The sequence below is a fragment of the Meriones unguiculatus genome, chromosome 20 (assembly GCF_030254825.1).
Source record: "Meriones unguiculatus strain TT.TT164.6M chromosome 20, Bangor_MerUng_6.1, whole genome shotgun sequence".
In the NCBI taxonomy this organism is placed as follows: Eukaryota; Metazoa; Chordata; class Mammalia; order Rodentia; family Muridae; genus Meriones; species Meriones unguiculatus.
Genome location: NC_083367.1, coordinates 66761960 through 67050317, shown reverse-complemented (window position 1 = coordinate 67050317; position 288358 = coordinate 66761960). Strand labels below are relative to the sequence as shown.

General features: G+C 41.8%; 2 protein-coding genes and 1 non-coding gene across 9 annotated transcripts; 2 read left to right on the top strand and 1 right to left on the bottom strand.

The window, feature by feature from the left end:
* Window positions 1-6169: 6169 nt before the first annotated feature.
* Oprm1 (opioid receptor mu 1) lies at window positions 6170-67152 on the top strand. 2 transcript variants are annotated; one of them, XM_021663153.2, is made up of 4 exons: window positions 6178-6716; window positions 37972-38324; window positions 39084-39604; window positions 57288-67152. In XM_021663153.2, exons 1-4 carry the CDS (start codon window positions 6433-6435, stop codon window positions 57324-57326), a joined length of 1197 nt encoding a protein of 398 aa, XP_021518828.1. In that variant the 5' UTR covers window positions 6178-6432; the 3' UTR covers window positions 57327-67152. The 2 variants fall into 2 exon arrangements, with proteins under 2 accessions (XP_021518829.1, XP_021518828.1); XM_021663154.2 differs by lacking the exons at window positions 37972-38324; window positions 57288-67152 and having other exon boundaries at window positions 6170-6716; window positions 39084-39598.
* A 17244-nt stretch (window positions 67153-84396) lies between these two features.
* Ipcef1 (interaction protein for cytohesin exchange factors 1) lies at window positions 84397-248079 on the bottom strand. Of its 6 annotated transcripts, none has more exons than XM_060373283.1 (11): window positions 248001-248079; window positions 185233-185279; window positions 167563-167602; window positions 166787-166956; window positions 141603-141676; window positions 140229-140300; window positions 136176-136234; window positions 134426-134508; window positions 121673-122045; window positions 96754-96947; window positions 84397-89004 (listed from the first exon to the last, which is right to left on the bottom strand). In XM_060373283.1, the coding sequence occupies exons 2-11, from the start codon at window positions 185248-185250 to the stop codon at window positions 88804-88806; spliced, it is 1284 nt and encodes a 427-aa protein (XP_060229266.1). In that variant the 5' UTR covers window positions 185251-185279; window positions 248001-248079; the 3' UTR covers window positions 84397-88803. The 6 variants fall into 6 exon arrangements, with proteins under 6 accessions (XP_060229266.1, XP_060229263.1, XP_060229264.1 ...); XM_060373280.1 differs by having other exon boundaries at window positions 134414-134508; window positions 248001-248076; XM_060373281.1 differs by lacking the exon at window positions 248001-248079 and adding an exon at window positions 207360-207374 and having other exon boundaries at window positions 134414-134508.
* Window positions 154660-154791, top strand: LOC132649602 (small nucleolar RNA SNORA17). The gene has a single exon (XR_009588098.1). It is a non-coding gene; the product is annotated as a small nucleolar RNA SNORA17 (small nucleolar RNA).
* Window positions 248080-288358: the final 40279 nt, after the last annotated feature.

Genomic DNA, 288358 nt, shown 5'->3' with positions numbered 1-288358 from the left:
AAGGTGTTATGCCCAGTTCTTGAGACCCCCAAAAGACCACCAGGAATCTTAGATATGAGCTTGAGCTGGGAAGCAAAACTTCCTGTGGAAGCAGGAGAGGAGTACAGTGGGGCAGTCTGGGGAAACGAGGTTTTTAAAGGGAAAACCACAGCAGGCGGGTTGCATGCCCCAGGATTACACGATTGGGTAAGGGAAATTGACTTTTGAAATGATTGGTTTACTTTAGGTATCAAGACTATAAACGATTCTGGCCTGGCCATCTGGGCCTGTTTCCTAGCAACTGTATCTCTAGTAGGCAAGAAAAGAATGCGGTAAGGCTGGTTCTTCCCCACAGGTGGCTGGACATGTCTCACATGGCTGGCCTTTGCCCAGGCACTCGTTTTTAATTCTTTGGTCTCTCAAAGGAGAGACCTGGGTACCTGCACCTGGGAGCACTCACGCCTTCTGCTCAATGGATTGACAGGAAACCAAAGCAGAGAAGCTGAGCCTCTGTTCACAAGCAGGAAGGCATGCTCACAGACCCCTGGGGTTTCTAAGTCAAGAAATCAGCAAGGGGAAAATTTGCCTTAACTATTTTACAGAGTTATGTGACTTCTACAACAGTAAGATGGAGAAAACATAGAAAGCATGGCTGATGTAACAGCCAGCACTGTGAATCCACTCTGTCCTACTACTCACCAGTGCATCCTTCACAGACCCACATTCACAGGCCAAAAAGAAGCACCCCCTAACCCCACCCTACCTCTGCTCTGTGGTTGATCACTCCACAGATAGATCTCTGTGCTTTGACAAATTGTGTGCCTCTATATTAACCGCATCTCACTGCACAAAAATGCTTCTCCAGTGAGTTCTGAGAGTTATTGTGTACAGAGATTCATATTTAGAAGGCAGTCTGATACTATGTCTACTTAACAAAATAACAACAGTAGGTTCATCCCTGGAGCCCAGGAGGGCTCCAAAACAGTGTTCTTGGCCAGATTTACAAGACCAATTGAGTTTCTGCCTGTGAATAGGGCCTTAAATCTAATCAGAAAGTGGTTTTTTGCTCCTATACCATTCATGCTGTATATCTTGACAGGCTAGGCATTATTATAGCTGGCAGAACTCACGGCTGGGAAAAACTGATGGTCACTTTTCTTCCCATAGCAACCTGAATAGCACCTTCCGGTACTGTGAAAGCCAGCCAGCGGAAAGGAAGCTTCCAGAACAGTATCAGCTTGATTTTTCCAAGTCCTGTGGCCAAAATGTGTGACAAGGGGGGAGGGGTCTCATTTCCAGTCCTGGTGAGCAATCAAGAGCAATGACAATAGCTTGCATGGAGAGGGGGAGGGAGTCTCTTGTCCCTGCCCCTCTGCATCAACAACCGAAAGGGAAAATGGTATCAAAGCATAAACAGAAGTTAATTTTATGAAACGTCACACCACTGGAGGCTGAGGAGATGGCTCAGCAAGTAAAAGCACTTGCACAAGCATGCCAACCTGATTTTAAAGCCCTCGCGCCCACATAAACAGCTGGGTGTGGACATGTGCAGTGTATGTACCTGTAACCCTAGCACTGTGGAGGTCACGTGTAGGCGGGTTGCTGTGACTCACTGGCCTCCAGGATAGATGGCTCCAGGTTCAGTGAAAGAGAATAAAGTAGCAAGTGATAGAACAGGACCCTCAACATCCCCTTCTGGCCTCTGCATATTCACACCTGCACATAGACCATGTATGTATGCATAGACTACATGTATGTACATTAGAGACACAAACACACAGATATCCTGACCCTTGACATCCATGTAGAAAATAGAAAGTACACATAGCACATTTTGTTACTCACAAAGAAAAGCATTTGTGTGATTATCACAACTGCAATGGGAACCAGGTACTTTTTTTCATGGGATGCTATTTTTATTTGAAGAATGACTGAAAGATAGATGCGTATACTGACTCAGAATCATATGTTTGGTTGATATTTTCTATAAAATGAAAAAGGTGAGTCTACCATCTCAAGTATGACTGAAAGTGCTAATTATCAATGAGGAGACTCTGGATTCCCAACAAAACTGGAAATTAAAAAAAAAAATCTTGACAACATCATCATACTATTGGGAATTTCTCCTACATTGCCAGTGGTCATATTAAGTGTGGATAGCCATTAGTGAAATGGGGTGCTTTGATGTTTGGAAAATGATAGGGTGCCATGAATTAATTGTCCCAAATGACCTTTGGGCAATATTACAAAGTCATGATTAAGGAAACAATTCACTCAAAATAGGAGACCAGCTGTTAGATATAACAAGTGCCACAGGATTTAAGAATCATTGATGTGGTTTCAGTTCCCATAACCCAACTTCCCTTTGAGACATGAAGACTGAATTTAGTACCAAAGGAAAACAGCCACAATTATTTATAAAGAGCACCAAAATTTTCTCTCCTTTCTAGTCACATATCTAAAAAAATGCAAACATTCTTCACAGTTCTTCATATTCTTCGGCAACCCATGTTGAGCCCCATCAAGACAGAATCAGGTACAACAGTCTAGCTGCTTCTAAATCATACAGTTAAAAGAATTGCCCAGAAGTAACACCACTTTTCCTACTGAATGTTTTTGTTTGTTTGTTTGTTTGTTTGTTTTTGTTGATCCTGGGGAAAATATGAGATTATAATCATTAAGATAAATAAAATCACTTCTTTTTCTGTGTAATACTTATATAATTAATTTTTCTAAATTGTCAAAGAATTGCAGTTTTCTAAATTTCTCAACTTTAACTTCAAATGTGATGGATTGTGATAAAGACAATCTACTGCATGGTTTACTTTTCTCATTACTGCAACCAAAAGTTTGGAAGATGCAAACTTAAAAAGAAAGGGTGTGTTTGGACCTACAATGTGAGGGGATGTGGTTCTTCTTGTCAGGCAAATTGTGGTTGTCAGGACTGAGGCAGTTGGTTACACTGCAACTGCAGCCAAACTTTGGTCAGTGGACAAGAAGTGGGCTGGGCTCAGGGAATACCCACAGTCAGCCATTTCCTTCGGCTGAGCTCCTTCTACTACAGTTCTGCCCTGTCAGCCGCCGAGGACCAAAGGTTCTAGCATCGCAGCTAGTGTGGTACAGTTTACATTCAAGCCATAACACCTGCATAAACACAAGTTTTACTGAGCGCTCAATTATTTTTCAGTGAGGCTGATAAAGAGTAACCACTGTTCAAGTATAAAATGATGAAAGACTATACTGGGCTCATGACAAACCTCTGTAGCCAGAAGCAGAAGAATAAAACCCAGTTTTTAAAAGTGAGCTTCCAGATTTAAAGAAAGGCATGTAGACCTGTGAATTAATTGTTTAAGTAAATATATGTGACCTTGGAAAACTGCTTTGTGGTTGATTCCTGCCCCTTTATCTTACACAAGAGAAACCAATTAACAGGAAGCATAAAGAATGTAAGTGCCAAGAAGAAAAATGGGCAGTAAAGTCTGGATTTGGGGATACTTTTTAAAATTTAAACTTCGGGGCTTTTACTGGCTCCATGTCAGGTCCCCTCTCGGGTTTATCACACAGAGATTGGTGAAGAATTTTTATTTTTAATTTAGCTTTTTTTACTTTTTAAACTTTAAAGCAAAGAAACTTACTACATCTTATGGAAGGGTTATGCACCATTCCAATAGTCTAAAATAATAATGTGTCAAATTCAAATGCTGTATTAACTGTGCACATTTAAATGTTAAAAGTAGGATGTACCTACAAAACACATAGCATGTTCTCCTGATAAAGCAGTTCGGCCTTCTCTTTCTGAGCTTCCAGCACTGTAATTAGTCTATGCATAGTATTTATGACTCTGGTTCTCACTAACAGCTGTTAATAGTGTGTTCCATTAACAGCCATTCTCAAAAACAATCAGGACTAAACTGTTAAAAATGAGTGTGCACTTACGGCAATTATATGAATACCTGAGGCCAATAGACACTGAAATCCAAGAAGAGTAACTTTCAGCTCATTGCTGGAGCCATCCAGATGGTGATGAAATACATTTCTTTGAGGCAAACAATTTCATGAAAAATGTTTTATTATATGGGCTTGATACCAAAAATTAAATCTAGACCAGTATGCAATAAATTATTGTTGATTCAAATGAAAAATCAAGGTTTAGCAGGAAACATCAGTGAAAATGCAGATATTTTCACAGACAGCAATACTAAGACACTAAGAAAATAAAGGTCACATGGTTAGAATCCAGGCTATATAAAGTATTTAGGATTTCAGTGTGCTGAGTCATTTTTGATAGTCTGCCTTTTTTAGGGGAAATTTAAGCTTCCATGAAGACCTTCAGATCACTCTAGGAGGAAATGAGAAACTATGGAGAAAACTAAGAAATAATATAACTTAAACTTGGGGTCCTTGCATCATCTATTGATTATTATTATCTGTATAACTTTTCAAGGATTTTCAAGGTTAATTTAATATTTATGTTTGACAGATAAATGACATTATCTGCATTTTCTCAAAGCATATATTGACTGAATAGAACATATGGGAAGTAGAAAGATAGATGATAGATAGATAGATAGACAGACAGAAAGACAGACAGATGAAATAATGTCAGGAAATGTTGCATTTGGAGTAATTGAGGGATGTTGATTACTCTCTGTGAAACATGAGAAATAGCAATAGAATGGAAATATTGATTTCACATCATAAGTTTGAATAAAGTTTAGGTTCTTACTCTGAAAAGAAAACTATGACTCAGTGAGGTAAAGTAACATATTCAGACTCACACTGCTAGAGATTACAGGGCTAGATCACAAAACAATCTGGCAGCAATAACTTCCATGTGCCGACTTCCTTTCATGTGAAGGGGGTAAAGATGGTTCTTGGGAGACAGAAGAATGAGTACTAGACAGATTTCAGCTCAGTCATGTGAGTTGACATGGTTATTCCTAGGAGAATATATCTGAAGGTATTTTAGGAGCTTCTAGGAAACCTTATCTACATTATTGCTAAAATTATACCCTCTAATACAATGGGGTAAAAATAATACTGAACATTGACCAAAAGCCCATGATTAATAGCCTAGCTATGAGTTATTTGTTTTTAAGATAACTTAAAGTTAAATTGAAATTATGTGTCCCTTCTAAGCTTGCTTTCTATAGTCTATGAGAGCTCAGTGAGACTTTCCACAACCAAGCAAAGGCATTTATTTTCAGTGATTTTAGTTAAACTCTGAGTGTACACAGCACATGCATGCACAATGGTGAGAAGAAAACACGCTACAGTTGAATTTACAATTGTAGTTTGTCAGATGCTCTTGTGAACTTAGACATGAGATCTAAATTCTCCAAATGCATTGTTCCTCAGGGATCATGTTTGAGGCTATTTCACACTCAAAAGAGGTATGTAGTTCCTTTTGGAATCTCTATAGGAGAACGAATAAAGAGGTACAATTTCTGCTTGGTTTAGTAGCCTGCTCCCCAGAAACATGTGAGCATGATGGAAGTGCAGAAGCTAAAGGTAAATCTTTCTAAGCAGGTCCATTAGAGTGGAGGTAGTGGGGGCAGAGTGATCCTCAGTGGATTTTAGGGTTATCACCCCTCCCTCCTGATTTCTGTAATGTGTTCTTGTGCTTCTTCACTAGGAAAAAATCAGGTGCAAATAGACCTTCTAATCTAAGAGAAATTGAGGAAATGGGGGCACAAGAAAGAGGCTTCCTTCACAAAAGTCTTTCTTTTTCAGAAAAAGACCATTGTTGCCTTGAACAGGTTTGTGCTGTTAAAATTTTTGAGAAAATTTTGCTTCAGATATGGGGATCTGAGTAAAGTAGGACAGCAATAGTATGTCTCCAGCCCCAGTTAATTGCATATGGGCAGTTGAATTGGAAGAGTATTGTGATAAATTAAGGGCCATTGAGATTATAATAGATCAATGACTTTTCTTGACTGAAAAATAGTTATGCAAACACCCTACCTTAAGCATGGTCGTTGTAAAGAAACTGAACAGTCTCTCTTCCCATCCTTGTCTGCAACGTCCCTGTTTCTGCCTCCTCCTACCCCACTTTTCACTCGTTTGCACGGAAGTGCATGGCGACAGAGGAGACTGACTCTCAGAGTTGCTTTGCGCAAAATCCACTCCTCTCTCCTCCCTCCTCTCCAGCCTCTGGATCCCTCGCAGCGCGCGCGCTCCCTCCCTTCCACCCAGTGAGCAGCGCTTTGGGATGCTAGGGACGCGCCTGGCTGTACTTCTGAGGTGGGAGGGGGCTACAGGCAGAAGAGAATATCAGACGTTCATATGTTCCCCTTCTGCCTGCCGCTCATCTCTCGTTCCGCTAGGGCTGGTCCGTGCAAGAAACAGACGGAGCCAAGGCAGCTGGGAGAGGAAGACGCTGAGGCGCGTGGAACCCGAAAAGTCTGGGTGCTCTCAGTTACCACCTAGAGTCCACAGCAGGCCTTCAGCACCATGGACAGCCGCGCCGGCCAGGGGAACAGCAGCGACTGTTCTGACCCCTTGACTCAGGCAAGTTGCTCTCCAGCACCTGGTTCCTGGCTCAACTTGTCCCACGTAGATGGCAACCAGTCCGACCCATGCGGTCTGAACCGCACCGGGCTTGGCGGGAGCGACAGCCTGTGCCCTCCAACCGGCAGCCCTTCCATGGTCACAGCCATTACCATCATGGCCCTCTACTCTATCGTGTGTGTAGTGGGCCTCTTCGGAAACTTCCTGGTCATGTATGTGATTGTCAGGTAAGGAACGCTCTGAGTGCTGAGCTCCGCAGGGGGGAAGGGGACAAAGTCTGTGAGTGACAGGGAAGGAGTAAACAGGGTACAGAAAAGGGATGCTTTGAATATAGAACTTGCTGTTCGTCTGTGAACTTTTACTTTTCTAGGTTTTTCTTCCCTCTCTTGATAAAGCAGTGTTCAAAATGCCAAAACCACGACGTTTCTTGGGCCATGGCTACTAAGATACGGGGTGGGAGGTTGTATCTTAGATCTCCTTCTTATTCTAAGATAAGACAATCTTGAAACACATCTGACAGCCAATCGTCCCTCTGCATGAACTGTAAGAACAGAGAGTTGTGACGATGCGAGGAAAAGAATCTTCATAGCTTTCCCCTATTGAAGGGCAAAGGCTCCTCAGTTGGTTAAAGAGATGAGCTTCCTAACTTTCTCAGACCTGCTAGTTTAGGCTGTACCACAGCTCCGTCCCTCCTCATGTGTTCTAGGAGCATGTCTTAATCTTCTTCCATCCTGAGGCTGCCCCAAGTGGAAGGAGCTTTCCCGACATCTCTCCAGGACAGAGTAGCTTGGATGGAGCAAGGCTACTGTTGTGATGTTTAGCCCAGTTTTCACTTTCTTTCTGAACTTCTGCTCAGGGAGTCCTGAGTGCCATCTGGAATTGCTGGGTAGCTCAGGGCATCTATAGGGCATAACTGTTTTTCAGTGCTCGCAACCCTGGGAGTCAATTAGGGAAGATAAAAGCAACAACATTCTGTATCACTGGGAGTTGTTCAGGATGTACAGAGAGGAAAGTGTCTCTATCTAGTGAAATTACTTACAAAGACTTTGAGGTCTACCCTCTGTTATTTGGGGTGTTCTAGATAAATCTGGCAAAGACCGGTCTCAGTACTGAGAGTGAGATTGAGTGTGCTGGTCCTGAGTTACATGTTCCTACTCAGCCGGCTATTGTGGAGTATTTATCTGTCCACTGTTGTTAAAGTAGATGGATATACCAGCACTTTAAAATGGCTCCTGATTTGAGTCCTTCTTCCCAGTGGGGTTATGTGGCATCATGAACATGGCACTTTCAGGTTTAGTTACAATATTTGCTTCACCTATTCAGCACACATGTCACAGGCTTCAATAGAGTCGTTGAAAGATCATTTCCCTCATTATGCTTTTGTTCCCAAGGTACTGCAAATTGCTTGTCTGATTTCTTTAATTAATGATTGTTTAAAGTAAAGCTGATTTCTCTGATCTTTGGGTGAAGAAGATGTCTCTGAGAAAAGAGCACCATCTATTGAAAGGCAGGCTAACAGCAGAAGGAAAAATACAGGAAGGAAATCAATACAAGAATGTTTGCCTTAACACATTTACTTTGTGTGATTCAGCAGAGATATTCAAATGAGAGATTCGAAATCAGTCCCATCCCACAGTTAAGGCAGTAATGAAAAGAATGTGCTATTCATTGTTCCTAGGGAAAAATAGAATCACAGAATCATAAAATGAAAGAAATAGAATGGACTGGGGGGTTATCTGTGCTAGGCTTGTAATCCAATACAAAGAATATAGAAACCTTTTAAGCAACAAAAGATATTCATTAGTTCAAGACCTCTAGACATTGAACTTAGCTCACATAACTTTCTGTTTATTAGGATATAAATTGATTATTTGAGTTAATCCCATCACTAAATCAACAGAGAAAGCTCAGGTTACAGTAGTAATACTGAAACAACAAAACATCCTGATTTCATGTGTAGGTTCTTGGGTTTAAATGGTGTGAAACAATGGCCAAATTGCCAGGAGCCTTTTCCCCTTATTAGACTCAACATCTTTCTTCCCCATTTTTGTCCCCACTGTCTTATTTTTTTTTTTAGAAAGGAAGCCAGTAGCACAGGAACCAGCTGGAGCAGACACAGTTTTATCTTCCCCAGTGCCGAGTGCATTGCCGGCTGGGTGAACGCATTTTAAAGGCATTACTTCTCACTTGTTCACTTGGAGACACATGGTGACAGTGCCTCTCACTGAGAACACGGTATTATGCTTTATTCTCTGTACTGAAAGTTCCGACAAAGGCAGTTCTATTTGAAAGGTCAACCCAAACACCCACCTGTGGCAGATCAGGTGTTTAATTCCATGGGCAGATAACCTCCTGGGAATAAGAATGGGAAACAGAAAAATAGGCAGTTTGACGACCCACGAAGGGCTGGTGAAGTGCCTGTGGGGTGAGGAAACTGTGCCTGGGGAGCGGACAATATTTAACTGACTGCCTGTAGGTTCCACTGTCCCAGATCATTCCAGGGACTTTGTAGCTCTTTTACAAAAGAAAAGCACAATAATGAGTCCATGAAGTAATAGAAAGAGCTCACTTACATTTACTGTTGAAAACAACAAATAAAATTAAGTGGTCAGAGAGCTACAGCTGCTGGCAAAGGAAGGTAGTATGTTCTAGAGAAGGTTAGTGTTTTGAGGGAATCGTAGATGACTATAACAACAACAGCAACAAAAATAACTGTCGTACCAATGGCGTGATTAATGTCTCTGTTTTCTTAGGACCATCCTCATTATCCCTTCCACAACACCATCAATGACCCAACCATAAGCAGTATTCTTATAAAGTTCTGTTCTAAGAACTATAAGAAAGAAAAGAGGATTCTATAGGGATCAAAGATGCAAAATACAAATGTGACTCCATAGAAATATGGATAACCATCATCTAAGAAGACTTTTGGTTTTAAAGGGAGGAAAAATGCTTTGTTCATAAGCATTATTTTCTCCAAAGGGGAGTCAATATTGTGGATTGATACCAGTGATTTCCAGCTCAAATACACACAGATATGCATATATGTGCATAAAATACATACAGTTCTATCCACCTTGAATCAAGACTAGATTGCTGCTGTCATTATGGAAATGAAAAAGTAAAGAGGAATGAATACTGTATTCTATCATTCATCACAGTATACTCCACAAAGTCTCCATGGCTACCATAGGATTGCTATGAGCCTTTGGTTGAAATACATTCATCAACTAATCAATGCATAAACCTGTTCTCTGTGTGTTACAATTGAAGGATGGCCGGTTTGATACACATTATACAGATAAATTTCTACCGAACTCACAGCTCATCATGCATATCAAAAGTTGTGTTAACACAAAGTCTAACATGCATACTTTCCATATAAGGCAACTAACAGCTTCCTTGTGCTTTGGATACTAGAGAGCATCTTAAACTATACACAAGGGCATTTTAAACAGCAAAGTTGCTGCGACTGGGGAAGACTAAACAGAGCTCAGAGATCATACTGATACCTCTATCTAGTGCATTCTACCTCTTGCATGACCAGAGGTATAATTCATGGTGGGGATAGGGCGACAAAGAATTAGAAGGACATTCTCTTATAGAACAAAATTAACCCTCAAGAGGAAGTGAGGGCTCCTTGGGAGAATGTAGAACATCAGACATTTTGAACAACTCTGCCTTATAGGCAAGCATTTATAAAGAAGAGGATTATTCATGAATTGAGGTGATGAATTTCATGGGTGGAGGGGATATTCCTGGGACAGGGTTTATCATAGTTTTCTATTTTTATATAAAGTTTGAAGATATGTCATAACATCAGATGCATGATGGGAACAGCCAATTCTGGAAGGCTGACAATAAGGCACCATACAGAGTTAGTGGGGGACTTAGTTAGTTGTGCTGTTCCCGGGTAGTATGGAGGTCTTGCTTTTCACTGTTTGAGCAATCCCATCATACCCGGCTGTATCACAGCCCTGTGACTGCTCTGCCTCCAGCCACCGTGCAGCGTGGCTTTTCCTTCAGCTTAGATAGCCTACTTCAGACTCCTAAGCAAAACCTACAAAGAAACAAAAGATGCAAAGCCTAGCGTTCAGAAGGGATGCTGGCTCACAGTATGAGAGCGCAGAGGCAGAGCACCACCTTGTTTGGAGTCACCTGGGAATTTATAAGCAGGGCCCTCCGAGTAATTCACAGCTCTCCACAAGCCCACACAAGCTCTAGAGTGGATGCAAAAGCCCACAAGTACATTTTTTAAGGCCAAATAGTTTCAGTCAAGTCTCCTCTACAATTTCCTCCCGGAATAAAGATTGATGGAATACACAGCAATCTTCAAGGAAATCTTGTCAATTCTTGGTATCCAAAGGGAATTTGATCCTAGGACTCCCACAAATACCAAGTCCAGAAGACCCCTAGCCTTTGTATTAAATGGTCCAGTATTTTTCTTCAACTTTGATACCTCAAATCATCTCTTCATTGCTTGTAATCCTAATATAACGGAAGTGTTGTGCAAATTGATGGGCTGCTGCACTCTTTAGGGAATAATAACAAGAAAAGAAGTCTATGCACGTTGAATACAGTACCAAAAATATCTTCCAAATATTTTTGAACTACAATTGCTTAAGTCTACAGGTACAGGATTCTCTGACACTCAGAGCCTCCTCAAATAAGACAATTAAGAAGTCCAGCTGTGCATGGCCTACAGCAGCAAGCTCACCACACAGGCTGAGTTCCACGCTTTGATCACACACTGCCATCGAATGGAACAGTATGAAAGCAAGGCGAACGCCAATCATTCCCTCATCTCTTGGGCACCAGATAGCTAGGTGTACCACACCCACTCAAAAGCAGACATGGCCTATGTTATTTCCTATGTTGGAGTAAACTTATAAAAATTGACTTGATTTTCATATATTTCTAAAGACGGTGGGTTAAGTAAAATTAGAATTGTGTGGAGGTGACATAGCATGTCTAGAGAGCAAAATTTAGGATTCTGTTCCTTTATCTGAAGTCTTACCCTTTATTTCCAGTGCAGTGCTAAAATAAAAGGGGGCTATTTCCTAATAAATAGTAACTGATCTACAGCTACATCATTACCATGATTTGATAGCCACATTCGGCACATTTTAGAATCTATTTTAAGCAACAAAATCTTTGTCCTAATTTTTAGAGGTGCATTTATTAGAGCTCTGCCTACAACTTAATGGCTCTAGATCTATAAAACCTTCTGCTTGCTCCAACTGTGAGGATGGTAGGAATCTGTAAGGCTACAGATTCAATCTAGAACATTAAAACCTATTTCAATACCCTAAGTGCTTTCATTAGACAAAGTAAAATTTGTGTTTAATCTGCCCCAAGGTAAAGATTCACCTCACTTTGGAGCGTCCAGGTGTACACATGCCTACTGCCCAAGGGATGAAGAGTAGACAGCTACCTTGTCCAGCATTTCTTAGAAAAGGCTAGACAGTAAATGCTTTGCTTCTATCCTGACAATCCCTGTTCTAATAACTCTGTTCTGTTATCATAGCTTAGAAGAGGCCATGGACATCATGGAAATAAATGAGAACAATTCTTCCCCCAATAAAACTTTATATGGACACTGAAGTTTGAACTTCCATAGTGGGCTCACAGGCCCTGAAATATTTTTCTTTTGATTTTTTTAACCACCAAAAATCACAAAACATCCTTTGCTAACAAATCATAAAAAGAAGTGGTCGGCTAGATTTGGTCGACAAGATCTCATTAGAAAAAAGCTGGTAAGCAGGTATAAAAGTTTCTGTTCATGCTGGGGTCATGTTCATAATGGATACTGACTCATAATTTTGTTGATATAAGATATTTTTCAAGCTCTGAAAAATAACAAGAGAAATAGGTAACAACACAGTTACCACAGATGGCTCTGACAGGAAGCATTGTCTCTCTGGTACTGATGCTAATGTTGGCTTCTAGTAGTAGCCTCTATATCTCCCCAGACTTCCATCTCTCATTGATCCAAATGATTGCCAACATTCCTGATCACCCTTAGCCAGTGATTAAGGGTGAGTGCTAACAAAAGATGATTTCAAAAGTTTCCCTCTCTTAAATATTCTTTGTGCTCATCTTGATTCCAGGCAATTTTCTAGGCTTTTGCAGAGCATTTTCACCTTCAATCACTCAAAGGCTTTGGGAAATAAATGAAATTGTCATGTGTGAATTTATGTTAACTTCTTAGCACACATAAAATCTATCCTCATAGCCACTTCTACCGACCATGCTGAACCCCACCACAGACAACGATTGGCAGCTTCTAGATGTCACTCAGGTTTTTGACAATTTATTTACTTAATTATTGATAGATATATAAGTCCCGCTTCCCTCAATTTTTGCATATATTGTTTATATATAAAAGGACATTTTCTACAACGCATGTCCATCATATGCCCCTTACCCTCTCTGTTCCTTTCTCACATCCACTGATCACCTTCTTTTTAAGTAGTATCACGTTTGTGCTTGTTTCATAATGGATTTTTTTTTTTTTTTTGAGGAAACAGAAAGCATTTATTCACTATTCAGAATTTCCCAGGCTGCACACATTCCTACAGCTTGATTTGTTGACTAGGTTTTTGGAATTTTTAAGTGCACAGTGGTAGTATAATAAGAACAAAATTACATGAACAAATAAATCACATGCAAATTTTCTTTTGTATTTTGAAAAATACACCTTTTCAAATTGTTCTTTAATTACAGTTTCACATAACTTGAACATATACATATTTCGTTCTGCTCAGAATTTACACTTGTTTTCTATACTTTCAGTTAGTATTTATTTCTTAGTTTCTGAAATTTTATTTAGTATTTTAGAATCTGAGACCAATAACCATACCACCCTATCTCTGTATCAGGGATGCAGATGTCTTAAAGCAAAAGCTGGGAGACTGGAGAGATACCCCACAGGTTAAAAGCCCTTCTTGTTCTTCTAAAAGTTCAGAGTTAGGTTCCAGTACCCCAAATCAGTTCTTCATAATCACCTGTAACTCCAGTTAGCAGACCTAACGTTCTCTTCTGGACTGCACGAGTAGGCATTGGCATACATGTCTCCTGTGCAAACACACAGACACACACAGGAATATACAATTAAAAATGAAAACTGTGGGGGCTAGCTACAGCTGGAACACAGAGTGAATAAACTGTAAATAATAAAAATAAATTGATTTATAAAAAATGAAAATATAAAGATTCCTGTGTATTTAGTTTCATTAATATTGAATATTCACACCACAAAAAAGAAGGTTATAGAAACTGTAGTAAGTAAGCATCAGTCAATAAATAGAGAAGAACAGGACTAGCCATTTCCTTAAGCTAGGAGAGTTCCTTGGTGTCTCTACCGTCTTCCTGGCAGTACCTGAAATAAGTTAGGCTTCCTCACAAAGTAGACAGAGGACACGAGCTAAGTAGCTGTAAAGCTGCATACTGTTATCCACCCAGAATGTTTTGAAAGTACAAGCTCAGGTGAGATTATAGTAACGGATTTCATTTGTGTTGCTTACACAGCAGTGACATGTTGAAGTGGCTACCCACCGATGATGCCTCTCCCTTCCTCCTCAACCAATATTTGTTTTTAGATTCTCAGGAATGGGTAGGGCCCCATGAGCCTGTCAGCATCTTTATGACATTTTAAACACAAGAGCTGGTTGGGTTTTCTTTTTTTCTTTGTTTTTATTCCTGTCTTATGTAACACAGTTACATTTTAAACAGCTGCTTCCTATAGTTCTTTTTTTTTTTTTCAATGCAGTTTATTCAGGAACATTGAACAATCCTCGGACCCCGGGGAAAGCCAGCCCACAGCTTAAATAGCCTCTGGGTAGCCAACCCAGGCGTGCCACGTGGGCAATGCAGATAGGTCCACATACATGGAAGCGAGCCAGATCCTCGGCCTTAGCCAAATGTGGAGTTGTTCGTGACAGAGAGTACTCACCATCGGGAAGGTGGAAGGCGGAAACCAGCTCCATCTTTAAGGCATAGCATTCCGCAGCTCTCTACAGTTCCCCCTTTTTGTTTTAGATGCATCAGGCAAGAGTAGAGGTCTGATCTCTGATATTGGGCATTAGCCATGAGTCATACTGGGCAGACTGCTCAGACCCTGAATAATCATTTAGCCAATGTAGCTCATGCCTTAGTTGTACATAAAGGAATTAATGCTCAACTAAAAGGAAGCTTGATGGTGTTCAATCAGAGGATTGACCTCTTGCAGGAGCAAATTGATACCCTATGGCAAATCGCTCAACCTGGCTGTCAATGAAAGTATGCTGGACTTTGTGTCACTAGCATACAACATGAGAATTTTTCCTGTGCTGCAAATCTGCCTATAGTTCTTGAAAGTTGTTTTGAACATGGCCACTTCCTTTATTTTAGTCTGTCCTTTATTTCTTTATTTTAGAGTAACCGTTAACAGATCCCCAGGTGTCCTGAGGCTGTGGGTGATTTGTGAGCAAATCCCTGATTATTTTCAATGACTTTGTGCATTGTTTGAAATCCTCTTTCTACTTGATTTCAGACGTTGGCAGTTTCGTCCATTCACACATAAATGATTGATCCTTTGATCAGTAGTGCCCAGCAGGCATCTCCTTGTGGAGAAAGCAGTTCTTTACCTTAGATGACTACCAGGATGAAATTTGTAGAGAGGGCTGTTTCAGCAGGATTGTAACTGGGTGAATAAATTCCACTAAAAACAAATTTTCTTTCTCAACTGTTCCTAACTGAGAACTGAATCTAAGTTCTAGCAAGGAACCCATTCTATTTAGAAAGGATAGTAAAATTGGATTTTTCCCTTTAACTAACGATGGAACACTATTGCCATTGCACAAAACCTCATAGCACTATTAAGCACATAGGAGAAGCTTTCCAGGTCTTCCAACAATGGTCCTTGCTCTTGGTTGAAAATTAACAATACCTAAGAAGTTCTCTTGGAAAAGAAATTTGGAAAAGAAGAAGGAGGAAGAGGAGGAGAAAGGGGAGGGCGAGGGGAATCAGGAGAAGAGTGCCCTGCCCACAGAGGGTTAAATAATCTGCAGTCTCCAGAACTGAGAACTGTGCTTCTGATGTGCACCAAAGCTCCTGCAGTTCCAGCTGGTTCATCCCACTGATCTTGCAAATGAGAAACTAAGGTCAAAAAGATCTCAACTCCCTAGGGCAATGTGTATAGTGCAACCAGTTGGTTAACCTCCAGCTGAGCTGAAGCCCAAGGCATTTTAAATTTTTCCTTAAACGTGGCCTAGTGGCTCCCTTTAAAGCAGATATGGTAGATAGAGTGCTAAACCCCGAGCAAAGGGACATGTTTGACTCTCTGCCCATGATAAATGCTATGCCAGTTTCTCAACTACTTGACTCTTACTAGTTAGCCCTCTGGAAAGAACACTAACCATATTCAGTCTCACATGGATTTCAGATCTAACTCGGTTGCTGTAGTAGATACCTTTGCTCACTCTGAAGTGCTCCCCAAGAGAGGAAAGATTTGTTGACTGCTTCTGACTTCTTCACATTTAATACCACAGGATGCAGGCCATGGTCGTCAGCAGTGACATACATCCAGAGCCTCTACTTGCACTAGATCACAACTTTTATCCATTCAAATATATTTGTCTGTAGCTCATCCTTTCAGGCTACAGAAACACATGGATGCCACCGGTCAGCCTTCTTGTTCCTACTAACTCTTTCTCAAGGCACTGGGCCACTCTGAACCCACCCTTCTGGGGAGAAGAAATTCTGCAGGTAGATAATGCATTTGTTTCCCTGTTGATGAATCTTTTCATCTTGTTTAATAAATTCAGAGAGGGGAATACAAACCAAAAATTTGAACAACATATGCCATGGATTCAAAGCCAAGCTAGATTGAGAAACTGTTTCCAAAAATACCAAGATTAGCTAAATTGATACTTAAATATGTCACCTTTAACTTTCTGTGGAAATAAAAGGCGAGTCCTGATAGCATAGGATGAAACTACTGACCCAAATAAGAGCTCATCTGAGTCAGAAAAAATTACTTATATCCACAGCTCTGTCTGTACTTTAGCTTTGGGAATTCGGGCATTAAAACTTTTTTTCCAATGGAGAGTCACCCTGACACTTACTGAGTCTGACTCTCTAGTCTAAGTGAAATAAGTCGGAAGATGGAGTGCTTCTAAGAGGTAGAGGAGGTTCTGTAACTCCACCTGTCTGTTTATTCCAAATAAATAATGATGGACAGTGGATTTTTCCAGAACTTGAAAACAATGTCTATCAACTGTCAAAATCAAGACAGCAAACTCTACAAATAAAGCAAGTGTTAGCTTTAGTATGGATAATACAGTTGGGGCATACTGTGCTTTCTCAGAACTAAGACTTTTTGAGGAAGAGTAGAGCAACAGAAAGGAAGGCTTTCTTTGTTTCTCAACATTCTTCCGCTGAAACACTGGATTCTGTGCCAGTGAGGTGTTGAACTTTCTGTGGGGGAAAATTAAATGTTAATTGAAAAGTGCTGCCAGCAGCACAACCTGAGCAGCAGCGCCTGATTGTGCTTGTCAAGAAGAATAAAGGAAATTATTACTGACGTTATTTCATTCTTATTCATCCCCCATCCGCTCTGGAAAGAAAAGCACATGGATTGAGCAAAATTAAACATGAGTTTGCTTCCTAAGGTTGCTAAAATAAGTGACTGTATTAAAAGCAGGCAGCACTAATAAAGAAAGCTCTATTATTTTTTCCCTTCTGGTGAAAAAGAAAGTCAATTAAACCTTTGTAAAAATAAGTCATATATCTAAGAATTAAAGTTAGGACCTTACAAATTATATGGATTTTAAAGTCTTCATTATTTCGAACAATGGAGTTGTCACAAATGTTAAGTATAATCAGGGAAGAAAATGAGACAGGCTCTCATATAGCCCAGGCTGGCTCCAAATCTTCTTTAGAGTTCAAAGATGACTTGAACTCCTGGCCCTTCTTCCACTCTTTCCCACATACTGGTATTACTACTGTGTGAGACCACACTAGGTAGAAATTGGTAAACAATTTAGTTTAAAATAGTTTAAATAAGACTGCCCCCATCCCCATAGGCTCAAACATTTGAACACTTTGTCCCTAGCTGATTGTACTCTTCAGGTGAATTTAGAGGCAGGGTCTTACTGAAGGCGAGGTACCGAAGGCAAGCTTTGAGGTTCGAAAGCTGCCTGGAGCCAGGGCCCCGCCCCTGCCATTTCTGCTACATGCTTGTAGTTTGAGATGTGAGCTCCCAGAATCCTCTCCAGCTTCCATGGCTACTGCTCTCCCAGGTCACTCACTCTGGCACCATAAGCCCTCTAATAAAGTCTTTCTTCTATAAGTTGCCTTGGTCATGGTGTTTTATCACAGCAACAAAAAATCAACTAATACACAAAGTGACATTAAAGAAGATTAAACATAGTTTCTATGTTTGTTGAACATTAAGAACCAAGCACTCTCTGATGTACCAGGCTTCGCTCTGAGTGGCCAAACTAATTAGCAACCTTTTTTTTTTTTTCTCAAAACTACAGTCTCAAAAGTTCACTCCAGAGTTTATAAGTTCCAAATGATAGCAGGTAAAGGAAAGAATGAACATGCCCTCTTCCTGCTTTCAAACACCTTCAAAATGCATTTGACATAAAGACTCTCTGACTCTGATACAATGGCAAAACCAATGTGCTCCACTGCACCTGTTACATTTTCTCCTCTATGGTTTTTTGATGTGAAGTTTATACACAAAATAAAATATGTTGATTAGCATTCCAGTTTAAACAGATAGTCACAGAATTGAAAACCGGAAACATTTTGGAACAACAATTGCTCGGAGTAACCCTTTGGGAACAGTTGGTTTGAGAACAATCATGGGACAGGATACATGTTATCTTTAGCGCAAATGAGCAACACCTACAAAACATGTCAGGACAGTGAAAAGTAGTACATTAGTGAATACAAAGTAAACATAAATACAAGTCCAGAAAAAAAATGTAAATAAAACAGAACATGTGGTCCCTAGAAATGTGTCCTCCAGAATAGTGTCCCCCTCAATAAAAGCGTATCCCATGGTTACCATCACCATCACAAATGCCCTTTATTAGCACTTTCTGGAAGTTACCATATCCTAGATTCCCAACTGGCAAACCTAAATTGCACTACTGTTTTAAACATTCCCAGCCTTACATCAACTGATTAAGGAAAGCACGAACATTTTCCAAATTTCGCAGGTGATAAACTTATTAAGTCCAGATTTATCTGGCTAAAAACTTGAGAGAACTAATATTTGAGCAAAAATCTATACGACAGTTAGCTTTTCATTTTTTAAAACTGTTACATTTGATTGCACTGAGAATGGATGTGCGAGCCAGTTGTTGAGGGCTCGTTTGGATGGCTGCCTGGTATATTCTCTTCATTTCTATGTCTTCCCAGAATATTCCCTAAGTAACAACCTGTTCATGACTATTACATTACTGGTAGACACTGCTTCACAGAAATAAGAAAGAAGCAAATAGGCGAGCTGGCTCCTTATAGAGTCTGTATTCCCCGGCTTGACTTTTTGTCAAGCTGGGACCTTTTCAGTGACACTTTTATCTCAGGCTATCTGAGTCTAGTTCCCCGAGTCTGCCTTTCAGCTTGGAAAAACAGAATCCATTAACGGTTTGTAGACTTATACTTGTGAAAGTTCAGTTATGATCCAAAGATGCTGCCATACACTAGTGCTACCAGCATGTCATACCTGTGACCAGCAGAGCTACTATTCCTGTCAATAAATGATCAGAAGACCATCGCGGTGCCAGGCTCAGCTTTGTAGACTATTATTCAACCAAGAATTATGGCTCTTCCACAGTTCCATTTAAGTGTTCTCTCTTTCTGTGTGTGTGTGTTGTGTGTCTGTCTCTGTTTCTGTCTCCTTTTCTCTTTGTCTTTGTCTCCCTCTGTCTCTCTGTCTGTTTCTGTCTGTCTCTCTGTCTTTCTCTCTCCCTCTCTCTCACACACACACCAGATTATGTCCAACTTGTGAAAACAAGTTTCTGAAGGATAAAAACTGCCTTTTGTATCTTTTCACTCTTGTATTTAAAACCAAATAGGCCATGGGATGTAAGGCAGCTAAACGGCTCCAGGACACTAATTTATTGTAATATTTTATTAAATTTTATATCAGTTATTTTAAAATAAAAACTTTCAAGCAAATAAAAATATCACATACCATTATTAACCAGAAGTTATATTAACCTAATCACTAAAGTAGTCTATACAACTAAATAACTTCTATGCAGTTAGAACTGACATTAAAATTGGAAGATGTATAACTTCACATTAAAAGTTACATTTTAATATCAAATATATATTTATGTAAATATCTACCATTCCTCACCCCCCCAAAGTACTAGAACTAGGGTACCAATTAGCTTACTCTCCAGTCTCACAGCTTGGGTCCATTACCTGCACTCAGTCCTTCTTCATTGTCTTATAATTAGCTTTTCTTGTTCATTTTTATTCATGTTACAGTGTACCCACATGTCTATCCATTTACATATATATACATTATGGACCATATTTTATTATGTTAATGTTGCAATAATTTTTAACCCTTTGCTCTTCCATGTCCTGTTTCTGGTTTCTGAAACTAACAAAGCCAGGCTGAGAATATAGCTGAGTGGTAGGAAGCTTGGCAGGCAACTATGAGGCCCTGGGTTCAATTCCAGCACCATCAATGAAAAAAATAAAATAAAAAGAATGGAACAGTGTTTAGAGGGCTATTCTCCAGGAGCTAATGACTTAAGGAAAACTGGAATTCTCTAAATGAATATTGAAGAGATGGCTCAGTGGTTAAGGGTACATGTTGCTCTGACTACCAACTTGGGTTCCCAGAGCCCGTGCCAGCATGGGCTGTTACAGAAACTTCCTGTAACTCCAGCTCTAGAATATCTGACATAATGGACCTGTTTGGGCCTCTTCCATTCCCATGTAACCCCCCCCACACACACACACAGATACACATGCATACACATACTTAAAAATAATAAATATTTGTAAGGTAAAATTATTATAAAAGGACTTGCCATGGTTTGGTTTGGAAAGATTTTTTTTTGCCACATTTATATTGAAAGTAGGATGTTGATCTCTGGAGTCTTTGCCTTTTCACGCTGGCATATCATTGTCCAAGGATTCCCATGGAGGAGCCTGTAGAAGCCACGGTTACTGAGAGAATTGAATCTGGAAAAATCAAATCCACAAGTATCTAAAGAAAGTAAATCTATTCTGATGAAGAGCAGCAACTTCACTCAAGGATTTTTTTCTAAAGCATCCACCTAATTAAATAAAAAGATAAGTCATTCTACTCTGTGTCTCCGGACTGAAATACCAGATGGTGAGACTATGAGTAGGTTATCTGTCATCATGGCTAAGTCTAGGTCACAGGCATGCCTGTGTGGGCCCAGAAAGCCTGGGTAGAGTAAGCAAATGCCAAGACTACCGCAGAGCACCCATCTCTCTCTTGCTTCTATCTAGAAATCTCCTCCCCCTCTCCCTCCTCCTCCTTCTCCATCTCATTCTCCTCCTCTTCTTCAATGGCTGGTGGAGTTGTTCATGAACAGTATTAAAAACTGAGCCTCTTCATAACTGTTCTTAGATGTGAATTTGCCAGCTGAACACCCGATGAAGATGGGCCTCACTGGACAAAGTGAGTGGCAGAGGCTTCCTCCACTGTGACAGGACTTCCTCCACAGGAAGCAGGAGGATACCGCAAGGAAATGCATAAATAAGGCACTTACACTGGCTGAGAGACGCATCACACAGGAGTTTCTGGAATGTGTCAGATGTCAGGACGTCTACTGAACACCCAGCACTTCACAGATGCCTGACACGCAAAGCTTGGGACAGTAATGAAAGTGCTACTTCACAGAGCAGGAAATGAAATGGCCACAGAATTACTAACATTTCTATAACTGTAAAGTTGAGTAATAAAATTTGTGGATCCCAATGCATCTAACAGAGGTTTATGTTTGATTTCAGAAAATGTAATCACAGGCTGCTAGAGGAATTTGACTAACATTTATTTCTGGAAAAAAAAGGAATAAATAGTTCAGTTTAGGCTAACCCTGAACTAATGGCTTCTTATCACCATCAGAGATAAAAACCTTAGCAAATAGGCCAAGAAAATAACCCTTGATACATCTCTATCATTTTCTTGGCTGTTCTCATCTGATCAAACACATTTTTAATAACTGCTACATCCTAGCCACTTAAATGCTAAGCCATTATCCTCTCAACATTGGCACAGATCCCTCCCACATTCACTTTGCCCTCATATCTACCCTTCCACTTCAAAACAACTTGGTTCTTGAAGGTTTCTCCAAGACCAGACAGATGTAGCTTATTGGGAATCCACACTTACCAAAAAGAAATGTGAGACTCTGTTACATGAATGTATACTGCAGTGTTAAGCACTAAGGGAATATTTGATATAGAAGAACAAAGTAATGACAAAAATGTGTATTTTATGAAAATTTAATACAAATTTGGGTGTCAAGCTACCGTAAAGCATAAAGTCCATTAATTGTATATATATAACGTCTAATACATTTTTATTTTCAGCCTCGAGGAACTGTGAAATATAACATTTTGATCACAAAGTAAGAATACTAAATACACCAAACTGTTCTCAAAGTTGCCCATATACACTGATAGTGATTTATATTGTAGCATGTATATATGTGTGTGTGTGATACATATATTATATATATACATGTATATATTATGTACATATATATACATATTTTCAAACTCATATACATATATCATACATATGTGTATATTTTGTGTACAGATATATTTCTAAGCTCATCAGATTTTTTTAATAAACCATATGATAAGAAAAAACAGTTTTGGGGGCTGGAGAGATGGCTCAGTGGTTAAGAGCACTGTCTGATAAACTGATTAACCTACTCTTTGATCACCTCCCCCTGAGGGGGGAGCAGCCTTCCCAGGCCACAGAGGAAGACAATGCAGCCACTCCTGATGAGATCTGATAGACTAGGATCAGAAAAGGAGAGGAAGACATCCCCTATCAGTGGACTTGGGGAGGGGCATGGGTGGAGAAGGGGGAGGGAAGGTGGGACTAGGTGGGGAGGAGGGAGGGGTTTATGGAGGTATACAAAGTGAATAAAGTGCAATTAATAAAATTTAAAATTAAAAAAAAAGAGTACTGTCTGCTCTTCCAAAGGTCATGAGTTCAATTCCCAGCAACCACATGGTGGCTCACAACCATCTATAATGTGAACTGATTCCCTCTTCTGGCAGGTGTATACATAAAATAAATAAATCTCTCATATACATTAAAAAAAAAGAAAAAGAAAAAAACAGTTGCCAATACAAAACTAAAAGGAGAACTTTCAAAAATAGTAAATGACTCCCAAAAGCAATACAATCCTGCACAGAGAGAGCTGTCTCAGGAAAACATAAATCATCTTTGTGCTTGGAGTTTTCCTATTAAAACCATTTTAGCTGCATTCCTTTTTTGTGACTGAAACATTGCTGGTTCCAAATGAGTCCACTCCAAGTTGAAGCCAGCCCTGTATGGTTTAATAACACTGCCACACCGTAAGACTGAAATTCCAGCCTTTAAAAACTAATGGTACTCCCTTGCTTTGCCAAATTACTGGTTTATTCATGAATCATATTTTCCCCTAACAAATGCTATTGAATTCTCCACAGGGGAAGGAAAATACCTTCCAAAATTTTTCTGCGAGAAAATACTTAAAAGAAAAAAGCTCCAATAATCTGCTTTCTATTTCCAGGTCGACAGGATATTTAAGTTCAAAAAATTATATAATTATTGGATGGAAACCAGTCATCATAAATATGCAATTTATGTAAATCAGGGTCCCAGGAAGCTAAATTGCATTGCCTTTATTTTCCTTTCCATTGGCCTTAAGAGCTATTATTGTAGACACTAATGAAATGTTAAACTACTTAGGTAGCAGCAGGTTTCTGGGTACACTGAAATGGTGAGAAAGAAATGAGCACCTACAGGTTTGGGTTTTTTTTAATTATTATTTTAAAGATTTATTTATTATGTATGCAGTGTTGTGCCCGTATTTATATCTTCATGCCAGAAGAGGGTACCAGATCTCATTATAAATGGTTGTGAGCCAACATGTGGATGCTGGGAATTGAACTCAGGACCTCTGGAAGAGCAGCCAGTGCTCTTCACCCCTAAGCCATCTCTCCAGTCCTGAGCAGCTACAGTTTTGACAAATGAGATTTCAAGTTAAATTGCCACAAGCATTAATCAAATTACTCTTAAAAATTTAGCAACCATCAGAACAGTTTCTCTCTCTATTTTTCCTCCACATTTAATTCCTCACATTCTGAAATCTGGTATGAAGTTCTAACGTTTTGTGCTATTATTTAACATTATATGTTCTTATAGTTCTGAGACAATCAAAACACTCCAAATTCCATGATTATAAGCTCCAGACAACAAATGAAGTAAATTGTAATTATCCATATCTTTTATTTGCATATCAAGGAACTTCAGCATATTTCCAACTACAGTGCTAAATAGTTTCTTGTCTGAAATTTGTCATGCATCTCAGTGGTATTTAAAATATGGGTAAGATTCATAGGGGTCTTGGCTGCTACCAGGAATTTTGTGAGCATCTATTTGTGAAAACATGGGTTGAAATGTTTGTGAGCCTTACCTAACTGAGTAAAGCCGATTATCATGCAGATAGTTTGTGTTTAGGGTATGTACGCTCTAGCAGTGAAGTGTAGAGCTGACAGGCCAGATGCAACATACAGACACGAATAAAGATTGTCCCCGTTATTCCTTTTACTCTGATTCAATTTTTTCTTTTGTAGGAATCCTGGCATGATATAAACATTTATCATTTTAATTATTTTTTAATTTTATCATTAGAGGTGTTAACGTGTGTGCGTGTGTCACAGCACTTGTTGAGGTCAGAGGAATAGTTTCAGGAGTCAATTCTCCCTGCATCCTAGGTCATGGGGATCAAATTCAAGTCCTCAGGCTTGAAAAAAAATGAGTGCTTTTTATATACTGAGCCATTTTGCCAACCCTGTTTTAAGTCTTTTTAAATATTTATTTTGTTATTTGTTTTTATGTGCATGTATGTGCGTGTGTGTGCTCATAGATGACAGAAGAGGGAATCAGATTCCCCAGACTTACAAGCCTTTTAATACACTGCAACTCCTGCTTGACAGTGTTCTGTTCAGACCTTTTTACGTCAGTGTTTCTTAGGTTTATCTGAACACTGATACAGATTTTTTTGCTGACAGTGATCCTTGAGGCTTCGTGTCAAATCATCACTAGCCTCTTGGAATGAACAAGGTGTTTGCTTTCTTCACTACTCTTCACCACTTTAAACACCTTCGTGATTGACAGCGGGTCTGTTCTAGATGTTCGTCATCCAGCAGCTTTATTTATTTGAGGAGTTTGGTGATTAGTGGCCTCATCTCTCACTGTTGTCAGTTAGAGATCTGGACATAATTCCTGCTTCCTGGTGGAGGTGGTGGTGGTAGTGGTGGTGGGTGTTTAATGCATTAGTATCTGATGTAGAAAACAAAATATGGACTTTCAAAGGAAAGTTGAAGAAATACTACCTTTTAGATGGATCTTTTCACTGATCAGCTACATGACTCATGTAGAAAACAGAAGATGGTAGCTACAAACCACTAGTATAACAGTGCTGGCTCTTATATCTGCCCGTTTATTTTCTGTTTAGTGGGATCTTATCCTCATGTGACCTTGAGTTATTGTCAACTGTGCTTTTATTTTAGCCTGTAAGATTGCTTTTCGGATGTCTTGAAATGAACATGGTTTAGCAAATTTCATCAGTTTTTGTCTATCTAGATATGTCTTAGTTTCTCCCTTGCATTTGAAGAAATTTTGTCAACATATTCTTACACGATAATGTTTTTTCTTTGGCCACTTTAAGTATACTAACCCTCTGGGTACCTGCCAGCTTCCAACATTCCTCACCTGTAATAAGCCTGATGCTTTCAAGATTCTCTGTGTCTTTTGGCACATCCACTCAAATTAGGTCTCAGACTCTGTCTTACCTAGGAGTCATCAGCTTCTTGGATGCTTGCATGCTTATATCATCCATCCAACTTGAAGAGAGTCTGGCATTGTTTCACACTATCTCTTCTCTCTTTCTAGTTTATGTCTTAGTCCTCTTTGTGTTTTTCCACTCATCCATTAGGCTATGTTCTTTTATCTTCATTCCTCCTTCTTTCTGTCCTCCAGATTCAATACTTTCAACTTGGATGACCCTCAGCTCATTGATTCTTCTATGCATTTAAGTCTGCTCCAAAATCTCTCTTGTTAATTTTTCATTTTAGTTGTCATCATCTTCAGCTCTACAATTTCCCTTTAGTTTGCTTTAGCTTACCCACCTCTAACCAGTATTTCTGTCTCTCTCATTTGTTCTTTTTTTAAATTTTTAATTATTTTTTTATTTATTACAATTTATTCACTTTGTATCCCAGCTATAGCCCCCTCCTTAGTTCCCTCCCAATTCTACCCTCCCTCCCTCCCTCTTCTTCTGTTACTTTGTGGACCATCTTTAAGGCTTGTTTAAAGGCTGTTCTTTTCCCTTCACCATCTGTTATCTTCTATCTTTCAGAGACAGCTTCTGCCTTATTTCCCTCCCTGCTGTTGTTCTTCTCCTTCTAACTAGTTGATACTTCCTGCGCCATGCCTTGTGGTATTTTTGGCAAAAATCTACCTTAAATACAATAACACTGTTAAATCTGAGAACCTAATCCTCTCCTTCCTCTGAAGTTTATGGATTTTTTTGTTTGTTTGTTTCAAATCATGTAGATCATCGTCTGTGTTAGGCATCAGCCAGAGATGAAAATTTATGATCTTTCCTAAATGTCCTGAGCCTGTACTTTTCACTGGACATAAATAGTCACTTTCTCTTTTTTCTTATATATGTACTTTCAGTTGGCTGTCTTAATCTTCAATGCCTGTCTTCCAAAAGAAAGGTAGTTTGTTTTTATTTTTTTAATAAAAAAATTAGAGGGGTAATACCAGGGCCTTTATAATCTCCATCTGTAGGAGAAGGGATTTGCACCATTGGATAGATTTCAACAATTCTCCATGCCTCTGTATCTGCACCTGTGTGACCAGAACACACATACACACACACACACACACACACACACACACACACTAATATATGTAAGATAGGGCTCTTACTGTCTACCTTACTTGAAGCTTACGCACTGTGCAAATTGTTCTTGCAGTTCAGGTATGGCTTACCACCAGGCTGAGGGTGGAGGTTAGCCAGTTGACAAGTGAAAACTGACCAAAATTAGCTGCAGTTAACTGCCCAAATGTTCCTATGGAAGTTGCAAGTCTTCAATGTACTCCAAAGTTCCACAATATTTACATCGGGCAGATTCTGCCAGTGCAAGCCTAGCTCGGTGGGGGAGACAGGTTCTCAGTGCCTCCTACTCAGCCATCTGCTCAGATTCCTGGTGTCTGTTATTCCTGAGAGAGTTGTTCAGCCTCCAGAAATGCTAGCTTATTCATTTACCAGGAAATAATGATATGCATCTTATAGATTTGTTATAAAGATGAGAAAGATTCAGGGAAACTTCTTAAAACCCTGCCTAACTCTCTGTAAACAGACCCCTCCTGCTGGCTGTCACTGCAGTGCAGAAAAGTGGCATGTGTCTCGTCATCATTCCCTTTGGTTCATCTTTATTGGTAAAGGAACGAACTCTATTTTTCTTTCTTTTTATTTTAAATTTATTTTTTTATTTATTACAATTTATTCACTTTGTATCCAGCTGTAGCCTCCTCCCTCGTCTCACCCCCAATCCCACCCTCCCTCCCTCTTCTCCTCCCATGCCCCTCCCCCAGTCCACTGATAGGGGAGGTCCTCCTCCCCTTCCATCTGACCCTAGCCTATCAGGTCTCCAAAGGACTGGCTGCATTGTCTTCCTCTGTATAATGGAAAATTGCGGCTCACTCACCTGGCTAAGGTCACAGACAAGGTTCTCAGACCTATGGGTCCTAATTCTAAACACAGTGTAATGCTACACTGGGATGTTAACTTCTAAGTTGATAAAGAATGAAAATTAAAGGAACTTAACAGAATCAAGAAAGTTTCTCCTACTCACTGGTCCATAGGTTCATAGCCCTTTAATGGGGTTAGGCTTGCTCTTGGTACAGGTTCAGGCATCCAGGACATTATTACATTACTACCTTTAAAGGTTGCGCCTTGATTGCCTAATACCTAAGACTAACTCAGAGAACCCTATATACTCACCATAAAATGTAAGTTATCCCTAGAAGATAAAGAAGTACCCACTATAAATCTAAATCAGTTGATTACAACTAAGTGGCTCTTCACCGTGAGAGCATCTAGAATTAAAGTTTGGGGATTTTGTCTCGTGACATCACTGGAGGGTTGGGTGTTGAAAAGGGTAGAATAGACAAAGAGAAAAAAGATACAGAGCTCAGCTAACAGGCTCCAATGGTCCCTTATCCAGGGGACACATGAAGAATTGCTAGGTTTTTTTGTTGTTGTTCTAGTTTTGTTTTATTTTGTTTGGGGATGGGATTTGAAAAAAGTGAGATGTATCTCATAGGTAGAGACAACCTAGAGCTCAGTAAAGATCTAGCTATGGGCAAAGTGCATGGCCAGAGGCTCTGAAAAGGGAGACAGTGCTGAGAACACGGTGAGATGGAGCAAAGCGCTCATTCCCACAGCTGCCTAGATCCAGCGGCAATGGGTGTTTCCTATTGTACAGATATCGCTGAGCCTGTGGTACAGTAGCTGCTATAACCATAGTGATCTCCCCAAATGGCCTGTTCTCATCTGCTCGCATCACTGGAGAATTTCTAATGTCTCTCCCTACCACTGTTTTCTCTGGCCTCCTGGTGGTGGTACAGCCTCCTGATTTACATTACTATGTCCAAGTGCACTCCCCAATCAGAGTACGCTAACCAGCAGGGATGTGTCAGTGGCTATATATACTATATATACAAGTTAATATATATGTATGTATTGCTGCTATTATATATATAATAGGGAAATGTCCCAGAGATTTGGAGTTAGTTATTGCAAGAGAAAAGGAGTTTGTCTCAATGGACACTCAAAGGTAACTTGATAAGCAGGAGTCAATCAATAACTGTATACCTAGAGAAGTAAGTTAAGATAAAGACTGGGTCCTGATGAAAACTGATAGATTAGGATCAGATGGAAGGGGAGGACCTCCCCTATCCGTGGACTAGGGGAGGGGCATGGAGGGAAGAGGTAAGGAGGGTGGGAGTGGGAGGGGATGAGGGAAGGGGCTACAAAATGAATAAACTGGAATTAATAAAACAATAAATTTTTAAAAATTTAAAAAAGATAAGGACTGGGATCATCTGCCTGAGAAGCAATGTTGTTTATATGTTTTGCATTTCTCTGTTGTGAGAAAATTCTGTTTTATCTGTTATAAATACACTTGTAAAGTCAACTTATTTTTGGTTGTTGTTATTGGTGGTGGTAGTGGTTTGGTTGGTTGGTTGGTTGGTTGGTTGGTTGGTTGGTTGGTTGGTTGGTTCATTGGTTTGGTTTGGTTTGTCGCATCATGGAGAATCTTCATAAGATGCTGATGGCCTGTGGAATTCTGCTCCACACAGAGAACTCCCCTGGTTGCAACTAAACTAATTCTCTGAACACTGCTTAGATCTGTTTGACTTTCTCATATTACTCAACTTCACATCTACTGTATGTCACTATTACTTCTCCTGCAGAAACGGGGGAACTTAAACACGAGGATTGATGCTTAGTGCTAAGATGACATAGCAAGTATGTTTTATTCCCATAGAAGTGGAGTCTCAAAAATATTAAATGACCCAAACTGTCATAAGTGATGAGAGCTACGAATGAGAACCTCGGAGGCAGGAAAATTCACACACTAGTGAGGTTGAGCAAAGCAGAATAGTCAGGAGAGTACAGATGGCAGATAACTCTGGAGTATAGTGACACCAACAGACAGAGCAGCTGAAACTCTGATAAACATTATTCATTTTCAGTGAAGCTATGGCTTCATGTATAAGCATAAGAAATTTGAAATGAGCAGGGGGTCTGGGTCCTCTCCATTCATGGTCCTTGGTTGATTCTTCAGTCTCTTCAGCCCCCCATGGTCCCAGAATTTTTTGGCTCTGTTGGTCTCCTTGTAGAGCTCCAATCCCCTCCAGGTCTTTCTCTCTCCCCCTTCTTTCATAAGATTCCCTGCACTCTGCCCAAAGTTTGGCTATGAGTCTTAGCATCTGCTTCAATGCCGTGCAGGAGAGAGTCTTTCAGAGGCCCTCTGTGGTAGGCTCCTCTCCTGGTCCCTGTCTTCTCCTACTTCAAATGTCTACCCTGTTTGCCCTTCTAAATTAGGATTAAGCATCTTCCCTAGGGTCCTCCTTCTTGTTTAGCTTCTTTAGGACTATAGAATTTAGTATGTTTATCCTATATTATATGTCTAATATCCACTTATAAGTGAATATATGCCATGTGTGTCTTTCTGCCTCTGAGATACCTCACTCAGGATGACCTGTCAGCTCAGTCTCCATGGAGTTTTCCTAGTAAGGGGAGCAGGGCAGTCACTGGCATGAACTTGGTTGCCTGATCTTTAATCACCTCCCCCTGGTGAGGTAACCTTATTAGCCCACAGAAAAAAAGGATCCAGAGAGTCCTGATGAGACCTGATAGGCTAGAATCAGATAGTAGGGGAGGAAGACCTCCCCCATCAGTTGATTAGGTAGGGAAACAGGAGAGGAAGAGGGATGGAAAATAGTACTGGAAGGAGATGAAGAAGAGGGCTACAGCCAGGATACAAAGTATAACAATATTAATAGTAAAGAAAAAAAGAAATTTGAAATGTAGTCTCAAGTCCATGAATAACACAACATTTGCCTTTATTTCATTTTCTATACTGTTTGAGGTAAATTCAAACTTTTGTTTTCAAGATGGTCCACTATAAATAACTAAAAATTTATACTGTTGGTACCCATCTACAGAATACCTTAGAAATTATTTTTGAAAGAACATAAACAGCATTATCAATGAAAATACACACATAAGCTTATGTAAACAATACAGAAATTCTAATTGGGAAATAGAGCAGTTTAAGGAATCCTGCTAGGTGTTGCTGTTTCCTCTGGTAATATTTTAACCCATTGTAGGAATACAAACTAATTTAGCAGATTAAGAAGAAATATCACTGGCCTTGCTACTGATAAATACATTTGTGGAGGATGCAACTGAGTTTTGCCTTGCTGTCTTCCTATTTCTAATCCAGACTGAAACACTAGCCCACCTTATCACAAACCTGAACTGGTGACCTCTCTGTAAGAAGAGTAGTTATTTAAAGTTTACAAAACAGAGCTGTGGGACATAAAGTAGGTTTCCATTCAGAAGCCAAATCTCATAGAGAAGAAGATAAAGGGAAACTAAATACATTTTTTTTACCGTATACTATAAGATAAGTATTTTTTTTTCTCCTTCTTTTGAAAGGGTTGAATAAGAGAACTGAGCAAACAGAGTGTTTGAGTCATGGAGTTGAAAGAAAGACTATTCTCCTAACCTGACACACTGAAAGCCTGGATGAATAGACCACCTAAGTCCCAGGCTCTAGAGGCAACACCAGTATCACGACATTCTGAAAAGGAGTTCCAAACAGTGTCGACAACTGTATCAGTTAATACTTGTATGCCTTCTAGTCCCAAAGCAGGCCAGAAGCAGTAGTACAGTGGTCAGGGCAGAAATGCTAGCAGCATCTGGAAGATGATCAACTCTCCGGAGGGTTGGAAGGCAGGCACTCAAAATCAGGCTAGTAGCTACTAGCACATGGGTTAGTGAAGCCCATCCCACCCTCCACACTTATTAAAAACTGGATAATTTTTGCCATGACCCCAGACAGGCTGAGATATATCTTGACTTCAAAGATCTCCCTCCATTCTTCAGTCATCATATTGCTCAGGCATGGCAGTGTTACACCACAAAGGAGACAAGTGGGAACACACAACCCCAAAAATAGTCACAAAAAGCAATCAATCATTTAATAATGTTAAAATAAGTTATACTTGATGTTTGAAAATGAATAAAATCGCTGTTCCCATCAAACAGGAATAATCACATGAAATTGGACCTGGGTAGATACCAAAAGGCTAACATTATGTATTAAACACATGAGCAGAGGGATGGAAGAAAGGGAATATCTGTTGAACTAACTGCCCACACATCCTTAACTGGACAGGCTGCCAAGTACCACATACAATACATGTTTTTAAATAAACAGACATTTTACATAAAGGAAAGAAGACTGAAAAATCTATAAGGAAGTAAACTATGAAAATTATATTTCTTAAGATAATGACTTCTTTTCAACATGATTGGAAAAAAAGAAAACCATGAATAGAATAATACATTCAAAGTAAATTAAAATTTACTGATGTCACTGAGTGTGACATCAACTGGACCCCTTCTAAACTACATCCTCAGCATATTTCAGGGGTTTTGTCAGTTATGTAAACAGCGTCAACCATCAGTACTAAATGGTCTTTGAGATATAAAAATGAAGCCAAAAAATGAAGCTAATGATTCATCGCAAGATGATCTTATTTTTGTATCACTAATATAAGCACTTTTGAGTGCCTGATAGGTGTGCTGAAGAACTCTAAGCCTCATCCCTGCCTTGATTCCTTCTCTGTGAGAGGTGGGCAGAGGGGAACTGGGAACAGACTCAGTGAAATCTTATGATTTATTGGAGTTACTATTTAGGTCATCTTAATGACCCCAGAGTAAAAAAAGTCTTTGTGAATAACATTCGAGCATGCATACACACACAAAGATGCTCACGAAAATGCACACACACACACACACACACACACCAGGGAAAACTGAGTTCAGTGATATTCTAAGCAGATAAACTTTTACAAAGAAAATAAGAATGTTTTCCATGGTTACCTTGTTTGAGCTGAACAAAGATTCTCAGGGGCAACGTGTTTTATAATCTTGTTGGCAATGCACTCATAAATATGCAAGACTCACAGGACGGCATAATAGGTGCATTTCAGTTCCCAGCGCAGTCTGGAGAAAGGGGCAGAAAGACTCTCAAACACTCAGCTCTTTCTGCTGGGTCCTTTCCCTTAACTCAGGTTATTATTCAACAATACGCTCTTGCAATATTCTACATCAGATGTATTATTCCATAAACTTCTGTGACAAAAGCAATTGATGTCTTTCAACTTTGACAATAAATTAGCCAGACAAAAAGAAATACACGCCTGTGATTTTATTTCAAATTTTCTGGATCACTAAGCAAACTTTGCTCTTATCACAATGAATTAAACAGCTGTGCACCCATTCTTTTATTCATCCCCTTTCAGCAAGCATCTGTGGGCACCCATCTTGTGCTGGAGTTTTCTGAAAGGTAGATAATTTTTACCTGCTTTCCTTCCCTGTGTCACTATTCATCTACTTATATTGGCTGATTATAACTTCACCAAATTACCATCAAAAACAAGGTTGGTAAAATGCCATCAAACTATGTAACTATGACTTCAAAGACCTCTTTCTATATTTATGGAAAACGAGAGTTTTCTTTTGGGGCTTGTTATTATAGAATTTCTCTCCCTCTCTCACTCATTTCCTCTGACACACACCTCAAAACCTAGATAATAATGGAGAATTCAGGCAAGTGTTTATTTGACAAAGTCTCCACTGGCATAATTATCTATAAGTAGACAAGGACCTTTATTTCATTTGATTTACCTCATACATCATGAGACTCAAAAGATAGTGCTTTAGAGAGGGTTTCCTCCTCCATTAAAAATACAGATTTCTGTGTGGGGATATGGACACAGAGGTCATGGCAAAACAAGGAAACGTTTCCAATACCATGCCTTGCTGAACTAAATCTCTTCCTTCAAATTGGTAAAATCCTAAAAGGTTAGAAAGGGCTCAAGGATAGGAGACTTTTCTTCTACAAATCTCATTGGCTTTACTGTGAATACCTAAAATGAGGGAAGGGGTTAAGCCACATGAAGGACATGCTATGGTATAAAGGCATCAAACCACAGTGAAAAACTACATGCTTCCTGCTTTTGAGCTTCTTCTATCAGTTCTATTTCTGAACTAAGAGTCATCACAATTCAAAGAATTAACCCAAAAAGTAAAATAGAAGAAAGATTGGCTAAGGCCTCTGGTAGAGCACCACACAGGTAGTTGATTCACTGTAGTTTTTTTTTTACCCTTAGTGAACCAAAATCAACGAAGTTTTAGGAAGTAGCAATAATTCGGTGAATGGCATGAAGAATGAACGTAGCAACAAATAGTGTTTGTTTTATAACTACATACAAAGAGTGGACATTTATAAGCAAAAGATGTACATGTGACAGTGAAGGTAGAAAAGATATCAATGAAAGAGTTGTGTCATGCCTCATCCCAGAGCCGGTCCTGGGTTCATACAGATACTCTGGTAGGTCAAACATTGACATCCTAAAATGAACACAATATTTAAAGTGATTTTGCATAGTAATTCCTTTAAGTTTACAGAACACAATCGATCATCTAGAATAGATATTTTAAGTACTTATTATGAAAATTTTAATGGGATAAATGGAAGGTATTTAGGTCACTGCCTAATAGAGAAGGAGATGCCGTCAACGCCTGGACGGGCCGGGGTCCAGAAGAGGGCCTTCCAGCCCATACGCCACTCTGGCTTTGGGCACCTCACTGTTTCCACTTTACTTCAATTCACTTCCCACAGTAAGAGACTGGAAAAAACAAAGGATGGAGAAGGGATTGTATTTACTATCTAAGGGTTCTGTCAAGACCCATTCAAGCAAACAGAATGGCAAAGACATCTCTCCTTCAGCCTGCTTCCATGTCTGCTCGATAATTCTCATTTGTTTGCACCTTGCAGCTTCTACTGTCTCTCTGAAAATTCATTTAACTTTCTTAAATGACAACAGTGATAACCACCCCACATCAGAGCAGAACATAACGAAAGGCTTGTTCGCTGAGTAGCAATGCCCCCTTCCCTAAGCAAACCATTTCTCCAGATGAAAGACTGTGGAAGAATGATGAAGCCTTCACCAAAACTCCAGCCTCTGTAATTCTTTTTCATATATTTAGAAAGCTACTGATATGACTCAAAGCTTGAGTAAAGCACGGATCAAAATTCTGGTTCACTTCAGAAGAAGGATCTCCAGGCAAAATAAGAAAAAATAAATAGTGATATTCCCATAAAATGCCAACGGAGAGATCTTTCTAATATTTGCTTAGTATTATTTAATTGACAGGTAATAGTGTATGTATTAACTACATTTAATATGATATTGTGATATGCATTGTAGAATGAAAATATTAATATGCCCTCCCCTCACTTTTCCTTTCACGATAAACACTAATCAAATTTTGTTTCATAAACACCTCATTTAAGGGAGAAAATTATTTTTAACTGAAATATGTATGCATTCTAAGTACCTGGTGAACAGATCAGTTTAAAGAAAAAACTGAGAGTGTAATGAGTCCAAAAAACTGCCTTAAGGTCCTCTCTAGAGCATGACTAATGTCATAAGCTATGTCTTTGGATAACAAGCCTATCATTGATAGCTTATCCAAAAAAAAAAAAAATCTTTTTCTGCTTTGGGGAAAATCTTTCCACTTATCAAAACATCAAAAGTGTTTAAATTTCTTGAACATCAAAGTGAGTGATTTTAAAAGCTTAAAATTGCTATTACAATTTGATTTTTGCCCGTTTGCTTCTGTTGAAAGGCTTGTCAGGTATATATATATGGTCTTTACTGAATCACACTAATTATCTCCACACTGGCTGTCTCTACCTTCCCGTCTTAAGTCCCTTTTAGTTCTAAAGCAACTCGGGGTAGCCTAGCATCTGAAATCCACCAGTTGCTCTGCATATTCTGAAGAGAGAATCAGATGTCAAAGATGGAACTCAAAAAATGGTCTCAGCTGGTTGGTCCTGGTGATATCCATGAAATATTCTAGTTTCGGACCCTTGCTGTTCATGGGGACCTAAACAGTCTTGGAACATTGAATTAAACCCCTGTGCCAAAGGTTCTGTAACACCATATCTCACAGAAATCAGCTGTTTGGGGCTGAATGAGTTAGATTTCTAACCTCATGTGACTCAAAAGCTCTAAACACAAACTGAAATGTAAAGGAGCTGGCTTTCTTCTATAAATAAAAATCTTAAAGACCTTGCTTCAAGTATTACATTCTCTTATGCTCTTTAAACTCCTCAGACAGGGAGCTTTTCAAATGAGTCTTCCCAACAACTATAGACTATAAAACCTGTTAGGATTGAGCCCATCTTAAGAAACTCATATGCTCTGGGGAAAAGAACAAAAAAAACTTCAATAGCGGCTCTATTGAAACCTGAGGCCGACTCTGCTCCCTGACACCCATCTCTTAACATCTTCATGCCCTGGACAAATAACAGGGCCTACTTCACAACACAACTCACAGATAGAGAGTGGAAATGGAGCCCTTTCCCAGAGGACAGCTGGCCACGACCACAGAATGTGAGCACATAATACTGAACATGAAAACAGACTGTGGTAGCTCTGCATGTGAGGTGCACCCACCATCAATCTAATGTACTTTTTTGTTTTGTTTTGTTCTTAAATAATATTTTTTATTATTTATTATAATTTATCCACTTTGTATCCTGGCTGTAGGCCCCTCTGATCTCTTCGAAGTTCTACCCACCCTCCCTCTTCTCCTCCTGTGCCCCTCCCTAGTCCACTGATAGGGAAGGACCTCCTCCCCTTCCTCTCCCATCAATCTAACAGTTGTTATTATATATGTTTATGCGTCTCGTTCCTACCTCAGCATTCAACTTTCTGTAAGCTTTCAAGACAAACAACACTCCTAGATATTTAGCCAGGAGGGAAAAACACAAATTATTTTTACTTGGATGTTCATAATAGATTAATAGACAGCAGCCAGAAACTGTATGTCAATCACTTCCTATTGATAAATGACTGGAGGAAGAAATAGGGGTATAGTCACACAATGAAACCCTTCTTAGCAATTTAGGAGGAAGGATTTTGATGTGTAACCCTGTGGATGACACCAAAAAATTACACAGAGAGAAACGAGACAAAGAGGGGCATTTACTGGATGATTATTTGCATAAAATACTAAGAACTGCAGATTGATCTGTAGTAACAGAAACCATAGCAAGACCAGGGTTGCTTGGGAAATGACAGGGCAGCTTTGGGAAGGAAAGGGCAAGGCTTACAAAGTTGCCTGGGGAAATGTTCAGCATCCTTTCTGGAGAGGAAAGTACTACCTTTGGCAGGTCTCGTTTGCAGCACCCAACAGCTGTCTCTCTCAAATGATGCACACCGACAGACAGGTGTGTGCTAACGGCCAGTCACACAAGAAGCACAGAAAGCCTGGCTCTGAAGGCAATGGTTTACCAAACGGTGATGCTTATGACAGTGATTTCACTGATATACATATGTCAAAGCTTACCAACTTGTCCTCACTATGTATCATTTTTACATGCCAGTAACAACTCAATAGAAATCTTAAAAATAAAGCAAAAATAAAATAACGTAAATCTTGAATCTCTGTCACTGGATAAGGGCTTGTTCATCATAACACACACTCTTCTCCACTCCCTGGCCTCTGTATTCCTTTCTCCTGGTTCTAACTGTCTTTTCCTGGTAGCATTTTATCCTTCAGCATGCCAAAAATATTATTGTACCATTTTAACTCTACCCCTTGGCTGGAGTTCTTGTTCTACCACCATCTTCCTCCTTGAGTGTTAAGACAAAATGTGAGTGTCTGAAATGCTCTCCAGCTTCCTTGTTCCTTAAGTGTTCTGTTCAATCCCAGTAATCATTTTCATGCTGCATAGAGGCTGGCACATGGATTTTGCCTGAGGTATATCTATGCACATGTAGAGAAACACACATCCTTGTGCTACAATTGTGCTTAATAATTTTAAGTTTATCCATATGTTTAGATATTCTCTTATGTTTAGAATTGTAATCCACAATCTGGTAATTCTTTATGCCAATTGTACCAGTCACAGTGACTGCCACACTAAAAACATATCAAGCTAAGCATGGCAGTACACATGTAAGTTACAAAAACTTGGAAATTAGAGATAGGAAAATCAAGAGTTCAAGACCAGCCTTGCTGTATAGCAGGTTCAAGGGCAATTTAGTATACATGAGATCCTGTCCCAAATAAATAACACCAAAAAAAAAAAAAAACTGCCATGTTTTTCTACAATAACTTTTATAGAAAAGACAGTTTGTAACTAGGAAGATCACTATTTATCTCGTGGGCACTTAGTTGTAAAGATCAACTATTACTTTGAAAGAGTCCTGGATCTGTTCTCAGGCTCTTCCATTGGCCATGACGTTCCCTTAAGAGGATGCCACCTGTCTTTCACCTCCAATAATCCCTCCATTGTTCTTCTGATTCCTAGATACACCAAAATGAAGACTGCCACCAACATCTACATTTTCAACCTTGCCCTGGCAGATGCCTTAGCGACCAGCACTCTGCCCTTTCAGAGTGTCAACTACCTGATGGGAACGTGGCCCTTCGGAACGGTTCTCTGCAAGATCGTGATCTCCATAGATTATTACAACATGTTCACCAGCATCCTCACCCTCTGCACCATGAGCGTGGACCGCTACATCGCCGTCTGCCACCCCGTCAAGGCCCTGGATTTCCGAACCCCCCGAAATGCCAAAATTGTCAATGTCTGCAACTGGATCCTGTCTTCCGCCATTGGTCTGCCTGTAATGTTCATGGCAACCACAAAATACAGGCATGGTAAGGGTTAACACGGGCCTGAAGCAGGGGTGGGGCTTCTTGTAGTCTGAAGTGTAGGTGATGTCCTGAGCCAAGCAGAATTCGTAGTCCATTGTGAAAATGTACTCTGAATCAAGAAAATGCCTTTAAATTTTTTGAAATGAAAAAAATTTCCTGTAATTAGAAGCCTTCTAGGTATTTTAATAACATCAAAATCTACTTATTCTTGATTCCTTTGTACTTACTTCATCAAAGGGCTGACTAAATAGGAACATAGCTTTCCCCTAGTGTAATTAAAGCGTAAGCCCAGAGAATGTCTCACTGAGGCTTGTTTCCAGTGATTGTCTAACTGACAAATTTGCCTCTCCTGATGTAACAGCTGCTGCTACCCAGAAGTGCCGAGGAAGCGTCCATTAGCAGAAGCCCCTAGAAACCTTGGACAATGGTTACATCTTTTATGTAACAGCATAAATCTCACAAGGTGTCTGATTCATTGTGAAATGTACATAACTTCTCACTTCATAAAAACCTTAATGTGATTCAAGCAGGCAGAGAAATGGAAAACGTAGGAAGAAGAAGAGAAAAAAAGAAAGTGACTTCTTTGTAAATCAGTGGATAGGTTTCTTCCTTAATTTCTTTAATTCCTTCCGTATCAGACTGTAAGAAACAATGTTCGCCTGGCACAGGTCAAAGATATTAGTAGGCAAAGGAGCAATGTCAGTACTGGAAGATACAACGAAACGTCGCCACTTATTTTTCTTGAAAATTCTTTTCTTCCAGGGTCCATAGATTGCACCCTTACGTTCTCCCACCCCACCTGGTACTGGGAGAATCTGCTCAAAATCTGTGTCTTCATCTTCGCCTTCATCATGCCAGTCCTCATCATCACCGTGTGTTACGGACTGATGATCTTACGCCTCAAGAGCGTCCGTATGCTGTCGGGCTCCAAAGAGAAGGACAGGAACCTGCGCAGGATCACCAGGATGGTGCTGGTGGTCGTGGCTGTGTTCATCGTCTGCTGGACCCCCATTCACATCTACGTCATCATCAAAGCGCTGGTCACGATCCCAGAAACCACTTTTCAGACGGTTTCCTGGCACTTCTGCATTGCCTTGGGTTACACAAACAGCTGCCTGAACCCAGTTCTTTATGCGTTCCTGGATGAAAACTTCAAACGATGCTTCAGAGAATTCTGCATCCCAACCTCCTCCACGATCGAACAGCAGAACTCCACCCGAATCCGCCAGAACACTAGGGAACACCCCTCCACCGCCAATACAGTGGATCGAACTAACCATCAGGTACCCGCTTTCTAGAATCCTGTTTAAGATATAAAAATGCAGCACCTGGTACCAGTCTGAGATTTAAATCCTTTAGAAGGCCAGTTACCGGGGAATTGAGGCCGCGCCCAAGAGTGGAGGGAGGAGGAGACCAAACTGTATTGTCAGGAAGATGCACCACATAAATTTGCGTGACATGCTTGCTCGTGTTCATTTAGGTATAAAGGCATGATGGCTAACAATCTACCACACTGTGGAAAGTTACCATCCTCAGAGCCTTGCCTTCTTGGCAAAATCAATGGCTTTAGTACATCGCAGGAATCATCCCACTCCGGAGTCCTTGTTTCATACAGAAACCTTCCATAGTCCAATAATATTTCTGTAATATCCCTATTGTTTAAAAACCAACCCCACCCCAAGTCAGTAGTTAAATAGCCTTGTCCATTGTGGTCATAGGTACAAGAAAAGAGAGAAAATATATATATTTAAGGTTTTGTTTTGTAGATTCTACAGTCTAAGAGCTAGAGCCATCAGCAGCATATCACCTAACAACTATGTTGAAATTAATTTTAAACATGTTCTATGCTATTTGAAAATTATTTAAGAGTGATTAGATGTTTGGGCATGTATTACTATGTCCAGGAGAGTCCCAGGAAATCCAAGATTTACTCTCAATATTGTAACCATACAAGAAATAAACAAAGGGTGGGGGGAAATCCTGTCTTTAATACTCTTAAAACTGCCTAATTCACTGCTTTGCAATAATTTGACATCTAGCCTAAAAACTCAGTACAAATATGACTTAGTTATTAATATTAACCTAAGTAAATATTCCAAAGTACTTCCCACACCTAAAAACCATAGTGAATATAATTTTATAGCACGGAGTTAAAATTCAAGCCTCCTGTGAAGTAAATGGTGGGGTCAAAACTCTGGGTCAAGATGCGGTTATCCAGCGGCAGAGCTCAGAGGACAGCAGCTTCACACCCTAAGACTAGGGTGCAGCGGAGGGAGGCTTCCGACCCCACGGCGGTAGCTGCTCCCACTTGCTGTCTCTTCATCACACCATCTCTCACTGTTACTTTTTACCCCAGCTATGGCCTGCCCTCAGTCCTTCTAAGTCGCCTCAGATTTATGTAACACAACCTAGGTGAATCTGCCTGAGGAGACAGGGATCCGCAATACCTCTGGCGAGCATGTGGTAATGGCGGCAGATTCATTCCCAGCCCAAAGGCAATTATTGACAAACTTGTCTCACTGCTTCCCACTCAGAAATCGAGGCCAGTAAGGAACGCGTTCTTCTTCTGCTCCCCCACCCCCTTATTGTTATCCGCACTGGCATATAACCTTTTCCTTTCTCCAAGCAGCTCCCCCTTTTTAGTGGCTTTCAAACTCTTGCCTGTCATTTTAAAAGGGTAAGGATTTAAATTGATTTTTTTTTTCCTCCAACCCAGGGGTAACATATTAGAGAATTCAATTTGAAACTATCCATCCTAAGATGAACTTGAAATCCTTCGCGTTAAAATAGTTCGCCTTCATTAGAGAAAAGGGTGAGACTAAGAAAGATTGAACTTTTCTCCCACCCACCAAGCACCAGGATGAGTCTTCCCTGTTACAAGGGGCGAGGCTTCTTGGTGGCCTTGTTACCCTGCCTGGTTCGCCTGACCTTCTACCTTCTACCGGAAGCACAGCCCTCTCCACCCACCTCGGCCCCTGCACACCCCAGACTTAAACACATTTGCCCTTCAGCTTCTCCAGTGCCGCCTTAAGCCCCCTTCCAAACGCAGGGTCTTCACATCAGTGTGGCTCCTGCACCGCCAGAGAGTAGACAGGAAGTTAATTGGAGAAGTTCTGTCATAAGTCACTAAAAGGTTTGCTTTTAAAAATACATCCAATTAGCACTTATCGTTACGGCTGCCTCTGTGGAGCGGGCGGCAGCGGCAGATAACAGAGAAGCGCTCCAGCCTGGGACTGGCTGCTTGCCAAAGGCCCAGCTGGAAAAGCTGGCCAGAGAAGAGGAGTTGCAAGCTGCGGGGAGCAGAAAACAGCCTGACATATTTGTAAAAAGACCCTTTTACACCAGTCTCCACTGTTGTGTCTTTCTTTAGCGTTGAGGGAGTCAGGGGTGGATGGTTGAGGCAAATGGAAAATCCTGTGGTGGACGCTTCCAGCATCCATTGTGATTGGACCTGAAGGAGGAGTCAGACTACACGGCTCTGCCAATGGGAATCCTTAGATTAGCTCACAGGGGAAATCGGACAGGCAGGTGTAGTGTTACAGTGGGTTTCGCGTTTATTCATTCCTTTGTTTTAAATAGGACCCATCCTGTTAGGAAACAAGCCTAATTGGATTAGGGTGAACTTTTCAGTTAACGTATTACAAGTTTGTCGCGGTTATCAATGTTCATTATGTGTTGTCTATTTGTGTTTTCTCCCAAAATATCCATCATATTCCACGTGTCACATGTCAAGCCCTTTAGTCAACTTCCTATTCTGCAGATCAGAGATCCAATGCCAAACCTCCCCAGGGTGTCTGTCTTCTGACAGCTGTGCACTGAGGCCACGTCCACACAGCGCAAAGCGAAGGGACAAGGTGGCAGTTCTCAAGGTAATTAGACAGACCATACAAGAACGTTCTATGCCCAGCATAAATTCAGAGTCACACGTTCTAGTTAAAGGCAAACGAAGTATTCCAAAACCTAGAGGCTAGAAGCAAACATTATGCAGACTACAGCTGCATAATGCGACATTGGGGCCAGGCCAGCCTGCTTGTGCTTCTGAGTTTTAGTGGTTTTCACTCAAGCCAGCCGCCAACCTGGCTGTCAGTCACCTGGGCTAAGGTGGCCACAGCAGGAATGGCTGGTTCCACAGAGGATAACCCTCTACAATGCTCCTTCCAGCTTGTCTTCATCCTGGCCACGGGTTCTGAGGGAGAGAAAAAGAGACCTCGCCCCTTCAGGCCTGGTGACAGAAATAGACACACACAAAGAGTCCTGGGCAACAGTATTGCTGCACAGGCACGGGGACCAGAGTTCAGCAATCCAGAGCCCAAGTGTATACAAGACGGGGGTGAGGTGGGGCAGCCTGCCTGTGGTTGCAATGCAAGGCAGGAGGGGTATTCCTAGAGAGAACTCAATAAGGAAACCAGCCAGTTAGTGAGCTCTAGGTTCTAAGGAGAGACCCTACCTCAACGAGATGGAAAGTGATCCAGGAAGGCTCTCAGCATCAACCTCAGGCCTCTGCATGCATACGCCACACACACACACACACACACACACACTCACACTCACACTCACACTCATAAACATACATAATTCTGAAAGGTAATGACACTAAGTTATATCCATGCTTACTATAGCTCAAATGATTCATCAGCCTGGACTTGAATGACTCGAGGAAAGACTCTTCCTCTCGATGACAGGAGCTGTGCTCACATTGTGAAGAGAGAGAGAAGAAGAAACATCACTGAGGTCACAGTTTTTCCTGCCGGAGTAGACAGCTACTCTGTGCTTCCTGATGGTGGGAACACATCTGTCTTATCCTGCTTCTTATGCCTACCCCAGTCCCTGAACATTAAAGAGCACTCTACAGAGATCTGCAGAGAGGCTGGGTAAGGGGAAGGCTGGTAGCTCTTTAGATAAAGAGTATATAGGAAAGAACTCTTTCTTGTGTCACTGACTGACAACTGAAGTGACCCTATGACTCTGACATTATTTTCCTTTCTTGCGCCATATATTTCTTCTCTTGTATTTGTCCAGTCAGCTGACTGACAACCCAAATGAGCCCATAATGCTGAAATTTGGGCCCACACTTCAGAATTGAGAAGGAGTAGACTTTCTCCTCCAGAGCCTTTGGCATTCTGATCGTAAGTTAGACTGCAAAAACGTGTTCTCATGTGCCCTTGTCTTCTAATTTGACTTTTAACAAGATACTTTAAAAGACCCAAACTCAGACTCACTGCCCTGAGGAAGTCTTGCCCTCATTGAGAAGGAGGTGTGGAAAATATCCTTCTCTGGACCTTGTTCAGCCCTGGCTAAGCTTCCTGGTCCCCCTGCAGTGTCCACGATCATTTTATGTTCAGTGTGTTGTCTTGATGGCTTTTGATCTTGATTACATGGAGCCCAGGGAAATTATTTGTCATCCATCTGTTTTGTTACAATTGACTTTCCCCACCCACGTACCATCCTGCTGTCCTGTTGAATTGTCCTGTTGAATACTTCCCACTATGGATCCTGAGTAACATGAATCTCATTCAGACCTAAAACGTCACTGCCCACTCAGAGCCTTTCCTGCTTCCTTTCTTCCCCAACCTTACCCTATAAGGCACTTCCTATTTGACACCTGGGAGATTATGAAAATGTTTGACATGATGGATGGAAAGGGAGGGTGACTCTGTCAGGTCAGCTTGGGTCTTATTTAAATACAGCAACTGTAACCATAGAAGAATGCTATGATACTTTCCTGTACCAGCATACAAACCAAAAGGTGATTTTGTGTGATCCAGCATCTCTTTCCGGTAACATCTTTGATGGATAAGCATGAGAGAACAAATGTTCGTGAAGGTTAAATGATTATACAACATCCAATAACCGGTAATGGGCAGACTCTAGACAAGCAGCACCTGTTTTAAGAATAATTGCAAGCTGTTCTCTGCCCACAGCCAATGTTATGCCTCTTTCAGTGAGTACACTACACTCATAGTCAGAGATTCAGTCTTTATGTCGAACTCCAGAAAATAAAGGATCTTTAAGATATCCTTGAAGAAATTGTAGCTTATTGTGTGGGGCCAAGAATCTGTATTTTAAATGAAACACTATTCAAAAATTCCTGACTTAAATAGTGGGCAATGCGCTTCCGGCATAAGCATGAGAGTCTGAGTCTGAATCCCGGACACCCACATAGAGATCCAGGTCATGTGGCACATGCCTGTAATCTCAGCACTAGGGGAAGAGAAGCAGGCAGATCCTTGCAGCTTGCTGGCCAGCCAGAGGAGCTGAAACAGCAAGCTCCCTGTTCAGCGAGAAGCCCTATCCAAAAAGATAAGGTCTAGAGAAATAAAGAAAGACGTCGAACTTTAACCACTGGCATACATACACACATGCACATACACACGCATTCATAGAACACAGAGGCATATGCACACACAATGAATAAATTGTAGCTTTTCCTTCAATTACTGCCATGTTTGATGGGCAATTGTTATGTTTTTCTCACCAAAGGAAAAACACCATATTTACAAAATAATATAGTTACCTTTGAAAAACAAGTGTTCACTTTTATCAATGAGCCTTGGAGGATTAGGCCATCTAATAGCAGTAAAGCTAGCATCACATTAAATTGCTTCTCATAGCATGGTAAGGCCATTCCCAAACTCTCTGATTACCATTTTGAAAACACTTTCTTAACATCACAGTCCAAGGAGCAGTCCAAAAAATCAGGAGATGCTTACATTTAAATAGGCTGGCTCTTTGACCTCCCCACCCCCCAAGGGAGGAGCAGTCCTGTTAGGCCACAGAGGAGGACTTTGCAGACCTGATAAAACAGGGTCAGATGAATGGGAAAGAGGTCTCCCCCTAATAGTGGACTTGGAAAGGGGCAGGGTGGAGAGGAGGGAGGGAGGGTGGGATTGGGAGGGAAGGAGGAAGTGGAATACAGCTGGGATATAGAGTTAATAAAATATAATAAGAAAAAATAAAAATTAAAAAAATAAAATAAAAAATAAATAGGCTAGAAAACTACAGTCTCCACGAAGAAGAAAAAGCAAATGCCTGATCTTTAAAATCAACAACATCATTCTCAAAAACTGGATTCATGGGGTATTTGTAAGACATCTGTGGAGAGCTAATTTGGGAAGGAAATGATTTCAATTCCATGACAAAAGCTCCAAATGAGAATAGCTTACAAAATTACAATACTGGACCACATTATTGCATTCTTTATGAATGAAACAAAACTGGCTTTTCTTTCAAGTCTTTGGTTCAAAAGAAAACTGGTTCAATTGTTGTTGTTGTTGTGTGTGTGTGTGTGTGTGTGTATGTGTTATGAATTGGCATTTTTGTGTATGTCTGAAATTAGAGTTACATAGGCTTACATGAATATTACATCACAGATAATGGAATTAGCTAGTATATTCCATCAATTTGTAACAAAGAAAAATTATGAATCCAGTTTTTGAAAGTCATGTACTTGATTTTAATAAGGCATTTGCTTTTTTTATAATAAGGATAAAATATTGTTTAAATAGAAATATGTTTATTTACACATGTGGCTTTAATAACATTTGTTCCTCTGTTTGTAACTAGGAAAACATGTTATTTCATCATATGCACTATGAATTATAATCTACATAATGCAAAAACAATTTTTATAAAAGAATTTATCCAGAATCATAGTTAAAATGCAGTGACTGATAGTTAACTCAAATTACAATTAATTTTATGATCCAGACTGTCAATCAATGTGACCTATTTCCTGGATCTCGCTTTTGTTTTATGGTGATTTTGATATGTATGTTTCTTCTAACAGGTAAAGTTTTAAAGATTAGATGAACTGAAATTGCTAATGCCTAATTTCCCTTTCATAGTATTGTACATAACTCTTAAAATATAGCAACTATTTCTCTTTTAAAACTATGTTTAAATTAGATGTTATCTTACTCAGCTCTTCCAAAGTGGTAAATTCTTATTTTGTAGCCATATTTGATGAAAATATTCTCATTTATTGAAATTTACTATTTTGAAGATTTTTTTAAATTATGTGTGAATGTTGGCGTGAGTAAGCGCTATGCCTCCAGAGGCCGGAAGATGGAATCAGACCTTCTAGAACTGGAGTAGCAGGAGGTTAGCAGCCAAACCTGGCTGCCGGATAAATCGACTTTGTGTAATTGTCAGCTCTCCGTGGAACACAAGCTGAAAGTGACTTTGCACATTGAAATAATGGCTCTTTGGTCCAAGAATGAATGTATAGAAAAAATAATTTAGGTCATTTGTCTATAGGAAGGAAGGGAGCAAGAAGGAGACCTTAGGGAAGGAAGAGATGACAGTAGAAAGGCTAATCAACAAAGCACATTTATCCTCCAAACTCATGACTTCTCCCAGCTGCTTTGTTTCCCATACACACGTATGCCATCTCAGGAATGCTAGAAATGTAGGGAATCTACCACCTAGGTCCATGCCTACTTTTCCCATATCATCAAGTCTTCATAAAGATCAAGATAATATTTTATAAACAAAGGAAAAATCACCTGCTTCTTTTGACTTAAAGAAACTTAAATATCCCTGGGCTTTAGGGACTTGGGATATTTAAGTTTCTTCAAAACAAAAGAAACAGATAACTTCTCATTGTGCTGAAATGGGTACCCTCAGGTAGGTCATGGGCAAGCAGAGTTTATGGAAAGTGACCTTGAGAAATAAGAATGTCTTAATCAATAAAAATAGTTTTGTTTTCAATTTTTCACAGCAAAATATCCAGTTGATAAATTGCAGAATTAACAAATATGGAATGGGATTTAAGTTCTGTGCATTTGACAATAAACCAACTATTTAACCTGATTACAATTTACAGATTTAAAAAAAAAAACTATCTTGTTGTACTTTCTTCCCTGTGATTACATTAAAGTTTCTTTTATTCAAAAGCTCCTAAATATTACTAACTACAGTTTCACTCAGATCCTGTGGACTTAATATTACTTTGAGTTTCTCTTTCAGAGAAAATGAACTGCAGCCTTAATCATTATTCAGAAAGAATTAAGCCAATCAAGGTCAGGCTGTTGTTAGCGCCGAAGAGATGCCACATTTCCTAGAGACGACGAAGCCGTGAAGGTTTCGAGGATGAAATACAATTCATAAAACATAAATCATAACCCCTATGTGAGAATATCTGGCATATTGGGTGAAATTGAGTACCAAATTAATGGGAAAGATTTTAGCAAATGAACAACCACAAAATATCTAGTTTTGTAATCTTGTCCCAGAACCTAGATCACTAACACCAAAACATGTGACTCTGAGAAGCAGGACTGCTTGTGGCAAAATTACGAAGAAAAAAATTAACTACTGTGTGGCACAATCAGTGAACTCACTAACCAGTGTTTTAAGTAGATTGAAAAACCTCTACCAAGCTTTATAACTCTACGCTGGGTTTAGTTCTGACCTAAATTTAATGATGTCGTCGCATAGCTTTATAAAATTTCATCTCATTGTATTCTTAGGAGCCTCAATCAGTAGAGAAATGATGTGAATAACCCAAGTGATTAGGCAAGGTTTCCTGAACACTAGAATACAAAACAAGAAATATAGAGGTTACTAGAGAAAATTTGTAGTCCAAATATTCAATTACAGAAACAAAATAAGTATGAGAGTAGATATTTTAAGACCTCATAGAGGTTTTATTTCATGGCCAGCAACATGACCCAAGGCACTTAAATAAACCATGGTGATTAGCTTACAAACACAATCCTAGTGCCTGGAACTAAAGAAAGATTAGCCTCACACAGGCAGCCCTCACACTTCAGTAATGGAATAAGCAAATTAGATAATCAGGCAAGGTGGTGGAAGGAGTTAAAAATCTTCATGTGGTAATAGGGAAAAGATATGACTTCAAAGAATCTGATAGTTATCACATGCTTAAAGGAATGTAAGCAGTAAACTGGCTTTATACAGTACAGCACACTAATATAGCCAAGAGGAGAGTTACAGGGGGAGGTATTTCAATACAACCATTAAAACGGGTTGGTATCCATGGCGGGCCTCTCCCCTTCTCTGAGAAAGGAAAGGGGGAGTGAAGAAGGGGGTATGTGAAGGTGGGACTGCAATCAGGATATAAAGTGAATGAATAAATAAATAAAGGAGAAAAAAAAAAGTAATGGATAGCTGATTAACATATAGATACCAACCAATTTTTGTGTAGAATCTTGAGTGAGTAATTTGTATATCCAAATTAAGAGCTTTCTAACAGTGTTAGAAATATAATTGCAGCAGCTATATTTAATTATAGTATTCCCTGCTGTGTGTGCCCACTAACCTGGAATAATGACATCTATCCTGAATGAGAACCTGAATCCATAGTGAAGGTGCTGACAGTCAACACAGTCCTGGTCACCTCAGGATAGAAGTTATAATCTGGTTAGGAGTCAAGATAAAATAACACATATACCTTCAAAATATGATTTTTTTAAATAAAACTATTGCAATGTTATTGACAGACAAAAAGTTGCAACTAATTCATATGTACAAGTTCTTGGGTTTAGGAAAAAAGTGTTTCTAAGCTTTGAGATTCTGTTATTTCATTGTCTCTAGAAGTTTCTAAAGTTGAGAGTTGAGAGATGTGCATTATGCCTATTTCAAGAGACAATTAACTATCAGTTAAGCATTGATAATTAGGGCATCAAAGGCTACATATGTCTAATTCAGTTGGCGTTTTTCTGGTGCTCTCAAGTTCTTGTAGAACACTTTATGGTGAACTGTTAGTACCATCCATAAAAAGATAAAAGGAAGATTAAGTTCAATAGACATATGCCAGGGTATGTAACTGATCTCAGATGCAGAAGCAATACAATGCTCACATTTCATAGAAGAGAACCGTGCATTATCAGGCTTGACAAAGCACTGTAGGCCATCATGCCTGATGCTATGAACTGATCAACGAATATTTTATGAAAATAAATGGCGACGTCTCAGAATTTCAGATATTCAACAGAATTCTTTGGTTGTTAAATTCTCAATCCCATGCATTTCAATGTATCCTAAATACATTAGTATACAAAAAAAAAAAAAAAAAAAAAAAAAGCTAATACTTTTTTTCTCTGGAAGCAGAGTGGGTTGTTCTTTGTTTGGGTTTTCAATTTTGTTTTGCTTTGTTTTGAAGACTACCACTTTCTAGCTATAATTATGAGGAAGAGAGTCTGTGTAGCCTTAGGATATGTTTTTTTTATCTAATTAAATTGCATGTTGCTAAGAGTAAGGTTTATAAGTGACATAGTCTTTTGTTTTGAATGCAATATAGCTACAGAAAATGGATCTATTTTGAAAAGGCACATACACAAAAACTGGGAGAAGCATGCCAAAGATATTTTATCAACGTATGGCAAATGCAAGCATGGAAACCAGGGTACCTGGGTTATGGTGCCAATCCCACTGACAGCCACTCGTGTGAGTACAGTCCATGCTGTTGGTTGTGGAAGGGGCCTCTTCATGACCAGAAGTTCATTGACTGAGTTTGCCCTAGAATTATAACTGTCGATCGCACCTTTTGTGCTTCTCTCAGTGAACAAAACCATGATCACTTAAGCTTTCTTCCTGGGCAGAAAATCAGGAGGAAGCAGCTGGCAGGTCCTGTGTGGATCCTTTGAACTATTAGGTTCTCCTCTACTTTTCCTTTTCCACATTTGTGTTTTCACCTGTCTGTATCACTGACTATTAGAAATTTTATCACAAGGGCTGGGAAACCGCTTGCTTGGTAATGTGCTTACCTTGCAAGCATGGAGACCTGAGTTCTGACCCAAGAACCCATGCAGAAAGGCTTGAAATGGTGTGCGCTCTGGAAAGGTGGGAAAAGGTACATCCCTGGCAAGCACTAGCCATCTATGACCATCTATTCTGACCTAATTGGTTGGCTTGAGGTTCACTGAGGGAATCTGCCTTAAAAAATAAATAAATAAAAGTAGACAATACCTGAGGAATGATACCCAAGGTACATGAATGTACACATGTTCTTACACACCCACATGCATACACACACACACACACACACACACACAGGCAAGACAGAGATGCTTAAACACGTTTCTTGCCAGTGCTGCATTAGATCCAATGGGGACTGAGTTGAGTGAAAGTGAAGCCGGTGACTTTAGATGAAATCATGCATATACTTCCCTCATGGAATAGAATGTCCCTCACATAATTGTCTGATCAGTGTGCTTTAGATAAATTATATGAAGCTCCACATCCCCAAAGCAGATATAGACCTATATTGTATAATCAGGAATAAGTAGAAATCCCACTATGCCTGATTCAGGCAATGAGGATTGGAAGAAAGGATGAGCTCCTGTCACTAAGGAACACTGAGATCTTTGCCTATGAGTCATCGACTCCAAATGGTTTTGTTTGACTCTGTTTTTATGGTTTCTCTAATGAATGGGGTTTTTGAAGTCTATTACAGGCAAACGCTGATCAGCTTCCAAAGTACCCAATTCAGTCATTGGCTTCAGTTGGAAGCTTAGATGGCTTTCCAAGTAGGGAGGAGAAAGTGGGAGGGCAGAAGGGAGCTGCAAAAATCAAAATATTAAATCAAGGTTTTCAACCAATACACATGGGTAAATCACTTCTCAAGACTGTATTTCCTTGTGTAGATTGACAAAGTTAAAAAAAAAATCTCTTAAATTTTCTCCAACCTTAAAACTACAGGAGACATTTCAATCTTTGCATGGAGAAGTACTAAAATTCCTTAAATAAGCTTCACCTTGAAGCTTAAAAGCATTTCAAACATTTTATTTTCATTTTCTTTAATAGAGTAAAACAGCCTAAATGGGATTTTTGTTGTTGTTGACTTCCTGGAAAAGTTACAGTTGGAAAGACTGTTGATAATATGAAAGGAAAACAACATTGGGGGATTGTGTCTATGTATTTATGCATGCACATGAGCATGGTATCTAATGTCCACTGCCAACTCCATGTCTGGCTGCACTGTAAGAAAGAAACTCAGGTAGAGATTTCTGTCCCATGGTGATGTCCTAGCAAGAGCTCATCACAGACCCAAGGATGATAAAAATAGGCACAGGGAAGCCAAGAAAACAGCAGAGCTGCCAGCATGGTGGTGCAGCCCTGTGCCTCACAGCACAACAGGGTGAGACATGGTGAGACCAGGTCACCACCGGCACACATGCTCAGTCGCACAACAGCTTGGAACCCCAAAGCAAGGGGCCCCATACATGTTGTGGTAAATGATAAATAGCCTTCTCTCCCTTCCCTAAGAACGAGCACCATGAAGTAGTACCATTGTAATCGTCATGCATTTGGCCAGTGGCAGTTCTAAACTATGTGACTAGCGGGAGAAGCTACTCAGTATCGATAGGATCTACAGCTTCAGTCAGCAAAGATAGGCAGAGATGCTTAGGGTTCCTCTACTCCAAGTTCGTCTGCCAGTCTGCATCTTCTTAGCCAAGCGTGTTCACATGGTTATGCCATCCCATCAACAACCGGGATTAGTTATTTGCAAGTGCTCAGACCAGACCTGTCCCTGCTTACTTCAATCAACACTTGATTAGAACTGCTGTCAGCAGGATGCCATTGACGGGATGAAGCTGATGTGTGGAACTGAGCTTAACCGCACACCACACCACACCACACCAGATGGAGGCAACTAAGTCCCAGAAAATACTCTAATTACAGAAAAGGACCTACATTCCTTACTCATAGTTTGCATGCACCACACCAGCATGCTGTCAGTAGTAATCCAAGAACAGAAGAGTTTGGAAGCTGTATTAACCCTCCACCCTGTTTAGCTAGACTGTGGGTTAAGGCCAATCCAAGATCTATCTACCACCAGAGAATGCAGACTCATGGCTGATGTCTGTAGTTCTTTCCACCTCTTTGGCTATAGAGTGAAAGATGGATTCCTGAGCTGTCTCTAGAATCTGAACTTTGATGGCAGGAATAGTCTTCACAGTGCTGTATGCAATCAGAAAACCACTATATGTGCTTCCTGGTGGTCTCAATGAAGAAAATAGCCACCGCATGTGCCATTGCCACTGTTGATGAATCATTAAAACAGAGGGTCTGGGGAGATGGTTCGATGCATGTAGTGCTTGCTAGAGAAACATGAAAACCCAAGTTTGGATCCCAGTACCCAAGTGAAAACCAGGCCCAACAGGCTACATCTGAAATCTATCATTGGGGGTGGAGAACAGAGTAGGAAGATCCCTCAAGTTCTCCGCCAGCCAGCTTAATCAAATCAGTGAACTTAGGACTCAATGAGAGACTGGCCGTGTGTCTCAGAAATAAGGTGGAGAACAATTAAACAAATTGAGGTATTGATCTGGCTCCTATATGCACCGACATCCACACAAAAACTTGTGAGCCCAAGACCATTTCTAGCCTTGGGCATAAATCATATGGGCTTCTGTCTTTCATATAAACATACAACAGAAAGGGCAGGTCACCCCTGTCAGGATTCACTGATAAGCTTGGTTTAGATCGCCATTGCATTGGTGTGCTTGAGCCAGATGGGCGCGGCCACTCAGTGGCTGTTGTCTAAACACCATACATTACATAACCCCAGGTCACTTATATAGGCTAGAGCGGCAGAAGCACAGTCATGAGCATAACCAGCAGGGCTGCCTCTCTGCGAGTTCACGAACGAGGGGATTCATCGTCTGGAGATGCCTCTCATAGCATGAGGGACAGTAGGATAATTTAGGGCCTGGCCTGCCAACAGTCCTTCTGCTCGCACAGCAGGTACACAGAGGTGGTAGCTGCAGCAACAGTGCAGCTGGCAGATTGCTGCTTCTTTCTTGTGAGTCATCAGTTTGCTCGGCCAGACTGAAGCTGTAGGATAACAGGAATGTTATGTCTTTGCTATACCTCCAGGGTCTAAGCTATTCCTCCCACCACTGAAGTGGCTTGTGTTAGGGGTCAGAGTATATGGGTTTAAAAATCACAAGGTTGGGGGTTGGTTAGAGGCTGGCTCCCTTCCCGGAGATCTGCAATTCAAAGGGGGCTTCTGGATAATCTGTTGGGATAGCCTCCAGTGCCACTTGCTGCTTACATTTCCAGCCAAATTTGACGGCATCCCCATTTAATCCAACAGGATGAATGCACTAATAACACCTTAACAGTCCCACTGAGAGCCAGGTTTCCCTCTTTTCTGATAGTGGCAAGCCAAGAGTAGAAACTGTTTTTGTTGCTGTCTCTAAGATTGGACCATTTTTTTCCTAAGGCTTTTGACATGAATGGTTGGTCATTGTGTCTTATCAGACCTAATATGCTTCCAAAGACCATTTCCTGAAACCTGTGAACATAAAATCATCAAGGAAATGGTGTCAGATCAGCTTCAGAAGAGCGGGGTTGGCTTGTGCTTTGATTCTCCCTCATGGTGGTGAGGAGCAGGAGAATTAAAACAGTACTCCAGGGGCTGGAGAGAGGGCTGGATGGATAAGACCATGTGCTGGTCCTGCAGAGGACCTAAGTTCCGTTCCAAACACCCACACAGAGTAACTCACCATTGTCTGTAACCCAGCTCCAGGGGCATTCAGTGCCTCTAACCTCTGTAAGCACCTGCACTAATGTACACACACATGGGCTCACACGCACTCACACACTCTTCTTGGCCATAGAACAGTAGCTAAGACAAAAGTCCAACATGGCATAACACAGTCGGTTAATTTGTTTACATTCACAGTGCCCAGGACTGCAGGCTGTGGTCTGGAGCAGCCAATGCTACCATGTCAACTGAATTCAGTTGACCAGCAGCCACTGTTAGCCTCCAGATCCAATTAGCTCTCTGTCACTGGCCACACAGAATGACTATATTGAGATGTTGCATTTTCCATTAGTCTTGTTGTGCTGGGATCCTTTCACCAGGGCTGTGGTTTCCCAGTCTCTTCCTGGAATTCTAAATGTTTCCTTTTAAACCCTAGACAAGGACCGGAAAGATAAGCTGTGACCTCCTCACACATCTCTCACAGTCATCGCCCTACAAATGGTCCTTACAGAACAGAGAAATCTCATACCCTGACTATCTGAAGCATTCAAAAAATAAGTCTGTCAGTTATAGGCAGAAAAAGAGAAGGTGGTACCTAGCAAGGGGTGCAGTCAGCCCCACTCCGGTTCAAAATGACTCCATGTCCTGTCATACTCTTAAGAGTCTGTCTGATTCGATGACCCTAGCCCCACAAGAGAAGCCAGTGCTTCGTGCAAGATAGATAAGATTTCACGTTCACTCCCAACCCCTCTCACTTATCTCCATTGTACTCACAAAAACGAGTCCTTGAACCTTGCAAGGCGAGGCAGGAAAAGCTATGGGGAAACAAGCACTCTAAGACAGCCAAGCATGGATTCCTAGCTCTTCTGAACCATGTTCCCTAGAAGCAAGGCTTTCGATTGTGCTTTCCCTTGTGAGAAGCATCTTCCTTTCTTGAGAGGTTGGGCCTCACGGTACGATGTTTGGACTGAGCTTCTCTGGTTATTGGCCAAATTGACTCTTCTTGGGGAATCCCAGTCCGCATGGACATGCCCACCTTGTCTTGGGTGGTTTAGGAAGCTCTGCTTTGGCTTTCAGGAGTACCACTTGACTTAGAGAGTAGTGCCTTTCTCTTGGGCAGCTGATAGCCCTAAGGAAGCATTCTGTCAATGTAAAATCTCCCAGCGAGAATGATTGTGTGAAGACTTTGCAGAGAGAAGGGCAATTTTATGAACTCGGTAGTTATACTCCTGGGAAGGAAGAGTCTTTCCTTTCAGCACAGAGGAAGTTGAAAGCAATATCATTCCTCATGTTTTGAATCGCTACCCCATGGAATCATGGCCTCAGAGACCCCTTCTCATGTTGGTCACAGGTAGTGATTAAGACAGAAACTCAGAGTAATCATCAGTAGTCATCCTCATTGTTGGACACGAGCCTGCCTTGATGACAATAGTCACTCTCCTTAAATACAGGGTCTCGTGTGAGGTGGTCTGTGTGCTACTGTTGACTGTGTAAAAGCATAATCTTTGCTTGACCATCCGCACAACACAATGATGGAAAGCCAACAGTTCACAGTACATATCCTATTAAATAAAGCATTTGTATTGTCCCTTCCTTTCCCTATCACTACTAGTTTGTACCATGGCATTCTCTCTCTCTCTCTCTCTCTCTCTCTGGTGATATGCTGCCCTTCAGATTCTTTTAATAGTGGCGTAGGTCTAAGTTTCTCTGACAAGCTCCATAGTATGTCCTCCTACACGGCAACTATAAACACTTGTTAAATTTTACCCCTCTCAGCACCCACCATACATTATCCCCACTCATTTTTATCTAGAGGTAGGACACCACATTTCTAACAGCCACAGAAAATTTGCAAATGTGCCAGAACACAGACCATGGGCCTTTGCATTTTCTCTATCTTAAAAAGCTCCTTGTCTATCTCAAAGTCCTGACTTTTACACCACTTTGGTGCTGAATCCCAACTCCTTAGATAATAGCAAAAAGTAACAATACTCTAAACAAGACTTGCTTAGACTCAGTGAACCCGAGTCTTTTCATCTTCTTGCTACAATCTGAGGAGTTACTGCAAACAACAGACCCCGAGCCTGTTGGAGCCACTTTTTCTATCCGCGGATCCTGCAGGGTAATGCGAAGAGAACAGGTGGCAGCTACACACACGAGGTCTGTCACAGTTGACAGACCCAAAGCCAAAGTGTCAGCGCCCAAGGGAGCGATAGCCAAGCCTCCCCCAGGAGCAAGCACTGACACAGCCATCAGGGTTGTGCTTGCCTACGTCATCTAGGCTGCCTGTGGGACAAGCCACAGAAACAGTCAGCTCAAGGAAGGCTGTACCCTGGCACAGTCAACATAAGCGTTGGGGGGGGGGGGGTTCTGGTCCAAGATAGCCTTGCCCCTCCTGGTGATGACATCAATCTGATGTTCTCTTTGTTCTTAGGAAATACATACCAGCATGGCACTAAATGGTTAAATACCATACAGTGTGTGTGAATGTGTGTGTATGCATGTACATGTATGTGTGAGAAGAGTAAAAAAGGAGAGAACGCCAGTGGGATGAATATTAATTAGCAGGTGGGTCTGTGTAGCCAGAAAACCAGCCTCTTTAGTATCATTCAATTCTCTACTTTCCCTGAAGTTTGAAACTTACTGAAATACATTAATTTTTGCAAAAACCTTGCAACCCTTTACACTTACCATGCAAATACCCTCATACTTCGCTAGTTACAACAGGAAAAACAACACGTTGCTTCATTGCAAGACATTCCGGTCCCATCATCCTCTCAGCTTATCTGCAAACACCACAGCACATTCTCCGACACCTGGGCAAAATTCACGCCACTGCTCAGCGGACATGCTACAGTGGGAGTTCAGCGGCCACTGCTCAGCGGGCATGCTCCGCAGTGGGAGTTCAGCGGCCACTGCTCAGCGGGCATGCTCCGCAGTGGGAGTTCAGCGGCCACTGCTCAGCAGACATGCTACAGTGGGAGTTCAGTGGCAGTCTACTCTGCACCCACGACTTGAGAGGAAACAAAGAAATTTTAAGAATTTAAAACTTAATTATAATTAAAATTAAATTTAGAATTTAACTTCATTTTAAGAAAATTAAAAAATGTTTTTAATCTATACATAAATTGTAAAAGAAAGTCGTCCAATTTCTTTTTGAGATTTTTGGGTCCAGTCATAGCACTAAAGAAGCTGAAGCAGGAAGATCTCAAATTTAAGTTCAATCTGGGCTACTGAGTAAAATCTATCGAAAGAAAAATATTTTTTCAAAAAAAAACCTCATCTATTTTATAAGGAATAGTAAGTGCAAAAACATTTTATGATGACCCACATTCAGAATAACTAAGACATGAATTGATGCCTGAGTACTTGATAAAATGTGTTGCAGATGAAGATACACAGGACAATGATCACTACAGTTCTCGTATCCAGGAGATAATCATCAGAGTGTTCTCCGACCAGCCCCCCCTGCCCTGTCCTCACTGTCTTTGCTCTTTCTCTTCTTTCAGCTAGAAAATCTGGAAGCAGAAACTGCTCCACTGCCCTAACTGGGTCCGACACCATCCTTGCCCTCGCTAAGCTCAGAGGCCACCGTCTACTTGGAATCAGGTTGCTGTCAGGGTGTGTAGGAGGCTCTGGTTTCCTAGGAAACCACCTGATCCTGCACCAAGCAGAGACTGTCCTCTCCGGCCACTTCACTCTGCACGTGAGAGACACTCGTACTGTAGCACGCACTCAGAAGGGAGAGACTTCATGACGCTACTGAACCCAGCTCGTGTACAGAACCACCAGAAACATCCCGGACCACAATACTCTGTGGTATGTGAATTGGGGGTCATCATAGAAGGTGACCCTTCTGTATGTAGTATTTTTATTTTAAAAAAAAAATTCTTTTGACCTCATCAAAGAAAAACCATCAATTGTTAAATTCACTGTAGTAATGCATAAAGTAAACGCTACCTCTGACCTCTGACCCAGTCACCTTCTATGGAAAGTTCCAGTCTTGTTAGTATTTTGTTGGGTGGGGGGGGATACATTATTTTCAACCATAATGTTCATGTTGAAATTATTACGTAGTTAAGACACCAGGGGCACCTCCATTGCCAGGTTTTGTATTGGTAGAAAGAACACAACATCTTCCACAATGAAAATAAAAGGGGTTTAGAGCACAGTGTCATCTGAAGAGCGGCTGTTCTCACAGGGAGAGAACTGACTGGGAGCTATGATGTTGGGGGACAGCTTCCTAATTCCCCTGCCGCCCTCTAAGTGCTCAGAACACCAGGCTCATGAAGTTACCCGGTGAGCTCACCATGCTGTCTGAGGAGGAAGCCAAGAATGTTGCTCTCTTCATTTCTCAGTAATTTCTGCACACTGCGTGCTCTCTTGTACATTATTTTCTCTGATGTCTCCTGAATCAGCATGATAAAACAACAGATGTTGGTGGTGGCTGCCAAGAAAGTTTAAGCATTTTTTTTTTAAATACGGACCCAATAAACATAATCACAAGGCAGACTCAACCACAGAGAAAAACATGTGATGGGTTTTTCAATCCTATGTAGTTACCTGAACATGAAATATTAACAATACCCCAAAACTCCTTCCGTGAAGATTTGAATTTATGTGATGTATAATCTTGGTCTTTATTGTCTTTTAAATATCAAGATTTCCTTGATACAATGTCAGTCTCCGATGCAGCTTCTCGGAGTCCTTCTGGCTAGTCCTCTTTAACAGGACTCACAGTTGAGATTTGGCAGTCTCCCCTTACCGGATCTGGAAGAATGGCCAAGTCAGGCGGTCCATATAAGGGCACTCTCCACTTTGAACTCTTGTCAGCTCTGACCACATGAACTGAGTCTATGGAGATGAGAGTAGAAATCAAGGGCCAAGTTTCCTTCCAAGGGTTCCAGAGAGTGCAAGCAGCCAGCAAACACAACCGTAAAATATGCGTCCCTCCATCTGTCTAACAAGACACAAACATGCCCCAGGTATCCAAAGGCAGTGTTTCTGCAGGGCAGCTGTCATAGGTCAGAATATCTGAATTTACTGTCTCAGATCTGAAAGGCTATAATTACATAGACCTGGCTATGTACCCATTAGAGGAGGAAAAAAATCCAAGATAAGTGTTTTAATGTTTCCTTTCAATAATGCATCTAATAACCTCCATTTCTCAGACATTTCACCCCAGGATAGATGGGTATTATGTTGCAATTTTTACATTTTCTGATCCAAGTAATTAAAACCAAAAATCTTAAAAAGACAGAATTTTAAAATGGATAACGCAAACGAGACTCCTTAGGGGGAATGAAATATGTGTGCGTAAGTACTGAGGACACTCTTGCCCCCTATATGCTCTCAAGGGATAGGGAGCACAGTTTTCTTTCTGATCTTCGGGCTTCTTTTCAGCTATCACTCTTTCTGTGTAATGATCCACTGGTGTGAATTATCTTGCACGTGGCTGAGAGCATTTTGGCCTTGATATAAGACTTGATCCAAGTTGTTTTTTTTTTTTACACAAACATCATGTATATGTGCAAAAGGCTCTTCCATATCAAATCTTAGACTCTACAAAGAGTACACAATGAAGGGGTTCATTGTAAAAAATACATTCTAAAGCCAGTAAGGCGTTACCAGTATTTTTTTCTGGAAAGCTGCTCTCAATGCCTGTGTGCTAAAAATAACTGGCAACTCAGTGGAACAGAGAGAGACACGAGAGCCCTCGTTCTGGAGGAGTGAGTTCCTCCCACAGTCCGAAGGTAAAGGAAATGAGAATCCTGTTCTTCCTTCTGACTACACCTGCATCTTCACAGATGAAGCTTCTTCCTCATTACTCTCAATTAATCTGGGTGGCCCCGAAATAGAGGCTACGGATGTGAAGGGGGAGGTTTGAACTGTAGACATAACTATGGAAGCTCTGCTTTACTGAGTCTGAGGCTCAGTGCCCTGTCCTCCAGACTCTGCTTTCTTTCTGCTTTCAGCCTCCGTTGTGTGGCTACCGTGTCCTTCTCTCCTGATTAATCTCTGTAAGGGAACAAGGTGGGGAGATGGGACTCAGCTAGGGAAATAGTGCTTCCACAATGAAGAGAGGGAGGGTCCAGAAGGAACTGGATCATGCTTTTGTTCTAGTCTTTGCTTCAGTATTTTTTATCTGCTTTCATTTCATGACACAAAGTAAGAGTTTAGAAGACACACTAAAATGTTTTAATTTGAAGGTCAAATACATTAATATCTGAACATTTGTTTTTCTTTGTTTATTTTTGGTTTGGTTTGATTTATAGTTGTGAGCAATCTATTTAAGATCTCTTAGCCCCATCTCCTTGAAAGAGTGAACAATAATACCAACTTTTTGGGTGATAATCCGGATTAAATAATATGATGTCTTTAAAAAATAATTTTTGTCTGTCATGTACTAAATGTTTTCTATCATAAATGGAAACTATCAATGTTGAAAGAAAGAAAACAATGAGCATAGGTAGTGTAGGGCTTCAGTGTATGCGTATCAACCTTTGGGATAACACTTCCTTCTCTGCATTGAGATGACTCAGAGAACCAGTGTTTCGGTGGTCTTTAAGGCCTCTGACTGCTAAGACTTAAGGCAGGAGTACATGAAAGGGCCCAAGTTTGGGACAGCTATGCAAGAGATGACTGAATTTCACTATAAATAGTTTCACTCTACAGTCTTGACTTCCCGCTGTCAGAAAAAGTTCCATGAATTATGGGATGGCCCCTGTGCAGGGAATAACCCAGCCCAGGTGCCAACAACTTCTTGTGCATGATGTGTGAAGGTGTTCGGATGTCATTATGGAAAGCCACGGCATTTCTTAATGGAAGCAGAGGAGTGGTCCTCTTTTATTATTATTATTATTATTTTATTTTTATATTAATCGCAGGTTATTTACTTTGTATCCCAGCCATAGCCCCCTGCCTCATTCCCTCCCAATCCCACCCTCCCTCCCTCATCTCTTCCCTGCCCCTTTCTAAGTCCACTGCTAGGGGAGGTCCTCCTCCTCTTCCATCTGACCCTAGCTTATCAAGTATCTTCAGGACTGGCTGCAATGTCTTCCTCTGTGGCCTAGCAAGACTGTTCCTCCCTTGGGAGGGGTGGGGGTTAAAGAAGCCAGTCATTGAATTCATGTCAGAAATAGTTCCTGTTCCCTTTACTAGGGAAGCCCATTTGGTTACTGACTACCATGGGCTACATCCGAGCAGGGATTCTAGCTTATATCTGTACATGGACCTTAGTTGTAGAAAGAGTCTCATAGAGGGCCCCCATGCCCTGATAAATTTTGTCCTTGTGGAGTTCCTGTCCTCTCCTGGTCATATTAACGGTCCTGATTAATATAACCAGTATGAGTATGTTTTAGGCACTACACATTATGAGCATGCAGGTGACTGAAACTTAGAATTGGGACTTTAAAAACTGTGCGGGCCATTGAGCCATTGGTTGGGCACAGCTGGAGAAAGTAGTACCCATCCTGCATCTTTTGTGTGAAATGTAAGTGCAGCTACAAGTACATATTTTAATGAAGGGCTCAGTATAAGCTCCTAAGAAATACAAAGAGATTTGGAAAAGTCAGTTATTTCACCTATATTAAGCGTGTAATGAGAAGAACGCTGAAAAAAATGGCTCTCCCTCTCAGAACATGTGCCCAGGGTCTAGAAGCAGCTTATGTATAACGAATTTCCCTTCAGTGTTTCCAAACATCTACAGGATTAACTGGCTACTAACAGGTTACAGCTTCAGCCTACCCTTACCCTTTTATTTTCCTTTCTTATTACTCACTTCTACCCAAGACAGGTTCTTGCCTCATAGCCCAGGCTATCCTCCAGCTCGCTATGGAATCCCAGCTGGCCATGAATTTAGGATCCTCCTGTTTCAACCCAAGTGCTGCATTTACAGGAAGAAAGGGAAAAAAAAAAAAACTTGTACAATACAAGCACAATGCCACACTTTCCTTCATCTAAACCACCCAATGTTAGTCTGAAAATCTGGTCTGTGTCAACACAAGCACAGACATATTTATAATGATCAAAGGATGCTTCATCGTTTCTGGTTTTAGGAGAATAGTAACACTATTTTCCCTCAAGAAGTTCTGTTTCTCTCAGTGAGAAACAAACAACTGCATCCAGACGTGGACCCTGCACTAAATGCAGTTTATGTCTCACAGCACAGTCGTTCTCATGGAATCTAAAATTTGCTTAAAATTCTTAACAACTTAGTAACCTAAAAACATCATGTTCTCTGCAATACTTGCAACTTCTATGTAGAAAATGCATATCTCTTTTGTGATTTCAGAGAAGCCATTTTGGAGAGAGGGGGCATATTTTTATCTCAACGTGACTACATGCACCATAATAGGAATATTTAGCTGCCAAAATTATCTTTCAGGAAAAGTGTTTAAATACTATCTATGCGTTTCTTCTTCCCGCCTTGCAATTTGATTTTTACAAGGAACTGAATCTCAAAAGCAGGCTGTAATATTCTATTTTCTTTATAGCCTCTTGAAAGAAACTTCTGTTGTTTTGCTTCAACCATGGAAATGTTTTACTTAATTGGCATTATCTACTAATGTTGGAAAATTTTCCATGAATACACAGTTAATAAATGCCAAATGGAAATGCAAAGAGAAGTAGTATATGCTGAGGAAGATACAAAAAGAGAAAGGGCAGAAATAAAGGCAGAGGCAATTTCCCTAACCATCTACCTGCAAGCGCCTGGATAGGTTCAGTTCAGCTGCCAGGGATTCTTAGGAAAGCTCAGTGCATGTGGTTAGTCCTAGGTACCCCCCAAAGATCTCCAGGAAGAGGTGAGCCCATGGATCATGCTGGGTTTTGAGTGGCACCACTATGGCCCTCGAACAGATATTTGCCATTTTCATTGTTTTACTTTCTATAGCACAGTGCTGGGATGTAGTATTTAATTGTTAGAATAGTACATGTGTCTTTTTTCCTTTGCTGTGGACCATATTTCAATCACGCTTTTAAATGAGTGGACTTCAGCCTCTCAGGATTCTACCACACAACAGGAGAAAAGGTCCTGTTAAGAGAGCAAACAAAATGGCAGACTAAGCATTGTGAAGCCTCAAACCTTGTTTGCCTATTTTCTGGGAAGTCTGGGATGCTGCTGTTTGCTTGCCTGTTTTCTGTTTGGAGAGCATGTTGCTTGTCATTATTGTTTGTCTCTTGTGTTCCGGCTCTTTCATTTTTGCTTGAAACAGATTTCATTACACACATACATTCTCCTTAGAACAATGCACACCAGTTTTCCCTCTGCGTTCAGTCCTAGGTGGGTCCCCTGTTAGCACTTCCTACTGAGACAGACCTGACCTCCACTTCATTTCTTGCCTGGCCACTCTCTACTCTCTGCCTACCAATGGTTCCCTGTACTCTATCATTTCCAATATAGAGCCATTTAGCTTTTAATGTCCAGTATCCATCCTACCAACCAACAAACCCCATCAGCTGGTTCTTCTGAATCTCTGCAGGTGGCAAGCCTGACTCCCCATGCCTGTTCCTGCCTCTGCAGGGGTCGATACAGGAAACCAGAAAATAACAAGGCCTTTTTATTCTCTTTAACTATGATACAATTTGTTCCCTTCTGCCCCCAAGCTCACCCCTGCTCCTACTCTGTGGGAAGCTTCTACTGATTGGGGCTGTATTAACTCATAACTCATTTGCTTTATGGAAATTCTGAGCCTTTATTTCTCAAGGGAATAGAGAAACTCAACAGGCCTCCTACCCAGCTGGTTCTTTCCATGCAAACTACTGAATCTATATAAATTAGATTCAAGTAACTGGGTATTTTAGGGATTTATACTCTCAGCACTGCAGATAGAACTGGGACATGTTCTCAGAATCCCCTTTGTGCCTGTAACTCGATCACTCAATTTAGACAAGAATTGGGGCCAAAATAAGAAAATTCTGGATTAACCGGAAGAAATGTCCGTGACTTTATATTTTGTTTGTTGGGTTTTGTTCATTGTTTATTTGTCTGGGAGAGGTTTTGTTGGTATTGTTGTTATTTTTGTCCTCTTTTTGTTTTTTAAGATAGGGTCTCACTCTGTATTCCAGGTTATTCTAACACTCACTGTGTATCCTAGGCTGACCTTAAACTCTTAGTGATCCTTCTGCCTCAGCCTCCTGAATGCTGGAAATACAGGCATGAGCTACACTGAGAAGTTGTTTTCAATTGTTTTTTTGAGAAACTCTGTCCATTTATTGATGGCACAAAATGAAAATAACATTAATCTTGAAGACCATGCCTAGTCACCTTTATAATGAATGCCTTCCTTCTAATCAAATGTTTAAATAATTTATCAACCAAATTATACAAAACAACTCCTAGAAGTGGATGGTCTCCATCCCCTGTAATATTCAATACAACAAATTCCAGTAAAATCTGAGCACTGAGACTATCCGTCCCAGTGTGGCATTGTGCATGGGTGTGCATATAGAAATGGTTAATATCTCTTTTAAATTGCTGATTTTTCTCATGGCAAGACTGAAGTTTTTTCAGTAAACAATGGAGAGATCAATTAGGTTAATGTTTTCTTATTGATTCTGATGACAGAGGAAACATCCTGCTGGCTAATTTCTAACTGGCCTGGCTTCTCAGAGACAGCTGGAAGCCAGCAACCACAGACACCATGAAGAAAAGAGCTCCCTTCAGAACTGAGAGGGAGAGAAGGGGAATGCAGTAAGTAGGAATTGCCAGGGAATGGCCAGGCTTCTTATGACATAAATTTTAAATGAGATGTGATCTTTTTGGCTCAGTATTCTGACATCTCTGTAGAAAAAGAAGTTAGGAAAGTAGTGTTAGATTAGCTCTAGATACGAAAGTCAGCTTGACTCTGTCATGTTGAAAGTACATAGGAGTTTATACTTACGTCTGTCTTCTATATTTTGAAGCATAATAAGGTCATGTCAACATCATGTAACACTGGAGATTCTCACACAGAAATATGATTTGAATTTAGCATACACTTTGAGAAGATCAACTACAAACACTAACATGTCAGTGAATCTCTTAAGTGCAAATTTTATTTCTCAAAAATGTTTGTATTCAATTGGAAAATCATTCTATATATAGTATTAAAGTATATCTTCTTGATCTCATGACTGATAATCATATGTCCTCTCACACAACCTAGAAGAGCTTTGCAGCCTCTCAGAAATGCAACAACCCCTGTGTGATTTTTTGTTATTTTTTTTTAATTGATGGTTTGATAGAATCATCTGTTACCAAGCAGGGACTTTGTATTTTAAGGATACTTTAAAATTGCCAAGACTCCCAGAGACTTGTACACATGTACACACATACACACACACACACCACCATCATCATAACATGAACCTTTGGGAATTACTTGGCAATGGTGGTCAGTGGTCAGAATAGGAAACATTCAGTATAGTAGTTTATTGGGGAATCATCTCTTTAGTTCAAACTGCAGAACCAATAATGCAGGGGCTTTGTTGGTGGTGGTGGTTTCTTGTTTGTTTGTTTTGTTCACTCTGGAAAGACTTAAAATGAAACTTGGAATATGCTTGCAAATGACCTTTCTTATCTCAGCCATTCTGTTATCTCTATATGAGCCATCAGCTCCACTCATGAACCACTGTAGAGTCTGAACCCATAAAATCCAATGTGTAGAATCTAATATTCCTGCCACCAAAATTTTAGCCTTGAACACAGTTCTATGATTGTTGGGATATCAATTTTCATTAGTTTAATCAGAACTGAGTTAGAAATATATATACATATATATATAATATCCCTATTACATGGTAATGAGAAAGATCATAATGATATCAATGCCATTATTTTGAATTATGTATGCCTTTTTATAAGAACATATCTACCAATATAAAAGGAATATATAAACAGCTCTGTGCTAGTATTTTCATTTAATTAGAAGCAAAGATGAAATGACAATTTTCATTTGGCAATACATTCCCTGAGCTTCTCACCTAATTAACAGTTATAATTTAAAACGTGAAGTGGCGTTGTTTTCATCTCATTATATTACATGAAATATAAGTAAATAAAATTGCAAATTGAGCTTTCTAAAAATACATCGAACAACATCTATCAAATGTAACAAACACATTTTCTTTTTTTAAGGAAAAGTGTGAGTCTAAACATCAGGTGTGTTACTTGTTGTTGCATTTTTTTTTATAGCACTGATGATGCATTCTTGATTTCCAAAGACAATTTCTTCTAGAAAAAATATGCACTTCATAGTTTTAATTCTGTCTGAAATTATGATAACCAATGACAGTGTTTAAAAATAACCCATAATGTTTCAGAAGAGAAAAATATCAAAACACAGTAACGAATCTGATTAGATTCTCATGTACTTAAATACAAATATTTTAAGTATATCATTGTCTGGGAGCTGCATTTCTCTCCAGCTGCAGAAGCAGAGGCAAATGAGCCCCTTCTTTGGACCATAGTATTGAGTCTGCTCAAATATGAGCACCAAGCCTTCTGCCTGTTCATCTCTTCCTCTAATTCTGGGGCATGAAAGAAGACTAGACTTGACCCCTTTCCTCAAAATCCAGGGGTGAAGCAAATTTGGAATTCTGCTGCTCAGCACGTTAGTTCAGCTTCTGAGACAAGACAACCTTCTCATTTATGGGAAATGCCAAAAGATGAGCACACAAAAGAAGTCTGACAGTTCATGCTTTGCAGATTTTGTGTCCGTGTAAATGAAACCATGACCACATCTTCCAAAACTTTGTGTGAAATCCATGCCATAGCAATGAGCACAGCATGCTACCTAGCTGAGTTGTTTTAACAACCTCCCCACCACACACACACACACAAGTGCATGCTTTGCCTTTCCAATATATTTCCCTGGGAATCTGTGTTTTACCTCTTTTCCCTGCCAGAGACATACACACGTGGTTTGTTCCGATGATTCACAAAGGAATGTTCAAAGGCACACAGCATTCCATCCTGAAAGTTCTTCCTTGTAGTGTGTTTGGTTATTTGCTTACATTAGTATGTTGGCCCTACAATAATGTTTTATTGTAAAAAACAAACACTCTCACTTGCAGAAAAGACTAAGCTATCATTTTATACTTAATGCACATTTCCAGGCAAATGTAGCTTTCCCAAAAATTATCTGATGTATTACAAGGCTCCTACACAGAGCAAAGTGTTGGCTAGCACATCAAGTATTAGGACATTGCTGCATTCTTTTCTGAAGCATTGCTATTAGACTGTTTATAATAGTTGTACATAGAAACAATATGTAAACTCTTGCTCTGTGTTACTTATGATGTGCCAGAATCCATAAACATTTTGGGCTGTATTGTGATTTCTTGCATGTAATGTATGAGTATATATGACTAATAAAGAAAACCTACTCCTAAAGCAAATACAATTCATGTCTTTTTTATTTTCACATGATAACTTACTGCATGAAGTTAATAGTCTCATGAGGATCTGAGTTCCATCTTCATCATCCATGTTAAAAATAAATACATAAAGGCCAAATCAATAGCCTGCAGTTGCAATCACAGAGGTAGGAAGGTAAAAACAAGCAGATCCCTGAAGATCACTGGCCAGCCATCCCACCCTAATCTGTGAGCTTCAGGTCCTAGTAAGAGACCCTGTCTCAAAAAATAAGATAGATAGCAGCTGAGGAATTATAATCAAGTTCACTTCTGGTTTCCACATGCATGATTTATCTACATACACAAATACAGGCAAACAGGTACACAAAACTTACACACACATGTGCACCCACAATACATTAAATATTCTCCAGATAAATGTTATAATGCAGGCTTAAGCTAAAGGATTATACTAACAGTATATTAATTAATTTAATACTTTTAAAAAAAACAATATTAACTTTGGTACTCAGTAAGGAATTCAAAGGGAATGGAAAAAGTAGGGCTTTTGTCTTCACAATTTCTAATTTTAGAATCCAAGTAAACTTAAACCTCAAAAAGTATAGTTTCATTAGCTGGAATTGCCAATAGAGCCAAACAGCAAAACAGAAACAAAATCTCTCTGTTGTAAACTACCCAGTTGAAAATAAAAATCTCTAAATTCATTTCTAGCACGGTTTTTAAAAAATAAACATACTGTTGATCCGCATTAAGCAATGAAGTCTTTGTGTGAAATAAGGATTTTAGTAGGTGAAATGGAGGGCACATTTAGCGGCCAGGTATTATTTTGAGTGAGAAGACATTTCACCATGCTAATACATTTAGTGAGGAAAAAAAAAAACTAACTTAAAATCTGGGTAACCTCAGACTTTTTATTTACAGAGACTGTTGGATGTTCCCGTGTGAGTTCTACAAACCCTGAGATACAGCTTCCAACACATGCTTTTCTTGTTTTTCTCCCACCACCCATATTTGAATAGCATGCCATTCCCTAACAGTTAAAGACAAAGTTGTTCCATGAATTTCAAGGGCCTTCAAGCCTATAGAAAATACACCAGGGTTGACATCTACGCTGTTGCCAGTCTAAGCAATCTTCATATGTCCACGTCTGGTTCACATGAGAAAACCATTTTCCTGAGTATTGTTATGTCCACAGCATGAGACAGGCCCCAGGAAGCTGAAAATAACATGGCGTGGAATAAGAAAAACTTACTATCCATGAGGTATGTTGTTGTTGGGTTTTTTTGTTTGTTTGTTTGTTTGTTTGTTTTTACAAAAATCTATCCATGAGGTATGTTTTTAAGAAAATCTCAGTCGCTCGATTTTACCAATAAAGCCTCGGGAGCCAGATGCTGGGATGAAAACCTGCTAGCTCAAGAAGCAGAAAAAGCCTCCAGCTGACCGTCCTTCCCAGTAGACATCCAAGAAGGATGCTTCCTTCCCTGTGCCCTCTCAGAACTCCTCAGACTCACAGCCCTTCCCTTCCATCTCATCTCATTTCTCTACCCATCCTCCTCACCTTCTCTTCCTCTGTTTTTTTTCCTATGTTCACCCCCTGTCAACTAGTTGCTTGCTCTGCCCCTTGAGCTGTGGTTGACTTTATTTAACTCAGCAGAAAGCTCTCGGATTAAAGGTGTGTGCTAAGGATGAGCCACACCAAGATACAGGTTTTTCCAGTAAACAACACAACCTCAGGCTCCACAGTGTGAACAAATATCCTGCAACAGTATGTGTGGGGGCCAAATCTGCTATTCGGAAGGTCCATGAAAATTGTATGTGGCCTAATGGCACAACTCGGAGAGTTCACCAAGGGTAGCTAGCTGGACGAAAGCACCTAGCCTCCCCCAGTGCTTATCCTGAGCTTGTTACTATGGAGGGGAGGCATATTATAAGCTGAAGTGCCTAAACAGTGCATCATGAGCTTGCCTGGTCCTGGTGTCACCAGCTTCCAAGGAGCAGATAACCACACATAGCTCCCGAAAAGCACATTGCCTTTGCAAACGGCAATGCTGATGCGCTGATTCCTGGTGCATATGGGGAACAAGTTTGCTTTATCTGCATATCCCAGTCTTGACCTGCTCTCAGTGTCTTGTACTTGACAAGAACCTTGGGGATTAGTAAGGACTTCAGGAACACAGCATTGGAAGTCCTGCTTTCTTCAGAAATCATAGGTGTATATCTCGGTACAAAACAATTTGGTATATAATTCACAATGGTTGTCTAAAGTGATTGCACTAATTTCCCTTTCCCTCTTGCAATCTGGGACAGTTCTGGTACTCTCTACTCAAATCAACATTTAATATAGCCAGATTTTTAACAGTTTTAGTCATCAGTGATATTTAGTGATACACAATAACTTTTATTTTTTTAAAGAAATTATGGTAAGTATCTTAACACTTCCTTAAAAACATTTGGATACTTCCTCTTTATATTATGCCTATATAAATGTTCTTATGTATTCTTTAGTAGGTTTGTATTATGCTCAATTGGCTTATAGATTTTTTATGTTTTCTGAATACAAATCCCTCACTGGAGAGAAAAACAAATACATGTGTGCATATACAAGATCTGTATCACTTAATTCTGTTTAGATGCATACTGAAAATATAGAGTTATGTTGGTACCCAGAGACTAGGAATGAGCTAGTCTTTCCAAAAGCCTGAAGCAAAGTTGTTTCAGCCAAAGGATTGGAAGAGAGACAGCCTCCTGGGATAGATTCAACATTGCCAACATGGTGTCCCTTTCTAAAGCACCAACATCCCACCCAACCCTGGGTTTGAGAGAGTTATCCAGATGGAAGGAGCTCAGGATCCTCAAGATCCATAGATCTACAGGGTATGCATGATGATGGCGGCAAATACAACGTCCATGAATAACTCAGCCTCAGCCACTGGAATCCTCCTACTCCCTCAAACATCCAGGATGAGAAAGTTTAGCATCCTAGCACTGAGAATGGTGCAGATGTAACAGACCCAAATCCACACCAGGAACTATAAATTGTATTCAGGGCAGCAACATGTTAGAAGATATTAGCTGTTTCTCAGAAGCTCTGTTCCCAAACTTCTGACCCAGATAGCAGGAGTAATCAGGTCGCCCTGCAGAAACATTCTCCAGAAACTGGCCAGCTGAGGAGCTTATTGAAAAATTCATATGCATTTTCAGGATGGAGTAGAAAAGAAACCCTATTCAAAAAGGAGAAAATGAGAATAGTAGCTAACCCAGTTATCAAAAATAGGTGATAGGAATGGCTTATTAAAATGAGAGTTCATGTTGGGAAGAGGTCTTGAGCCTTTATTTATCCAACATTTTTAATGGGGGTCATAGGACTCCCAGAGGCAGACTATCAAATCTTGAACCATTTCCCATGTCTTGAAAAACTTTTTTTCACTATTCCCTTTTTCATCACATGTGACTAATTGGAGATATCTTTTGCAAAGACAAATTAAGAACACATGATGTAGGAGAGCCACAGTTTTCCTCCCATCAGTAAGGCTGTGTACCCATGTCCCAAAGTATAGATAGCTTAGTCTCTGTCTACATACAGGGCATCATGAGCTGTCATTACTCTACCTAGTGACAGCCTCCATGGCTATGAACAATCTCAATACTGACTTCTCTGAGCTACTGGAGCCTGAGGTCCTCAAGTCTAGGCCTTTTTCAACCCCTGAAAAGACCTGGAGCCCCCAAAGAATGAAGGCAATACCTGGCAACACCATACAAACGTTCCCTAATGGAGCCTGGCAGTTTGAGCTATTTCTTATTGAAAAGAAGTGAATGTTTTCTGAGAGAAAACTCAGAAAAAATATACTGACACTTCAAGACAGAGAAAGAAAATTAAGAGAATGTGATATTTAATATTCTCAAAAGCAATGTTTGGTGACTCACTAAGGCTCAGGTAAAAGGATCACCATAAGTTTAAGGCCTAGTTCCAGGTCAGCCTGAACTGAGATCCTGACTCAGAAGAACAACAATGAAAATGTCCTCCTGAAGCACCACTGTAACAAACACTTGCTTAGAGCAGACGATGCTCAATATTTTACTGGCATAATGGGGGGTGAGAAAAACATTCCCGTTTGAGTGTTTGAGAACTAGGAAGACAGAGTTCAGCTTCCACAAAAAAGGCTGAGTCACTTTTCTCAGAGAAAGGGGACTGGTTGATACCATGGTGGGTTCCAGCTGACAAAAGCACGAGAAGCCATATCAACGAGAAAACATGCAGTCCCTACCTGTGTCATACCTGTCACAAGCTTGACCCTCCTGAGCTACTGCTACACATCTGTCCCCCCATTACTAACTCAGTCACAGCTCCTTTGCAGAGAATACTTAATATAGAGAATCCTTCTGCCATGTGTAAAAGAGAAGGAAAACCCTTTGGGAATTTGACACTGGGACGCCCTAACTCTTAATAACACAAATAGCCAACAAATGTCTGCTGAGTAATCAGGGAAGAGGTGCCAGCTATAAACAAGCAATGCTGCCAGTTAAGCTTTCTCAGTCTCCCATCTTCTTCCATCTCTAGAAAGCTTAGGTGTCCACAAGGTCCAGTGAATCCTTCACCCTATGTCTTCACTCTTTCCATTGGACCATGTCCATTTCCCCCATGGACACTGTCTGAAATTCACAAGCAAAAGTGTACCTTAAACACAAACATACTGGAGAGAAGTAGCACCTGAGGCTGCCTTCTATACTGCGTCATAAAGTGTGGGGGAGGCTGTTGACTAGAAAGGATTCCAACATGTTACTTGTGATGGAAGGGTAGAAAAGCAAAGCAAGCAAAGATATAGGTAGCTGTGCACCCCTGCCTGACCAAAAAGCAAAAAAACAAACAAAAAACCTCCCCTATTACAATACAGAGTACTTTTGCAGCCCACCTAGTAAGAGCACTGACCTTGTAAGCTTTCGTCAGTTGTAAACCATTTGCCCCTAAATTCTTTATGGTTACTATTTCATCCCATCTTCACAGCAACTCTGTCAGGTGACACTACTAGAATCCCATTAAACAAACAAGGAAGTCAAGGCTGAGATCAATAAAATCATTTCCCAAGCACATGGGACACTATTTAAGGAGAGATGTCTACTCACCCCAGAACTGACAACAAACCAAAGCGGGGACGCCAAAAAGTCTAACACAGTGAAACAATGACTTTTATCGGGGTTTCTTACAAGCATACGCATGAGGGGTTTCAGGAGCTGAAGTGACTTAACTGCATCACCAAAGCCCATGGCCAACCTGGGTGGCAGCTCACAAAGGCTGTAAACATGGAACCCATTCCACTATGCGGGTCAACAGGTTGCAGAGTGTAATTTTCTAGGCAATTGCGCTGTGAGTTGTATGAGCCCCTTCCAGTCAGCATGGCTGACCTTTGCTTCCTTCAGGCCACTAGGCTGCTCTTAGAGGGTTGCTCAGCAGTCCTTACTGCTTGTATAAACTTGGGAAAGGACAGTCCTAGTGAAGTTGGTCAGTTTCAAGGACTTTCTGGAGCTTTGGGCTGTTTATTTCCTGAGGTCAATGAGCATCTGTGCAAGGATGGGATGTTTCACCTCCGTTTAGAACATCCTAAGTCTTAATGAGCTCCCCTACACGATGGAATGTTTTGTCTGTGAGAAAACTGCCGAACAATAACTGGTGTCATGTCACTGCAATATAAACAGAAGTACACCATTGTAGAGGCTAGGTGATTATACAGTGCTCAAACAGAAGGGTAAGTTTCGTATCTTCCTGTTTCTCTGGTTGCGCTTGTTGTCTATTCGTGACTAATACAAGATCAACAAATAATTTTTCTTAATTATTGATGCTTACCTTTATTTTTTTCTACTCCAGAGAAATAAATAAAGCATCAAAATTGTCCTTTATATTCCCAAAGTATGAAAAACTATCACAAATATTAATACCTGTTTGGTTTTTTAAATTACGTTATATAATAGTTAGATACTAAGGTCTTTTGATGATAGTTTCATTCGCAAACTAGAAGTCTTTATAATTCGTACACAACAGATTAGATATCAGTTTATTAGTAAATACTCTACACTAGTAGCCACACTCGCAGATACTGAACATTCAAAACCAAAGATTCTTATCATCTTCCAATTTGGCTCCAAGTTATTTTATAGATTGACATGAAAATGGTCTTTAATATAAGACAAGAAGATGGCATAGATCTATTCAAGGTTCAGAAAGAAGGAAAGAAAGAACTGTGTACATGTATGTCTATATACATAATATATGTGTGTAACATATTGTGTGTGTACAATAACATAGTGCTTTATGTTCATAAGACTCCAAAGAAAAATAATGGCCAAAGTTAGCATGAAACAATTGACAAGCAAAATAAGAGCGTGTAAAAGTCGAGAGCAGTGGAGGGGATTAGGAAGGACAAAAAGGAATAGGGTCTGGCCTGAATCAGAGAAAAGAGAAGTAGAAGATACAGAACTGGCACTGAGACCTTACCCACTAATGCAGGCAGCTTCTTATATTCATGAATGGCATTCAGCATCCATTCTATTAGATATAATGGGTATAAAAAGCAAAGTTAAAAAAAAAATTGATCTTCTCCTTTAAGGACCTCAAAGACCAACACAAAACCACAAACATGAAGTGACCATTGATGAGACTTAAAATTCTGAGCCTCACACTTGCACTGACCTGGTGTGGTAGGTGGTTTGAATGATAATGGTCCCATGGATTCATATGTTTGAATGCTTGGTCTGCAAATGGTAGAACTGTTAGAAAAAGATTAGGGGTGTGGCCTTGCTGGAGGAAGCGTGTCACCGTCAGGGGTTGGGGGTCTTTGAGATTTTAAAAGATTCAGGCCATTTTAAGTTAGTCCTCTCCGCCTCCTATTTGTGGGTCAAGACGTGAGCTCTCAGAGTTCTTGCTGCCACGCCTTTGCTCAGCCATCATGGACTCTAACCCTCTGAAATTGTAAGTCCAATTAAATGCTTTCTTGTATATGTTGCTTTCGTCATGGCATTTTTGACATGTAACAGAGGTCATAGTCAGGTGTAGTAAATTATTGTGACAGGCATGACCATGTGGCTTTGTTGAGGAATGCAGAACTTCGGGACTCTAGACTAGGAAGCAGCTGGCTACTGTAAGTAGAACCTACTGGGTCATCCTAGTAGGATCTTGGCAGACAGCAGTGCCCAGAACTCTGCAGACTGTGGAACCCCAGCTCAAGAGGTTGCAGAAGGGAACAATGTTAGCACCTGGACTGGAGACTGTTCTTGTGATATTCTCACAGAAATAATGCTGCTTTCTGCCCTTGTCTTAAGAATTTGCCTGGAGCTAAATTTAAAAATAATAAAAGAATATTTTGAAGGGAGAAACTTCAAGACAGCCTAGTATTGACTCCATTATATGATTATTAAGAACCATTCTTATGCAGGTCTGCAATGAAAAACGAGTGGAGGAAAAAGAAATACAAAATGTACATTTTGAGAGATAAAAACACCAGGAATTTTAATGTTGGAGCCACAGTTTGTGCTGAAAAGATGAGGGGGTAAAAGTGGCGCCTGGTCTACACTGGGATAAACTGAAGGTTACCCTTGGGGCAAGGCTCTGCCCAGCTACACCTCCAACCTGTGAAAATCAAAGGCCTGAGGGACTTTCTACTGGCAAAAAGTAACAACTCAAAGCTGCTACAAATGTGACTGAATGGTGCCAGGGTTCCCTCCAGGTCAGTGATCAAACTTGGCGGTGTGGTTCAAGTTTCAGTGATAAAGGATATACAATAAAGGGACTGGAGAGTGCACCCTGTGGTTAAGGAGAACCAGTGTTGCAAGGAGTGTCCAAGTGGAAACTCTGCAAGCGGCCCTGAGAGACCATTGCACGAAGCTATAAATAACGAAGCCTGGATAGCGTTGGAGGTCCCCTCTGCATTGCATCTCAAACTCTGAATTCTCTCCTCAAATTTTCTTGCCTGCAAACTTTCTTCAAACCTGTAACACTGATATTCAGAAAATTCTCAGCATGTCACAGGGACCAAATAAGCAATAGCAGTGGCCTTCTGAGGGGTGCCTTTATTGTTATTACTCAAGTGACCAGCATGCCAAACTTTCTGATGTGGGGCCCAAGGGTACCATATCAAGGCCACAATTGTCCTTAAGGTAAAAAGAGCATTGCTATCGCTGCTACTTATACAGCCATGAATCTATGATAGCTAATATATTTTCAGAGAAGCAATAAAAGTTAAAACAACAACAAACAAACATTTAAGGACTCCAACAAGTACGAGTTCCATTTCAATTAAGCCTAGAATGTATCCAACTCGTGAGAAATTTTATCAAATGTTTTTCACCCCCTTTATTGTATATACAAGGAAAGATACAATGCACAGAAAGGACTACCCACAGTTCCCAGTGAAGTACCATTGACAGAAACCCTACTTGAATTAATCTAACCCCAAAGCAATTGAGGAGGCAAGTGAGGGTGCAGGCTCCAGCAAGATGTCCCCTGATTTAGACATAGAGCCAGCTCAGAGAGCCTGCAACATCAAGATGCAAGGCGCTTTGGGCTGTGAGTCAGTTTTCTTCTCCAGGCAATTAGCAATTACCAGCATTTATTCAGTGAATGGGAGTCAGGCAAACAGACAGATGTTGACAGTCTGTCATTACCGCACAAAAGAACTGCAGCTTTTATCTTCTCAGAGGAAGGAAGACTGTAAGAACTCCTCAACTTTTCAGGCTCACACCCTTCCCAGACCTATGATTTAATCATCATCAACCTTAAAAATAATATAAAGCTCAGCCATTTCTATTTGAGGAGCTGCTTTGCAGGTGCACTTCCCAAGACTCCCATGGAGCAGATAGAGTGTTGACAGAGACAACGGAACATAGAGACACTGAGTCAGCTACCCCACAAGGAGCACCAGGCTTCACCACCACATTCTGGCTCATTCCTAGGAAGGGCACCTATTCTAGTTTCATTTCTGCTGCTGCAAGTATAGATACTCTGAGAAAAAAAGCAACTTAGAAGATGAAAATTTTCAGCCCATCATTGGGAAAAGTCAAAGCAGGAACTTTAAACAGCAAGTCAAATTGAGAAGAGAAAAAATCATAATAATGTATGCATGCATACTTGCTTGTAAACTGTCTTGCTTGCTGTGTTCTGCTTGATTTCTGCACCCATGTTATTTAGGACCCCTGATTAAGGAATGGTGCTGCCCACCATGGACTGAGTGCTGGTCACACATTGACTAACCTAGTTAGATAATGCCCCAAAAATATGCTCACAGGTCAACCTAGGGGTAGATAATTCCTCATTGGGGTACTCTTCACAGACACTTCTAGTTTGTGCCAAGTTGACACTAAAAGCCAGCCATCACAGGCCCTCCCTGCAAGATTCCTTCCTTTACCACCTGTTCACTAGGCAGCTGGTGTTTCCATATGAGCAAATCAAATGTGATAATTGCCATGTGCCACTACAAGCAAGTACTAGATACTCATAAAAGCAATGATCAGTGGATTGCCTGCACATAGACATGGATCTCCTCAGCCACAGGCTTTCAGTTTGGCCAGAGGCTGGGGAACGAAGCCAAAGAATTTGGAGTCTCCTGCTTGGGTTACAATCCAGCACTCTCAAACCGCAGTCAGATCGATCTCCAATGTTGATGGAAGCATAACCTAGAGAAAAGCACCTAATTAATCCAACACTTAGCTGAGCTTTCTTATTTGACAGAAGCAAAAAAATCTACCTCACATGAAATAGAGACTGTCTACAGAAAGCATGCTCTCTTGCACATGATACATGTACTGCTTTTAAAATAGTTTAACTTGCTCTTTGTCAGCCAATAATAAAATATCCTTATCATTAAGTCTTAGTGCTCTGTCCCTAAACCTTTCATGTACAAAACTACATACAGTCTTTTCTACTCATTCATTCCCATCTGCATTATGGGCCTCAGTGAGAGCAGAATTCCAGGCAACCCTGCGGTCTGGAGATTATCCAGAGCACCACAGCGTTCCCAAGCCACTGATCACTTGCTGCTTTTCCTCCCCCCTGCCAGGACCTATTTTTCTGTAAATGATGCCACGTAAACTGTTCAAGCACTTAGAGCACAGGAAGAAAGCATGCGTTCCTCTCCACTTGCTGCTGTCCTGACCCTGTAATGTCTCTCCCAACTGTTAGCCTCCCTGGAGATCCGCAGTCTGGTAGCCCTCATGCTCTGGACCCCTACCAAGTACCCGGTCTTTCTTTCAATTCTCCTAGGTTCTGTGACAATCTGGTATTGGCTTGAATTCCATGACTATTCTCTACCCAGAGCAGATGAACTGTAGCCAGATTAAAATAGTCTCATCTTGAAATCAGAAATAAAGTCACACAAGAAAAAAATACACTTATGCACACGACTGCACAGGTACAATACCTGGTCAAAGCATTATTTGTACTTGGCATCATTTTAATCAGTTCCTACAAACAGACAGCCTGCTTATGTTTATCTTAACAACTTTTTCTTTTCTTTTTCTTAGTTCAGTCTTCTGTACTGATATACTTTGAATCTATCCCCCCAAAAGTTCGTGTATTGGAAACATCATTCCCTAAATCGTGTGCCAGGTCAATGATACTTCACGATGTGACCGCTGGGAGGTAGTGGGACGAGATGAGGTCATGAGGATGAGCCCCTCCTGTATTTTCCTGAGTTGGCCCCACTGTTGACATCATCCTTTTTCTTCTTTTTCCTGCATCTGCATCAATATCTCAAAGCCCAACTTTTCTGATATTTTCCTGAAGCTTGCCTCGACTACCCCCTCCACCACACAGCTGCCTTCATCTGTATACGCTAAAAATCGCTGCTGGGGATACAGTTTGGCAATGAATTTGCCTCTCCCACGGCAGGAGAGCTGGTCAGTAAAGAGTCGTGTGGGTACAGATGGCAACAGGAGGCTGTGAACCATGCTCCCATAGGAGGAAGAACCTGAAGAGTGTTGGCCATTATGGTTTCAATGTTTGTCTCTCTAAACTCATGCTGATGTCTAGGCGTGTTGTAAGAGTGTTGGAGACAGGACTCCTGGATGTGAGCTGTGAGGACTCCTGCCTGTAGGTGTGACCAATGCCACTGCAAAAACAGCAAGTCCAGGCCCTGTTTTATCTCCAGGACCTCTCTGCATATGGGCACCTTGACCTTAGTGAGGCAATAAATTTGCAGTTATTACAAATTACCCAGCCTGTGCTATTCTGTTTGTAGCAGCACAAAATGAACTAAGATAATAAGAATTTCTTTTAAACAGATAGGTGATTGACAGGTGTATCTGAGAGAACCTAGCATACTTAGCTATTGGTATGTGTCTATCAGTGGTTTCCCACTCCAAGAAGTAGAATATCAACAGATTCTGAGTGTCTGGGAGAGCCCAGCTTTTCATTAAGAATAAGCATGTCATATCAGATGTTTATACCATCTAATGCTGCGTGACAAATACCATAGGATCTCAGTGGTCTACATGTTTTACTCACGCATCACAGATGTGCGGAAGACTGGGGTTCTGTTCACATGGGTGGTTCTGCTTCTTACTGCAGAATCTACATTACACACCACCTTTGGCATCTCTGCTGCAAGGTAATCCTATTTGCATCTGCAAGGTCACCCACGAGAGGAAGAAAGAGCGAGGCGTGGCTTCACTGTCACGCATCAAAAGGAGCCAACGCTCCTATCAAGATGCTGAACGCATTCTTCTTACAGGGAAGCAATTACAGTGGGGGTAGAGAAAAGAACTGGAGCCTCAGGTTCAGTTTACCATACAACCACAGCGTACACAGACTGGGTGTAAAATCAATATAATGAGTTGATAATTAGAAATCAGGCATTCATGGTTTTACTCCACTCTGCCACAGGGAGGCTTTAAGGGAAACATTTCCATCAATCTCTAAAAAGGGTTACACTATAGATCTTACAATGGCTTTTAAAATCTCACAAATGGTACTTAATCCCCATTTTATTTATCTGATGCTGCAACTTAGGTCACCTATGAAACATTCATAATGACTCGGTTTGCTTCCCTGTAATTGACAGCTCCACTCACCCTGCTGTACAGACTACCCACAAAGCTCCTGACATCTCCCCTCTGTGTATATAGTCTCCAGCATCTATGGCTTCCGTGATTTTGAGGTGCTTACACCCACCCAGTTCTGTCCACCCCATTGCCCTCACCACATGCCCATCACTGCATCTATTAGATAACTGCCAAGAGCCTTAAGCTACAGACTCTACTTCAAGGCTTGCGATCATCACATCTGTTCTTCCTCAGCTCCAGAGCTCAGTGCTGCCTGGTTTGGCCCTTGAACTCAGACTCTTTCATGTGATCTGTGATGGTTTTCATAGACTGGTCCCTGATAAAGCCATGGCTGCATGCTTCATCATTCCACCTAAAACACAGACTATCTGCTTCAGCAACAAAATTATTTGTTATTTTTCATGCATGCCATAATTTTCCTGCTATCAGTCTCCTTCTTCCCTTTCTACTCATTTAACCAGTTGCTTTTATTTTTGCATATTTAAATATGATGTCACCACCTCTAGACAGAACTCTGAGGTACCAGGTCCTGATTCGTGTTCCCCAAAACATCCTTATTAATATTCTCTTAACATTATAAGTTAACATTATAAATTAGAAATTTCTTTTCTGGGTGGTTACACCCAGAATTTAGACTTCTTAAGAGTCTTGTGCACAATAAAGTTTTTTCAGCAAAAATAAGTCTCCAGAAATGCTATTTATGGAAAGATGGTGTAGATGTACTTTTCTCTAATTCTCCAACAAAATAGGACTAAAACTTGAGAACAAATTCAGAGCATAAAACCAATAAAATTAAAAGGGTTACAGTCTAACCAGTAACTTGGAAGTCTCTAACAAGACCAAAGAGTAAAGATACACATTACTGAAATCAAGTATTAAAACAGGGGTTACCAGTACAGACCCCACAGACATAAAAACATAATAAATAAATACGCAAAACAACAAAAGTAAATGTGACAACTTCAGAGAATTGGAATAATGCCTCAAAAATCACAACGTAACGCAAATCAGCAGATATGAAATAGGTAATACAAATGTCCTCAGTAAATAAGATTTCTTATTTAAATTTTCTCAAAAACAGGTTCCTTCATACCAGTCTTTTTGCTAGAGACTTCTACCACATAGTCAAAAAAATAAATCAAGTTTTCAGTCTTTCCAAGATAGAAGAGATTATAATTCATTTTCCAAGTGACTGTTATACCAATGCCCAACCAGACAAGCACAGAATAAACTAAAATTACAGAACAACACCTCTCATGGATGTACAAGTGAAAATTCTTACTAATATATCCGCCAGTTAGATAATCAGCACATGAAATAATCATTACACCAAGACCGAAGCTGTTTTGATACTCAAAACCAAATTTTAAACTCTATCATATTAGTAACCAAAGAAGAGAAATTACAATTATTTCACTTGATACTGAAATTTCATTTTATTAGATTTAATATCTATTCATGACCAAAACATTCAAAAGAATAAGAATAAATAGAAGGAAGAAAAATATTCAACTTGATAAGAAATATCTACCAAATGCCCTTGACGGCCATTTCACTCACTGGTGAAAAGATGAGTGGTTTATTCCTAAGACTGGGAGCAGAAGAAAGCTACCCCAAACACGCTGACTAAATATAACATTGGAAATGACAGTCAGTGAAGTAAGACAAAATAAGGGAAGGGTGTAAAAGGCATGTAACTTAAAGAAGAAAATATAAACTCCCTTGTTTGTACATTATATAGTTGTCTAGAGAATCCTAAGAACTTTAAAAAAAAATCTGTCCTATCATTAATAAGTTGTTTAAAATATCAAATGACTCAAGACAGAATATTCCCCAGATGGCTGTATTTCTAGATATTTGCAATGGACATGTAGATACCAAAATTAAATATACAACTCTATTTTTAGCAAATCAAAAATATGCTTAGGCAATAATTTAACAAAAATGCATAGGTTATATATACTAAAAATGCACAGATGACAAAAATCAGAGTTTTAAATAACTTGAAAGACATATTTATTTATATATTGAGAGACCCAATATATTAAAGATATCAGTTCTCCATAGAATGGTTATGTAGTTCCTATCAAACTCTCAGCAAGCTTTGCTTTATAAGAAGATACAGAAGAGATTGCTCTAAACATTACATTTAAAAGCAAGGGAGTGAAATAGCTGAAATATTTTGAAGAGGAAGAAGAAAATGAGAGGAAGCAACGGGACTGTTTTGATAGTTACTTAGGTAGCTTCAACCATCAAAGATTGTGGTAGTGACAAAGCTATAGATCAAATGAGTAAAACTGAAAAACAGAAACAGACTGACAAGCACACCAGATTTGTTTTTGACAAAGGCTCAAAGGCAAGTCAGTGAGAAAAATGTGAGCTGTCAACAAATGGCAGTCGTTCACAGCACAAGAGCCGTGACTGATAAAGCCTAAGGGCATCACCTTACACAGAGCACTGCAGTTTCTTTGATAACATTACCTGTTCCGAGGCGCTGTTAGGACAGGTGTTCTGGTTTGTCTCTCTGCTACTATAACAAAACATTACCAAGAAGCAAGCTGTGGCGGTTGGGGGGAAGGTTTTCTTGTTTGTTTGTTTGTTTTCTTCATCTTACAGGTTACAATCAATCATGAATCGAAGACGAGAGAGAGCATGGAAAAATGCTCTTTCCTGGCTTACTTCCTCTGGCTAGCTCAGCTACTTTTCTTAAACTGGCCAGGCCCACATGCCTAAGGGGTGGATCTGCCCACAGTGGGCTCAGCTCCCTACATCCACTACCAATTAAGGAAATGTGTCATAGACATGCCCACAGTGCAAACTTACCGTGGAGATTTTTCAAATGAAATCTTCTCTTCTCTTCTCGGGTGTCCTTCTCGGGTGTCCTAGTTTGCTTTCGCTGCTGCTGTAATACGCTCTGACCTGAACCAACTCAGTGGAGGGAAGCCTTAATTTGACGAACACGTGCCAAGTCCATCACGGAAGAAAGTCAGGACAGGAACGGAGGCAGGAAATGCTGGGGAACACACGGCTTGCTCCTCATGGCCTGACAGGCTGGCTTTCTCATCCACCCAGTGCCACCTTCCCCGGAGGGCACCGCCCAGCGTGGGCTGGGACCTCCCACGTCAATCATTACTGAAGAGAAGGACTCCACAGACTTACCGCCAGGTCAAACAGGTGGATACAATCGCTCAATTAAAATTCCTTCTTCCCATATAACCAGCCCTCACCTGTACAGAGTTAAATTGTGACCATCAGCATTTCCGGGAGGGGGAAACTGTTTGGAGAGGTGTTTGCTTACCTTGAGTGTCTTCTGTTCCAAAGAAAGCTCCTGGGTGGGTAGTGAGGCATTCTGTCATAATATCTGAAATAAGTGGTTATAGTGTGCTCATAATCGCTGGCCAGAGATTCTGACATTGACTCCTCTGCTCATCCACATGGTAGGCTGTGAAAAACCCAAGTCTGCGCTACAGTGATCTCATTCTCTGGGCTGGAAAACTATAGCGCAAGGAGGAATACAACGCCATCTTCCTTAAGCTGTGATTCCAGAGGAACCTCTATGAAACGTGGACCAGAAAGAATTCCATGCAGAGGCACTTAACCATCCTAGGTCATGTGTCATACAGATAGTCACTCCCGGGGACTTCTGTCCACACAGCGACTTGAGGAAGGCCCCAAGGAGCGGGTGACAAGCAGGACAGTGCCGGGGAAGAAAGTATCTGACAAAGCGATCCAGATAGAAACCAGCCCCAAACTGATCTCTGCGACAGCTCAGGTGGTCCTATCAGGTACTTCACTCCGGAGCTGATCCGACCCTAGGGCGAAGGAAACAGTCTACAGAAATCAATTTCTGGTCACTTACGCCACGGGGTGGGATGGGCAAGGGCATCCACTCCAGACAGACAGCTGTTCCTCCATGGTTAAGATCTAGACAAGGGGGAGAGGGTGTGCCAGTTTTAGGCCCCGTTTGCCGGGAATCTGGCCCACCTGCCCGAATAAGAGGACCCAAGGAGAACACGCCCATCTAGCGCAGCTACGGCGTGCGCCGTTCACAGCCTCCGACCTGTACACATCAAGTTAGCTGTACAACTGCAAGTCGCCAGCCTGTAACCACGACCTCTGGGTAACCCCAAGAGGCGCCTTAGGGGTGCGCGTTAGGCAAACACCCTTGCTGTTCACCTGATTTTAAGGCTTCTGCGGAAAGGGTGGACTTTCCAGTGTCTGAAGTTAGACAAGGAGCCCGTGGTGGCTTCCCGGCCTCGGAACTGTGAGGTAACAAAGGTGTGTGAGCTGCTAGCCCGGGTGACCTGCGAAGCAGGTCGGACACGGAGGAGGCTTTTCTAGGAACGGTGTGCCTCTGCTGTGTGCTGAGCCTTTTCCTATGACTTTTGCCAGAGCGGAGGACAACGCTGAACCTCTGATCCTCCCGCCACCACGGTACTGCACCTCCTTGTCCACTCTACGTAGCTCGAAAATTAAACCGAGGCCCCGTGCACGCTAGGCAAGCACTCAAGCTCTGAGCTCATTGCCAGCCCAGGTCCTTTCGAACTAAACTCTACTGCTTCTGTTGGGCGGGGTGTGGGCACTCAGGAATACTTGAGGACAGGGCGGAGTTGAAGCTGAAAGTTCAACCTGGGGAAGAGGACGCAAAATACACCGTCTGTGAACACTGAAACCTGGATGCGTGAAGCAGGTGTGAATGCAGGCAGGTTCCTGTGGGCACAAACGGAACGCAGTCTCTTCTACTCTGCTATATTCCGTTTGTGTCTTAATAAGCATGTGTGGTATTTGTTGTAACTCCCTCAAACCTGCATTGTTAAAACTTCAGGATGGTCAGTGAAGTTACATAATGGAATAGACAAGTCAAACTTTGTGGACCAATGACACTTTTAAAATAATTGCACTAATAAGCCTGTAAAGTGAGAGACACTGACAAAACCCACAAAGGTTGTGACCAAATAAGTCCCAATATAAAATTATCTTTCATTTTAAAAATCACCAGCCTGCTTCTAGGCCACATCAGCTCAGGGATCTGTTATCTTCATTATGACCACCAGAGGGCGCAATAACCCCAGTCGAAAATCAAAACGGAGCTACAGGGTAGTCTTTTGCATTTTAGTTGGTGGTGGTTTGTCTGGTTGGTTTGAGGGTCTTTGCTTCATTTTAGTCTTCAGGGAGGAAGAAATAATGCAAGGCAGAAAATGAACACCAGTAGTGTATTTTGATTTTTTTTTCATACCATTTTACTGGGCAGTTTGCTTTTATCTTTATCTTACAAGTCATCCTGGGGAAGAGGGAACAGGAGAAATAAGGCATGCCTCGTGTTTTCAGTTTAGTCAAAACGGACAGATGACAAGGAGCAAAGCACAATGACAGGTAAGGTATCAAGCCCACATTAACATCTTGCCCCAACACATGCGCTGTTGAACCCCGTTCCCACCATGCACAGAGCAGAACACAGAGCAGAACACATGGTAGCTTAACCCCTGTTTTCATTTCAGGGTGCTGAAGTCTCCGTGGGGCATGCTTCCCTTCGGACTAGAGCTAAACAGACACCGACACAGAGCAAGTAAGTTCCTATACAGCAAGGAATATGGAAAACTTTCTTTATAAAGGCAGAATCCTTTTCACGTACTCAAAAAAAAAAATTCTCATTTGAGGGGTTATGTGTGACAAAACCTGAGGCAGGCAGTCGCCTCCCACATGCAGCGTTGAGTCTCTCTTGTGGGTAAGTATACAAAAGTGCTTGATGGGAAATACATTGGAAATCTCCTCCATGTATCCTATTCTGCAAGCCGGAAGAAGAACTACATTCTAAAACTGCATTTGGATACAGAGCTCTTCAATAGAATGTGACTTTTGGATGCTCACCCTCTGTCCCCAAATGATTCGTATTGCTGTATCAAAATATTATCTTTCCTCCTTACAAAGAAGTCTGTGTCCGTAAAATTAAATATGGCTTCCATTGATAGAGTACCTCTCCTCAAAAGACTGGAGAATATTTTTCTTTTTATTTGTTTCCTCTCCGTGACAATGTGGCCTGAAGTCTCCCTGAGGAAATAGGCATCATTACAATAACAGGAGAAGGAACTGAGAACAAGAGGACTCCCTCCTAACCACCATGTCTCTGATAACTGATGTGACCAGTCTCGTCTCAAAAGGAAAAATAAGAAAATAAACACTTTTTATCTCTTTATAGACTTCTTTCCTCTAGCTTTAAAATCCTCACAGTGGTAACAACTAGTGTCTTTTATGAAGAGAATAAAAGAATCAACCAGGTCAAGCCCCAGTTCTCAGAAACCCAGTGGCAAGGCGGCTGGACCTTCAGGGAGAGACTTCCCACAGCAGGGCCACTGGGATTCCAGCAAAAGCCATCACAGCCAGGCGTGCAGAGCCCAGTGTGATGGGCACCGGAGCCTAGGCAGACCATTTGCTCCCAGGGCAGGCTGTGTTCAGACACCTGAAGTTCAAACTTAGCTTCTAGCTCTGCTGCTTGGGGTTTTGAGGCGGGCATTTCACTATAGCCATGGCTCACGACCATCCCGCCTGATCAGCCTATGGCAAGGCAGGATTTGGGAAAAGGGTTCCGGGACACACAATTTGTAAACTACAGAGTGCTGTGTACATATAAGGCAGGGTTCACACTGAAATGTGACTCCAGACCCGACCTCTTTCTTGGCCCGTTGGAATCCTAGCAATTCATTGCTCCAGGATCTTTCTGGGACTTTGATTCTAGTCTCATATTAAAGCTATTGGCAAAAACTAAGAACTCTTACGAACAACAGACATCCCCCCAATGCTAGAAGAGTGTGGATCCATGTGTGTTAGCAGGGTCTCCACTGTGAGGGTCTGCCCCAGCGACTCACCGGGGTCTTTAGACAGAGAAAGATGGAAGTCCTCCTCCAAGCCCCAAGGAGGGGCAGGGAGTCCCCAGAGAAACCTCACCCTTAAGCAGGGCCACAGGTTTGGAAAGATTTGTACTCCAAGATTTACCCTTGGTGTCCTGAGCAGCCATGGTTCTGGCACATTCCACAGAGCTCAAGGGTCTCCCCTGGGCTCCCACTATCTAGCATGCATTTCCCAGCAATTAGCTGGGGTCATTCCATGTTTCCCAGAGAAGAGACCAGGGGAGGGCTCATCATGGATTCTCCTGCACTGAGCATCTCAGGAAATGTCACCTGCCCTTCTGCCCACGTCCCTCTGTCCTTGCCCTCCTCTTATGGCCACAGCTGAGGCTGGGTACCCACAGAGGCACCTCCTGCTTCCTAACTAAACCTAGCAGAGTTACAAAATCCCGATTTACAAAATTGGGAAGCAGGGAGTAGTTGATTCCTGTCCAGGAGGCCAGGACGCAGCTGAGACTGGCTTGGGAACGCTCTGCAGGCTGCTTAGCTACCAGCGCAGAAGTGTATACTCTGGCTTTCTTGACGTCACCTGGAAGAATACAGCTTGGCCAAGTAATCCCATGGGCCAATTTTGCCTTTAGATCTGAATGTCACTAAAGGAGATTACATTCAAAGGTCAGTTAAGTACAGTTTTTTTGTTTGTTTGTTTTGTTTTTTAAGTAAAACATTTAAACATAGCAATTAGCCCTGATATAAAGTACCTGGAGCTTCAATTTAGTTGGCTTGGGGCGGGGACAATGAAAAGAAATTGTTAAAATTTCCCCCAGGCTAAGATTTGCTCTATGTTAATCCACCTTCCGTCCATACTTCCTTTCACTGTGAACCCCAAAGCCTGCCCCTCCTAACAGCTGCTGGCCACAGGAAGAAGATAGTGATTTCCCGAGCCTTCCCAACTGGGTGCTCTCTCCCAGCTCACTGTGAGACTCCGCCTCTCGATCTTCTAGTTCCTCTTCGCCACCTGGCTTGCTTTTCCTGTCTTACGGCAAGGGTTACTTTTCAATTCAGTGTATACACAAAGGGAAGTATTAAACAGTTCTTTATATTTACCTTAGAGATACAGATCAGCTTCCATTTGAATTTGTCAAGCCGCCTTTGATGCTGATGAACACACATGTCAAGAGTTTGCAAAGGGCAGGTGAGACTCCCATGGCTTCTTAGTGAATTATGGTTGTTTTTATGATTGAAAAGATGTCGTTATGATTAATATAGTGTTTCTCTATGAGATCTCTTTTAACAACAAACCTTAATCTTTATTAACATTTAGTTGGGAATTATATTGCTTATATTTCATTTGGCCCAAGAGTTCATGAGATGTGTTCCTGGGGCTGGAGAGATGGGTCAGTGGTTAAGAGAAATTGTAGACCTTTGGGTCTACAATTCATGGCACAAATGTCATCAAGCTCACACTTATGAGTAGAAGAGCTAGCCTAAGGTGCAAGTTTAGAAAATGATGTGTAACAGGCATTGAAATTTAAAAGCTCTGGAGTTGAGGGTGGAGCGATAATGGAAAGAAACATTCAGAAAATTAGTAATTATCAATTCATGCTCCCGTAGTTTCTCACGAGATTTCCTGAGCATCCTCACATATCATAGTGCAACACAACTGCAGTAAGTCACTACTATGCCTATTTTTTCTCAAGCAAAAATTAGATGCTTCTAGAATATATATATATATATACACTGAACAGCACTTAATAGTACACTCTTTTCAAACACTAGAATTTGCATTTCTATAAATATATTTAAATAATAAACATAGATGTCTATTCACACCATATGACACATTAAACATACAAAAATAAAATTATCCTGTTTAACTGGTTTTTGTTGTTGTTTTGTTGGTCTGGGTTCTTTTCCAAGTTGAGAACAATTCCGAAATGACTTCGTGAATTTGGATCATCCCAGAAAAAACCGGACATCGGTTCATACTGGGTCTGGGTACCACAGTCAGGGATGAGCATTCCTTGCAGTGGGTATCACTCTCCCACCACTGTTGAGAGGAGCAGGGGGTGGAGGACAAAGATCTGAAGTTGTCATGTGATAGTCTATCTCCTAGACATTGAGGAAGAGACACATTAACCCCATCCCCCATGCTAGGCAAAGCATGAACATATGAAGCTGTCCTTTGTGGGGAACAGAAAGCACCCCACCAGGCCATACTCTCCAAATAAGCTCTCAACAGGTAGAAAAGGCACGACTCTCTGTACCAAGGTTAAAAGAGCCTTGTGTGCCACAAATACCAACATGTGTCTGGTTCCAGTAGCGACTGGGAGAAAACTGTCTCCACTTGAGATGTCTCTGCAGAACTCTGCTGCTTACCAAGGGGGCTTCTCTTGCAAACAGAACGTGTCGATGAATTATCATCCCTAGTAAAGCTGGGCCTTCTGTGTACATCAGGTTGTAATTCTCTTGAAAGCAAAGGAGGGGACTGCCCCTTTCACATCCCACCTGGAGCCTAGCATCTCTGCCAGCTGCCGGTAGAAGCACAGAAGATACACCTGTTCGGATGAACGCCATCCTTCCATGTTGGTGAATGCAACAGCTGGGAGCCAGGACTCCCACTACATCAGAACTGGCTTTACCTCAGTTTCATCCTTGGGAGGGAGGGATGATGTGTCAGGAACTGGGTTAGGGGTTTCCTTGTAAGAAGAATGGATGCCCTGGCAGCATCTTGTAGGTGGCACAGTAACATGGAGGGAGAGGGGTTCCTGGCATCTGCTCAAAGAGAATTTTCCACACAGTCAGAAGAGGTGGGGTCCTTGATTTCCTGAGGGGTGTCTTCAGGGTCCTGAGGTGCCTGCTGCTGGTAGATGTCCTGGATCAGCAGGGTGTTCATGACCTTCCACTCTCTGTACTTCCTGGCTGTCAGCTTTGGGTCATCCAGCAGCTGGTTGATCATGGCCAGGTCGTGTTCTTTGCACTGGCCAAGAAGAAAAGAGGAAGGAAAGGGGCATCCGTGAGTGCGTGAAGATCTGAACGTCAGTGAGTCACCCTCCTTAGCCCTTTCACGGACACAGGGACTGACCCATCCTCCACAACACTGCACTGTTGCACAATAATGCACTAATATTCTCATCTTTCAGCATGTGTGAGGTCGGCACAACGACTCTTCACATGTGGGAGGAAGCTGTGTGTGTGTCCACACCCAAGTTAGTGAAAGAACCAGACAGTCTATCTTCTATGCTGTTCCTCCTTCATCCATCTATTATCGCACACCGCAAAGGTGACTCCATCTTAGTGCTAGCTACCTCCTGAAACTGTGTGTCTTGTATGAATGCACCTCATTGACCATCTAAACTTCACTAAGTAAAACTGGACTAAGTAACACTTCACCTGAGACATAAGGTAACAAAAAATGTTTCTTTTCAATCTTTGTAGATTTTAATTTTAGAAAGCCATGTTCTATGAACACACGTATTTATATATTAAAAACTATGGTTTGCCTTTTGTTCAAAGATAAGACACCTAAACAGCAAAACAGCATGTATGCCAATACAAAATCACCTATTGGTGCTGTTCCTTCAGCTTCATTGACAATTAATCATTCACATTTTAAGTAAAAGGATAGAGTAAAAATACAATCAGCATCCACAGAAAGTGGATCACGGTACCCTGAAACTTTTGGGTTTGGGATGGGACTGGGTGGCACTGAGACGGATTACTAGGGATTAAAGGGTTTATTAGAAGACTCGTTAACACCACGGAGAGACAGACAGAGGTACAACTGCCTAACAGGCATTCCAACAGCACCAGAGAGACAGTTTGGTAGGAGTCAGAGTCTTTTCTTATAGCTCTCTGAGGACAGGGTTGGTCTCAGCAGGAGGCTGTAGCCAGGCCATGATTCCTAGGCATAAGGCTGTGAAGGGGTGGGAAACAGGATTTATATGGCACCCATAATGCCAAAATTGCCAATACCAGCTTTGAGGTTAAGTCACTGCCCAGGTGAGAAAACTTGTCTGTTCACCAGGGCCTGTAATGTCCCAGTAGGGTGTCTGTTGGTAGCTATAAGAAAAAGCCTAAGCAGAGGCTTTGTTCTAACATAGATACTATATATGTATATATAATTTTATCACAAATGGGTTTTCTCCATCTCCAGAACCATGGTGCTAACTGGGCGTGTGCAGTCCAGTCCGTCACACTGGCCCAGTGCTCCTCCAGCCCGACAGGAGCCTGTCACCTCTGATCTTCCACTTTAAATCCACATTCTGTAAGGAAAGGCTGGGAATCTCCTACGTGCTGACTCTGTCCTCACTTCCCTCATCATGCAAGGCTCTCAAGAACCTTAGCAGGAGGTGACTGGAGCGCCACAAGGAGAGCAACAGAACCAAATATCTGGGCACAGGGGTCTTTTCTGAGACTGATACTCCAACCAAGGACCATGCATGGAGATAACCTAGAACCTCTGCACACATGTAGCCCATGGCAGCTCAGTCTCCAAATGGGCATCCTAGTAAGGGGAACAGGGACTGTCTCAGACATGAACTCAGCGGCTGGCTTTTTGATCACCTCCCACTGAGGGGGAAACAGCCTTACCAGGCCACAGAGAAGGACAATGCAGACAGTCCTGATGAGACCTGAGAGGATAGGGTCAGATGGAAGGGGAGAAGGACCTCCCCTATCAGTGGACTAGGGAAGGAGCATGTGAAAAGAGAGAGGGAGAGTGGGATTGGGAGGGAGGGGCCAAAGGAGGAGGCTACAGCTGGGATACAAAGTGAATAAATTGTAATAAATTTCAAAAATTGCAAAAAAAAAAAAAAACCAGCTCCATTTGCTGGTCCTCCAGCTGCCATGCTGCTTCCCAGGATAATAGTATTGGCCCAAATCATCTCAGCTCCAAAATTCTGAGCTACATGGAGCACCTTCCTCTACAACTCCTTAGCTTGTATTTACTGCCAGCTATCAAATTCAGCGGAGAACTGATCCTACAACTTGAACCAAACCACCTTATTTTCATGCTCTCGTGCCATCTGGTGCAGAGCCTAGAATTCACTGAAGTCTACTTAGACATCTGTCCCAAAGCCTAAAGGGGGCTGGAGAGGCGGCACTATGGGTAATGGCACCTTGCTGTGTAATGGTGAGGATCTGTGTGCTGGGTGGTTTTGTGTCGACTTGGCACAAACTAGAGTTATTGGAGAGAGATCGTGATTAATAAAAATACTTCCCTAAGATCAGGCTTACAAGTCCGGAGAGCATTTTCTTAATGCTTGAGGTATAACGAGAAGGACTTTGTCCTTTCCGTGTGTGCGTGTGTGTGTGTGTGTGTGTGTGTGTGTGTGTGTGTGTGTGTATGTGTGTGTGTGAGCGTATGTATACAGCAGAGCCTATGTAGAGGTCAGTAGATGACCTTGTGTGTTAGTTTGAGACAGGTCTCTGTTTGTTTTCCCCATCTTTTCCAGGCTAGCTGGCCTGCTAACTCCCAGGTCCTCTCCCCATCAGCTTCTCGGGCTGACACGGGAGGGCCCAGTCCACAGGTGGGGCCATTTCTGGACCTGTGGTTCTGGGTTCTATAATAAACAACGAGCAAGCGCTGGGGAGCAAGCCAGTAAGTGGAACTCCTTCATGGACTCTGTGTCATATCGGTTCCTGCCTCGATGTTCCTGCCCTGAAAGTTCCTGTCCTGACTTCCCAGCGATATGGAAGTGTGAGCAGAATAAATCCTTTCTTTCCAAGCTGCTTCTGGTCATGGTGCTTCATCACAACCGTGGTGACCCTAAGACAGTGTGAGTCCGAATCACCCACAGGAAAGGACAGTTGCATATGCCTGTAAACCTCAGCATTGCAGTACAGGCAGAGAGGGGTGGGCCTGGAGAGCTCCTGACATGTTCAGCCTCACAGAGAGGCCCCTTCTGAGCCAATGACTGGCTCTGTCTCAGGGCAAAAGGTGAAAGGTGATGGAGGAAGACATCCCGCTTCTTCATCTGGCCTCCACATGTGCATGCATGAGTGACCCACATATTCATATGCATGTAACACACACACAACATATACACATACATCCCCCCACACACATGCTTAACAGTTAATTACCCAGGCCTAATGAAGACGACAGAAAATACATTTTCTCCATCCTTATATTCTTGGCTCATACCGCAATGCCAAGTGCCATGCAGACAGGAAGTCCCTATTCACCACTGGACTCATCTCTGCCCACTCCCCAGGGAAGCATATTCACCACCCAAATCTCACAGTCATGCTCACTGCTCTCATCTCAATTTCAAGAACTGATGCAGAGGACACGGAGGACTTCTGCTTACAATCATTATTCTCATCCTGAAAGTCGGTAGGCCACACTTCTGTCTTCCCCTTCTGAACTGCAAGCCCCAGGAGGAATGGCATTTTTGTCTGACCGCTGGCCTGCCATGCCTGAGAGAATTACTGACACGCAATACACATTCTTGGAATACTCGTTTACAACCAGGCTATATACTGCCATAAAGAATGGAATCCTGTCATCTGAGGCACAGAACTAGAAAGCCTTGGGTTAAGTGAAAACAGAGCAAATAAAGAAACATAAGCATTCCATGAGTTTCCCTCATATGTAAAAACCATCAAGAAATCAACATGAAGGTAAAAGAGCAATTGCTAAGGACTGAGAAGGGTAATGGGGGGGAGGGATGATCAGGGAACAAGAGCAGGAAGGCGATAGCCATGGTGAAGGTATGGATGTATCACATACTACAGAATCATGATGTGTTGATAATAAAAGCGCTGTCCTCTTAATCTCCAAGGAGAGAAAGAGTGAGAGGAGCTCAGAAAGAGCCATCCGGTAATCACAATCTACATTCTTTCACTCTCCATCTCTCCAAATTACTATTTTAAACTTCCCCGGGTTGGAAGAAAGCTCAATGGATAAAGAAGGACCAACCACACAAGCAGGAAGACCCGAGTTTGCACCCCAGACCCCATAGAGACCAGGCACATGTGACCACAATGCTGTAATCCTGGTGCTCCTACAGTGAGGTGCATGGACTACAATGCTGTAATTCTGCTGTTCCTATAGTGAGGTGGGAAGCAGATGGGGAGAGGACCTGGGAGTTAGCAGGCCAGCTAGCCTGGAAAAGATGGGGAAAACAAACAGAGACCTGTCTCAAACTAACACACAAGGTCATCCGCTGATCTCTACATAGGCTCTGCTGTACACACACGCACACACACACACACGCACACACACACACACACACACACACAAACACACACGGAAAGGACAAAGTCCTTCTCGTTATACCTCAAGCTTCTTCCCCATCACTCGTAACCAATAACTTTGTTCTTGATTTTTGGAAGAAATGAAAGCAGACAGAAAATCACTCCCTAGCTTCCATTTCCCACAACCCACATCACCATGGACATGCTGCCTGCCTTTCTGTTTGTGCAGACGAAAGAAAGGTCTGTGCTGAGCACAGCTCCCCTCTTCGCTTGGACACCATGGCCTCTGTTCTCATGGTCCGGACGTTCTCCTATGACTGTCTCCCATCGACCCTGGAGCACCCTCACATCCTCATGCATGTGCCCTGCTACGTCTTCCACCTTGAAAGTTCTTTCTGACCCCACCTCCATCCAGCTCAGGCTCCTCCACTCTCTTCCTTGTCCTCAGTGACCTTAGAGCAATTCCTTTACAGTCTACCCTCTGTCCTGCCAGGCCCTCATCCCTACCACTCCAACAAATCTGCTCCAGGGATGGTCATCAATAGCCTCCATGTCAGTTCACCCAACAGTTAATTATCCATCTTCATATTCATCAGAATGGCTAAAACTGCCAGCCACCACCCCACCTTGAATATGTCTGTCTGCTTGCTTCTATAATTCATTCTCTTGATTTTCCTCATCCCTTGATCATCGCTTTGCTGGTTCTTCATTACCTGGACTCTTGACACTGAAGTTTTCAAGAGTGCCATATGTCAAAGTAACTTTATTTTCCTGTTTTAATTGTCAGCTTGTAGGATTATTGCCTCTGTCTGCTAGTCTATGCCTATTCCTGGAAGCTTCTGGCCTCCATACAATCTAATCTAGGTCTAGAATGTTTTCAGCCTCTGAGACTTACTTATGAATAAGCTCACCCTTTCTTGTTCTCTCTGAACTCTTGCTGGCTGGTTCAACTCAGCAGTTCTGGCTCAAACTCCTCTCCCAGATGACTTATTCAACCTTGCTTTTCTCAGCTTCTCTGAATTTCTCTGCTCAGCCTCATACTAACTCCAGCAACCTATGCTAATCTTCTGGTTCCTTCTCATACTCTGGCTCATTCTCTTTGGTGCAATGAAGTGCGAGGAACTGCATCCTTTCAACTCCAACATGGGAACTGAGAAGCAGACATCCCCCAGTGGAGAAGTGGACAGCCTGGAGGACACCTTGATCACACACTAAAATCTAATGGAAGAACCCCATGTCCAAGCCATGCCCAGACCGGGGATCCACAGAAATTCTAATGAATAAATGCTTCCTACTTAAAGCTCCTGAGCTTCAGGGCAGTTAGTTAACTAGGGATGAACAACTACTTTACTGGGAGGAAAGAAGTGACTGAAGTCACCCGTTACAGAACCAAACCATGAAGAGCAAGAAGCCATAGGAGACCAGAGAGGCTGGTTAACATCATCCATCTTTTGCTCAGACAGGTCAGGGTGTTACCAAGGTCTAGAATATTGAATCCACTGCTCTGTGGGATCCAGAGTCACAGTCTTCCTCCTAGAATGTCCTGAGTTACCCATAACCCCAATGGCCTCTACTTCCTGTTGCTCCCAACCTGAACCAAAGCAGATCATCCCATTAGATGTACTCTCTCCCTGAAGGCCTTTCCCTCATCCTCCCTTACTCATGGAGCAGCTGTCAGCTAAACATAAGGACCTAGACAGCCAGTCACTTCCATTCTCTGGGTTATTAGGGCCCCCGAAGCTTGCACACACTACAGTACTTATTATGCTCCATTTTAACCACCTGTTTTCCTGCCTCCATTGTCCTGGGCATCCCACTCATGGTCATAGTGACCTAATATTGTGCTTGGTGCATGGTAATATTCAGGAAATAACTCTCCAATGAAAAAAAGTCATTCATCCCACAAAACAGTAAATTCTCAATATTCTCTAGTATATTACACTCAACAGCCTAACACATTAATCAGCTCTGCACACACCACAAAAATTAATTAAAAGCATTTTTTTCATCATTAACTCATAGGGAATTTCTGTGAATTTTTAGTTTCTCTGTAGAACTGAGCCATTCTTTTTCTTTTTCTTCCCAGCCTCATTTTGCTGCTTTCTGTGGTGTTTGGCTTTTCTCTTGACTAACTAGGATGTCTGACTCAGCTATCCCAGTATTGTCCTAATGATTGCTGACACTTCTTCCTGGAAAAGGTTTCAAAATTTTTACCATGAAATGACATGTGCACTTCAGAATTAAATTGCAGGATCTAGTGAGGCTGTTCAGAACTTACAAGTCTTCAGTGAATTTAGCTTGACTTTACAGAGTATCCTGCCCTCTTTCTGCTGATACTATAGTCTAAATGTAAAAGTAAGATGCTCCTGTTGTGAGGAACCCTTTGTTAGGGGAAATCTCTGAAAATAGCTTCAGTGCGTCCTGTACACTGTCCCCCATCCCCATGTGACATCTGCTGGTTTATTACCACAGAATGTATGCCTTCCGCTGTCTGGCTCTCACCATGCTTCTTGGCTGTAGTGCCTAGAGCTGACAAATTAAATAATATTCTCCTGGCTGGGTGGTGTGGTGGTGCATGCATGTAATGCCAGCACTCAGGAGGCAGAGCAGGTGAGTCTCTGAGTTTGAGGCCAGCCTGGTCTACAGAGTGAGTTCCAGGACAGCCAGGGCTCTTGATCTAGCAGCACACAGGATGATGCTCTCGAATGAGTCAGGTGACACCCTTATTTCTATTACTGCTTGTTTTTGCCAAAGTTTGCTCTCTCCTGCTATATCAGCAAACAATCCTAAGAGCCAGTGATGGTAGATGTCTGAAGAGAAATAATACTTTCTAGACATGAACACTTAAACTAACAGTGACTGGACTCTATACATAAGACCCAAACAAGATCAAGCTCAGCCCAAATCCCTTCATGGGCCCCCCGTGGAGGGGTGCTCATCAGGCTCCACCCTTAACAGAAAAGATATAGGCAACTGATGATGATGGGGAGGCAGAGTAAGTTTACTGCAGGGATATGGCCCTTGAGATGCCATGGTTGATGGTCCAAGTCCATGGATATCCAGGCAACACTAAGGGGAGTTGGTGGGTTTTAAGACAGGAGATAGAAAGAGCATATGAGGTTGACTGAAAAAAATAGTGGTAGTCAGAGACAAATAGGGAAGGTGGGTGAATCTGATGAAAATATAGTATGTGCACATATAAGATTCTCAAACAATACAAATTTTGAGCCAAGTATTGTGCTAGACACAAAATTACAAAACCAAATTGCACACAGTCCTCGCCATCTGGGATTCGGGAATTCAAGCGTTGCATCAGACTAAATGTAAAATTGAAGCTTGTTATGTGCAGAGGCTGCTATGTGAGTGACCTGGTGCTTTTGAAAGGTCACAGCCATTGCACTGTAAGGATGCTAACCTTCCCTTCCACACAAGCACCCTAAGGTGGCCACAAATCTCTACACAGCCAGCCATTCCCTGCCAACCCCACCTCCAACCTCCCAGGTAGCACAGTCTGAGACCACCTTACCTTTAATGTGCTATTCAAGGTCCTGATCTTATGAAGCTTCTCATTTATGGATGGGTTTTTGCATCGCTTCACAAATGACTTCCTCAGCTCCTTCTTGGTTGAAGGTCGCCGGTCCCCGAGAGGAGACAGACTAGCTTGTTCCAATGATTTGTACAGTTTCTCCATCTCATCATCTTCAGACGCTTTTATTTCTTCTGTTTAAAAAGATCAGTATCAGTTAAAATCAAAGAGCGAACATCAGACAAGGTGGTCCTAAAGCATTCCTGTCCACACCTTCATGCCATACTTCTGGTCTCCGGAAGTGTAGGGCAGTGATGTTCTAATGTCTAATCACTCATGCCATGCTACTTTTCTACTTGGGAGACTATGAACCATTTAATTACGTATGATTGTAGTGTATCCTAGTAAGGCCACACACTGACCTATTGCGTGGAGTCTTTCGGGGTACAGTACAGGACTTCAATACTACGAATTTTTGTGGTATTCAATTCAGTCCACTACAAGCCCCTAAAAATTCCTATCCTTTGCACACACAAAATACATGCATCCCATTTCAATACCTCCCAAAGTCTTAAATCATTTCAACATCAACTCTGAGATCAGCTTCACATCCAGGTATCCTCCAAGTTAGATGTTGAGAGAACCCGAGATAATTCATCTGGGTGTAAAATTCCTCTCCATTTCTGAACCTGTGAAATACCAGTCACCTCACAGGCAAGCATTGCAGGCTAATGTTTACCACAAAGTCTGAACCTGCTGCCCTAGGGACCTTCCCAGTGCTTTCTGAGGACGAAGCCTGAGCTGGCTGAGCATAGAAAGATAGCATTGCTCACCCTGCCTCAGCACTATCCCCTTTTAACCACATCTATTCGGCCTCAGCCCACTAGAGTCTAGAGAGTATTGCGCCTCTGGAAACTACCAAGGCACCTGGCTCAGGCAGGCCCCACCGCCAGGAAGACTCAGTCTTGGAGTATGCGTTTTCGATACCTTCTACTTAAAAACAAAACAAAACAAAAAAACTAAGTGTGTTGGTATGTGGGCTAGAAGTTTCCAAGAGTCATTCTAAGAATTAGAATGATGCTAGTATCCTCCTGTTGCCCTCCTAATCTAAGGGGCCAATGTCCCCCCACTGTGAAGCTATGCCGGGTATGACTTTCATGTTTAGAGGGACTTGCAGTGAGAGTAGCAGCACCTGAAGGAAATATTGACTCTTTGTGTGGCTTTATTTCTCATATAGAATTTCAACTCACTGTTCCTTTGTTTCCTGAAAACAACCTTGGGACATACACACAGTGAGTGTTCTTCTCCCTATACACACCTCAGGGTTTATGTTCTATGTCCATTGGTGGGAAAAAGCTTCAGAAGGGGCCCTGTGAACAACGTGATCAGGGAGGGGTGAACAAAACAGGCTCTGAGACAGACACATAGGATAATGTAGGGATACCAGAACCCAGAACTCCAGTCACATCACATACTCTATGATTAGAAATTCTTACAAATTAGCTTTTGCCCATTTACCTCCGACAGTTGCTATGAGTTGTCCTCAGCACCTTACCTAAGAGGAAGATCAAAATGTTTCTAACACCTGGCTTAAACGGTTAACCAGAAATATTTTTTTTTCTTTTGTTTGAGACAAGGTCTCACTATATAGCCTTGGCAAGCTAGAACTGACTATGTAGACCAGGCTGTCCTATAACTCACCAAGATTAGCCTACCTCTACCTCCTGGTGCAAAAATTAAGACAATTCAGTACAACTCTTGGTCCAGAGCAACTTCTTGTGTCTTAATCAAATGGAATCAAAAGGGGAGAAAAATGTAGAAAAATATATATATGAAGATAGACTTTTAGCCTTGGACACTGTGCCACCATGTGTCAACTTTTGTCAATAAACTAAAAAAAAAAAGATTCTCCCATCATTAATCATTAGAGAAATGAAAACCAGTACCACAGGGGGATGTCCTGTTGTGTATCGGAATTGCTAATGAAAAGAAGACAGACAGCAGTTAAAGCATGGCCAAGGATGTAGAGAGATGGAATGTCTCTCATTCACCAGTAGTGGGAATGAAAAGCACACCACCACGTTAGAAAAGAGGATGATGGTCCTCAGGATGGCACCATGACAATAGAACCCTGCAATTCTACCTCTATGTTTATGTTCAAGAGAAATAATAAAAAACGTTCCCACATCAGTTGAACGTGACTACTCATAACAATGTTATTCATAAGAAAAGAGGAGGAGAACATAAGTAGTATTTATCTATAGATAAATGGATGGAGGGAATACGGGGTGTGCACACTGGAGCAATAAACATCAACTTAAAGAAACAAAATGTTAAATCATCCACAGTGTTACAACATGGATGAAACTTGGAATCATCATTTAAAAAAAAATAGTCACAAAAGATCACAGATCCTATGATTCTATCATAGGAAATATCCAGAACAAGTGAACTCAGGGAGACAAATATCCCCCTGGAACGCTGAGGACGCAGACAGGAACAAGGGAATGCCTGCAATGCAGAGGGCTTTCTATTTATGGGGCTGAATATCCTCTAGTCTCATGGTCGTGATGGCTGCCCAGTGCTGTGAGCATACCACAAACCACCGAACCGTAAATCTGAAGCAAGGTAAGTTATCAACAGAGTGGTAAACGCCTGACATAGGCCTTTATGAGATATCACTATGGCAGATGATGTGTTCACAGAAAAAACTCTAAGTCCCAGAGGTAATCTCAGCATGGTATAAAGTCTTTAAAAACTAAATGGAGCCAGACACTGTGATCCTAGCAGCTGTGAAGTAGAGAAGAGACAAATATCAAATTCAAGGTCCATATGGGCTATACAGCAAAATCTTATTTCAGAGGCAAAGACATACAACTCATAAAGAAGCCCTGGGGTTGGGAACTTGCCACAAACATAGGGAAACATGTCCTCTCTTCTTTTCCTTTTTCTCTCTCTTTTCTGAGACAGGGTTTCCCTGTGTAGCCTTGGCTGTCCTGGACTTGATTTGTAGACCAGGCTGGCCTTGAACTCGGAGATCTGCCTGCCTCTGTCTCCCTGAGTGCCGGGATTAAAGGTGTGCACCACACCCAGCTATCTTTTCATAACCAATCAGGCAGCGTTCCATCTAAAAACCCTACCTATATTTATTTCATAAACAACATCTATACAACAAACTTGAAGAAACAAATGTGTGAAAAGCTAAATGAAAATTGTTTCATTGAAACTCCTTGTACTCATCAGGCAGAAGTTACCGAAGACAAAGCTACATTTGCTTTCTACTACTGTATCATGTGTCTGATTATGCCAGGGTGAAATTGCAGTAAGATAATCCATCTGCTTCAACAGATATCAAATCAGTAAAGATAAAAATAACCATAAAGGCATAAAGTGTGTCCTCCAGGTTTAAAAAAATTAGAATTTCCTTTTTGTGAGAATTTTTATTATCTTTTAATAAACCTATATAAAATATATAATCTTTATGTTAAATATTTCAGAAGCTGTATCTCCCCACACACACACACACACAGTTTTCTTCCCTTGTTTAAATTTTGGGTCATTAGTCATGAAGATATTAATAAGTTTGTGACTGTGTGTGTGTATTTTTCTGTGTGTGTGTGTGTGTGCTTAATTTGTTTCTCCAATGTAACTAGTTTTCAAATCAACCATGGTAAAATAAAGCGAACCTGTCAGGTTCACTAAAAGATATATACTCTGTGCTTCAATCCATCTAGAAGCAAGAGCCCAGAAAGGAGTGGGTGTGTCTAGTTAAAGATCACCTGGAAAAGAAAAACAAATCAGTAGTCTGGGTCTTCTTCCTCAGAAGAAACCAAAACCTGGAAGACTACTGGCTGACCTCTAATAACACAATTCTGAAATCATTCACAAACTTAAGGAAAATAAAATAACAGACAGAAAGGGTAGGAGTGAACAAAAAAAAAAAAAAAAAAAACTCATTGGCTTTTCTGTATGTCCTAACCTAGCAGATGTACAGGATGTTACCAGATACTGGGGACACAACTGTGACTCAACCAAGTCCACAACCCAGACAGGAGATTTGTGTTGTTTTTACTTATATTTTTATTGATGCTTGCAGCTAGTGCTTAGGTCTTCGTGAGACCATAAACTGAATATCCAATAATAATAGAAGCAGATAATAAATGAAAATATAGGATGAAGGGGGACCCACGGCTGCGCATGCACAGCAGTACAGTTGGCTGCTGAACACAAAGCAGGGGAGAGAGGAATCCTGGCTCAGTGTGCCTGCCTTAGCACTGCTGAGTCCCACCTCTGGGTACCGCTGCACCATGACCTGAGTGGTCACGGTGTGAGTTCAAGCTTTGCCACAAGGAAGCCTCTCTGGGTTAGTCTGTTGTTTAACCTCTTTGTTAATGTTTGTTTCTTTTATTGCATGAGTGTTATGCTGCATGTATGTATATGCCCATGTATTTGTGCATGCATGCCTAGGGCCAGCACAGGTCAGAAGGCAACAGATCCTCTGGGTCTGGAGTTGTAGGCAGTTGTAAGCCACCATGTGGACGCTGGAAACCTAACCCAGGTCCTCCGCAAGAGAACAGGCACTCTGTACCACCGAGCTGTCTCTCCAGCCCTTCCATGTCAGTCTTGTACTGTGAGTAGAATAATCTTAGTAGATTCTGTAGACATACAGCTCTTTTCTGAATCACAATTTCATTCTAGAAAGCACTAATTTATCTTTCTTGTCTTACCAGATTGCAAAGATGAAGACGAAAGGGTTGGCAGAAAGACCCTTCATCTCTCTTCCACTGGAAATGGAAGCCAAGTGAGTAATTTCTACCTCCCTATTCCCCGAGACAAAACAAATAAAATTTGAGAGCGAAGCTTCTCCTCTCAAGTGTGTATTTCAGTCTTCCCACGTGAGACTGTGGAACTTCACTTCCCACTGGCACATGGGCAGCTTATAGTCTATTATCTCTCAACTCGCCGCTGCCTGCTCAAGGCTGAAGGCGTTATTTCAGAGCTGAGGAAAGTGGATAGTCTTGAAAAACCATCAGTGATTCTTTTTCCCCAAATGCCAATTAGTGGTGGGTACTAAAAATAAAATTCCATTCTGTTCAGGCCCATGTGTTTCTAGATTCTTCACAAATATGAACAGGAAAACAGTCTCCCAGGGAATTTAGTAAAATGTAGGTTCTGCTTCAGCCCATCTGTGAGGGTGCTGACACTCTAAATGTGTGTGCTTGTGTGTGTGCACACATGTTCGTGTATGCATGAATATATGAGTGTGTGTATATTCATGAGTGCATGTGTGTGTCCATGAATATGTATCTTTGTGTATGCATGAGTGTGTCTAAATGTATGCATGAGTGCTTGTGTGTGTGAGTGTGCATGAGCATGTGTTGTGTCTGTGTGTCTGTACATGCACACAGGTGTGCTCCTGTGTATCCTGGAGTACATTTTCAGGCCTGCATATAGAGGCCAGGTGTCAACCTTGGTTGTCATTCTTCAGGCAACATCCATTTTGCTTTTGGGTTCCAAGTCTCTCAAAGGGATCTGAAACTTGTGGAGTAGCTGAGGCTGGTTGGCGATCCCCAGAGATCACCACTGTCTCTCCAGCACTGGGCTACAAAGAATCCACTGAAGACGTGTTCTTCACATGGGCACTGGGGACCGAATTTCAAGTTCCTGTGTTTGTACAATTACTTCCCCAGCCCCTCTAGACCTTCTAGACTTTTCCCAAACTCTTTGGTCCATTGACTATCCTTTGAGCAGCAAAGTTGGACCATGTTTCGGCAAAATTTTACCAGCCTGGATCATTGGAGGGCAAAGTAAGCCAAATGACAACCAAAAAATTGAGACTTGTCCACAAAGCAGTACTGACTGTCTCTGTGGCATATTTTAATCAAAAACAAAAGAAGTGGTCCAGCTTTGCTCAAACGAAGTGTGCCTAAAACCTACTCTGGAAAGTGCTGGTTCTCCAAGGACTGAATAGAAAGGCATTTGAAGCAACTGTCAGTGACACTTCATGTCAGCTAGACTAATTCAGAGCATGTCACAGGGTTAGACTAGTAAACTTTCTCCAGGTTTGGTTCTACTCACTTCAGAAAGGGATGGTATACATACCATATCTTTGGGGCAGGAGAACTGGTTCAGTAGTTAAGATCATTTGATCCTCTTACAGAGGACCTAGGTTCAATTCCCATCGCCCACATGGTGACTCACAACTATCTCTTAGTACAGGAGATCCAGCCCCTAGAGATCTTCTGACATCCACAGCACCAGACACACATAGATGCATGTAAAACACTCATGCACAGAAAACAAAATAAATAAATCTAAAAAACATAAAGTAACTATAACCCAGGCCCTTTTTTTAGCGAGACTGGAGACATACCAATGTCTTAACTAATGCTTAGATGTTCTCTCCTTCCCAAGATTGTGCCCGATGAATGCAGGGCCCCCTCCTCCTCCTCCTACACACCATCCTATTGTCTGCTTCTGGCAGGACAGGACAGCTCCTGGAGGCCTAGGACCTGTCAGTGGAGAACACTGTATGTAGATTCTCTCTTGAAATGCTGTATTTTCAACTCTGCCTCCCCCACTATCTTATTTTTGGTCTTGCTTGTGCTTTCTAGAATGTGGCTATTTATTTTCTATTTGGAACATTAACGCTGGCTTCAGAACAAGGGAGAGAAATTCAGACAGTAGATTTCATACCAGAATTTGAAAAAGAAACCTTTTAGAAAGTTGAAAAGTCCAAGTAATGTCCCAAGGGAGATCATTTTAATCTTCAAAGGTAAGGCATTTGGAAAGTACTAAAGAGGGGGAAAAAAAGTATTGCAGGTTTCATGTACAATGTTCTAGTGTTTGAGAACAACAACAACAACAACAAAAAAAAAAAAAAAAAAAAAAAAAAGGCCAGGGAAGACATCTGTCACCAACAAGGCAGACAAGAAAATGGTAATCTGTACACACTGCATATCCTGAAAATAATATTTACTATATAACACCTGATGCTTAGAGACCAAAAGGCTTTCATAGTCATTCTTTACATGGTATTTTGACAATCCTACAACATGGCAAGGCCTAAATAATGGCAGACTTTAATTATTCAAATAAGAACAAGTCTGGACAGCTCATTTTAACATAAAAGTGTTCCTGGCCAAGCACGGACGCAGAGCATAATGCTGGGGGCAAGGCTGCAGTCTCTGTGGTTGCAGGCGGAGCAGCTCAGGTACGGAGGTCCTCTTCTCTGACAGGCATTGACAGTCCCACCAGCATGCCCACAGTATCATCCCACAGCCCCGTGAAGAGCCTCGTCAGCACTGACATCAAGGAGAGAGTGTCAACACAATGAGAGATCACGGCACTTGGCCGAAGGCACGAGGAGACAAAGATGGGTTCATCTGCAGGCTGCCACTCTCTCTGCTGCCCTCGCCTGTAAACACAGTGTGGTGCAAGCATGGGGTTCCTATACTATGACATCCCATGAATGTGGTGGGCATGGGGAAGTTTCATCCACACGGAGCCCAGTGGACACTCTTAAGCCAGACAGCCCACAGATATTAGAACAGTGGGCAGCGGATCCCTGCTTGCACTACTCTTCCTGCAAAGGAAAAGGGCTACTCAGAACTTTGTCTGCTGAGGTGCCCAGATTGGCCAGAAACCTGGGACTGCTAGGTCTGAACTAGGCAGCTAAAATAAGGAAACACTTCCATTCCTCATCAGGAGAGTCGCGTACACAACCTGTCTACCTGAGCAGAGGATAGGAACATGGCAACGCTGTGCATGAATAGAAATGAGATGGAGGTGCTGAACAAATGGCTTAGCGAGTAAGGAGTGTGCCTTAGGCACGAGGGCCTAAGATCAATCCCCATGATCATGTGCAGAGGTGTGACTATATAATAAAATATAATGCATTGATTAATATAATAATTTATATATTTATAGAAGCAATATATGTGAAATTTAGAAAAAAGTTAGAATTTTGGCAAATTTGCTTCATTTCTTATATTTATGGTTGTAAGCCTACCCTTTAATGGCTGAGCCATCTCGCCAGCCCATACATAATCACAGATGAGTGTGTAGTTCAGTGACAGGCAACCTGGTTAGCATGTGAATACTCTGGGTTCAATGATTAGTAGGGCAACACATGAGCAAGAAAAATCAATAGCTCAATTCTATTTATTTATACCAGTGATGAATAGTTACACTTAAGATAAAAATAGATCTTAAAATAGCATTTAAACAAGACAGGAACCTAGCATGTCTATCCTCTGAGAGGCTCCACCCAAAAGCAGATCAAAACAGATGCTGAGACTCACAGCCAAACTTTGGGTGAAGTATAGAGAGTCTTGTGGAAAAGTGGGGAGAAGGATAGAAGGATCTGGAGGTGCCAGGAGCTCCACAAGAAGACCAACAAAGCCAGCTAACCAGGGCCCAGAGGGGCACCCAGAGACTGAAGCACCAACCAATTATAAATTTGAATTTTATAATTCAAGTTTGGTACAATCATGAATGTACCAAACATCATTTAAAAAGAACAAGGTAAAAATATTTTCCCAGATATTAAAACTTCAAAAACACCTGAAAGAATAGTATAAAGAAGCAGGGCAGAAAAAGAAATGGACCAGTGGATTGATGGATGTCTGCAAAGAAACAGACTGATAATAAAAGATGCCACTGAGGACTTAAGAGAGCATCTGTGGACTTGGGGAAGGGCATGCGTGGAGAAAGGGGAGGAAGGGAGAGGTTGGAGAGGAGGAGGGAGGGAACTAGAGGGGGGTTAGAAGGTAAATAAAGTGTAATTAAAGATAAAATAAAATTAAAATTAAAAAAAAAAAGAATGCCCAAACCATTGTGTAAAAATATGAAAAAAAAAAAAAAAGAGAGCATCTGAGAGAAAGGTCGTATTTATAAAAAAGATACTGGGGAGGATTATACATGTAGATAAGGCAAGACAATATTGCATCTTGTTCACGAAACATGGAGAAGTAACTTCAAACCATTTCTACAGCAGGAAATAGTATCTTCATAGTATCTGTGTATGCGGCTGGGGAAAAGGTTCACTTGGCAAAGTGCCAGGTGAGCAAGTACAAGGGCCTGACTTTACATGGACAGAACAACCAAAAGCTGGCTTGATGGTCCAAGGCAAGCATCGGCACCCCAGGAGGGGGTGGAGAGAGGGAGAAATCTCGAGATCACTGGTCAGATGGCAGCCTAGCCAATCAGAGCTCCAGGGTCAAGAAAGGGCTTTGTTTCAACAGTGAGACATCAGGCATCCTTCCTCAAGCACATGGAGACATGTATACGTGTACACATGCACACACACGGGGGGGAGGCAAGAACACATACAACACACATAAAATCAGTGGAGGAAGAAGTTTCTTCTTTAAGATGTAAAATGGTATTACCCAAAAGCTCCTCCAAGATACCATCTAGCTCTGGTAAGCAGTTTCCTCCCACCAGCTGCCCTCATCGCAGAGGTTCCACACCCCAGAACACTGTCACAGGCTGGAGACTAAGCTTCGGCACATGAGCTCTTGGAAAATTTATCCAAACCATTACACCTGACAAGAGCAAATGTGACCGAAAAGATTAGCAGTTGTTTGACACTTGGAGAGGAGAAGGAGCATAGAGGACTCCAAATGTTGTGGACCTCTTTGAGGTTGTCATAGGGATACATCACACAGATGCACAGCAAAGAGTGAACCCTAATATCAATCACAGACTTAAGTTCTGTGGGGGGCAGAGCCCCAGTTGATACATCCATAACTGGACCCCCACAACTGAGGCTAAGAAAACATTCCAGAAAAGACGACAGAAAGATTGTACACATGAGAGAACCAAGATGTCTGCTGTGAGACACTGTTTTTATATATATGAGAGGGAGCTGAACCCATGGAAGCTTAACAACATGGTTGCCTAAACAAGACTTGCACAAATGACACTACCAGTTGACTTGCCAACATGGATGTCATAAGGCCCTACCCCTAGATGAAGACAGCCAATTGCTGCTAAGATTAAAAAAGATGCATTTTCTCTGGGTTGTATATAAACTGTTGTATATAAGCTGTATATAAACATATACATAGATATGTATATATGTGTATACATGTATGCATACATATGTATATATAAAACAGTAACGATTAAAGGAGATGAGGCCATGGATTGGAGATGAAATGAAGGAAACACAGAAGGAATGTCTCAGTGTTTGGTTTTGGTTGTAGAAAGAGAACCACACTCATGCAAAAGTTAAGCCATCAAGGGTTGTGGGAGGGGAAGGGTACAGCGAGTGTACTTCCTGCTCAGGTTCTCTATACATCTAGTACCCTTTCAAAACCTAAGCCTAAGAATCAGAACTGTGTGTTCCCACCAGCGTTTTATGCATCCGCCTAGAGCGGGCAAAATGTGTCCACCAATAGAGATGAGTTTTCACGGTGTTTTAAATCAATGGCATTCTAGAGAGTAATGAAAGGGAACAAATTCCAGCAATGATAAAGAAGAAAGCTAATATGGCGGCTAACGTGTGTGTGTGTGTGTGTGTGTGTGTGTGTGTGTGTGTGTGTGTGTGTGATGGTATTCCATGTATATGATACTTTTTACCATCTTTCCCTGCCCTGAGTGTGTGTGTAATGTTCTTCCATGTACAGGATATTTTTCACAATGATAAATCATCCTGAATAAAGAAACACTGAGACCTAAATGTACAGAAAAACATGAAAGGAACTAGAAAACCAAACATTTATCCACAAACAGAAAGAAGTTATGAGAAAAATCGAAATAGCTAACGACCACTGTAGTAATTCTGAAAGCCATTCATGTCCACTAGACCTTATAATGGACAAGTAAGAACGCTGGACTAATTGACAGTCCTACAGTGGTGGGGATGTAGCAGATGACAGGCTCACGGTTATGTGAATTCAGAAATGACTCGACCATCAAATAGCAAAATGTCCCCTAACTTTTCTTCCAGTGGGCTCCTCTAAACTCTATGCAAATAAAACAAAAAGAGGAAAAAGAAAAAGAAAGAAAATGCTCAGAGGAGTAGATAAACTGTCCTGAGCACAGAGCCTTAAGCGGGTTTCCAACATGCAGCACCTCACAGCCCTCTCCTCTCAGGAATAAATTGGGGGTTCTAGTCAAAGAAGGAGGCACAGACAAGAGCAGTGCTGCCCCCAGGGTAGCCGGCCCCAGAGCAGAGTTCTCTCAAAACATTTTCTCAGTTCTCCAATGTGTTACCACAAAACCCTTCCCCGTAAGCAAATCCTACCAGCATGCACCACCAAAACCGGTAACCTTCACAACAAATGGTGCTGGTCTACCTGGATGTCTACATGTAGAAAAATGTAAATAGATCCATACTTATCACCCTGCACAAAACTAAAGTCCAAGTGGATCAAAGACCTCAACATAAAATCAGACACACTAAACCGCTTAGAAGAAAAAGTGGGGAAAAGCCTAGAACTCATTGGCAGAGAAAACTAACTTCCTGAAGAGAACACCAACAGCACAGGCTCTCAGAGCAACAGTCAATAAATGGGACCTCATGAAACTGAAAATCTTCTGTAAAGGAAAGGACACCATCATCAAAACAAAATGAATGCCTACAGATTGGGAAAGAATCTTTACCAACCCTCTATCTGACATAGGACTGATATCCAGACTATATAAAGAACTAAAGAAGTTGAAAAGCAACAAATCAAGCAATCCAATTAAAAAATGGGGAAGAGAGCTAAACAGAGAATTCTCAATAGAGGAATATCAAATGGCAGAGAAACACTTAAAGAAATGCTCAATGTCATTAGCCATCAGGGAAATGCAAATCAAAACAACCCTGAGATTTCACCTTACACCCATCAGAATGGCCAAGATGAAAAACTCAAGTGACAGCACATGCTGGAGAGGTTGTAGAGAAAGGGGAACCCCCTCCACTGCTGGTAGGAATGTAAACTTGTACAACCACTCTGGAAATCAATCTGGCGCTTTCTCAGACAACTACGAATAGCTCTTCCTCAAGATCCAACAATACCACTCCTAGGCATATATCCAAAAGAGGCTCAAGTACACAATAAGGACATTTGCTCAACCATGTTTGTAGAAGCTTTATTTGTAATAGCCAGAAGCTGGAAACATCCCAGATGACCCTCAGCTGAGGAATGGATACAGAAATTGGGGCACATTTACACAATGGAATACTACATTGGGGGGATACAAAGTAAATAAAGTATAATTAAAAATAATATTAAATTAAAATTAAAAAAATTCAAGTGACAACACATGCTGGAGAGGATGTGAAGAAAGTTGCTACTCAGCAATGAAAAACAAGGAAATCATGAAATTTGAAGGCAAATGGTGGGAACTAGAAAAGATCTTCCTGAGTGAGGTATCTCAGAAGCAGAAAGATAGACATGGTATATACTCACTTATAAGTCGACATTAGATATAAAATATAGGATAAACATACTAAAATCTGACCTAAAGAAGCTAAACAAAAAAGATAAGACAAGATGGATAAGGTAATCAATCCTCACTCAGAAAGGCAAACGGGATGGACATCAGAAGAGGGAGAAAACAGGAAACAGGATAGGAGCCTACCACAGAGGGCCACTAAAAGACTCTACCCTGCAGGGTATCAAAGCAGATGCTGAGGCTCATAACCAAACTGTGGGTAGAATACAGGGAATCTTATGAAAGAAGGGGGAGATAGAAAGACCTGGAGGTGACAGGAGCTCCACATGGAGACCAACAAAACCCAAAGAAAAAAAAAAGAAAAAATCTGGGCCCGGGGATCTTTTCTGAGGCTGACACTCCAACCAAGGACCATGCATGGAGATAACCTAGAACCCTGCTCAGATGTAGCCCATGGCAGCTCAGTATCCAAGTGGGTTCCCTAGCAGGGGGAACAGGGACTGTCTCTAATATGAGCTCAGGTGGCTGGATCTTTGATCACCTCTCCCTCACGGGGAAGCAGCCTTACCAGTCCACAGAAGAAGACAGTGCAGCCAGTCCTGAAGATATCTTATAAGCTAGGGTCAGATGGAAGGGGAGGAGGACCTCCCCTATCAGTGGACTTGGAAAGGGGCAAGGGAGGAGATGAGGGAGGGAGGGTGAAATTGGGAGGGAATGAAGGAGGGGGCTACAGCTGAGATACAAAGTGAATATATATAAATTAATATAATATAAAAATATATTAATTAATATAAAATTAATATTAAAAACAGAAATAAAAAACTCCCTTCTCAGCACAGGCTTGAGCCTGTGCCTCCCTCTGAACATGGCCATCTCCCACCCAATTCCAGATGTCACTCATTTTCCTGCTTCTAAATCTTCACCAGCTTCAGAATCCTTGTTCTGCTGAGTTTCCACAGCCTTCCACTCCTATGTTCTAACCCCAGCAAAACGTATAGAGCCCAGAAGAAGTAAAAAAGGTAATAGAATTCTGACTACCACAAATGACCTAGTTGTATGGTGCAGATTTGCAGACAACCTAGTCAGTTTATCTTGAGGTAACTTAGGGAGATCTTCGGCACTCAAGTGGGAGCAATGAAAGACACTGTGAGTCAGTCATCCATGCTGAGATCCAAGCCATGACAGCCAACTGTCACATACACAAATGTTCCTGTTAGTAAATATTTATCCCTACTTTAAGGTCATTTCTCATTCTACTACAAAATAATAGTACTGGAAAATACTTCATGGACTAAATTAAGTTCTAATTACACAATGACTGAGATGAGGCCGGGCGCAGAATCCCTCCTCTCTCTCTTGTTTCCAATTTCCACCTTTACTGTATTACGGAGGCCTCACACCCCTCTTAGTTCCTGCCTCCTTTTATTCTATTACAGCCTATGACCTAAGCCTAAAAGGACTCTTTGAACTCACAGGTCCATCTATGTCATCACTTCAGTGCCAAATGGTCCTGGTTTATCTTTTGAAATTAATTGTGCCTAGTCCATCATTCAATACTGTCCCGGTTTCCCTCCTACCTCCCTGCCCCAGGCCCCACCTGCATGCAGGACTCTCCCTTTGGTGCGACTGTCTTCTGTGTACCTGCTTTTATAAATCCCTGTGTATCTCCTTTGTGACACCGTCTTTGCTTTCCTTTCTTTTGTTAATTCTGCTTTATTCCTCCCACTCACCTCACTAGATGTGAAGATGTTTTAGGGTAGTCACCTTTAGATTTTAGATGTGTTAATCACAAAGTACAGGAGCACATGTCAGAACCACCATCATCATAATAGCAGCAATGCTAAGTTGAGCTGACTTCACTATTAGACCTCCACTATTAGTGGAGCTTTGTTTTGTTCTAATCTGCATTTCACAGTGATGGTCAGAAAGTCGTTCTCCAAAGAGAGGAGGAGCTCACGGTAAAACAGAGGTGAGGTGAGAGCTCAGTTAGCCCCGCCACCTTAGAAGGCGTGGTGGAGAGTTCTAGAGTCGCGGCCATCTGAAAGTCGCAGCATGGAAAGGACAGAGGATGCCACTGACATCCCATCCCCTTTTTCTAATGGCTTACACCGCTGGGAGGAATGTCTAAAAGGATATTTAAATTCAGAATAAAATTCCAGAAACCTCAATTTTAATTGCATACCAACTGCAAAATATTTCTTTCATCCTCTAAACAGAAGAAAGGCTATAATACACGCTGTCTGCTTTTTTCAGAACTCAGCGATTAACCTTTAAATTCTTTTCTAGGATAAATGCTTCTTTCCCCAGAAAATGTGTCTTGAGACTAGATCTTAATCTTCTAAATATCTAACTCTTTTCATGGATGACAATGAAACCTCAAACCCTCATATAAAGCATCAGCATAATAATTTAGACGCTGAAATTTCAGAGGCTCTTCTCCACATTGGAAAGTTAATAATTTTTAGAAGTCAAACACACACACAAAGCTATCTTCTCCAAACAAACACATTCACAACACCCAATTTGATTACTCAACAGCAAACACAAGGGAAGATTGGGCTGCCGTTTCCATGGCGATGACTTGATGTGGTTCAGCTCTTCTGGGAATGAAACCAAATCCCCAAAAGCAGGGGGAAAAAATCAGCAGCAAGAATTCTCTAACATATGGCAACTGCCAACAAACCAATGTGGGGAAAATACCTTTCTATTCTCTTCCTCTCTACCAGGAGAAATACCTTCCCATTACACTATTAGAAAAAGCACCTAGATTTTGTTGGTCATTCTGTGTGTAATTCAAAACCGACTACCACCAGGTTCCTTTATTCTTAGATTAAGAGAGCTGTTGCCTCCCAGCTAGATTCCTCCGCTCACTAGTCCCCAGGATAGCACTTAAACCGGGGTGAGAAACAAATCCATCCTCCCATGACAACTCCTCATTAATCCTAAAGGGAAACTCAATCTGTAGGCTTGGCTCTTGGGAAGGAATATAAATGCATTTTAGCCTCTCTAAGGCTTTAGAAGTCTTGATTGTCACAGAGAGAAGAAGGTTATTTCTATACTTTTAAATTTATTTCTTTTAATATCATCACTATTAATACTATTATTAGTGCTGTTAGTAGTAGTAACTTGAGGTGAGGGCACACATGTGCCCACAGTACATGTGCAGAGGTCAAAGTCAACGTTTTAGAGTCAGTTCTTTTTTATTTTCCACTTTTATGATTGTCCAGAGGATCCAATTTGGGTTGTTAGGCTTACACAACAAGCACTTTACCCACTGAACCATCCTGTCCATTCTGCCTTTATTTCTCCTAATCAAATTGTTACAGCGAGTTCTTAAACAGGAAACAATAGCTTGTTTTGTTTTCCCATTCTTAACATCTGTGCTTTTTTTTTCTTTTTAATGTTTATTTTCATGAGAGTTTTGTACAAAGTGTTTGATCATATTCACCTCCTCTCCCCAGACCCATGCTCTCATCTAGCCTCACAACTTCGTGTCCTTTAAACACGAACCGAAGGACCTTCAGTACGAATTTGCACTGCCCAGATATTCTTGGATGTGCATGCAACATACATTCAATGAAAATGGCCATCTCCACATGGATAAACACTTCCAGTGATGAAGGCACCCAAGTACAAGCTGTCTGCTCTATTTTGAACAGCCTGTAGCTTCAAAAAAGGTTTCTTAATTCATCTTTCCACATACCACTGGCCTCAATTGTGCAAGCCCAAAAAGACACGATGAAGCCTAATGCTTTGTCCAACATCCCCTCATGTATGTATGGTTGGATGGATAGAGTCCACTGCCCCCATTCCTCATAGAACAAGCCACATCTCTGTCCTCTTCCGCAGTGGTGATGCCTCCTGTCTCCTACCCACCCTACCTACTCAGCGACCTCTCCAAGTTACTTGGCTTGCCAATGACTTCAATCCTCAGTGAAACTTTTCAAATGAGAAGTTGGCCCAGATTGGAGGTTTTCATATAAAATATTTAATTTAAAGCATCCATGGAGGGCTGGAGAGATGGCTCAGTGGTTAAAAGCACTAGTTGCTCTTACAGAGGTCCTGAGTTCAATTCCCGGCAACCACATGGTGGATCACAACCATCTATAATGTGATCTGATGCCCTCCTCTGGCATGCAAATGTATATCCTGGTAGAGCACTCAAAATAAATACATAAACCTTAAAAAAAAAAAAAACAAAAAGACACCTAAAGCATTCATGGAGAAAGCCCTAGAGAGCAATGAATACTGAGGTGACTTTGAAAATGAGTTACTAGCTTGGCTGTTTAAATTTACATATATTAAAATAACACACACACATACACACATGTGTAGGCATTCTGGCCTACAGTTGTGATTCCTGACCTAAATTACTCTTTTTTAAAAAATTAAATTAGGAGGGGCAAGATGGCGGCGCCGGGAGGACTCTCATTCTGAGCAGCAGCAGCAGGATCAGCACAGTGACCAGTAATCAGAACTCGCGGCCATAAAACACAGTCATTGTGTTTCCCAGGTGAGAGGATACCCCACCGTGGGGGATTCAATCAGCTTTTAACTCACCCGGCTAAACTGCAGAAGAGATCCCAGTTCCACCAGACGCTTGGCCGCCGGCCGCCAGCCCCAGCCCCAGCCCAGAGCCACAAGCCAGTGTCTCTGGTCACGGTCCCAGACTGAACCTTGGGCACCACACTATCAGAGACTGGAATTTTCAGTCGAGAGATAACCCCAGGGTACAGGAAACGATTGGGACCAGCCTTAGGTCACCCAGACATCCCCTGGAAAAGACTCGGGTTCCATGGGCACCCCAGGACCCAGCTTGGAGCCAGAGCCCGAGACCCAGGCTCCGGCACAAAGCCCTCCCTGCCTGCGCACTTGACTCGCCACCTGAGATAGAACTGTGGGCACCAGGGCACCAGCAAATGAGTTTCACTATACGGTGCAAACACATAGGGAGGGAAACGGCTGGTCTGATCTCAGAGCACTCAGCCGACACCCCCAGCCTGAAAAGGTCCCCGGAAAATTACCCAGCTTAGGGAGGCACCCAGGCTCCCAAAGGCTGCAAAGGCAGACACAGGCAGTTTCTACGCACCAGCCAGCTGGCGGACACTGAGCAGTGTGCACCAGGGCAAAAAAGACACTGGGAGTCTGTGTCTCCAGAGAATCCACAGGGAAGGAAGGAAACTGTTCTGACTTAAATCACCCAATCCTTCCCTAGAAAAAGTCTAGCAGACTAGCAGACCAGTGGGGCCATCATTCAGCTGTGCTCCAGACACAGGCACAAACAGTTGCTGCTCGCCTGATGTCCAACTGGGTCACAGCAGCTGTTCATTAAATTTACAACAAGAAACCCAGAAACAGGGCAGCTGCCCTCAGGACTTCCCTGGGTGAGAGGAGAACCCTCTCGACTAACAAAAACCACAGTTACCACTCAGATCTATATCCCTGAGGTGAGCAACTCCTGAAAAAACACCAGCCATCCAGGGACTATACCCAAAAAGCTGAGAACACATCCTTCAGGAAAAACCAGCTTTCTGCAAAGGGGATTCTCTCCACCACAGGATCCTCAGGAACCACCAGAAAATAACCCCAAATACCTAAGATAGCACAATGGGTAGAGGCCAGCGTAAAAACTCAAGCAACAAAAGACAGAGCAATATGGCATCTCCAGAACCCAGTTACCCAGGGGCAAGTAGCGCTGGACACCCCAGCATAACTGAAATCCAAGAAGATGACCTAACAACTATGCTCATGAAGATGATAACAGAGGAAACAAATAAGATATGTAAAGACATAGAGGAAGATAAACTCAAACAGAATATTGCCATCCGTAAAGAAATAGAGGAAGCTGCAGCCAAACAGTTTATGGCCTTTAGAAAGGAAATTCTTAAAACACTGAATGAAATAAAAGAAACAGAGTTGAAGGAACTAAAAGAAAAACAGGAAAGTACAATCAGACAGGTGAAGGAAGTAAACAAAACAACTCAAGACCTGAAGATAGAATTGGAAAAATTAAAGAAAACACAAATGGAGGAAATAATAGAAAGGAAGAATCTAGGGAAGAAAACAGGAACTACAGAGGTAAGCATAACCAACAGACTACAAGAGATGGAAGAAAGAATCTCAGGTGTAGAAGATACAATGGAAGAAATCGATGTATCTGTCAAAGAAAATGTTAAATCCGAAAAATTCCTGACACAGACTGTCCAAGAAATCCAAGACAATATGAAAAGACAAAACCTAAGAATAATAGAAATAGAGGAAAAAGAAGACTCCCTTCTCCAAGGCCCAGAAAATATTTTCAACAAAAATCATTGAAGAAAATTTCCCCAAGCTAAAGGAGAGGCCAATTAGAATACATGAGGCCTACAGAACACCCAACAAATTTGACCAGAAAAGAAAATCCTCCCGCCACATAATAATCAAAACAGTAAGTATACAGAACAAAGAAAAAATACTAAAAGCTGCAAGGGAAAAAGGCCAAGTAACATATAATGGCAAACCCATTAGAATCACACCTGACTTTTCAACAGAGACTATGAAGGCCAGAAGGGCCTGGACGGATATCATGCAGACCCTAAGAAAACACAGATGTCAGCCCAGGCTACTATACCCCACAAAACTCTCAGTCCTCATAGATGGAGAAAACAAGATATTCAATGACAAAAACAAATTTCAACAATACCTACAAACAAATCCAGCATTACAGAAGACACTAGAAGGGAAAATACAACCCAGGAAAACTAGCTACATTCAAGAAAACACAGGAAATAAATAACCTCACTTCAGTAAAACAAAAAGCAACCAAGCACACAATCTGATGACCACAGCCAACATCAAAATCAAGGGATCTAGCAGCCACTGGTCATTAAACTCTCTCAACATCAATGGACTCAACTCTCCAGTAAAAAGACACAGATTAACAGAATGGATACGTAAACTAAACCCAGCAATCTGTTGCATACAAGAAACACACCTAAGACACAAAGATAGACATTACCTGAGGGTAAAGGGTTGGAAGACAACTTTCCAAGCAAACGGACCCAAGAAGCAAGCAGGAGTAGCCATTCTAATATCTGATAAAATAGACTTTCAACCAAAATTAATCAAAAGAGATGGGGAAGGACACTTCATACTCATCAAGGGAAAATTCCACCAGGAAGACATCACAATCCTGAACATCTATGCCCCAAATACAAGAGCACCCACATTTGTTAAAGAAACATTGATAAAATTTAAAGCACATATAGATCCCCACACATTAATAGTGGGAGACTTCAACACCCCACTCTCAACAAAGGACAGGTCAACAAAACAGAAATTAAACAAAGAAACAATGTCTCTGACAGAGGTCATGAATCAAATGGACCTAACAGACATTTACAGAACTTTACACCCAAACACAAAATAATTTACCTTCTTCTCAGCACCTCATGGAACCTTCTCCAAAATAGACCATATAGTGGGTCACAAAGCAAGCCTCAACAGATACAAGAAGATTGAAATAATCCCATGTATCTTGTCTGATCACCATGGAATAAAGCTGGACCTCAACAATAACAGAAATAGCAAAAAGTCTACATACACATGGAAACTGAACAACTTGTTACTAAATGACAGCTGGGTCAGGGAAGAAATAAAGAAAGAAATTAAAGTCTTTCTAGAAATCAATGAAAATGAAGACACAACCTACCCAAACTTGTGGGACACAATGAAAGCAGTGCTAAGAGGAAAGTTCATAGCACTAAGTGCCTTCAAGAAGAAATTTGAGACAGCTCATTCAAGCACCTTAATGGCTCACTTAAAAACCCTAGAAAAAGAAGAAGCAGACACACCAAGAAGGAGTAGACGGCTGGAAATAATCAAACTCAGGGCTGAAATCAATCAATTGGAAACAAATAAAACAATTCAAAGAATCAATGAAACCAAGAGCTGGTTCTTTGAGAAAATCAACAAGATCGACAAACCCTTAGCCAAGCTAACTAAAAGGCAGAGAGACACCACCCAAATCAGAAATGAAAAGGGGGATATAACTACAGACACTAAGGAAATCCAAACAATCATTAGGACTTACTTCAAAAGTCTATATGCCACAAAATTTGAAAATCTAAATGAAATGGACAATTTTCTTGGTCGATTTGACTTACCAAAGCTGAATCAGGACCAGGTAAATCAACTAAATAGTCCTATATCCCCCCAAAGAAATAGAAGCGGTCATCAAAAGTCTCCCATCCAAAAAAAGCCCAGGACCAGATGGCTTCAGCGCAGAATTCTACCAGACCTTCAAAGAAGAGCTAACACCAATTCTCTTCAAACTATTCCACAAAATAGAAACAGAAGGAACATTACCAAACTCATTCTATGAAGCCACAGTCACCTTGGTACCTAAACCTCACAAAGACTCAACAAAGAAAGAGAATTTCAGGCCAATCTCCCTTATGAACATTGATGCAAAAATACTTAATAAAATACTTGCAAACCGAATCCAAGAACACATTAAAGATATTATCCACTATGACCAAGTAGGCTTCATCCCAGGTATGCAGGGGTGGTTCAATATACGGAAATCCATCAATGTGATCCACCATATTAACAAACTGAAAGAAAAAACCACATGATAATCTCCCTAGATGCTGAAAAAGCATTTGACAAAATCCAACATCCATTCATGTTTAAAGTATTGGAGAGATCAGGGATACAAGGCACATATCTAAACATAGTAAAGGCGATATACAGCAAGCCTTTAGCCAACATCAAACTGAACGGAGAGAAACTTAAAGCAATCCCACTGAAATCAGGGACAAGACAAGGCTGCCCACTCTCTCCATATCTCTTCAACATAGTACTGGAAGTCCTTGCTAGAGCAATAAGACAGTTGAAGGAGATCAAGGGGATACAAATTGGAAAGGAAGAAGTCAAACTATCACTATTTGCAGATGATATGATAGTATACGTGAGTGACCCCAAAAACTCTACCAGGGAACTCCTACAGCTGATAAACACTTTCAGCAAAGTGGCCGGATACAAAATTAACTCAAAAAAATCAGTAGCCCTCCTGTATATAAAAGACAAAAGGGCTGGGAAAGAAATTAGGGAAACAACACCCTTCACAATAGCCATAAATGACATAAGGTACCTCGGAGTAACCCTAACCAAGGAAGTCAAAGACTTGTATGAAAAAAATTTCAAATCTCTGAAGAAAGAATTAGAAGAAGATATGAGAAGATGGAAAGATCTCCCATGCTCATGGATTGGCAAGATTAACATAGTAAAAATGGCCATTTTACCAAAAGCAATCTACAGATTCAATGCAATTCATATCAAATTACCAACACAATTCTTTACAGACCTGGAAAGAAAAATTCTCAACTTCACATGGAATAACAAGAAACCCAGAGTTGCTAAAACAATCCTCTACAATAAAAGATCTTCTGGAGGTATCTCCATTCCTGATCTTAAGTTGTACTACAGAGCAACAGTTTTAAAAACGGCATGGTACTGGCATAGAAACAAAATGGTGGATCAATGGAATCGAACAGAGGACCCAGAAATAAACCCACACACTTATGGACACCTGATCTTTGACAAAGACGCCAAAACCATTCAATGGAAATAAGATAGCATCTTCAACAAATGGTGCTGGTCTAACTGGATGTCTACATGTAGAAAAATGAAAATAGATCCATACTTGTCACCCTGCACAAAACTGAAGTCCAAGTGGATCAAAGACCTCAACATAAAACCAGACACATTAAATCGGCTTGAAAAAAAAGTGGGAAATACCCTAGAACTCATTGGTACAGGAGAAAACTTCCTGAACAGAACACCAACAGCACAGGCTCTAAAAGCAACAATCAATAAATGGGACCTCGTGAAACTGAAAAGCTTCTGCAAAGCAAAGGACACCGTCATCAAAACAAAGCGACTGCCTACAGATTGGGAAAAAATCTTCACCAACCCTTTATCTGACAGAGGACTCATATCCAGTATATATAAAGAACTAAAGAAGCTGAAAAGCAGCAAACCAAGTAATCCACTTAAAAAATGGGGAACAGAGCTAAACAGAGAATTCTCTGTAGAGGAATACCGAATGGCAGAGAAGCACTTAAAGAAATGCTCAACCTCAGTAGCCATTAGGGAAATGCAAATCAAAACAACCCTGAGATTTCACCTTACACCCATGAGAATGGCCAAGATCAAAAACTCAAGTGACAACACATGCTGGAGAGGTTGTAGAGAAAGGGGAACCCTTCTCCACTGCTGGTGGGAATGTAAACTTGTACAACCACTCTGGAAATCAATCTGGTGCTTTCTCAGACAAGTAGGAATAGCGCTTCCTCAAGATCCAGCCATACCACTCCTGGGCATATATCCAAAAGAGGCTCAAGTACACAAAAAGGACATTTGCTCAACCATGTTTGTAGCAGCTTTATTTGTAATAGCCAGAAGCTGGAAATAACCCAGATGCCCCTCAACTGAAGAATGGATGCAGAAATTGTGGTACATCTACACAATGGAATATTACTCAGCAATGAAAAATAAGGAAATCATGAAATTTGCAGGTAAATGTTGGGATCTGTAAAGGATCATCCTGAGTGAGTTGTCCCAGAAGCAAAAAGACACACATGGTATATACTCACTCATATAGACATACAACATAGGACAAACTCACTAAAACCTGTGCATCTAAAGAAACTAAGCAAGAGAGAGGACCCTAACTAAAATATCCAATCCCCATCCGGAAAGGCAAAGAGGATGGACATCAGAAGAAGAAGAAAACAGGAAACAACCTAGGAACCTACCACAGAGGGCCTCTGAAAGCCTCTGCCCTTCAGACTATCAAAGCAGATGCTGAGCCTGATGGGCAACTGTTGGGCAGAGTGAATGGAATTTTAGGTAAGAACTGGGAAATAGTAAGAGCTGGAGAGGACAGGGTCTCCACAAGGAGAGCAACAGAACAAGAAAATTTGAACACAGGGAACTTCCCAGAGACTCATACTCCAACCAAGGACTATTCATAGAGATAACCCAGAACCCCTGCACAGGTGTAGCCCAGGGCAGTTCAGTGTCCAAGTGGGTTACATAGTAACGGGAAGAGGGACTGCCTCTGACATAATCTGATTGGCCTGCTCTTTGATCACCTCCCTCTGGGGGGAGCAGCCTTACCAGGCCATAGTAGAGGACAATGCAGCCACTTTTGATGTGAACTGATAGACTAAGATCAGAAAGGAGAGGAGAACCTCCCCTATCAGTGGACTTGGGGAGTGGCATGCAAGCAGAGGGAGGAGGGAGGGTGGGATTGGGAGGGGACGGAGGGGCTTATGGGGGGATTCAGAATGAATAAAGTGTAATTGTTGAAAAATTAAAAAATAAAATAAAATAAATTAAATTAATAGAGCATATCTGAAACATTGATACTTTTTTTAAGGATTGACTTTATTATCTATTCCTCTCTTCTCCTCTCTCTCTCTGCATGTGTGTGTGTGTGTGTGTGTACTGACAATGCATGTGGGTGCACACAAAGGCCAGAGGAGGACATAGATCCCCTTATGCTGTAGGTACAGGTGGCCATTGGTGGCTTCCCTATTTGAATGCTAGACCTCTAATGCTCCAAAAGAACAGCAAGCACTCTAAACCACTTGGGCTATCTCTCTAGCCCCCAAATTTGAGAATTTAAGGAGACCCTCTCTGCTTAAGGTAGAAGAGAGTCATCATTCATGTCACTGGGCAACTCCTGCAAGTTAGTACAGCAACTAGCAAGCCAACTTCCAGCAGTGCCTGAAGTGCAAATCCATCACACCAGCGTGAATGAGGCACAGTCAGAAAACACTTATCAGTGGATAACGACAGAAACAAGTGTTTCCTGAATCACAGCGGAAGATTTCCACAGAATATTCAAGGACACACCTGCAGCTATTTCCTTTATCAAGAGAAAACTGTTTCCCAGGAATATAAGCTGCTGTCTGCTCTGTATCACAAGTTCTTCCCTCCAAGCCACAGGTGGGGGATCTGCCTTCTGTCGACCACAAAGATACCCTTACGCAGTCACTGATTGGTCTTCTCCAATAGAGGGCTGCTCTAAACATTTGGCAACATCCAAGCCAAATAAAGCCATCCCACAGATCCCTGGGGACAAATTACCACAACCCCCAGACTATGGAACCAAAAGAGAGAGAGGAGAGAGAGAGAGAGAGAGAGAGAGAGAGAGAGAGAGAGAGAGAGAGAGAGAGAGAGAGGTTCATTCAAAATCATGGGGAGGTATTATTTTATGATCACATACCTACCTGCCTCATAGTCTAAAGCATTTGTTTACTTTACCAACACTTACAACAGATAAAAAGTGCCCTGGCCACAGGAGCTGCCACAGGCAAACTCTAGAAAAGGAGCTGGAGGCTTAAGTCCCAAGTGACTAATTATCAAATGGCCATTCATGAGTTTAAACACTTTTGTTACAAATTTATATCAGAGTTATACAATGCCCTAACAAATATTCATTCTTTGAAGAAGAGTAAGCAGCTTCCTGGCTTACCTCTGTCCATTGCCCTTAATCCAGCAGCTCTATCGGGGACTGTCAGATGGTCTTGGTTATTACTCAATGAAGAAGTGTCATCACTAGATAAAGAGTTCAAAAAACCGCTTTCCGCCATGACGGAGCTGTTTTCTGGGGCCCGGCAGCTGATTCCTTCTGAGGGTGCGGGGGTGTGGACCTGCACGGCGAAGGTCAGGGGGTGCCCCACATTTACCGCGGCAGGCGAGCTGTTAACCGGGTCGACCCAGGACTGTCTTTCTTTAGATCCCGAGGAAGGACACCGGCTGGGCGCCTTCACTGTGTTTTCCAGAGAGGAGAAAGAAGACGATGTCTCCCTCCGTTTAGGTGAAGACGAAGATGCCCGCCGTGCAGCCTATTTTCCACAAATAAAATCAGAAGAAGGAAGAGGAGGAACAGGAGAAGAAGAAAAAAAGACACTGTGAATTAAATTACCATTCTCTTTGTTTTTATTAAAATTCTCCCAGAATTGTCTCAAAAAAGTAATCAGAAATATTTTTTAAAAAATCAAGGAACAAATATATGGTACTTTTTTTCTCTATGGAAGCTACCAGGAGCCATTCTCTAAAACTGATTTGTGTAATTTTGAGTTCACCATATAAGATCTGAAAAATCTCTATATCAAAATTTTAAAAGTTTTAAGAGCTTTAAGCTTCTCCAACAATTTAAAGACTCTCTTAGATCAATTCTTTAGAATGCTTGTGAGTACAATGATAGCCTGTCAGCTATTCTTGAATTCACAATGAAATGAGCAAAAACAACTGAGGAAGGTAATTAATGGAAAGAAAGCAGAGGTCTGGGGTGTGGCCCAATAGAAGACTACTTTCTAGCAGGTGCAAGACCTTCAAGGAGCAATGACCTACCCCTAGCATGTGACCCACTATCCACTCATCACCATAAAGCTTAAAAAATAAGCTAAACCTGTCACTTCAAAAGTCTTAATTACAATTTTACATGTTATCATTTTGTGAAAGGGAATCCAGATGCCCCAGTGTGTGTAAGAGATCAGAGGAATCCATTCTCTCCTTAAACCATGTGAGTTCCTTGCAGTGAACCTGGAGGTCAGCCTTGACAGCAAGCATCCTTACCTACGGAGCCATCTTGCTAGCCCCAGTCACTTACAAATTTTAATATAGTTTCACTGAGTGAGACAGGAATATATTTATAGCCCCTGAATCATGAGAAAGAAGGCAGGGCTGTGCCGCTGATGATGATCACCAGGTTGCTGTGGGATCCTCTGACAGAGACTTCGAAGCATGCTTCCAAGAGCAAAGGATCACCCTGAAGGACACTTCACCAATCCACAGACATAGTACCAAGGCCACATCAACCATAAGGACATTCTGTTGATACAGACACCACTTATGCTGAGATTGTATATTACTTACATTTTGATGATGCAATATTTTGAGAATTTTGACAAATAGTTAAATATGCATACTATATATATGTATGTACATATATACACACATTATACATACATGCAAGTAGTTTTAGGTGAGTTTATATTTTTGAATGCTACCCACACCAAAAGAAAGCATTCACCAATAAAATCAAGCATCTAGACGCATTGTGCTCTAAGTTACCCTATACCCCACCACGGCATTAGACAGAAGGTAGTTTGTGGTTCAGTTTCATGCCGTCATCCTACTGAATAATCCTGTCAACCATGGAAGTGTCAGGGTAGAGACAGTTAAAAGAAGAAAACATTCGGGCCTTCTTCAAAGCTTCTGAAATACAGCAAGCACGTCAGAATGCTTGCCTGTGTTCTGACAGTGCCGCGCTGTGAGCTTCAAGGGCTCTGAGCTTTTGATGGGAAGAACTGCAACTAACTAACATGTGTCTTCACGGATGCTCGGTGAGTGTAGGCTGCCAAATGATCGATAAACCTACTGGGCTTCTTTTTGTAATGTGTGTGTTGTGCACCCCTGGATTCCTGAGGAAGATGTCAGGAATTACCTTCGAGAGTGCTTCTACCGTATTCACTGAAACAGGTAGGGTCTCTCAATCGATCCCAGAGCTCACCATATGGCCACTTTTCCTGGCAGGTTGTTCTAGGGACCTCACCTCCACCCCCACCCCCGGTCTCTACCTTCTAAATCTGGAATTACAACCAAGCCACCACATCTACCCAGCAATTACTTGGGATCTGGGATCTGAACTCACATCTTCATGCTTTCACAGCAAACATGTTAGCCACCTGTCTATCTCTCCAGCCCAGAAATAAATCTACTTTCAATATTATCATGACATTAAAATGACTAGTAAGATATGAAAACGACTCATTCCGTGAAGTGTCAAATAGCTTGACAGCTGGCAACCTAGACCAATTAACAACTAGTCATCTAACCAATTAAACAACCAAGAGCTCAAAGCTCTGTAAGTCCTGCTTCTCCAGGAGAGGAGCACACAGCCCTACCCTATCCAAATAAATGCACCGATATTTTACTCATTAGATGAATCTATAAAATAATTAACAAAAACATGCCCACTGCTTCAGTACTGGCACATTCTCCTATTGTGAACTATTCTGGTCAAACTCGCCTTCCGTTTGATTGGCTTCTCTTCATTGAAGAGATCAAGCCTGAGCTCTGTCACTCCTGCCGTGGTGATTTAATTGGCTTAGAGAAAAAGGCATTTTTTGAGAAAAAGACCACAGTTGCAGCTACACTTGCTGTGTTTCTTTCTAACCTCCAAACTCTCCTTAAAGAACTAGGGAAGGGCTTCTTAATGACAAGCTGGTCAGTTCTGCAAAGCATGTTTTGGTTGACTGTTAATGGAAATACTCTTACTCCATGTTCACAAGACCCCACATACCATTTGTAGAATTGTTTTCTTGTTCCTCCCCTTTTTTCAGAGCACATGCATTTGTGTGTGCATGCTGGCATGGGCTGCCCGACAACCCCAAGTGTCTTTCTCACAGTCCACCTTGTTTGTTGAGACAAGGTCTGTTATTGTCCTGGAGCTAACCAAAGAGGCTAGGCTGGCTGGCCAGAGAGTTCCAACGATAATCCTATCTCTGCCTCCCTGCTACTGAGATTATAAGTACATCACCACACCATGAACTTTAAATGGATTCTGAGATCAGCCTGAGACCCTCGTGCCTCTAAGCCAAGCACTTTACCAACAGAGCCATCTACCCTGCCCTAGATTTTATTTTAAAATTTAAAAAGAGTGAATATTTCAAATGAAATTTCAAATGAATGAAATAGAAAAAGAGATGTAAAAAACTGGGGAAGGTTGAAAACAAACTGAGAAGAGAAAAAGGTATCTGTGTTAGGTGTTGAGGGTAGTCAATGAAACAGAAAGTGAGAACTGCAGAGCAAATTGGACACGGAGTTCATTTCAGAAGAATCCACCTGGGGTCATTTTTGTAAATAACACATTGCCAAAATATGGCTTATTGTTTTCTAAGATTCTGTAGCTGCCAGTAGCCAATATCAGGCACAGTATCCTGGCCTTCCTGTGAATTATCCTTATCATATACTTACAAAACAATAGAGAATGAAGGCAGAAAGGCATAGGTACACTTTCTCTCCTCCCCATCCCTGTTTGACTAAGGAGTCTCTCCTTCAAAGCCAGTTCCCATGCCTGATCCTGTAGGAAGTCTCTCCAATAGCATCAGGCTGTGAGGATACCATACCTGGTGCCCTCTTCTTCCACATCAGATGAATATTAGTTTATTTGACAACATATTGCTGTTGCTGATTGACTGCTAAATCTTTTCTGGCTGAGCTACTTGAGAACAGGCTGTTTTTAGCCATTTTTACACTTGCATTTTTTTCCTTGCATCTGTGCCCAACACTTGGTTGGTTGATAACAAATTACTGCCAGGAAAGAGTGGATGAGAGAACCAGCTCTGCAAGGAGAATCTCACCAAAGTAGCTTAGTTTCTAACGAAGGAGCTTCCTCAAATCTCCACCAACTTGCTCAACTGACTGATAACTTCAGGAGAGAGAATTATGAGAGTCAGATAGACCCACAAATGTTCACAATCTCAAGCAGCATGGCTTACTTTTCCAAAGGAATTGTTAACAACGTGTTTGTAGTTCATTTCTGAGTGTCGTTTGAAATATCTTCAGTGAAAAAACTGAAATTGTATTAATGATTGCACCTTCTACTTATTACGCTTATGTATTCATGTCTCTGTGGGTGGACACACACACACAGACACACACACACACACACACACACACACACACACACACACAGACATCAGAGAACAGCTACCAGGGGGAAGTAATTCCCTCCTTCCACCATGTGAGTCTCTGGGATCAAACTCAGCTTATCAGACTTGTTGACAAATACCCATTCTACTGTGATATCTCACTGGCCATGTGACTATACTTTTAACTGACTGACATGATTGAATTCAAATATCAAAAATAGATCTTATCATTTTATTTGTAGGGTTTTTTATTATTAGAAAACTTTAATTAAAATGCTAGTTAGCTCTAACATCTCTTTTAAAAAAATGTGTTCAAAACACAAGCTCAACATGATGAGAAGCAATTTAAAATAACCACTAAAAGCTGGTAATTAGGAAGAAGTGATTCAGCAGAAGTCTTAGCATCATTAATCAGGGTGTGCTGGAGAAGGAGCTAGAAAAAAAAAATAACAAGATTAACATAATAAAACTAAATGGTAATGAAGGAAGAAAAGTATGCATATTTCTTTACATAATTTTTGTATTGCTGTGTGTGTGTATGTATGTGTGTATCTGTCTGTCTGTGTATCTGTGTATGTGTACCTGTGTGTGTGTCTATGTGTGCATGTGAGCACAAATGTGTGTGATGGAGGAAGGGAGCATATACCATAGCATACCTGTGAAGGTCAACTTCCTGGAGTTGGTTGTCTTTCACTGTGGGTTCCAGGAATCAAGCTCATGTCGGGCTTGCATAGCCCAGACTTTCCACATGTTTATCAACAGTATTAATAACAGTAAATAAATAGGTTCTCTAAGCCCTGAGAGGCTCTATGGCTATTTTTCACCTACATAATAATTGAAACAGGACCTTGTCTGTCACTGACTTCCTGGGTAACTTTAGGCAATTAGCAGGCAAGATATCACTTCCCACAGCAATCTTCAGTATGCATGTGACTTTGCACATTTTTATCTTCGGTCACATTCTACTGTCTTCCTGCTGACACTCCATTGGCCAACACCCTGCACCAGCACCTTCTAATACCAAGAACATTTCTAAAGCAAAACTACATCACAGTCTGCATATGTTAGATGAACTCTATGGCTGCCCATCACAAGTAGAAACCTTTTCATTAGCAGAGAAGGGACATGGGCTGCCCTGATAGCATTGCCCCCTTCCTCCCCTCACCTGCCATATTGGCCTTCTTCCTGCCCATGTGCATATCTGCAGTTCCCTCCAAATGACTGGCTTTCCCTGTACATCTCTGGTAGGCTGTCTTTGGGCTCAACTCCAGCATCAGTTCTTCTGCACAATCTCCCCTAACTGGAGTGCACAGAGCAACCCCTGTCCACTCTCCTGAGCACTTCATGGTTTTATCTTCTTCACAATGTTTATCATTACTTGAAGTCATTTGTTTCAATTATTAATCCGTTGCCCCTCTTCAACTAACCACTTAATGATACTGATGCTCAAGGGAAATGGTGTCCTCCACAGGGCCTAGCAGGTGGCAGGTACACAAAATTATGCATCAGCTACCTGACTGACAGGTACATAAACAGGAGCCAATAATACAATGTGAGGATATATATATTGCTGGTTTGTTTTCTGAGACATGGCTCACTGTGTAGCCCAAGCTGGCCTCGAACTTGGACTCCTCTTGCCTCTGTGCCTGAGAGATGGGATTATAGGTCTGTGATATTGTGCTCAGACTAAAATAATATCTTTGGTAAAGTATAAACACCTTGAAATTTCTACCTACAAAGTCATTAGGTTTACTTGCTTGGAATTTTGTTACCTCGTTTGTAAAACTAAAACAGGAGCTTTCTGAAAGTCTGATAGAACTATTGTTCTTAAGGGATGTGCAAAATCTCTGTACAAGGGAAAACCTTTCTACATGCTGGAGAAATGGCTCAGAAGTTAAGAGGACACTGCTCTTGCTGAGGAATGGACTTGGTTCCCAACACTCATGTCAAGTGGCTCACAGCCTTCTGTAACTCCATTTCCAGGAGATCTGACGCCATCTTCTGGCCTCCAAGGGCAATGTACTCCTGTCTACACACCCACCTACACATAAATAAAAATACAAACTTCTCTGTGTATTCCTGCCTGTTTTCTCTCTCTCTCTCTCTCTCTCTCTCTCTATATATATATATATATATATATATATATATATATATATATATATATATCTTTATTGTGTAGCTCTGGCTGTCCTGGAACGTGCAATGTAGACCAGGCTAGACTTAAACTCACAGAGACCTACCTCTTTCTGCCTCCCAGGTGCTGGGATTAAAAATGTGTGACACTATGAATGGCCCATACTGTTTTAAAGGAGTGCCCGGGGAAATATTCTTAGAGAGTGTGGATGAGACCATAATAGCAGTCCACTTTTCCACCTATCAATGCATTCAAGTTCAAACATGCGCTAGGCATACTTATAAACATCATTAATAAACAAGAAAATATTAAATATGGCTTCTGATTGTAATGATTTGGTTGTTAGGGTCTAGAAAGCTAGCTCAGCAGTGAAAAGTATATATTACTCTTACAGAGGGCCCAGGTTTGGTTCCCAGAATCCACATTGGCTACATTATTCATGTGTTGTGCATATATATATTCAGGAACACATACATATACATGAAAAAATTAACATTTATAAATGAATGCGGTAATTATATAAATAGCACAGACACCTAAAGCCCCAAGCATAAGGTCAATTATAGCAACAGCATGAAAAGGCATAAAAAAAATAAAGTGTTCCTGAAATGCAGAGAGAATTAAGAATAAGAACAAGGTAGAATTGTGTGTGTGTGTGTATATATATATATATATATATATATATATATATACATACATATATATATATATATGAAGGTACTACATAAAACCCATTACTATGAATACTGACTAAAAGGATTAACAGAAAAAAAAACACCCTCCAAATAAGAATTAAATAAAGCCAAAAACAAACTAAAGGGGCAAATCTGTCCTGGGTTAGAAGACACGGAATGCTTCAGCAAAGGAAGTCATGCTTATAGCAGATTGAAAGATGCCATGAATGTGGAAGGGGAGTGGCATTCAAACCAAAGCTTCCTACAAGCTGAGAAACTTTCTCCCTGCAGGCAATGAAGGGAAGCCTAGAAGATTCAGGGCAAAGCAGGCATTTTTCTGGGCTGATGACAAAAAAGGAATTAGTGGTAAGAATGTGACAACAAATGTGAAGTCTCCATGGCCTTGAATAAAAAGGCCAAAGGGTAGGGCCTGGGATGGTGATATAGGTCTTGAATCTTAGCACTTAGGATGACGAGGTAACCAAAGCTCTGTGAGTTCAAGGCCAGCCTGGTCTACATGGTGAGTGCTAGGCAAAACAGTATTATTAAAAGTACCTTTTGTATGATTTTCTGAACTCTGCCGAAGGTTTGGTTATGAGTTTTAGTATCTGCTTTGATACACTGCTAGGTAGAGTCTTTCAGAGGCCCTGTGCGGTAGGCTCCTGGCCTGTTACTTATTTTCTCCTACCTCCAACGTACATCCCATTTGTCTTTCTAAGTAAGGGTTGATCATCTTACCCTGTGTCCTCTTTCTTGCTTATCTTCTTTAGGTGTATAGATTTCATTGTGTTTATCATATCTTATAGGTCTGTATAAGTGAGTGTATACCATGTATGACTTTCTTCTTCTGGGATACCTCACTCAGAATGAAAGAAGGGGGAGTTAGTATGACATTGAAAGGATAGGAGCTCTACAAGGACAAAATATATCTGGGCACAGGGTCTTTTCTGAGACTGGTTCTCCTACCAAGGACCATGTATGGATATAACCTAGAACCCCTGCTCGGATGTAACCTGTGGTAGCTCAGTAACCAATTGGTTTCCCATGATAAGGGGAACAGGGACTATTTCTGACAGGAACTCAATGGCAGGCTCTTTGACCTCCCCACACCCCAAGAGAGGAGCAGTCCTGCTAGGCCACAGAGGAGGACTTTGCAGCCAGTCCTGAAGATACCTGATAAAACAGGGTCAGATGAAAGGGGAGGAGGTCCTCCCCTATCAGTGGACTTGGAAAGGGGCAGGGAGAAGATGAGGGAGGGAAGGTGGGTTGGGAGGGAAGGAGGGAGTGGGATATAGCTGGGATACAGAGTTAATAAAATGTAACTAATAAAAAAATAATAATAATAATTTAAGAGGAGGAAAAAAGTACCTTTTGGGGTCATTAAAAAAAAAAACAGACTAGAAACAGGGAAAGAAAGAGCCTGTTGTTTCAATGACTGCAGCAAGCGCTAATGAGGGGGTTGGAATTAGCCAGTGGGAGCAGAAGGCAGGAAGAGGTGGTGGGATAGCCACCCTGCTAGCAGGATGTGAAAACGAGCTGTTAAAGCAAGATACAAAAATATATAACATCGAGTTTTAGCAAAGTTTGAAAATCAGTTCAATTTTCAAACATAAAGCTTATGATTTTTTTTTCTAAGGAGAAAGGTGGTTTTCCTTTCTCTCTGTTTCTTGCATGTGTGTATATTATAGGTTTGGATTTAGATATTATATTCACTGCTAAGTCTTCTGGTAATTACCTATTTGAAAGTGTTTGTACCATTTTGTATAGTGGATATTGAATGACCAAGTGACATTTGGTAGACAGCTATTCAAGATATAGCCTGTTTAAATGAAATCTGTTTTTCTAAAATTATCCTACACTTGTTTGTTCAGCTCTCAACTTCCTCCTCTATCCCTGGCCAATGAGCCTCTTTTCAGAGTTTATTTTTACTTCCTGCTACTTTCGCTTGCTTTAGATGGCTTGCATCAATGTTCTGTGAGACACAAAGGAATTGTTCTTCTGAAAAGCATCAAAGAGTGAATACTGAACCATTCTACTAAAATAATCTGCCTGAGCTGCCTGAAGCTGGGGTTATAAATATTTATCCCCCTTTTTATATCTGATCCAAGTCTTGGTGGTCCACGCTCCAAGCACACCCAAGTCCCAGCCATCTCGCTTACCTAAGGGCCAGAGTGCCATCCCAGAAAGCTCATTGCCAGCTTGTACCACTGAACAATGCACACTTTTCTGTCTTCTATGAAAACAGGCCTCTCCCTGATGCTCTAGGTTTCTTCCATATACCAGCCCCGGTCAAAACCAACTTCACACCCCTTCTGCTCACAGCATTCAAAGTCCTGCTCAATGGTCACCCAGCCGACTCTAAATGCCTCTGCAGGCCTTTCCTCAGCTCTAAGCTGGTGGGATACATTCTGATCATCTGTGCCAATTAGGTGCCAAGCCTACTCTCTGACTGCTTCTCTCCTCCTCTCCTCAGCCATCCTTCTCTACTTCCTCCATAGGAGATCATCCATCTATGATGGTCATCTGCATCTATCTCTTTGATGAGGGAGTTTCACCCCACAAAGAGTTCCAAGAAGAGAGTTCACAACTTAAAGTCAATCAGCACCAGGTTATCAGACAGTGTCTTTAAATTTAAACTTGCAAGAAGAAAATATCTAGTGAAAGCTTTAGTGCCGTTAATAGCTCTTAAAACACTTAGTATCTTAGGACACTGAGAAACATGATATGAGAAGTTGCTTCCTTTTATACTCTTTGAAAAATTGAAGAAAATTTGAATAATGAGATCTACAAACTATCTTCTAAATGCAATGTACAGAACCCCTGTCTATTTTTAAGCCTTTTAAATAAGCCTGGAGGAGGGAACGCTATCATTTCCTTAAGAATCAGGTCATGTTGGGGCTGGTGAGATGGTTTGGTGAACACAGTGCTTGCCATTCAAGCTCAAGGATCTGGAGTCAGAATCCTAGCAGCCACATAAAATGCTGGGCATGGTGGCAGGCAAGTGCATAGAATGCCCACAGTGAGAGACCCTGGAGCTTCCTGCCTGGCCCCTCTCGGGGGTCAGTGAGTCCGAGGTTCCGTGTGTGATACAGAGGTTGGCTCCTGAAGAATGACGCCTGGCGTCGACCTTAGCCTACACGTCTACATGTTCCACACCTAGACACAGAAAGGCGAAAGCGAAAGTCTGCCCACTGTCCTTCCTGGGAGGCCTTTTCAGCTTGAAAGAACAGAATCTAAAACTGTTCTTCGCCCTCCCACGATCCTGTAGCATACCGCATCCCCTAGTGGAATTCAGCCCATTGTCATTTGCTGCTAGAACCAGAAGTTCAAACTCTCCGGTACTGAAAACTAAGATTATCTAAATAAGATAAGCTAAGCACTGAATTAATTATTCCAAACCTTGAGAGTTTTGAGACAGCTTTCCAGAATAATATTATTTTATTCTGTTGAGTTCAACTTCATGAAATGAAAAGTTATTGCCCAACTGTTAACAAACAAAAACAAAATCTTGAAAAAAAATTTTTTTCACCCTAGGCTAACCTATACCATTTAAATAGTAAGCCTAATGTTATTTTAACCAACTGTCTTCTGTGTCTGTTTTTTTTTTTTTTTTTCCAGAAACAAGAGAAAATAAAAACAAAATCTGCCTAGGAAATGTGTGAGGAGAAGTAACATACTCTGTTACTAGGAGAAAAAATAAACCAACTATTTAACATTTGTCCTAGTTTGGTTTTTGTTGCTGTAATAAACACGATGAGCAAAAACAGCTTGGGGGTGGTTTTCTTGCCTTAAAGGTCACAGTCTTTCATCAGGGAAAGCCAGTGCAGGCACTCAAGGTAGAAACCTAAGCAGAGGCCAGAAAGGAAAATTGCTTACTGGCTTCCTCTACATAGCTTACTCAGCCTGCTCTCCTATACACCTAGACTATCTGCCTAGGGATGGTACCACCTACAGTGGGCTGGGCCCTCCTTCATCAATCATTAACAAAATGGCTCCACAGAATTGCCCACAGACAATCTGATGTGTGTGTATTGTTTTTGTTTTGTTTTTTTAGTGAGGATCCTCTTCTGAAATAAGAATAGCTTATATTAGGTTGACAAAATACTAAGACAACATTAATCTGACAGTTTTATCATGTGTTATTTTTTAAAATAACTAGTAAAACTGATCGACTTACAACTTCTTAAGAAACATTTAAGGACCGGGTAGGCAGCTCAGTTGGCAGTGTGCTTGTTCTGGGCTCAATCCCCAGTGCCACATAGAAGCCAAGCATGGTGGTATAGCCTATAGTTGCAGTAATCATCATGGGGGAGTGAGTGGAGAGGAGAAGTTCAAAGTCGTTGTTGCCTAGATAGCAAGTTAAAGGCCAGCTTGGGCCCCTTGAGACACTGTCTCAAATAGACAAGCAAACAAACATAAGTGTTCCTTCATTTCCTCATGTTCATATGATCAGTGCTGGACTTGAGGTACATGGATAGGCAAGTATCATGGTATTATTCCAAACAGGTTTCCACTGTCAGGAAATAAAGACAAATAATATCAAATTCCTCATGGCCTTGGGAAGCAATTTTCAAAACCAGGAAGGAGAAAAAAGACACTAATTCCAATAAAAGTGATGGATAAATCTGAACCATTAAAGTCACGAGCAGCCATTTATAAACAGAAACCATGAAGGCATTTTCAAATTAGTGAGAACGGCACACTTTTAGTTGACAAGCACGCATGACAAATACATGTTATTTCAAATGTTGACAACAACAATATGGGAAATCCCTCAATCAACAAGAATGAAGAAGACGGGGAAGAGGAGGCAGAAGCTAAAAATATCTAACGGACACAAAGAGAAAATAGAAATGGCTCTAACCATGGAAAGGGGTTTGGCCTCACTAGCAATCAAATCAGTAAAAAGCAAATAAACACTATTGTTTCTCAAGGTTGTATGAGGATTGAATGATTGTGTATTCAAAGCACCTGGTATATGATAACCATAAGGCTGTAAATGTGGCTGGTGGAGTAGGTGTTAGCCAGCAGGAGGTCCTGAGTTCAACCACCTACCCAAAACAACAACAATAATAATAATGACCTAGTAGTTGATTTTTTTAAAAAAATCTATATCCCCAATGACCTTTCTGTGACCCTTTCTAGGGAACCATATATTCCAACATAAAATAATTCTCCAAAGTTCTGGCATCCATGAAGACCTGAACTTCCAGACCTTACACTGCAATTCTTTAGAAACCTACTGTACCAGCCCATATGCAGTCTTACTGATAGAACCCCCACCTGCCATCTCATCTTTCTGTTCTGCTTTTTGTGCGCTGTTTTTAATATCACTTTTAAATTCATTTTTCATTGTTGTATCCCAGGCACTTAAGCAAGTGCCAGTGATATTTATTCTGAGGGACTGACATTCCTTCTGAGAATAAGTAGGGCAAAATACACACTGGCAAATGAGCCTCTGCAGGCGTTGGCCTGCCACTCAAAAGCCCTTTGCGTCTCTACAGATCCTCTGAGTATGATCCAGTCCATCTGTGGGTTATGAACAAATACATCAAGATTGCCATCACTGTTGGTTGCTATGGAGAAGGCTCTGAGTTGACACCCTGAGTCAGTGCCCTGCGAATTACACTTGTTCTTTGGAAGGCACCTTAACTTAGTCAATTTTTTTTTAAATGGCCAAAATGGTCTCTGTATAATTGGAAGGAGTGACGCCCACACAAAGGATTAGTGACCCACAGACTACTCACATCTAAACATACCACAGGAGAGGAGGTTGCAGAGGCACACGGAGCGGGCTCCACAGCTATTTCGGGATCTTCCTGCTCACTCTCACTGTAACATTCTATAACCGGAAGAAACATGCTTCAGGTTCCAAGGCTCTCATCAGTTATTTCATAATGTATGAGCAAAGGTTTTTCTCCATCTGCCTTTTGCAATTTCAAGCTAATGCAAAAGGCAAGCATCCAAAAAAAGTAGAAAGCAAGAAATGGCAGAGTGAGTCCTTCTACACAGGTCTCTCTTCCCCAGTTGATAACCAATAGGTGCCTACCTTACAGAAAGGAGGACCAACAAGGTGGCTAGGGGCCGACATCACAGCATTGAAATGAATTCCCTTATCCACTTAAATTTGTCACTTTTCCATTTCTAAATTTAAGATTTTATAATCAGAGATACAACGTTCTCCTTATACTCCTTGAGCATCCTGTAACCTGAGCACTGATGGCTACCTGATGAAAAGAAATTCAAGGGTGGGAGAAACAAGTGGCCCCATGGCAGCTTCTGGTGCCAGAGAGTGTTCAGCATGCAAAATAGGGCCTATTGTAGCTTAAAAAGAAAACAAAACAACAACAACAAAAAAAAGAATTCCTTAAAAATGCGGGGGTCAGCCAGGTGTGACTGAGCACATCTTTAATACCAGCACTCAGGAAAGCAGAGGCAGGCAAATGGCTGTGAATTTGGGGCCAGCCTGCTCTACAGAATGAGTCCAGGACAGCCAAAGCTACACAGAGAAACCCTGTCTTGAAAAGAGAGGGAGAGAGAAAGAAAAAGAAAAAAAAAAGTGAGTCATTATGGCACAGTCAGTGGTGGAGCTGGGAAGCAGAATGAGCCACGGGAGCTGAGTCTGACTGATAACTCATCTGTGGCTGGTACCCAACAGCAAGAGGAGAATAGAGCTGAGCAAGGGGGCTGAGCCATAAAATAGAGATTCCCCAAGGGAGATCCTGGAAGAAGAAGCTTTAGAGCCTTAGAGGTCACCAAAGGTCTTAAAAAACCAGAGTGAGTTCTACCCGGGTTTCTCTTCCCCAGTTGATAATCAATGGGTGCCTACCTTACAGAAAAGAAGACCAACAAGGTCGTTAGGGGTCGACTTCACAGCACTGTAATGAATTCCCTTATCTGCTTAAATTTGCACCTTTCCATTTCTAAATGTAAGATTTTATAAACAAAGATACAACATTCTCCTTATAATCCTCGAGTGTCCTGTAATCTAAGCACCTTGGCACCCACAGCCTCTATGTCCCCACACTAACGGCTAACAACATTGCGAAGATGTAGGTGCGTGTGGCTTGTAAGGCCCAAAAGTGTTCCAAGAACAATTTTAAGGTAATTTATGTCAACACACACCTGGCGGAAAGGTTAGACTGTCAGAGGAAATGGTGGGACGAAAGTTATCTGACTACAGGATGACACATTTGGGTCCGTGAGTAAGAACTCTGTAAGGAGGGTACTAAGCATTTGCATTGGCAATTGTTTGAGTATCACGGAAGCCTGCAGCTGCTCAAGTGTGGGTGAAGTGTGAAATCACTTCAAGCTGGAATGGGAAACTAGGCTCCATGGTGAATCTGTGTGAAGATGGCTGTCTGTACCTCTTAGATCATTTCAAATGCCAAGCCATGTTTCCCCAGGATGAGGCTATACATAGAAGCTGGAATTGTCTCTTTCTTCAGGATAGATTTATTCTATCCTAACATTCTTGCTAAAATTTCAGAAATGTGAATTAGAACGTACCTTCATTCTTTGTAGTGGATTCTTGATGGATTACAGCAAATCCAAGTTTGTTTAACCACCTAAGATTCAAATGGAAAGTAAATGTTTGAACAAACAGCTTGGTCCCCTTCCCCTTTGACCCTGAACCTGCTTCTTATATCAGACTTTACAATGACATTCAATCCCAATGCCACACTTAGCCTGAGTATTTCCTAGGGCATTGTGAGTTTGAAACACGGACACTAAGATGTCTGGTTTCACAATACGTGTCTTCACAAGGGTCTACATCGTAAGAGAAGTGGGTAAGACCTTATCCAGTGGTAGAGGTAGAAAGCTAAATGAGATAGTATAACTATGAACAAATCTGTCTTTGTTAGTAATTATGTATTTCAAACCATTGGCCATCATCAACCAAGTGATTAAATTTAATCACTTGACATCAAATTATATTTCTGACATTTTAAAAAATTTATTGTCATTATACCTTTGCATTACACATGTGGAGGCCAGGAGACAACTTTTGGGAGTCAGTTCTCTCCTTGTAACTGCAGGCAGGTTCTAGGTGTTGAACTCAGGTCCCCAGGCTTGCCTGGGAAGCTATTTTACCCACAGAGCCTTTCCAATCATCTATCATTTTAATAATGTCAATTGATTTTCAGAAAAAAAAATCTATAACATTCATTTCTAAGCCAGAAAAATTTCCCATCACTCAGTAGATCTGACTAGATCATACTACTAAAACTTGACAAAGTGCTCTATTCTATTGGTTTGTCTTCTATTTATTAAATGCCATTTGTACAATGAGTCTAGACAAATCTTAAACTCAAACCCAACTTTTAATTCTAAGCCACTGTCATGTCTCCTCAAGAACATATTATAAAAATAAAAATACTTAAAAAATAAGAAACAAAACAAAAGCATGCCCATTTCATAAATTCCTATTTATATAATGTAAATAGGAAATGTCCTATTGAAAAGAAAATGTCCTTCGGGTTCGGTGGGTATCTAGGACGACTCATTTCCCAAGTGTGTCTGGTTTTCTGTTTGTGTTTTCAAATAAGCTTTATTTCATATTCATTTGTGTTTTTTGAGAAGCCAGCACTTTCAATAATGACTTAAGATAATATCAACAAAATAACAGCAATGGTTCCACACATTTATTGATTTATTTATACTTTCCTCCCAGTCCTGTCATGCAACATAAGCTACTCAGCATCCTGTACTGGCACCTTGGCACAAATGCATACATTTCCAGATCCACACCCATCAACTTCTCAAAAATTCGTACCTAATCTTCAACCAGACGTGATCTTGCTACACTCATTATTTTTAACAATATACACATTATATTTACATAACTACATATGTATAACAGATGTGTGTGTTAGACAAAAATGGGAATCTCTACAAGAAGAGGAATGAGCACAGTCGCCTTAAAGATGTTCCCTTTAGTCACACAATAGACTCAAGTTCTCTAACAGCCACATAAGACTGGACCAATGCTAAAGCACAGGTCATGCTTTAGGAAGGTAGGAGTGTTTATCTCGTCCCTTAATGATGACAAGTAAGACAAAAAAAAAAAAGAAGAAAAGCAAAAACAAGGTCAGAATACACAATAGCTAATTAACATGTCATTTAATTTTTACAAGATGTTTTTTGTATTACTTAACTAACATTTTAAAATATACAGTAGGAGAGTGGGAAGATGGTTCGGTGGGTAAAGCGCTTGCATGAGGACCTGATTTTGGGTTCCCAGTACCCTCAGTGGCACTCCTCTGTAACCCAGCACTGAGATAGGTGCCAGAGACAAGCAGATCCATGAGGCTTGCTGGCAAGCCAATTCAGCCAAAAGTGATTCGTTCAGTGAAAAATAACGTTTCAAAAACAAGGTAAAGTCAACAGAGGAAGACACCCAGGGTTGATCACCAGTCTCCACACTTACACACACACACAAATACATGGACATCTGCATGCATGTGTCCACACATATGAACATGTATCTACATGACCAAACATGTAGACAAACAAATATTTAAGCACATTTTCCAAATCAGATAAAGCACAATAAATTTTACGGCTTGCTTTAAAAAGACTAACAGTTTTCAGTTTGTACCTGATTTTATAATTATAGAAGGTTGGCCCTTCCTTCCCCACGAAAATTAAAAGAATCTAAAAAGTAAAAAATTTTTCAAAGAATTTCAAAGAAAAAAAAACAGACAATGAAGAGTTTTGGGTTGAGAGTAACTGAAACAAGTGAAGGCTTTTCTAAGCTCTGTTCCACAGTGAGCTGACGGGAGGCAGCGACTGGGAACTGAGCAACCTTGATGTGTGGCTTGGAGTGCCCAGAGGACAATGGATTCTGAGAGTCTCCTAAGAGTCTAACCTGTTGGTTGAAAATGTATTTTCACTCACTAGGTAACAAAACACTCAAAAGGACTGTTTCTCTGGGATGTTCTCTCTCTCTCTCTCTCTCTCTCTCTCTCTCTCTCTCTCTCTCTGCCCTTGTTGAGAAGATGACAACTACTTTGAAAGGATCAGCCCTGAGATAGGTAGGAACGATGATAACAGGGATAAAGCTGAAGATGCAGGATGCCTGGGATGCTGTTAGGGAGGCTGTCAGGGAGGGGTGTCTCCACAGACGGGAGGCAGTCCTGTGAACCTCACCGGTGACTCAGCTGCAGACTAGCATTCACCATCTCCTGGTCCTAGCTACCTCTAGGTAAGAACGCTACCTTCCTCTGGACGCTCACAGAGTATGTCATTGCATATCTGCTGGATTGAGTCACCAGTGCTGGAGATGAGTAATGACCTTTGAAGGGCTTAACTTCTTTCTTTTGACATATCTGATCTCCTCTCTCTCTCTCTCTCTCTCTCTCTCTCTCTCTCTCTCTCTCTCTCTCTCTCTCTTTCTCTTTCTCTCTCTCTCTCATGCTTGAGAAAAGCAAGGGGGAAGCTACAATCAGAAGGAGTGTAGGAACAGACACTCTCTGTCTGTCAAGGATGCTTTCGGATGACACTGTTGTCAACTCCTTCTCTGATAGCTAACCACAGTTTCCCAGCTTCCTGTGAGCTATTCCGTCCTCATCTGAAGAAATGAGGTGAGGGTAAGCTAGGTAGCTATAACAAATGAGAAGTCACCCAGCTAGACAGTGCCGCAGGAGAGGTGACCTGGGGTGGCAGGTGTGTAAGAGAAAATAGCAACCACTGTAGTTAGTTTTCTAAAACAGGAAGGCAACGAGGGATTACATATGGAAGATAAGCGAGGGACGTATCATGTACAAGCAGTCAGTAGAATTTCAGTATAAACATTATGAATGGAAAGGAGGTGTTGACTGCTTTTGCCCAGTGTTTTTGGCAGTGGGGCACACTTTTGATATTCCATAAGCATTGAGTTATTATGTGATGGTCTTAAAGACACCAAGAATAGGCCTTTTACATTAGTGAGATGTCTTCTGGTGCCATGAGGCAGCATCTCACAGACAGCTTCGTTCAAAGTACAGCTGGTGGAGTGCATCTTCATCTAAGCCAGGAGTAAAGTGGGAATTGTTTTCATTGGCTTAACAGACGGAGCAGGAAAGAGAGCTAGGATATAAAGTTGGATACACCGGAAGTAAATGTTCAGGGAGATACACGGAGAAGCAGGTGATAAGTCCATGAGCCTTTGTGATAACCACACACAGCACATGCTAGAGGCTGCAGAGACTGAGGCAGAATGTGAGAGGCTGCGGGGCTGGTTCCAAGACTCCTTGAGGTCCTTCCCCTTGTGATGTGAATTTTCATCTTAAGGTCTCCTTCTATCTACCCTGCACCCTCAGTGGCTCCTTCAGAAAAATAATCTTACAGCTACTTCCCAAAACAGCCATTTAGATAAGTGTATGTCCCCAAAGGACTACAAATGCTAGAGAAGAAAGCAATGTGGTTATACAGTTGCTAAAGAAATTAACTAACAGAACAAAATTAAGTAAGAAAAATAAATAGGACACTGACTGACATGATCATTGGCATAAAACTCTATGTCAGAACAAAGTGAGATCACTGTCTTAGGGACTGGGTGTACCAGTTCCCTTCACTTACACATTCATTTCCTGCGAATTCTCTGCTGCAAAGTAGAAGGTTTTGATCTGTGGATGATTGATCTTAAATGCACTAGAAAGGAGAAAACACACACGTGTTAGTGTTTTTAAAGTGGTTGTTATATTAAATACCTATTATCTAGTCCTGATTTCAGCCAGTAACGTTAGAATCAATTTATCATGTCAGGGCTGCATCTTAGTCACTCAGTAATTTCCATTTAAATATATATAGGTGAATCTTTTTCACCTGCCAACTATTTAACTGTAAGAGACAATACATTTGAGATTCCCCGACTCTTGTCACTTAACAGTATTCACGTCAACTCATTCAAGCAAGATATTATTATTCAAATGTACAGTGGAGTTTTATTTATAGGAAAATAGTCAGGTATGCATCTTCTACACCTCATAAGCCATAGATAAGGGTCTCTGTATTGGTAAAGGAAAAGTATAAATTAGATATTAATTAAAGGAAATTTATGACCCAACAGTGATATAGCAAGTAAACTGTTTACACCATCATACCAGAAGTTTTGCAGAATAGAACGGAGTTTCGGGTTTTGCTTTTGTTTTTGTTATTTTTTTAAACAACCATTCAAAAACAACAAGCATCAACACCACCAATACAGAACAAGACACAGCTGTTACGCCAGCACAGCAAAAATAAAAGCTAACACTGGATCCCAAAAAAAACAATTTCTTGCTGATCAATGAACACATGTTCCTTTCTAATAAGAGAGAAGATATTGAAGATAGAAGAAAGGATTGAGAAAGATGAAAGGAGACATGAGAGTAGGTCCCAGTCGGGTGCTCCCTTGAAACGATCATGTATACCCAGCTCTCCAGGGTGCTCTTGGATGTTTCCAGACCCTGTGGGCTCTGTCCTTGTTAGTAGAACAAGAACCGTGAGCTGGAGCCTACTCCGTTCCCATCACTGCTCACGCTTAATCTAGAACGGGGTGCAACCCGAGCTCCATCATCAGAGAACTGGACGACAAGGCCGGTATTAAAACACTCTGAACTAAGATGATCTGGTCTCGCCGTAGGTCTCCATTTCTGTCTGGCGACACCCTGCTGAGCTGTTTTGTTCTTTACAAGGTCAAACCTTGACATTGATTCCCTTGCCTTTGGGGTAGGGGGAATTAAAACCCAACCACCACACGGGTTGACAGGCCAGAAAACGAGGAGCTAAACGTTTCTATGTACAGTTTCTATGAGCATGTATTTGTACGGTGCCAACTCTACGATTCTCTAAATTCCCAGACAATTGACTTCTATATGCACCCACTTGCAAATCGCCCCATCAGTAGGTGAACTTGAAAATGGTTATGATCCTGGACCAGGGCTTTGTGGGCACAGAAAGAGCACAACTCACTGTTTTTTCTTGCATTCAGAAGCTCTTTCCACGGTGAAATCTGGCAAGTTGACAAATCCATCCGCTTTCTCGGCCTAAAACAGACACACAGCACACATTGTAATAAGTGTGAGCCTTTGACATAGGGACAACATGAAATAGAGAGTATATAGTGAAATGAAGTAGAATCTACAGGAATGTCTGTGAAGTAGCATTCATCAGCCATGGACTTAGATACACCATCTATGGAAGGAATTTATAGTCTAAGAAATAGAAACAAAATCTTTTCATGAGAAGTGACATTATGCAGCTTAGGAATGGTCATTACACAGCAGGTCCTGTGCCTGCCCTGCCCCCTTCTGCCCTCATGAAACCACAAAGTTAACCCACCTACGTCCTGCTTCCTGCTGAACCTGGAGACATGCTCAGCTTCATTCTCCCCCTCACAAGTGTGGTGAGCCACGAGCACAGGACACCAAACCTCATTAGCATCCTTGAAGCGGTGGACAGAGCCCAGGCCTCGAAGCTGGCAAACCACAGATACACATCTTGCTGCTGTTAGGGCTTCAGGGAGCCCAGATAAACAACGTGCTTAACAGACACTCAACAGAGATTGCTTTCTCTCACAAGCTTGTTGGAGGCAGAGTTTGGAGTCAGAGCCATATCTTGTAAACACTCTAGTGCCATGGCTGATTCTTGTAGAAGGAAGTCCTCAGGAGAGAATGCCACTGTGGATGGCATAGAAGGCATGGTGCTTCAAATCAGTGGTTCTCGCCTTCCTAATGCCGCGACCCTTTAATACAGTTCCTCATGGAGTGGTGACCCCAACCATAAAGTTATTTTCATTGCTCCTTCCTAACGGTAATTGTGCTACTGCTGTGAGTCTGTGTCAGGTAATATTGTAAATATCTGTGCTTTCTGGTGGTCTTGGGGCACCCTGTGAAAGAGTCATTCAACCCCCACAGGGGTCACACCCCACGGGTTGAGAACCTCTGCTTTAAATCAACAAACTCTTCACAGGAAATGTAATGAAGGCTCCACTTCTCTACAGTCACTGGATTTGTAGGGCTATTAATCTCTAAAGTATGAATAAAGTTGAGAGGATCCACAAAGAATCTGGGTCATTTGTCAAAAATGTAGCTCACATCGCATTTCATGCACACTAATGTCCCTGAGCAGAGAAAAACAATATAAAAAAAAATGTAAGTGAAGTGTCAGATATTAGGAGATGGATAAAAAACTTATTTATTTATTTATTTATTTAATACAATCTTAATTTTAAAATCAGTTAACTGTTAAATTTTTCCAGGGTGATATTAGCTGACTTTGTTATTCTGTTTCTGTTTCATTTCATTGAGAACAACTTTTCTTCAGAAAAATTAAACTGTGAAATTGTCAAGTCCACTCAGCCTCTACCTTTTGCATGACTAGGGTTTATCCAAGTATGCATTTGCATGCTCTTCCTTGTGAGAATTAAAAGTCAATCCTAGTGAGAACTTCTCTCTTTAAACTATGTATACACAGGTGCTTACACCGAGTGCATATATAGATACCTTGTTTATTAATAGGTTGTTTGATTACCACATGGTGGCTTCACCAATCTCATTTTAGAAAAACATAAAGTATTCAATGAATGTACAATAATTAAGTTGATATTTTAAATAATATACAATGTTTCATCTGATTTTCAGTTACAATTATATGAATAAATATAATTTTGGAAAACCTAGGACCCATAATTCCATTGCTAGAAACAGTCAAAACCACAAAATACAGATGTTCAGATGTATATGCACAGTCACAGAAACACTATTTACAACAGGAAAGACTCAAATGAACAAAATGGCCATCAATAAACACACTGTGATAAATCCATAAAGAGAAATATTGTATATTGCCACATATCCCATGAAAGACTGGCATATGCTGTGTGGATAAATCTTGAAAACATTATGCTAAGTAAAAGATTTTAGTTACAAAGGTCACATATTATTTGATTCCATTTATATAAAGTATTCAGAATAAGAATTACATAAAGAAAAAAGCAAAGATATATATCCAGACTCTGAGGAATGAAGAAATGGGCATAACTGCTTGAAGGAAGCAGAGCTTTGTCTTGAAAATGTTTTGGAGGTAGACAGAGGTAGTTGTGTAGTATTGTGAATGTACTACATTTCCACTCAAGTACTGACTTCGAAATGGTTGATCTTATGTTAAATGGCCGTATTGATAAAACATCAATGTTTTCACAGAAATTCCCATAACTGGCCTTGAGAAAAACAATCATTGATGTTAAGCACTTGTTGCCACTTCCGTCTGACATATAATTCCATGCAAGTTGTTCTAGACCCAATGAAGCCTCAACACTTCCATCACTAAGTCTGAGTTGAATTCTAGTGACGTCACCCCAATCCCGCCCTTCCCTGTGCCTGCTAGCATAGCTTTCCTGATACAGAGCACTGTTGCTCACCTTCCCTCTAGTCACCCCTTATTCTGAAGCTTTCACGAGGTCTTCTGCTTTTTCTCAAACAGGGTTCCTTGGAGTTCAGTCCATAATGCTATACCCTCTCCATTTCAGCACTCTGGATGGGTGACTTGTGACCCTCCCATGAATTCAGGCATCGTCACCACACACATACATCCAAAATCTACAACTTCAATTGCGATCAATTCTGGATCTCCTTGCCTATATTTATAATGACCTAGTGTATTTGTTTGCATGGATAAATGATAAGCTCCAGAGGAATGACCCAATCCAAGCTCATCATCTTATTCCACAGCATACCTGCTCCTTTCTGTGTTCTCTGCTTCAGCGAATAGTATGACGCTGTCCACCAAGACATCATAAGAGATAAGAGAGAAGAAGAAAGAAAGAGAGAAGAGTAGAGAAAACAGACATTTCTAGCTCTCCTATGCCAGCTATTCCTGTTTGGATACTGTCTGTCACCATCAAAATTCATGTTGAGGCTTAGTCTCTGATGAGAAAGACTGAAGTTTTAAAAGTTAAGTGAATTGTTCTGCTAAATGGACAGTATGGAACCACTATCTAAATCTATACCTCTGTAGTGGCCTGGATAAAAATGGCCTGCAGAGACTCATATGTTTGAATACTGGCTTCCCAGATGGTAGAACTGTTTGGGAAGGATTAGGAGGTGTGGCCTTATTGAAACAAGGCGTGTCACTGGAGGTATGTTTTGAAGTTTCAAAAAGACTCCATTCCCAGTGTGCATGCTTTCTCTCTCCCTCTGCTTCCTGCTTGTAACTCAAGATGGGGGCTCTCAGCTGTTCTTGCCACTATGCTCCACCATCACGGACTCTGAGCCTCTGAAATTATAAGCCAAATCAAACACTTTCTTTTATAAGTTGCTTTTTGTTATGGTGTTTTATCACAGTAATAGAAACCCTAACTAAGACAATCTTTACTCCCATAAATTAACATAGCTCTCAGACCTTATCAAAGAAGTTTCTTTAATGTAGTAGAATAAGTGCTACAAATGGGACATCTATAGCAGAGAGAGAGAAAGAGCACTCAGGAGCCATCATAAAAGATGGGCAGAAGGACTGTAAGGGTCAGAGGTCAAGAAGGACTACAGCAAAAGTGCCTTCTAGATATGACAGAGCTACCTCACTCATTGACTGAGAGCTGTGGTTGCCTACACAAGACCAAGCCAGTCAACATTCTAGCATGGAGAAGACAGGTCCATATGAGGTCCCACCCCTCACTGGGAGGCTTTTGATAATTAATGGATTTCTGGGAGGTAGAGTCAGTCTTCTTTAAAGGTGTGGTCCCTAGAAGGTTAAACACCCTCTAGTGAATAGTCTCACACCCTGAGTATATGTACCACAAAAATTGGGTTATTAAAAATAAGTAAAAGAGAACAGGAAGTTTGTTGGGTGTGGAGAGATAGGGGGTGTGTCTTAGAAGAGATAGGGAAAGAGTAGGGCTGAATATCACCAAAATACATTGAATGATATTCTCAAAAACTTAATAACAAGATATTATTTTTTAAAAAGAAGAAAAGCTGAGTAAGTCATGGCTATGCAGATGGCTTAAGAGATAAGAACATTTGCTGTGAAAATATGGCAACCTAATTTCAAACCCCAAACACTCACCAAAAACACTGGGTATCATGTCATGCATACCTGTAACACTAGTGCTCTGAAGAGCTAGAGCAATCAGCCTAGCTCTTAGCTCTGTCAGAGACCCTGGCTCAAGAGAATAAGGTGGAAAGTGATGGGGTTGGACAATTGATATGCTCCCTTTGGTCTCCACGCACACATTTGGGAACACACATGCCACAAACACGTGGTGAGCAAATAAATTAATAGGTTAAATAATTCATTTGAGAACTAAGGTTTTTCTCATGAGAGTGAACCCTAATTTTCTGGAGACTGGTTTGCCTGCTGAGAGAATGGGTAGTTATAAAAGAAGGTCCCCACATGCTGGGATCCTTATGCATAAAACCATTATGCCTTCTGCTTCTCCATCATACAAGCTGTGTGTGGTCCTTGCAGGTCCCAGCACCAGCCTTCAGGATTATGAACTAAATAAGCATTCCTTTTCTTTCTGAGCTACCCATCCTCCAGTATTTTGTAATAGAAGATGACCTGAGACAGTCCCTCCCAGAATTCATGCTGGTAAGTACAAAGTGTGCTATGGTTGTGTCTTCTACAGATGGTTCGTTCCTCTATCCCTACCATATCATGTCCTCTCCATCACCATTAGCTTTCTGTTAAGTTACGACAAGAGCCTCTGAAGCCAGTCCTCCTCTTTCTAATTCTCTCCTTCAACCCAATATAGCTCCAAATAACAGCCACAGCAAATCTCTGCATCACAAACATGCTTCATGTCACTTCTCTAATTAAAACCCTGCATGGCTCCCAGTTGCTCTTTGTAAAAGCCTAACTGGCTCAGCAGAAAACCCTTTATGACCAAGGTCTAATTAATTCTACAATTTCATTTTCTCCAAGGTCCCTGTCCTCCACTCAACCAAAAAAAAAAAACTGAAACAAAGAAAACTATGTTCTTATGGATCTAAATTAGAACTAGCACCCAATTTATGTCATGACATATGCCTCTAGACAATCTAATTGCAAAGCCATATGCCCATTTTATACAGCAATAATATGAAAATCAATCTAAAATGAAACATACAGGGGATGGAAAGATGGCTCAGTTGGTAAAGTGCTTGGCACATAAGCATAAGGGTTTAACTTCAACCCCAAGAACCCATGTAAAATGCTAGCCACAGTGACACACACCTACAACCTGAACAATTAGGGAAGCAGAGACAGGAAGATCCCTGGGCCTTCTAAACCAGCCTGTCTAACATAGTCAGGAAATTTAACAGTTAGTGAGAGGCCCTGAATGAGTATGTAAGGTGGGGAGCAACTGAGAAAGAAACTCAACATTGACCTCTAGCCCCCATATACCTGTACACACAGAGAGAGACTCACACAATCAGGAGGGAAAATTATTTGCTTTTACTGATATTCATATTGTTTAAAAAGTAATAGATTTGGTGAGCTAGCTCTAGAGGTAAAGGTACTTGCCACAAAGGCCAACAATCTGAACTCCATCCACATCATCAAAACTGTAGTGTCAGGAAAGAAGAAACTCCTAAAAAGTCATCCTCTGACCTCCACAAGCACCCTGGAACACACCCCAATAAGCAATGTAGGTTTTTAAAGTAGTGAAAGATAAATTCTGTATCTTTGTTTGAGTAGGCTCCTTGCTGCACAACTGAAAAGGCTGAGGTTCTTTCAAATAGAGATCCAAAAAACCACTACATAAAGCTTCCTTAGGAACACTCCCTCTTACACAGAGCAGCTTTTTGTCCTTATTCTAAAGACATCTGAGCCACATTCAAAGTCACAGCAGCTATGTCAAAAATGTCCCTTGCTTATTTAATGTGCAAAAAAAGAAAAAAAAAAGCCTCAGAAGTAACAATCACAATGACCAACTTCTGATAGAATGACAGTCTCCTTTTTTCTTCTTCTGCTCCTGCTTCTGCTTCTTCTACTTCTGCTTCTTCCTCTTCCTGTTCTTCTTCTATTCCTCCTTCCCCTTCTTTCCCCACTTCCTCTCCTCCTCTTACCCTTTTATATCTGCCCCTGCCTGATTCAATAACTGCAAGAACTGTCTTGAATGGTATCCTTCCCTTTGAAGAGTTCTAACTTTTGAAAAAGTCATGTAACAGTTACATGGGACCTGGAATGTCTCCAGAACCCTAATGTGATTTTTGAGGGTATTGTTTCCCAGTCACTATGCAATCTCAGCCGTCCTCAATGAAGCAGCACACAGTCCTGGGCCCTCAGTCTTAGGGTGTTCTGTGACCACACACCTATCCTTCTTCCTGCAAGCCAGTCCATCCACTTCCCCAGCACCCCTGACTCCCCCATTTCAGAGCTACTGAGCAATCACAAGGCAGAAACAAAGTCTTACTTGTGACAAAACTGGTGAAGCTCAGACATCAAGGTTGGAGCAAGGATGCTGGTCCTGCCTCCAGTGTCAGTTGTCTGTGTCTATCTCTCCCTTAAACTGTTTTTTTTCTCTCTCTCTCTCACTAAAGGCTTCCATGAATTCATTTAGTCAGCAAATATCTTCAGGGCCTCCTCTCTGTGCCACATGTGTAAGGATATATTAGAGAGCAAAGCAGAGACCTCTTCTCTTGAAAGAGAATATCAGCAGAAACCTGTGAACTATGTAGCATCTTGGGGATGGTAACTATGTGAGGCTGCATAGGTGAGCATCATAATGAAGCTGTGGAATTCCTGCAGGGCAGAATGCCTGCTACTTCTGACGGTACTAAAACCTACCACCTCATCCTTTTATGTGAGTTTCTAAGAGACATTATAGGTAGACCTGTCCCACAAGTCGGGGACAGGTTCCCTCCTGTTAGTCTTCAGAGTTAGGGTGGACTTCCTTCACAGTCCTCTCACGGTGTTGTAACCTGGTGGTTTGCTGATCCTCCTAAAGACAGGAGTATCCTGAAGGTTATAGCTATTTGATTTATACATTCTTCATTTATGAGGCAAGCGTCCATTACGTGTGGAAAAGATAAACAAGTGTTATGAATGACTGAGTGATAGAACATGTTTGGGTTTTTTTTTCCCTTTGACAATAAAGAAAATGTTAAAGTGAGATGTGGAAACTGCTTTGGAAAATACTTCAACATTTTCTAAAAATCACAAGCATATAATTACTACATATATCAGCAATTCCACTTCCACCCCGCAAAAAAAAAAAAAAGAAAAAGAAAAAGAAAAAAGAAAGAAACTCATGCTCATGAAAAAAGTTACAGGCAAATATTTATAGGCATATTAGTCATAGTACCCCAAAGCAGGAAACAACCTAAATGCCCATCAGTGGGTAACTCAACACCGCGATGGCTCATCACGCTCCCATGATAGACCACTGTCAGCACCACAAGGAGCAGCCACCTCATGTTACCCATAAGCCTTGAGAACAGCACACTGATTGACAATACAAGAAACAATGTTACTCTATGTGTCCATTTTTACAGAGTCCATGGAGTAGGAAGTGAGGCAAAGACGTGGGGTGGGAAGCAGGATTGATGGTGAATGGACACAGGGGGTCACACAGTTCCTAAACAGCTGACCTAAAGTGAGCTTGTTATTAATGGTCACATCAGTGAGTGGACGTGAGTGGGGGAAGTATTATAATAAACATCCCATAGTTAAGCTGAAAAAAAAATGAGACATAAGCATGGTGTCTAAATTCTGTGAGTAAACTCCCTCTTGCATGGTTATCATAAAACTCAGACAGTGAAATCCAAGGTGCCTAGGATCCCACTGGAACTGAATATGACTGGCCTAAACTACCACACAACACTGATTTCATGCTCTTCATGTTTAAGGTTAACTATGCTTTCAAGTTTGGATTACAGGGATCTGATACATAATCACAATTACGGTTACCTTAAATAAAACCTAAGGGAACTAGCTGAAGAAAGCACTGATATCTTGGTAATCTACTTTTGTGTTTATAGTGGATATGGATTTCTGAATCTCTGGCTCATCCTAAGACACTCTGAGACTGTCCAATGACTATCACAATCTAAAGAGACTGCAAGACTGTCTCCACTTCTCCAAAAACACCTTCTGTTTACTCAGCTGTGCCCCAACATCACACACACACACACGCATGCATGCACACGCACACACGCACACAAGAAATGAAGCCTAAGATCTGAACTCAGCTGTCCTTTCAGGCCACTGAAGAATAACGAAAGATGGATTCTCCTAGCACACACATGTAGGCTGCACAATCCTAGTGCACACAGACTTGTGACCAGCTGTAAAATCTTAAACCCATTTTCTAAAATATAAGCTAGAGGTAGACTGAGATTGATGAGAGATGAGACAAGATGAGCTCGCATGGGCAGAGAGTCGCTCTCACATGAAAGTAGAAATTAAATACAGACCAAAGGAGAATTACAGTATGGTGGCCTTTGACCAGAAACCCACTTCTGAGGTCTGCCCTACATACATCTCTGAGGCTTTATGTGATTACACATGGCAGGATTTGTATTCACACATGACTGTAAAGAACACACACAAAGCAAGAACCTTCAAGTTTTCTTTCTAAAAGACATTGACTCCTCACTTGAGCCCATACCCAAACCTTGCTGAAATCCTGATATTACTGCTTCCATTTTGCCTCGGTCTCCGTTATCTTAGGCCACCTCCTTACGTCTTCAGGTTGCAATATTTAGGAGTGTCCACCTAACCTATCTCTCAAGGTTGAAAGTGCAGAGATGAAGTTGACCTAATTTTTTAGGCAGTTTAGATTCTGGAAACAATAGATTTTACAGGAAAGTTCTGTGCTCCCTCCCCACCAGCTCCCATGAGAAGGACCCTTTATGATGCTAAGGCTGCACCTTAGAGTAGAAGTGGCTATGTCATGAGAACTACATTGATCCCCTCTAGCTATGACACTCATAAAGACTTCTTGGGAGGACATGCAGAAGCAGAAAGAGGAGACAGTGTTGCACAGACCACACCCTATGCTTCATTATACATCTCCCTTGGCTCCTACCCCATTCCATCACCAATTAAGCCTAAACCTAAGCTTGAGGCCCCAAAAGTAGATTTGAAACTTTGGGTTTCTTATGGCTTTCTCTTCCCAATTTAGCCACAATGAATACATCCCCCTTTTCTGTGTTTTACTATTAACTTGTCTCTTTTATTGGTTCAGTAGTGGCTGAACCTAACTTTTTCTAGTTATACACAAGTTCACTTGTGGGGAAAGTTGAATAAATCATGGAATCCACAGGAAAAGATCTGTAAGTAAAAAAAAATACATAATACCTTGAGAGTAATTTGTAGAACATAGTAAAAGAAAAAGTGACAAGGTATATTTTATATGATATACAGAGTTTTGAAATTTGTGCAAAAAAGAGAATAGGATGTGATTCAATATACATGCTTGCTTATACTTCTAAAAGGAAGCAATGAAAACATGAATCCAAAACAAATAGAAGAGAGTGGAAGATTAATAGAGATGAATACCTTATCACTTGCTTTTGGCTTTTAAAATGGGTAAATTATTTATATTTTTAAAAAAATCAAAACCAACAAGCAAAGAAGACATTGATCAAATTGAAAACAAAAGAACATGATGAAAACTTGGTGATATCAGACCCTGTATGGGTCTAAACTAAGTCCTCTGTGTATATGTTATGGTTGTGTAGTTTGATGTTCTTGTGGGATTCCTAACAGTGGGTGTGAGAGTGTCTCTGACTCTTTTGCCTTATCTTGGGGCCCTTTTCTTCCTACTGTGTTGTAGAAGGATGTGTTATGTGGATGTAGCACCTGTCAGTAATAAATATGACGGCCTATATCTTAGGCAGGAAGTGGGAGTTGGAACATCTGGCAAACAGAAAGAATTCTCAGAGAGAGCTAGGTAGGCAAGGTTCAGCTGGCAAGATGTGAGAATGGGTGTATGGTGCCTGAACCCAGGTAACCAGCCACATGGTAGAACTAATGGTATAAATGAGATACTCTAAGTCATGAGCTAGTCAGAGAAGAGCCTCGCTATACAGCCTATGTATTGGTGAATAATTATCTTAGGCTGATGATTTGTTATTCCAGTAGCTTGGAGCCAGGAGGAAAACCCCACCCACAACACTGTGTTGCCTTGCCTGGCCCTGATATGAGGGTTTGTTCCTGGTCTTATTTTAATTTGGGGGAATATATTTAGTTGATAACCCTGGGAGGACTGATTTGTTATTTTGTTTTGTTTTGTTTTGTTTTGTTTTAAGGGAAACAGAGGAGGAATGAATCTGGAAGAGGGATGAGGAAGGGGAGCTTGGAAGAGTAGAGGGAGGGGAAACTGTGGTCAGGATGTAATAAATGAGAGAAGGATTTCTTTTTAATTTTAAAGAAAAAAAAGAGAGAGAGAGAACTTGGTGATATGACATACACACTCCAAACCACCATGAATCCAAGAGACCTGGAGCATAGAATTTTACTTGTTAGTAGTTACTGAAATACAGTCTAAGTAGAGATGTTGTTAGCATTTTTCAGCAATGATCCTACTGTCACATTTCTATTATTTACTTAGTTTCCATGTCTGCAAATGGCACAGACTCTACAGCCTCTCCTCCTCTCATCCCGCAGTGATAGCACAGCAAGCACCTTCCACTCTGCAGGGACATCTTTCTATAAGCCACTTACTGCCTGATCTTAGCCAGAGGAAATGAGTTTCCTGAAATGTTTCCCAGTGAAAAAGCAGATATAACCAGTATCTTCAAGCTAAATGAAATCAATGTGAATGTATATACTACCATAAGATGGTTCAGACCATAGAAAGTTAAGAGATTATCATTCAACCACTAGAAAAGGAAAAGGAAAAACTAGGATGAATGAGAAGACAATGTCAAGCTCTTTGATTCAGTCTCCTTCACTGAGTCTTAGAACAACTCTGTCTGTGTCTCAGTTTTCCCTTGTCATTTCTTCATCAGATTAATGGCCATGAGAAAAACATTAAATTACTTGGAGCATAATTATGGTTGCAAGCTTGCTAATCTGTTTGTACATTGTTTAGGGTGTATTTTATTAAAAATATTATTGCATTTGGGTTTATATGATATTATCCTATAACTATAATTAGATTTTGATTCCTACACAATTTCTTCTTACAGATGTCTAGAAATATATATTCTACACTGAAAAGAGTTGGTAAATGTCTTTGGCTAATAATCAAAAGCCAAAATATTTTCCAGAACCCAGAGAATTCTAGGTGTTGATTCTAAATATAGACCAAGGTATTTGCAGAAAATCATAATGGTTCCGGGCTGCTGAGGCCCAAGCAAGAGAGAGAGGATCGAGGGCTCTGAGGTTAGCAGAGGATGTGTAGACAGTGCTGCGGGTGACTCTGTCCATCCTTTGGTTCTGACCACCAAGAGAACCCTGGTCAGACTGTCCACTGCCAGCACTTGCATTTCTCTTCTGGGAAGGTCTTCTGGTCCCTGGCCCCACTCTTCAGACTTGCAGAGAGAATCACAAATCAGGCCTCTAGAATGGGCTCCTGGTTCATGGCTCAGAGAACTTGGTACATAAATACTCCAGCCACTGATCCTTGGCATGCAAACTCTGAACTGTGTGTTTTTCAAAAGCACTGAATTATCCAAATTGGCTAAGTTTAGGTTACCCACAGCCATCTCTGGTTAGCCTTCTCTCCGTTGTCATTCCCTTTACAAACTAGTTGTAGCTCTGGGTTTATACCTGCTACATGTACAAATTGAACCAATCACCAGTGTTATACACAGAAGTGTCCATACCAAAGAAGCACAAAATGTTCCAATGTTCCTACCATTGTTCTCAAAACAATACAATAACAATAATTTGCTTAATGTTAACATTGTGTTGGGTATTATAAGTAATATAGAGATGAGTTGAGGAATAAAGGAGGATATTAGAGCATACAAGCAAATGCTATGCTGTTTTGAGCTTGACTTTCAAAGTTCTTGGTGTCCATAGGGAGTCCTAGATCCAGTCCACCACGCAAACCACAAAACAACTGTGTCACCTGCATTACTTCCCACACAAGCCGCTCACACCCAAATCCTCTTCTTGGCAGTCTGCTTCTGAGAAACCTCAGCCAATGTGTTTTTCCCACAGAGGAAAAAATCCTACTCATAGTGACCGTCAACAACGCAATTACCCTTATAATTCCTCTTCATTATCACCAAGAATCACTCAGGGGTATGGCCTCCTCGCTAAAGTAGGTCCTGTTGGAGAGGGGACCATGAGGTAGCTGGCATCCTTTCCCAGGTCCATAATTCAGCTTTCCTGGCCACCCTTTCTCTCTCCATCGAATTGTGTGTTAAGGGAAAGTGTGTTTCTCTCACAGAGACTCATTTCAGAAATGTCATTCCAGAAAACAGTTAAGATAGGACCATCACAATTTAAAAAACTGGTGTTGTTCTCTGCAATAGAATCTCAGCACAGGTACCCATTCTTGAGCTACCCATGGCCATCCTCAGCTGCCCTCTTGGAAGCCTCTAATCCCAGGGAGGCTATCCTTCTCATCAGTGCAGGCAGCCTTCTTCCTCTGCATAGCCCAACAAAAGAGAAGAAAGCAGTAATAATGAAAGGAGGATTTTGAGAAATTTGATTGGCTTTTATTATCATAGAATAAATAATATCTCTTGATAACTGATAAGTTGAATGTGCCATCCATAGTTAAAGCAAGAATAGCAAAATACTTGCCCAGGGAAGAGCAATCCAGTCAACATTCCATCTTGGGCAAGAGGACCTCACTTCTAGCTGAGGAGTTATTGACAGACTACTAGGGGATGGAGAATCCGTTTCCCTTAAGCGTGTGGCCTCTGATTGGTGAGCCACAAACCCTTACGTCTACAGCTAACTCAAATTGGACTTGGTGGGAGATATATATGACAAAACAAGAAAGGGGAGTGTGAGGGGATTTAGGAGGAGATGATATAAATATATATTGTTTACATATATAAATTCTTAAATAATTAACCAAAATATTACATTAAAAATAAAATTTAAATGAATTCGTGTTCACCATAAAAACAACAGCAGTCCTGCTCCTAGAGATCTTGCAGGCATGGGTACCATGTCACATGGGCAGCAGGAGGTGGGAGAGAGGAGAGAGGTCATGTCTATGCTCAGTGTTCTGGCCTGTGGACATCTGAATGATCAGGAGCCTAACAGTCCCTGAAAGAAGCAGGCCTGAGATGACCACCATTCCAGCACCAGGAAAGTCAGATGGGCTCCCAGGACAGGAAGCAAGCCAGAAACTAGAAGAACCTAGCCTGGCTGGAGTAAGCCTAAGACAGATGATTACTCAAGGAGGGCCAGGAGAAGAATGAGCCTGAGATGACCACTAGACCAGTGCAATGGGACCTAGGCAGGGAGCTAGGCTGAGATGGACACCAGTCTAGTGCCACCCTGGCCTTGGGGGACAGACCACACTTGAGATGACCCTTGCCTAGTGTCATAATGTAGGAGCTAAGCATAGCACTCCCAAGACAACTCCTAAGATGACTCCAGACACTCAGAGACCCCAGGTACCACTAAAAGGAGCAAATAAGTAGTGGAGAAATGGAAGAGAAACAGAAGGATGTGGGCACAATGAAAAGAGGCTGAACTGGACACTCAAGGCTAGTGATAAACAGCCTGATGTGAGGAAACTGGTGATGCCACATGCAAGCGTGGTGGGGTCCTGGCCTGTGCTGCCACCTGGAGCCACATTAAGGTCCATGTCCTACAGCAACGGAGTTCTGTTACCACCAAAGGCCAGGTGAATGTCTCTAGTGTGCGCTGCCACCAGGGATAGGTTGATGTCTGAGGGCTGTGCATTGACTGGGCATTGTGGGAGAGCTGACCCTAGGGGTATGAGATCAGGAGAGCTGACCCCACCCCCAGCTAGATGCACTACTTGGGAGAGCCCCTCCCCCACATTTCAAGAGTTGTAGTTGAGCAGGCCCCAGGGATGTGAGTGTGGGAGAGAGCTAGCCCTATCGCCATCTCCCCAGGTTGGCATGGTTGAGGGAGAGGTAACTCCCTTTCCACTCATTTCTCACCACATGCAGGAGCTGGGAGATCTGGGCCTGGGGTCAGGAAAGCAGGAGAGCTGGCCCTGTCTGTCACCAGAGCAGGCCCTGCACCTCCCCTGGGCAGCACAGTAGAGCTGACCTGGGGTGCAGGGGTTACAAATAAGCTGTCCATGAAAGCGTGAGTGTGGAGAGTTGGCCCTGACTCCTGTCTGCTGGACAGTGGCTCTGGAAGAGGGAGAGATTCCTTCCCCCTCCCCTTCCTTATCCTTCACCATCTCTGGCAGCAGGACAGCTTGCCTTGGGATTACGAAAGTAGGAGAACTAGCCCTGTTCTTCACTGGCCGCAGAACTTGGGAGAGAGGACCTGCACCTCAACTGGGCAGCAGAGTAGAGCTGCCTTGTGGTGGGGGTGTAGGTGAGGGTGTAAGAGCATGAGCTGGTGGGCTGACCATCTCTGGTCTCAGGCCCAGATCCAGGGCTTTGAGTTAGCCCACCCCAACAACCACCCCATCTATGAACTGCTGGAGTGCATGATGGGCCCTACAGACCTACAGACATAAAACCGCAGGATCTCCATGACACAGGGCAACAACAGGATATCCAAGAGAAGTCCCAGGGAGGTTTCAGTATTGAAAGAGTAGAAGAAACCAGAGGCCTCATAACAGACCAATGAGTCATTGCAGTGAACATTTGCAAGCAAAGAAGTGTGAACAAATGGGACACTGGGACACACAGTGACACACCACAGCTTCCACAGGAGATTTATTTTCTCTGCTGGGGGAGGGTATTGCACCAGTGGAGGGTGGGTATGAGGGGCGGGGAAGGTGTGTGGGATTGAGGTTCATGATGTGAAATTTACAAAGAACCAATAAAATGATTTTAAAAAAATAGAAAAAAAGGAACATTGTGTAAGATTTAAATTATGTGTGTCAATACTAGAGATTTAGGAGCAATAAGAAATAATGAATGGCAATCCTTCAGATATTACAGCTAATGGCAGGATTAACATAGTAAAAATGGCCATCTTACCAAAAGCAATCTACAGATTCAATGCAATTCATATCAAATTACCAACACAATTCTTTACAGACCTGGAAAGAAATATTCTCAACTTCACATGGAATAACAAGAAACCCAGAATTGCTAAAACAATCCTCTACAATAAAAGATCTTCTGGAGGTATCTCCATCCCTGATCTTAAGTTGTACTATAGAGCAACAGTTATAAAAACTGCATGGTACTGGCATAGAAACAGAATGGTGGATCAATGGAGCTGAACAGAGGACCCAGAAATAAACCCACACACTTATGGACACCTGATCTTTGACAAAGATGCCACAACCATACAATGGAAAAAATATAGCATCTTCAACAAATAGTGCTGGTCTAACTGGATGTCTGCATATAGAAAAATGAAAATAGATTCATACTTATCACCCTGCACAAAACTAAAGTCCAAGTGGATCAAAGACCTCAACATAAAACCAGACACATTAAATCTGTTAGAAGAAAAGGTGGGGAAAACCCTAGAACTCATTGGTACAGGAGACAACTTCCTGAAAAGAACACCAACAGCACAGGCTCTAAAAGCAACAATCAATAAATGGGACCTCATGAAACTGGGTAAAGCAAAGGACACCGTCCTCAAAACAAAATGACTGCCTCCAGATTGGGAAAGAATCTTCACCAACCCTTTATCTGACAGAGGGCTAATATCCAGTATATATAAAGAACTAAAGAAGCTGAAAAGTAGCAAACCAAGTAATCCACTTAAAAAATGGGGAACAGAGCTAAACAGAGAATTCTCAATAGAGGAATATCAAATGGCAGAGAAACACTTAAAGAAATGCTCAACGTCATCAGCCATTAGGGAAATGCAAATCAAAACGACCCTGAAATTTCACCTTACACCCATGAGAATGGCCAAGATGAAAAACTCAAGTGACAACACATGCTGGAGAGGATGTGGAGAAAGGCGAACCCTCCTCCACTGCTGGTGGGAATGTAAACTTGTACAACCACTCTGAAAATCAATCTGGTGCTTTCTCAAACAACGAGGAATACGCTTCCTCAAGATCCAGCCATATCACTCCTAGGCATATATCCAAAAGAGGTTCAAGTACACAATAAGGACATTTGCTCAACCATGTTTGTAGCAGCTTTATTTGTAATAGCCAGAAGCTGGAAACAGCCCAGATGCTCCTTAACTGAAGAATAGATGCAGAAATTGTGGTACATCTACACAATGGAATATTACTCAGCAATGAAAAACAAGGAATTCATGAAATTTGAAGGTAAATGGTGGTACCTGGAAAGGATCATCCTGAGTGAGCTGTCCCAGAAGCAGAAAGACACACACAGTATATACTCACTCATATAGACATATAACATAGGATAAACCTACTAAAATCTGTACATCTAAAGAAACTAATCAAGAGAGAGTACCCTAACTAAAACGCTCAATCCCCAGCCCAAAAGACAAAGAGGATGGACATCAGAAGAAGAAGAAGAAACCTGCCACAGAGGACCTCTGAAAGCCTCTGCCCTGCAGACTATCAAAGCAGACGCTGAGACTTATGGCCAACTGTTGGGCAGTGTGCATGGAATCTTATGTAAGAAGTGGGAAATAGTAAGATCTGGAGAGGACAGGAACTCCACAAGCAGAGCAACAGAACCAGAAAATTTGAACACAGGGGTCTTTCCTGAGACTCATACTCCAACCAAGTACCAGGCATGGAGATAACCTAGAACCCCTGCACAGATGTAGCCCTTGGCAGTTAAATGTCCAAGTGGGTTACATAGTAATGGGAAGAGGGACTGTCTCTGACATTAACCGATTGGCCTGCTCTTTGATCACCTCCACCTGAGGGGGGAGCAGCCTTACCAGGCCACAGAAGATGACAATGCAGCCACTCCTGATGTGATCTGATAGACTAAGATCAGAAGGAAGGAGAGGAGGACCTCCCCTATCAGTGGACTTGGGGAGGGGCATGCATGAAGAAGGGGAAGGGAGGGTGGGAATGGGAAGGGAGGAGGGAGGGGCCTATGAGGGGATATAAAGTGAATAAAGTGTAATTAATAAAATAAAATAAAATTTAAAAAAATCACAGCTATGAGATAATACATAGCCAGTCATCACACAATGTATATTAAATTTTTAAGGTGCTTTCCAATCTCCTCAGGCTGTTTTCATGAGTTCCATGAATATCATTAAGTACTATTGAAGGCCAAGGAAAAGAAACAACAGCTCTACTCTTAATAAATAGAATAAACATTTTGAAAAGACAATACACAAATGGCCAATAAGCACAAGGGAGAGATGCTTATAGTCACTGAGCATTAAGGAAATGCAAACTGAAACCGTAATGAGATGTTTAACACCTCATACTCATTAAGATGGTGATTACCAAAAATAAACCAGTATGTAAACTCTGAGAAGGTTCTAGAAATGCTATAACCCCTGTGCACTGTCAGAAGGAAGGGAAAAGAGCAGTTACTACAGAAAGCCATTCCTGAAAACACTAAAAGTATGATTCTCCTGCAATCCTGTCATTTTGCTCCTGCATATATACCCAGAAGAATTCAAAGCAGAGCCTCAAAGACATATTTGCAGGTCCTTGTATGAGGGACATTTTGACAATAGATGAAAGGTAAGAGTAACATAAGTGTTTATTAATGAATAACTAAATGCAATATATGGGTATACTAGGATGTCCTTAAGACAGGAAACTGACACTTGAAGATGTTATGTTTTCTGAGACCAGCCACAAAAAAATAAATATAATATGACCACACTTACTTGGGCAGACATACAGCAGTCAAACTCAGAGACACAGAAAACCTTTGGAAGTTGCAAGAGAAGAGCAGAGACAGAATCCAGAGAGTGGGTTAGTGGGGTGAGAGTTTCAGTATGGCAAGATGAAGAGTCCAGGAGACGAAGAGTGGGGAGAGCTGCATGATCGTGTGAATATGTTTAATGCCACTGAAATGCGCCCTTCCAAGAGCGAAGACGGTGACCTCTGTGTGTGCGTCAATATTGACAAGAACTCTTGAATTTTACACCCAGCATTCTAAAGCCATTGTTCTTCAGTAGAGAATGGGGTGGCTACCACAGTGAGTTGGGTAAGGCTCAAAGTGGGGAAGCTCAGGGGAGGATCAAGGCCTACATCAGCCGGTGTCTGTGCTTCTGTGTATCAGAGGAAGAAGCTGGATGCTCCAAGAAAGTATGTGTGGCATCAGGGTGTGACCTGTCCCCCAGCTTTGAACCCAGAACCATCTTCTTCCTAATCATACCATTTCCCTGTATCCTTTCTGAAGACGGTGCTTCCAGTGTTTAATTCTGATCTTAAATTCTGACCCCTTAAATATACTCAATCTCTAGGTTCTTTTTTTTTTCCTTGCGTAGCTTCCTTCTGAAATATACATGTAGAAGATTAAACACAGAGCCCAGTGACAAATGAGCTTGTCAGCCAGCCTCTTTGGGGAGGCAGCTGGCTCTGTCTCTTAAACGGGGCTCCTGACACAGACATGATATACCTTCAAGTGTGTGTGTGTGTGTGTGTGTGTGTGTGTGTGTGTGTGTGTTGAATACCTTTTTTGTTTATTTTTTAAGTACAGACTTCTAAAGCATCCTCACATCAAGAACGAGTTCAGCTCTTGTGGCCAGTTCTCCTGCCATCTAGGAAACAAACTTATACCACATCAGTCTCCCCTCCAACCCAAGGCCACTTGACTTCCTCTTCCAGGGAAGGTACCACCCTGTGGGAGAACACCTGATCTTTTCCACTCCACCTACCTGTCCTACAGCTTCATGTGAGTCAGGAAGTATCTTTTCAGAATAGGGATGCACTCACTATGAGGAACCATTTCTGGTACCTAACATGAGGGAAGTTCTGCATCCTAAAACTACAGTGCCCAAGCAAGTGCAAACTCTAAGCATGCACAGATTTGTTCTTTGTTCTGTGTTCCTTTTGTGTCTTTACAGTGTTTTCTTTCTACCCTCAAAGCGCTCAGATTTTAAGCACAGATAGTATTCTTGGTCAGTTGATTAATAGAAAGATAGATGGACAGAGTTATTTTAATGGTCTCCCTGTTGACAAATTTTATACATATATTAATATATATTAACATTTATAAATATGTAAACTGCATGTATACATACAAATAAATTGTATATTAAATATATATCACTTTAAGTAGGTGAACATGTATCTGTGTTTTTCATCTGGTAACTTGATTCTAGAAAAAAAAAAAAGCATTCTCCTTTTAAACCCATAGATCTACTTTAAATAAACGAATCCTCATTGTGAGGTCACCTGGTCACTCGCATGTCCTATTTTGCCTTAAGTTGGCATCAAGTTTACCAGTTTCATGTCACTAATTTACTCTTCTTTACTGTAGAAATGCTTCAAAACACTGGAGTTTTGTTTGAGATACACTCAGAAGTAGGATTTCAGCTCAGACAATAAACACAGAGTCCAGGCAAATGAGATACCTATAATTCTCATTATAATGAAATTTAGGTCAGGGAGATGTGAGAAAAATTTTTATAACTCATTGATAACTAAGATAAAAATTTAGGTTAAGTAATTTCTTCCAACAATATTTACACTCTTTATTTTACTTTCAGAGTTTAAAGATACATTTATATTATACAAAATGGGTCAAGCAGATGGCTCAGCCAGTAAAGGTGCTTGCCACACAATCCTGGCAACTTGAGTTCAATCCATTGAGCCTACATAAAAGTAGAGAGAACCAATTTCATAAAACTGTCCTCTAACTCCAACAAGCCCCCTATGGCATGCATCCCAGCCTACACACAAACACTACACACACATACCAAACATACACACACTCCCACATACATCATACACACACTCTCACACACAGAGACACCACACACACCACACACACACACACAGAGAGAGAGAGAAATACACACTGCCTTCACATGCACATAACAATTGAAAATATTATTTTTAAAAACCCACATAAGAAAAGAGTATGTCAGTGACAAAAACATTTTCCAACCTACAGCAATTTCATTAAGATATTTTCCAAAAATTTATGGGAGGAGAATATTACTCATGAAAGGTATAAGACCCAAGGCTGAGAAGATGCCTTCTTTCCAGGGGAAACTAACCCACTCTTTGTTTTCCTTTAGCTGACAGAAAGATTCTCCATGTTTGCCAAAAACATTCAAGAGAGTTCTCTTGAAAACAGAGAAATTCTAGGTCAAACTGCGTCCAGGAAAAGCACCGTCCACCTCTACCTCCCCTGAGTCATGTTTTGTTCACATACAGCTAGTGATGGTGACAGACAGAGAACACGGTTCCCACAACGTGCTGACATGCAATCATGCCAACATGAGGGGGAAACATGGCCACACTTAGGAGGACAAATAGGAGCCTCAAAGGACTGAGAACCCTGCAAGCCTGTATTAAGCTCAACACTGCTCTGTAGAAGACATGGGTTGACCTGAAACTTCCATGAAACAAGGTCAGGTGGGTTTTCCCAGCAACCCCACAGCTTTCCCAAAGTGTTGCTGCAGCAACACAAATAACATCAATATTGGTTAATTTATACAGAAAAAGCAACAACAACAACAACAAAAACTTGAGTTAATCTGACAAATAATGGACAACACAAAAATAAACCAAATATGTAGCCAATGATGAACTGATTAAAATAAAATTCTACATTTACCCACAAATTCCTTCTCAATTTTCATATTACTTTCCCAGGCACTGAAACTTAGAAATCGCTCTCATTTTAGCCTCAAATACTATGTCCTGTATCCAAGCAATCTCCATGTGGTACTCCTTTTCTTCAGTATGGTGTGTTCCTGATTCTCCATGTGAGTACCCTACTCCAAGGATCCACATCTGGATGCTTGCATTTTCTGACCATCTCCTAACCAGGTTTCCAGCAACATCCTTCTTTCCTACTGCTTGTTGCTACGTTCATATTTTCCCTACCAGCCTGAGACTCTTTTTTAGGCCCTTCCTGCCTGGTGGCTCTTGCTATTCATAAGCAGTGTGGACAGACTGAGTTCCCCATTCAATAGGCCCAGGTCACTGGTAGATGGAGGAGTCACGCAGTGTACAGGGAAAAGAGCCCAGCTCTGGCTGGGATGTCTCAGTGTTAATCTTAGCTCTGTCATTTACTTCTTCAGAGGCGCTGAAGCTCTGTTCCTTAAGCTCCTGGCTTTCAGTAAACTCACTTGAGAAAATGGAAGTAACAGAATTGAGGTCAAGTGGTTATTATGTAAATTAGACACAACTTGTGTTGAACTAGCTTGGTGCTGCTCAGTACAGTACCCCACCTTTGTCCACATCAGACCTCAGTCTCCCTGCACCCCTATCTGCTACTCCTGAAAGCTGTAAAGAAGGTGTGGGATAAAGATAGAAACAGCTGTGTGGGATCTATTGCTCCACAGGGGTCCTTTCTAGCAAACCCCCAACTGAATCATATTTTTTAACAGTGCAAGTAGAAATGCCATTCCTGGGAAATTATTTCCTGTCAAGGGAAATACATGAATAAGATCTCGTCATTCAGAATTCCCTAGGCAAAGTAATTGTCAGTAATTCCTCATTCCCATTTACTTGAAAAAAAACTCAACAAATATTCATCAAGTACTTATTAAACATCAGACACTGAAGTACTAAAAATATGAACACATGCTATGTAGACATAATGATCAATTATGAAAGATAGGAATTTGATACACATTCAAAAAGAAGGATGTGTGTGACAATCAAAATATTATAAAATAATATAAAAGGAAGAAGACAGAATAGCTAAGTTTAGGTCAGAGGATATGGTAAGTCTACATAGATGTGCTTTCAAATTAAAATGCGACTCTTATGAAGAGGGAAGGTTTGCTGAAACTGAGCAGGAGGAAAGCCTTCCAGGGTCAGAGACAAGCCTTCCTGAGCAGGGAATCTATATAGATAAAGGTGTACACAGACCTAAAACACATAAGTTAAATCAAAAGTTCCAGAGTTGGTTAGAATGTGGAGTTCTGGGAAAGAAGAAAAAGGTACCAGTTAAGATGATACCCAGAAGCAGGTTTGAACTGTAGCCTAAGGGCATAGGAAAGTGAAAGTATAGACTCTAATTCCAGGTTTTTCACAGGCTGAGATCTTTGTGGCTTTTAAGCTTTTATGCATAGAGCTGTAAGAAGTGGTATGCGGTTACACATGCTCTGACACATTCCAGGAAAAAAACGCTACATGAGAAACAACTTCTGATCTTTCCTAAAGAAGTCTGGGTACCGGTGTTCGGGAAAGCAATACGCACAGGAAGGAGATAACACCCTCCCTGGCTGCTGGTAACAACAGAAAGGTGAGGAGGGGAGGCTAGCAAAGGCTCAGGCAGTAACAGTAGGGATGAGCAGAGGAGTTCAACGGGATAGCTTGCGCGTTCACAACAGAATTGCCACTTCTAGAGATGCTCCCTCAGTTTCCTTCCGGAAACACAGGAACATAATGATCTCATTTATCCTGGTCCCCAGGAACTTTGGGGTGGCATGTCATAGTCAGTGTAGAGTTATGGAATCATAGAGGCACTTTCTGTCCACTTCTTTCATGTCTGACTTGGGTAATTTACACTGTGTCTCAGTCTTACTAGCTTTTAAAGTATGCCTTTGAGATCTGAGGCTCTCTGCCTATATCTCTGTCTATCTCTATCTGTCTCTGTCTCTATTTCCCTCCAGAGATTGATCCCTGAACCTCATGCATGCTAGGCAAGAAGACCTGTCTCATGCTGTGTAGGCAAGCACTCTACCATCGGGCTATATCCTCAGACACTTTACGGTTCTTTTTCATTTTGAGACACTGATTCACTAGGTTAACAAGATTATCTTTGAACTCACTCTGTAGCCCAGACAGGCTTTGTGCTTGTAATCCTCCTGCCTCACCCTCCTAAGTAGCTAGGGCTATAATCCTGAGCCAACACACCCAGCTAGAGATTGTATTGGAGAATAGATAAGAGCCTATGTAAAAAGTACCTTGACCACCCCTTGGAATATGGCAGCTGTTCCATGGGATAGGCCATCATACTATACATAAAGCCACAAAGAACAGGGTTGGTCCTCCAAGAATAAGAAACAGAGAAGGGAGAAGCCTGTCAACTTTTAGGTCCCGTAGATATTGAATCTAAATTCTTAAAGTAGTAGACAGCAAGTGCAAATTTTTCTGTGATGGTGTGTTTGACTGTGACTCTGCAGCTGATATTCACATAGATAACAGGAATATGACTGCTAATTAAATAGTCATTGAGGTCAACCCACAACAAACATACAATTAAGATGTCAGGAATGGTTGTGGCAAAGAGAGATAGCAAAAGAACGAGAGAAGGTTTTTTTAGAAGATTCTTTCTTTTCTCTACCATTAACAATCCTCTACCTCCCTGGCCAACCACCAGCAAGCTTATTCTCAAGCTGATGCTGCTCATTTAATGGAACTAAAATACATTACCAGCTTACTTTCTGCATCTCGTTCAGGGTAGGGAGCCCACAAGCATCTAAGCATCTAAGACTCCATAGTTTCCTCCTCCTAGTCTAAGCCAACATCGCTATTCCCTGCAGATTCCTGATGCCTAAGATTAGGGAGGTCCGACGCCCTAAAAGTAACCCACTCCACTCTCCTAAGAGAAACAGAAGCGGAAGAAGCCAAATGAGCCAAGCTGCAATTGTGCAGCTCCAGGGAGGACTTCTTTCACATTCTACTGAGACAGAGACATTGCCTTCTGGCTAAATGATATGAGAGATAAGATGAGCTGACTGCTTAATTCTGAGCCCTGCTACATCCCATAGATGTAACATGTTCTACCAACACCCAACCTGTCCTACTGGCTCAAGAAGTCCCCGGGGCTATTTATTAGGTAACTCAGACCAGCTCATTTTAAGGAGGATGAGGTGTCAGTCACTTGTGATGACTACCCAAATGCCATAGTGTAGGATAACAGGAAATGGAGGCTGGAGAGATGGCTCCCAAATAAAGGGGCCTGTTGCCAAGGCTGACCACTTGAGTTAGATCCCAGGGACCCACACGATGGAAAGAAAGAAACAATTCCTTCTTACAAGTTGTCCTCTGTGTTCCACACATGAGTGGTGACACATGTATACCCAAACATACATGCACACAAAACCACACTGAATAAATAAATGTAACTCAGAAATTAAAAATAAAATAACAGGAAACATGAAATAATTCAGTTAACCTTAATTTCCCTAAAGAAGGCAACTGTGTTTGCTTGGAAAACTGCCCAATCCCAGGTTGGCAATTTAGTACTGGTCCCTTAAATGATTGAACAAACCTCCGTTGGTCTTTTCCTTCTATCACAAAGGGACCCCAGTCCTCCCAAGATCTGCAGTGGATTCCCATTTCCCCAGCTTCACTGATAGCAGATCTGTATGCAAAACTCTACAGATTACACTAATGTCCCTCTCAAAATGTGTCTAGCCACAACAGGCAATGTCATGCCTTCACTTCCAACTCTTTCAATAGTCATACCATGAAACTGACCCCAGCAGCGTGTGGCCATCAAAGGATAAATTCAGCAACCATCTCAGTGAGTGTTGTCCTCACAATGCTTATTTAATGTCACCATGGAACAATGTCACCAGCCCCTTCACAAGGCTGACAAACGGGATAGCAATCCCAAACCAACCCATCTCACAAAGATAGGAGAGAAAGTCGTGGGAGAAGGGATGAGGATCGCTTTTCTGGAGAGGGCTGTGCTCAGTCCCTGTTTTATAAGACCTTAGCAATGCAAAGTTGCCACAGCAAATGACATCCAAACAGATCCTGGAACTATTAGGATCTCACAGACTAATAATATCTGGAGATAATAACAGATTATACAGAATAATCACATCAGTTATATTCTTAAGTAAGGCTCTAACTGGAGCCACTTCTCTTTCTCCAGTCAGAATACTGAAAGCAGATGGATTCTCCTCGGAGCAGCGCAGCTCCCTAACCTACATAGTTCCTGGAGCAGAAATGATCCTCTAGCAAATCTGCTGGTTTGCTCTGCTCCCTCTCCCAAAGAACAGGATCGATGTCCGTCCGCATGGGGATCGCCTGGCCAGTGCTTTAGAAGCCACGCTCTGGTGAAGAGGCTGGGGCAGGAGGAGGGACCACTCACCATTTGATTGCTATACCAGTAGAGCGAAGACCCCTTCAGCACCACCCAGAACTTTTTCCATTTGTTGCTTAGGAAAGTTCCCTTTTCCTTTTTCTTATACAGCCAACCCTGGCAGTCAGCGTGGCCCAGATCTTTACACGATATCCTCCTCCGACTCATGGTGAAAAAACCTGCAACAGTTACACAGGTAAGTGTGACCCGGACTCCAGTGACAAAATAAAAGGCAAGTTTTAGTCTTTTGCACAGCAAACGCTGCACATTTTCATTCATGCAAAGTGAACATTAAAAAAAAAAATCCACATATCCGTTCTATTTTTAAACATTCATTTGGTACCTCGAAAACCCGGGCAAAGAGGCAAGCATGGTCCGACAACCTTAGTCAGAGTTAGTTGAAAACGTTAGACTCCCGGGGCTGGAAGGCACACACAGGGGTCCTTCCCACAATAACGGCAGCAGTTATGCAAGAGACACAGAAGGGTTAAAGGCCACCCAGGAACAAGGGACTTCCCGACTCAGTGCCAGCTCTGTGCACAGAGCGCGAGGGACTGGCCAAATGAGCAGCGTGTCATTCTTTCTTAAAAATCAGCCCAAAAGCAACCAAAAAAAAATTAATCTGGCATCCGTCCCCTGATACTAAGATTTAGACAGACAAGAATCTGATTCCATACACACACACACACACACAAAAAGAAGAAGGCATCCAGGAGGAAAAAACCAAAACAACCCCTACTCCAATGCACACGAAAGGGATAAACGAACAAAAGGGATCTAATTACCTGGAGCTTTCTTCCTCGGCTTCTGACGCAAGGGAACCTGCTGGAAACGCAGGAAGGAAAGAAAAGAGGAAATTTCTGATTGTGTTGTAACATTTGTAAAGAGAGAAGGAGGGAGGGGGTGGCAGTGTTTATGCGCAGGGAGGATTCTAAAAAAAAAAAAAAAAAAAAAAAAAAACTCTCTGAGCAGAGCGCAAGGGGAGCTACAAGCCCAGGCACAAAATCTGCTAATTAGAATCGATATACACTGAGCTGAACCTGGAAAAAAGAGTAACAGGCGTTTATCTGTACCGCTTCCTGTTTCCTCCCACGAGCAGCTCCGCTACTACTTAGGTTACGGCGGCCCTGGGTTTGTTGAAGTTTAAAAAAGAAAAAAATCATGAAATACTTTACCTGTATATATTTTTTGAGAGAAGAAACACTATCTCTTTTTTATTCTCAGGTTCTAAATAATATCGAGTATTTAAATAAAACTGGACAATAATTGTTTCCATCTCAAGCTAATAAATGCTCACATCAGACTGGCTTCATGTTCTCGCTAATATGCAGGGTTCTACCTAAACCACATGAGTTAAATAGCCCTGGAAAGGAACTTTTTATCTCTCTGTGTGACCTCAGGGGCTCCAAGGCTTCCTGATTGGCAATTTCTTATTTGCAGACTAATTTACATATCTTATTCTATCTTTATTCCTGAATATTTCTCACATGTCCTATAGAAGATAAATATTCAAATATTCAAATCAGACATGACAATTTATGTAAAATATAGACATTTTCTACAACACATTTTCACCAAGTCATGTAAAATCAGATTCCAAATAAAACTGGGAAACCCAAAGGAAAAAAATATAGTTGAAAATGTCTCTCCCACTGTGTGTGTGTGTTTGTGTGTTTATACAAATACTTGAGAGAAATAAGCTTTTAAAAACCTCATTTTTCTTCTACAGCATCTAAGCTGAAATTCTTCAGGTTTAAATAATTTTCACTTATGAAACACTTAACAAGCAGAGACTTTTTAAAATTTAAGAATGCAGTTAAAAAGTAGTTCAAAGCGTTGGTAGATAGTGTCACGAACTTTGGGGCACTTGGGATGCATCTGGGCAGCAGCCCACACATCCAACCTCTGACAAATGGCATTTATGGTTCTGCCTTATATTTGACAAGGTGATATGATCTACGGTGGAAATAGAATAGACAATTCAAAGCCACGGGCCCAAAATTAATGGGAAGATATATTATCCAAGGAAAGGTCACTCTAAACCCATTTCTTCATTTGTAAAATTAAGATATTTATAAAAAATACTCAGGAGGCTAAGGGTAGAAACTTAAGAGCAGAAACCAGTTATATATATATATATATATATATATATATATATATATATATGACTTCTAATCCCATAAGTCTCAAATAGATCTGCCAAGATTTACTTGTGAAAATACTCTGATAACTAAAAATCATCTTTCTATGAATAATCAGGTATCAATGCTTTCTGGAGATATGTTAAGATAAGCAAACCCCTAATAAACAAAATTTATCATATTAAAGTGTTTCCCTCAGCAGGGAGGATGGAGATGAGGTTAAATTGTGTTTCTTCATGGATGCAAGATCGGTGCAATCCTAAACTGGTTTTTTATTTTATGAACATCCTTTCTTCCCTTGGATCATTGATTGATCTCTTTGCGCATAATCTTTAAACAAATTCAACTTGTGTCAATCATGGCATGCTAATTAAGTCTAAACATATTATCATATTAAGGAAATCATCTGCCCTTCCTTTCCCAAATATTTCCCACACTGCCAACATCTTGGCCTAAGATCCCCTACTATTCCTTAGTCTCTGAGCTTTTTCTTTTTATGCCAATATCCTGGGATCAATAAACCCAATTAGTACCTACTGATTATACAATACTGTCCAAATAGAGAGCTGGGGCTGAAGGCAAAGAGCGTAAGTGAACTTGATTTCAGTATGGTTTGGGAAATATGGGAGCCCAGGGAGCATGTGAAGTAACTGAGAACCAGGAGTGTGGGAGAAAGCAGAGGCACCGCACTGATTCCTAGAGGGCAGGTAAACAAGCTGAAACTATCAATTCAAACAGCAACAGCAGCTCTAAAAAAGAACAAGCAGCTAGGCGTGGTGTTGCACGCCTGTAATCCCAGCATTTGGGGAGGCTTAGGCAGCCAGATCTCTGTGAGTTCAAGGCCAGCCTAGTCTACAAAGCATGTCTAGGACAGCCAAGGCTACAGAGAGAAACTCTGTCTGAAGAAAAGAAGAAGAAGAAGAAGAAGGAGGAGGAGGAGGAGGTGGTGGAGGAGGAGAAGGAGGAGGAAGGGAGCAAGTGGGAGGCAAGGGGACAGCTATGGAGCTGTGGAAGGGAAGCACAGAGGTGACTCTTCATTCCCTGGCTCTTGACCGATGGGACAGGAAGCCGAGTGTCTGCGTCATTGCTTGATGGGTCCCAGTGACACAGCCGGCTCCTCAGCTCCACCAACAAGCCTAAGGTGTTTTCCATGGACATCCCCAAGTCAAAAACGTGTCTTCATCTCTCCTTCGAACAGCCCTAGGACTACAGCTGGAGTCTCTCCTTAATCTGGGTTGAGAGTTAGCAGTCCATACCAGGCCAGCACAGTCTCTCAGCAATGCTCCACCACTCCAAGCTCCTTGTGCCCTGCTCTGACAGTCCTCCCCCAACACAGTCACCAGCTGCTCCGTGTGTCCCTGGCCAGACACAGCTGCACCTTAGAGAAATAACAAATTACCACGGGTTTCAGTGTCACTTGATAGATGTGAATTTGAAACCCCAATTGCTCGACAAGAAGGAATGAAAACAACCTTTGAGAGCTTCCCTCCTCACAACAGGAAGTGGAACCCATGAACTAGTCAGTTTCAAGACCTTCATGTGGCTTTCTCACTGGTAGGTGAAAACACTAGCAGCTGCTTGAGCGTTTTATGAGATAGTTTCAACCTCCACAGACGTTTAGAGTTTAAGAAGATATTTATCCCAACTTACTTTCTTTCAGTTTGAAAGTTATAGAGAAAAACTGACAACTTATTCTAAAGATGTAAATTTTCTAGACCTAGAATTTGAGGGGAATTCTCAATGAAAATATACACAGTTTTCATTGAAGAAGAGTATAGTTTTCTTTTGGCCTTGGGAAGATGGCTCAAATGTTTTATTTGAGGGCTGAGGAGACGACTCGGTAAAGCGCTCATTGCACAAGCATGAGGACCTCAGTTAGGTGCCTAGAACTCATGTTAAAAGTTCAGCTGTGGTGATGTGTTTGTAATGTCAGGCAGATCCCTGGAACCTGCTAGCCAGCCAGACTAGTCTACTCAGCGAGCTTCAGGACAATGAGAGACTCAAATAACATGAGGTATGGTTCCTGAGGAATAATTCCTGAGGTTGGCCTTTGACCCCCACATACACACAGTTACGTGCACATACATACGCATGTTCAGTGATTCTAGACTTTAGCAAAAAACACATAGTGATAGGCTGATGTTCTAGTTTTATTTCTATAAAATACTGCAGCAAAGAGCAGCTTAGGGGAGAAGGGTTTATTTTAACTTGTAATCCCCCTGTTTAAACCATCGCTGTGGAGGGAGGAACAGCATCTGGAACTTGAGGCAGCTGGTCACATCGCATCCGCAGTCAGGCGTCTAAGAAGGTAACGCGCACATGCGCACTTGCTTCCTTATGCTCCCCTCGCTCTTACACAGTGCAGGATCCCCTGCCTAGGGAATGGCGATGCCCACAGTGGACGGGTCTTCACCATCATCGATCAACCTAACACAGTCCTTCCAGGAAATGCAGACAATCCCTGGTTGAGATTCTCCTGCCGGATGACCCTAGATTGCATTGAGCTAACAATTAAAGCTGGTCCTCAAAGTGGACAAACAGTTCTTCATTCTCAGGAAAACTGGCTTGCAGCATCCGTCACTTTTTGTGGTACAGTTCCTCACATGCCTGGCTGTAAAAACTACCATTCCTTACGAACTAAGCAACAAAAATCTTTTGCATTTGGGGTTCTCTGCCAATACTTGGCATTTCCACAGCCTCTTTCTATATTGTTGGAAAATTAAACCCAACTTTTTAAAGGGAATTGTAAGCCATTTGAGTGGTAAAAATTTACCTGTGATGATACACTAAAACTTTGCTTAACTTTTTCAGAAAACAAATCAGTTCAACCAACTTATAATAAGAAAATATCTCTCGGGTAGTAAATAATGAAGATAGGTAATGGGAGTCTGCCCTTGCCTGTGATCACGTGGAAAAGCCATGACAAAGGCTAGGGATAAGAACCTGATGGAAGAGCAACACATAAAGGAAAACAATGTGAAAGATCCCCGAGGAAATCTGAGCGGGGATACCCTGAGTCAAACTCAGAAGAGTATCCTGGAAGCAAGGACTCCAGAGAAAGCTTCCAAACTCTGTTGCTGGAAAGGAAAAGGTCCGTTAGAGATTTTCTGTATTATTATTTTTTCTTATCACTGTAACAAAATATCTTATAAGAGCAGCTTAAGGGAGGGGGCTTATTTGGGCTCACAGTTTCAGGAAATACATCACCATAGACAAGGTACAGGACAGCAGGTACGTCTGGGGCAGGGGAGCTTAGAACTGTCACTTTAGTCCAGGAAACAGAGATCCAGATCAGAAAGCGGGCTATGTCCTCCAAGCTCACCCCTAGGGGCCTTCTTAGAGTGGGTAGGCCTGGTGTCTCAAGGGCTCCACAGCTTCACCAAACTGAGACCAGCTAGGGACACAAGCACACCAGCCTGTGGGGGACATTTTGGATTTAGACCATAAGAGAAATCTGGACTATCTAGTCCCCATGCTGTTTGTAACCACAGGACAAATTCCAGCAGGTCCTGCATGAGTGGGAACTAAGGAAGTATACACAGCACTGACGACTACTGGAAACAGTACCTGGCAGACTCAAGGATGGATAAAGCCACACACTTTCTCTCAACCCAAGATTTCTGCTTAAACTCGTTGTGCTCAGTGAAAGAAGTATACTTGAGAGCAAATTAACAGGACCACGGGAAGTACTCTGGCTACATCGTATTCTGAATTACTGAATGCCATTTCCTTCTTCTTTCTTTTCTTATTTTTGACAGTTTTTTAAAAAAGTACAAGGGGCTGAAGCGAAGGCTCAGAGGTTAAAAGCAATGCCTGCTCTTCTAGAGGTCCTGAGTTCAATTCACAACACCCATATGGTGGCTCACAACCATCTATGATGAAATCTGGTACCCTCTTCTGGTGTTCAGGTATACATGCAGGCAGAACACTATATATATATAACTTTTATATATATAACTTTTATAATATATAGTATATATTAAAATATATACTATATATTAAAAATAAAAATTCTTTTAAAAAAGAAATAAGGAAAGAAAGAAAGAAAATAAGAAAAAAGAAATAAAGAAAATACAATAGGAATACTGCTGTCTTTCCAACAGCCCTTTTCATCCACTTCCTCATCGCTCCAGCTTACTCTGACCTGAACATGATTTCATTCGCATACACATTTTAGTATCTTTTAGTGATAGCTAAATAGCACAAATGTGGAGATTTTTCTGATTTCACTTTTGATGCTTTTTCCATGTTGATGCATATAACTGTAGATCGTTTTCAATGTGACAATAAATAGATGTTTGTTCCACAACTTCTTTATCTAATTGTTTACTAATGAGCTTGTAAGTCTTTACAGTTCTGCTTTCAGCTATAAATTGGCAATTACCAACTCGATGCAATTCCCATTGTACGTATGAATGTTACTCTGGCTTGGTATTAATCTGAGCTAGAGTTGCAGGATAACACTATATGTGTATCTTCAAGTATTTAGCTATTTTCAAATTGCTTTCAGAGTCCCCATTTACAATCCCTCATGAAACATACACTTTTTAAAACTTTTTATTATGTTTATTTATTTATTTGGGTGCACGCATGCACACATTCACACAGTCCAATGTTAATTTCACCTCATATATTGCGCTTCCTATCTTAAGAATTATATCTTCTTTTTTAATAGTACTAAATACTTTCAAGATCTATTTATACTTTTGCATCTGGATCAAAGTTTTTTGAAAGATTCTAAAATATCTAAATAAGATTCTTAAACCCCATCCTTGATTTGTTCCTTAGAGTTTAAAACTCTGAACTCAAATGGTACCTCCTATTTTTGTTGTATATCCATCTTTCTTGGAACTATTTTTAGTGTGTTTTGAAATTTTTCTCAGTCAGTGTGGATGGCTATAACAGAAAAACCACAGACTGGATCACTTAAAAAAATAAAGAACAAAATGTCATGTTGGTTCTAGCAGCTGGGAAAGGCAAGGTTAAGTTGCAAACAATGGTAATGACTTCTTCCTGACCAGTAGACAGCCATGATCTTAAAATATCCTCACATGGCCAGTAAGAAATTCCTCTTCCTCAGATAAGGGCACAGCTGCCCTTCATAGGGGCACCGCCCTCATGACCTTTGACCTCTCAACACATCTTTTTGTTTTTTTAGTTACATTTTATTAACTCTTCAACACATCTCTTTTTTTAATTTTTTTTAATTTTTCTTATTAGTTACATTTTGTTAACTCTGTATCCCAGCTGTATCCCGCTCCCTCATTCCCTCCCCAATGCCACCCTCCCTCCCTCATCTCCTCCCTGCTCCTTTCCAAGTCCACTGATTGGGTAGGACCTCCTCTCCTTTCATCTGACCCTGTTTTATCAGGTATCTTCAGGACTGGCTGCAAAGTCCTCCTCTGTGGCCTAGCAGGACTGCTCCTCCCTTGGGAGATGGGGAGGTCAAAGAACCTGCTGCCATTGAGTTGCTGTTAGAGATAGTCCTTGTTCCCCTTACCATGGGAAACCAATTGGTTACTGAGCTATCACGGGCCACATCTGAGCAGAGGTTCTAGGTTATATCCACTCATGGTCTTTTCTTGAGTGTCCATCTCAGAAAAGACCCTGTGCCCAGATATATTTGGTCCTTGTGGAGCTCCTATCCTTTCCACATCATACTAACTCCCCTTCTTTCATATGATTCCATGTATTTTGCTGAAGGTTTGGTTATGAGTCTTAGTATCTACTTTGAAACTCTGCCAGGTGGAGTCTTTCAGTTGTCTTCTGCGGTAGACTCCTGTCATATGTTCAAGGCACATCCCATTTGTCTTTCTAAATGAGGATTGATCATCTTGCCCCGTGTCTGCTTTCTTGATTATCTTCCTTAGGTGTATAGATTTCATTATGTTTATCATATCTTATAGGTCTATATAAGTGAGTATATACCATGTTTGTCTTTCTCCTTCTGGGATACTTCACTCAGAATGATCTTTTCTAGATCCCACCATTTGCCTGCAAATTTCATGATTTCCTCTTTTTTGATTGCTGAATAGTATTCCATTGTGTAAAAATACCACAATTTCTCTATCTATTCCTCCATTGATGGACATCTGGGTTGTTTCCAGGTTCTGGCTATTACAAATAAAGCTGCTACAAACATGGTTGAGCAAATGTCCTTGTTGTGTACTTGAGCAAATTTTGGGTATATACCTAGCAGTGGTATTGCTGGATCTTGAGGAAGCGCTATTCCTAATTGTCTGAGAATGCACCAGATTGACTTCCAAAGTGGTTGTACAAGTTTACATTCCCACCCGCAATGGAGGAGGGTTCCCCTTTCTCCACAACCTCTCCAGCATGTGTTGTCACTTGATCAAGACATTTTTTAACAGCATCCCATCTTGAATTAGATTAGGACTTCAGCACGTGAATGTGACAGATAAAAGATACGCACATACCATCCACTTTTTTTAAATGATGTTTATAAAACTCTTCATCATCTCCTCCTCCTCCTCTCTATGCTAGGCTCTCTCCTTCCCCAGTGGCTTGCAGATTGCCTCTCCTTAATGACAGCTAGCCCTTTAATCGTTTGAGGTGCTCACTAAGAATCTTGCGTATCCAGCCACTCTCTGATTGACTACCCTCTTTAGCTCCTGGTTTTGCACCTACTTGCATTTCCTTCCTCCCCAAGAGGGCCAAAGATGTAACTGCAGCAGTGTTAGGGCAGCTGTGTTCTTTTTCTATCTCCAGCCCTTTTCACACACAGGGAACCTCAGTTTGCCATTGTGACCAGTGAGTGAACCTGACTTCCCCCACTTTTGCTGTCTCTCTTTCCTTCTGATAGTGTCGTGGGGCAAAAACTCCCTTCAAATCACCAACCAGGTACCCATCAGGCTTCAGTAAAACCTACTTCCTTTCAGGTTTGATATTTAGGGGTGTTTAGCAAGCTTTTAACTCTAACTTCTTGTCTTTCTGTTTCTCTTTGTCTATAATTATTTGCTTGAAGAAGACTAGAACGTTGCCAAGTATGAACTCACACACCTACGTGCTTGGATGGAAGGCACACATTTCATTTCCTTTACAGTAATCCACCTTAGAAACTGCAATTGAAACGTCAACCTAGTGTCTCTTCAGCTGGTCATACCACTAAACATCTGCTTTCTCTCCTGAAACCTTTTTTCTCTACCCCGCAGAAGTCTCAGGCACTTTAACAGCTCACCTCTATAAATGTCTTCCGTCCTTGTGTGCTTATCCTGGTTAAGCTAATCTTTTGAGACCCTGTCAAATGCCTGCTGTGTGGCTTCAGAAGCTCCTGCATAGATCTGTATTTTCAGTCATTCTATGTGTGACCTCCCTAGCCCCTGCCTGACACGTCCTGTTCTGCCTTCTCTCTCACAGATGAGGAACTTTACCATATGGCTAACACAGAGATCGCTTGTAACTAGTGGGTCAGATCAAGCCTTTTGTTCAGCTGTGTGTTATTTTGCTTCAGTCCCCAATCTTGTAGGCAAGTGCGGGCTGATGCCTCTGAAATGTGTATCATGATTTAAATGTTTATCACTTTGTGTGGCTCACAGTGATAGATATGTTATAGCAACACTGCCCACCCAAGGTTCAACACAGAGCTGTGAGTCACTCCTGTGGCCTTTCCCCCAACCTACACACGTGCCCCATCCCTGCCCTGACCACATCGCCTCACAGTGTTTGTTTAGTCTCTCATCTGTATGCAGTTCCTCTACTGCTGCCTTTGTCAAATTCTCATCTTGTTCTATCTTAAACTAGCAACACGTAATACCCGGCCTCACCACCTACAGTGTAGACCTTGGACAGTCTGAGTAACATTCCACTGTGGCTCTATTTCCAATGTTTCTGCTCATATTTGGCTCCTGGCATTCAGACTGAGCCCACAGCCGAGACTTGAAGACAGAACGCACGCTCTTGAAGACATCTTCCGTTCAAAGCCTGGTGCCTAGCCCAATATCTGACACACAATAACCAAAACACTGTGTCTCATGTCTATTTTTGCTTCCTATGATGGTTGTAGTTAGGAAGATGAACTCCCATGTTCCTGCCACTGGGTAATTTGACAAACATCTGGAAAGCCTCCTGCTACTGGATTACTCTGAGCTGCAAAATGCTTCCACTAGGAAAAGAGATTGGTGACATTGGGCAACCTAAAAATTACCCCAGTACATTTCTTGCTCCAAAATTAGTTTTTAGGAAAACCAATTTATAGGAAAAAAAAAAAAAAACCCTGCTCTGAAATTAACTGGCACTAAACTTTAGCCTACCTGGATAATAGCCTCAGTTTCTCCTTGAGAGTAAGAATAACTTGTGTTAAGCAGACCTCTAGCTTTACCTCACATACTAGTTTCTCAAAAATCACAGTGCCTATTTCTCCACTGCCCCAGGTAAATCCTGAGACTCTGGAACCCAAGATAAACTCCTGTGATGGGTACAATAGGAACAGATGTTTTCCAATGGTAAGTAGCAAGCACCCTCACCCAACCCATTAACCTACATCTAGTGGCATTGGGACCTTCCCAGATGAGGCTCTGTGGGAACAAATGTGAATGTGGTCTCCAGGATCTGACCTGTGGGTCAGCCTCACATAGGGCAGCTTTGGCTCCATGACTTCAGCAAGGGTTTATGCTGACATCACCAAAACACAAAACTGCCAGTTTGGTTTCACCTCCTTTCACATGACCTGATAGTGTGAAACTAAGCTCCTTACTTCACCACTAATGACTACCACATCCCCAGGGCTCACAGCACAGCCCAGAGAAAGGAAGTGTCACATAGGTTTCTTAAAGACAGGAGTTGGAGGATATTGGCTGGCATAATCTAATCAAATTAAAAACTAGGCAATAAATGCTTTATGAGAAGGGGGCCAAGACGGAGCCTCTTGTGAAGTCAACACAGGAAGTAGTAATGAAGATGAGCACCCACACACACCCTGCAGCTGAGTCCAGACAACATCAAAGAACACAACCACCCCCCGGGCAGGTGCCCAGGGGAGGGGCTTAGGGGGAGAAGAGGAAGGGAAGGTGGGGCTGGAAGGAGGTGAGGGAGGGGGCTACAACCCAGATACAAAATAAATACATTGTAATAAATAATAAGTCTATTTTAAAATTAGCATGGTACTGGCTTAGAAACCAGCTGGTGGATCACAGAAATAAACCCACACACTTATGGACACCTGATCCTTGACAAAGATGCCAAAACCATACAATGGAAAAAAGACAGCCTCTTCAACAAATGGTGCTGGTCTAACTGGATCTACCTGTAGAAATATGCAAAAATATGCATAGTTATCACCCTGCACAAAAGTAAAGCCCAAGTGGATCAAAGGCCTCAACATAAAACCAGACACACTAAACCTGTTAGAAGAAAAATTGGGGAAGAGCTTGAACTCATTGTCACAGGAGACAACTTCTTGAACAGAACACCAACAGCACAGGCTCTAAGATCAACAATCAATACATGGGATCTCATGAAACTGAAAAGCTTCTGTAAAGCAAAGGACACTGTCATCAGAACAAAATGACTGCCTACAGATTGGGAAAGGATCTTCACCAACCCTATATCTGACAGAGGGCTAATATCCACAATATATAAAGAACTTAAGAAGTTAAACAGCAACAAATCAAGTAACCCAATTAAAAAAATAGGGTACAGAGCTAAACAGAGAAAACAATGGCAGAGAAACACTTAAAGAAATGCTCAACATTCTTAGTCATCACGGAAATGTAAATCAAAATGACTCTGAGATTCCATCTTACACCATCAGAATGGCTAAGATCAAAAACTCAAGTGACAACACATGCTGGAGAGGATGTGGAGAAAGTGGAACCCTCCTCCATTTCTGGTGGGAATGCTAACTTTTACAACTACTTAGGAAATCAATCTGGTGCTTTCTCAGAAAATTAGGAATAGTGCTACCTGAAGATCCAGCTATACCATTCCTAGGCATATACACAAAAGATGCTCCACCGTTCAATAAGGACATTTGCTCAACTATGTTAATAGCAGCTTTATTTGTAATAGCCAGAACCTGGAAACAACCTAGATGTCCCTCAACCGAAAAATGGATACAGAAATTGTAGCACATTTACACAATGGAATACTAATCACCTATTAAAAACAAGGAAATCAAGACATTTGCAGGCAAATAGATGGAATTAGAAAAGATCATCATCCTGAGTGAAGTAACCCAGAACCAGAAAGACATGCATGTTGTACACTCACTTATAAGGGGATATTAGCCGTATAACATAGGCCAGCCATCTACAGACCTAAAGAAGCCAAACAAGGAGGACCCTAGGGAGGATGCTTAAGTCTCATTCAGAATGGCAAACAGGATAGACACCAGAAGCAAAGAAAGAGAGGGAGCAGGATAGAAGTCTACCATAAAGGGTCCTCTGAAAGGCTCCACCCAACAAGGGATCAAAGCAGATGCTGAGATTCACATTCAAACTTTGGGCAGAGTGCAGGGAGTCTTATGGAAGAAGGGGAAATAAAAGAACCCAGAGGGGACAGGAGCTCCACAAGGAGACCAACAAAACCAAAAAAAAATCTGGGCCCAGAGGCCTGCAGAGACTGATGCACCAACCAAGAACCATGCATGAAGAGGACCTAGACCCCTGCTCAGATGTAGCCAATAAGCAGCTCAGTTTCCATTTGGGTGCCCAAGTAAGGGAAACAGGGGCTGTCTCTGTCATGAACATAGTATCTTGCTCTTTGATCATTTCCCCCTTGGCAATGTGGCCTTTCCAGGCCACAGAGGAAGAGGATACAGGCAGTCCTGATGAGATTTGATGAGTTAGGGGTAGATGGCAGGGGAGGAGGACTCCACCTTTCAGTGGTCTAGGGGAAGAAGATAGAGTGGAAGAGGAAGGGAAGGTGGGACCAGAAGGAGATGAGGGAGGGGGCTACAATTGGGATATAAACAAATAAATTATAAAATATAAAAATTAATAAGAAAGAGAGAGAGAGAGGAAGGAAGGAAGGAAGGAAGGAAGGAAGGAAGGAAGGAAGGAAGGAAGGAAGGGAAGGAAGAAGGAAGGAAGGAAAGTATTCATAGCCAAGGATGAGATACCTATTGCCAAGCATGCTCTCAGACAGGATAGCTTCTGGTCAAACATGGAAGAGAGGCAATTAGAGGAGGGGAGGGTGGCCCATTGGGTAAAGTGATTGCTACACAAGCATGTAGACTTGAGTTTGATCCCAAGCACCCATGTAAAACAGTCAGGCATGGTAGCATGCATCTGTAATAAGAGCGCAAGGGAGGTGGGCATAGGTCTCCTGCTTACTAGACAGCTGGTTAGCCAGATCAGGGGTTTCCAATGAGAGACCTTCCTTAAAAACTTACGTATAGTGCAACTGAGGAAGACACCTGATCTTGGCCCCTGGCCTCCTCAGACACACACACACAAAGAGAGAGAGAGAGAGAGAGAGAGAGAGAGAGAGAGAGAGAGAAGGGAAAAGCAGAGAGCCAAGGATAATGAGGTCGCCGATGAATGTTCAAGAAGGAGACAACAGAGGCACAGAGGAGAGAGGTGGGTTCAGTGGAAGCATGCAGTCAGGGAAGACAGCCTGTGAGCTGATCACATTACATGCTTGAAAAAGAAAGAGCCAGGCCTAGGAGGATGTGATATAACGGTGTTGTAGGCATGGCTGCTCCTGTGAGCATCAACATAGAGTGACAGGAGGACCACCCTGAGTGGCAAAGCCATATCACACAGGGCCTTGGAAGTCACGTTTTAAACTGTCGAATTTATTGGAGGTCAAATCCGTAAGCACGGAGCCAACGTTAGCTAGTAAATGACACCATGAGACCTACACTTAAGAAAATCCACTCTGTCTCTCATGCTCAGCTGAGAATCTGCAGCCATTGATGCCACGGCAAAAGATGCTTCCTTGCCCTTTACAGCCAGTGAAAGCATGGACCATGGACTTCCCCATGATTTCTGCCAACAACACAGAGCATGGACACCCACATGGTCAGGCAGCAGTAGGAGCCATGTACGTCAACACAGCCCTAAACCACAGCACAGACCACGGACACCATCATGGCCCTATGTGGCAGTACAGGCCAGAGACATCAACATGGTCTCTGGCAGCTTTATGAGCCACCCACCCCACCCCCAGCCCTACCTTACCTCAAAGAAAGAAACAGTCTAGACAGGAAGCCATTGAAGAGAACTCTTCTTAAACCTGTAATAGGTATCCTGAAGAGGAGCTTTCCAGAGTTAACGGCTTATGGTGGGGGTGAGGATAAGGAAGGACTTAGTCTTCTTTAAGGGGTTGGCCACTGAGAGTCTGCGTATATGAACAGGACTTGTTTTTTTTTGTTCTCTTCTTTCTTTTTCTTTCCTTCTTTCCTCCCTCCTTTCCTTCCTTTTTTTCCTTCTTTCTTTCTTTCCTTCCTTTTTTTCCTTCTTTCTTTCTTACCTTCCTTCCTTCCTTTCTCTCTTTCTTTCTTTCTTGCTTCCTTCCCTCCTTCTTTTCTTTGGGAGAGATCACAAGGGTGGTAGGATGGACCTGGGAAGACCGTGGAGTGTGACCAAGGTGCATTATGTGAAACTCCCAAACAATCAATAAAAAGAGGATGTTTGGGGGAAAAAAAGGATAATCTACTCTAGGTGGGCGGTGGTTGAGAGAAGGGGGTGTCAAGGTGACAGCCCTGTGAGAAGAGGAAAGGGCCACAGACGGGGTGTTCAGAGAGAGAGAGAGAGAGAGAGAGAGAGAGAGAGAAGGAAGCCTTAGCCCTCGGTGAGCTGATTATTTCGGGCTCTAAGCCCAGCTTCTGCTTTGAAAATTCCACCGTTTTCTTTAGAAGAGAAACCAGAATACTGTCCGTTACAAACAACCCAGCTTAGCCAAAATGGGCAATGGCTACACACACGAAAAATTGAAATTCTTAGAAGCCAGCTTTAAGTTGTGGGCACCACTTATCATTCCAGTCCCACTGGTGTGAGGAACTGTCTGGGTAGGAGCAGCCCAGGGCCTACACCTGCTTCCTAACTCCACTCTTGTCTACATTCCTGCCCATGAAGCTCAGCAGACATTAGTTACAGGGAAGTGAGATGTAATCTGGAATGTGATTAGGTCGACTGTGTCAAACCTTCTGAAACGAGTGGGACAAAAATAGGTCTCCTCTGCCACATCTGACTTAGGGAACAAATGACAGCAGAAAATTGAACTAATTTTCTCAATGGAAAAATGAAGGAGCGTAAAAGCTGCAAAGCTGGAGGGAGAGATGCTTAAGAGCGATGTTAATAGAAACTCCCAGGGCCAGTGGCAGGGAAAGAAATGAGAGGGAAACACACATGCAGAGGGAACTGGGCCAAGGGAGGCTGGCGCACAGGGTGGCTCAGGGAATGAGAAATGCCATACAGAGCCAGTCTCCACCAAAGGACACATTTCAACGGTAGCCAGGACCGAGGGAAGTGCGTCACATGCCAGAGCAGCGATGGCTCCAGGTCATACAGGGGTCATACAGATGACAAAGGAGACCTCTGGCAATTCCATTTGTCATTTTCTCCTAATACCTGAGAAATGTTTTCTAAAGATATGAACATCTTAATTTATCTGTCTTAGTTAGGGTTATTATTGCGGTGAAAAGATGCCATGACCATGACAACTCTTATTAAGGAAAATATTTAATTGGTCTGGCTTCCATTTCAGAGCTTTGGTCCATTATCAACATGGTGGAACACAGGCAGACATGGCACTGGAAAAGGAGCTGTGAGCTACATCTGGATCGGAAGGCAACAGGGAGAGAGAGACACTGGGCCTGGCTTGAGCTTCTGAAACCTCAAAGCCCACCCCACCTCCAGTGACAGTTCCTTCAATAAGGCCACACTCCCTAATCCTTTCAAATAATGCTACTCCCTGAGAGCTATGGAGCCATTTTCGTTCAAACCACCACATTATCTGAAGTCAACTAAATCTCTAGTTCGTATCTAATACAGACGCCCAGCTGATAAGAGATTCTGAGTGGAAAATAAATGGATTTTTTTTATTTTTATTTTTAATTAGCAAACACAAATAAGTTTCATTATTGTGCCTTCAAACAAAATTTGTTTCTCATTGCCATTTCTCCCTACTCTCTATCCCCACTCCCTCTCCACTTTGAACTCTTCCAACTACCTCCTACCTTCATGTTCTACGTGTCTTATCACCTTCCCCTACTTCTCGTCATTTCTAGACTCAGGGCCTATAGCCACACTCACACTCACTAATACACGCAAACCTCATAAGTGAGGGCTCATGTATGAGAGAGAAGATGTGACTTTTTTCTTCTTTTTAGACTTCAGTTAATATTTCAGCATTAGATGCTCTCTCCATACCTACCTTCCCATTCCCCTTATACACATAAGATGAATTTCTCCCAGCTGGAAAATTGCAGTCTTTCAATGGAAAAATTAAAGCAGTGCAAGGACCACTGCGATCATTCAAGACCCTAACAACGCTTCCTTTTAATTTCTCTGCCCACATACATATGCCTATAAGCACACGCTATTTTTACGATTTTCACGAACTTTAGTGCTGGCAGGATGGCTCAGCAGCTAAAAGTGACTGGCACCAAGCCTAATCACCAGTCTCCAGGAAATACATGCTAAAAGGAGAGCTCCAGCTGGAGCAAGGTTTCCATGACTTCCACACACACACCCTGATGTGTGCCAGTGTGTGAGAGCATATGTGGACATGCACACACACGCAAATGAAAAACAAACTCAAGAGTAGAAGAGTATTTAAGTGCTGCAGGGTGGCACAGCAGGCAGAGGAACTTGCAACGACTTGGTGGCCTGAACTGCATCCCCAGAACTCACAAAACGGAAGGAAAGTACTGGTATCCTCATGTTGTCCTCAGACCCACTGGCACTGGAGTACCTACACAAACATGGGCACATAAGCATGTATGTGTGTGTATGCACACAAATACACACAATAAAAGTGTAACTAAAATTTTAAATTTTCATGGACATTGTCACTCTGACCTCCTGACTCTCCCTCCCCACACCTATGATACCCGTTCACTCTAACCTTTGACTGTAGAATCTTTTGGTAATATCTCGTACATCTCATACTCTTTCAACTTCTGGCAAAAATCTTCCTCTCCCACTCTTTATTCTCCTTCCTGTTTATCACCTTCACTGCAAAATTTACATTTCTGAGGCCAAAACCACTGTGTCCGTTGTGTCCAAATGGCCACCTCTCCCGTGCCTTCATTTTAACGTGACTCTTCAGACCTGACAATACACACCTGACTCTACTCTGTGGTTTTCTTTTTGGTTTCCTGCCCTGTCCTGTTACGGTTCTCACTGTTTCTTATGACTGAAAAGCTTTTCCTATTTAGAGTTAGATCAGATTTAAACTATGCACATTGTTGTATGTCTGGGATATGAAGTGATCGGGAAGCCAAGCAGAGATTTTATCCGATGCTCTGCCTTTAAAAGATGCACCTGCCGGGACCTGTCCAGGCTTCCCTTTCTCCGTCGCCATTGCTCCAACTTGCCTTGACAACCGCACTCACATGCCCGACTAAGCCTAGGCTCTCTTCTTCTGATAAATCATTGTTTTCAAGCAGGGTTACACACAGCCTATGCTCCCCTGGAACTCACTATGTAGCCAAGGATAACTACATAATAAACTTTTTATTCTCCTGTCTCTACCTCCTGAGTGCTAAGGTTATAAGCATACACCACAATGCCCAGTCTATGTGTTGCTTGGATTCAGAACTAAGCAAGCATTCTACCAACTGAGTTGTAGCTCTAGAACCTGCACATCACTTCTGCTTCTATCTAGGGGTCATTAGATGTGCACAGTCCCACAGCCTTCCACATCCTCTTCAATTACAAACGCCACATCGCTCTGATAAACTCCTCCATCTCTCCCTGAATATGTTTACCCCATACAAATAATACACTCGCTCAATGGAGTTTTCTATTTCAGGCTAACAGACAGCTATAAGTGTTTTTTTTTAAGGAACCCACAATTGCAATACAATTATCAATATAAATTGTCCTATAAGAGCTGATAAAAGGTTTCACAATATCATAGTTACCCTCTTAAAACACAGAGAGAATTTTTCTAAAGTACAGATAGGATTTTTCTTCTTGTAGTCCTTAATCTCAGAAAAGCCAGAGGTCTTACATGCTTAGAGGTTATAAGACTTGAAACCTGATAATAGGGTCATTTGATTCCACTGAAGCTAATGAAATGGATAAACAGGGATTTAAAGACAACTTATCTGTTATTTTACTTATTCATCAAATTGGAAATATCTAAAGCCTGAGGTGTTGCAAAGGTTCTCACACAGGTACTTACATTGCCTTCAGTAGACATAACTGATGTCAGACTGCCAGAAACAAAAGCTGGAAGAGAAAAAAATATCTTTTCAGTTAAGTGTAAGCTTATACTGCTCATAAAAACATATCCTTCTTTATGTAGAGGGAGAAGGTATTGACATTATGGAAGATAAACTTTACAATAGGGACAATTCATTAACTGTTTTTATATCAAATCAGTAAAAACGATGTCTTAAAATCTAATTCATAAAATCAACCAGCTTTATCTGAACATTGTCAGTATTTTTATGGCAATGAACACGAATATGACTTAACTACTTTGTTGCATTTGGGGCTTTGAGGGTTTTTGTTTTGTTTTTGAGATAGGAAAATATGTTGTTCTTCATGAAGAACAATGTGGACATGTGGGGAACATAAAATTATTAAACCGTTGCTATTATCAAATGTCAAAAATGCATCCAACCCCCTCAGAAAGTCCCCGCTGTGATACCAAGAGAAGCCTTTTTTTTAAATATATCTACTTTAGAGTGGATTACCTGAACAAGACACTCTGTGGCTTCGAGAATAGTGAATGAAAATAAAAAAGGGAAATCTGACCTCGCAAGACACTGATGCTACTGTCTTTCTCATGTCACCAACAGCAAAACGACCTAGTGGAGGATAGTCAGAGAAGCGCTCAACACACATGGGCATGCCAACCATATCAACAATGGCTGCACCGCCAGACTTCAAGAATGAACATCTTCTCACTAGAATGATGATCAATCTTTTCTCTGAGCTCAGCAAACTCACATGCTATATGAGCCGTGTGGTAATCCAGCACTGGCTGGAATGGTTCAGCATAACTCCCTCAGCAGTAAAGCCAGCTGCTTCCATTGGTGGGTCATTTTTGCTGCTACCATCAACACTGCCACAGACACATTCTTTCAATTGAAGTCCACCTTGTCCCCAGGAAGGGCGTCACTCAGCGCTTCATGGCGCATTTCAACAGACTTGACTTCTGTTATGACACTGACGGGAGCAAAGGTAACCAGCAGTCTCAATCCATGGTGGAAGAATGGCCTCAGAGCTGTTTGTCTCAACTGGCCACTAAGTTTAACAGTAAAAGACTGGTTAATGCTAACAATGCACCATAAAACCTTCAGAAGGAAAGGAGAATGTTTTGTGGACCATTGTGTGTGTGTGTGTGTGTGTGTGTGTGTGTATGTGTGTGTGTGTGGCAATTTTCAGTTACTAGTTTTCAAAATCAGCACTTTTTAATGTAAACAACTTGACCATAAGTCTGTCACAGAATTTTAAGACCCATTAAAACAAGTTTAATGAGAAAAAAAAGACACTGAAGCTCGTTGAAGTCCCAGAAGCCACTGAAATGCCTGAAAGCAGAGCACTTCCTAAGCTGCCTTGGTGACACCTGCTCAGATTCATACCCACTGATTTGATCTCTTACCACAAAGATCCCCCAGACTTGAAGACTGCTGCCATTTTTCATTTATTTATTTATTTATTTATTTATTTATTTTTGCAATTTGTATCTTTAATACTTTATCTGGTATTAACAAACAAGGCAGTGGGTTTCATTTGGGTATATTTATGCAAATATACCATTTTACCTTGCTTTTAAAATGCTTTCCCTGGGCCCAAGGATCCTACTTCTCTACCTGTCCAGCACTGGGACTGCAAGCAATGCCACCACACCTGGGACTAAGGAAGGGTCTGAGGATTGAACTAGGGTCATCACATTTTTGTGGCAAGCATTTTCTGTTCCCAGGCCTAATTGCACTTTTTTTTTTCCTACAAATACCATAGTTTCAGTTTTCTTTATGGTTGAATAAAATTCCATTATGTATATTCAGCATGCTTTTTAAGCTGCTGATAGATATCTAAGATAGCTCCATTTCTTAGTTATTGTAAAAAAAAGCCGCAATTAGGTACAGATATGCAAATGTCTTAGAGGCCTTGAGCCTTATACCTGATGTAGTAGCAAAAAATGCCATATTCACATAGATACAAATAAGACCTGTATTTATAAAGTACAAGGGAAACACAATAAAAAGGTTGACGCGTTAAACACTTAATTTTCAATTCATTCACAACAAAAGTCACAAGCTAGAGAAATCCTCCATGTGCTTACTATAAACCAATAAGAAAATAGTAAAGTAACAGAAAAAGGAGTGAAAGAAAATTCAGCTGGCTACACTTAAACGTTAGTGGTAAAATCAGTACTAAATGAAACAGTGTAATTCCATTTAGGAGAAGCTCCAAGGGAGAGGAGGGCTGGAAGAAAATTGCCGGTACAGTGTGCTAGGAAGCAGTCTGAGACAACAATGGTGCTGATGGCGACTGTGGTAACAATGAGCCTCGCTGAGCCTTTGCTGTGCGACATGAAGGGTCCTCGGCACTACAATGCCTAGTAGGACAAGAGGTTTGCTAATTAAAACGCGATTGAAATATATTCGGTTTTTTGTTTGGTTGGTTTGGTTTTGGTTCTTCGAGATAGGGTTTCTCTGTGTGGCTTTGGCTGGCCTTGAACTCGGAGATTCGCCTGTCTCTGCCTTCTGAGCGCTGGCATTAAAGGTGTGTGCCGCCACCAGCCTATGGGTTGAAATACGTACAGAACTATTACCAGTTTAACTGGCACACCTGTGGTCCCAGCACTCTAGAGGCTGAGGCAGGAAGATCACGAGTTCTAGGCCAGTGTGGGCTCCATAGTCAGATTGTGTCTTTATTAAAAAAAAAAAAAAATTAAAATGTGTGTGCGTGGGAGGATGGATATGTGTGCAGGATGATTCTATTATCTTATGCAAGAAAAAATATATAACTTTTAGAGAGTTGGCTCAGTGGTTAAGAATGCTCACAGCTCTTGCAGAGGCCCCAAGTTTGTTTCCCAGCACCCACACAGCTTCCCAATCACCTGAACCCCAGCTGCAGGGAATCCAAAACCTTCACCGGCCTCTGCAAGCACCTATAGGTGCCACTCACCACACCACGCCAATAAATAAAAATAAATATTTAAAGATATACACACATATCTATACAAACACACATACAACTTTATACAGAGCCACACACAATTCAGTTTTTAAGAGAAAATAAGTCTGAATATGTTCCCACAAACAAAATGTGTGCCTACAATGATTATCCATGGGAACTGGAATAGCCAATCATTTATTTTTATCACCTTCATATTTATTTGCTATAATAAGCTTTTATGTGTAAAATAATAATGTTGAGAGAGACTCCTATGAATATTTTATTGACTAAGGCAATGTGTTTTAGCATCCGTTGATTGAGAAAATACATTATAAGCTAAAGATAGTTTGAAGTCAGTAGCATTTTTAGGTAAAGAGGAAAAATAGCAAAGACGTTAAGAGTGGATATTTGGGGTTGGGCTAAAATAGGCATAAATGCAGTTTGGCAACTTGATGGCTGTATAAAATTTTGGGCAAGTAACAGATTTGAGGCCTCAGAACCTCCATCTGTGAAAAAGTTACATAATTTATATTCCTTTCTTAGGGTTGGATGAGAATTAAATGACAGTTTCGTAAGGCTGAAGTTAGGACTGAACACACAACAAAACTTCATGAACCATTGTAATGTAAAACATATTTATCACTTAATAAAGAGTGTCTAGTGGTCACATGGTCATTGATACACCACCAATCGCAGTATCTGCATGTTTCAGGGAATACTTGTTAAATAAATGAGTTAAATACACTGACGGTAGTATCAATTATGAGTTCCCATAAAGAAACCCAGGAATTTTCATTTTTTGTTTTATAAAACGCTACCATCATAAATAACCCACTAGGAATTTCCTTTTCAATCTGTACGTCTGGGCATGAAACAATACTACTGTCACACTTCCTCAAACTGAAGAGTGACAGGGTGGAAATAACAGTCACTGGCGTGGGTGCAGTGGGCATCTGGGTCATCTGGGAATGAGCATTCCTTCGTTAAGCTATCCATCGCTGAAGATCTAGTTAAGTACTCCAGAGCTCTAGAGCTCGTTTTCTTTAAGTACAAGGACAAGACCTAAAGTGTAGGGTGCAAAAGAGCTGGCTCAGCAGTTAAGAGCACTTCCTGCCCTTTCGGAGGACCCAGGTTCCGTTTCCAACACTGCCATGGTGACTCACAACTGTCTGTGCCTGCAGTTCTAGGGGATCCAATGCCCTTCTGGCCTTCATGGGCACCATGCACACACATGGTATGAGTACTTACATGTAGGCAAACACTCATACACATAAAATCAATGTAAATACAACTTTAAAACCTAAAATTTCAGGCTGGAGAGATGGCTCAGTAGGCAAGAGCACTGACTGCTCTTCCAGAGGTCCAGAGTTCACAACCATTTATAATGGAATCTGCTTCCCTCTTCTGGTGTGCATGAAAGCAGAGCATTCATGTATATTAAAAAAATAAGTAAATCTTTAAAAAAAAACTGAAATTTCACAAAAATGACTGAAGAGTAATTTGGAGAAGAACGAAAACAATCTCAACTCGATTCATGTCATGCTTCTTTGGCATGACAAACATTCAGCCAAAATTGTGGGGAAAATGGAAAGACGGGAGTTGGGGTGTTCCTGAAGTGACAGTGAGAACAAGCTTACTAAGCACACTAGTGGGCACAGGGGCTCCTTGGGTGTGTTCTGGTAAAGGTGAGAGCATAGCACCCAGGTTTTCAGTGAAAATAGCACTGTTCACAGTATGGTTTACAAAATAACAATGAAGGCAAAGTTACTTTGAAAACAATTCTTTACTTACTATTCCCCAATCCATCTGAAAATGTCAAGTTAAGCACAGTACCTACAAATAAAAGACTTACAGGAAGAAATGTTGTTTATTTGGTATGTCTTGATGAATAACTTTTACATTATCAGATATTTATAAATGATTAAGACCCTAATGAGGCTGTCACGAAAACACTTTTGAGGGTTTTTTGTTTTGTTTTTTTAAAGTAGAGAGACTGGTCTTAAGGGTTAAAAGCACACACTATGCTTTCAAATGAGTTGTTCCTAACAGCCACATCAGTCACATCACGAGCATCTGTAACTTCAGAGCCAAGGAATCTGACAGTATTTTCTCACCTCTAAAGGCCCCTGAACCCAGGCACACATACACCACCACACACACACTCTCAAACACATAACTTTAAAAGAATAACCCTTTTAACAATATTTTTAAATATTTTCCTCAACAAAGTTAAAGAAGAGCCTATTTGAGCAGTCTGCTGATGATTAAAAGTCATTGTGACGGATCATCCCATGAGTTGTGAAACACAGACAACAAAGCTTCAAGAGTCGTACACTGGACGCCATGTAAGAGAAGGTTTAAAGAACATTTGGCTCAGGAAAGGGAAAGCGCATTGTAGAGAGTTGACTTCCAGGCATGACAGGGCTGGGCTCTGTAGCCATGATTCCCAGGACAAGACAGGCACAGTCTGTCAGCATTCCAGCAAGGAGAGGTGGAGAGGGAAAGGCCTCACAAGACCAAGCTCCTCTTTGAGGCTTTGTAGCCTCTTCTCTTTTATAGAGAGAGGTCCTACCCCTCCATGAGGAGCTATAGGCAGTTAATAGGTGCTGGGGAATGGAAGGATGTTTTCTTTAGTGGCGTGGACAAGTTGCCCATACTCCTGTAAATAACTCTCACCAATGTACCTGTAAATAGCTCCAGTTAAACTCTTTGGTTCACCAATTTAAAACAGTAAAACACACAAGCAGAAGTGGAACCAGCTGAGAAGAGGTTCAGTGAGAGTGGGAAGAAGCGATGGGAGGGTAATAGGGGTGAATGCTGTCACTCACATACATTTAGGAAAATGTCCTAATGGAGTTGATTATTATAAGTAATTAATATATGCTATGAAAGTCTTAAAGTGACCAGTGCATTTTATTTATGTGAAAACTATTTTTAAGTGTTCATATATATAAAGACCAACAATAAGATTATGAGTAGTTTTGAATTTTTGCATTCTAACTATAAACAATATTCATTTATGGTTGCATTCCACAGTTAGAGAGAAAAATCTGCATCTATGTCATTAAGTAACATGCACTGAACCAAGATATTTATCCACTGTATTAAGGCCATTGAGCAAGTATGAATATGTTCATGTTGTTAAATCATTTATGAACAATAACTGGAATAATGGCTCACTCAAATAAAATCAATTTGTGTAAATGATTATTAATTTTTATTAATTTTTATTTAAAGTTTTATGCTTTGGCACAGATATGAGAATTACCAATAGACAACCAAACCTGAACATAGTATGTGCGAGGACAAAAATCCAGCAGGAAAAGAATCATAATTTGAGTCTCAGGAGAAAAGGACAAATGTAGAATGTATAAGTCCTGGAGATAATTTTTTAATTATGGAACACATCAATTCTTTGTGGTATTTATTATATATAAACAATTATTGAGACCTACAGTGTTCTAGAAACCACGTTTCTATATGTATGATGTAAACCTTATATGTCAATTTAGGTACCAGGGTATCTGCAAGGATTCCAGGTTATTTTATACATGCAAAAACAAAAATATATCTCTATCTCAACTTGGTGCACTAAAGTATGTGGATTAGAGGCAAATGGATCTGTGTCTGAATCTCACCTTTGCTACTTGTTAAGTATACACACTTTTGAAAATCATTTAATTTGTCTGATTAGAGGATACCACACCAGTTAAACAGAAATAATAATAACCCGCTCGTGGGGGGTTGTGAAAACTAAATGAAACAGCTTATGGCAAGCACTCAGGCACCGTGATCACTCGGTAGGTGGGAGCAATTGCCTCAAATGGGAGCAATTATCTAGAAATAGGTTTGTTATACAAAACTACTCTTCCAAATGGAATGTGTGCACGCTTAGGAGGCTTACGCAGGTGTGCTAACTGGTTTCATCAAGTGGAACTGTTCTCCCACTCGGAGGCTGATTAAAATCCCTGGCTAGATCTCCACGCAACACTTTTGGAGCCTTGTTGCTGATCTCAAGAGCACACTTTTCTCCCTAATACCAGTAACAGTCATCTTCTTTACAGAACTATTTAAGCTCCCGCAACACGCGGCAAAGCCAAGCCAATGACGTACACTCTGCTTCTAAGTCTGTGACTTGAAACACATTGCCTTCCTGACGGGTCTGCACCTAGAAGGCAGAAAGCCAAGTTCATTGTCAAATGAATCCTACAGTTAGCCGCAAAGAGGCTTTACTTACACGTGCAGACGGAGAATTGTTCCACGCTGTTTTCAGCACAGACATCGTCCTCACACCAAGTGACACCAAGTGCAGGCTAGCTGCTTTAGAAACTGTTTGGGAAGTCACGTCAGAGCCGTCCACTCTGTTTCCACATCATTTTAAAACCAGAAACTGTATGGGGAATGTGGGTGTGCGACAAAATGGTGTTACTGGGGAAGGTTGGCATACTCGATGCTTATGAAGAACTGAAGATAAGGGTCTGAGTACGCGGATTTGTAGGCTCGTGAGACGTAGCAGCAGCGTTTGATTCGTGCCCTTTGGGTATGATACTCTTTAGAATGATGAAGTTTAATGTGTAAAGTCCTCTTTATATTTTAAAGTGTCTTTAAAAAAAATGAGACTAGGGCCAGTGACAGGCTCAACAGCTGAAAGCGTTTGCGGTGTGAACCTGATGACACAGTTCAGTCACTGAATCCCACAGTGCAGAGAGAGAGCAGACACCGAGTAGGTGTTCTCATCACCACACAACTGCCGTGGCACTCATGATTATAGAAAGTCCATGCACTCACCATGCACACACACACACACACTCACACATATATACACATGTACACATACACACACACACACACACACACACACACACCTCATGCACTTGCACACACATACCTATAACAACAAATCAATTGCAAAAAACCCTAACTGTGATTTGGAAATAATTTTCCAACTTAAATACAGTGTGGACTAGGTTCATTCTCCTTTTCCTGGGCCTTAAATGAAAACACACAAAGTGCTAAACTTCTTTATTTTCTCTCTTTCTTTTTAATTTTAATTTTTACATTTTATGTTATTACAGTTTATTCACTTTGTATCCCAGCTGTAGCCCCCTCCCTCATCCCCTCCCAATCCCACACTCCCTTCCTCTTCTCCTCCAATGCTCCTCTCTAAGACCACTGATAGGGGAGGTCCTCCTCTCCTTCCATCTGACCCTAGCCTATCAGGTCTTATCAGGAATGGCTGCATTGTCTTCCTCTGTGGTCTAATAAGGCTGCTCCCCCATCAAGGGTAGGTGATCAAAGAACCAGCCCCTGAGTTCATGTCAAAGACAGTCTCTGTTCCCATTACTAGGGAACCCACTTGGACACTGAGCTGCCATGGACTACATCTGTGCAGGGGTTCTAGGTTATCTCCATGAATGGTCCTTGGTTGGTGTATCAGTCTCAGAAAAGACCCCTGGGCCCAGATTTCTTTGGCTCTGTTGCTCACAGTGTGGAGCTCCTGTCCCCTCCAGGTCTTTCTATCTCCCCCTTCTTTCATAAGAGTGCCAAACTTCTGAAAGCACAGATTAGCTATAGCTCATTGACCTCTGAAGTCACAATGCTAGCATTTGATAAGGCACTGGAAGAGCAACAGGCAGGATTATAGAAAGTCCAGGAATGTAAACACACTCAGCATCACTAATGCAGGATGGAACAGAGGAAACGGGGCAGGGATCCTTCCTTCTAGGGTGTAAGACTCATCAGTCAACGCTATGCAGTTCCTACAGCAGGAACCCTCTCCTTTGACTGGCACCAGGAGCATTTGATCAGCAGGCATGTACTGCTGATGGCCCATCACAGTGGCACCACAGTAAGCAAAGAGAGCACTCATCTTGGCTCCTGTGTAAAAGCATGGGACATGAAATAATCCATTCGTTTTGCCAATTAACATGAAATTTCTCCTGTCACAGCAGAGCAGGTGTGAAGAAAGCAAATGCAGAGTGACCTGCCATTAGGATGCATGTCAACACAGGGGTGCAAGTTGTTTGGGGATCATTTCTTCAGGAAACTGATAGAAACAAAAGCAGTTCATACACATTATTTCCTTTTTCTTCTTTTTTTTTTCTTTTAATCTCAGTTCAGTCAGTCTCATTTTTCAGAAAATCCTCTTTTTTGGTTTTTTCTTTTCCTCTCACTTTGTAGAATATCTTTTCTGTTCTCTCCACTGTGGCGAGGAATTGACAGATGGCTATGAAAATCACAGGCTTTTTTATAAAAACAGGAAAAAAACTGTGATGCTTAAAATTACTTTATTTTCAACATCATTAAAGTCCAGGAATACATCATCTGAGAAGACTGACAGGCCCCATCCCGCCTTCCCCATGCTTTCTCACAGACACTGTCAGTTGTGACAACCAAGACTCAAGCACACAGATCTCACATACATGAGACCCTGCCTGCATTCAGTGACAAACTTTGCAGATCGTATCACTGGAGTAATAACAGCGTAGCTGCAAGGGATCCTGAACAAGCCTCCTCTGCTGTACACAGAAGGACCTACCAAGCACAAATGACTGCTGGCCGTGCTCTTCTGGGAGGCATGAGGCTCCTCTGAGTTGCTCATCAACAGGCATTGCTTGTTCTTCTGCAAGCTTCCAGAACTCCAAACTCAAAGATTAAAGTCTATACCCACAGCACACCTTTCATCTGAAGGAACAGGGTACCTGTCAGTGGTTGTACCCCAACAGAAGCTTCTTCCAGCCCCTACACCTTGAACTTGGCCACTCCCTTCACTGGTGTGTAGGGTAGATCAGTACCTTGGTAAGCCTAAAGACTCTACAGTTACTTAGATGAACAATTCCTCTAAAGTGTCCCTATAGTGCAACCCTAGAGCATGCGCATATGTGACCACAAACATGCCCCAGGGAGCCCTTGTTCACTAATGCATCCAGCTTGTGTGTGTGTAGCTCTGCCTTCTCTGATGCTGGCTCCAGACCCAAAGAACTCAGAACTCGTCACCCTAAGATCCAGACTTACTGTGTGCTTAAGTCCAGTATGAAGGGATGGGAATCCCAGGAGTGTCTTCAAAGGTTTACACTGCACCTGTGCTCTGAGGTGCATAAGAAATGGAGTTCAAAACCACGGAGAGCCACAGAAACCATGGTCAGCAGACAAGTAAACGCTTCCCAGGTCCACTGCTGACTCAATGATCCCCTCCTATTCCTACCATGGTAGAGAGCACTAAGTTTGTTTCACTGCAGCCTTTGGGGTTAAAGAACAAATAGACTCTAAGGTGGGCCACGCATAGCATATGACATCCTCTGTTTAGTTTTTTGTTTGTTTGTTTGTTTTTTGTTTTTTGTTTTTTGTTTTTGTTTTTGTTTTTTAGCTTTTCATTCCCCTCCCCAGGATTCCTCGCCACAGGAACAATGATCAAGTTTTTTTCTCTACAAAAGAGTTATTTTTCTCCTTGGTGAAATCTGGAAAGCGTGTGCATGCTTTGAGGCAGCCAAACACTTCAGTTCAGCCTTGATATCCTTTGACTCCATAGCCCTTCACAGCAGTGAACAGTGTTAGCAGGAGGGCAGGGGACAGCGGTTGCAACTGAGGGAAAACCAAGTTTAAATCTACTAGTATCTTGCACACGTTGTTCTGGAGTTGAAACCGAAATTCCTCTTTTGTCTGGTTAGTTCTTTTCTCCCCTTGATGAGCTCTGTGGTTTTGCAACGTGAGTGTCCGAGGATTGTTTGTGCAGAGAGTGGAGCCCATGCAGAGCTAAGCCTGCGTGGATGGTCAGGGAAAGGCTGCCTTGTCAAGATTGGGGCCGTTCCTCCAGGATGCCCTTGGAATGATCCCTAGCAGTGCTCTCACAGTCTTTCCCCGGGCTTCACTGCAAACCTGTGTGGTGCCACGCCCAGCATGTGAGGAAGGAAGACACCACCTTGCTGACAGGTACCACTGACTAGTTTTCAGAGTTATTGAAATACCCAAAATTAACCTGTGCGCCCCACCTGCCCCAGACCAGGTAACCTCCTGGAATGCTGGGGGCTGTACTTCTTAGAATAAAACAAAAACCTCATGGGAAAACATAGTAGCCTATAGGTTTCTCTTAATAAATCCCTAGATCACATGTCTCAGGGCCATTTAGCTGGAAAATTCCAGGGAGTGGTTCTGACCAAAATCTATCTCTTGATCAGTATTTAATGTTTAATAAAGTTTGCTTTCAAATTTGGCCCAAAATGGTGGATTTGATTTTTCTCTGGAGAATCTCAGGATTAACATTAGCTGGTTAGACAGTGAGATTCATACTCAGGTCTTCAGATCTGAGGCCCAGGGCCCTTTAGTCACCAGCTCTCTTGCCTCCTTCAGTATTGTCTGCCTTTCCTCCTTCTTTGCAGCAAGCTTGAATTTTCTGTGAACAGTAAATCCCAACACACTCTTACAGACGGATGACTCCAGCATCAGCAAGCTCAGATATCCAGGAGGCTGATAACTATCTGTGGATTTATGTAGACCTCACCTCTGATTTGGAATGAGGAGAGGTAGGCAAGCAGTTCATTGATAAGGTGCCCAACACGACCACAGTTATCACGTGCAGATGTAGATGGCTGCACATGGGATCACAGATGAGATGTCACAGCCTGGAATTTTGTGAGGAAGATATAAACTCCTTAGAGTCACTGGAGAGCCAAACATGGACTATTCTGGCATCGCGTAGCCTTCCAGGGGTTTCCTTTAAGAGCAGTTGGGCTGAGTTCCCAGCTGAAATCCTAACTGGGCAGGCTCTGAAGTCTAGCACCTCTGTCTTCTGCTCTATCAGCATCACCAACGCAGGGACCTGAGTTTTTTATTTGCTGCCAAGTGAATGCTGGTGTCTCCTAAGCTCTAAAACAAGAGTTAAGAGACCTTTTTATTTCTTCAGGACTAAAGACATTCTTCACATCTTCCAAAATTCAGATTTTTTGTTTGTTTGTTTGTTTTGTTTTTCTAATACAATACATATAAGCCAATGCCTTCAGCGACATCATAGCTTCCTCTGTGGTCACAGCGTGTATGAAAAGAGACACCTAGTGGCAACATGTGGAAGTACAAGTTTTATTACCGTTCACATGCGGCTGAGCTCCAGATAGCACCTTCCCAGCTACTGGAACCATAAAACACGAAACAGAATTTTCTGAAGAAGCGTATTTTGTGTTTATTTCTGAAGAAAGTCTTTGTTCTTTTTTTCTTTTGACTTTGACCGCCTTACTGAATCGGGTCTCAGGAAGTCATACAGACACTGTGAAGCAGAGCACCGAGCGATTACAGCTGACAGCCGCCTTTCCCCCCCCTTCCCTGTCTGCATGTGTGCCGACTTCTGTTTTCACCTCTTCACAGACGTTGTGTGTGAGATTTTCCATTTGTCTATGGGTTGATTTATTCTGATTTGCAGTTAGGCGAAAGCAAAAATGGTTTTATTTTCCACCTGGCTCCCTGTGGGCCCCTTGGCTTCGATGGGTCCACCTTTTTTTTTTTTTTTATCTTTTTTTTTTTTATCAGTTACATTTTATTAACTCTGTATCCCAGTCGTGTCCCGATCCCTCATTCCCTCCCAGTCCCTCCCTCCCTCCCTCCCTCATCTCCACCGTGCCCCTTTCCAAGTCCACTGATGGGGGGGACCTCCTCCCCATTCATCTGATCCTGTTTTATCAGGTATCTTCAGGACTGGCTGCAAAGCCCTCCTCTGTGGCCTAACAGGACTGCTCCTCCCTTCGGGGGTGGGGAGACCAAAGAGCCAGTCATCGAGTTCCTGTTAGAAATAGTCCCTGTTCCCCTCCCTTTGGGAAACCAATTGGTTACTGAGCTACCACAGGCTACATCTGAGTGGAGGTTCTAGGTTATATCCATACATGGTCCTTGGTTGAATGTCAGTCCATGGGATGTGCATTGAACGTATGACAGGAGTCTACTGAGCGCATCTGAAAGACTCTAACTAGCAGTGTTTTCAAAGCAAAGACTCATGACCAAACCTTTGGCAGAGTACAGGGAATCATAAGAAAGAAGGGGAGTTAGTCTGCTGGGGAAAGGATAGGAGCTCCACAAGGGGTCCACCTTTGATCACTCCTTTCATTGCACGCTCGCTTGCCCTCACTTTCCCTCTGTGCCCACGCCCAGCCTTTAGCTTGCAACTCACTCTCTCTCCTTGCCTCCCCTAATTCCATTTAATCTCAAAAGTAAAAGTCACCAGGTCTTTTTAAATATGTTTTTCCCCTATGACCCTAGTGTTAAAGTATGGTTGTGTCAAAAGTTTATATTACTAATTGGTTTTAATGGCACAGATAAATCTAATTGCAATTTGTTTGATCTTGTAGGTTCAAATTTCTGGGATTTTATTTCTTTGATTTTACTTACTTTGTGTATTTGAGGGTCCCTATATGTTTTTCAGGCAGGTCTGGAACTCACAGCCTCAAGGAATTTTCCTGGGTCTTTCACCTTTCCTCACTCCCTTCTTTCCTTTCCTTGTGTGCACAATTCTTGGGTTCAAACCTTTCCCTTGTTACCACTCGTAAGATTGTACATCTGACAGAGCCCGTGCCCTCTAGTGAAAGCTGAACTTAATTTCAAAGTCCAAATATTCTAAGAATGCCCTGTAGACAGACCCAAGCTTTGGATACAGGCCTGGGTGGCTGAAACGCCATACAAGGAAGAAGCCCAGCGACCCTAGGCCCCAGGGGCACAACTAAAACCATGATCTCAGAAGTCAGTCTTCCAGCTACAGTCACCCAGGCAACAGAGAGAGAGCCAAGGATAAATGCCAAGCAGGCCTTCCCCAGATTCCTGACATGGGCCATTTTCAGAAAGGAGGTTCCTCATTCCTCCGTGACACCGATGATGAACAAGTGTTGAGACCTTCTCCTTTGATAATGGGAATAAGCCAAAGATGCTAATTACTGTGATCTAACAGCATAACATAACACTGGTAAAAAGAATTAGTAAAAGCTATGATGACTAAAAAAGAAGAAGAAGAATTAAGGGCTGGAGACATGGCTCAGAAGTAAAGGGCACTGGCTGTTTTTCCAAAGGCCCTGAGTTCAATTCCTAGCACCCACGTGGTGACTATTAACCATCTACAATGAGATGTTGCCCTCTTCTGCTGTGTAGGCATACATGCAAGCAGAATACTGTATAAATAATAATAAATAAATCTTAAAAAAATTAAGACCAGATATTTTCAAAGTATAGAATTCAACATGTAAAATCCTTACATATAGTATTAAAATTAACATGTAAATATAGAAAATTACCAAATACATGGTCATTATATTAAATTTAGTAACAGTTCCTCATACAAGAAATGGCATGAAAATAAAATGTCTAGAAAAACACTTATCTGAAAAAAAACATTTTTTTCCGTTTATAGTGATTGTAAACATATCCTAGTACCATAATGTCCCCACAACATCTATCTTGTCTTCTAGACCTTTTGGTTTGCTTGTTTGTTTGTATCCCCTTCCATATTATTTCTATCATCAATGAGCACTTGATTTTTGACATGGTTTCAAATAAGGGTCACGTTTCATGTTTCAAGCTAATAACAATTTTCCAGATATCACTGATAAACCAATATGTTACAAGCTACAAAACTTAAACCAGGGCACCTGCCCTTCACCTCCTCGCCAGAACATGAAGCCTGTGAAGCAGAACCTTAGAACTGGAGAGACGTATAAAGAACTCAATGATGGCTGTATAACTCTCCAAAACAAATAGTTTGAGGGGAAAGAAAGGACCAGAGATGCATACGGCAGCTAGTGAATGCAGACCCTTAAGATAAGTAGAACTCCACGGTTAGAAATAGACAGAAAACACACTCGTGTCCAGCACAGACGTTTGTTTTTAAACACACTGGCCTCAGAATATTTTCTCTAACCAAAATCTACCAGTTAAATGAATCAATAATGAAGGTTTAGCTTGTACACTTTAATTTTTGTGGCGTTTGGGGTATACACATGTGTGTCCGTGTATGTGTGCCAGTGCACAGACACATGTATGTGCTGGTGGGGCTGCAGGTCAGCTTCAGAAGTCTTTCATTGCTCTTAACCTCAGTTTTTGAGATGGGGTGTCTCATTGAACACGGGGCTCCAGGCTCCAACTAGACTGGCTAAAGGGTCCTCAGGCTCTGCCTGGGCCTGCCCCCACCTCTGTCCCCAGTGCTGGGTTTACAGGTGCATGGCACCATGCCTGGCTTGTACGTGCGTCCTGGGGATAGAATTCAGGCACTTCACAAACTGAGCCAACTCCCTGAGCCCCTGTAGCTTAAATGTCTGTGTCCTGGAAGCAATCTGGCCCATATATAAACTAAAAGTAACTGAAATGGGAAATATTTTGAATTTACCTTCATTGAAATACATGTAAAAACTTAGGGACATGATTAATATATTCTAGTGGGAAATTTATGCTTCAAAAGTATTTATTGAAAAGCTAGAAATAATAAGACAAATATGATTCAGTTTATGAAATTAGAACAGTAACAAAACAGTAAAGCCAAGAAAAAATAACTATAATAAAGGCAGAAATCAATGAGGAAAGCTATGAAGAAAATTAATAACAACAAAAGCTGAGAAAATGTAATAAAATAGAACTCCAACAAGACTAATGAGATAAAATATAAACAAAAACTTTCCAGTTACAACTCATAATTTGTCAATTGTTCAACTTAGAATCATTAACTCAAAAAATTACATTTGGATATGGGTTAAAACTAAAGATAAACCAAATAATATATGTATTGATTAATTTAATGTGGACACATTGCCCACCAATCTAGCATCTGAGAATAGATCCTGAAACATATACGTGTGTGTGTGTGTGTGTGTGTGTGTGTGTGCGCGTGTGTGTGTGTATCAGATCTTACTTTTTTGCATGATTGGTCAGTAAAAGTCAAAATTCTAATTGAAATTTTAAAAATGTATCCAGGAAATCAGAGAAAATTATAGGTCCTATAGCCCTTCCAGGTATGCGTATCTATTATACCATGTAAAGCAAATTCTATGAGCTTAAAACTCAGAATCGAGCAAGTAGAAGAGTCAGTCGGGTCTCAGGCCTGCAGCCTCCCTCCACTCACAGTCCCAAAGCTATTTCATGCAGACCTACATCTCTCAATGTTCATAAAAAACATCTCATTTCTGTTTTAACCTGACCAGCTCCTTTTATTTCAAGAAGTCCCTTTCCCCATCTCAGTGGTACTGTCCATCCTAGGCCCACTGTCTGACACAGGAACAAGCATGGAATGGAATTCCACTAGGGGACTGAGGATGGGACTCTGCCTTCAGTGTTCAGTCACCAAGCAAGCACAGTGCTTGGGGCTTAAGGATGGAATACTAGCTAGAATGGACAAAGCCTCTTACTTTCACATTTCATGGAAGTAAACACAAATGTTCTTTCTCAGTAATCCTTCTTTATAATCTGTTCCTATTAAATTCAGTAAGTTAAAACTGTGAAATTAGTGGAATTTGCAGGCAAATGGTGGGATCTAGAAAAGATCATTCTGAGTGAAGTATCCCAGAAGGAGAAAGACAAACGGTATATACTCACTTATATAGACCTATAAGATATGATAAACATAATGAAATCTATATACCTAAAGAAGATAAACAAAGAGGACCTGGGGTAAGATGATCAATCCTCATTTAGAAAGACAAATGGGATGTGCATTGAACGTAGGAGAAAACAAGTGGACAGGAGCCTACCACAGAGGGCCTTTGAAAGACTCTACCTAGCAGTGTATCGAAGCAGATACTAAAACTCATAACCAAACCTTCAGCAGAGTGCAGGACTCATATGAAAGAAGGGGGAGTTTGTATGACGTGGAAAGGATAGGCGTTCCACAAGGACCAAACATATCTGGGCACAGGGTCTTTTCTGAGACTGACACTCCACCGAAGACCATGAGTGGATATAACCTAGACCCTCTGCTCGGTTGTAGCCCGTGGTAGCTCAGTAACCAATTGGTTTCCCATAGTAAGGGGAAGAGGGACTATTTCTGACAGGAACTCAATGGCAGGCTCTTTGACCTCCCCCCACAAGGGAGGAGCAGTCCTGTTAGGCCACAGAGGAGGACTTTGCAGCCAGTCCTGAAGATACCTGATAAAACAGGGTCAGATGAAAGGGGAGGAGATCCTCCCCTATCAGTGGACTTAGAAAGGGGCAGGGAGGAGAGGAAGGGTGGGATCGGAAGGGAATCAGGGAGCAGGATATAGCTGGGATACAGAGTTAATGAAATGTAACTAATAATAAAAATTCAAAAAAAAACAATTAAAAAATGTGAAATTAGGGGCTGGTACTCTGCTCTTGCAGAGAACAGGTTCACAACTGCCTGGATCCAGATAACCCGTGCTTTCTCTTGTCCTCCCCTGGCTCCTACATGTGGTGGCGCACATAAACTCAGGCAAGCTCACATCTACACACATAAATAATAAAAATAAATAAATGTTTATGTGTGACATTATCACTAAAATATTCAAATCACTCAGCTACTGTGTAAAGCATGAGAACTGAGAGGTATAAGGAGTTGGCAAAGTTGTTACATATAGATGCAAACGTTTTACAGCAAATGTCACCAAAGAATAAGGGACTCCTGAAGCCTCTACCTCGTTCTCTCCTCCCTGAGCTTCCTGTGTGTTAGGAAAGGCAGAGTGAGTGACTACACAAATGTCCTGGCAGAGGTTATGTGTGTCACAGTTTAGAGAAGGCTAGCATGCCCCATACTGTCTTCCCCGGGGCGCAAACCCCTCAGGTCACTTACTGACAAGATGATGCCACAAGATGGCAGAGTTGGCCTCAGTCATATCCTTGATGGGCTCCAAAGCTGGGACTCCCTCCCCTCCTCACCAACTGGCACACTGCCTTATCCACACCGAGTGGATAAGAAATAAAGGTTTGTGGCATTGAGCTTTTCAGATCTAGAGCTTAATTTCAATATCACTGCAAGGCATCTACCCAGTGTTCCTTGTGGCTTACTAATTATTAACAAACGTCCTGAGATTTTGTTAAGATCTGTTTATATTTTTCCTGTGTAACCTAGTACCCAAGGTAGTTAGCTCCCTCTTTGTGATTTTATTGGGAACAGTGTCAATGTTTCTACAGAGGAAAACAAGCTGAACAGCAATGGGAATGCCAGAGAAGAAGAAACTTTTTGAACCCTGAGAACTTTACTCTCCCTTTTCCAGCTTCTCGCTGACTACAAAGTGGTACAGAAATTTTTCCCAGGGGGGTTAAAATAGGGCTACTCATCTGTAGAAATTACTTCAAACAATTTTGATATTTCCAACTAACACCTCATCATTCTTGCAATTGGATTCTATGCCTTAGAAAGCTATTTTCATGTTTTTGAACTAAAATATAGGAAGGAAAAAATTTTGTTCACTAGAAAAAAAAAATAACCACTCAATGTTAATCTGCCATCTAGACAACCCAAACAGCTTGCAGATTCTGTTTTTTAGGAACAATCTACGTCTCAAGCTTGCCAGTTCTTGCTTTATAACCTAACTGTCCTCACTCCTGTTCATAATATCATAGTTTGTGAAGAAAAAAAAAAAAGGCACCTTCAAAAAAAAAATATGTGGTCATCCATCCCTTCTTTACAACCAGCACACAAGATTTTCACACAGGGTTTATTTTTAAATAGGTCAAGAAACCCTGGAGTCAAAGTTGTTTCTCTATTAAAGGAATGAGACTTGGCCCCACAGATTCTGCTCTGGAGAGAGTGTGCTGGCGCCCTAACTCACTTGGTAACATAAATCAAATTAAGTAGATCACAGAACATAACACTGAGAGATACAACGAGGAAGACAGAAGAGGGAAAACATACTCCTGTGTTCACAATGGCATTCTCACAAACCCACAATATTCGCTGCCCAGGAGGAATATATCAAAATAATTAGACAGGCATTTCATGCTTAAGAATGTCGGGAAGGACTCAAAATAATCACGGGCTGAGAAACCTAGACACGTGTGAGTGAGAACTGAATATGAATTGCTGGCTCCCGCTACACATGCTCAGACTGGGAACCAAGCCTGGGAGAGCGAGCTCCCTTCACCACTAACTGACCTCCAGTAAGGAAGGAAATCGCTAAAATATTTTTGATTGACTGAAGGACATTTCATTAGCTCAGTGGCTACCTCCAGTCTTTCTCTTGGAAGCAATCAGTTAATATATATATATATTAAAAACGTTTTCGTAAACTATGATCCCAAGTTATTTCAATGTTTGCAGAACATCCTGGGGAGGCAATGAGAGGAAGACGGGAGACGGGAGCTACAGTGACAGGAGCTAGTGCCAAGTGACAGGCATGTGTGGGCGTAAGTGGGAAGCGGGAAAGAGGCCACATGTTGCCTTCACATTGGTTTCAGATGGAACCAGAATGGCCCATAATGACACCCGAGGAAAGAGCTATTAAGAATGTGCAAAACTCACCACCAGGTTCACTCTACTCTTAAAGGCCGGAGACCTGGCGAAATCGGCATTAAATGCACAACAGCCTGGAAGAGCTATTCTTCCCGCTGCTGACATTCACCTGTCAGCGCTCTGCGGCACGCCAGGCGTGCTCTAAACACTGTGCCCGCACTAATTCACTAACCCCTGTTCCAGCCGTAAGGGGAACTAGCCACGCCCCTTTCCATCCCATCAAAATGGAGACACGTTGTCTGACCTCCATACACCTGTGACGGAAAATCCCCCTCCCCCACAACAATAACTTTCGAAAAAGAAAATCAGTCATGTAAAGGTGCCAAAGGCCAGGACGGCACAGCTAAAAATATGTCTTGGACAAGATTCAGTCATAGCCAGCAGCATACAGAGCAGCGGTCCTCAACCTTCCGAACGCTGTGACCCTTTAATGCAGTTCCTCATGTTGCAGTGACCCCAACCACAAAGTTATTTTGTTGCTACTTCTTAACTGTAAGTTGCTACTTACATTATGAATCGTAGTGTAAATGTATGATACACAGGAGATCTGATAAGCAAATCCTGTGAAAGGGTCTTTTGACCCCAAAGGAGTCACAACCCACAGGTTGGGTTCCAGAGTCTACTTTCTCCACCCTTATAACGTGTCTGATTGCTCTGCAAGATGAGCCTCTTGACAATACTTTTTAAAATTAAATTATCCAGTTTGGTCATCAGTGGGACAGCCAGCTGTTACTTCACAGTAACTCAAGGTTGTACGTAACAAGAGATTTGGGAGCCATCCAATCCAGTTTTCCAATCAGTGAAGCTCCTCTGTAACGTACCTTTATCTGATGATGAGCCAGGCTCTAACTAAATGGATTTTTTTTTTCCAGAATGGAGAGGCGTCTCACCTACAGATTTTACTAAAAAAAGTCCTTGACTTTTGAAGATGGTTAAATTGTTCATTTCCATCAATACCTTAGGAAACCAATTTTGTAAGCCATCAGTGAAAGTATAAATATGAAAAGTATTATTTAAATCACTTGATACAACATCCAATTTTATAAGGCATTCTTTACCAATGAAGGCAAAAATCTAAATCCTATTAACAATCTCATCAAAACTATGCCTATGGGGGTAAGGAAATTGCTCAATAGTTAAGAACACTTGATACAATATCCAAGTGGGTTCCCTAGTAAGGGGAACAGGGGCTGTCTCTGACATGAACTCAGTGGCCTGCTCTTTGATCACCTTCCCCTGAGGTGGGTGCAGCCTTTCTGGTCCACAGAGGAAGACACTGCAGCCAGTCCTGATGAGACCTGATAGGCTAGGATCAGATAGAAGGAGAGGAAGACCTCCCCTATCAGTGGACTGGGGGAGGGGCATGGGAGGAGAAGAGGGAGGGAGGGAGGGTGGGATTGGGAGGGAATGAGGCAGGGGGCTACAGCTGGAATACAAAGTGAATAAACTGTAATTAATAAAACAATAAATAAATTAAATAAATAAAGGAAGAAAAAAAGAGAGAACACTTGGACTCTTGCAGAGGACACAGGCTTGGCTCCCAGCACCCATACAAGGCAAGACACAACTACGTGTAGCTTCAGCTCCTAGAGATCTGGTGCCCTCTTCTGGCCTCCATGGCACCTGCATGTACGTGACACCCATACAAACGTTCAGTTACACATATACGTATAAAACAAAAAAAAAATTTAATGCCAATCTCTTATACACATGTCAAAACATTAAGACTATATATTTGAAGATATCCGCACACCTGAGCCATACACCACACCTGACTGTCATACCATTGGGTGGGACGCCTAGCACCACCATGGCTTTAGTTACTACAGAATGAAAGGGGGATGATGCTTGCCACTGAAAGAGAGCGGTTGTAACGCTTCAAAGACAGGAGCCATACGCTTGGAACTAGTAGAAACTGCCTACCAGAGAAACTCCTGAATATTATTGTTTCCTGGGTCTAAGAGAAAATTAACAGACTAAGACATTCTAAACAATGACCACAACTTTAGCCTTATCCGCAGTCACAAAAGAAGGTGCCTTTGATAGATAACTCTGAAAGCAATATATTTCTTGCATTCCCCTGAAAACTGAGAATGATGGTTCATCCTTAAAAAAAAAAAAAAAAACATTTAACCAATAAGGGGTTTTATAACACAGTTGGGAGCTTAGGTATATAATCTTTCTTAAGTCATTTTATAAATCAAAAATCAAAAGGATAGCAAAAGAACTTACACCTATAATCACAGAACCTTGGGCAGGTCATTAGGGTTGAATTTCATATATAGGGATATCTTTACATTGTTATGCTTTCATATTATAACTAATTTTCTCTTAATTATTAATAAATGTATAACAATAAATACTCATTTTTAGAACATCTAACTTGCATCTGGGCATCTAAGCCCACACTTGCTTAAAAAATAAAATCTCCCCATTATATGATCCTATGCTTAACCAGTCACAGTAAGCTTTACTCAGATTGAGAGGATAATAAAATAATTAACCCATAAATAAATAATCAATCTGTTCCATGTAAAATAAACACCATCCAGACTCCATTTTCAGGGGAAATCCAAAGGTAACTGGAGTTGGAAATTGACCAATTGTATTATATTTCCATGTTAGCCTGGGAACAAATTTCTTAGTTTATTCTGATTTGGCTCATAAATGAGAATAACACAGTGGAAAATGGGGTTTTCAGATTATAAATGTCACTCAGAGAAAGAGCTAGCTTCAGAGAGTTTCTAGTTACATACCAAAATGTTATGAAGCTTCTCAGTCCAGGTCTGATGATGATGATCTACACAAAGGGAAAAAAAAAAACTAAATAAAGGATATCATTAGAGCTTCAATTACCTATGAGGAAATCAGAATCCTGTGTATCAACCTGAGAACAGGCAACAGAAGAGTTAGGCTGGTGGGTGTGGAATGGCTCAGGGCCTCTCCCAGAGAGCTAAATGCGTAGTTTCTTCCACTCTGAAAAAAGACGGGGGTGGTGAGCTGTGAGGAAGTCACCGGCAGGTCCCTGAGACCGAATGCTAAGTGCCATAATGAAAAGCATGTTCTAACCCCAAAACCCATACTCAGGCATGTTTTTACTTCGTTGTAAAATGCTCTGAAAAATGTGCACATGGAGCAGAGAGACAACAGAGCAGTTAAGAACGCTGGCTGTTCTTGCGGAGGACCCCGGGTTAATTCTCAGCACCGACATGGTAGTTCACAACTGTCTGTAGCTCCAATTCCAGGGAATCTAACGCCTTCTTCTGGTCCCTGAGGGTACCAAAAATCACGTGGTGTATTTGCACACATGCAGACAAAACACTCATACACATTTTTAAAAAAAAATGTGGACAAGTTCATTAATTTAGAACTTTCATCCATTTTCCTGGAATTTTGCCCATGCCAGAGTGTTTCAAATTAGTGATAATAATCCACTCGTTGTCTAAACTACATGTCTGTTTAAAATATGGATTATTCTTCTTAAAAACCTTTACAGTTCTGATTTCCCTAACTGTCTCAATAATGTCGTTTCTGGTCTAGAGAATCTACTGAATTTCATCTAAAGTCTAGGCTCCAGTGAAGGATCAACCACTACTTTCTGCGTGGCATATCACTCATATCCATCGGGGAGCTATTTCCAGAAGCCTATGGGTACCATGGTCAAGGATGCTCCAGTGTCTTCCATGGGGTGAAGCATGTTACACCTCCAGTGTGCTTTAGACCTCTGGGTGCTATAGATAATACAATATAAACGCTTCATTTATACTTCATTCAAGGTACTACACTGTCTTGTTTAAGAAATGAAACAAGAAAAGAAAGTTTCTTGTCCTATGCAGGTTCGAGTCTTTGTCCAATAAACAGTCTAAAGTTGGTTGAATCTGGGCGGAGAAAGCATGGTGACTGCAGAGTCAACTGTATTGTCACATGTCTACAATATCTCCTTGGCTTTGCTTGTTTTATCTCTCCTGTTGGGCTTGTCTAAATGTTTCCTCACAATTAGACCTAGATCAAACATTTCTGACTGATGAGTTGGGATATTTATATACATTTTTTAATTACACAATAGATTGTACAAATACCTTGTTTCAGTCACAGTTACATTAAATAATTGTCTCCTGTGAAATAAAGTGTCAGTGTTTAACATGGCCGAATGTGCTTAATCTGTATTGCCATTCCACTGAGGTGGGTATTTTTAAATTACCTTTTTGAATGGAAGTTTATTCATATTCATAGAAGCAGTAAAACTGCTTCTGGGGCCAAAATTTAAATACAGACATGACATACCTATCACTCTAAATCAAGAAACCTTCTGTTTCCATGCACAATGAGTCTAAATCATTTTCCTCCTCTTTCCGTTGCACAAAAGTTGTGTCTCTGGGCTCTTGTTTCACTGCTGAGTTACAGAGCAGCGAAACACCATGCTTTAGATGCACATTTTCCAACAGCTTCTTTAAATTATCCTGGTCAAACTAGAAACTGCGTCAGAGTTAACAAGTGCTGATATAGTAACCGTCTCAAACACTCGGTCATCAGCCTTTCTTCATGTTCTTGTCTTTGAATTTGGTTCACATAAAATCTCTATTCATGGAGATAACCTAGAACCCCTGCACAGATGTAGCCCATGGCAGTTCAATGTCCAAGTGGGTTACATAGTAATGGGAAGAGGGACTGCCTCTGACATAATCTGATTGGCCTGCTCTTTGATCACCTCCCCCTGAGGGGGGAGCAGCCTTACCAGGCCACAGTAGAGGACAATGCAGCCACTCCTGATGAGATCTGATAGACTAGGATCAGAAGGAAGGAGAGGAGGACCTCCCCTATCAGTGGACTTGGGGAGGGGCATGCGTGAAGAAGGGGGAGGGAGGGTAGGATCAGGAAGGGAGGAGGGAGGGGCTTATGGGGGGATACAAAATGAATAAAGTGTAATTAATAAAAGTTAAATAAAAAATTAAAAAAATAATAAATTAAAAAAAATGTCACAACTCCACTTCTTCCCCGGAAAGACTTTATGTCACTTCTTCCTTCTGCCCCAAACAGTAGAAACACCATTTCAGGATAAATGCCAACAATTTTATAAGAATTTCTTTGCATAGTAAACTAGATCATATTTTCTTCTCCTTTTACTTTGGACCTTATGATATTTTTTGTTTGTTTACTTTAGGATCACATCAAGAAAGGCTTAGAAATGTATGCATGTAACTTGAGTCACAGCCAATAATATGAATCTGTAGGCAGACAGTCCAGCCAGGCAGACCACCAACAGTCTCCCATCCTCAATGTCTAGGGTCCTGGCCACCTCAGAACTAAAGAAAGCTCTCGGTGACTAAAATTCAAGGTAAGCCCAGCCAGTTCAGGAAAGAGAGACCATGGTTGCTCTGTAGGTGGTATACCTGTAGACAGGCTTTCTACATTGCTCTAACTCTGGAAAGCTCTTGAAGAAAATGCGGTGTTCTTTTTCACTGACGAAAACTGCTTTACCATCATCACCGAGGAGTGAGTGTGACATTACTGTTCTTTCCAGGGTTTAATCCCATAAAGAAGTCAAGACAGGGCCCTGAAATATATCCAAGGAAAGAACGGAACTGGCTTTTCAATATTCGGAGTTCCTCACATGTAACAGTATTTTCTTTAGAACTGGCGTGCTATGCACTCCATTAAAAGAAAAAAAAATTCTTTCTTCCAATTCTAAAAAAAAACATTCTAGCCCTGGATTTTAAATCAAATAGTAATGGAAGCTGCATGGGGTGGGGGCATGCTTTGAAAATATAAATTGCTTCAAGAGAGATAGGTGAAAGATGTTTCAACTGTGAATCTCTTGCTAGAATATACATCATTTTTCCTTCCCCTCCACGCCGCAACATACTCCTATTATCTTCAAATAATAAGAGTGGCTGCCTGAAGTTAATTTAATCCCTATGATTTCCTGAGAAATGAAGATTGATGTCTCTTGAAAATTAGCCCAATTTTATCTTTGAACATGAGCTTAAAACTATTAAAATTACTACTTTCAATAATATATTAATCTCTTCAAGATTCTCACAATCTTACTAAATTTAAAAAAAAGATATTAGTGCCCAAGGTTTTTTTTTGTTTGTTTGTTTGTTTGTTTGTTTTTCATAAAAATTCAGCTTTAAGATACAATTGCCTTTAAAACTTTTCTCAAGTTTAAAACCGTTCAGGTTTTATTTAACCTTTTTCAAATGTATCCTGAAAATTGGTTTTTCTTTCTAAACCCAAAAGGGGAACAAATCTACTTTATTGTCTCATATAAAATCAAATTGAAATTAAGTAGAAGATAAATAGAGAAAAACATGAGACAGGGAGCTGATTCAGTCAGTAAAGTATTTGCTTTGAAGTAAGCTTGAGGGTGTGAGTTCAATGTTTAGAACCAACAGCGAGGAGGGGAGATGCCAGGCTTAGTGACGTGTTCTTGTAATTCCAGATCCAGGCAGGCAGAGTGTGCTACACCTCAGAGGATGCCAGCCCTTCTAGTCTAGTCTACTTATGAATTCCAGGGCAGTGAGAGACCCTGTCCTAAAACACAAGATGGAAGAATGACACCCAAGGTTGACCTCTGTTCTCAACACATACGTTCATGCAAACACACAGACACACTCATACACAAACACCCACCCCTACCACCCACTTACACACACAGACATCGAGACAAAAGAAACCTTACAAGAACAGCAGAGGTAACAGAAATAACAGCAAAGTGTTTGTTCTGGTTGCCAAATAACCTGTGTGTGCAGGCTAACTGCTGGATATCCTGCACTTGACTGCTCATGAAAACTTACCCACGTGGTCCCCAACCTTCTTCACACACCTACATACAATGCATCCATGCGCAAGCACACGCACTCACGCACGCAGATACATATATGTATATGCACACACACATACTTTCTGATGATTATTTGGTCAACTTTGCACAGTGACTCATACTTCCTCTTTGGCTCTAGTTCAGGGAGAAGAAAACAAGAGAACACAGGCTAGTGGCCTCTGTACCAAGAGCCCCTGCCTCTTTCCAGGCTGCCAGACTTCCTTGCTCTCCCCATAACACCAGCTTCCTTGAGGGTCTTTAATTCATCAGCCACATGTGGACATGTCTAAACTACAGGGCCAGAAACATTTCACCCTTCTTTCCAGGTCCCTCAGAGCCATGTCATGGAGCTGATTCATGCTCCTGAGTCCATGAATTTTCCGAGATGGTCCAGCATCCACCAAATACTCTCTGCCAGCCAAGAGAAACCTCACTACGCACATATGTATTGAGCAATTGCTGGTCTTCACCATAGCTTGGCAAGTCAAGACAAAGATTTTTCTTCCTTGCCCTATTCAGGATGCTATATTTCTAAATATTCACTATATTTTATTTTTTGGGGTGGTGGGGTTCAAGACAAGGTTTCTCTGTGTGGCCTTGGCTGTCCCTCTGTAGACCAGACTGGCCTTGAACTCCCAGAGATCTGCCTGCCTCTGCCTCCCTGAGTGCTGGGATTACAGGCGTGTGCTACAGCACCTGGCTGATACAAACAGTCTTAACGGTCTGTGAAATCTCTGTATATATTTGCTAAAGATAAAGGAAAGAAAAGGAAAGTGAGGAAGATGAAGGAAAGGGGCTTGTTGTGGTTTCAAGCTCAGTGCATTATTGTGAGACCTACCAGCCAGCGGGCTGTATAAGGAAGGACATATGGAAGCATAGGTGAGGACTGCTGAGCGAAGAGAACATGAAGAAGACAGGAGAGACACAAGCAAGATGCTACACAGCTTGGCCTCTCTCTTCTTTATGTATTTTAATATCCTTAGCTCTAAAGATTCTCAGGGTAGAGATTCTTAAGTGCCATGGAACAATACATAGGAAAAACAAACAAACAAACAAAACTTCGGGTGTCCTGACGTAAGCATACATGGCATCTGAAGCTACCAATGTACAAACCAGTAGCAGTGGCTTGGGGCTCTGTGAAGGGCTGTGAAGAAGCCAAGAGAACCTTAGACTAAGCATGGGAGAGAGGGAGGGATTGCCTGTAGGTAGATCTTAAGGGTATATGGCGATTCTGTCTTTTTTACTCTTCTCCATTGTCCCAACCCTGTTACATTTTTTTGAATGTTTGGTCCTTTATAGAGCAGGGTCCAGGTTTATTACTTAACACAGGGGTATCAGTTTAGGCACAGAATTCATATCCATGCATGTTAATTCCTGCACAGCAGGCAAGGAGCATTTGGGCCTTGTTGTTATCGTTTGTCCTGACTCTGCACGTGCCCCGTCGTTAACTAAAGCATCTCTTTCACTTCAGAAAATTAAGTTGTTTGGATAATTACAAATACATATTTGCACTGTTGTAAATTTTAAAGTGAAGGGGGAAAAAACTCATGAAACGGAGCATGAAGTACTGTCCTCAGATCCGGGAGCACCCACCCCACCGCTGTGCACTGTCTGCTCTGCGTCTTCTGCTCCCGTGGAGATGTGCAGCACAGCAGGCGTATACTACACATAAGCCTTGTGCCTACAATGATTAATCTAAGGTGTCTGAGTGGGTGGGGCCTAGAGCCGATATTTGAGCTGCTTGCCAGGTCACATTCAGATAATTTCACACAACAGAGACCTGACATTGTGCCAGACCAACCCAGCAATCACGAGGCTTAGGTTGGTACCCCAGTGAGCAGTCACGTTCAGGAGAGCAATCCACTCTTATCCTGACTTGTTGAAAGGAGTTCCTCATGGTGCAGAGGAATGTGAAGTCCATGTGTTCTCTTCCAGCATTTGAAAACCAGAACAAGAAACCTAGAAATACTCTTGGAAGCGAGACCAGTCACCTCCTTGAGGCTCGGTAAAAGGGCCGTCTCAACAATGCCATTAGTGAAAGGTCCCACATTCTCCCCAGAAAGAACTTCATAAATGGCAGAGATAGAACTGAACAATCACCATTTGTAAGAAAATACAGGATTTGCGTACTTTTGAGGGGGCAGTTCTTGTTTAGAGAGTCTTACCCTGTAGCCTAGGTCGGCCTTAACCTAAGCAGCCAGTGCTGCTCTCCAACTTGTAGTCCTCCTGCCTCCTAAGAACTGAGATTACAACCATGCCCCTGGCTTTCCAACTCAGTTTTACAGAAGTATTAAATTTTCATCTAAGATAGAAGTTTTGAGAACACACTAGAGCTTTTCTTTACACACCCCTTGACTTCATAGTTTTCTTCGTTGCCCTCAAAAAAAAAAAAAAAAGACAAATGCCTTTACAGCTGATTTGTAAAGAACAACTTAGTTATTTTCAAATGGGTTGAAGCTGGAAGCTTAACTTTAACTTTGCAAGCAGCTCAGGAGCCAGGAGTCAGTAGTGTAAAATCTGTAATCACAAATCAAGAAGACATCTTTATTTATTCATAGAAGAAGCAGACTGTGCCCAGTTAAAAATGACTCACACCCAAATAAGGCAAAGGAAAGGGAAAGCAACCTTCTCTTCTATAAAGCAAGGACTGTTCACAGCCCCTTCTTCCAGCAGAGGCAGAAATACTAATGCCGGTTTGCTAATACTGGTGTTGCAAGTGTGCGCGTGCGCAAATCCAATGCAGGCGAGGCGCCGATGCAGACAGCTTACGTGGATCCTGCGGTTCTCTCAGCCCTCCTCAAAGTACCACTTTTCTGTTGTTAGCCTCCTATGGCCACAACCAGTCCTCCATGCCTGTTTTCCTTAAGCTGTTCACCTGCCGAAGCACAGCAGAAGACGGAGCTGAGGAAGGCTACCCTGCCCGGAGCAACCGGCAAAGGTGGGCATCTCCACACTGCGGCTGCCTCTCGGTCAGTAGAGCGGCCATCACTCACACAAAGTGGTCTGTTCCCCTCTCCCTCCCTCCCTCCCTCCCTCCCTCCCTCCCTCCCTCCCTCTCTCTCTCTCTCTCTCTCATTGTGAGCTTTCTAAGAGTTTTTTTTTCCAAAAATCAAACAATTACTTATCAAATTCATCAGCTGGCTCATTACGTAAAACATGAAGACCCGTTTCTCTAAGTGTCTTAGACAGCTAGTGCCAGTGTAGACGCATTTCTCCCACGACGGCCAGTCATGACTGTCAGTTGGCGTTAGAAGCACCCTGGAGAAAACTTCTGAGGGGATCTATCTGAAGGCGTGTCTCCTACCAGGCTTAACGGAGGACCCTAGGCCCACTCTGGCTGTGGGCAGCGCCCTCCCACGTGATGAGATCCCAGGCAGCGTAAAAAGACTCAACACTCGCTTCCCTGCCTCCTGACTGTGAGCACAACACGACCCGCTGACTCGGGCTCCTGTCACTGCATCTTCCACACCACGATGGAATAGACCCATGAGCCACCAGCCCAAATCAGCCGTTTGTCAGGGATTTTTGTCACAGCAGCAAGGAAAGTACGCAGCTGAGCCGTGGGTGGTTCCTCCCAAGGAAGAAGCACGACTATTGTTCACTCACCGCATCAGAACACGTGGCAGACACGAAGTATTACAGTAAAGATGTCCCAGCAAGCCTCAGGGCGCAGTCTTCAACTCACTCAAATACAAACCTTCAGGCGAAACAGGAGTCCAGTGTTGGAGCTTGTCTCGAGTAAGGCTTTACTCTTTATCTTCAGAAACGCACACGTGTGCACGCATGCACACCCACATGCAGGCATGCACACACACACACACACACACGTGAAGTTATTTACTGAGAAATGTGCCCTCCTTTACTAAGCCATCAAAGTACACCCCCTCAGAAATACAAACCCAGCGAAGAGCAGTGGTTCGTTCCTGTAACCCCAGGATCGCTGTGTTAGAGAGAAGCCCAGAATACAGGTGCATTCAGGCCAGGCTACTGTGAGACCTTGTCTTAGACACAAAAACAAAAAGCAAAAACAAATAATATTTATATACACACACATGCATATATACATGTGTGTATCAAATTATGTATATGCACAAGTGATACAAATCTTCAGTTTCCAATGGGCTTTGTAGAGACAGACATCTCATGTTCCGTAATAACTTATTTTTCTCTTGAACAATCAGTAAGCACTCCTTTCAGACAATAACATAACAGAGATAAAAGGTTGCAGATGGATATTTGGACAAAACTGTTTTTATGGTTATAATTGATAAATCCATAAAGCAAGTTAACTCAGCCATTTACCAAAGCATATGTTTTGCAGTTAATTATCTTTGGGCAGGCACACAAAAAGTTCCACCAACTAAAATACTTCCCTGTGTTTGACAGTTTATAATTGAAATAAGCCTTATTTTAGCTATGTCTATCTCCTGGGCTTAAAAATTATTGTATCAAGTGTGGATCACATAGGCTCCTCAGTCTGTTTGCTGATACTGTACCAAAATACCACAGGTTGGGGAATTTATAAACAATAGAAGTCTGTTTGGTTCATGGCTCTGGAACTGGAAAGTTCCAGAAGTGGCATGAGATCTTAGTTATAAAATGACAGAACACCATGCATGCAGACTTCGGACAGGAATAACGAAGTCAAACTCATCTTTTTTTATCATAAGCCCATGTCTGGAGCACCAAACCCTTTCCATAAGAAAAAACATTAACACACTCATGAGGGCAGAAGCTCCGTGACATCTCCTAGAGGTCCAACCCCTAACACCAACACAATGACAGACGTGGAAGGGACATTTACATCCCATCAGTGTGTGTCTGTGGACTTACATAGTTCACCCATGAGCAGGCCCGGGTCCCACGGGGTTCCAAGTAGTGCTTTTGCTTGTACTATGCTCTTGAGATGCTTGCTGTGTTTAGGGTCCTAGAGTAACACAACCCTGCAACAGAGGTTGAGATCACCCAGAGGAGAATGCACCCCTGCTGTCCACAGACTTGGAAACCTTGGCCTCCAGCATGGTGAAGAGCTTGTTGCTCCTCCGTCCTCTCTACGTAATCCTCCTCAGCATGCATTGTAAGAACTGATGAGGATGAAGGAAGCCACAGACGTAGCACTGCTGTCTACATTTGGGGGTGGGTCACCTCCTGGGGAAAGACGGTAACAGCAAGCAGAAATCTGAGCTGTGCTCCAAGGAGTGGGAGAGTTTCCAGCACCAGAGACTGCATGATCCAGGCACTCCTCCAGCCCTGAAAGAGGAGTGTGGTGTTTTTTAAGTGTGCCTGTGAGTTTCCCGTCGTCCAGACTGTTGGAGTGTTTTCTTCATTTGCAGCATAGAAGCAGCCACATTCCAGTACTTGCCAGGAACATTAAATCCAACTAACTGGTTCTCAACCCAAATGCTTAGGTACAATCAACATTACTTATGAAATATGTCTAAAGGCCTATCTACTGGCCTCTATCTTAGACATATGGAAAATGGAGGTCTTTGAAATTATGTGTAGCATCCAATGTGGTAGATACTCAGAACTCTTATTGTGGATTAATATTAATCTATAACAAAGTAAGAATCACTAGTATTTATCCTAAGAGTTAAGTGTCTTCAGATAGGTGACACTAAAAAAAAATAAGTAAATTCATACCAGAAAGTCTCAAAATACATCTTAAGGCCCACAAAAATATGTCTTTTCTTAGTACTGAGAAGTTGTAAGATGGATCCCCATTACAGTGTATTCAATAAAGCACTGTGAATTTCATTGCGCTGAGTATTATTTGGAACCAAATTGGGTCCCTGTAATGCATGTGACAATATAGCCAAAATATAGCTATCTACAATCCTGGAAGAGAACCCTCACCAAAACCCAACTATGCCAGTGCCCCTTCCTTAGACTTCCCAGCCTCCCAAACAGTGAGAAATGGACACACCATACAGGCCCCCTCTACAGTGTTTTGAGGTTTCATTCCTAAGACACATGGAATAAATTTCCCTATAATTTTCAATAGTGAAACAGATATCTTCCTATTCTGTTGATGTGGCTGTGAGTCAATAGCTAATTATTTCTTATCTTTGGCATTAAAGTCTTAGAAATTTGAATTTTTAAAACGGGAAGAGGAAAGGTTTGGTGTCAAGATAGGGCCTCGTGTAGCTCAGGCTGGCCTCAAACTCTCTATGAAGTCAAGGTTAGCCTTGAACTCCTGACCCTCCTGCCTTGAGTTCCAAAGTGCTGAGATTAAACATGTGCACTACCATGCCTAACTAGAACCAAAATTCCATTTTAGTAACATCATGGAGCCATTCCATGTAAACTTCACATATTAACTTTATTCCGAATGCCTCTTAGTTTTTATATTCATCTGTACTTCTTTTTTTCCACTTGCTTGTCATTTTATTATACTGACTTCATCTGTTTATGGAAGCTGCCTCAAATCCTATCATAAGTAAGCCAGGAAATAAGCAAGAATATAAATAAGGGTGGCTGAGACGGCTCAGCTGATAAATAGTATTTCCATGAAGCCGGATGAACTAACTTTAAATCCTAGAGCCGATGCGAAAGTAGAAACTGGCGAGAACTGACTCCACGAAACGCACTCCGACCCACAGGGGCACGATGGCATATGTCCACTCACAGCACACACCCGCCCTACACACAATAACCACAAAGTGTTTTAAGACTAGAAATAATTGAGTGAATGAACATGCATAATTGTGTTTGCTTTATATTCATATTTATAATCTTGCATATGTAATTATACTCCAGAGGTCCTTCCTATTGGGCTCAAGGGTATTCCCAAAGTACCTATGAATGGAATTCGACAGGTCTATACATTTGGATAAAGAATATATTTTCTTTGTCACTAATCTCTAACAGAAATTTAACATCTTCAATTGTACCAAGTTGGCCACAAGCCATGTACTGTAATATGTATTTATTTCCCACTGCAATTCCTGGAACTCTGTTCCCACTTTGGTTATCTACAGCTTCTTAAGATACTGGGCTTGATACTAGATTATGCTATTGTATTTATTAATAAGGAAGTCATTGCTCTAACTGCACTTCCGCTGTGATATAAAATACCCAACAAAAAAGTAAGCCAGGGAAGGAAGGATTAGTTTAAGCTCGTAGTTCAAGTTATAGGCACTCACTGCAAGGAAGCCAAGGCAGCAGGAACTTGAAACAACTAGTCATGTCATACCCATGGGTAAGAGTGGAGAGAAACAAATGCGTTCATGCTCAGTGCTCAGCTAGCTTAATCTACTTTCACACCGGCCAAGACAAAAGACTGGCGCCATCTACTGTCAGGTTGGCTCTTAACCATATCCTCAAGACCTTCAAGAAAATCCTCAAGGACATGCCAGTGTGCCAGCTTTATTCGGATAGTCCCTCACTGAGACTCTTACCAGGCACCTGTGGGTTGTGTCAAGCTGACAGGTAGAACTGACCACCTCATATACTATTGTTCCGTGAGTTCTTTCCTATTTTGATCATTATATTTTACATACCTGTTGGCCATGAAATAATTTGATGTTTGCCTTATGCACTGAAAACATTACTCTGAAGAGCCTGTAAGTTCCCTTGGATTATAAAGAGCACAGAGAAGCTAGGTCTCTGACTCATAAGATCATAATCACTCAAATAGTACCACAGCAGATGGCTGACTAAGATCTCTGGTTGAGATCTACACCTGGTTGACAGGGAATGGCAGCTTTGCCTAGTTACTGAGGACCCCTTAAAGAGAAGGGAAGATGTTGGCTGCAGGGGTGTTCTAGCCCCTCTGGGGATAGAAGGCCATGTCTAGTACACGGGCAATTCGGCTTCCTTGACTTCAGTTTACATCTGCAGCTCCTGAAAAGGCCCAGAAGAGCTCTGCAAAACTTTCACCATTTCTGTTCTCGGAAGAAAAACAGCCCTGCTTAGAGAGCATTCAAAATGTCTCTGCGGAGCTGTACATCATCCGAAATACCTTTCTGTATTTTGCAAATTACCTAAGCCCCCTTCTATTCTTTTTTTCTCTCCTTTGTGTGTCAAGCTTCTTTTGCTTTTTCATCCAGACATCCTGACATTTTAGCACAATTAGAGTAGGGCAGAAATACAGGGAGCTGACACAAAAAGCTGTCAGTATGATTACCCACACACATGGAATAGCATTTTTAGGTGCTATCTCAATGGTCTCCACTGGGGCCGGGGCCAGAGACTGTATGCTTTGTGACTGTGTTGACAGGCAGTTAGAAAGACGACCGCCCCCTGAAAAGGTGGCCTGGGTCCATCTTCACCAAGAATATCTCATCTGAGGTCAGAAGACGTAGTAAGAACTGATTGCCACCACTGTGGTAAAAGCTGAACGGAGATAGAGCCTCCAAAGGGATCAATTCACGGAAAAGATCTCACGTTAAGTCTCTCGGTCCTGGATTATATTTACTTTTCAGATATAAAGCTAAGCTCTGGAACAGATTTCTTCCAGAGCTTTTTCTCTGGCCAGAGGCATGGCTGATATTTAGTGGTTAGCTTCTTTTCCCCTCGCTTCTGCATACCAAACTGCCTTCCCTATCCCAGCAGAGCTGTGGTTAGGAAATGGGTTCATAGCTCAGTAATAATGCATCCGGTTGTGAGAGACTCCTGAGCACACATCACTGAGTTTGCGAGATGGCGAGGCTACTATCGCTGTACGCAATGGCATTTTCACCTTAGCTTTGAACAACTGAATGTTCTGAAAGTACAGTACTTTACCTCCGAGCTAGTAGGGTAATTATCCTGAAATTCATTTCTATACGTGACTATGGTTCAACAATTAAACTCCACCTACTTGCTTAGATGTGGTATAAGAAAATCTTTCTTCTTTTGTTTTTCTTTCCTTTTCTTTCTAATCCTTTCTTTTCGCTTCTTACTGGTATCAGCAATCCCACTGAAGACTTCCTTTTACCTTCCCCTCAACTTGTAAATAAGACAAGAACAATAACAAGTTCCAAGTGAAGGTTTGAGGACATGTTTAGTCTAATAAGTGTGGCTTGCGTGGTTCACTGTTTTTTATACATCTATTTGTGTGTTGATAGTTTTGCTGAATTGTGGTTCTTTGCTAAGTGGTGTGTGTGTGTGTGTGTGTGTGTGTGTGTGTGTGTGTGTGTGTGTGTGTAACAAAGATAACCTCCCAATAAATGAGACTGTGTGACACTTGGTTCCCTGTGGAAATCATCCAGACAAACCTCTTACTTCTATGTCTAGACACTGACTCACTGACTCCAGTTTATCCCAGGTTTTGGCTGACAGTGAGCCTCCACTGAGTTAAGATCTCCTGAGTGCTGTAACTAAAGTGTTCACAGACCTCCCGTCTACAAGCTTTAGATATTTCCATCAGAAATCTGGGTCACACTGTAATTTTCAAGAAGAGACAAAACCACCACACTCCCCACTTCCTCTTTCATCCACACTTTATCTGTCTCGTTCAGTTGTGACCATGCAATATGAATTGTAGACTACGGATACTGTGGGCCCTGCTGCCCGGAGCTATCTCAGGGACTTCGCACAATCGCTACTCACTCCAAATCTCAGCTTCCTCACCTATACAGTAAAATTGAGCAACATAATGCAGGACTATAATATATACAATATGAAAGAGACTACTTCTGAAAACTGGGAGACATTTTCCAGGAATCTGCCAAGTTGTCATTAAACCCCTTAGCAAGCCCTTGATCATTTGTTTCTTACACTTCTTTATGCTTTCTTTTCCTGTTTATGACTCTGCAGCCTCCAAGTGTAGGCCACTTTCAATATTGTCTCTTAGTCATGGGGGATTAGCAACCCAACAGCACCAGCAAAACCTTCTAATTTCCATTCACAAATGAAAGCAGCTGCATGGTCACATGTCTCATGGTGTCACGTGGTCACAGGTAGATGAGGTTGGCGTTCCTGACACTGAGTTTTTCATTCTTCTCCTCCTGCAAAGTCACTCCAATTGTGATGACATAACATTAGGCAAAAGGACACTGAGGTGGCTCATTTCCTTCCCTTTCACCCATCATTTACTTTAAGACGAACTAAAACTAAGGCCAGTGAGATGGCTCCACATGCCTGTGTTGCGCTCATGTGCTCCAGTTCTGAAAGTCAGACAGATGCACCAGCAGGTTTTGCTCCTGTTGCAGGTAGCCCTTGTGTGAGAAGAGCCTCACTGTGCATCTCTCTCCCCTGCAACCCATCCCTGCACTCTCTCCTACAAACACTCATCAAAAGGAGGCTAAAAAGCACGTCTGCGTGAGGCTATTTTTCCATGCCAACGTGCTGCAGTGTGAGCTGACAACTCTGGAAAGGCCACACCTACGTTGAACATTCTGCCTGCTGAGTAGAACTTCCTTCTGCAGTCATACACAGCTGGAACATCGCATGCCAAAGCTAAAATGAGCTTGAGCCAATAAGGCTTAATAGCTATTGATTAACCCCTCCCCCCTTTGTAGCCAACCTAGCATCTGTCCTACCATTAGGGAAAAACTCTGGGACATATTAACTTCTGACAGTCCAGCCTAAAGCTGTCACCAGATAGCGTGTAAAAACTGTTGAAGACTTTTCTCTGTTTTGGTGTAACCCTCTGCCTGATGTCCCCGTCAGTGCTAAGCACACTGAATTTTTGTTTCCTTTATGGACTATATAATCCTGGGTAACCTGACTCTGTCTTCTCAGATCCACAATCACTTTTTCTTGGCTCAGAATGCACCAACTCTTACTCTCTCTGGGGTGAGAACAGGGTTTCCTGTTGACAATTCTAGGACCATGCACACTGATCCGACTTCCCAGGCAGCGTTCTCCCACTTCTCACTAACAAATAGTGACAACAAGCAAGCAAACACACACTGTCCACAAGGATTTCACCACTGAAAAGACAAAAGGCATTTACAGGCTGTCATTTACCATTAAAAATATTCGTCCTGCACATCTTAGGGAAAGCATGTAAGGGGGGCGTAGTGGATTGTGGGAAAAAATGAGAACAGAATAAAGACCCAAAAGATGTGATGGATTTGTTCAACTCCTCCCCAAGAGACTTATTGAAGGCTCAATTCTAAATATTTACTATTTAACCCATCTTTGCATTTACAAATTTTTCCAAAAGCCAACCTTCTTTCCCCTTCCACTGATAGAAGTTTCTTGAAGAACAAAGGGTAATATATGTTTCTTCTCCATTTCAGACATCCTGAAAGAATATGTTTCTTCTTCTTCAGTGAAGCATACCTTTGTTTTGGTTTGTATGTTTTAGAGTCAATTAAGAAAAGGTTTTAATACAAATTTAAACCCAGCTGTCACTTACTGTTTCATTCAAAAAGTTACATGAACTAATAAAACTTGCTGTGTCTTTGTGTCTTTGACGTGAATCTCATCTGAACACAGGGATGAGCTGGTCAGTAGTTTGGAGGTGCAGATTATAGGGGAATCATAAACACAGCGGCCCCTGCAACCATACAGCATAAGGGAAGATGCCTTCCAATGCCCTTTACTCATAAAGCGTTAGGAGTTATAGATGAAATGGTCTAATGTGTTGTCTAGCTCACAGCATTAAAAGTTTTTCTATGGATGATTTTACACAGAGACATGGCTATGTGGCTTTCTGTGGGCGCAGTTCTCACCTTAGTGTGTGCAATTTATTAAAAAATAATTAAAAAGGACTCCCATATGAAGCACCTAGTCATCCTACATGAAGACTTTTGAAACATCACAGAAGGGGAAAAGTCAACATTTGTTACGACACTGTCTTTTCTAAAAAATGTAATTAATAAAAATGAAAAAAAACTGATATTGATTATGTAGCTGGTGTCTCTCCATCTCTTGAGAACAGCTTCACCTGAGATTGGTGATAAAGTCAAACTACATCTTACGTCCTTACAGCCCTCTGGAACCTCTTTTCTTTAGGTTGCGGGAGCTGGGTCTGTAAACTGGCCCCTCTCCTGCTGAAGACCTGATGGCAGTCTTCACAACCTGCCATCAGGAAAGTCTGCATGGAAATATTTGGACCAGCTTAAAGGCTCAAGTAAAGAAAGATATTGTAAAAGAATTGAGTGTGATTTCCTGGCTATGCAAGCGATGTTGATCAGAAGCTCAAACAAGCCAGAAATTTGACATAGAAGCTGTGGAAGAACCCCACTTAGTAGCTTGCTCAGCCTCTGCCCAGCTTGTTCCTTACCCAATCCAGGATGTCTGCCTATAGATGGTGCCACCCTCAGTGGGCTGTGCAGCTAGCAATCAAGACAATGTCCCCAAGACATAGTCACAGGCTAATCTGATTAAGACAGTCCCCTAAAGACAGTCTCCCTGGCATAACTCTGAGCAGTGTCAAGTTAACTAGCAGATCCTATTACCAAAATCAGGAGAGAAATTACGAGAAAATAATACTATAGGCAAATAATCCTAATAGATGTTAATACAAATTAAATCATGTGATGTCTTTAAAAGATAATATATCCCAGAATGCAGGTTTAACTTGTAAAACAGCAATCAACACAATTTTTCCCAATGATGAAAAATAAAATACTCTTAGGATCACCTCAGTAAATATAAAAGAGGCAGTTGATAAAACTCAACACTCACTTTCGATTTAAAAAAAAAAATGTCATGGGCTTACAGAAAATTATGAACTGGGAAACTCACTCCCTACAACCTGAAAAATGACATCACTAAAACACTACCCACATCATACTGAATAGTGCAAGACTGGCCATTCACCCACTGAGTCAGCACCACCACCAGGGAATGCAGCCCTGTCACTGAGCATCTCCATTTAGAATTGCTCTGGAGATACAGCCAGAGCAAAAGTTAAAAAAAAAAAAAAAGAGTCCATAGAATATGCCATTAGGATTGGGGCATGAAGCTCAGTAGTAGATCGCTTGCCTATCATACACAACATCCTGGGTTCAGACCCCCCAACAAAGCGGGGGAAAGAGAAGGAAGAGACAGGAGATAGGAAAGAAAGGGGGAAAGAGGGAGGAAAGGGAAGGGGAGGACATGATAGGACAGAAACAAACAACGCTGAGCAAACCAATATTGCTATTCATAAAAAATATATGGACTGTGATAGTTAATGTTGGTTCCCAACTTGAATCTAGGATCCAGACTCACCAAAGACAAACCATGAGTGTGTCTGTAAGAGACTATATAGATTAGATAAACCGGAGTGGAAAGACCCACCCTAGCTATGGGGAATGCCATTTCATGGGGTTCAGTCCTGGACTTCATACAGAAGGAAAAGTGAACTGAACACTAACACTGATTTTCCTGTGTTTCTGAGTGTGGATACATGTGAGCAGCTGCTTCACATTCCTCATGCCTTCCCTTCCATGGTGGACTGTCTCCCCTCCAACTGTGAGCCAAAACAAACCCCTCCTTCCTTAAGTTGCTACGGTCAGATATTTTATTGTAGCAGCAAAGAAAGAGACTAATACATCAATCTAGAAAAACCCAAAGACACCTACAATCTATTCAGCTAACAAATGAATTCTGTAATGATCACCCTACAAAATGTTTCTATGTAATAGAAATGAACAAAGGAAAGCAAGATTTAAAATAACCCCCTTACAATAGAATCAAAAATCACCAAATGCTTATGAGTAAATCTAGTAAAGTACTTGAAACTGTTGTAAAAAAAAAAAAAAAAAAAAAAAAAAACACTGCAAAGCATGGCTAAGGAAGAGTGATGGTTTCTACTAAATCTAGGATAATCTGGAGAGTGTGAACACCAGAGTCATCTATTCATCTTACAACAGAACTGAAGGGAAGGAGCCTGAAACACACACACACACACACACACACACACACACACTGTCAGACTGAAGCACAGGAGCATTTCAGTGAAGAAGGAAAGGCCTGATCTGTTCATCAAAGTAACACGAATGCTACAAGCAACCACACCCTGGGGTCAGGGAGAATGTCCATGAGACATTCAAAGTCCACATGTAAAATTCTGTATAGATCTGGGCAAAGAACATGTACTCAGAAAACACAAAGACTTCACCAACCATGGGGCTGGAGATAGCTCAGCAGATAAGCATGCTGGCTGTTCTTCCAGAGGACCAGGGTTTGATTCCCAGCACCCACATGGTGGCAAACAACTGCCTGTCAGTCCAGTTACATGGGATATGACACCTCTACAGGCACACATACACACACACACAAAAAAAAAACAACACTACTAACCATAATAAATTTTAAAGACTGCTTTCACCAACCTCATAATAAAACAGTAAGTATACTGATTAAAACTGAGCCCATAATCTGACAGTACTTCACAAGAGTCACAAATAGACCATAGACATGTAAAATGAAATTCAGTGATGAGGGGAAAATGAAAACACAAATGAGAGAGCACCACATACGCAATTTAGTGGCAAGGGTGTTGGTAAGACACAAAGCAACCACCATCCTTATCCCGGTGTGTGGTGTGTGGTGTATGTGTGTGTGAGAGAGAGAGAGAGTGAGCATGCACAACGCATGCGCAACACTTGTGCTATTTTAAATTCTCTAACACTAGAAGCACCAAAATGTCCATCAAGAGAAAGAGATAATGTGACAGGTTACAAGGGGACACCGTGAAAAGGGGAAGAAGCTACTTTTGATAACACAGGTGATGACTTAAGTCGCTCTTGCAGGCACTGAGCCAAGAAGCCCCACACTAAGAGCACAGGTTTAGAGAGGGCAGCAACACGAGGCTCGGGGCCGCTCAGGCCGACTGTGTGGAGCGAAAATCAGGACCCTGGGCCCTTGTGGTAGGAGGAAGGGGGACACAACCGGATATAATGGGCACAAATAGGAGTATCCTTTCTTGGTGATCTTGTCTATTCGCCAAAACCGACAGCGTGCAAGGCTGATGTACGTCACCACGAGACAACCACAGCTTGGAGTCATAAAGCACAGAAGCCAGCCACAGAGCACTATGTTGATGAACCTGAAGTTAAACCTGAAAATGAAGAAATGAAACAGAGCATTTGGCTCCTCCCCTCCAGGAGAGACATCTCAGATGACTAAAGCACAATCTGCTTTAGTTATGATTATGCTACTGAACTGCACGTGGTTTACATATAACGCACACTTGACATCACTAATGCCTTTCCCTCTCTCCAACCCATAGACAAAAGTCCAATTCAGCATCTGAAACCTCAAACGTGCGCAGCGCTGGAGTGTGACCAGTGTGTGTACACCTGAGGGTAAACTTGTGTGTATGCATGTGTGCATGTGTGCGTGTGTGCGTGTGTGCACACGTGCATATATAGACAAGCCACCTCACCTTGTCGTTCACCAAGATGAATCAAAAGACCCACGTCTGCCACGTTAACTAGCCTTAGACTGTAACTGAAGCTACACAGTGCCGCCACCTCTCCCTGCATGAGGTGATGATGAGCACACGTGAAACGTACACGTGTGCCTCCGTTCCTGTCACGTCACCCTGGCACTCCGCCTGCAGCTGAACGCACTGACTGGAACTGCAGTGAAGTGCAGCAAGTTCCCTCCTCAGCCTTCCCTTCTCTCCTCTGCTGAAAACCATGAGCTATTTATAAGGCTTCCAGTCCCCTCGTTTGTTTCTACTTAGCTGAACCCATAAACCGTGCATGGTAAATTTCAGACCTGTAATTTGTGGCTTCCTGTTTCCCAGGTTATTCCTGAGAAGCCCTTGTATGACTGTTTTCCTAGTTAAATATTTACACACATACTCGGGGTCCATGGCAGTTCATATTTGACAGGATTTAGCAGTACTGCATCTGTTTCTCATCATAATGACAAAAAAAAATGTGCCAACTAAACATTTTTTGAATTTATTTGTGCAAAAACATTGTCTCCACTCTTGTTCTGAAGCATTTTCTATGTAAAGGGAACAGAAATAGTCCCTCCTCCTTCTCAGTTCCCAGCCCCTAGTTTCAAGGTTTTGTCTGGTCAGCAGAGTGATTGCTTTCCAAGCTATATCATAGAATGTTTTGAGTCTTATTTTTAATCAGTGTGTGAAAAGCACAAAGCTCAGTTGTAATACAAAGGGAAAGAATATTATATTTATATCTTAAACAGCCTCAAAAAGCATCTTCTGGCTTTGGGAATGACACTTCAAGGTCAGAAAGGTTAAACTGGGGCATTCTTCCTGCTGGTATCAACTGCTGGAGATCTACACTCCAAAGGCAGAGGTCAAGCACGGGCCCTTGAGAGGAAATTCTTGGCTTCTATGAGGTCTTATCATCATTCCTTAGTCTCCAAAACTTCAAATCAGAATATAAATATTTGTCTTAACTCTCCTAATAGCAGAGGCCAATGGTGTTTTTGATTCACACATTATCTTAGCACAAATAGAATGCATAGTTTAGCCATGACAATGTGCCTTTCATGACACTAATTCAGAATAAATTGGTTCGAGCTGACTTTCAGTTCTGTAGTTCTCGGTTTCAATATGCAAATCTGATTCCTCATGTTTATTCATATGTGGTTGTCTAAGCAATAACAAGACAAAGTAAGAAAGGATGGAAACTAGAAGCTGACTAAAATTTGTATGCATCAAAGCAGTGGAAATCCAAGAAATGACTGTTTTCAACTATTTTGAAACACAATTTTCCAATCTGTGTCTAATTCAAAACCTAGCTTTTTTCTTTCATGTTTGCTGTTTAACCTTTATTTTAGCCTCTTCACAGCTCATTAGACTCTGGAGAAAATAAAAGAAGATAAGATACAAATGAGTGCAACTGGGCTCAACAGCCCTGAAGAAAAGCTTTGTCTTCAAAAACCCTTAGAAACTCAGCTACACTAAGGACTGAATACAGCTGAGAATGTATATATTGTCCTAAGAATAGGAACTGTCACACTGACAGCAGATGTTCAGATACTTAGTTTGGGGCCATTCTAGTTTATGCCATGATGTGAAAATGTTAACGATGTCTCATTAAATCATGTCCTAGGCTATTATGTATCTCTCAACCAGAACTTAGGTACACAAATAAGTGGTACTTGTAGACAATCGTTCTGACACCTCAACTGTCTATGTTGGTTCTAGAGGATGGCATGTAATTACACTTTGTGAATAAATAAAATCTATAGATGTTGCAAGATATTTGTACTTGTGAATATATATTACACAGTAGACAAACATTCCAGGAAATTACTTAGGTGAATGTCCAAATTTCCTTCTCAGTCAAATTTATTTCATGCTCAACAAAATTTTTTAACAGGAAAAATAGAAATATTGAATCAACAGCTATAGAAGGTCAATTTGCCAGAAATTCACAACAATTCGTGATTAATAACCAGCAAACAAAGCATGTCCAGGCATGTAAGCAATGTCATCTTATCACATGCTCATATACCAAAAAGGTTCCAAGTAACACCACATTTACGGTGACATGATAAATACACACTATGGCTGGGAACAAAGCTAAGGTACCTTATCCCATTACTCTTACTGTAGGTTTGCTAATGGTTTGAGACAATGCAATAAGGTAAGAAAAAAGAAAAACAAAAGAATCAAAAAAGAAAAACACTGTTCTTCTGTAAGAACTTTGACATTGTTTTTAAAACATGCAGAAAATTAGAACACATCTACACAAAGCTCTTAAAAGTCATCTTTGGATTTGGAGCATCACAGGATAAAAGAACAATATAAAATTTCAGTTATATTTCTATGTAGAAGCAGAAACATATTGAGTAAATAAACCTTTGAGAACTTTCCATCTTTATAAAAGCTAGCAAGACATATGTATTGCAAGGCCCCTACACTGCTGAGAGAAGAGCTAAATAAATGAAGGGATATAATCGAGTCTGTGGATCAAAAAACTTATTTCTCACAGGTAACTCCTCCCCAGATAGATCTTTACATTTAATTTCTCCCCGTTCACAATCTTATCCATTATTTTCAGTATAAATGACAAGATGGTTCTAAAGTTTTCAGGAAAATTCAAAGAACCTGAAATAGAAAAATTCTGAAGAAGAAAATTAAAGCCAGGAAACTCCATTACATTTTTTTTAAGGTTTATTTCTTTTTGGCTGGAAAGACACCTCTATGATTAAGAGCACTGACTGTTCTTCCAGAAGTTCAATTCCCATCACCCAAACAGTGGCTCACAAGCATCTGGACCTTCAGTTCCAGGGAGTCTAACACCCTGCCTAGCCTCTCTCTGAGGACACCAGCACCTGTGTGGTGCACAGACATACATTGCAGACAAAACACCTTTACACATAAAATAATAAAAATGAGTAAATAAAGAAGCACAACATGTGCCAAAAATATCTATTTATTTTTATTTTGTGTGTATGTGCTGTGTTTGTTTGCTTGCTTGCTTGCTTGCTTGCTTGCTTGTTTTCATGTAAATGGACTTTCAGATATTTGTGAGCTATCATGTCAGTGTGTGGGTAACTGGATCTGGGTTCTGCAAGAGCAGCAAGTACTCCTAACTCTGAACTACCTCTCCAGCCCTTCTTTGATTCAAACTCATAAGATTCTGATACCTCTGTAAAGCACAGATAAATGGGGTGAAAACAAAACTTAAAAGGACACATAGATGTCATAGGTAAACAATTATTCTGCTAACTCAAATGTTCTCAGTGCTTACTCTGTTTCTTTAACTCCTTAATTGTGTTCCCTTAAAAGTGTGTGAAGTAGCACTGGTCCTCAGACCACAGTTGAGTAATGATGATAAAATTCCCATGGTTCCTCCTAAGATAAACAATCGTGGAGTGTGTTCTCCTGAGTCTGTTGAGCCTTGTAGTGGAGGCCCTACCTCATTATAATAAGTCAGGGGAGAAAGAAAATGAAATCCTATAGAGTGGAAAGGGAGAAAAAAAAAAAAAACACTGTTTGCAGTTGATACAAGCATTTGAATAGAAAGATGCTGGAGTGATAAGGAAAAAACAAGGGATTAAATAGGAGTAAGGTCTTGGGATATAATATATTAAATCTTAATTTTATTCCTATATTTTAGCAAGAAACAATTGAAATTATAACATGCTTAGGATATTATAGATGCATAATGTAGTAATAATCCTGATAAAAGATGTGAAAGATCCTGACACTAAAACATAAAACACTTCTGAGATTCTAACAAGATCCAGGTGGTTAGAAATTCAATATTGTTAAGGTGTTTATTCTCTCCAAGTTGTTCTGCATTCAATCCAACCTGCAACCAAACTTCTGTGCGCCTCTTTTATTATACAGAAATTAAGACAATGATTCCAATCTTTCTCATAAAATTTCAAAGGCGTAGAGTGCACAAAATGATTTTATCAAAAACCGTAGACCTGTACCCGTGATTGAAGCTTTGCCAGACAGCATGGTGTGATGTGAAGACAGACAAACAAATCAACAGAATCTTGTTCAGAAATAGACATACATACTTGATCAACTGATTCTTGGCAGATACAAAAATATCTCAGGAGAAAAAGAATATTTTCAATAAAGAGTGACAGAACTATTAGATATCAAAAACCATTTTTTGAACTTTGGTCTATCACAAAATTCACAAAACTGGGACCTGGGATGTATCTCAGTTGGTAGAACACTTGCCTAAACTTCACCCTGGTGTCCATCTCCACCACCACATTCTCCTAACTGTAGTGATACACACCTGCCATCCCAGAACTGAAGCTGTGGGAGCAGGAGGAGAAGAAGTTCAAGGCCATCCTTGAGTATATAGGAGTTCAGGGCCAGCCTGGGCTACATGAGACACTCTCTCAAAACAAGCAAAAAGGAAGAAAACAAAAATAACTTGCAATGGATCATAGATCTAAATATAAGATCTAAACCTGCAAAACTAACATAAAATGCAGGATAATTTATCATATGTGAGATCTTCTGGAAAGCCATTAAGAAAATGAAATAACATGCTATATTCCAGGAGAAAATACTTGCAAAGCATGTAAATATATGATATCCAGGGTGCATAAACACAGAATGCACAGAATATGTAAAGATCTTTTAATAGCGAGGAGAAAATGCATAAGCTACTTTTTAAAATGGCTAGGAGATATGCAGAGACATTTTACAAAAGGCCATGTCAAATGAGTACAGAAAAAGATGTTTAACTCATCCCCCTATGGATAAATGAATTTAAAACGGTGTTACCACCCATACCACTTAGAATAATGAAAGCCAGAATGATTGTGCATACCAAGTGCTGACAAAGCTGTTCAAAATCCCGTGCGCTAACTGTAGCAATAAATACAAACTGGTTCGATCACGTAGAGGAGTCTGTCAGTCTGCTAAAATTTGAAGTAACTATGACAACGAGCCAGTACTCTGGATGTTTGTCTGGAAGAAATAGAAGGATGTATATTCCCAGACTCGCTTACACATGCAGGACTTTACTTTTGCTAGCATAAATGTTGAAAACTAGACTAAGTATCCATAACTAAGTAAATAAAGAAATTTCATAGTGCAGCTGGAGGGGTGGTGCAGCGTTTAAAAGCACTGGCTGCTTTTCCAGAGGTCCTGAGTTCAGTTAATCCCAGCAACCACATGGTAGCTCACAACCATCTGTAATAGACTCTGATTCCCTCTTCTGGTGTGCTTGAAAACAGAGCTCTCATTTATATATTAAATAACTAAATAAATCTTTAAAAACAAAAAACAAGCCTGGCAGTGGTGGTGCACACCTTTCATCCCTGTGCTCAGGGAGGCAGAGGCAGGCAGATCTCTGTGAATTCAAGGCTAACGTGGTCTGCAGAGTGCGTTCCAGGACAAGGATACACAGAGAAACTCTGTCTTGAAAATCAAAACAAAATATAGTTTACTTGACCCAATACTGTCCAATGTGTCAGTACAACATTAAAAGTAACAAGACAGTGCTACAGGTAGCAAATCTCAGACTTGTTATGAATGAAAAAGTCCAACATGAAAGGACACATTAAATCCTGGAGGATTCGGTCTCAGCCACAGTAATGGAGAGAGGGCCAGTGGATTCCTGCAGATACAAAGGCAGAGACGAAGAAAGGGAGAAGGCATTGTCTAGAGAGTGTGGATGGTTGCATGGCAGAAAATATCAAATTGTGTGCTTTAAAATGTGCCATTAATCTATTGTGTCTTGGAAAACTGTTTGGATCTGATTTTAAACATCCTTTTGTATGGAATTTGGCTCCATAAATTTGAGAAACAGAAAAAAGACTGGAAGGAGCTGAGTGAGGGGGAAATGTGAAAGAAAAGGTCACGGGGGTCATGGGGACCTGCCACGTCTGTCTCGCACTCTGGCCAGATGCCCAGAACTCTTTTAAGTGCAGGGTCACACTGATATCTTGTTTATATGAAACGGTCCTTGAGCAGAGCAAGGCAGCCTGTCCATCTCTAGCTGCAAACTCCCTTACTGTCTTAATAGCGCTCACTAATACTGGGGTTATACAGATCGTGGTGGAAATTTACGCCAGGCAGGAGACTTCTCTGCTTCCACACCAAAATTTGTGAAGAATACATTGGATTTATGAAATAGTTTGTTATGAAAACTGCCTGTTGTCCTTGGGGAGCTGCCTTCACAGATGTGTGGCCTGTATCAACCAGGCTGTTCACTTTTTTCATTATTTACATTTAAGACCCTGTTACATATTTTGGAAAACCACTCTTTACCAGACATGTCTTTGACAAGGATATCTCCCAGGCTGCGTTTTGCCTCCTCCATGTCTGAGAGGATGTAGTTTAGTACAGCGTGTTTTGAAACTCACTGTGTCCTCAGACACCAAATGAAAATATTACTAAAAACACTAACTCAATACTTGCAATGCCATTCAGATGGTCACATGTGCATATATATATATATATATATATATATATATATATATATATATGAATTCATTACATTACATGGTTCTCGTCTGGTCTTCACTTATGGTGTGGCTTCTGATTCTCTTCTGTCTTTGACGGAAGCTAGGTTTGGTTATATTGAATGTGGTCAACATGCTCTTCTACAAGAACGTCTTTCTCAAAGTAGTGAAATTAAAAGGAAAGAAATCTCAGAACAAAAAGCTCTATATAGCACTTCTTCATGTGAATCACCTTTATCCCGACACCAACACAGACCATGTTCTCTGGGCTGGTGATTTACCCAGTCTGCCAGGGTCTCTGTGTAGAAACAGAGACATATACTTAAGACATACAGCCTAGGGAGATTAAGTAAGAGACTCGTGTCAATTGCTTACTTTATATCTGATACATTTGTTTTTATTCAGTAAATGTTAGCTACCATATTTTTAAAGTTTCTTTTTTAATTCTTTTTTTTTTTTATTTTATGTGCATTAGTGTGAAGGTGTCAGATCCCTTGTAGCTGGGGTTACAGTTGTGGCTGCCATGCGGGTGCTGGGAACTGAACCCAGGTCCTTTGGAAGAGCAGACAGTGCTCTTAACCACTGAGCCATCTCTCCAGCCCCTAAATAGTTGAGAAGGCTTTTCTGAACAACAAGACCTAAGTTCCAAAAGGGTTAGTAGGGGAGTGATCTACTGGAAGAAATATTTCAACACATGACAGTGAGCTCACTTCCTTAATAACGGAGGCTTCTCGGAAACCAGCTATAAAAATCAGAAAGCAGGGGGAAAGTTATCAAAGAGCCCGAAGAGGCTGTTCACAGGAAAGAACAATGGCCTATAAATATGTGAAAAGACAGCCACCCCCAAGCGCAAAGAAACAAAGAATGAAATATCAGTGAAGGCAACTTTTCATTTACTGGAAGACAATCCTCAAAATACAGTCAGAAGATAGTTACTATGTGAAAGCACCAGAGTGGTGTGGAAGAAAAAAGACTGTGTGTGTGTGCACCCAGCACAGACATGCATGTGTGAACAGTTCTACCCGCAGTCATCCGGGTCTCATAGGGTTTGGTTCCAGGACCTCCGTCAGATAATCCTGTGCTGTATAAAATGACAGCATTTGCATAGATTCTACACACATCCTCCTGTGAAGTGTAAATTCTCTCCAGACTGCATAGTATGCCTCACGAGGTGGAAGTCCAATGGAAGTGGACTTAGTAGACAATGACCTAGAAGAAGTCAATATACAATCATCCCAGGAGTGGTTTTTCTAATATTCTCTGTCCAAGGTTGGTTGATTCTCTAGGGGCAGAACTGCAGATACGGCGCTGGTGAGACGGCTTGGCAGGTAAAAATTCTTGCCACTCAAGGCTGATGACCTGATTTGATCCCTGGAGACTACAATGAGAAAACTGACTCCCGACACTTGTTTTCTGACCCCCACAAATGTGCCTCCCTGTGTGCATGTGTGTATGAGCATGCACACACACACAGATACACACACACACTCTCTCTCAAGACTGAACAAAACTTTAAATATTTTTTTAGAAAGAATGGTAGGGTACTGGAGAGATAGCTCAGTTGTTAAAAGCACTGGCTGCTCTTCCAGAGAACCCAGGTTCAGTTCCCAGCACCCACATGGCAGCTTACAACTGTCTATAGCTCCAAGATCTGACACCCTTACACAGACATACTTGCAGGCAAAACTTCAACGCACATAAAATAAAAATAAATAAATTTTTAAATATTAAAAAAAAAACAACCACAGCTTTGCTTTGTCACATCCAACCTCTCCACCTAACCAGACCTCCTCGAGGGTCTAGCATGACCTAAACTCTCTAACCTTTCTGCGCGTCCTCTTTTCTACTCAACCTGCTCTGTCCATATCAGACTTAGAACTAAGAAAAGACGTGCTCATGCCCACATCTCCTTGCAGACTATGAAACATTATAGCAATATGAAAAATCAAGCCAGTATCTTCTCTCCAAAGCCAACCAATTATGTAGAAATATTTGCTAATGAGAACAACCTAGATAAAGCCCAGGACACAGAATTTAAAAGAACAGCCATAGTCAGGTGTAATGCTGAAAGCCTTTAATGTTAATCCTAACACTCGGGAGACAGAGGCAGGCAGATTCTGTGAGTTCAAGGCCAGCCTGCTCTACATTGTGAGTTCCAGGACAGCCAGAGCTACATAGTGAGACTCTGTCTCAAAAAAAAAAAGGTTTAAGAATATACAAGGAAGTAGCTCAATGAAATCAAGAAGAGAGAGCTTTAGGAGAATAAGCCGCAATAATACACAGAATAAGAACACAGGCTGGTGGAAAGGATAAAGACAGTTCAGGACTTACTTGAGAATGGAATTCAATAAGGGGACAGATGCATTGAAGAGAACTCAAGCTGAAATGAAGATAGAATTGAAAAAACCAATAACTAAACCAAAACACACACACACACACACACACACACACAAAAAGCTTACAAATAGAATGGATTGGGCTGAAGAGATGGCTCAGTGTTTAAGAACACTGACTGCTCTTCCAGAGGACCTGAGTTCAATTCCCAGCACCCACATGGGAGCTCACAACTGTCTGTAACTCCAAGATCTGAGATCCTCACACAAAAATACATGCAGGCGGGGTACCAGTGTCCATAAAATAAAAATGAATAGATTATTTTAAATAAAATAGAATGGATCATGCAGAAGATAGAATATGAGGACTTGAAGATAAAGCAGAGGATATAACAAGAAACATGAGAAAAAAAATGTTTAAAAACACAGGAAAGGAACATACAGTTTCAAATTGGGGAGACCCTGAAAAACACCAAACCTTCCAATTACAGGCACAGATGACAGAAAAGAATCGCAAATCAATTACATAGGCCAGTTCTTCAATGTGATCACAGAAGAAAATTCACCCTAACTAAGGAGAGAAATACCGCATCTATACAGATATAAGACGCACACAGAACACCAAATAGACAAGATCAGAAAAGAAAATCCCCACGATACTGAATCTCAGTGACTGCTGGGTAATTGACTAACAGGATATTCAAAAGACCAATGCCTCATGAGGGAGGCAAAAATAAACTTTTACGGGAGAGGAAGCATACATCACCAAAGAGGAGAGTGTGAAGCAGTCCCAGACACCAGGCTACAGAGAAGAAAAAAAAAAAAGTGTCACTGCAGACTCCAGTCTGAGTGGTGAAATGAAATAGAAGTCCTCTTTTAATATTGACCCAGGGTGGTGTTTTCAGTCACCTACCCACAGGAGTAAGTATTCACAAAGCATTTTCTACGGCCTAGATCAGTCACCAGCTGGTATCAGCTTTGTGCCTAAAATAATCAAGCGCTTCCAGGCTCATGAAAAGAACAGTTTCTGACATCAGAAAATGACAGTTTTAAATATTTGCTATCCTTCAGCAAACTCCCAAATCCTTCCTGGACTCTCAGTGCTACGGAAAGCTCTTAACAGCTCCCAGCTAACCTTCAGCTTCCATCCATAAAAAATACAAAACGTACCTCTGTCCCAGAGAGCGCATACTCAGATCCCTGACAAGCAGCAGGTGAAAAGAGCAAGACTGTGTGGGGTTGGGAGAGCTTGAAGCTCAGTGGTTCCCACCAGATTACCTCCTCCAGATCATAATCTTCGCTGCTGGAGCAACAATGACCAGAGCAAAATGCAGAGGACATAAACAAAAACCATGACACAAAATCCGTGCCACTGCCCCACCCCTCGGCAATGCATGGGAAACAACACGCTTTGAACAAGACCAGCAGGACCTATGGAATTACATCTTTGCTCACACACCTAGCACTCTGCCTGCCGAAGCTGTCTAGCAAGCCACGTGAAAACAGATCCGAGAACTTTCTCTTGCAAGGAGGCTTTGAAAGCAGGTTCAGCTGTGGAAAGGGGAGGCGGTGGGGAAGGCTCATTAACTCCTGGTTCTAACTTTATCCCTGTCTGAATTTTAGTCTTTTCCTGGGGCAGTGGAAAGTGGAAGAGCTGGTTTATTCCTGATGGCTGACTAAGCATTTCTACACCCTAAATGGCCAAAGGTGACCATGACAAAGAAATCCTTTGTCTCGCATTTAAAGGCTGTGGTTCTTACAAGGAACCCTGCCACGGCTTTCATTAAAAACACATGGGACAAAAGCAACTGAAATATTAGGAACTGTGGCGTTTTCTTACTTCTCTGAGCAGCATCAGGCCTGCTGATTTGTTTGTTTGTTTGTTTGTTTGTTTGTTTGTTTGTTTGTTTGTTTGAAAAGCCTTTTGAAAGGCTCTGAAGGACAAATCGTTACCAGGCTGATTAAGCTTAATATGTCAAGAAGCTAATATGAGTCATATTATGTGATTGTGTGTTTCAAAGCCTCCTGATCAAAAGTCTTGAAAAACTTTGAAGAGCTTCTCTCCTCTGTTGAGCTGAATGTTCTGCAAAGACTCTCCCACCTCCTACGCTAATGAAATGCTCTCCCACTGACTCTCACACAGACCCCTAAGTATGACCATAAAGTGGAAAGCCAACATGAATGCCCACTGGGCCTGAGAGACGTTCTCACTCTGATAGAGGCTTGAGAGAGCCATGGCAATGAGGCAAAGGACTTTGTTGTTAAATTCGTGTACCACAGCGTCAGGAAGAGCTGCCAATAAAAGCACACAGGACATAGGACTGAGAGTATAACTCAGCCATAGAGTACCTCCCTGGCATACACAAGGCATTGAGTTGAACTTCCTGAAATGTGTGTGTGTGCATGCTTATACATGCATGTATGTGTGTGCTCTCCCCCAAACACCCTACAATGGCTTGATCATCTGATCTCAAGGCAGCTCTAGCAGACATCTTGCAAAGATTTGAGGATAATAGAAGGAAATCCCATCTACTAGAAACTCCAAAGTTTGTCAATCCTTTCTTCTGGAGCATTCCTTAATTCTTTCTTCTGGAAATACAGGGAGCCTGGACACGTGAAGCTATAGCAATATCATTGCCTAATTCTCGTCGGAGGAGACTGAACTCAAGTCATGGGTCAGGGGCTCAAGCAAGCCAGCTCACATACGTTACAGAGCTCTCAAGTCACATGGACCTAAGTACAATTTCTGAGTCCAGCATCAAAATTTTGATTTTGATTAGCGCTTGCGGATCAAGAAATGGATAAAAAGCTTTCACACTTCTCTGGGGACAGCAGGTAGAGACACTGAGTAATAATTAACCCTTAGAAATAACCACAGCTCTGTGGTGTGGTTAAATGTGCCCATCTCTGGGGGTGTGGTGATCTACACAGGCCACGGAGGAACTCTGTCTAGACACAGAGAGCCCACTTAGACTCTACTGTCTACCTTTCCTCTAGGCTTCACCTCAGTGGCTCTCACCACCTCAAACGTCCCAGAAATTATCTAGGTCGGCTCACTGCCTGAAAGCATCCACATGCAGGCATGGATAGCCACAACCAGGAAGGTTGGGACAGATGTATGGACTCCTGGGACTATGTTCAGCTGGACTGATTTTGTAGACATAGTGGGAGATTGTGTTAAAACAGAAAATCAACGACTGCAAAAGGAACACTATATTTCTTCACTCAGAATGCAGATCTTCTTACCCATGCAAACATGTGTATGTATATGCATAGACGCATGAACACAGCATACAGAGAAAGGAAGGAAGAAAAAAAGAAGGAAGGAAGGAAGGAAGGAAGGAAGGAAGGAAGGAAGGAAGGAAGGAAGGAAGGAAAGAAGGAAGAAAAGGAAAAAGAAAAGGGAGACACCCAATCTTTTAAGTCAGTCCAAGAGGGGTGGCTGTCTGGTGTGCAGCATACAGAGCGATTGAAAGCAAAATAGAGAGCAAACCCCACACCTCAGGTCCTGCTAACGCCAGGATCAGCGACTGAAAAGCAAAGTCACTCACCAGGAAGTCCCCAGTTGCTTCGGCCTCACCTGCTCAGTCACTTACTCAGATGTGCCAACTCCGTGGTGGTTCCCCTGCACTGTCCTCAGCTCAGAACAACCAGGGGGTCTGCTGCCGCTCCCCAGACAACTCATCTGCACAAAGCTTTGGAATGTTTGCTGGCGTTCACAAAATAAAACCAAGTGCCGAGCTAGTGCCCAGTTCAAACCTTGCTCAACAAGTCCCCAGGACCTCGGTGAGGGCGCCCTGCTTCATTAATCAAGTTGAACATTCAAGTGCAAAATAATGTCAGAGCCTGCACTCCAAAGTAAAACCCAGATCTAGCTGAAGAATGCCAACTCATTCTAAAGCAGTTCAGGTCCTGAATGGAGGACAGAGTGGCCGTCAGAGGACTGACCCAAAAGAGACAATGTTCATTTACATGACTGCAAAGGTGATTTTGCCCATGTTGCAATGAGATACTTCACATATTCCCGGGAAGCATTAGATATGCCGTGAGCTCTCAGCAAATGTCGAGTGCTCATGAATGAACCTTTGCCATTTACAGGAAGATGATTAACTTCTGAGCTTACTAAGGAGACTCATCCTTTATCTCTTTGGTCAAGATGTGTGGGGAGGTTGGGGATTTATGTCCTAACAAGGGCCTGAAAGGTAAAGTCTTTATATCACATGTCTCAAGCTCTTCATGAATGGAAAGAACACAGTTGTCATAAATGACCTACACTCTGAGTGAATGAACAGAATATTCCTGCCGTAGTCATTAATTTTAACTTTAACAGAACCTCCCATCATATCTAAGAAATTAATGCAACTGCATAGACTCCCAGCAGTGCATAAAAATGTTGCAACATTTCGAGTTGGAGCTATCCAAACAGAATAGTCATAAGGAGTCTAAAATGCATGATTTTATGTTTTCAAATGGTTTTTAGGGTATTTTTTTTCACAAAGGAATCAAGGTTTCTTCCTTAAAACACAACTTTATATGACACCCTGTGTCTTTTGCATGAATTGTGATGCCTTGCATATAACTACTTGTTCATTTCAGCAGAGTAAAAAATATTAGGTTTTCCAAAGAGTATTTTGAGTTGATTCCTTCTGGGAGGACTGTATTTCTCTACTTATACCAATAATGCCACCATCTACCTAGCCAAAGGACAGTGCTGTACTCCTTTAATCAGATAACACAGGAGGCATAAGCAGGCAGATCTGAGCTCAAGGCCAGCCTGTCTACAAATCCAGTTCCAGGACAGTCAGGGCTACACAGAGAAACCCTGTCTCAAAAAAAAAAGAAAGAAAAAAAATTATATTTACATCTAACTATTCTGTTTCTTTCTGACATTAGGTATCAGGCCATAGGTAAAGGGCAGTTTCCTTCCTGACAGAAAAATAATAATTTTATCCTGTTCAAACTTGGAAGAATCTATCCAGTCACAGAGTCCCACCCAGCATTTCAAAGTAGATAATATAATGTTAATAACAAGTCAAAAGAAATTGAAGCGCAGGCTGGTGGCGTAGGCATGCAATCCCAGCTGCTCAGAGGGCTGAAACAGAAGGGTCACACACTCGTTTGAGGTCTCTCTGAAATATACAGTGAGTTAGAGGCCAGTCTCAGCAACTTAATGACACCCTGTAATAAAACAAATAAAATAAAATTAAATTAAATTAAAAAAAAAGGCCTGGAGATAAAGCTTAGGGGCAGAGTGTTTACCTGACATATGTAAGACCCTAGCTTTTACTCTCAGCCCCAAAAAAAGAAAAGGGAGAAGGAAGGAAGGTAGCAGAGAGAGGGGAGGGAGGGAAGAAGGGAGAGGATGGGAGTGAGGAAGGGAGGGAGACAGGGAGAAAAGGATGAAGGAAGGGAAGCAGAGAAGGAGAAGAAAAAGGAAAGGGGAAAAGAGAAAGGAAGGAACCCAGGGAAGGAGGGAAAGAGGAGGAAATTCAAGAGGCAGAGCAAATCATTGTTCTACATTTTCACAGATTAGATGAGCTAGCTTTCTGCAATGATGTTTTTCTGTTAAAAGTATGTTGTTCTGTTAGCGATAAGTGTAGTAAAAGGAAGTAGGACAATTAAACTCCACTGTAGGCAGTAGGAGCGGAGCTTAGGAGATTCTTTTTTTATTTTATTTTATTAATTACACTTTATTCACTTTGTATCCCCCCCATAAGCACCTCCTTCCTCCCCTCCCAGTCCCACCCTTCCTTCCCCTTCTTCACGCATGCCCCTCCCCAAGTCCACTGATAGGGGAGGTCCTCCTCTCCTTCCTTCTGATCTTAGTCTATCAGATCACATCAGGAGTGGCTGCATTGTCATCTTCTGTGGCCTGGTAAGGCTGCTCTCCCCTCAAGGGGAGGTGATCAATGAGCAGGCCAATCAGATTATGTCAGAGGCAGTCCCTCTTCCCATTACTATGGAACCTACTTGGACACTAAACTGCCATGGCCTACTTAAATCACAGGTGAATCATGTTAGCTAGAAATCTTAACCTACAGACACTGTCACCAAAATCTCTCTTAAATGTCAAACTAAGTTTATGTCTCAAAATGATCAACAGCTATAAAAGAAAAAAGAAAAAAAATACTGAAATGATCCAGCATGCATCCGTTGGGAAATCTCTGCCAGGCACATGCTTAGATTAGAGCCTTATATTTTTTGTTTGGAGGCCAGCAAGATAGCTCAAGGAATAAAGGAGCTTGCTACCAAGTCTTGAAGACCTGGTTCAGTCTCTGGAATTCACATGATGGAAAGAGAAAATTGACTCCTACCAGTAGTTCTTTGACCACACACATAACATAGTGATATATGAACACACATATAGACGCACACACACACACAAGTTATATGAATGTGCATTTCGAACCAAGTGCCATCATAGTACATCATTTTTCAGTTCATAATATTTGAATGTACAATGTACAATTTGAGAGACTAAATGTCCTCCCAAATAAAGACTGCTGTTCTATGTCTAGTCAACATCCACAGTGGCAAAACTGTCCAAGACTCCTAGCCAGCTCCATTTATGAAAGGATGCCCTGTGCAATTGTCACAATAGACCAATTTTCATTTTGTAAATGTGTTTCACTGTTTTCTCTTTAACAGCCCCATTCAGTGGTGAACTGAATCTACGGTTCAAGGCCCAATGCCACAGGTTAAAGTCAGAGAAATGAGTCATTTTGGATTCAGTCCCGGGAAGTTTTTGCCAGCAATACAAATGGGCTGATGACTACGCACTTGAAATTATTAGTATGTTTTACTCCATTCTCTATGGGTTTCCCTGGGCTGTTAGAATAAAATGACAAAACTTAAAACTAAAACAGCCAAAACTTACTCCCTTGCAGTTCTAGACGCCAGGAGCCTTGAGTAAAGGCGGCAGCAGAGCTGTCCATCCTCTGAGATCCATGAGGGGACCCTTTCTCACCTCTTCCCAGCTTTGAGGGTGGCTGGCATTCCATGGTTTGCAGCGGGATCACACCACCTCAGAGCCTCATCGTCATGGGGCATTCTTCTTGCAAATCTGCTTCCACACGGTCACCATCTCACAAGGATGCTACTTGTTGGGTTGAGGCTCACGCCACTGCAGCACGGCATCATCTTCATTTAGCTAATTACATCCACAACTATCATACATCCAAGTCAGAGCACATTCTAAGGGACTTCTGAGAGAACAGCACCACTCAAGTTCATTGCATGTACACCACACACACACACACACACACACACACACACACACACACCTCTAATCTTTTTTCCTAACAGAATTCTTGTAACCCAGTTGAGCTTCTATATTATTTTTTAAAAATGAATTAAAATGGAAAGGTTTTAGTACATTTTTCTTCTTTCCAGGTATATTTCTTCAATGTTTACTACCTTTGTTCATTTTATCCACACAATAAATCAAATTGGCTAACTTTGTTTATCTCAGGTCTTATAGATGAAAAAACTTGAGTGGAGTCCAGTGCCTCATTTGTAGCCCAGAGCTACAAGTTACGGGAGAAAAAGGTTTCCTAGAGCTCACATCCAGGTTACAGTCCATCGCTTCAGGGAAATCACAGAAGCAAGAGCTTGAGAGAACTTAGTCACATCACATCCACGTTCAAGAGCAGAAAGAAAAGGATGTACACACACATGCTCACTTACTTGTCCGTGCTCTGCTAGAGCTCCTCACTCTCATTACACTTCAGAATTCCCTTTGTAGGGAATGGGTCCACCCACAGTGGACCGAGTCATCCAACACCAAATAACTTACGACACTGTCTCACAGACATGCTCACAGGCCAACCCAGTGTAGAGCCCTCACTGAGGCTCCTTCCTAGTCTTTTAGGATGTGTCAAGTTGACAAATTATAGCGATACCATTATACTATATCATTTACAGCTAACCAAATATACTTTACTATACCTTAATTAGGTTTTCAGTAAAGATGATTAGTTTTGTCTAGCTTTTTTTTATTTTTATTTTTTTAGAACCTTCATTTGTGTTCTAGCTATTTAAGGTTGAGTTTATTTGGCTAATATTTTGCCTTTTCATGACTTCCAGTTCTATGCCCAGGTCAATTCAGGAAATGAGTCCACAAGGCTTGTTTAGCCATTCATATCTTACTCTGCCAACTGTCTCATCCACCAGTCTCTAAGATAAGTACAAAAGATTCCTATCAATATCAATAAATTAAAATTCTTCATTTTGGTTAAGTCTCTAATAACAGACTCTATGGTGGCACATGGCACAGTGAGATGACAGAAACAAAAATGTATTTTATTTTACTTGTGTGTGTGCGCATGCATAATTCTGTGTGCTCATGAGTGTGCAGTGCACTCACCTGTGGAAGCAGATACACGTGGAGGCCAGAGGTTGATGTCAGGTGTCTTCCTCTGTCACTCTCCACCTTATTTTTGAGGCAAGGTCTCTCCCTGAACCTGAAGCTAGCCTGGCTGAACAGTGAGGCCCCGGGACCCGTGTAACTCTGCTACCCAGCACAGAACCTACAGGCTCACACTCCCTTGCACGGGTTCTGGTGATTTGAACACAGCAAGCACTTTACCCACTGATCCTCCTCCCCAGCCTGACAAGATCTTACCAGCAAAAATGTATTAACTATTCAAAAATGGTTTTTTTTTTGTGTGCCTTCGCCCCAGTTATCCTAAGATGATAGACACTTGTCAATATTCCCTGTGAAAATGAGCCATTCTTTGTGTTTGAAATTTTAAACCTAACCTTAGAGCTAGAAACCATTTAACTAACTATTAAACTTGCTAGAAAGCCGTTCCCTGCAGTCATTCAGAGAAAATAACCTATTTTCATGTGAGTCTAGGAATTAATCAACCCAGACAGCCCCAGGTGGAGTATGACTGGGTTGTTATGAGAGTAGACACATGATTCCGCCCCAGCCCTAATCTCTAAGGGGATCCCCCACAAAGGCCGAACACCATAACTCAGCGTCTCTCCTGAGATCACAGTGACCCATGAACACAGCGTCCCTGAAGGCTGTTTTTTGTTTTGTTTTGTTTTGTTTTTTTGTTTGTTTGTTTGTTTTTTATCTTTAGCAGAGGACTCAAAAAAGGGGGGGAAGAGGGCAAAGATTTTGGTCATTTATTTTCATGCGACACCTATCTTTCTGTTTTTAGGTTATTACAGCAAGTGTATTTCACTAATAAATAGTTTTGAAAATAAAATCCACAAAAACAAAATAATCATCAGCTATAAGCACACTCCTCATATACTTTAGCAAATTTCCCCTCAATCTTTCTTCTCAGTAGGGTTTTTATGTAATTTAAAAAGTCCTGCTCCTGATTTTGTTTTTATTTGTTGATAGCATCATATCATGAGGATATTACCAAAATGTCAGTTAACTGGTGGTATTTCTTCATTTGGACACACCAGCTGGCCTTTGGCTATAATCTTTGTGTTTAATGAATGTCAGTCTTGTTCTGCTCCCCTTAACAGAGAAATGCATAGACTAAGTGGCTTATAAGCAACAAAAATTGACTTTTCGTGGTCATAGTAGCTGAGATGTTCAAGATCAAGACATTATCCATCAGGTTTAGATCTGATGAGGGCTGAGCACCTATAGATAGGGCCATGTGAGGGAAAGGAACAAGGGCTTATCCCTCAGCCCTCACTCCCACCTCCTCATCACCTTCCAAGAGGTCCCACATGGATAGGCACACATTCAGAACACTGCAATGACTCTTTAAAAAACCCAAATCCATGTCAGAAAACTTAGAAAACAGGATAAAACATAAAAGAGAAAAGGTGGTGAAATTTCTAGGTATGAGTATAGTGGCTTGAAAACTGAAGAAAATGCCCAATGGCATGAGTAGACACTTTATTATTTCTAATTCTAACACAACTCAAAAAGATTGGTGGTTCATTGTTCATAGAGATAGTCAGCAGTACATGTAGATTTTGAGCAGATCTACCTGACTCCAAACTGTCTTCCTGATGTCGACTGGTGACATCATGATATCACCTTATCTAATGACATCAAGATGTCATTGCCTTCACTACTGTCACTTCCAACGACATGCCCACAATTTCCGCCAATACCACTACCACCACCACCACTATCATCTCCATCACCATCACTGCTATCAGTGACCTCCTCTGTCATCACCATTAGCACCCTACTATCTCCACGTCACCTCCATTATCTCCGCTGCCACCTCTACCATCGAGCCTCCATTACTTCCACTGTCACTACCAAAACCTCTACTGTTACTTTCACCATCTCCACTTTGCCTGCTCTGTTATCTGCTGTCATCTCTACCATTTCTCTAATCACCCCCTCCATGGCCTTCCACTTACCCCCACCATCTCTACTATCACCTTCATTACCTAGAAGTGTAATCTAGGTAATAATTATCTAGGTGTAAGCTCTCCTATCATCCATAACCTCTCATCATCTGTAGGTGGTGTTTGCTACTTTTTGTTTCCTTTTTCTTCCACCTTTCTTCTTCCCTTTCAACTCCCTAATACTAGATAGGAGGGAAAAAAAGGAAAGAGGAAATAGGTTATCCTTATCATTAGACTACTTCCTGCTGATTAGGAGCATTGGATTTCTTGGGGTAAGTTTGATCTTCTCCATCAGGATATATAATTTCTTCTTCTCATTTCTGTGCACATGACTACTTGACAAACCACAAGCAAAAGCATCCAACAGCATCCAACCACCAGCCAGCCACACTTACCAGAGGCTCTAGCATTTCTATATCCTCTGGAAAGTTCCCAGAATTTCCAACATCACATACTCGCAGGAACTATCTGCGGCTGGCAAAAGCATGCCGCTGCTAGAGCACGAGGCAAATCGTAGTCACCTGCTGTGAAGCAGCCTCATATTCCCACACCTGGGATTAAAATGAAAATATATTCCCGTAAAAATTCTGTGTTGTTTTTTTAAGAAACCAAGATTCTCACTACAATCATCTCTACTGTCTCTTCTACCACCTCTCCACCACATCAGCTGTCTCCTCCACTGTCTGTATTTTTACTTTTTTCATCTCCATTTCCAACTCCATATTATCAGTCCTACTTTTCTGACATTTGTATATTCCCTTTTCTATACATCCTCTCTTCTCCTATACTTTCAGATCCTCAGCTGTCTCAATATAACCTTCTCTAAATTTTACTTTTTGCCTGGGTAACAGAAGAATGGTTACCTTTCCATGACCTTTATGAACAATGTTACTCATTTATTCATCCAAAAAGTTTCACTAAGGGCATATGCTATGGAGGCCACTCTTCTTAGCCCTAAAGGTTTAGCAATCCTCATTTTCACACACACACACACACACACACACACACACACTCAAAACTTATTTTTTCAGAATCTTCTTCACACGTACACACCCTTTATTTAAATATCTCACCTACTAACAAATTGTCAGCCTGTGCTTCAGCTACCAGTTCACACTGCCCCACTAGACGCTAGATGGAAAGCAGAAGTGATCTGCTCAAGAAGGATACACAAGTCAAAAGGAAAGTCTCAGGCAATAGCCATGAAGTAATTTCTTATCTCTTGTTGCCACAGCAAACTACCGCAGGAAAGAACTTCCCATTTCCATGTCCTAGCGATATGCATTGGCTGAATACAATTTGCCTGAAATGGTCACACATGACCTACAGAAAAGACACCTGATGTGTACAGTACAGTAGATACAAGGGTAGACTAGACAACACCACGCACACCAGCAAAAGGGTACTTCCCCACTGTGTAATATGAGAGAGAGAGAGAAAGTTAGTTCTGTTCCCGTGTGACAGCACAGAGGAACCGGGTTCTATTTATTACGACTCTGTGTGTAGGCTTGGACTAGGAACTTGTGAACCCCTGAAGTCTAATAAAGTCTACTACTGCAGTCAAAGATGCATTAGTGGGTTATGTACCTGCCTCTTATAATTAAATTTTAATTTTTTAAATACACCCAAAGAAGGAAAGCTGAACACTGCACTCGCCTTCTGTGAAAGCTCCTGAACCAGCAACACCTAGCCTTGCTTTCACAAGAGAGATTTCCTTTCTAGCCTGTGACCTGAATCCAAAACCAAAATTCCCTCCAGCTGCCTGCTCACGAAGGGGAATTCCCCACCAAGAACGCTTTCTCTAATGTGAGGGTTACAGGCCGTCCCCACGCCCCACAAATGGCCCTTTCAGGGCTCAAACAAATGCCGGAGTGAATGTTTCTAAATCAAACCATGGGCTGCAGTCCAAGCAACTCTCAGTGCAACCGTCAGGTAGCACGAAGAGAACAGACAGAGCAGATGCACACTCTCAGCTTCACAGCCCTGGCAGAATCAGAGGCCTTCAGCATGGTGCTTCAGAGTCAGGCTTTTAGGGAAAGCTGAGCCAGCTTCACATCCCAATAGACCCCTTCAGACCTGGCTGTTCTAAAGTCAGTTGGAGAGCTTCTTCATATCATCGCCCAGCAATTGTGTCTAGTTGGTCAGAGAGTGGTGCTACTTACATGCAAAAGAAGGAGAGCCAATCCGAGCACTGCCTCCGGATCCCTGAATTCAGAAAGCTCATAACAGCCTAAGGCCAAGGCCAAAGATTCCACTCCAAGCATCCACAGCCTCGGAGGCTCAACCCACACAAGACTTCTAGTTAGAAGCTAACTAGAAAATAAAGCTATTTCAAAAGAAGGGGAAGTGTCATCTCTACTTCCTCAATTCTATTGCCTTCCTCTTGTTCTTGCTGAATCTTCCTGGACACAGCATATCAAAGCTGGCAGCCCCATATGTCTGATTTCTTTTATTCACAGAAGACTACCTAATGTGCTCTTTTCCATGACCCATGAATGAAAACTCCCCTTGCTTTCTTACCTTCCTGATTGGGAGGCAATCTGTGGTCACAAGGGTGAGAGTATGGGCAAAGCTTCTCTTGCCATGTTGGGTTAAGGGCTGAAGAGATGGCTCAGCAGGTAAGAACACATTGGGTACTGCTCTTCCAGATGTCATATACACACCCACACTGTGGAAAGAAATCTGAGCCTTTCATCAGCATCATGAAGCAAACACCACAAACCTGTGTTGTCTGATCATGACCTGGAAACTTGACAATCCTCACCACTTCATCGCTGAGAAACAAGCCTGCATGCTCGCTGAAGAGTGGCTCTGTGGTCTTGCAATTTCAGTAAGAAGAATAATTCCCCACCTAATCACAACAACAAATGTGAGCAGGAAGTATGCTACTGTTTTCCAGCAGGTTCCCACAACCACCGTGAACATCCATCCAATCAGGGTCAGAGTCTCCCAGCCTCCCCACTTACAGAACTCAATGAATGAGCTCCTTCCTTTAAATAACTGGACAGGGGTTCATTGCCTGTGGTCCCTAACAAGCCCACGTGTCACAAAAGCACATCACTGCTTCCATTTTCCTTTGGACCAGAACATACAGAAGCTCTACTTTTCTGACCTACAGAAACCTAGGGCAAAGAGAAAAGGGTCATTTAGGTTGGAAGTAAACAATTCAGATGAGTTCCAGTTGGATTTTAATTTGGAAGTGTCCTGGTTAAAAGCAAATCTTTCAAGAGGAAACTCAAAATCTTCTTTTGACTGTTTTTCCAGAGGTTTTAAATATACAGATCAAACATAGCCTACAAGCCAATATGCTCCATACCTCATGATCAAAATGTCAATAAAAATTGTGTCAAAAATAATGTTTTAAAGAAACAGAGATAAAAGAAACATATTTTTCTGAAGCCATTGGTAAAAACCCTGGAGGGTCAGTAATAACTTGAAAATCTACTTTGGTAGATTGATTGCACAAGAACATCACATGGTTTGAATACATCACCCAAATCCATCTGTAGAAATCTAATCTCACTGTGATGATATTTGGAGGTGGACTTGCAAAAAGTGAATAGACCATGGGGTAGAGCCCACATCAGTGAGACTCTTGTTCTCACAGAGAAGACTGAGAGTGTTGTCCTCCCCTTGACCAGGAGAGAGCACAGCAAGAAGAACACCCTCTGTTCTGTTCTGTGAAACAGGAAACAGGCCCTCAACCGACTCCAAGCCAGCCAGTACCTTCCTCTGGAACTTCCTGGTCTCTGGAACTGTAAGAAACAGATATTCCACTAGCCTGGGGTATTTTGTTACAGCAGAAAAAAAAAAAAGGCTGAGACAAAGCTAAAAAGTAAATCAAATCTGCGTAGTGAAGAAGAAAAGGTGACACTGAGTGTGGGCTTTAAATAAGAAGGCCCCATATGCAGTGCTCGTTTTTAAAGTCTACTTTATTGGGGGTATTTATGCTTCAACCTCCCTTCTAACTTTTCACCCCTAAATAGGAGAGAGAAGGTTTGTGGGAAGAGAGGCCCCTTTACTTCTCCCAGCTGTTTAGGGCCGATGGGTTATTTTAGGACCATACCATCTCCATCAACAGCGGACACAGCGAGCAGCCTTCTCCAAGCTACTGTGCTCTGAAGAATTTCTCTCCATCTGTCTGCTCCAAACCACCACAGTGTCCATCTCTCAGGTCTCTCCAAACTGCTACATGCCACACTCAACACCACACACCAATGCCTCTCTCCAGGCTCCCATATTTATATTCTCCAGAGTCCTAGACATCACCCATCTCTGTGAAGCACATGGAAAGCCATTTCCAGCTGGCAAAGCAGACCATGCCCCACACAAGACAATTAACAAGTATGGACAAACTATAGCTCAACTAAAATCCCACACTTGGGATTAAGACAAAAACATATTTACATAACATAACTGAGTTCCCAAAAATATCAAAACTTCCCCTACAACCATAGGCTCATATGTTTGAATGCTTGATGCTTGGTCCTTTGTTAGTGGAACTGTTTGGGAAGGATTAGGAGATTTGCCCTTGTTGAGGAGGTGTGTCATTGGGGGTGGGCTTTGAGGTTTCAAAAGCCCACATGAGGGTGTCTCTTTTTCTCTCTCTCTACATATATATCTCTTTCACTCTCTGCCTGTTGCCTGCAGATTAAGATATAAAACTCTCAGCTACTGCTCCAGGGTCATGTGTCTCTGCTCCTCACTATGATGATCATGGACTGACTCTCTAGAAGTATAAGATCTAAATAAATGTTCTAAGAGTTGCCTCGGTCATAGTGTCTCTTCACAGCACTAGAACAGTAATTAAGACACTGAACATTTTGACCAGAAACAAAACCAAGATTTTTGCTGTAAGTACACTTCTATTTCCAGAGGCACTGCCTCAGCTCCTTCCTGTGTGGGCTTATCCTCTAGTTCCCTGCTTTACATAGCATTAAAAATAGCATGTCTTAGACCATCATCAAAAGCGTCCACAAAGGCTTTGATATTAGTATGTACGCAACCAGTGTTAGAGCCCCTTAAATCCTTGGAGCATTTGTGGACCTGATTTGTAGAATTAGGATGATCTCACAGTGGCTGGACTTCAAGTTCAAATGTAGTCGCATAACTACAGGTTCATTTTGCTCCCTCACTTCTGCAAAGACTTCATTTAAGTGAGAGGAAACATATTAAAAGATGTAAATTCTCGATAACAAATGAAATTGGAGGAAGAGCATCGGAGCTTGAAAGTTGTCAACAGACTTAAGATAGGAAAGCTGAGCTGGTGGAGGAGAGAGAACAGAAGAGTGCAGGCAGGGCACCGAAACATCTCAAAAGCAAGGAGGATGGTGTGGTGAGGCATGCCATGCCCACGGTGCTCTCAAATACAGACAAGTAGCTTCATCACAGAAACAAGCGTGGGGTTCTCCTAAACAGCGCCGAATACTGGAAAATGTGCGGGAGAAGCCCTCAACATTCCAAAGGAATCTGAAGTTCCCCTTACAATGTTGTATCCTTTTATTCAGCAAATCCTTTTGAGTACCACTCTAGACCTGAAAATGCATCAGGGGAACTTCACGGATCATGCTGGAGTTCTAGGACCAGACATGCAAATGTAATATGTGCAGTGGAAATAACTGAGGGATCAAAAAATTTGAAAATTATGTAAAGTGGAAATACATAGACTCTAGAGAACAGCTAAAAATCGGATGGATCGCTTAGAAAATACAAAGAATATATGACAGCTAAATAATGACCCAAAGGAAGTGTAGCTTCCACGAGCTCTGTGGTCAGCTGAGGGGAGAGCCAGGTGTGGTCAGAGAGAGCCAGAAATGCAAGCATCCAACAGCCTCCAGGGCCTTCTGGGGCTAGAAGAACAAGGAAAATATGAAAAGCAAGACTAAAGAAGGGATCAGAGAGTCAGAGGAGACATGGGGGAGAGGAAAGATGGTAGAGAGTATCACAGTGATGGCTCAGGGTCACAGTGAAAACAGGGTTATTTGTTTTCACCTGACCAACTAAAGCAAGAGCTGGCTGACTGTAGGTGTGTAATTTTATCTATTTTATTTGGGTTTCTTATACCTCTACCTGCCTTTCAGCCCTTTTTCACCCCAATTCCAGGTAGGAGAGAAAGATGGTTAATGGGGCAGAGTTCCCTTTAGCTATTTCCTGCTGGTGAGGGTCATTGGGTTGCTTGGGGCAAGTCCAATCTTCATTTCAAGATATCTCCAATTTCTTCTCTTCAAACTCCAACAACAGCAACCGGGAGCAACAGTGGGAAACAGCAGTGAGGAGCAGCAGCTGCCTTCTTCCTTGGAGCTCCCCTCCCCCCCTCTCTGGGCTCTGGCATTTATTTCTCCCCAGAGTCCTCAGAATTACACTATCTGCAGCTGGCAAATATCAGGCCCCTCTCAGAGCCTGAAGAAGGCAAATAGTCCGCTGCTGTGGACAATCTGAAGCAGCCTCGTATCCCACTCCTGGGGTTAAAACAAAACCATGTTTATATAACATAACTGAGTTTTTAAAGACACCAAAATCCCTACTAGAGCTTACTTTTTCCGTAATATATCAGATAGTAAATACTGTAGGGGTCAGATCATAGCTGTAATCTGTTCAGCTCTGGTGTTATAGTATGACAGTAGCCACAGGCAACACACAAATGAAGAAGGCAGTGTTCAAATAAACTTAGTTTTATAGACATTGGATTTTGAATAGCGTATAATTTTCAGGTATCACAAAATGTTCTTCTTCATCTTTGTGTATTTCAAAGTGCAGAAAGTGAGTGAGTGTGGAACCCTTAATCCCAAATGGGACAACTGTGACACACACACACACACACACACACACTACCCGGACAGAGAGTACTGAGAAGCTGCCAAACACCACGGGGCTGGAGCACATGTGATCTCACAAGAGCTGTGACTACATGCACAACCACACACACAAGATCTGCACAAGATCACGCCAGTCAAAATCCTACCATGGATGGGGGCGGGGCCTCATAAAACCCAACTCCTGACTGAAAAGTTTTTGGAAGTTGAGACCATTTTCGTCAGAAATATGGCCCTCGTAGGTTTCCTATGTTCCACTAGATGGCCCTACGTCCATGCACATGCTGACACCACTAATTAGACAACCCTGAAGGGTGGTTTTTAATTAATTACTTTATTTATTCACTTTACTTCTCAATCATAACCCCCTTCCATCTTTCCTGGTCCCACCCTCTCTCTTTCCCCATCCCACCTTCCTTATTCCTCAGAAAAAAGGAGAACCCCCTGCTACTATCCCACCCCAGCTCCTCAGGTTGCATCAGGACTGAGTGCATCCTCTTCCCCTGTGGTCTAGTGAGGCAGCCCCACCATCAGGAAGTGATCAAAACACAGGCAATGGAATCCATGTTGGAGACAGTCCCCGCTTCCCTTATGAGGTAACTCATATGAAGCCCAAGCTGCCCATTAGCTACATCTGTGTAGGGAGCCTAGGTCCAGTCCATGCATGGTCCTTGGTTGGTGCTTCAGTCTCCACAAGCTCCTCTGGCCCCTGGTTAGTTGGCTCTGTTTGTCTTCTTGTAGAGCTCCTGCCACCTCCAGGGACTTCTATACTTCTCCCTACTCTTCCACAAGACACCCTGTGCTTTGCTCAGTGTTGGCTGTCTCGGCTTCTGTTTCGATCCACTGCTGAGTGGAGCCTCTCAGAGGATAGCTATGCTAGGCTCCTGTCTGCAAGCATAGCAGAGTATCATTAATGGTGCCAGGGGTTGGCTCTCTCCCATAGGATGAATCTCAGGTTGGGCCAGGCATTGGTTGGCCATTCCCTCGATCTCTGCGCTATCTTTATCCCTGCACATCTTGTAGTCAGGGTAAATTTGGGGTTGAAGTTTTTGTGGGTGCATTGGTGTTTTCCTCCAATCTAGATAGGAGTCATGTCTAGATAGGGCCAGTCTCCATGACCTCTACTACTAGGATTCTCAGGTAGAGTCACCCCCAAATCCTCCCAGGAGCCTACACTGTCTGAGGTCTCCAGCTTGTCTCAGAAATGCCCCTGCCCACACTCTCTCTTCTCTCCTCAGGCCCTCTGTCCTCCCCTGAATCCCAGGTTTGATTACCACACTCATTGCTCTCTGTGCTCCCTCCCTCTCCTTGTTTTCTCTCTTCAATCACTTCCTCTGTCTATTCTATTTCCCCTCCTGCATGAGATTTAAGCATCCTGCCTTGGGTCCTCCTTGTTACTTATTTTCTTTGGATCTGTGAATTGTGGTATGTTTATCCTGTAGAGGACATGAAGTTGGAAAGGAGATTGTGGGGAATAAGAGAGGAGCTGTGGGAAAGTGTAGGGTAAGAATGAATGAATACACTGTCTTCATACTTGAAGTTCTCAAAGGATAAGCAAAAAACATATTTACTTATAAAATCTTAAAATCTGTCATAACTTACAAACAGCAAACCACACGAACTAAACCATAAACTAAGCAAAAAACGAGACTGTGACTATTTTCAGACATGTGACAGGTGACTCGGTAAGATGACCTCCTACATGTCCTTTCTTAAGAAGTTACCTTATGATAAAATATACCAAAACAAAGGAGTAACCAAAAAATGGAAGAAGTGGAAACCAGGGCAAGTGTTGTAAGGGGAAGTCCTCAGATGAGGGTGAGCCACTGACCTGATCACCAAACCAAGAGACTAGAGAACAAGTTCTAAAAGTAAAGCGTCCTGGGTAAAAATGAGTCACAGAGACTGGCCCTATCTTTGATATCATTGATCAAACTAAAAAGGGAGTGAAGTCATGTCAAGAATAATAGAAAAGCAGAACTAGACACCAATCCAAAGGTGAAAACATTTCTATCCAGAGGCTGCCATAATGGATGGCCCAATCTAGAACATTTCCTTCAAGGCAGAAGGTTCTGATGAAGAGCAACGGAGAATTTGGGAGGTGACAAAAGGTATTTGAAGTGCCAGCTTCTAATATGGAGAGTCAAGAACACGCACAAACAAGATGCAAAAGTGTGTGCATATTGTTAAAATAATGTCACCTCATAACTCACAGAAACAGTAATGGAGAGTCAACAGTGAGATTTCACAATGAGGGAGATGAGGGCATTCTCAAGCTCATCTCTCAACCCTTGTCTCCTCTTCCTGAGGTTGACTGGCAATGTCTGAGGTTGGCAGGTCACAGCAGGAGAGCATGACCTGGGATACAGTGATCTAAAGATTTCTAGACCAGACTTCATGAAGAAGTTGCAGAAAGGAATTTTGCTTTCCTAGTATCTCTCGCACTAGTTGCTTTTGGTGTCACTAGGAACAACATAGCAGAAAGAGAGAGGGAGCGATTGAAGGAGGAGGTGTTTATTTGGGTTCATGGTTTCCATGGTAACAGTCTATCGAGGAGAGGAATGAATGGCTGAGCAGCTCAGGTTGTGTTAGAAGGGGGTTATGAGGCAGCTGTTCGCTTCAGAGCAGACCAGCCAGTAGAGAGAAACACAAGGTAGCAGCCAGGTATAGCCAGCACTTGTACTGACCTATTCCTGTCTGCAAGGCCCTGCTTCCTAAGGATTCCACAGCCTCCCCTAAATATAACGCTGCCAGCTGGGGAACAAATCCATCCCATGGGAAACAGTTCAGATTCAACCCAATAAACCCCCCGGTAGAGGGTCCCCAGGTTCCCAATGTCTGAGTAATAGGATTCTATTTCCAACGTAAAGCCACGTCCTTCAGCTTCAGCTGCTCCATTGAGCATATTTACAGTGTCCTCTATGGATCTCTAAGCAAATATTTGTGTTGTATAAATTGTTTAAGCAGAGTATGTGCTGTACATTCCTCTGGGCCCTGTCCTTGGAAGTGCTACCTGCTTGCTCCAGCTTGCTGATCCCACACTGAAACACACTGAAATTCTTTTGTTTTGTTTTTCAAGACAGGGTTTCTCTGTGTTGTCTTGGCTGTCCTGGATTCTGTAGACCACGCTGGCCTTGAACTCACAGCGATCCACCCATCTCTGCCTCCCTGGGTGCTGGGATCAAAGGCATGCACCACCATGCCCAGCTTGAAATTCTTAATCATTAGTAAACAAATGTTCCACATGTGCAATTTAAGATTACACAGCCGGCTTGTTTCAAGTCCGGTTTCTTAACTGGACTGGCGGCTCTCTGAAAGCAAGGCTGGATCATTTCTTACATTTATACTTTTGTGGACTCATCTAGGGCCCTCAGCAAATGACTGCTTTCCTAACTGATATATACACATATTTTCCTTATGAGGGTTATAATTTTGCACTGTAGGATCCTAGAACCGTAAAAGCTATGATTTGTAGCCTGCCTGTGGCTGCTCTAACAGCATCTGTAAAACACCCCTACTCTCTCTGATGCATGAGATTCCATAATTACAGTTTTATACTTGTTTTTAAAAGTGTATTTCCTTCTCTTGTACTGCCAAACCTTCTGGGAAAGATAGACTTTTAAGTTTCACTATTAAACTTTCATGAATGTAAATTTGTCAAATCCTTTTGGTACAGACAGAACCAACCCCTTCCCAAAGGCAAGCAAAATCGTTCTAAGATGACTCTGAACACACAACACATAGTAGTTTCATTATTTGAGGGAAAATATTGGTAAGACAGACATTACAAGTAAATCCAGCAGCTTTCTGAGCCGTGGACTTTTTAAATCAAAATAGCAGTCTACATGAAAATATATCAGTTCTTAAGGTTTTCTGGATGGAAAAATATGTATCAGTATATCTAGCACTATTCTATTATGTGCATGCAGCATTCTTTGACCTCATTACTAATCAGATATAAACCCCTTTATCTGTCTCATCTATGCTTTTCTTTGTTTGTAGAATGTCTAGAAGTTAGGAGGTGATACCAGAAAGAAAGGTATAGAAATGAACCAGCCCTGGGAACCAGTAAGTAATCCCAGGATTCAGAAGTTGGGAAATCAGGTCGACATTATCCTCCAACTAAGTAGAAAGCTCAAGACCAGCCTAGGATATGTGAGCTCCCATCTTGAAAACCTAAAAAAATAAGCAAGCAAACAAACAAAAAACACTGGAAGAATGTTTACCATATGAAGAGTTATCTCAAGACATGAGCCATTTCCTTGCTCACAGCAATATGGGGGAAAGTTTTGGTGTCTTTAAAAACTCAGTTGTGTTATGTAAACATGTTTTTGTTTTAATCTCAGGTGCAGGATATGGGGCTGATTCAGATTGTCCACAGTGTGAGCTCTGAGAGGGACTTTTGACAGCTCTAGATAGATTAATTCTGAGGACACTGAGGGGGAATAAATGTCAGAGGCATGGGGGTAGGGGATGCTCCAAGAAAGAAGAAGGCTGCTGATGCTCACCCCTGCTGCTCCTGGTTGCTGTTGACACAGTTTAACAAGAAGAAATTGGAGATATCATGAAACTAAGATTAGACTTGCTGCAAGGAACCCAATGACCCTAACCAGCAGGAAATAGTTAAAGGGAACTGTGACCCCTCTCCCCACTAGCCTTTCACTCCTTCCTGGTGTCAGAGTGTTGGAAGGGACTGGAGTGGAGAATGAAGGAAGAGATATAAGAAACCCAAGTAAAATACTTTCCACAGAGCACTACACAGTGGCTCTTAGAGGCAGGAGCTCCTACTTCCCCACCTCAGAGATGCAGGAAGTAAATACAAAGAAACCGAGAAGTTGGCCAAGGGCCCTACGGCTCGCAAATGCCAGAGAATATGAACATGTGGTGACTTAAAAGATGACAGACCCTTGAAGAAAATTATTCTGATTGGAACGTACTTGCCCAGCATTCCACCATTTTAATACCAAAAAAAAAATGTGTTAAAAGAATTGAGATTCTCAAAAACAGACTGTTTCTTCCTTCCTTCTTTTCTTTCATTCTTTTTCCCCCTAATTTTGAAAGCCCTGAACAACAACCTGTATTAAATGCAGGGTACATAAGGCCATGTAATGTTATATAAATTAAGTACATTTTCCAAGATTAAACAGTAGAGCCCTAGGTGTAGTTTCCTCCCGTCTGCCTGCCCTGCCCTCCGCCTCAGGCACACGCTTGATTATAAAGCTCAACAGCTCCATTCTGATGCCTTCAAGGACTTCTGGTTTCCCTATTAGTCTCACCTAATGGGTTATTTTAGCAGCTTCATATACTTCTGCTCCTAAGAATACCGAGGCTTAAAATAGCCATTCTCCATCCCTGTAAATGAGATGGCAATTGGAGCAATTGGAGCCAATATTGGTTGGTTGGTTTGTTTGTTTGTTTTTTAATAAAGCAAAGATTTTTTTTTTATGCGAACATTTGCCACATGCATGCAGGTGTCCACGGAGGCCAGAAGGCCATGGCAAAAGCTCTGCCACTGAGGTTACAAGCAGTTGTGAGTTGTCCAACTTGAATGTTGGGATCTGAATCCAGGTCCTCTGGAAGAGCAGCAAGTGCTCTTACTTAGCCACTGAGCTATCCAGCCCCCAGGACTATCTCTTTTCTTATTTTTTATAACTTGTTCACTTCATATCCCGATTCTAGCCCCCTCCCTTGTCTCCTCTCAGTCTCACCCTCCCTCCCTCTTCCCCTTAGTCCCCTCCCCTAGTCCACAGAAAGGGGCCAGGATTATCTCTTAACAGCACCCAGTATGTAAGAAATCACAGAGTATGGAAGAGTGTTGAGCACTTGGAACGCTGAGGCAGGAGAGCAGACAGTTTGAAGCTGTCTTAGACTACGTAGCTAAGTCTAGGCTACCTAGAATAAACCCATCTCAAGAACATAGATAAGAACGAACAGAGATACAGACACAATAGTGCTTCAGACAGTTGTTCTAGCTGGATCTGGTGGCCTGTGATCCTTGTTCCCCAGGAGGCTGGGGTAGGGGTGACTACAAGCTCGGGGCCAGCCTGGGAACACAGCTGGATTCTGTCTCAAAATTAAAAAAGAAAAGGAAAAAAAAAAGTAAAAGGAATGGAGTACCTGCTTAGCATGGTTGAGGCCTGGGTTCAAGGCCCAGCACCTCTGCCCCTCCCCCTGCCCAAAGCCAATTCACAACATTCATCATGGAGGCAGCATGGCTTGCACAGCAGGTCACAGACCTGTGCAAGACTCACGCCTCCACCTCTGACCCAGCCCTGCCTGGGTTGTGAATCAGCCTGTCAGAACTGTGTGGCGTGAGGTGTCACTCACATGGTCCACGAGGTGCACTGTCTAGGATGCTCATTTTAACTCTCAGGTGTACTTGCGACCTCATGTTTGGATTTCTGACACAGTGGGCCTTCATCTTTTTACCAGAAGCTGTAACCTTTATAGCATAACATGAGAGAAATAAACAGAAGTGACTTTACTTGTGAACACAAGGCACAAACAAGAGTGAAAAGCACCTAGAGGATAAACCCTAAAACTGTGACTAGAGGAAGCTTCCTTCGGTCATAAAGAAAGAAAGATTCCTGTCAGTTTATCTATCCCATCTCAGTAACAAACCTTACAAAGAAACAATGAAGACACCACCCAGCCAAGGAGCAGCATCTTAGCTGTGTTTACCTCCCTTGCTTTTTAGAACAAAACTGAGCCAAGAGTCCATAGATGTAGCCAGAGCTCAACCAAGACATGAGTCCCAGCCAGGCATGATCTTGTAAGTGACTCAGGCCTTTGCAAAGGAGGGGTCTGATCTCTTTTGCTTACAGACTTCCACCTTTCCACACTCTCTTAGGTTTTCTATTGCTGTGGTGAAAATACCATGACCAAAAGCAACTTGGAGAGCAAAGGGTTTTTTGCATCACTCCACTCCAGGGAAGTCAGGGCAGGAACTCAAACATGGCAGGAACCCAGAGGCAGGAACTGAAGCAGAGACCATGGAGAAACACCGCCTGCCAGCTTGCTACCCATGACTTGCCCAGCCTGCTTTCTTATACAACTCAGGACCACCTACCCAGGGGTGGCACCTCTCCAATGGGCTGGGCCCTCCCATAACCATCATTAATCAAGAAAATGTACTTGCCATTTTCTTAGGCCAGAGACATTTTCTCAGTTGATGTTCCTCTTCCCAAATAACTCTACCTGTGTCAAGCTGACAAAAATAAAAAATAAAAAATAAAAAACAGGACACAAATGCACAAGAAAGTTCTGATCCTCTGGTATTCTGATCAATAGTCACAACTGTATCCGTTGCAGATTAGCTCCCTAGCAACCAGCAGGTGAGTTTGATCATTGACCTGGCCTAGAATGAGGCTCAGCCTCCTGCAGCTTCTGCTCTGTTAAACACTATGGGCATTCCAGGTATCTATACATTACAGGTCGTGATGAAGGCAAAGCATGAAGACACACGCAGGAACTGGTAAGCAATTAATAACTATGGAAAAAAAGAGTATTGGCGTAAGCACCAGAAATGTCTTAAAATATGTACCCACAGTGATACGTCCAGTCTAAATCAACTGTCGGATTCTCCAGATGTTACTAACAGCTGCAGCCAGTGCAGTGTCAACTGAAATTCAAGCATGGCTTGGAGCCACTTCAATCTCCTCAGGTCTAGCAATTCGCTCTGCTGAAACCTGAAGCCCTGTTTGAAGTCTACACCTTGTACTGTGGAGTACACCAGGGTTGATGTCTGGTTCCTCAGAGAGCTCACAGCCGCAGTCCATCAAGACTGTAGGGAACATGAAAGAAAGAAGGAGGAAGTGACTTACGAGAATAATGTAAGTGGATGCCTGCAGTTCCCCATTGCCACAAGCTTCATGATTCAAAACATCAGATTTATTCTCTTACGGTGATAAAAGTCAAAGCACTTGGTGGGTCGGCAGGCCTGTGCACCGTGTGGGGGTATCACTGGCTTTCATGTCCTTCCCTGTCTAGTTTCTAGAACCTACTGTGCTTTCTGTCCATCATTCTGTATCACGCTGGCTCCTCCTGTCGCTATACTCCCTTTCCTCCCTCTTCTCCACTCTCCCTCTGACTCCCTGCCTCTGTCTTATGAAGGTCCTTGTGCTCACATTGGATGCAATTGAATAATTCAAGACAGTCTCTGCATTTCAGCATCCCTCATTTGCATCACGTCTGTACCACCTCTGCTTCTGTGTTAAACTAACACATCCTCAGGTTAGGGGGACATTTTTCTTTCAGCCCACCAACAGTCTACTGAGGTAGCTCTTTTCCTTCCCCTCCCCACGGTTCTAACAGTTTGCAACACAAACACTTGCTTGTGCATTCTGTGGGTCACTGGGTCTCATTAGGCCCCCGAATGTGGGACATGTCCTCCAGAAGCCCATTCTGTTAATGGTAACAGAGCTGAACTAGAGCCTGCCCTACACCCCCCACCCAGAGCCTCGCTGCCTCACAGGTCAGCCACCAAGCTCAGTCATCTGGCCCTGTAGCCGTTCTCAAACTCCTTCCCTCCTGACACAGGACCTCTGGACCCTGATTTTGGAGGAATTGCACTCAGTCCCAGCTAGTCTCCTGCCTCCACATGAATTCTCCAGCCACCCCTTGTGATTCTCTGTGGTCTCTCTAACTGCCAGTTTGTTGGCTCCCAAAAGATGACGATGGAGCCCCAAGAAATATTTACTGAGACATTTGTTGATATACGACAATTCATCTGAAAAACCAAAAACCTCCTATCAACAGGGATTGCCAACCACAGTGTTTCACAAGAGAGAAGTGATTTTCGAGTGAATCTCAACTGTTGCTTTGGTCCTCTTTTAACAAAATTCTACTAGTCTGGTAAATTAAATCATGCAAAATATCACATGAATTCTGTTTGTAATCACAGAGTTCTGAGCTGCAGAAGGTAAATCAGGAAAGTGTCTCAGTATGGATTCAGCCTGCCTGAACCCACTACTGCCACCAAGTGGCAAATACTGACAGTGGCTCCTTTCTTTCCTGCATCCTGTTAACTGTCTTAGGTGCCCAAGGAAGGTTAGGAATTACACCCCAAACTTGCATTGTCCCAGCAAGAAACTGGCTTTCTGAGAGTGGTTAGCATGACTTTCATGCCAAAGCAAGAGATGAAAAAACAAAAAACAAGCAAAAAAACAAAACAAACAACAACAAAAAAAAGTTAAACTACTTGGGAATGATGTCATAGAAATTATCCCCTCCCCTTCTTTTTCAATTTGAATTTTTTAACACAATGCCTTATTTATTGGACATCAAAGGCTATGTGATGATATATAAAGTTGTTGCCAAGATAACCTAAGATTGTGGCTTTAACAGGAGCCTAACATAATTGTTATGAGAGAGGCTGCATTCAGCAACTGATGGGAACAGATGCAGGGGGAGCTTGGGTCTCTGTGACAGAAAGGAAGGATTGTAGGAGCCAGAGGGGTCAAGGACACCACAGGAAAACCTACAGAATAAACCTGGGCCCATGGGGCACACAGAGACTGGACCAGCAATCAGGAGCCTGCATGGGTCTGACCTAGGTCCTCTGCATATTTGTGGTTGTGTAGCTCGGTCTTGTGAAACTCTTAACGGTGGGAGGGGAGCAGGGGCTGTCTCTGACTCTTTTGCCTGCTTTTGAGACCCTTTTCCTCCTACAGGGTTGCCTTGTTAATATGACGGGAGGTGCCTAGGCTTACTGCAACTTGATAAGCCATGGTTGGTTGATATCCCTGGGAGGGCTGTCCTTTTCTAAAGGGAAACAGAGCAGGAGTGGATGGGCAGGAGGAGTGGGAGGGGAGAAGAAAGGAGAAACTGCAGTCAAGGTGTAATAAATATATGAGAGAATAAACTTTAAAAAATATTTTGTCTTCAAGAAATAAAACATACTTTTTTACTATGGCCACATATGACAGTCATTTACTACACCCCTATGAAATGGTGGTTTGAACAAAGCAGTGTGCCTCATGCCCTGATCCAGCTAGAAACTGCTCATGCTGATTCAGGATGCAATTCTGAGCAGCACAAGGTCAAGCCCATACTGGTGGGTACAGACATTCCATTTTGCTTCAGGGCTGAGCTCCCTAGCTGCAGGGATACAGCCTTACCTTCCGCAAGTCACACGAAAAGCCAGAAAATAAGTGTCTTCCTTTAACATACGAAATACAGCACATCATATGTTGGCATCAGACTGGCTGTATTTTCTGTTCCTGTTTCAGGGGCTGGAATCACTGGCAGAGGAAACAGGGTGAGAGAGACGCAGATGTCCCTGACAGAACGAGTGAGGCACCCTGCCCATGTCGATGGTGTCTCTGTCCTTGTTCCAGCTCACATAGTGTGGCCGTATGCCTCATCTGAGGTCATTCCAGCTCACATAGTGTGGCCGTATGCCTCATCTGCGGTCATTCACACCAGTCTCAGATCCTTGCAGGCCAAAGGATAAGATAAAAAAAATGCTATTGAACAAAGATTAAGACACTGTTTTATTTGGGTGAGTTTTTATTCAATTTTTTCTTTTAATTTTAAACATTTGAAGATTTTATTTTATTTACATCTCTGCCATTCATTTCTACTTTGTTTTTTTTTAAACAAAGTAATTAGACAATGGAGCCCATTTAGCTTGTGCTTGGCAAAAGAGATTGACGTGCTATTTTTAAAAGTTATATATTCTGCGTATATATGTGAATCACGCGCATGCAGGAGACCAGGGCGGTCCGAAGAAGGTCTCGAGTCCCTTGAAATTGGAGATCCAGGCGGTTGTGAACCATCACATCATGCTGGAAAAAGAACCCGATCCTCTGGGAAAGTGACCAGCGCTCTTAGCCACCGACCCTCTCCAGCCTTCTCCATATGTTCCTATTGCCCAGACCTCTGATTCATCCTTTTTCAACGTTTCCAGGAGTTTTTAGAAGGTTAGGTTTCTGTGTTGTAAACCATGTATGTGTATAGTTTATTCTTTCAAGTGTTACCATTCCTCTGAAACAGACCCTTATTTTTAATGACATATTTATATATTATTTTGGTTTCTCTCTCTTCCTCTCTCTCTCTTTCCCTCTGTGTGTGTGCATGTGTGTGTGTGTATGTGTGTGTGTGCGTGCATGTGCCTGTGTGAATTTGCCTGTACCACATGCTTGCAAGAGCCCACACAACCAAAAAAGGGCCTTGAGATGCCTGGAGCTGGGATTACAGACGGTTCTTAGCTGTCGTGTTGGTGCTCGGAAGAGACCCAGGTCCTGCGCAAGAGCCGTTAGTGCCCTCCCCCACTGAGCAGCTTCCAGATCTTTATTTTTTGTTTACTTAATTATATCAATGATGGAAGGAAGTGTGTTGAATTCTATGGCCTTTGACCATTGTCAGTTTCTCTTCACATAACCAATACACGGTGTTTAAAATGTTTTCAACACATATGTTGATTTCACGGTGGCTCTTCACTATTCTATGCCCAGAAAGGCTCACACTGTTGCTATTTAAAGAGAAGATAGCCACTTCCTTTTGTCTTCCTGGTTACATGACTAGTCACCCCCCATCAATTGGATTTAACGTTTCTAGTTAGTTTTAGGTATTTTCCTTATATAGAGTATAGAGTTTGGTGCTCTATAGAAACACATGTTAAGCCGTTGTGTTTCGCCTGCACATGTTTGTCAGAGCCTCGGTACTTTCTCTTCTGTGCTGCCATTTCATACTTTCTGTTCTTTCCTTGCTCAGCTGAGCCAGTGAACCCCGTGTGATCTGAGCTGCAAGCCAACAGGATGAGTGACAGCACTCAGCCTGGAGCTCTTTAAGAGGAGTGTCTCCCCGCTGCACTTGACAAGATAAGGAATTAGTGCAGCTGTGTCCACTTCACTGCTCCAGCAGGAGACACAAACATAAGAAAAACCATTGTAAGGTAAAAAGGAAGCAAAGCCCCAAAGGCCTTGTGAGCCACCACCACCCCACCACCCCACCGCCATGGCTCAGCTAAAATCTAAGATGCATCTGTCCCAGGACTAACCCTGCCCCCAGAACTTCTACCAATGTAGGCATTGCTCACCATGTGTCCTGTCCGGACATTAACCACGAGGCACTCTGCACCTCCCATCACTTAGCAAAGGACTTGGCCACGATACTACATTATTAAGAGATGGGAAGTGTGAACCAAAATCATTATCTTCACTAACACACAGAATTAGTGGCAATGCCAGAACCGCCATTCAGGTCGCATGGAAATCTATTCCTGTGTCCTGAACATAGGAGCTGAGATTCTCGGTAATTTGCCAACAAGGCAACGATCAGAAATTGAAAAATAAGTGTGTGTGATATGTGCGGTCCTAAGCACTTCTTTTTCTGTTCTTCCATGTTTATGTCCGATGGGGTCAAATATAAATAGCAGTCTCTAGAGCTAAATTATCTCTAATTATGTCAACTATAAACAGATGGCTTTTTTCCTGTTTTCTCTTATGACACTAATGGGCTAATTCTTGTCTAAGCAAATCCTTCTTAAATACATAGGAGACTTTTTTAGAAGACCAAATTAATCTGATTTCTGCATCTTAATTCCAATTTTATTTCAGACAATGATTATCACAGACGAAAAGGTAAGGTAGACTAACAGATTAATAAATCACTCAATAGGCGAGACTGACTACAATCAGATAACCGGAAAATAATTCCTATAGCTATGTTCTAAGTAGGTTCTCAACAAGCCAGAAAAATACAACAATAAAAATCGGGCATTAAAATACATACCTGAGGCGCTCTACTTATCTGTCTGTCTACCTTTCTCCCTGCCTATCTGTCAACCTGTATGTCTCTCTTCCTCTCTCTCTCTCTCTCTCTCTCTCTGTGTGTGTGTGTGTGTGTGTGTGCATATTTGTGATCAGAGGTCAACCATAGGACTCATTCTTCATTAACAAAATACCCTGTTTTTTTTGTTGTTGTTTGTTTGTTTGAAGATAGCCTGTTACTGGGACTTAGGGCTTACACATCAGGCTACAGCAGCTGGCCAGTACGGTAGTTCCTGTCTCCTTCCCAGCACCGAGAGTACTAGGACCTCCCATGTCCTAATCAGTGTTCCTATCGCTGGGATGAAACACCGTGACTAAAGTACATTATGAATAAAAGGGTTTATTTGGCTTATACTTCATAATCCATCACTGAAGGAAGTCAGGATAGGAACTCAAGCAGGGCTAGAACCTGGAGGGGCTGATTCAGAGGCCATGGAGGGGTGCTGACTACTGGTTTGCTCCCCAGGGCTTGCTCAGCCTGCTCGTTTAGAGGACCCAGGACCACCAGTCCAGGGATGGCATCACCACAATGGGCTGGGTCCTCCCTCATCAATCACTAATTAAGAAATTTGTAATAGCCAGAAGCTGGAAACAGCCCAGATGACCCTCAGTGGAGGAATGGATGTACAAAGTGTGGTATATCTACACAATGGAATATTACTCAGCAATAAAAAGCAAGGAAATTATGAAATGTGGAGATAAATGGTGGGGATCTGGAAAAGATTATCCTGAGTGAGCTATCCCAGAAGCAGAAAGATGCACACAGTATATACTCACTCATATAGACATATAATATAGGATAAACCTACTAAAATCTGTACACCTAAAGAAACTAATCAAGAGGGAGGACTCTTGCTAAAATGCTCAATCCCTATCCAGAAAGGCAAAGAGGCTGAACATCAGAAGAAGGAGAAAAGAAGGAACAAGTCAGGAGCCTGACACAGAGGACTTCTGAAAAGCTCTGCCCTGCAGACTATCAATGTAGATACTGAGACTTATGGGCAACCTTTGGGCAGAGTGCAGGGAATCTTAGGAAAGAAGTGGGAAACAGTAAGATCTAGAAAGGACAGGATCTCCACAAGGAGAGCAACAGAACCATAAAATCTGCACACAGGGGTCTTTCCTGAGACTGATACTCCAACCAAGGACTATGCATGGAGATAACCTAAGACCCCTGCACAGATGTAGCCCATGGCAGTTCAGTATCCAAGTGGGTTCCATTGTAGTAGGAACAGGGACTGTCTCTGACATGAACTGATTGGCCTGCTCTTTAATTATCTCCCCCTGAGGGGGGAGCAGCATTACCAGGCCACAGAAGGAAACAATGCAGCCACTCCTGATGAGACCTAATTGACTAGGATCAGAAGGAAGGAAAAGAAGACCTCCCCTATCAGTGGACTTGGGGAGGGGCATGCATGCAGAGGGTGGAAGAGGGAGGGATTGGGACGGGAGGAGGGTGGGAACCACAGGGGGGATACAAAGTGAATAAAGTATAATCACTAAAGAAAATGTCCTACAGCAGGATCTTATGGAGACATTTTCTCAATTGAGGTTCTCTCCTTTCAGGTAACTCGAGCTTCTGTCAAGACATAAAACTATGTAGAACACTTTATGTTCTGACCGCTATAGCCTCCGCTGGAGATCAAAGGAACATTGTGGCTGCAACCCAAGAGCCCGGGGAACGGGAAGGACCAGACCCCCCAAAGGTGAGATGCTAAGAACTCGAAGTCATTCTGCTTGACTTCACTGCCAGCAGTTTCCAGAAATCTCAGAAAAAGTCCCTCTCTCGCTGTGGTCAACTTCTCCAGTAAGAGACAATCTATCTCTATTTTTCTACAGATTTGGCATTTGCTCTAGAGTCTGTATTTTAAGGAGAAATAAAAAGACACCCACCTCTTCCGGAAGATTCCCTGCTTTCAACCATGTAAGCTACTCTACCAGGCATCCAGACAGCAAAGGGGAAGGAGAAAGAAGCCAATTGCCATACGGCCAAACTCACAAAACACAGCCAAAACATCACCACCAAGAGACAGGCCAAACTTCTGTCTCCACCCAAGGATGGAGGGGCCCAGCAAATGCACCCAGTCAACAGCAGATGGCCCTGGGGCAGGGTGTTCCAAGCAACTTGTCTGGAATTCTCAGAGCATCCGTCTCCCCAAAGGAATTTGCAAAGAGACCCACAGGCTCTATGAAAAGGAAAATAATGGGTATGTATGAAAGGATAAATCCAAACAAGATTATATGAAAGGGCCACACTCTGCAAAGTGAATTCAGGCATAAACAACTGTAAACTGAAATGGAGAATTCAATATATTACATTTGTAAGTTTCAATTCTATTTCTGAAATAAAAACTGAAAGGAGAAAAATACTATCGGTTCGGTGAAGGGATTTGAGAAAGAACAAAAATGTTAGGGTAAGGGAGAAAGAAATGCTACGTGCTGAGGAAGTCAGGGCTGGGCAGTGTGGGGCAAAATCAGAACAATTATTTAATTCAACAGCACACCCCTCTGAATGACATTAGTCTGTCATTCAAAGTCCCTCTGCCCCCAGCTCCAGTTTTTCTCTGCTACAGATCTCACAATGCTAAACTCTCCTGTCCCAGGAGTCTTGAAAATCTTTACCCATCTCACTCATCCCTCCTCCTTTCCAACCCTGAAACTCCAACACCCCCACCAGGGAGAAAAATAGTCTGTGTTGCAAATAAAGTCACTAAGGCCTAACATGTCACTCAGATCCCAACTCCACCTACTTATAGTTGCCTAAACTCTTTTCTTTGGAGTAGTGGATGAGAACTGATAAAGAAAATGGAATACCTTATTTTATTGATTTATTTTCCTGTCACTGATAAATATAAGCAAAAATGTTAACTAGCTATGCAAAATTATAATGGTGTAAATCCAAGCATAAAACTAATACTGATATGACAGCCTCTGCCATCTTGTTTTATCCTATCTTCTCTCTCCCACAACTATTCCAAAGCAGATGTGTGCTTGAATTCACTGAGTTAGCTGATTACTGGGACCACTTGTTTTCACCTGGTATCTCTTGTTCTCCAAGCAATGCTCAGACTTTGAGGTACAGGATGCTGCAGGAGAGTTGACCCCATTGTGAAACCCAAAATTGTGAACTGCAAAACCTGTTTCTTGTTTGGTGTGGCGGAGCCCTATCACACACCTTTAATCCAAGAACTTTCTGTTTATTGTAAACAGGTGATTATGGTGTGGTTCAGCCATCCCTAGCACACATCTTTAATCCAAGAGCTTTCTGCACACAGGATTTAATAAAGTTAACACTAGGTCAAAAGACAGAGCTAGAAGCCAGCTGACAAGGATTAAAGAGTAGAAGGGACTTTGATTTGAGGAATATTTAAGACAGGGTGGAGAAGAAGACAGCTTTTTGAGCTGTTAGCTGTCTTTCACTTTAGATCTCTAGCTCTCTGGGTCGGGGGTCTAGGCTCTCTGGGCCTTTGGCTTTGGGTTTTTTGGACTTTTCTTACTGGGCTGTCAGCTGAACTAGTGAGCCTTTGGGGTTTCTTCCATTTGGACCTAAACTGAAAAGGAAGCTCAGCTGGGTGCTTTCTCTGCCTCTCTGACCTAGCAGTTTTTCACCCCAGCATCTAGCTCCTGAGTCTTCATTGGTAAAATAGAACAGTTGTGATTTTCATTCTTTAATAACAACAAAGAGCTCATGTAAAAAGCAAGAAGGAGAACCCTGGGTAAGATGATCAATCCTCGTTCAAAAAGGAAAACAGGATGGACATTGGGAGAGGGAAAAAACAGGAAATAGGACAGGAGCCTACCACACTGGGCCTCTGAAAGACTCTCTACCCAGCAGTGTATCAAAGCAGATACTGAGACTCATGGCCAAACTTTGGGCAGAGTGCAGGGAATCCTATGAAAAAAAGGGGGAGATAGAAAGATCTGGAAGAGACAAGAGCTCCACAAGGAGAGCAATAGAACCAAAAAATCTGGGCACAGGGGTCTTTTCTGAGACCCCTGATACTCCAACCAAGGACCATGCATGAGATAACCTAGAATGCCCTGCTCAGATGTAGCCCATGACAGTTCAATATCCAAGTGGGTTTCCTAGTAAGGGGAACAGGGACTGTCTCTGACGTGAACTCAGTGACCGGCTCTTGATCACCATTCCCTGAGGGTGGAGCAGCCTTACCAGGCCACAGAGGAAAACAAGACAGCCAGTCCTGTTGAGACCTGATAGGCTAGGGTCAGATGGAAGGGGAGAAGGACCTACCCTATCAGTAGACTTGGAGAGGGGCATGGGAGGAAATGAGGGAGGGAGGTTGGGATCGGGAGGGAATGAGGGAGAGGGCTACAGCTGGGATACAAAGTGAATAAACTGTAATTAATATAAAAAATTTAAAAGAAAAAAGAAAAGTTAAAAAAAAGAACTCATCCTCTGCAAAGCAGCTTTCCCTCCACCCAGGACACATTGCAGGTCCCAGTCCTTAGCCCTCTACACCCCTAGAAGCTCATTCTCTAATGTTGTCTTATGATGACTCATCACATATTAAGCTGAACTGTATGTAGCAGGGGACTCTTCAGTGTCTAGGTGCTCCTGTTGTTTTGAATGGAAGTCTGTGCTTTTATAAATCTTACCTCTGATCTTGTGATAGCTTCCTCCTCCTTGCTCTACCCTAAGGAAGGGTCAACATACTCCCATTTCAAGTGTTACCAGCTTTGCAGGACTTATGACCTCCAAAAGTTTCAAATAGCAGGTGGTAGCTGCCTGATATTTTATGCCTTGGAGAAGGCAAGATAACTTTTTGTTCTCTAAAGAGATATGTGCTATTTCCACCACCAGTGAGCATTTGGGGATGGCTATGTCATATCTCCTACAGCTTGCAGTCCAGCCTCTGCATTTTTCAGTTGAACATAGGTGACCTGCTAAGCTAGCCATGAGAAATTCCCATGCTATCTAGATCTACCTTTTGAGTCCTAGTTATTAATAAGGTTGCCTGCAGGAGTCAAAAAATAACATCCTAACCTGCTAGGTCTCATTTCCTGCTTACAAACCCAGCTCCAAAATTCACTTTTTATTTATTTGGTTGGTTTTTGAGATGGGATTTGGTATCTGTACAAGATATTTTCTATTTGGTACAGAATCTGTAGGCAGAGCTTATATCAAACTCCCTAAAGATCCAGGGATGGCCTTGAACTTGTGATCCTTCTGTTTCTGTTTCCAGAGTACTGGCATTATAGGCATGCATATGGCACCATGCCCAGGTTATGAGATGCTGGGAACTGAATCCAGGACTTCATGCTGAATGAAAAATTTTACCAAGCTACATCCCCATCCCCCAAAATTATGCAACAAAGGAATGCTTTATTAACTGAATTTGTGCCCACCATCAGCTCCTAATGTCATTTTTTGTAATGACTAATTTTAATTTCTAATTAATAACCTTGCCTTGTATGTTACCTAGCAATTGCTGAGCAACAAATTCTCCAAAAATTCACAATTGGAAAACCCAGGAACATTTCCTTTCTCACTGACATTTCTAACGGTGAGAGGCTTAGGATCAGGGTAGAGATGGCAGAGCTGTTAAAAAGCTGTTAAAAGCACATGGTGCACTTGCAGAGGACCAAAACCTAAATCATGCAGTCCACAATATCCTACAATCCAGCTCCAGGGGAGCTGATGCCCTGTTCTGGCCTATGAAGGCACTGCCCTCATACGCAAGCCCACACATAGGCACGCACACTTGCTGTTATAAGCTTTGAAAGGAAGACATTTGGAATGGGCTGAGTAGAGTAAGCAGGGATCATGTCCACGGAGGCTGCCAGTTACATGGGGAGTGAAAGGATGGAAAATCACTTCCAAGAGGATGCACTCATGTGGCTGGCAAGTCAGTGTTGAGTGTGGCTACATACTACAGTTTCTTCATACATAGACCCTACATATGATTGCTGAATATCCTCACAATATGCAAGTGCCCCTAACTCATCCAGTGATCTGAGGTACACCTTGACAACCACAGACCATTCTGTCCTTGTCAAAATACCCATATTGGTAGCACAGGTCATGCCTATCCAAAGTGGGCTGAAATCACAGGAGAGCTTGAGAAGTAGGTGATGGAGATCATGGTGTGTGTGTGTGTGTGTGTGTGTGTGTGTGTGTGTGTGTATGAGGTACTCTCTGAAGACTGATGGCCGCCTGGGCAAATATTCTTTCATTTAAAGGGATACAAAGTCAAACAACTGAAACTCCCTTCTTCGTCCCATTCATGGACAGCCACAACATCTTGAATGAAGACCAGAATGCAAACTTGTGCCAAGGATGGATTCTGTGGTTTGACAGCTGTTCTTGGTTGTCAACATCTGGAATTAATTAAAATCCAAAAACAGATGGCATACCTGTGAGGGATTTTTGCTTAATGTGAAGTAGGAAAATCTACGTCTAATCTGGATTTTTGAAGTAAGAAGACACCTTTAATCCTGATCATCTGAGCTGGGAAATGATAAACCTTTCATCCCAGCCTTGAGAAGGGAAGACACACAATCTGAGACACCCTCCTGCTGGAGCCTATGTAAGGATGTAGAAGGAAGCTTTGTTCTTTGCCTGCTTGCCCTCACTTTGCTAGCCAATCCATGCCTTTGCATTAAAGCCTAGTTCTTTGGTATTCCAGCATATACTGAAGAACATCAGAGACATTCAGACTCTGACATTCAGAAACTGAGCAATTTCTGAATTCTTGAACTTCCCATTCACCACCAGCCATTGTTAGATTAGCTGGACTGATGCCTTGTAGATCATTCTAATAAAGTCCCCTTCTCTATATATAGAGAGATTCATTCTGTAAGTTCTGTTACTCTAAAGAACTCTGACTAAGAAATTCATTTTTTTAAAACATCTATCTCACAGCGTTGAGGCTCATTCTGTCTTTTGTTTTAGATTCCAAAACTACAGTTAGTTACACTTTTGTGACAGGAACAATAAGGTGCATGGAAACACAAAGGCAGGAAGAGGCAGAAACCACTATCAAAGGTTCCTCAGTGCTTGTAGTTGGTATTTCCATAGGATAACAAAATCATCTTGCCCTTCTACTTTTGACAGTAACTGTCATTGAGGAATAATGCCAAGCTGCATTTTCCTTTGTTTGCTTTACTTTCTGGAAGGCCTAAAATGAGAGCACCCACAGAATTTCTGGAATTTCCTTACGATCTTCTAGGTATACAAAAGCCCTAGGTCTAATTATAAAGTTAGCAAAGCAGGGCCCTGGCTAAGTTCAACAAAGCAGCGACCCAAAAATACCCATAGACGTTGTTTAGTTGCCAAGCTTTGAAGTAGATTTTCAATGCAGTACAGAGAATTGCTAAGTGGTATTTTCTAATTCCAGAGAAATGTATGAGAGAATCTCCCACTAGAATATGCCAGAAATTCTTCCAGGCTGCCAGGAGGTATGACGAAAGCCAGACCCCACCTTCTAGAGCTAGAGGGCCTGAAGAGCTGAAAAGCCTTTCAGCCAACTGGCCATTTGTTCCATGCCTTCCTTTAGAAGCTGCAATGGCATAAAAGCCAACCATGAGGAGAGCCCTTTTCTGACTGTCCCATCCTGCCCAGGACTTCTTGCCTCCTGCTCAGCCTCATTCAGAGCTCCTGCCTGTCTGTTTTTCTAGACTCTGTTGTGCTTGAGTGGTAAATCGGCTCAGACATGGCTTCTCATGCAAAACCTCCATTGTTAGAGTGTTCCACTTTCAGATATAACAAGACATTCAGAAGCAGATCCCAGCTACTGGCCATTTGTGCAGAAGGGGTGTGATAAAAAGAGGGCCTAGAGGTGATGTCAGGTGTACAGTTTGGGGATCTGTCCTGTGAACAAGAGACAAACTCCCCTCTGGAGAAGAGCTGCAGTGTTCATAGTTCCCACAGGGGCTCTGCTTCATCCCTCCAAGGACCTCCTCCGCTTCACTTGGAGAAGACACAGTCCTCTCCCATTTAGTTCCAACTCGCCGGATCTCTTCTTCAGCCCCTTCATGTGTCAGCTGTCCTCTTCCCCAGATCTTTTAAATCACCCAGAGTTCTTTGAAAAACAACTAGGCACAATACACTGGCTTCAGAGTTCCATAGTAAAAGAAACATGCAAGTCTCCCAAATGGATCCATCTCTCCGTCAACAGCTTCCAAAACTCCGTCCGGGGCAGGGTCACCCTCTTGCTGATCACACAGGAACCAGGATCCTCGAAAGTTCTTCAGTATTCCACCCTCCTTGCTCCTGGTTCCCAACAAGGCACACCATTTCCTCCAACTTGCCTTGACCATCCTTAGAGCCAAAATGACAACGAACTTCCCTGAAATACCCAAGGCAAGCCTCTCCCTAGGAAATGGACCTTTTGAGGTAGAACTGGAAATCAAAACCTAGTCTTTTTAGGACCAAAAAAAAAAAAAATCCTCCAAATAAATGTGGTAATTATCAAACCACTGAAGGTAAGTTCATCCTGCTTAGAAGAGAATTAACAAATACGTGTTTATCATGGCATCAGCTGCCCCGGGGATGTGTGCTGGATCTTTCCATTTGTCTCTCCAGATCCACTCTGTTCCCTGCACCTCCACCGCCTCCCCACCACGTGTTCCCACCCCCCACCTCACCCACCTCCCACCCCCAGCTCTCATCCCAGAACACTGCCCTAAACCCTTCCTGGCTTCTGTCCTCAATAGCGCTCCCCTGCTCTCTGAACCTTGTTCCTGCTAATGTGGGGATGGATAGGGGTCGCTGCTGGCATTCCCTTCCTCAATGACAGTAAAGTGCACTCAAGACCACGCCTCCTAGCAGGGTGCCCATTATTCTATTATTGCAAGTTCTTGGGCTCTAGGGTCCCCTCCCTCCTGCTGACCTCTTCAGCCCTAGCAGCCAGCCTTATCTGGAATGCTACCCCACCCCATGGAATCTCTGAGTCTACCTACGGGTTTGCAAATAACTCACTGATGAGGCCAATTGCTGACACTTGAACACTACTGGCTGCTTCACACAGGAGGTGTGACTCGTGACATGATGACCCCTTCTCCCTTTTGTAAGCCATCACGTCTGTGGAGCTGGCACATCTCTTTTTAACAAATGAGAAACAACAAGTGAATAAGCTAGGGCATTAATAACCCTAGGGCATCCAACCTCATAAAACTAACAAAACAGCTTAGGTATTTTGCCGCAATGAGAACTGAAGAAAGGTGTTCTAGTTATTTAAAATATTGCATTATTTAAATTTGGCAGTAGGAGAGGAATGTTAAGAAAAACAAGAACAAAAGTCAAGTCCGCAGCCCATGATAACCTCAGATTGCTGCATGTCCTGACATGACAGTAACCCACAACTAATAAGAATGTGTGCATGTAACAAGTCTACTTTTAATAGGACTTAAGACAAAGACTTCAAAAGTAGACACACACACACACACATGCACACTTGCACAGTGAATTTTAATTAGGCCTTATTTAAAGAAAATTGTTTTCTATAATCAAACATTTCCTGCATTAAGATCTGAAATAAATGCTCATTAATAAAACGGTTCAAGAGACTATATAACTTAATTGTTACAGAATAGGCCCAGCTTTGTTGTCCCTTAAATAATTTTAAATTAACTCTCCTAACAGCAAAGGAGAGTGAGAGGCTCCCAGAATGGAAAAGCAAGTGCTCTTTTCTTCAGTTTCATTGATTTCTGTTATTGTGATGAGGGACACTTAACAAGTAATCTGCTCTCTTTAAAAAAAAAAAAAAAAGTCAGTTGAACAACACTACTGCTGACCATAGTCAGACCTCAAGAACTTCCCCACCCTTCTTAGGGTAATCTCCCATCTGCCCCTTCACTGTTTTTGGCAGTCTCCCTCAATTCTTTGATCCTGTGAACCTGACCATTGTAGGCACCTCGAATGATGCCACTGAATTAGTTCGCTTGTTGTGATAAGCACCATGACCAAAAGCACCTTGAGAAGAAAAGAGCCCATTATGCTTACATGTCCCAATCACGCTCTGTCATCAAGAGTCAGGAACAGAGGCAGAAGCCATGGAGGGGTGCAGCTTGCTGGCTTGCCTCTCCTGGCCTGCTCAGCCTGCTTTCTGTGACACCCAGCAGAACCACCTGCCCAGTGACGGCATCTTGCACAGTGGGTTCCCACGTCTGTCATCAAACAGGAAAATGTCCTATATACATGCCAACAAGCCAATCTGTTCAAAGAAATTCCTCAGTTGAGGTTGTCCCTTTCCAGTTAGCCCAAGATTCATTCATGCTGCTGGAGATTGCAGTTCTTGGGCTGTTGTTTGGTGGTTGGTTGTGGGGGGGGGTATTCTCAACTAAAAGAATTCTGTTGTTACATACACATACTCTATCCATTTGGCTGTTGGTAGACTTCCATCATTTTTCCTGTAGTTGGGCTACTGTGACTTGTGTGCCAGTGAATATGAAAGTGTTAACATCTCTTCAGGATCCTGGTTTTGAACCTTCTGAATAAATTCCAGTAGTGTCATTTCCTGGGTCCAACAGAAACTCCACTTACAAAACTTGAGGGCCTTCTACACTGTTTTCCATAGAGTCACCCTACTTTGCATTCTCACCGGCAGCTTGCAGGCAATCCAATTTCCCCACATCCTCACCTATAGCTGCTGTCATTTTTCTCTGGGAAAAAAAGGTGTGAGTATCTCTCTCTCCCTTCTGCCCAATCCTTCCCTCTCTTTCTTCTCCTCCACCCCCTCTGCAGTTTTACCTTTCCGTGGGACTTTTTTTTTAAAGATTTATTCATTTATTATGTATAACATTCTGCCTGCATGTACACTGGCACACCAGAAGAGGGCACCAGATTATAGACGGTTGTGAACCACCATGTGGGTGCTGGGAATTGAACTCAGGACCTCTGGAAGAGCAGCCAGTGCTCTTAACCTCTGAGCCATCTCTCCAGTCCTCCATGGGACTATTAACCATGGAGAAATGTCTATTCATGTCTTTAGTTAGCCCACCTTTAAGCTATGCTGTCTGTTATTCCGTTTCTAGGGTTTCCTATATATTTCAGTTCTTAAATCCTTTTCAGAAATATTGTTTCTCCTGTTTCATAAGCTAACTGTTGTTTACATTGATCTTCATATGCTTTTTAGTAGGCAGAATTCCACTTCCTTTTGATGTCTTGCCTCTGTGTCATATCCATGAAAGCTGTGAGGCCTGTGCATCCAGAGTCTCTAACTTCTCTCATTTGTGGGCTTGGATAAAAGGCTACATTACTGCACAGCCACCGGCACTAAGAAGCCACCACAGCAGCTAAGCAGCACAGATAAGTATGAGGGTGGTAAGTTCCCCTGAGAAAACTCTCCAGTGCGAGAGCAGACATAAGAAACAAACAGAGAATACATCTTTCTTTCTGATATCAACCACATGGACCACTCTGTAACTTCCCACCCAGTCAGGACACAGCTGAGTCTCCACAAGCTTTGAGGTGGTAGCCAATGAAACTGTGCAGGACCTTCGGTGTTAGTGTATTAGGGCAGCCAGGCAGTGGTGGCACACACTTTTGATCCCAGCACTCAGGAGGCAGAGGCAGCCTGGTCTAGAGTGATTCCAGAACAGTCAGGGCTACACAGAGAGAAACCCTGTGTGTAGGGTTTCTCAAAACAAAACAAAACAAACAAACATACAAAGTGTTAGGACTACTGTGATGCGGGTCTACAGACTGAATAACTTAATCGAAGAAATTGACTTGCTGGCGATTCTGAAGGCTAGATATTCAAGATCAAGGTATTTGCAGGGTTCCTGTGTTTGGGGGTCTTCCATCTTGACTTGATTTGTTAGTTTCCCCATCGTCTTCACATGGCCTTTACTCCATGCTTGCACACAGTGTACTCAAATGCTCTCTCCCTGCCAGAGCAACAGTTTCGCTGGATTGAGCCGAGTCGACAATAATGGCTTCATTCTGGCTTAAGCACCTCTGTAAAGACCCGATTTCCAAGCTTCGTTCAGGGCGACTGCGTAGGACATCTGTTCAGTTCAGCCCATAACATGCTGTTTCACTGTGCCTGTTCTTTGGCTTCTCTTCTTTATTTCTCACCCGAGGTATCCTGGGGTTGAATCTTCAAAATAAAGCATCCGTGATTTTGTCACTGATGCTGGTTCAGTTTTCAGAGGTTGATGGGATGCAATTGCTTGTCACCCAACTGTGGATGCCTTCCTTTGCTGCATCCTCAGCAAAGATAACCTTCCTATTAAGTCTAGCCTTTCACCAACATGCTGGATATAAGTAATCTATGTGTAGGTTTTGAATGCTTAAAGGACATTGCAGTATAACACCCTCTGAAGTTTGCTTTTCCATTTGTCCTGTTGTTAACACAATCCATCTCTGCCATGTAAACAGCATTCCTTTTCTAGTAAGGCAGTGGTTCTCAAGCTCCCTAATGCTGCAGCCCTGTAATATAGTTCCTCATGTTGTGACCCCCAATTATTTTCATTGCTTCTTTTTAACTGTAATTTTGCTACTGTTATAAATCATAATATAAACATTTTTGCAGGTAGAGCCTTGCCAAAGGGGTCCTGACCCACAGGTTGAGAACTACTGCATTAAGGCTATGCCACAAGGTAAACCTTCCTTTGTTGATGGACACTGGGTTGTATTGTGCAAGCTAAGGCAAGTGGCCAAAGAGCACGTAGCCCCTGAGACCATTTGTTATAGACACTGCATGCTAAGAAGACAGACTTCAGAAAAAATGATCCCTGGAGACAGCTTGAGCAGAGGCAGCAATATGGACTGCTGATGTCAGCCTCATCCAAGATGCTCAACGGGGGTTTGATGGAAGCCCGGCCTCAGAGTCCGAGCTACACATAAACCCCAAAAAGACCTTAAGCCGGGTACTGTAGGAGCACCTGCTTCTCCCGGTGTGAACACAGAGTATACACCATACCCAGTGTGCAGCTGGGTTCAGAGCAGAGCCTGAGCTGCCAGCAACCATGGCAGGGAAGCCTCATCCTTCCCAACCCCAGCAGCAGGAAATTGGGGTCTAAGCTTTATGCCTGATTAGACTGCACTGTCCTAGGAAACAGGCCATTACAAGTGGCCAAAGGCCAGGGCAAGAGCACCTTTTTCTCTTTAGGAGACCAGTTTGCAGATCATTTCTGGGGCTGGAGAGGTGTGAATTGTTAAGAGTACTGGCTGCTCTTGCAGAGGACCTATGTTCAATTCGCAGCACCTTCGTAGCAGCTCAAAACCATCTGTCATTCCAGTTCTGGGGATTCAAGCCCTCTTCTGGCCTCCACACATGGTGCACAGATTAACATGCAGGCAAAACATAAAAAATCACATACACATACACCCATACACACAGAAATAACTAAACAAATAAATAAACCATTCCTTTACATATACTTATTTTTATTTCTTGTAGTTTGCATCTTATTCTCTAACACATACACTCTTAGGAACAAAATGCCTAGACTATCTGGAATAAGGCTATTAAATGCTAATATAACTTCATGCCTGCATACCAGGTCTCATTGTACACACACACACACACACACACACACAGAGAGAGAGAGAGAGAGAGAGAGAGAGAGAGAGAGAGAGAGAGATATGCCAGTGACTATAGTAAATCACTTGTGTAACTAACAGCTACCAGCATCTCCCGGTGGTCTCTCCAGGCCACTCTATTAAATGCTCTTGGGATGCCTTGATGTGTATTTGTCATTCTCTTGCTTGCTTGAAAGAATTGCTCCTGTATTCCTAATGCTAACCCTTAATGTTTCTATTTTTTTCTCTAAGTTGTAGCTTTTATCTCATTTTCATTAAGGTGTTTTTTGATGCAAAGAGGTTCCTCACTTTAGGGTAGTTGACTGAAGCATCTCTCTCTGTGATAGGTACCCATTTCATTATAGTACATGCATACATGAATGTATGTATGTACATACGTATGTAAAGATCCCTCCCTGTGCCAGGTGCCAGGGTAATAAAGAATACATCAACTTTGAAGTGGTATGTGAATCTAAAAATAAATAATAACAGGAATTTAAGATTAGTTAGGTTGGAATGCTCCTTTCTTGCCCTTCTGTCAGATACAGCAGCTTGTGACACTAATTGCTGAGCCAAGGGGATTGTGTGTCCTTTCTTAAGGCCCGTCCCCCAGCTCCCACAGAGATCAAGCAAGGGAAAGCTCACAGCTCCAAATTAGAGAAACTACAAAACAGAACACCCAAGCCCCCAAGTTGGAGAAAGGCCACTGTGCAGTGTCACCTATTTTGAGACTCCATGTAGACTTTGAGTGAAGATAATATAAACTTACAGTGTGGGGGAAATTGACATTTAGCAGAACACAAGTTCAAAAGGAAGAGAAAAAACAGGGGCAGAAGGAGAAGTAGGAAGTGGAAAGGCGGTAGAGTATTGTCACCAAAGGAAGTTCAAACTAGGAGAATGTAACAAGCAGAAATTAGTGAAACACAGAACATCAGGAAGGCCCAACAAAAGAGACTCTTCTAACCCTTAGGAAAGCTGTCAGTCATTGCCAGTTCTGTTCCAAGACCTCTTGTCACATACATTTACATCTCCCCAGGTGGTTCAAAACTTAGCAAGCGCTCGCCAACAGCGCGCTCTAGGGCTGCATTGTTGTCTGTTCCTCCATTTGCCCAGGAAATTTGCCCCGTCCTAGGGGCCCCCACCTCATCCAATGGATGGCGTGGATACCGGCAGGGTATCCTGGAAGCCTCAAATTGGAGAAATGGTAAGATTTCCTCAGCTGCTTCACAAACCCACGAAGCCTTAAGAATAGAGCAGAAGCCAAGAACCGCGGGCGCAAAGTCCCGGGGAAGAAGGCGCTGGGGCGAAGAGCGGGCTTCCGGGGTTCTGGGAGAACGGTCTCCACGCGGGAAAAGAGCGACACAGAGTTCTCATCAGCACGCCCTATTTTCCCCTGCCAAGAATAGAACTCAATCTCGATCCCCACGAAACGAGTGAGGAGTCATCTCCATTCTCATCTAGTTCTACAGGCGTGCTTTTGATAACGACACTCCACAGTATTAATTGGGGAAAACCAAGCGGGGCCTGGGCAGTAATCAACATCTTTAAACACTATTTGCAAGCCGGTCTACTTAACTGCCTTCCTTTAAAGGTCTTTCTCTGTTTCACTGCACCATAGCTGAAACTCTCCTGGTGTCTGTCAACTTTTTAAAAAGAGTATGGTTCGTGGGTGCAGAATTTCTGATTACTCATGGCCACAAGTTGATTAGCACCATTCAGGGCCCAGTGTATGGTAAACTAAACTTTCAGTCTTAGAGCAAGTTCAACGGCGCAGTTCGTTGTATCCAAAATATAAGTGACAATATTTTCCGTGGTTCTATCACTCAATCTGTTGCGGTCAAAGTTCCCAGGAATATTTCATACAGAGTCAACAAGCTTAGAGGGGATTTTAGAAAAAATTTTGTGTATGTGTGTGATAGAGAGAGACATGTGGAGGTCAGAGGACAACCTTTTGGAGTTTTTGCTTTCCTTTCACCTTTCTGTGAGTTCTGAGGATCAAACCCAGGCTGCCAGGTTTGTGGAGCAGCTGCCTACACTGAGCTGTCTACCAGCTTAGTGTTTGTAAGTTTACTTGTATTTCTTGGATCCAAACTACCCTCCTTCAAGATCCAGATTACATCCAAATCTGAAAGCCTTAGGTCAAGGATCTAAGGCAAACACTAAATGTGCTAAATTTAACTAGCTCCTCCTGAGAACTAGTACACACAGCAAATCGCACACTCTGGCATTTGCATTTATGCTGTCAGTTCAAACCTCTGAATGCTCCCTCAGGGCAGCCTCTTCGGCACTCCTTCCATGAGGGAAATCTGAAGATATCAGAGCCACACTTTGAAGTAAAACGCAGTGCTACAAACACCATTAGCCTAAATCTTTTCCCATTCACTCAAGGGTCTGGGGAGTAAAAGGGAAAGTAAGGCTTTGGAAGGTCTTGGTTTCAATTCCTTCGTAAGAGTTCTTTTAATGTCAGATCTAAGTGTCAGACCCTTGCCAATCGTTGGCATGTCCATAAGCAAAGGTCACATAAGCGAGTTGAATCATTGCCTTCCCTGGTTAGAGATTCACAGGGCAAATCTGGAGAACTGATAAACTCAGACCTAAGAGGTTATATCCAGGGGTCCAGTGGAGGTGAAAGGACCATGAAAAAAAAAATCATTACAAATGTGCCTGGAACACAGAACAAAGAACAGGCTTGAGTTTTGCTGGGGAGGTGGGGACTATTATTTCTGTCTTGGGGCATTTGTAATTTATTAGGCTGCATCATATAATCTGTGGATTGTACCAGTGAAATATGGCCAAATATCAAGTCATCTGGTTCTGCCTAACAGATGAAGGGGCACAAATGCAGCCTTCTAGCAAGGAAGGAAGGGACAGGGAAAGTTACCATAAAAAGTACAGCCTGAGGGGGAGCAGGCAGCCTTACCAGGCCACAGAGGAAGACAATTCAAACAGTCCTGATGAAACCTGATAGCCTAGGGTTATATGGAAGGGGAGGAGGTCCTCCCCTATCAGTGGACTGGGAAAGGGGCATAGGGTGAGAAAAGGAGAGACGGTGGGATTGGAAGGGGACAGGGGAGGGGGCTACAGCTGGGATTCAAATTGAACAAACTGTAATGAATACAAAAAATATATTAAAAAATATACAGCTACAATTCTTCCCCAGTCTAATGGCACAGATAATTAAACTGATTTATAGGCAGTTGTCATGTACAAAACTCCTTCCAGAGTTGACAAGAGCCCACCATCCACTCTAGCTAAGTTTATAAGTGTTCTCGAGGCGTGTCTGAAACTGCGCTTGCCCAGATTCCCATCACACGCTTCTCAGCAAACCAAAAGAACCCAGGCCAACAGTAGGTCTTCAATTCCTTTCTTGTCCCCATGGTTTCATTTCCCCTTTGCCTTCCACATTGCGCCTTTAAAAAAATATGAGTTTGAAGTGACACTTTAAGAAAGAGATGGGTGACAAATATGATTATAGTCTCTAGGGCTGGGAACCAGGCTCAGATTTCCTTTGTTTTCATCTATAACTGATGTGAAGGATTTGGGGGTTGGGGGTGGGGGTGATAAACTGAGGATAAGCCAAGCCCCTGGTTCAAACAGAACTCCAGTGTTCAGAGAGTGTCCAATCACAGAATGTTATCCTTTCTTGGGTTCTGACTCAGCCAAGCATCTGAGAGACAAAGATACGTGCCAGTGACAAGCCACAGACTCCACGGCAAGCCTCTGACAGTGGACAAGGGTATTATTTTGTGGGTTGTAGACAAAATGGTGAGTAATTCCCTGTTGGCTGGCCCTGAATGCTTCATTTAGAGGCTGAGAGGGCCTCACATGCTCTCATGAGACCAAAAGAAGCCTAGGCAGTAGATCCTAACATCACTTGCACATTTGTGGGTAATTGCAGGGCAGAGATAAGCAACTTGCTTCAAGACCTGAGTCTCTAAGTGGGATGAGATGGATTGTCTGACTTCAAAAGCTAAATTCTCAACTATTTCTGCTTCCTTGATGTCAATTTCCAAAAGTCAAAGCTGATTTCATCCATGTTAATTCCCCCCAAGCCCTTCCTCTCTTATGCTGGTACAGCCTTGCTTGAGGAAATGGAAGGCAGCTCTTAAACAGAGCCTGACATTCAAGAAATTAAAAGAACAATTTCTTACCTCACAGATAATATTGCTTTATAATAAACTTAATTTTAAAGCTCTGATGCTTTTTAAATCATCAAAATGTTCCAACCAAGATCTGTCAAAATGGTGAAATTATAAAAGGTTAAATTATAAACCCATTTAGCAAGTCTACTCTGCAGAATAACATTCCTCCTCTCCTTTTTATTATTTTTCTCTTGATATTTTTTCTTGTTCACAGCAACCCTTCACAGGAACGTCCTTGCATACAATGCTCCAGGTAGGAGCTGGGGGGGAGGGGCTAGAGAGAGGGGGGAGAATGGGAGGAAAGAAGGGAGAGGGAAGGCAGGAAGAGAATGGTGAGTTTCTCACCACTCAGAGATGTCAAGATTTACTGCCTTTCCTCACTTTGTAAAATCCCTTGAGGTTTCTTTTTTAATCTTCTCCCATGACTTAAGTTCCACAACTGTTCAAAGAAACATGACACTCAGGAAAGAGGGCTCCCTCAAACAAGCCTGCCCTCCTCATAACATCCAGGCCAACATACTCAAGAATGTAGGGTTGGCATCCATTTTCCTTCAGGTACCACATCTCATGTTCTCATCCACAATATCAGTCCTTAATGAGCAGTATAAGCACACAGGATCCCCTCAAAAAATAAGCTTCATGACCTTTTTTTTAGAATCTGCACCGGCGTATCATGATACAGCCTGGATGTGGACCTCAGGAACCCTAAACCATATTACGTATTCACAGGAAGCCCCCCAAATTTTTAAAGACTACACAATAGGCAGACTTTTAATTATGTGTATTATTTTGTTAGTTCCAGACAGAATTTAATCTGTTCTCCAAATAGGTGAAACATTGGTCATTATTTGAGAAGGAATGTAGCAGAAAATTTTCCTCTATAGGGATGGAGAGATACAGAACAATAGAAATTAGGATAGATTACACTGCCTAAAGTTGGAGAAAAACAAAGCTCTCTGGCAAACCTCAGTGTGACCCTATCATTTTTTTCCTTTACTTACATTAAATTTCACACAGTGACATCAGCCCACTTCTGAAAATATTTCTAAACCCAAATAGAACCCCTGTGAAATGGAAATTGAGAACTTTCCAAATAATATGATGGTAGTTTTTAAGAAAGAAGATGGACTAACTCTATAATCTATAGCACAAGTTACAGAACCCATTTTGCAAACGTTGTAGGTCACTAAACCTGTCCTGGGCTCTTATAGGCCTGGATCATCCCACGAGGCCTTCCAAGTCAGTCTTCAATCAAAAGATGTTAAAACAGTCTTCTTTTAGCTGCTAAGTATGAAATGCACAAGATGTCTTGCCCCCTCCCCAACTTCTTACAGTGAACCCTTAAGCCCCATTAGGAACATTCTAGAAGGCGAGGCTTTGAGGTAAGCCCTTGAAATTACCCTTGCAAGAAAATTGGTATGTGCTGTAACTGCAGGTGCTTACTCCCTCATTCCAGCTCTTGAAATAACAACTGTGAGACATTTTATTTATGAATATATGCCTTCACCATAAGCTTTAGCTATTTCCCCTACGAGTGCATAACTAATATCCTGCTTATTCTAATAAGTTCTGCCACATGGCTGGTTACCTCTGCTCAGGTTTCATGTGTCTGTCCTCCTCAGTGTCCTGGTTGAATCCCAAGCACATCACTTTATCTCAGCATTCAGTCTTTCTATAGGAACTCTTCCCTCCTATTTCCTGCCTTGGCTATAGGCCAGTCAGCTGTTATTGACAGGTGAAGAATCCACACAGTATGCCAGAAATTATACAGTATGCTCATTCATCTCTATTCTCTTCTTCCCTCCCCAATATCTCTCCTCACACCTTTTTCCCTCTCCTCCCCTCCCTCCTTCTCTCTTCTCCTCACCACTTCTTGCTCTCTCTCCTCTCACTCCTCCCTCTCCCACCTACCCCAAGGTGGCTGTGTGCAAACCAGAACTGAAGCAGTTAGTACCTTGGACTTGACCTCTGAGTCTATACTTGGCTGTAGCAAAGCCCAACCTAAGACAGTAATCCATAAAATGAGTATCAAAACCACTGGATAAGCCAGAGAGTGGCTGTACCAAAGTATATGAGTTCCTTGTCACTCACATATAATCTAGGAAACAGTTGGGTTCACCTCACCCCCAAAAAAGTGAGACAGTTTATTAACAGGCTAGGAGAAAATATGAACCAGTTGTCTGTGCAAATGAAACACATATGCAGCAGGTGAACTATCTAAGCTAGGCCTACATCTCTACCCCAGGTTGACAAAAGGCAGGAGGTTTCTCCATTGCTGGTAATATTCAAACTTTTAAACAAAGATATTTACTCCCTCAAACTCTTGGGGGTTATGGTGGTTTGAGAGAAAATGGCTCCCATGGGTAGGCCCATAGGGCAAGGCACTATTAGGAAATGTGGCTTTCTTGAATGAAGCATGTCACTGGAGGTGTGCACTGAGGTCTCAGACACTCAAGCCAGGCTCAGTGTGTCACTCTCTCTTCCTGCTGTCTGCTGCTCTGAATATAGAACTCTCCAGCATCCCACCATGCTTCCTACCAGGCTGACAACAGACTAAACCTGTGAGCTGTAAGTGAGCCCCAATTAAAGGTTTTCCTTTATAAGAGTTGCTGTGGTCATGGTGCCTCTTCACAGCAACAGAAACCCTAAAACAGGGGTGAAAGATTGTATCTATGTAAATTCACCAGTTGAGTGTGTTTAAGTGCATTGTTTTAGGAGGTGAAGTAAAATTAAAACAAAAAGTCCACAAAACAGAAGATAAACATTAGTTTGAGTAGAGAAAAAAAATATACAGAAAACAGCAGATGCGAAATGGACGAACACATCAAGTGAAACACTAATTAATGGCAACACAGGAGTTCCTTCAAAGCATTTGCTCTGAAACGAGTGGCTCTGCTTCCTAGAAGCAATCTTCCCAAATACAACTGTGACTACTTGCATTTACCAGGTGGGGATCATGAATGCTGCAGGCAGCCAACAGCTCAGGCCCTTCACAATAAAGATCTAGTCCTGCAGCACAACTTGCAGCTGCCTTCTGAATACTTATTTCATTGCAAATCCAATTCACAACTGAGTCTGAGTCTGTGACTTCATTTTTCTGTGGCAGTGCACAGAGGACTCTTATCTCGGGCTTAAGGTGCTTTGGGCTTTTCAGGAATGCAGTTATTCAGTACACTGAAGTACACTCGCATAGTGGCGATGCTGAGTGAGGATTCTGGCGCCACGCCATCTTGAGTTTCATAGCAGCTCTGCCGCTATCAGTGGCACATTCTTGGATAGTTCCCTCGGATGAAAAACGGAAATGACCATGGTACTCAACTCACAAAGACGTTCCTTGGAGCAGTGCCAGGGACAGTTAGCTCTGTATGATGTTGTCATAGACATGCTTTGAAGAACTTTGTCTGGAATCCTCCACATTTCAGAAAATTGAATTGCTGACATTATTCAGGCACCTCATATTAAATAGCCAATATAGCAAGCCTTGACTGAGCTTCATTTATAGCTACATAATTTTCTTAAAAAAAATTTATGTGTACAAGTGTGTGTGCATGTCTGTGTACCACATGCATGCAGCAGCCAAGGTGGGCAGAAGAGGGCATCAGAGTCTCTAAGAACAGTGACAGATGGTTCTGAGTGACCATGTGGGTGCTGAGAACAGAGCCCAGGTCCTCTGAAAGAGCACCCCAGTCCTCTTACTTTCTGATCCCTATCTCCAGGCCCCCTGACGACTTTATTCCGTGTGTGTGTGTCATTGATCTCTTAACATTTCAGCTGTAATATATTGTATACTACCTCCCAAATGATTTAAGTGTGTATCTTTTATCATCCATGATTCTTCATTTAGTGATTGTAGTGGTTATAAAACAAGGAGGACACCAAGAAAACAAGACCCTCTAAGTCTAAATCGGTATTTGCAAAGGTCATACAAACCCAGAGACTGAAGTACTGTGGGGTCTGCACCAATCTTCTGTGAATTTAGAATGGCTTCCAGTTTGTTTTTATGGATTCCTGAGTGTGTGAATAAGTGGGTTCTCTGATTTTTGTGCCTTCTCTCGGGCACTTTTCCTTCTGTTCTTTGTCTTCTCCAACTTTGATGTGATAGTTTTTGTATTATCTTATTTTGTTATATATTTTTTAAATGAATGAATGAATGAGTCATTTAGACTTGCTGGGAGAGGGAAAATCCGTTTTCTCCAGTAGAATGACACTGAGCATATCAACCACTGCAGGGCAGGCCTCATGTTCAGAGGTAGTTGGCAAACACAGTGGACTCCACAGGCTTGGGGGGGTGTACACGCACACTTTTATTTCATTACAGTATGGTGGGTTGGATTTGTTTCCGAGTTTGCTTTTGTTTTTTGGATGTGTTTTTAGTTTATTTTCTTAGTTTGTAGCTTTTGTTTTTGTATTGGGTTTTGTTTTTCGAGAAAGAGCTTCAAGTTGGGTGTGGCAAGGAGAGGATCTGAAAGGACTAAGGAGAGGAGAATATACTCAAACACACTTAGTGTTTTCAGTAAGACAAAATAAAATAGTTTTAAATTTTTAAAACAAAAGAAAATTTCTTAAGAAAGGGGGCGGTGTCGGGTTGGGTTTGACAGGACTAGGAAGTCACCAATAAGTTGCTATGTCATCCTTCATCTTTCTATGTTCAACCATTCGCACCACTGAATGGGGTAACTGTTGAGCCCAGGGGTTTCCGTTCATTTTGAAGAAATTATTTTTCTGTTATATGTATGCATGTTTTCACATCATACGTGCACGTGAAGATTAGAAGCTGACACTGGGTGCCCTCCCCGCCTTACACACTGAGGGATGACCTCTCCCTGAACCCAGACCTCGCAGACTCCAGCTAGTCTAGCCCTGCAGCCTGCTCCCAGAATCCCTCATCTTTATCAGAGTGCTGGAACTAGTCATCACTCCGCAAGGACCTGAGTTGGGACCCAGGATCCAAACTCCAGTGCTTTCCTCCTGCAGAGAGCCATCCTCCCAGCCCCACTGTGATTAATTATTATTAGCTATTGTTATATATTTCAAAAGTAGAGGCTTACAAAATATTTTAGCAGAAATAGTGTTTTCAAACATAATTCACATTAAAAAAAAAAACAGATTAAAAGCACAAAGAAGAAACAAATTGCGGAGGCTGTGGAGGAAGCCAGAAGTCTCCCTGGACTTCCTACAGAGCTTCCAGGAAGAGTGCAGGAGGCACCATCTGCTGTAATAATGAGCTGCACTGCAGAGAGCGAAGTCTGAGTTCTGAGAATCTGTTCTTGGGACCAACATTCCACCTAGAAGAGACACTGTCTG

What these genes read in the sequence shown, in the direction of transcription:
- Oprm1 (XM_021663153.2), top strand. Translation starts at nt 6,433, where the DNA reads ATGGACAGCCGCGCCGGCCAGGGGAACAGCAGCGACTGTTCTGACCCC. An exon ending in GTCATGTATGTGATTGTCAG is followed by an intron (nt 6,717 to 37,971) that starts GTAAGGAACGCT and finishes TCTGATTCCTAG; the next exon opens with ATACACCAAAATGAAGACTG. An exon ending in AACCACAAAATACAGGCATG is followed by an intron (nt 38,325 to 39,083) that starts GTAAGGGTTAAC and finishes CTTTTCTTCCAG; the next exon opens with GGTCCATAGATTGCACCCTT.
- Ipcef1 (XM_060373280.1), bottom strand. An exon ending in TCTGAATGCAAGAAAAAACA is followed by an intron (nt 140,301 to 141,602) that starts GTGAGTTGTGCT and finishes TCTCCTTTCTAG; the next exon opens with TGCATTTAAGATCAATCATC. An exon ending in ATTAAGGGCAATGGACAGAG is followed by an intron (nt 96,948 to 121,672) that starts GTAAGCCAGGAA and finishes CTTTTTAAACAG; the next exon opens with AAGAAATAAAAGCGTCTGAA.